Below are 288,358 nucleotides of genomic sequence, written 5' to 3' on the forward strand. Positions count from 1 at the left end.
AACTCCCGGATTGCGTTTTCTAAAAGAGCCCAGCCAGTTTTAATCCCGGGCTTATCATTTGAAATTTTTTTTATGAATGCATGAAGGGTTTTCTGAAGTATCTCACATTAAATTTAAATTTTGAAAATATTACTGTGGATTATTGACAAATCTGGCTATTTAAGAGTCGAAAATCTGTAAATACTGTAATTATTTAGCTGATTTAGGGTTTATCAGTTTTCTTTCTTGCACATTTTATTTCTGGTTTTTCAATTTTTTTTTTGCGGATTGTAGGTACAGATTTTGAAAAAAATTTAGGGTTTTCCATCAGGCAATCTGATCAGGGTTTTGCATCAGCGAAATCTGAAGCGGATTGATTTAAAATTTTAACTCTTCTGAAGAATTTTGGGGGTTTTCAAGTTGTCTGTCTGTTGCTGCCTGTTGTTTCCAGGGTTTGCATTGCTATTACAGAGAAATTTTTCAAATATTTTTTTAAAAGAAGCAACAAACGTTGCAAGGGAATCGCTGCACTTCTTCCTTTCTCTCTGTATCCTCCATCCACGTGACTGCTCCAAGTCTGTCCATGCAAGGGATCTCCTCAATCTTTGCCATCATTCGTCAACCTGTACGCAGTCCTTTCCCAAACTCCTATCCACACATATCTAGCTCCACACTCCACTCTCCTGCTGCTTCATTCCACGCTTCACCTGCAAGCATTTTGCCATACAAGCTCCTCACGCTGATTTGTTGGTGCCATTCCGCCTTCAAGCATCCAAACCTACAGCAAATCGGCTCCCCTCAACCCCATCGTGTAGCCCTCCATCACGCAGTTGCCTTCTCTGCCTGCGTCCTGTTCCATCCTCCCTTCCGCTCTTTGCCCTGCATTTCCTTCTGTTATGATAATTCTTCCCGCAACCTCTTTATCTACATACTACACATCGTAAATCTCCTTCGCTATTTTATTTCAACTTTTCTCATTCACGTTGTCAAACCCGCAAGCCATACGGTGCCTATTTGTTGATCAATGCGCAGCTCATCACGCAGCAAACTCCAAATCCGCAGCTTGATCTTCATTGCTGTTGAAAACCTGCACATATGCGAACATTAACCAGCAATTTCTATTTGTCTGCGTTTCAATTTATGCTTTAACGTAGGTTATGGTAATGCATTTTTTGTATAGTTTAGTTTTAGATTTTAGAATTAATTTTTTAGGTTTAGATTTTAAATTTAATCGATTTTCATTTTTTAGATTGGCTGTTAGTTCACGTTTAGTTTTGTTTTACTTTTTTAATAAATCAAAAATCACAAAAAAAAAGCAATTTTAAATTTATTTTTTATGTTTATATGATTTAGGTGTTAGCTTTACGTTTAGCTATAGTTAGTTTAGATTTTATAATTAGGCTTTAGTTTAGATATTAATTTTCATTTTGTTTAGGTTATATGTATATTTAAACTTAGGACTTTATACGAAAAATAAAAACAAAATTATAAAAACAAAAAAGTTAAAAAGGTTATTTTTTTTTAGGATTTATTTATATTTAAATTTAGATTTAATTTTTTAAAGTTTGATTTTAAATAATATCAAAAAAATCATAAAAAAAAAGCATAAAGATTTTTTTTTTAGTTTTCTTTTATTAAATTTTAGATTTAGATTAGTTTAATATTTGATTTTTTGTTTTTTTTTTAAGTTATTATTTAGTTTTAGTTTATTTTCTTTTTCATTTAAATTTAGTTTAGTGTAAATAATTTTACGTTTCATTTACTTTAATTTTTGCTTAGTTTTGTTTTATTTAAAATATATATATATATTTAAAAGAAAATTATAAAATTATAAAAAAAAGACTAATTAAATTTTGAAAATTCCTTTTATAGTCATTTTCTGTTGTGGTTAAATGAGCCTAAATGTTTATATCTGGAGAATAACTATTTGAATCTGGTTAGCATTTAAATTTCGTGGATGCTCAAAGTATTTAAATTTTTTTGGAAATTTAATTGTCCGAGCATAGTTAAGGCGTTGTGCACTTATTTAACATCTTGCATCGCTTGGGATATTTCGATTTCTTCATCACTTAATCATTAATCATTTAATCATTAACTCCATAAGGCATTGGTACATTATTTTCTAAAATCAATCAATTGCCCTGCTGTGTCTCCCAACCCAACTGGTCCACAGTTGGTCTTCCTTTGTCCCATAGGGTCTACCCCCTTAGCCTCGGGAGACGGCTTAAAGATCGGGGATTAAGGTGACAGCCCCTGGTCTGAGCGTTGTCACGCTGCCCAGACAATCTGTGCGATAACATTTTTTGGCGTTGTTGCTGGGGATAGAGTTTTTCTGTCCCTGACGTTTCAACGACATTCATCTTCTCATTTCTCATCTTTCTTTCATCTTTCTCATATCTCATTTGAGCTGGCAGATTCAACATTTTTTAGCATCATTTGGATATTTTCATCACTCTTCAGTTCATTTCTTGTTTGGGTGGCGACTCCATTTCTTTTCATTTATTTTTCCCAGACAAGAAGCCTCTCTCATATCAGCTTGTTTGTTGCTTTTTGGATTCTAGAATTAGATTCATTGTTCAAGTGGCGACTCCACTTCTTTCATCTCTTGATTTTCTTGAGAAGAGATCTCTTTCTATCATCCATTTGGTCCCTCGTTATTCATCATGGATTATTCGTTTAAACCATGTCATTTCACTGATGATCTCCATGATTTTCCGAAAGTTTCTAAATTACCTTTGTTCTCAAGTGGTGATTCAGCTGCTGTTAGAAAGCATCTAGGCTTGTTTACTCGTATAATGATCATATATTGTAGACCCCCTCGGTATAATCATGAAGATGTCAAAATGTGTCTTTTTGTCCTTGCTTTAGAGGGTGATGCTTTGAATTGGTTTAACAATTGTCCCAAGTATTTTTCACTTCTTTACAAGACATTGTCAATGCTTTTAAAGATAGATATGGTGATCTAGATAGCTCGCCTTGTGCTCCTAAAATTGTGCAACAGAATAAAAGTAATCTTATAAAAAGTCCAGCTGTCGATGAAAGATTTCAAGACAATTCTTCATATCAGAATGTGCCATCCACCTATACCATTGCAAATCAAATCCATGATAATGGAAAAGCAAGGACAAATTATAAAATCAGTGTCAACAATGAAAGGGAAAGTCAGAAGCAAATTATACAAGAACTAATGCGGCTAGTAAAAAATATGGAGATCAATTAAACTAATTACGCCAATGATGTGAGAACTTTATGCACCCACCTGGAAAAACGTAACAAGGAGATGTAGATCATGCAAAATCATCATGTTAAGGAAATTGAGGCCATGAAGGCTAATCATGACACATAAATTAGTTTTCTGCAAAGCAAGTTATCAAGCTTAGAGGAAAATATGACGACCATGAAAGCTAATCATGATAGGGAAATTAATTTTATGCAAAACAAGTTATTAACTATGGATGAAGAAATGACTAACATGACATTTGATCATAATAATCAGTTGGCTACCATGCAAGCAAATCATAAAAAAGAGATAAACTCTATGCAACATTGCTTGATGACCATAAAGGAAAATAATGATAAAGTAATAAAAGATATGGAAGAAGACCATGCCAGGGAAATCAGTGCTATGAAAGTTGAACACTCTAGCCAGATAGATGCCATTACAATACAGGTACATAAATTTCAACAGCGGTTAGAGGATGAAAGAAACCAGGGAACGTCAATAGATCAGGAGCCTCCTTATTTGTTGCAACAAGCTCCATCTTATTATGAGGAGGTCATTGGTTCGATTGAAAGGTGGTTAATTGAAGGTGATCCAGATAAAATTAAAAACGATAAAAATCAGATGCAAGATGAAGAAAGACATGTCACGCATATCTTACATACTTCATCTGAGAGCTTTGAAGCAAAAAGTACCACGTCATCAGTAATACAGCTTGCCACAAAAAAAAAGCACAAGAGAAAGAAAATGAGAAGAAGATTTGATGCATCAGACAGTCGCGAGCAGCTTGATTTTCGGATAGGGAAAAGTCCTACTGTATGCAGAATTGGACATGGCACATCCGACAAGCAGCCGACAGATTTGCCTGAAAGCAGGAAAATGCTTAGTATACACTATATTGAACACATCTGATGCCATGGGGCATCCTCTGTATTTCTAACCCTACTCCTTGTTTTTTCAGCATTTTCATTTCTGTTTTAGGATTAGATTTACTTTTCATGTTACTAGATAGTTAATAAATGAAGAGCTTATATCTTTCCTGTGCTTAATGTTATATGATGATTTTTGGATGGACACTACTTATGTTTTGTTGTGTGTTGCATGGATGCAGATTCTAGATTCTCACATTCCTACAGTGCAGCAACGTGTCCCCAAGTAGAGCCAGATGTTGACCGCTACGTGTCAACTACCCATAGCAGTACACCCCCTTTTTCGCAAAAGGGATAGCGCTTGATCGACGTGTCCGTGCCATTCGATTATCATCATTTGCCCGATTATGTTATGTTGTAAACCCAGTCTGCATGTGTAAATTGTAAATAATCTTAGCAGATCTAAGTCATGTATGTAAATCGCCTAGGAAAATCTAACTTTCTAGTGATAATCTACGTTCCGAAAGGTTTTTTACCTCAACGATACATGATCGGCAGAGTTTTCCTTCAGCCTAACCCCAAAGCCGGAATGAATTTTGTCATTAGAATCTTAAGGGAATCCTAGTGTGCTTCGAGTCTATGTAAAAGTAATTTGGAAATAATTCTAACTATTTGGTTAGGTTATTACAAATTGCTTGATCTGCTAGATTATAGTTGTGTCATAGAACTGGGTGGTCTATGAGGGTCTATGTCAAATGGGTTTTCCCCCTTGAAATGTAAAATTGTAAAAGTCATGATGTAAAGTGTCTTGAGGGTTAGAAAATGTTTTAATCCCCTCATAAGTCCCAAGTCCTAGGTCCTAGGTGATTTTTCCAAAGGGCTAAGTTCAAGGATCCAAAAATAAAAAATAAAAAACAATAAAAAATAAAAAGATATAAATAATAATAAAATAAATTAAAAAAAACTAAAAAATTAAAATAAATAAATTTGAAAAATAAAATAAAATAATAATAAATCAAAGTTTTGAGGAAATAAATGCAAAGTTTTAATTTTTTAATATATTAAAATGCATTTAAAATTTCAACAGATGAGATTAAAAGAGATTTTGATCCTCATTGACGGTCGAGATCATTTTAACATGGATCACTCGAACTAACCATTGGGAATTTTTCCTTTAAATAGGGTGTCAAGGGTCATTTGAGATCAGATTGGATCAGAGAGTCTAGTGCTAAAGAAAGCTCTCTTGTAGTCATTTTTTTGTGCAATAAAGAAAGACTTTGGGGTTGAAATCTTGCTGGTGTTACTCTTCTGGAAGTGCTGTAAGATGATTTATTTTTCTGCATAATTTTATTTTCAGCCATTGATAATAGCTTGATGAAGATTGATTGAGGCACAGGTATCTTGTCTGATCTCTGGGGTTTGAATGATAGTTTAGATTCTAAAATATAATGGCAGGTACCTTCATTTGATCTAGATTTCACTATTGTTTTCTCCCTCTATGTTAATGGTTGATTTTAAGCTGTGTAGGAAATCTTAGTTTTGAGTTTACCGGTCGTTAGGGGAAGGTCTCGGCTAAACCAGCCAACTCTGAGATTGCGTTTTTTAAAAGATCCCAGCCAGATTTAATCCCGGGCTTATCATTTGAAATTTTTTTTATGAATGCATGAAGGGTTTTCTGAAGTATCTCACATTAAATTTAAATTCTGAAAATGTTACTGTGGATTATTAACAAATTCAGCTATTTAAGAGTCGAAAATCCGTATATACTGTAATTATTTAGCTGATTTAGGGTTTTTCAGTTTTCTTTCTTGCACATTTTATTTCTGGTTTCTCATTTTTTTTTTTGCAAATTGCAAGTACAGATTTTGAAAAAATTTCAGGGTTTTCCATCAGGCAATCTGATCAGGGTTTTGCATCAGCGAAATCTGAAGCGGATTGATTTAAAATTTTTAACTCTTCTGAAGAATTTTGAGGGTTTTCAGGTTGTCCATCTGTTGCTGCCTGTTGTTGCCGAGGTTTTCATTGCTATTACAGAGAAATTTTTCAATTTTTTTTTTAAAATAAACAAACGCTGCAAGGGAATCGCTGCACTTCTTCCTTTCTCTGTGTATCCTCCGTCCAACGTCCTCCTCCATCCACATGACTGCTCCAAGTCTTTCCATGCAAGCGATCTCCTCAATCCTTGCCATCATTCGTCAACCTGTACGCAGTCCTTTCCCAAACTGCTATCCACGCATCTCCAGCTCCACACTCCACTCTCCTGCTGCTTCATTCCACGCTTCACCACAAGCATTCTGCCATACGAGCTCCTCATGCTGATTTGTTGGTGCCATTCCGCCTTCAAGCATCCAAACCTACAACAAATCAGCTCCCCTCAACTCCATCGTGCAGCCCTCCATCACGCAGCTGCCTTCTCTGCCTGTGTCTTGTTCCATCCTCCCTTCCGCTCTTTGCCCTGCGTTTCCTTCTGCTATCATAATTCTTCACGCAACCCTCTTCATCTACGTACTACACATCATAAATCTCCTTCGCTGTTCTATTTCAACGTTTCTCATTCACGTTGTTAAACCCGCATGCCATATGGTGCCCATTCGTTGATCAATCCGCAACTCCTCATACAGCAAACTCCAAATCTGCAGCTTGATCTTCATTGCTGTCGAAAACCTGCACATAAGCGAACAATAACTAGTGATTTCTATTTGTCTGCGTTTCAATTTATGCTTTAACGTAGGTTAGGGTAATGCATTTTTTGTATGGTTTAGTTTTAGATTTTAGAATTAATTTTTTAGGTTTAGATTTTAAATTTAATCGATTTTCATTTTTTAGATTGGTTGTTAGTTCACATTTAGTTTTGTTTTACTTTTTTAATAAATCAAAAACCACAAAAAACAAAAATTTCGATTTTAAATTTCTTTTTTATGTTTATATGATATAGGTGTTAGCTTTACGTTTAGCTATATTTAGTTTAGATATTAATTTTCATTTTGTTTAGGTTATATGTATATTTAAACTTAGGACTTTATATGAAAAAAAAAAAAATTATAAAAACAAAAAAGTTAAAAAGGTTAGTTTTTTTAGGATTTATTTATATTTAAATTTAGATTTAATTTTTTAAAGTTTGATTTTAAATAATATCAAAAAAATCATAAAAAAAAAAAAACTAAAAAAGGCATAAAAAAAAAAAAAAAAAAAAAAAATTAGTTTTCTTTTATTAAATTTTAGATTTAGATTAGTTTAATATTTGATTTTTTGTTTTTTTTTAAGTTATTTTTTACTTTTAGTTTATTTTCATTTTCATTTAAGTTTAGTTTAGTGTAAATAATTTTAGGTTTCATTTACTTTAATTTTTGCTTAGTTTTGTTTTATTTAAAAATAGAAAATATATATATATATATATATATATATATATATATATATAATTAAAAAATTCTATAAAAAAAAAAGAGACTAATTAAATTTTGAAAATTCCTTTTACAGTCTTTTTCTGTTGTGGTTAAGTGAGCCTAAATGTTTATATCTGGAGATTAACTATTTGAATCTAGTTAGCATTTAAATTTCATGGATGCTCAAAGCATTTAAATTTTTTTGGAAATTTAATTGTCCGAACATAGTTAAAGCGTTGTGCATTTATTTAACATCTTGCATCGCTTGGGATATTTCGATTTCTTCATCAATTAATCATTAATCATTTAATCATTAACTCCATAAGGCACTGGTACATTAATTTCTAAATCAATCAATTGCCTTGCTGTGTCTCCCAACCCAACTGGTCCACAGTTGGTCTTCCTTTGTCCCATAGGGTATACCCCCATTAGCGTCGGGAGACGGCTTAAATGGATGGATCGGGGATCAAGGTGACAGCCCCTGGTCTGAGCGTTGTCGCGCTACCCAGACAATCTATGCGACAACACAAGGCTATCCTCACGATCTCACAGATGACTCTACTATGAACAAGCTTCCAAGATTCCAGGGGAACAATGAAATCAATGCTAACATTCACATATAAAAGTTTGCAACTTTTTTGCAAAGATATGCTCATTATACTGCATACAATCATGAAGCTGTCAAAATGAAGCTCTTTGTCCTTTCATTAGAAGATGACACGTTGCAATGGTTTCATGACAAGCCTGATAATGCTTTCAATTCTCTGGAAGATATCATTGACACCTTTAAGTATAAGTATGGAAGAGTCAAAATACAAGATGAAATTATCAGCTATTTGACTCAAATAATTCAAGAAATTTGAATAAGCCATGAAAGGGGAATAAGGGCCATGCAAGAAAGGATGCAAATCAGGGAAGAAAACTTAACAATGAAACATCAAATGGTCACCTTCTAGGACACAATAGATACCATGAAAAATGATCATACCAGAGAAATCATTGATGTTAAAGTTGAGTATGCTAGCCAAATAAATGTCGTTAAATATAGGCTGGACAAAATAGAGGAATTTTAGCATAAGTCAACTGGTGAAAGAAACAAAGACCTTTCGACGGATCACAAGCCTTCTAGTCTACTAAAGGAACTTCCATCTCATTGCCAGGAGGTCAATGGTCCCATTGAAAGCAGGCTAACTGGAGGTGTCAAGATTGGAAAATAAATTGAAGTATCAGGTTAATCACAAATGCTTGTGGTACTTATGTATCACTTTTGACATAATATATCTAGAATAACGCTAGGCATGCCTCAGATTTTTCATCCGAGCGAGATAAAAACAAAAGGTCTACATTAGTCGCATTATTATCATCACCTACTGATAAGAAAGATAAACGAAAGTGAGAAGAAGGAAGAGGTCCAATGGCCTGAAGCAACATGATGGTCGGATAAGTCAAAGACTTAGTCTCTCCAAGATTCAACATGGCACATCCGAAAAGCAACCTACAAACCTACCTTAGAGTCCACAGATGCTCAGTATACATAGGGATGACATCTGATACCATGGGGCAACCTTTGTATAGTATCTCTAACCCTACTCCCTTTCATTTTGTGTCATTAGTTAGTTTTCTTTTTTGCACTTATATTATATGCTTTTACTTTTCAGTTTGTTAACATAGATTTTTCTATTCCAGCAAATTTTCAATATATGCATGATGATTTTGATTATGACCGGATATCCATTTGATGGACCTCTATTTTCTTGAATACAAGACTCTGTATTCTCATGTCTCTTCGATGAAGCAGCGTGTCCCCATATGGAGCCAGATGTTGCACCCATTTTGTCACAAGTCCAAGGTAGCAGTTTTACAAATTTTTTCAAAGTTCAATATCATCAATCAACCAGTTATCATGTAATTGTAAACCCAATTTCTGCAAATTATAATGTAAATGATGCTAGTACGACCGTTTAATTAAGTAACAACCTAGGAAAGCCTATGATTTTGGCGACAAGTTTCATCCCAGGAGGTTTTTTTGCCTCACCAATTACCTGTGCTTCTAAACACGACTAATCAGAATAGTTTTTTCCCTCCAGTTTAAACCCCAAAGCTAAGGTGGAATTTATTGACAAAGTCTTAGGTGATTCCTAGTGTTCTTAGTCGAGTCTATCGTAAAAATGATTTGGGAATAATTTAAACTATTTGACTAAATTATTTTATTACAAGTCACTTAGTCTACTAGATCATATTGTGTTGTAGAATTGGGTAAAAATTATGAGGGTCTATAACAAATGCCTATTCCCCCTCAGAGGGTTGAATTTGTAATTATCTGATGTAAAATTATTTTAGTGCATGGCCTCTCGCAATCAAACACCATGGCTAAAGTGTTTGAGAGTAGAAGAATAATTAATCCCCTCAAGTGTCAATTAATTAATTTTTCCAGTAAAATAAAATAAAATCCTAAGCCAGAAAATTAATTAATTTATAGTCAAAAAATTAATTCTAGAGAATTAAATTTCTCCAAGTGGAAAATGACCAAAAAAATCGTGGGTCAAAAAGAAGTCAAATTTTGGAGGTCCCCCACTAAGGAAAAAATGGTTTTTTTAAGAAAATGTATGCTCTTGGACCTTGGTGGTTAAGTGAAAGGCAAATTTATGAGGAAATTAATCTAAAAAATCAATTTTTGGACTAATAAAAAATGGTTTTTATAAGAAATTCGAAAATTCCTCAAAAAAAATAGTTTCGATAGTAGAGATTAAAATATTATCAAATATTTATCGATTGTCCAGAGTATTTTGACGGGGATCAAGCCAACTAGTTGTTATTTTCCACTTGGAGGATTTATTTATAAATAGAAGCCATTTGCTTCTAACAATCATAGTTTTAAAACCAGGTCGGTCCGAATCGGATTCGGCCTGGTCGATTGAGCTAGACCCCTGCCAGGGCCAGCACCGTAGAAACACTGGTCTGATGGTGGGTTTGTTACCGAACCAGATACTGACTCGGCCGGTTTGGTAATAGACCAGCGGGCTCGACCGTGCCCATATTAAACTGGCCAAGCTAGTCCATGGCAGAAAAAGGCAACAACTTAGACTTGAAACTCAAATTTTTTTTTTATCAATGCATCTACCCCTCTCCCAAGCCTATAAAAGTGACCCAACCCCCTCACATTTCCTCACAACTATCTCATTGCATTTGTGTGAGAATTTGTGAGGAGTTTGTGAAGAGTTGGAGTTGGTTTTTCGAGCAGGAGCGAGGAGATTCTTGGGCAATCATTGGACTCTTGGAGTAGCATTTTGGAGCAGCATTGATGAGTTGGGTTTTGGAACAACATTGAGGAGGCTAGAGGTTTTTTTTTCACTTCTCAGATCTGCCCTTGGCTTTTCTTTTTTGTTTGCAAATCTAGAAATTGAAAAGAGTAATTTTTCTAAAAGAAATGAACATTGAAGAGTTGTTTTTTTTTTCTTTTCATTTTCAGACTTGTGTCCTTTCATTTCCAACTCCAAATATCATAAAATGGCTCCTAGAATGAAAGATATTGCTTGACCATATGCTCAGATGATTGATAATCAAATGAATTGCAAATTTTTTCATTAAAGAATTAAGGGAGGTGGAGGGGGCATTCACGGGTTGAAACAACACTTGGCTAGTATTAGACGCCAAATTGTTCCATGTGCAACACCAACAGAACAGATTGGGAAATTAGGAAGGAGTTGCTAGAAAAAATTGCGAAGTTTGAGGAAGAAAAATGTAATATTCCTAATGGAAATATACAATGATAAACAAAGTAAACATAGCAAAAACACACATGAAATTTGTATTTTGAGCCATTTTATTATAAAATCATGGGGTTACAATCTGGTGTTTGGAAAGTGTGCACCTAGGCTTTCTCAAGGCAAGCTAGCAAAGCCCAAGTGATGAAAGAAGGTGTTCAAGTGTTGCTGGTTGATCCCTCAATGATCTCCCAACGAACTAAACTGTTGGCCGCAAGAAATCGCTGCTAGGGCCTCCTCTGCTAGTTGAACAATTCAGGGAATTAACCTTGGGTTCTCCTCAAAAAACCCACAAAAACCCATGAAGGAATTGGCCAAATGTTGACCTCAGAATTTCGGCCCAATTTCCCCTAGCTCCTCTAGTTGTTGGGTATTTCGACCCACCTATAAATGATGTTGTTGAATGCCCCCAAAATACCTGAAATCTTTAGCAAAACTCCTCTTATAACTCCTCCACGAATCTCAGCCCCAAATTCCTCTTCTCCTTGTGTCCAACGTGTGGCACGAAAAAAAGTTGCGTAGGCCCTACACAATTGCTGCTGAACCCTCTCCACACACATGCTGCAATGCTACTGGATCGATTTGAAAATGATGGAAATTCCTTCCTAGGGCTGCCACTCGAATTCCAATGAGGCAAGGGTGAGATTCTCGCCTAAAAATCTCTTGTGCTCAACAACACATTCAGACTTGGGCTCCAGCTCAAGCGTACTAGTCAAGATCAATGCTCAAATGATAAAAAATTGCGCTTCTTTGAGCCATTTTATTATAAAATCATGGGGTTACAATGTGGTGTTTGGAAAATGTGCGCTGGAGCTTGCTCAAGCCAAGCTAGCAAAGCCCAAGTGATGAAAGCAAGTCCCCAAGTGTTGTTGGTTGATCTTTGTATGGCTCTGCGCTAATCTCCCTAGGAACTGAATTGCTAGTTGCTACGGCCTCCTCCGCTGCTCGGAAAATTTCGAGAAACTAACCCCAGGATCTCCTTCAATAGCTGACAAAATCCCATGAAGGAATTGGCCAAATGTTGATCTTGGAATTTCGGCCCAATTTCCCCTAGCTCCTCCAACTGCTGTGTATTTCAACCCAACCCACCTTTCGTAAGTGTAAGTGCAAAATATGACAAAATTGGCAAAATTGATATTTCCACTTGGCAATATTGGTAAGTGGGAATATCACAGCCCTCCACACCAAAATGTTGGTTGTCCTCAAGCAACTGCAATGATGGATTTTGAAATATCTGCTCTCTCTCCCAAGTGCCATCCTCATCGGGCAGATTCCTCCATCTGATAAAAAACACCCTCATAACCTTATTCCGCAAGTGTCTCTTATGGGTGTCCAAAATGGCCTCTAGCTCCAAAACCAAATGCCCCTCATCATCCATGGGTGGTAACTCTGTAGTTATTGTCACTTGCTCTCCCAGTGCCTTTTTCAGGCAAGACACATGGAAAATTTTGTGAACACGGTTCCCCGGGGGTAGCTTCAGCTCATACGCCACCTCCCCACTCTCCTAGTGATTTTGTACAGCCCATAAGAGCGGGGCTTGAGCTTCTCATCCCCCTTCTGTTTGAGTGTTGATTGTTTGTATGGCTAAAGTCTTAGGAAGACCAAATCCCCAACCTCAAACTGCCTTTCTACTCGGCCTCTATCAGTGTCGAGCTTTTGCTGGTTCTGCGCAATCTGTAGGTTAACTTTGAGACCCCACAAAATATCTTAGCTCTCTTGAATCCAGTCCTTGGCCTTTGGGGCCTTGCTGTCTCCAAACATCACATCGGCGAAAGATAATGCATCATAACCATACAAAGCTCTGAATGGGGACATACCTATGGACATGTGGTACGTTGTGTTGTAGCAGTACTCACCTAAATGCAACCGTCGTATCCATGCACATCACATAGTTGCGTAGGTAGCCCTCCAACCACTTGTTTACAATCTCTCTCTGCCCATTAGTCTGGGGCTAGTAACTATTACTCAGGGTTAGCTCCATGCCCACCAGTCGACACAACTCCTGCCAAAATTCCCACGTGAACCTGTTGTCCTGGTCACTAACAATGGTCTTTAGAAGACCATGAAGCTGAAACACCTCCCTGAAAAACAATTCAGCCACCTGTGAGGTCGAGGACCAAGCTGAAATAGCGAAGAAGTGGGCAAATTTCATCAATCTGTCTACCACCACATATATGCAGTCCTTGCCTTGGACTGTAGGCAACCCGGTAATAAAATCCATCGAGATGCTCTCCCATTTCCCCTCAGGGATAGGAAGAGGTTGTAGCAACCCAATAGGGTGTGTTTGCTCACCCTTGTTCCTTTGGCACGTATCACACTCCCGGACATGCCTCAGAACATCATCCTTAAGGCCCCTCCATGCAAAGCGCTCCCTGATAGCCCTATATGTCTTGGTGAACCCCTGATGCCCTACTAATAGTGAGTCATGGGCAGCCTACATGATCTTCTCCCTCAACTGGGAATTGGGCACTAAATAAATTCGGTCCCAATAGTAAATCAGCTCTCGTTTATTACCCTGTACCAGTCATCTGTCACTGCGCCATCAAGGACCTCACATGCAAATCGGTCCTTGGAATACTCCACTAGCAACTGCACCCTCCAATCTGGTGCAATGCTCATCAATGAAATGGTGGCCGACCTCTTGGACAACACATCAGCGACCATGTTGTGTTTACCCCTGAGATACTCAATGTCAAAGTCGTATGCCTGAAGCTTGCTCACCCACTTTCGTTGCCTCTCCTGCAATTGTTTCTGATCCCAATAGAATTTGAGCCTATTATGGTCGGTCTTCACCTGGAACCTGTTATCTACCAAGGACTGTCTGAACTTGGCTAGCATCTCTTTGTCATATATGGATCATAACCTTTCATGGGGGAGTAGCTTCTGACTCTCAAAAGCTATTGGGTGCCCTCCTTACATCATGACTGCTCCTACGCCCTCCCCTGATGCATCGCAATCAAGTACAAAGGGTTGTGCGAAATTTGGAAGTGCCAACACTGGGCAGCTACTCATAACCTGTTTGAGGAGTTCAATGGCCTCTTGCACTCCATCTATCCACTCTAATGCCCCCTTCTTTGTCAAATTGGTGAGGGGAGCTACCAACTGAGAGAAGCCCATCATGAACTACCTGTGGTAGGTACAGATACCCACGAAACCCCTTAGCTCTGTCACATTCTGGGGTATTGGCTAGTCCTAGATGGCCTTGATCTTTTCCTCACGCACTCGCACGCCATCCTCCTCAATGATATGCCCCAAATAGAGCATCTCTGTCAATCTAAACTCACACTAGGACAACTTGGCATAAAATTGTTACTCCTCCAAAATATGCAACACTGTCTCTAAGTGTTGCAAGTGCTCCTCCCAGGTTCTGCTATAGATCAAAATATCATCAAAAAACACCAATACGAATTTCCTCAACTGCCCACGAAATACATCATTCATGCAGAACAAGAAAGTGGCAGGTGCATTAGTTAGCCCGAAGGGCATAACCAAGAACTCAAAGTGCCCATAGACTTGGAAGTTGTCTTAGGGGCGTCCTGGTCCCTTACTCTGATTTAGTGGTACCCCGAACGCAAGTCTATCTTGGAGAAGAACTTGGCCCCTCTCAGCTCATCTATGCGTGCAATGGGGTAGTGGTTCTTCAGGGTCTTCTTGTTGAGGGCCCGATAGTCTATGCAGATGCATAATGTCCCATCCTTCTTCACCACGACTGATGAAGTAAAATGGCTAGAGTTAGGCCTAATATGCCCAAGTGCCAACAACTCGTGAAGGGCTCACTCAATCTCATCCCTGTAAGCCTTAGGATGTCTATGCAGGGTGGTAATCATGGTCTACCCCCAGCTCTAACTCAATTGTGTGCTCAAATCCCTTATCAGGTGGTTGCCCTGGTGGTATGTCTCCAAACACTACCAAGTACTGGTCTAAGATGCCCTGTACGCTAGGGTGTGGTGGGCTAGGCTGACCCCCAGCCTTAGAAATCCTCAACTCCACCGTCCACTCAATGTCAGGATGCCTCAAGTTAGCCTCCATGCTGTGTTGAAACAGTCTATGGAGGGTAAGAGTCCATGCCCCTAAGGACAACCAAGTTGCCATCCAGCCCTATAAACTCCATCTCCAATTTCCTCCAATTAGTAATGACTCGACTAAGAGAATAAAGCCAATGTACACCCATCACCACGTTGGTGTCTAGTACATCCACCACGAAAAATGATATGTGACTGAATAGTTCCCCATAGTCACTATCAGAGCGGGAAGATAGCATGTACACTGCATGGTCCTGTCCCCCGTCACAAGGATTGAGAACACCTCAAACTCCTCGTTCATGATCCCTCTCCTCTACACCATCTATGTATCGATGAAGTTGTGGGTGGCCCCACTGTCCACCAAAACCGAGATACACTACCCTTGCAATGTGCCTCTGATCCTCAATGTCAAAAACTTAGGTAACCCACGTAAGGATGCAAGGACCCCTCCTGTTGCTACGAAAGGGGCTCCCCCAGGTGGCGCTGGTGGTGGTGGTCCCCTCTCCACGTGTTCCACGTTGTTATCTCCACCTACCTCCAACTCTACATCGTCCTCCTGGTCATTGTCAAAGTAGACCTCAATGTAGTGGGTCGTGCCCGTTGTGCATCTATGGCCTGGTGCCCACGGTTCCCAACAAGTGAAGCATAGCTTCCTCCTCCGGAGGTCTCCCTGGCAAGGTTGTGGGGGAGTGGCTCCCCCCCCCCTGAACCCGTTCTCGAAGTGCGATCCTGAAATCGCTCCCACGACGAGCAAATCTCGAGAGCAACCCGAGGAGCAAAATTTTCGCTCCCTAGCCTTCTTTTGCATTTTCTTTTTTTTGTAGTAACATTCCAAATGCAATTTTTTTTCAAAGAAACAAATAATTTTGAGAGGGGCAACCTAATGATCAAGCCTATGGCCCTAGTATTGATATGCAATTAATGGTAATGTTAAATTCTTAAAGTAAAAATGACATTCTCTTTAATCTTCATTTTCATCCTTTTACTTAAATTTTTAACATTACCATGAAATGACTCAAGATGTTTGAGAGAGGTTCTGACCTCATTAGATTTCATATGGAGAAAGTAGAATTTTAGATCTCATTCAAAATCCAACAAACTTATCAGTTTTTCATGATTTCAAGATTGGGGGGAACCATTAAAAGTCGAAAGGAACAATCTCCCCATGGTATGCTGCAAATCAGTACCATGTGTGTAGCTATGAAAATTCTATTACTGCAACAGCTGATTTATTTTTCCAACTTATTCTTCAATAAGTTATTTACGAAATCGCTTTAGTAAACATTAAAATAAACTCTACTATAGATATCACACCATAGAACAGAAACAAATACATGCATAAAAACCAAACACATCAACACAGTTATTTTTGGACAAATGTCCCCGGAAAAACCCAATGCGGGAAAACCATTGCAGCAAAGTAGGATTTTATTAATCAGTTATTCTTGAGTACAACTGGGTGCCAAACTGGCTTACCCAACAAACATAAATTCTCCAACACCTCCCCCAGACTTAGTGTCAAACTTGCCGGCCTCTGCGCAGCTCCCAGACCCTCTACGTCAGCGCCTGCCTCTCTGCGTCAGAACTAGGCCTCTTTGCATTACCCACGCAGGCCCTCCAGTGACTGCATAGTCCTGTTGCCTCTGCGTCTGCCTCTCTAATCTCTACGTTGATCTTCTGGTACTGTTCCTGCCTCTTTGTTCCATACTCGCTACTTCTTGTTGCAATCCAGACCTCTAGTTCGAATTTCTCAGCAAACCCTGATCCAGAAATCGAACTGACTGGTCTAAGTATATCTCCAACTGACCCTCAAGCCTTCTCTTATACTTTTCCTGTTCATGAATCAACAACCGAGGTTAAGTCCCTAATCAACGTCTAAGATTAAAATAGACTTGATCTTCGTCTCTTAGAAGCTTCTCATCCTTATCGTTATTAATACCCATTAATATTTTTATTTTCCTAAGTTTAGACTTAGGACCTCATTAAAAATATTAATTATTTTAATAAATTTTCATCTAGATGGAATTTTCCAAAATGATTTCTGGGTTTTGGAGATCTCATGCTCTTTAGTCTCTCCACTAATTTTCATGGCTAGAGCACATCTGATGCTACTCCAAATCAACAGTAGCTTCCTCCACCTTGCCCTTTCCCCCTATTGTTACCCTTCAACTGGCAAAAGTCCCTGAAGGTAATAGCATCTCTAACGTCGGGCCCATAGGACTGATACTCCACAAAATAGTCCCCCATGGGCATCTCCTTTTGCCCTTGCGGCTCTCCAGCATTGGATGCTAGAAAAGTGGGGATAGTGGACTTGGGTGGTATACTGGGAATGAGTGGTGTGTTGGGGCCATGAGGCACATGGTGATGCGAACTGTCGGAGCCCTCACCAAATTGGAATTCCCCTTCAATCCCTTTGCCCTTGTTGTTCTTGCAAGTTGGTTTCCTCAGCTCCTCAATACCCTTCAACAAATCCTGAATGACCTTGAGGTGTTGAGAAAACTCCTCCTCTTTACTCCTTTTGTCTCCCTCATTATCTCCCATGTTTGGCCTTTCAACCTCCAATTCAACTATCACTAGATCCGATGTAATTTGCAATTGCCTCTCTCTGCTCTTGTACCTCTGTCTGTGATAAGGCACATTTTGTTGGTCTTCTAGTGTCATAGACCAATACTACTCCCACAGGCTGAACCAAGACTATGAGCATTGATACCACTGTAATATTCGTAACGAAAATATACAATGATAAACAAAACAAGTATAGCAAAAACGCACATGAAATTTGCACACAGATCAGACACCGTGAATTGAAGCAAAAACTACACTGCTCTGGGGCATTTTATTATAAAATCATGGGGTTACAATGTGGTGTTTGGAAAGTGTGCACCTAGGCTTGCTCAAGGAAAGCTAGCAAAGCCCAAGTGATGAAAGCAAGTCCGCAAGTGTTGCTAGTTGATCTCTCTATGGCTTTGCACTAATCTCCCCAAGAACTGAACTATTGACTGCGAGAAATGGCTACTAGGGCCTCCTCCGATGCTCAGAACTGAACTATTGGCTGCAAGAAATGGCTACTAGGGCCTCCTCCGATACTCAGAAAATTCCGGGGAATTAACCCCAACCTCTCCTCCAATAACCCACGAAGGAATTGGCCAAATGTTGACCTCAGAATTTCGACCCAATTTCCCCTAGCTCCTCCAACTTTTTGGGTATTTCGACCCACCTGTAAGTGTTGTTGTTGAATGCCCCTAAAATGGCTGAAATCTTTAGCAAAACTCCTCCCAGAACTCCTCCACGAATCTCAACCCCAAATTCCTCTTCTCCTTGTGTCCCACGTGTGGCACGAAAAAGAGTTACATAGGCCCTGCACAGTTGTTGTTGAACTCTCTCCACACACATGCTGCCATGCTCCCAGATCGATCTGAAAATGATGGAAATCCCCTCCTAGGGATGGCACTCGAAGTCCACCAAAGCAAGGGTGAGATTCTCGCCTGAAAATCTCTTGTGCTCAACAGCACATGCAAACTTGGCCTCCAACTCAAGCATGCTAGTCAAGGTGAATGCTCAAATGATCAAAAGATGCCCAAAATGAGTGCCTCCTATTTTGTCATTGTGCCTCCCAATTGCCCATGTGGGGCCCAACCATTGAACCTCTCATCTTTTCCCTCCAAGGAATGCGTATTTCCAAGGGGGGTCGTATTTCCTCCTTGGAGTGGTCCCCACCATCCACTAACATTTCGATTTTCCCTTTTCTCCTAAGTTGGGCCTTTCCTTAGCTCCAAAAACTCAAGTGGGGTCCTGCAACCCACCTTTCCTAAGTGCAAGTGCAAAATATGGCAAAATTGGAAAAATTGATATTTCCCCTTAGCAATATTGCTAAGTAGAAATATCACAAAAAAGTTAGGCAAAAAGAAATAGACGCTAAAATAGGGAGGAAGAGGAGTATAAAACACATGATGGCTGCCAACCCCAATTTTGATTATGAGGGCCCTTCATCTATCCCTTGCACTGATGCATCGAACCCCTTTCGCTATGTTCCTCTTTGGTGTCTATTCAAGAAAAGGGTAAGGGTAAAATTAAAAAGAAGGGTGATACCAAAAGTTATTTCACAGTCACACCCTCCTCTCCCTTTGATAGTGCACATGGTCCTCAAGCTAACAGAGGTCAAATGCAGCCTGCTTTACATGACCACTGGAAGAAAGAATTCAGGGAAATTGCCTATGATTACATAGCTAGACGGTGGTATGATGTTGATATCCCCTTCAATGCTTCTCGTTCACCATATTATGAACCTATGCTTGATGCCATATTTGTTGCTGGAAAGGGCTTCAAAGGCCCTACTATGCATGAATTAAGGGGATCTCTTTTGCAAAAAGAAGTTATGTTCTATTGACCACTCCTCGTCAACTACCCTACAGCAGTGTACACTTTCGCAAGCAGATTCCATCATGCTTAGGAAATGAAGATTATCTAGATTTCATCATCATCTTCAATGAACTTTTTATAAATGTTGTCAACCCATTCTACAAGTTTATAATGTAAATGATCCTAGTAAGACCATCTATGTATGTAACAGCCTGAGTAATCCAACCTTTTTGGTGACGATTTCTATCCTAGGAGCTTTTTTGTCTCACCGATTTATGTGTGTTTCTAAACACGGATGATCGACACAGTTTTTCCCTCCAACCTCACCCCAAAGTTATGGTGGATTTTGTCATCAAAATTTTAGGTAAGTCCTAGTATTCTAGTCGAGTCTTCTGTAAAGTAATTTAAGCTAATTGGCTAAATTGTTTTATTACAAATTACTTAGTGTACTAGATCATATTTGAATCACGAAATTGGGTAAATCATTGAGGGTCTATAACTAACGGGTGTTTTCCCTTAATGTATTAAATTGTAATATCTTGATATAAAATATATTTTTGTGCATGGTCCTTCATATTTAGACACCATGGCTAAATTAATTGAGAGTTGGAAAAATTATTAATCCCCTCATCAGTCAATTAATTAAATGTTCAAGAAAAAATAAATTGAAATTATAAGACGGAAATTTAATTGATTTCAAGTCCTAGGTAAAAATAATTCTCCAAATTAAAAATTTGTGGTTTCTAAAATAATTAATTTTTGGAGGTCCCCAAACAAGCGAATATTAAAAATTTAAAGAGATTTTGGACCCTTGGGCCTTGGTAGTTAACTCAAAGTCAATTTTTTGAGGATATCAACTCAAAATAATTAATTTTGAGTTCATTCAAATTCAATTAAATGAAAAATTCAAATTTCCTCAAAAAAAATATAATTTCGACGGAGGAAATTAAAACATAATTTTTTTCTTAACGATCGAGATTAATTTCACGAGAATAAGGCCAACTAGCTGTTGAATAATTAATCTATAAATTAGAGGTCAGTTGTCATTCAAATCACCCGATCATTGAATCGTTTACTAGCTCTTGAAGCTCTTGTAAACTTTTCTGGAATAATACAACGCAAAGTCTTTGGGGTTTTGCTTGATGGCAGTCTTCCTTTCCAATATTTTATGGTAAATTGCATTTAAAGTTTTGTTGATCTTATTTATAAGCTAATGGTTAATAGCACTTATAGATCAATCTATTGCACAGGTATCTTACTTAAGTTGTTGTGTTTTAAGATAGCATTAAGATTTTTAATTGATTAGCAGGTATCTCTAATCGTTAAAGACTTAAAAGTTATTTTATACCTCTATTGGTTTAACAGCGTATTTTATAAGTGTGAAGAAATCATTTGATTCAGAAATTTTGGGCTTTTGGAGAAGTTCTCGGTTGAATCGCTTGACTCCCGAAACATAAGATCTGGAGCGCCTTCTGGATTAAAATTCCTGGATTATCTAACGAATTATATCTTGTGGGGGTGTCTTGGGCTAATACCTAAAACTTAAAAAATTATTTATCTTCAAAATATTGTGCTAAATTGTTAGATCTAGCTAGGAAGAGCATAAATCTTCAAATTTGGGAGTGGAGTTGGACTCATACTCCTCAGATCTGATAGATCTGTGAATTATTTATATAGCTCTGTAATTAAATTTTGTAGATCTGATTTTTTTTTAATATTTGTACATATTAGGTTTTGGGTATTTCGTTTTCTGATTGTGCAGGTTCAGATCTGAAATTTGTCAAGGAAAATTTGGGGTTTGAGGCAAATCTAGGCCTTGGAGGGCAAGATCTAGCCTCAATTTTTTGTGTGCAGGGCTCACGCAACTAAATCGATTGTTTAAAGGTTTAGATCTGAGGTTTTCATAGTAATTTCTGGGAACAATTCGAAGCAGAAATATATCAGTTTGGAACAGAAATATTTGTGCACATTTTTTTCTTTTCTTTTTAATAAAATTTAATATTTTTTTTTGTGGGATCCTTAGCTCTCTCTGCATTTTCTTTCCTTGCAGCTCCATTTTTGCTCCAACCTGCTGCCTTGAATCTACAGGTTTAACCTCCTTTGCATTTTCAAACTTTTTCCTCGCCTCCTCTACAAACCCTCCATTTTCTTTGTGTTTTTCTTAACCCTCATTCCTTGCTGCTAACCCTCTTTTCCTCTGCATTTCCACTCTTCCCATCGCCCTCTTCCTCAGCTCCTCCTGCGTCCCTTTTTTCCCTGCGTTGCTCCCTCAAATCGCAACTCTTTTCTACATCTTCCATTCTCCCTCTCTGCATATTTATCTTCCCTCAACCGGCAACCTTAAAACCCACTTCTTTGCCTACAGTTACCTCAGCTCTGCGTGAGCCCTTGTCCTATCTGCATCGCTTCTCCTTAACCCTATGTGTCCCTCTTTCACAGCCCTCATATTTCTTTTCCTTAGCTTTGCATCCATGCTTTTCTCCCTCAGCGCTTTAGCTCCTCCATTTCCACTCACAACTTGAATCCCCTGTCGTGGCTCCTCTTATATTTCGCTATTATCTCGACCTGCAAACCTGTCCCTCGAGCTCTGATCCAAGATCTTTTACTTATAGATGCATTGGAATTACATATAACAGAGCTAATTAACCATGGTGTTAGGGCTTGAAATTTCACCTCAGGCTGAGAAAGGCAAACTTCAAGGCAACATCAAACCACTTAGCCTCGTAGCTAGCCCTACGGGGCAGGAGAGGGCTCTCTCCTATCTTTCTCGGTAAAGATCTTCAACGGGCGAGATAACCAATAAGGAAACACTGATTTTAGGCTAGTAAACTGATAAAAAGAGTTTGTTTTGGGATTTTTTTGGATTTTGGTGGAAAATCGAGGAAAGGCAATTTTGGGTGCGGAGATTGGACACAGTTTTTGCAGGGGGTTCTTTGGAGCAAGGTAGGAGACTGTATTGATGCCTTTAAATTAAGTGAATGGGTAGGAAAGACCGGTGAGGAGCTAAGGAGAGCAAGCAATCACCTTGAGTTCTCCTTAAACAGATGAAAACATTGATATTAAGCAAACTTAAAAGCAGAGCATGGAAATCATGAATTCTACTTTAACACTTCATTTGTCTAATTTCAGAAGAAAAAGAAAGAGGATGAGTACAAAGAGAAGCACACCATCAATACATGTAACCACAGGAATCCCAAAAAGGACTGCAAAACCCTGGTCTTTCTTCCTTTGCCAAAATTGCAGAGATACAATGAATAATACAATAGAGCTTTCTCCCTCAAGAGTCCAACCCTCCAACCCCTGAAAATGACTAAGAAAATACATAATATAGGCAAGCTAACACCTTTCCTTGCCTCTAGGGGTCGAGCTCATCCTTCTAGGAGCTGTTTCAACCAATTCTAAACTGAGCACTAAAATCTAGGCAGTCAAAACAACTTGCCTCTATAAGCTAGGAAACCAATTCATTCATTAAATGTTTGCTATTTCATGAATGAATCTTCTAGAATAGGTAAATAAGTGTCATATCAACATGAAAATACATTAATTACATCAAAGAGGGTGAAAAATCCCATCCCAAGTCAAAACTGGCCAAAGCTGGGCGAATTCCTGAGCTGTAGGTGAAAAATTGTGAAAATTGCCCAACAGGTCGCGCCCTAATCCTGATAGGTCGCGCTTCTTTGGAGCTGCTTTTGAGGCACTTCCAGGTGTCCAAATGAGGCAAAAGTGGGCTTGTTGGAAAGGTCTGGATGTCTACTTTCCAACCCAAGTGGAATTTCTGAATTTGGTGGCCATTTGCCCCTCCAAAATTGCAATCTCCCAAGACTGCTTCCTGTTTGTCAAAAAGGTGGCAGAAAGTCAATTTTTGCATGTTTTTTGACCTTCTCGAGGCTCAAAACTTGATGAAATCTCTTGGTAATTGCTGAGCAGGTGTATCTTTACATGACAAATCCAGAAATGATGAGTTTTCCAAAAATGAAGTTGCCCATCGAATAGGTCGCGAGCGGCGCGCGACCTGTCAGGGAGAAAAACCTGTTTTTTGCCCAAAAATTCATAAGAAACCAAAAATGCTCAAAATTTTTTGAAATTTGTGCTTTAGTGAGGTCATTTAATATCATGCTCCTTCAAGGACGCCTTAGCCAAGATGTGGAGGGGATCGGGCCTTCTCCGTCGTTTTAGTGCCTTGGCCAACCGCCCTTGAATCACCTTCATTTTCACCTTGCATACGTGCATTCGGGCCCAATAGTGGTTTTTCATGTTTCGGAGCAGGTCCTTATCTTTGTTGGCCTTAGCCAGCAGCCTCTCCAAATGAGCATTGACCTGGAGAAGCATAGCCGCTCGCTCAACGGGTACCAAATCACCGGGTCTCTTGCGCGCCAAGTTGCGGTCTTCATGGATCCTCCGCAACTCATCAAGAGTGTGATCCTCCTCAAGTTGTTTGTTGCGCTGCTCTAAATAGGTGATCGTCCATTTTGCTGTTTCCGATCTTTGCTGCAATGAGTCATTTTCAGCCCTTAGGTGCTGAATAATCTCCTTTGACTCTAGGCTAGGAGAACTGGTATCAAGGTCAACAACCTCTATGTCTGGAACACCTGATGGCCCCTCATCAATCCTGGGTTGTTTTTCCCTCTCTGATACCTGTGCTGCTGTCGGAGACGAGGCCCCTTCCACCTGGTGTGGAGATAACACTCGTGGTGCTGATGAAGAAGGCGAGACCCCTTCCACCTGGTGTGGAGATAATACTCGCCTAGCTGATGCAAATAAGGCCATGTGGCCTCTCTGATATGTGACCAATGGAGGAGAGCTGACATGTCTGGTCTCAGGACTATCATGCTGCTGTGAAGGCCCTCCCTCCTCATGAACAACCTCAGGGGGAGATGATGCTGATGCTGTGAAAAAATCCCGAGAGATAAAATCCTCCCATAGGATACCCTTCTGAGCCAACTGATGTATGACCACAAGCTGGATCAAACCATAATGATAAATGCTCCTGTGTTGCTGTGTTGGGCTCCTTCTCTGCACCAATGGCACCATCCTCTCAATATCCCGGCACATGAACAATGGTATGTTCATCATTCGTACCCGGGTGAAGTGCATCAACAAGCGAATATGGTACGAATACAAATATGCAAACCTGCTCTCACAGGTGAAATAGCGCATGATGAGCCTCATCAAGGGAGCATACTCATCCCTCAAAAATCTGAAGGGAAACATACCAGTTATGGACCTCATGTAGGTAGGTTTAATGAAGGGCTCATACTGAAATCTGTCCAACACTTTGCGCTTGTTCCACTCTTCTCCCACATTTGGTATTCCTGTTGCTTGAGCAATACTTTCAGATGACAATATAAAATCCACCCCTGCAAGATTTACATGCCCATTATGCAAATGCAAAACAAACAAGCGGGCCAATTCCCTGTGATGCTGGATTTGAGAGATCCTCTCGCAAAATTCATAACATGAGAGGTAGCGGAAACATGTAACTGCAAGTGGACAAGCCTGCAAATAGGTCAAAGAGGTGGGCTCCTCTCTCAGATGGTGACCACTCTTACCACCCCTGTGAGGCCTCCTTTGTACCTCAATTTCTGGTGTTGACTCACGGTCATCACTTTGCTCATAGTCGGTCTCGGTTTCTGACATGGTTTCAAGAGCAAAGTGGCTGAAATGTACTGCTGCTTCTGCTCAAATGACCTGCTGTTTTTCCCTGTTTGAAATGCTGCTTTCAAGGGGACAAATAACATAAGGGAGATGTTAGGGAAGGGAGACTTCTAAGGGGAATTAGGGAAAATACATGAAAAGGGAATTAAGGGAAAGAATAATGACTTATACAACATCATATCATTATCATTGCAAAGGTTTTATGGGAAGTAGAGTTTAGGGTTATATTATTGATTTTTAGGAATAGGGGTAGGGTTTTAGGGCTTTTGGTATTTTTGGTAGGGAGATTAGGTAGAAATGATATAGGAGGTGGTAAAGAGAAGTGGGGAAAAAGTGGGGGTGACAAGGATGACCTTGAAACAGCAAAACAAACCATAGTTCTACAAGCATTTTGACATTTTTAAAGCAAATATACATGAACCTCTCATTTCAATTTGATGGCATTAAAACACATTTCCCATGCTCATTTTTCTTTATCAAGTAAAATACTTTGATGATCAGAGGCCTACCTGCAATCTTGAAGAATTTTGGGGTCGTTTGGGAGTTTACAGGCGATTTTTTGTGGACGAAACCCCAACAGGTCGCGCGCAGGTGCTGACAGGTCGCGCGCACCCAACAGGTCGCGCCAGTGTATTTTCTCAACTGGTGAGACCCCCCTGACAGGTCGCGCCGGCCCAACAGGTCGCGCGCAAGTATTGACAGGTCGCGCGCGGGCTCTGCTTGCAAATTTTGCTCAATTTCTCTCCAAATTGCTCTTCACTATTGCTTTGAGGCAAATGATGATCAAATGGAGGGAGAGAGGGGCTTTATAGGCTTGATTTAAATTAATTTCTCCTCAAACCCTCTTTCTAATGTTTTTAACTTGACACTTTTTCAAAATTTAAATGCTGCTGACTTTATGATTTCCTTTTGTCCTGAAATTGGTTAAACTGATGCTTTTCTTGAAAATTTGTGCAGAGGTAGCTTCTGAGGAATCTTGGCAAAGGGGACCAGGGCTGCATGCTGACTTTCAAAGAATTTTGAATTTTTACAATTTTTTACAAAAATTTGAGAAAATGACCTTGGGCTTTAAAAACAGGGTTTTTAAATCCAAGGTAAAAATTAGTTGTACAAGATGAAATCTTTTAAAGAAACACTTCGATAGTCATCCCTCTGGCCTGCTGGGCATTTATTGACATTTAAAGACCTGACCTTAAAGACAATTTGGACCCAAACCGTAGACCTAGGACTTTTGACCTCAAGACAAGACAAGCAACCTTAAAAGAGTTTATTGACTGAAACAACTTGATCCAGCAGTGCCAAGAGGGGAATAAAGACACCAGCTCCTCCATCAGGGTTATGGCATGCCTAATGGAATGCAATGAGATGACACTGATGAGACACCTACTTATGCAAATGCAAAGAGTTTTGATCGCTGATGGAGGGCTACTAGACCGACTCTAACATTGGCTCCAATGGGGATGGTAGCTCCTTGGAGGTACCAAGAACCTTAGACCTCTGGGAGAGCAGACCAGTGCTTTCAACCATTGGGCGATGGAGTCATTATTTGACAAACAATACAAGACCTTGACTCATTTATTGACTGAAACTTGATTCAAACCGACTCAATTATGACACCTACATGACTGAAAACTGACTCACAAATGACTCATGACTGACTTAACTAAAACAAGAACTTACAAAGCTCATTGAAGGGCACCGGTCCATCACGATTTGAAATCATGATGACAACCACCTTGTTTCTTACAAGACAATATACCATGAAACTATATCAAAATGCCAATGCAACCAATCAAGCAGATGCCTTCTTGACTGATTCTCCCACTCAGATCTCATGATCAACAATAGATACTAGTAACTGGGCATCCAAAAACATAGCTGACCATGATCTCCTTCATCACTGAACACAACAATAATCACTTTCACTGCTGGCTGTAACAAATCTGCCATTGGATCTTGGAAAACATGAAGTTTTGCCACTGCCACCTCCTGCTGAAAGAACAAGGTGTCCTTTGTTTCAAATTCTGATCTGCCTTCATCATGTGCTTCAGTAAAAGTATGCTCATGGGCTTCAAAAAATTCTGAACAAGTAGATGAGCAGATCTCCTCTTGAAATAACATTTCAAAACATGAGACATATGAGGAAGAATCTGAAATAGAATCCTGAATGGTCTGATCTTCTGTAGTCTGACAATATGGTAGGTCATCTTCAAATGATATGACAGCCGGATTATCATTACATTCATCAATCATGAGAAAAGAAATTTCAGATGTTTCGTGAAACTCAACACTAACATTTCTATCAGCTATCATAGATTCATCCAGAGAAACCTTTTCTCTTACTTGAGCGAAGATCTTGTCTTGCTGTTCATGAGCTGACTGAATGACCTCCTCATGAAGACTCGGTTCTAATGACAGACTGGCAGCACGACTGAGAACATTTGAATCCATACCGCTGTCTATGATCTCAACAACAAAATTCTCCTTTTCAGGATTCAGCACAAGGTATTCTTGGTCATCATGATCTGAATGTTGATCTGAAATAGCTGACTTGACTGCATCACATTCTGAAATTGAATCTTGACTACCCTGCACGCTGTCTTCTTCTGTGGGCAGATCTGAAATAGAACCCTCTCTTTCATCATTTTCAGCCATATGGCCATCTTCAACCTGCTGATCTTGATTCTGCTGCAAAATTTCCTGATCATCTTGATGGGTATCCACTAGGTTCTCTTCATGTTGCTGAAATGGATTCTCATACAGAGCCTCCATGATCTCAGCATCCATAAAATTATCATCTTCATAATATTTCTCAAAGCTTTCAATAAAACTATAAGCATGCTTGCAACAGTCTTGAACTAAATTTAATGATGGATAAAAGTCCATATATCTTTCAATGAACATAGCATGAAAATCCTTTAAACAGTAAATACAAGCAGGCGGCAAACTTTCATACCATGATTGGGCTTCACCTTCCAGAGTGGCCAGGAATATCTTCATCAAGCAATCTTCAGGAAAATCCACCTTCAACTTGCGAATATGCATATGAAATCTAACTAGATGTAAAGCAGCATCCTTCTTACCATCATCATTAAATATAGGCAGATTCCTTGACCAATCTACCTTTGGAATTTTATTTGGAAAACCAGGGATGTGATCTCGGCTCAGGGGAGCGTATCTTCTTGCAATCCGATCCATCTTGAAAAGCTCAAAGCTACTAGTCTTCCTGCAGTGAAGTCACCATGAAGCATTGATCTTTGGAGTTTTCAGTGAAGGAGTCGCCAGTGAATGATTTCAGCCTTGTCAGTGTCTGATCGTTGTCCACCATCAACAATCAAATCTGAACTTGATACATGTACTGGGGTGAAATACAATTGAAGTGGCTGTATTCACAAGCTCACGGAGATTGACTGAAGCAGCGTTTATCTACTTCCGCTAATGCAAAGCAAAAGCGTTTCGAAGGCTACCTGGCATAACTTCAAGCTCCGTCTAAGACTTATGAAACAAACACATCAATAAACAAGTTTGTTCTCCCCAGTATGGTCGCCAATATGTTAGGGCTTGAAATTTCACCTCAGGCTGAGAAAGGCAAACTTCAAGGCAACATCAAACCACTTAGCCTCGTAGCTAGCCCTACGGGGCAGGAGAGGGCTCTCTCCTATCTTTCTCGGTAAAGATCTTCAACGGGCGAGATAACCAATAAGGAAACACTGATTTTAGGCTAGTAAACTGATAAAAAGAGTTTGTTTTGGGATTTTTTTGGATTTTGGTGGAAAATCGAGGAAAGGCAATTTTGGGTGCGGGGATTGGACACAGTTTCTGCAGGGGGTTCTTTGGGGCAAGGTAGGAGACTGTATTGATGCCTTTAAATTAAGTGAATGGGTAGGAAAGACCGGTGAGGAGCTAAGGAGAGCAAGCAATCACCTTGAGTTCTCCTTAAACAGATGAAAACATTGATATTAAGCAAACTTAAAAGCAGAGCATGGAAATCATGAATTCTACTTTAACACTTCATTTGCCTAATTTCAGAAGAAAAAGAAAGAGGATGATTTCACATAACACACTTACAAGTACAAAGAGAAGCACACCATCAATACATGTAACCACAGGAATCCCAAAAAGGACTGCAAAACCCTGGTCTTTCTTCCTTTGCCAAAATTGCAGAGATACAATGAATAATACAATAGAGCTTTCTCCCTCAAGAGTCCAACCCTCCAACCCCTGAAAATGACTAAGAAAATACATAATATAGGCAAGCTAACACCTTTCCTTGCCTCTAGGGTTCGAGCTCATCCTTATAGGAGCTGTTTCAACCAATTCTAAACTGAGCACTAAAATCTAGGCAGTCAAAACAACTTGCCTCTATAAGCTAGGAAACCAATTCATTCATTAAATGTTTGCTATTTCATGAATGAATCTTCTAGAATAGATAAATAAGTGTCATATCAACATGAAAATACATTAATTACATCAAAGAGGGTGAAAAATCCCATCCCAAGTCAAAACTGGCCAAAGCTGGGCGAATTCCTGAGCTGTAGGTGAAAAATTGTGAAAATTGCCCAACAGGTCGCGCCCTAATCCTGATAGGTCGCGCTTCTTTGGAGCTGCTTTTGAGGCACTTCCAGGTGTCCAAATGAGGCAAAAGTGGGCTTGTTGGAAAGGTCTGGATGTCTACTTTCCAACCAAAGTGGAATTTCTGAATTTGGTGGCCATTTGCCCCTCCAAAATTGCAATCTCCCAAGACTGCTTCCTGTTTGTCAAAAAGGTGGCAGAAAGTCAATTTTTGCATGTTTTTTTACCTTCTTGAGGCTCAAAACTTGATGAAATCTCTTGGTAATTGTTGAGCAGGTGTATCTTTGCATGACAAATCCAGAAATGCTGAGTTTTCCCAAAATGAAGTTGCCCATCGAATAGGTCGCGCGCGGCGCGCGACCTGTCAGGGAGAAAAACCTGTTTTTTGCCCAAAAATTCATAAGTGACCAAAAATGCTCAAAATTTTTTGAAATTTGTGTTGTAGTGAGGTCATTTAATATCATGCTCCTTCAAGGAAGCCTCAGCCAAGATGTGGAGGGGATCGGGCCTTCTCCGTCGTTTTAGTGCCTTGGCCAACCGCCCTTGAATCACCTTCATTTTCGCCTTGCATACGTGCATTCGGGCCCAATAGTGGTTTTTCATGTTTCGGAGCAGGTCCTTATCTTTGTTGGCCTTAGCCAGCAGCCTCTCCAAATGAGCATTGACCCGGAGAAGCATAGCCTCTCGCTCAACGGGTACCAAATCACCGGGTCTCTTGCGCGCCAAGTTGCGGTCTTCATGGATCCTCCGCAACTCATCAAGAGTGTGCTCCTCCTCAAGTTGTTTGTTGCGCTGCTCTAAATAGGTGATCGTCCATTTTGCTGTTTCCAATCTTTGCTGCAATGAGTCATTTTCAGCCCTTAGGTGCTAAATGATCTCCTTTGACTCTAGGCTAGGAGAACTGATATCAAAGTCAACAACCTCTATGTCTGGAACACCTGATGGCCCCTCATCAATCCTGGGCTGTTTGTCCCTCTCTGATACCTGTGCTGCTGTTGGAGACGAGGCCCCTTCCACCTGGTGTGGAGATAACACTCGTGGTGCTGATGAAGAAGGCGAGACCCCTTCCACCTGGTGTGGAGATAATACTCGCCTAGCTGATGCAAATAAGGCCCTGTGGCCTCTCTGATATGTGACCAATGGAGGAGAGCTGACATGTCTGGTCTCAGGACTATCATGCTGCTGTGAAGGCCCTCCCTCCTCAAGAACAACCTCAGGGGGAGATGATGCTGATGCTGTGAAAAAATCCCGAGAGATAAAATCCTCCCATAGGATACCCTTCTGAGCCAACTGAAATTGGTTAAACTGATGCTTTTCTTGAAAATTTTTGCAGAGATAGCTTCTGAGGAGTCTTGGCAAAGGGGACCAGGGCTGCATGCTGACTTTCAAAGAATTTTGAATTTTTACAACTTTTTACAAAAATTTGAGAAAATGACCTTGGGCTTTAAAAACAGGGTTTTTAAATCCAAGGTAAAAATTAGTTGTACAAGATGAAATCTTTTAAAGAAACACTTCGATAGTCATCCCTCTGGCCTGCTGGGCATTTATTGACTTTTAAAGACCTGACCTTAAAGACAATTTGGACCCAAACCCTAGACCTAGGACTTTTGACCTCAAGACAAGACAAGACAATCAACCTTAGAAGAGTTTATTGACTGAAACAACTTGATCCAGCAGTGCCAAGAGGGGAATAAAGACACCAGCTCCTCCATCAGGGTTATGGCATGCCTAATGGAATGCAATGAGATGACACTGATGAGACACCTACTTATGCAAATGCAAAGAGTTTTGATCGCTGATGGAGGGCTACTAGACCGATTCTAACACATGGAACTTAAAAGCACATAACAATGCAGAAATAACCAGAAGAACATGAAACCATGACACAATGATTTGATTACAGAGTTCGTCCAATGCGGACTACGTCTCTGGGCCGTGCTCAATAGTGGGGAAACCTTCATTCATTAAGTGGCATAAAAAGAGATAAAAGTACAAGCAACATTCTTTACAATCCTTGTACCTCCAAGCTGAAAGATGGTCAAAGAATGGAGAGCCCAGCTTCAGAAACAGACAGTACCACTAAACTCCTAGCGAAAAAGTATGGCAAAACGCCTATCCAAACACCCAATTTGGATAATCGGGCCTTCTACAACTTCTCGGAACCTCCCTGTTGCTCAAGGTGAGGTCCCAACCTGCTGCCAAGGCTAGGATCTACTACAATCCGCTTCTCTGAACTATTCGGCCAGTCCACTCTGCCTTCTTCCAACACAAAAGGATCCTTTAAATAAGCATCGCAGCAAATCCCTCAGACATCAGGCAATTTCGAACAACAGACCAAGTTAAGCAGGCGGGTTTGATTTAATATCAAGGATCTCGGGTCACGGCAACAACCCTTATGAAAATGGCAAAATCCCTTTGAATGCGCATTTAACTCAGCGGCATGACTATTAGCATTCCCCACAATCGACGCTTTCCCTCAGCGAATATCAAAGTCCATACAGCTACGATATCAGCGGACCCATCGGGCTATGAAATATAGTGTATAACATATCACGTCCGGAACCCTATCGCAATCGCAACTGAGATTACTGTCGAGGCTGCTTCGCAAACACTAGCCCCTTCTGCGATTGCGATATGCGATATATCGCATCGCAACTAGGCTCTGTCGGGGGTCGATTCATAACACTTGTCCACCTCTAATATGCGATATGTGATATCGCAATCGCAAATCGGCAATGTTGGGGGCTGATTCCTTAACCCGCGACCTCTGTTTTCCCGTGATATGTGGGACCCAATGGCAGCCTACCACTTGGCGCTTTCCCATTCACTGAAAATTTTGCCACGTCATCTCCCCCTGACACCTAGACAAGTCAAACTTAGACTTTGACTTGCTCTAACTTCTTCATATGAACTCGGGTTCGAGTGTTGTTCGCACCGTTGGAATCAAGATGACGAGCACTTCGATCCGATGCTAAGTTTATCCAAATTCTACCATTTTAGTTTTGAGACTTTTACCATGCCATTGGTACTTTTTGAAGATCCACCTGGATCAATCCTCGAGGATCCTCCTGGATCAATCTCGTTGCTTCCTCTATGTAAATACTCTCGCCTCCTCACCCTCAACTATCCCTCTTTCGACTTAACCTCATTGCTCAGAGTTTTCACTTTGAATTAATTTTTCGGGTAAGCCTTAGCCCTTTAAAAAATAATTAAAAATAAGCATTCACTTTAATGCTTTAACATTGCAAATTAATTTTTTTTTATGTGGCCTTTGGCTCATTTAAAAAATTAATTAATTAAACCTTTTTTATTTTTCACATTTGCTCCTCTAAAAAAAATTAATTTCCTCTATAAACTTTATCACATTAAAGTTGCAAAAGTGTCACATAAAATTTTAAATTCTATGTTATTTTTTCTGATAAAGGTTTTGGGGCTTTAAATCTTTGAAATATTTTTGTGGGGTAAAATACAAAAAATTATTCTATAGTCAAGGCAAATATAACTTTTTTTTAATTCTCTAAGTTTGACTATAGGAAAGGAAATATTTTCTGGATTTGAGTTATTTAGAAAATCATTTAACTCCAGAATTATTTGAAGTGCTTATTCAATTAGCATCTAAATTTCATGGTTTTTCCTGGTAATTAATTAGTGAAATTTAAGTGCCTAGGCTTTCATTATTTGCATGCTTTAACTAAATTTGTGATCATTGATTTTAATGCTTAATATTTATTGAGGTCGCTCATTGTTTAAAAGGAAAATTAATTCTAAGTCTAGATTTATTTACTTGAATTATCGGATATTTCTTGCATATTTAGTTTTCAGAATTTTTCAAGTAATTATAATCAGCATTTTATTGAGTACTTGCTCGTGGAATTGTGGTAAATTGTATATCTTTCGTTTCCTACATTGAATATTTTGAGCATCTACACAATTGCCATTATCTTGGAAAATTTTTAAGAAAGGGTGATTGATGAGGCTCATCAATGGGTAAATTATATGGACCTTAATGCACCCCCAGCTTACTAAAATCAACTTTTCTGATCATTCTTTACATGTTTTAATTATGTTTTGCTTAATGAAGAGAGTAAAGATGAGATGTCATGTCTAGTGGTCTAATGTGCATTGATTGCAGGTTTTGGAGCAAATTTTGGCTAATTAAAGTGCAATGACTCGAATGAAGACAAGCAAGAGGGATTCTAGGAGATAGGATCTCCCTCCTTAACTCCTCACTCACTCGAAGATTCCTCAATCAAATCTCATCAGCTTGGAGTTGCAAGCAGCCGAGTCATGGAGTTCATTGGCAGCCAAGCCAGTGACAGTTGAAGTCCAATTGATCTCGAGATTGGAGCCAAACATCCTTAAATTTAAGGAAGTTGTTGGTAACTTTAGTTGTATAAATCAAGAGGCCTAGAGCCTCATTAGGATTGGTATTTTTTGTTGAAGATAGCTAAGCAGTCTTCGAGTTGAAGCATTATAACCAAGCACTCTTATGTATTTTTGATTTTTTTAATGAAAATGAGCAGCATTCCCTTGATCCAGCGCTGAGTTGACTCAGAGCGCTAAAGCTCTTAGGTTAGGGCCCAACCCTAGCAACAGAGGTTCCTCTTCTTGTATATGTATGCTTATGTTATACTCATAGTTAGTTGCTAAACTGATTTTGGTATTGTTAATTTGCAAGTATTGGTATATTTAATTAGTTTGCTTCCATTTGTGGATAGTTCTAACAGTAGCATTATAGTGATAAGAAGATATTCCAAAAAGGCTCACTTCCCACACAGCCCAAAAAGACAGAATTCTTGCTTTTTGCGTAATCTAGGGTTTCCCTGCTAATTAGGTCATTATCTTTCAATTTCATAGGATAAGTTGCAATTGGCATTTCTGATCTCCTAGGTTTTGCATTGATTTCCTCTCGCTTTCATATTGGTTTGAAGCACTTCCATGCATGAACTTAGCAAGTAAATGGTGACAACTCTGTTTTCTTCTATTTGAATAAACCCTTCTTGTTTTTGATGAATTTATGTATAAATGCCAAAAATGACGTGTGTTGTTGCAGGAGTTTCTAAATTGCAGGTGTTGATTTGGGGTAGCATCGGATGCACTCTAGCCACGAAATTTGGTGGAGAGGTTGGGGCACATGAGATCTCCAATACCCAGAAAGGGTTTGGGTAAATTCTAAACAGATCAGGAGATATTAAAATAATTAATGTTTTTAATGGAATCCTTAAGTCTAAACTTCGAGAAACTAAAATATTAATGTGTATTAATATGAATCTGTGTTAGAATGGTCCAAAAGACATGGATCAAGCCAGATCTAATCTTAGTCGTTGATTAGGGACTTAATCTCGGCCATTGAGATGTCAACAAAAAAAGTATAAGAGGAGGCTTGAGGGTCACTTGGAGAAGACACTAGAGAGATCAGCCATTCTATTCTCTAGAGCGGGGTTTGCTAAGAGAGATAGAATCAGTGATCGGGAGAGCAATTGAGGGGCATTGAGTACAAAGAGACAAAGAGGCAGAGATAGTCCTAGGATAGCAGCAAAGTAGCCAAAGAGAGAGATGTAGGAGGAGCCAGTGCTCACAAAGGGCCACGCAGAGGCAGCTAAGTGTTGCGCAGAGCACCAGATGGGCCAGAGTAGTTGACACAGAGGCTCAGAGAGCCGACGTAGGGCCTCCTGGGGCTGACGCAGGCCAAGATAGGTTGACACAGTACCAGCGCTGGGCTAGGAGAGGCTGACGCAGTCTAGATTGGGCAAACGCTGGGGTTTCTGGGGCAGATTGGTGCTGAGTAGCTGCCGGAAGGATTATCCGAGGTTTCATCCAGTAGATTTGTCACAAACCGAAAGGTATTACTGCTAAGGAAATTCTCTGTTGGGTAGGCCGGTTTCAGCACCAAATTGTACTCTGATATTGCTTAATAAGAAAATCCTCAGATTGCTGCACCAGTTTTCCCACATTGGGTTTTTCCTGGGACATTAGTCCAAAAATAATGGTGTCATGTGGTGTGTTTGTTCTTGTTTCTTTTAGTTGCGATTTGTAATATGTTGAGCATGCACTAGTGTTTATTTTTAATATTTACATTCTAAATAACTTGTTAAGGAAGATAACAAGTAGGTAGGAATAAATCAGATAAAGTGCATGGAGGGTTTCTAACTAAATAAAATTAGAAACTTCAACAGCAGAGAGACCTCATCTCATCAGCCTCAGCCAAGCCATATCCACCCATGATTGCCAAGAGTCACTAAGGTCTCAATTCGAATTCTTGTCTTATGAGGAAAACTTGTCATTTTTGTAGAGCAAATCCAACCATCGTAAAAGCTTTGGCTTGAGTTTTGAGTAAGTGCCTACCACTCCCATGCCTTATTCCCTCCTTATTCACCTTTTCCAAGCTCCATCCCACCTTCTAGACCACTCCCTAAGCTTTCAGCCTATTCCTGTAGTAAAACAGGGGATCTTGTAGGTGAACTAGTACTTCTTGTAGACATCCTGTAGGAAAACTTGTAGCAGCCTGTTTTGAGCCTAAATTGAGAAAGCTCATCACTAAAGTCAGGATTAGGCCCTCACTTGCCCTCCAAGCCATTTGAACCATTGTACTCCTCTTCCTCCACACCTCTCTCCCCTGTGAAAGACCCAAGAAAGATTAGCATTTACATTTTTCAAGCAAAAAGATAAAAAGGAAAAACGTTCTTTTATATTTATTCATGCACACAACAGTTAGTACTTTCTAGTTCAGATTTCATGCTTAGATTAGTTAAAACCTCACGTGTTAAAGTAGGGTTCTGTTGCAAGCAAAGTATGTTAGCAAGTAGATAGAGGATTTCATGTTATTTTGCAAGCGTTTCTTTCAGTCTTTCATTCTTGCAATAAGCAGCATTTCTTTTCTCCCAACTAAGGTAAATTTCCCCTCTCCAAGTTGGTAATCGAACTTTCTATAGTCAATAGAAGGCTGGTTTGAGAAACCCTAGTGGTCTATCACCCCAGCTCAGCAGTGACAAAGAGTAGACCAATTACATCTATTTGTGCATACAACACTGTCACCTCCAAGTTTGTACAAACCCCCGGTTAATGAAGTAAAGTCGGTAGCCCCAGGAGTTGCAACATCATTGCTACAATACTGATTCTCATCACCTTTTCGCATCGTTGTCGGGGAGGTGTCTGAGTGGATGTGATTTCTGCTTTCGTTCTTCCTTTTCTTATCTCTTTCATTTTGCAATCAGTTCCATTCAACAAATAGTTGCAATTTAGTTATGTTTTCTTTCAATTCTACTAGTTTAAAACTCGAAAAATAAAATAAAAAACACTCCTTTCATGCCTCGTAGGAATAAGGATAACTTAGGAAAATTTCTGCCAAATACCCCCACCACTTCAAACAGCCAACCTTCCCTCTTCTTCAGTCGCTGTGAACCAGAGGACCCCTTAGGCGAACAACCAGAGATTTTTGAAGAGCCTATAAGGGAAGAAGAAGAAACCATTCCACCAGCTGACACAATGGCTGAAAATAGAAATGAAAGGGGAGACAGGGAAAGATTTGAGGGTGTTTTTCCCATCAGAGAAACTAACGGGAATGCCAAGATGAAAAACATAAGCCCCTCTGCTCTTCCTCACTTCCATGGCCTGACCTCAGAAGATCTAGATACTTTTTTGTTTGAATTTGTTGTCATATGCAGAACTTATGATTACACCTCTGATGATTAGAAGTTGAAATTATTCCCATCCACTCTCAAGGATGCAGCCCTGCGCTGGTTCATGGGTTTACCTGGGGATAGTATCACCACTTGGGCTCAGATGCAACAAGCTTTCAACAACAAGTATAGGGACTACTGCTAGTCCAAAAATACCAAAGAGGAACTTTTTAGAATGACCTTGAGACATGATGAGTCCTTGGAGGATTATGAGGAGAGATTTCAACTCAGCTACAAAAGGGCCAGGTGCACCCTTGATCCTGAATCACATAAGTTAGTCCTTCTTAGAGGGACCAGAGAAGACCTTCTAGAAACCATAAACCTACTATCAGGAGGGGACGTCAAATGGTTACCCTATGATGATATCAAGACAGTTTTCAAGAATCATTCTAGGGAAGTTAGAAAGAAGGGTAGGGCTAGTCAAGCGGTGGCCAGTTCATCTTCCTCCAATACATCCATAAAAAATGAAATTGGAAACATGTTGGAAGAATATAAGAGTGAAATGTTCCAAACCCTTGCTCTGCAAATAGACACTATGCAAATCAAAAGGAAACAGGAGGAAGCAGAGAGAGCATTAGCCATCTTCTGTGCTAGATGCACAAGGAGGCACCCTAGGAATGAATGTCCATTGAACCTTATAGAAATCTGCTCGGTCTGTGAGGAAAACCACTCCACAGACAAGTGCCCTTCTCTGCCTGGATTAAAAGTTGTGTATTAGGGAACCGAAGGGGTGACTGAACAACTCTGCTACATAAATCAAAGGAGGCCTCATGGACCTCAACCATACCAGCAGGGCATGCAAGGGTCATCCTATTCATAATACAACCCTAATCAAAACACATATATTCCCCCTTGGTGCCCCCCTGCTCATCCTTCCTGGTCTACACCTTCTCCCTGGTCTTTTGCACCTCAATACCATTCCCAATCGGCCAACCAACCATTTCAGCCATATACTCCTCCACAACCTCAATGGAATGCACCACCCCAGGGGTGGAGGCCCCCATACAACCAAGCTCCAGCTTTATTGCCTTCACCTCCATCTCAACCACAACTCCTACACCCTGCTCCACCTAAACAACCTCAGATGTCTGCCCAACCAAACCCGAACCTGAACAGTAGACAAGCACAACAGGTCTACAGTGGATAAACATCCTACCCTGCCTATCCTGTGGAAATTCATCAAATTAACCTTAGGTTTGGGATAATTCTCCCCGATAACCAACCTCCATCTCCACCTAGGGAGAGTGAGGAGGAAAGAGAGGAAAGTGTGCCTAGAATGAATCCACCCCCCTTTCCTGAAAGGTTAACCCATCCAGTCCAGCACACCCCAGAAGAGACTGAACTTCTGGGTGAGTTGAAAAATCTGTGTCAAAATCCTGCTTCTCCAAGCTATCAAAGATGTCCCCATTTACAACAAATTGATTAAAGAAAAGTGTTTCAAACATCTAGGGAGGTGAAAGAAAGACACCCATACCATTAATGCCATTGGACAACTGTCCGAATTAATGTTGGGGCGAGTAATTTGCCCAAAGTATTTAGATCCTAGGAGTCCTGTAGTAGATGTACACATCGATGGCACCATTGTTCCCCATACCTTGATTGATCTTGGGGCTGCTATCAATGTGATGACTAAGGAAACTATGCTCAAGTTGAGTCATATTTCTAGCCCTGCCACTTTCCATAAAGCAGTCCTGAGTATCTTTGCAGAGCTAGTCCATGATGCAGTAGAAATTTAGATGGATGATTTCACACCCTATGGGTGTGATTTCTAGGAGGCTTTCTCTAACCTGGGAAAGGTGTTAAACAAATGCATTGAAATGAACTTATCCCTTAGTCTCGAAAAATGTGAACTCTTGATGACTGCAGGGACTATTCTAGGTCACTCAATATCCCAAGAAGAATTGCAAGTAGACCCAAATAAGATAGCCATCATCAAAAGGGTCCCTATCCACAGAAGCAGAGTGATGTCAGAAATTTCTTAGGGTTAGCCGAATACTATAGGAGATTTATAAAAGGTTTCAGCAAGTCAGCTTCTCCCTTATTTGGATTATTGGCATAAGACTTTGAATTTTTATGGTCAGAAAGTTGCCAAGAGGCCCTGGAAACCCTAAAGGACAAGGTGACTACTGCACCTATTCTCCGAGGCCCAAATTGGGCTCTTCCTTTTCACATTCATGTTGATGCCTCTCATAAAGCTATAGGAGCAGCTCTAGGCCAGATAGATGACAAGCTACCTTATGCCATTTACTTCATCAGCAAGAATCTGTCAAAAGCCGAGTTAAACTACAAAGTAACTAAAAAAGAGCTCCTAGCTGTTATCCATTCATTGAATAAATTTAGGCATTACGTTACTGGTTACAAGACATTTGTACATACCGACCATTTTGCAATTAAATATTTGATGAACAAACCTTATGTAAATGCTCGGATTATTAGATGGCTACTTTTAGTGCAACAATTTGATCTAACTATTATTATTAAGCCTGGCAAAGAGTATGTAGTTGCAGATTCTTTATCCAGATTGATGTTGCCTACAAGGGAGGAAGGAATGGTTGATGATCAGCTACCAGATGAACACTTATTCGCCATTTCAGTCCTCTCTCCATGGTTTGCTGACATAGCAAACTATTTGGTATCTACACAGTTCCCTCAAAATTTATCCTCCAAGGAAAAGAGCAAAATCATAAGAAAAAGCGCCCCATTCACTTGGATTGGTGGCAATCTCTTCAAGCTAGGTTTAGATCAAATCCTGAGAAGATGTGTCAGGGAGGAGGACGTTTTTGACATCTTTCTGGGCTGTCATGATGGGCCTTGTGGAGGTCACTTTGCAGCCAAAAAAACAACATTCAAGGTTCTACAAGCTGGCTATTACTGGCCCACTCTACACCAAGATGTAAAAAGGTATACCAGCCAGTGCGATCGATGCCAAAGGATGGGGAAGCCTACCCCCAGGGATGAAATGCCTCTGTAACCTCAAGTGACTTTCGAGCCATTGGACAAGTGGGGCATGGATTTTATCAGGCCCATTGACCCTCCATCCAGACAGAAGAAGTACATCATTTTGTGCACCGACTACTTAATAGAATGGGCTAAAGCCAAAGCTATCAAGGTAGTAATAGAAGAAAAGGTGGCTGAATTCTTGAGGGAGAATGTGTTTTATAAGTTTGGATACCCTAGAGAGTTGGTCATTGATCAAGGCAGTCAATTTGAATCTCACATTATTGAAAATTTGTTAAGCCAGCATAAGATCAAGCACAGAAAGTCCACTCCTTACCACCCACCGGCTAATGGGCAAGTGGAAGTCACGAACCGAGCATTGGAAAGCATTCTGACCAAAGTGATTAGCAGCAGCAGAAAGGATTGGGCAGACAGATTGGTGGAGACCACCTGTGCCTACAATACTACTTGGAAGACCACCACTAGCTTCAGTCCTTATGAGTTGGCCTATGGGAAGAAAGCACTGTTGTCCATTGAATTTGAATACAACACCTTAAGGATGGCAGTACAACTGGATCTAGATATCACAAGGGCACAACAAGAAAGATTGCTCCAGCTGAATGGGTTAAATGAATTTAGAATGCAGACCCTCCTGCACACATAAGTGACTCAAGTACAAAGGAAAATCTGGCATGACAAAAATATCAAGCAAAAAATGTTTCAAGAAGGCAATTGGGCCTTGTTGTATGACTCCCGGTACAAAGATTTCAAATGCAAGTTAATGACCAGATGGTTGGGACCATATGTGATAGAAAAGTTCCATGACAATGGCGTTGTTCAAATAAGAACCATCGATGCAGAAGGTATCCCTTTGCTTGTCAATGGGTACAGGTTAAAGGTCTACAAAAAGCCCTTATCAAAGCAGGAATTCATCAGTAGCATCAGTAAGGCAATGATGGCGATTGAACGAGCCTCAACTTCCATCTCACTAAGCTCTTAGAAAAAGAAAAAGAAAAAAAATAAAGGGACCTAGGTGAAAACCTCCATGAGGCACCTGAGTCCAACTTTTGGGTTGAAAACCTCTTGAGGCAGCACAAGAGTATTAAAAAAAAAATCTCTTGGTGAAAACCTCTTTTGAGGCACCAAAGGCAGGCAACAAGGATGAAAACTTCCTTCAAGGCAGCCTAGTAGTCTTTTCAAAAAAAAAAAAAAACATACAAAAATAACAATTCAGTTTTTGCAGGCTTGCAAGAAGATGATGAGCACGGGCTACAGAGGACAGTAAGCCCTACCACAAACTATGTTTTCCTTCATTCATCTCATCTCCTCCATAATCCCCATGTTCTTCCATCCATACTCAACTCCAGATTCCAATTCAAAGCAATTATGTGTTTTCTACAGGATTCTCGTAATACTATAGGAGTTTCCTCTAGGTATTACAGGAAGGCCTTGAAAAAGTACAGGAAGGGCAGTCCGGTGGCAAAATGGTGACACAAGCCTGTTTTTGGATATGAGAAGAGCCATTGACCTCACCACACCTCAGCCAACACCCTTCATGACCATGTCACCCCTGTTCCATCAGAAAAAAATCAAGTTAGAAAATAAAAAATAAAAAGGAGAAGAGAAAAAGAAACATCAAAAAGGGGCATGCCAACAGCAGCATACCCCACCTGCCACACCAACATCCTCCACTCATTCCAATACCCATTCCACACCAGAGCAGAAAAAATGTGAAAGTTCAACAGAAAGGCAGCTACAGGACATCCTGTAGGAATTCCTGTAGCAGCCTATTCCACAAAAAAATGCCACAGCAACTCCAACCCACCTTCAGCACAAGGACTACAGGAATGAGGAAGCTCCTCCAGAGCTCAACAACAACAAAAGCCAGCACCTGTACATCATCAAAGGAACAACTCATCAAAAGAAAAAAAAAACACAGTTGAAGAATATGCAGCTACGTCAAAGAACAATGAATTGACACCTCTCTAGCATGCATCAGCAAGGCAAAGGACCAACAGGTATGTCATCTCACCAATACTCCCTCATAGGTATGAATATGATTAAACTATAGGAATAATGCAGGAAGTTGATTTTATAAGCGAAGGTGGAAAGGTCACATCAAAAAAGGGAAATGAATAAAAAAAGTGGTTAAATTACGGAGAATAAAAGTGGGAGATGATTATGAGGAAGGGTGATATGATGAACTTGTAGTGGGACCAACGGTCCAAAAGGAGGTATTCGTACTCAGCCAGCCAACACATCACCCAACAAAATCATCCACAAATAGAAATAATCACTGACTCCCATGCGAAGTATTGGTTATTTCGAAAATTTGAAGGCAGAGGCAACTTCGAGGAGTCATCGAAGGAAAAAGTTACTCTCGGCATCCCTGCAGTGACAACCTACAGGAAACAGTTAGCACCTACAGCAAACAAGAGCACCTACAAGAAACTACATGAAACCTACAGGATACAGGGAGAATTACCACACAAAGTTGTAAGTGGACACCGAGGGCAATCAATTCAAGAGTTCTCATCACCAGAGCATAGAAGAGGGAGGTAGGTTCCATACCTTCTGTGTTTCTCATTTAAAAAGAAGAAATCCTCATTTCTTTTGAGTATTTGCAATATGCATAAAGGTAGAAAGAATTATGTGTAGGTCAATGAAGGATAAACTCCAAGACCTCCTCACCTACCAAAGTTATTAAACTATAGCCACCCAAACCTCACTCAGACAAAAATTTCCAGAAAATATGACAAGAGGTTTCAACAAAAGGGAGCCCACCAACACAGCGAAAATACACCAGCATCCTCCTGTGGTAGAAATCTTTACAAGGCATCAATGGATGGGTTTCTTTGAGCTACTAAGGGGATACAATGATGATGTGGCTAGAGAATTTGCAATGTCACTCATACCTCTCACTAGAGCCAGTGCCACTATTGTAGTGAAGGGTTTGTTAGTAGCAACTACCCCTGATAGTATTAGCAGGATAACTACACTCCCCCTAGGGTTGCATTAGAGAATGGAGGACAAGACTAACAGCACTCTTGCAAAGAAAGGTTTTTTCTTGGAAGGAGAAGAACCAATTGAAGACAAAAAATGGGGTTAGAAGGGAAAGCATTCCATATCCTTGGAATGATGTAAGTTATCACATCATCAAGTATATTTCCTGTGAAGGTAGATGCAGTGTAGTGTATGGGTACCACTTTAGACTCCTCCATGACCTAAGATTTGGAGAGGAGACACCTCCTTATAACAGGCTTAGTGTACCTTATTTTCTATTACAATCAATAATAGACATGAGCATCAAGGTACAAGAAGGAAAACATCAGCAGCTAGCACATCATGGGTTGATCAAAATCATCCTAGAAGATGCTCTAAACAATTTAAGAATCCCTATTGCATGATCAACATTTGCAGACATGTAGGAAGGAGGAGTAATTCGAGCCATTGAGTATGACAAAAGCCCTACTTCTAGTGAGGGAAAAGAAGAAACAAAGGATGAAAAAGAGGAAGAAAAAGAGGATGAAAGAGAAGAAGAAAAAGAGGATGAAGAAGACGATGAAAGAGAGGATGAAGTATAGAAGGATGAACAAAATTCTGAAAAACAGAGCAGAGAAGAAGAAGAATCACCAAGGGTGTCTCCAGAGCCTACAGCGAAGGAGGGAGCAGCTACTCTAACTGCCCTAAGTACACCTGTCAAATCAACGGGAAAGAGACAGAGGCAAACTCCACTTTACTTCAGGACAAGGAAGACAACCCAGATTAAACAAGGGAGACCTCAAACCCCTACCAAGACTCCAATTATCATAGAGGACTCACCAAAACAACAAGAGAAAGTAGTCCCTCTAGGGAAGAAGGAAGAAGAAGGAACATCAAAACAAGCTTCTCTTAAGTCACCAATCACCTATGTTAGGAGACCTATCACCAGGTCGGCCTCAACAAAAGGGAAAGGTCTCCTACAGGAAACACAGTCAAAACTACAGGAAGCAAAAACGGTCCTACAAGAAACCCTATCAAAGCTACAGGAAACACAGAAAAAGATCAGGAAAGGCTGCAAGGGAAAAGGGAAGGAAAAGAGGAAGGAATTACTCAAGAAAAAATAGAGGAAGAGGCCCAGGAGCTGAAGGAGCCTAGCCCACATCCAAACCTCAGTTCCTACTACAGATTCATTGAAGAAGGTAGGGTGATACCATAAAAATTTGCCATTCCCCTATTCTTTGAACTTGAAAAAGAGAGAACAAGGACACATCGATGGATGAAAATTGCTAAATCAAAAGGGGTGGAGGATGTAGGCCACATGGAAGAGAAGCTGCAAGAAATGAGCAAAGAATTAAGTAGCATAAGGGACAGGGAAACAATGATGAAATCTCAATTAGAGGTTGAGAACACATGGCTAAGAAAGCAGCTATAGGAAAAGGAAGGTCAATTGGCAACTATGGCAAGTTTATCCATCGAGGCAATTCAATGCAGGATGCCAGCAAAGTCATATACCTTATACTTCAAAGAACAATGGCTAGTTTCAAATAAAAACCCTAGCACAAAGGGGAACTATGCCTTTCCAAGACTACAGGCAATTCATTAATCTTTGTGATCAAAGCACCCTAGAGGATAGAGCAAAGACATCTGAGCTCTACCTACACAATTTACCTCTGAGAGATTTAAATGTGTGGGACCCCAATCCAAAGCTAGGGGACTTACAACTAATGGCCTTGCATCATGGATGAGTCATGAGGAATCCAGAGCTACAAAAATGAAAAGGGTTTTGGCAAGAGAAGAAGCAAAACCCCTTTCCATCGGAGCAAAACAGTGTAACCCAATGGTTGTCATTAGCACTCACAACCTCATTGCAAATGATCCCAAGCTTGCACCATGATACCTTGTTGTACAAGAACAAGCAGACACTCATTTTGAAGACATGCTAAGATTGCTAGGAGATGAGAGCTAGCAAGCATGCCAAAGGAGATGGAACACCTTACCCTACAACCTAAAGATCAAAGAATATCATTCTCTTGATAGAATGAGGGATGCACTAGAAAGAGGCCCAACGTATAAGAAAACATTACAAAGACTCAAGTTCAACTGGATTGGATTGAAACTCAACACACCATTGCTTTTAGGTATGTTAGAGGGGAGAAACGAAGAAGAAGTAAGAAAGCAGTGGGAAGCTATAGAGAGGAATGCAAGGTTTTATCCACAAGAGGAGGAGACTAAAGCAGAAGCCTGGGATATCAGGGTGGCCACCAAAGAAATCAAAGACATGGCGATAGATTGAGTTGCTCAGAGGATGAGCAACATTTTCAGCAGGGGGTGATGATGGGGCTTATCAAAGGGTAAATTATACGGACTTTAATGCACCTCCAGCGTACTAAAATCACCTTTTCTCATCATTCTTTACATGTTTTAATTATGTTTTGCTTAATGAAGAGAGTAAAGATGAGATGTCATGTCTAGTGGTCTAATGTGCATTGATTGCACGTTTTGGAGAAAATTAAAGTGCAGGAACTCGAATGAAGACAAGCAAGAAGGATTCTAGGAAATAAGATCTCCCTCCTTAACTCCTCACTCACTCGAAGATTCCTCAATCAAATCTCATCAGCTCGGAGTTGCAAGCAGCCGAGTCATTGAGTTCATTGGCAGCCAAGCCAGTGACAGTTGAAGTCCAGTTGATCTCGAGATTGGAGCCAAACCTCCTTAACTTTAAGGAAGTTGTTGGTAACTTTAGTTGTATAAATCAAGAGGCCTAGAGCCTCATTAGGATTGGTATTTTTTGTTGAAGATAGCTAAGCAATCTTCGAGTTGAAGCATTGTAACCAAGCACTCTTATGTATTTCTGATTTTTTTAATGAAAATGAGCATCATTCCCTTGTTCCAGCACTGAGATGACTCAGAGGGCTAAAGCTCTTGGGTTAGGGCCCAACCCTAGCAGCAGAGGCTCCTATGCTTAGGTTATACTCATAGTTAGTTGCTAAACTGATTTTGGTGTTGTTAATTTGCAAGTATTGGTAGATTTAATTAGTTTGCTTCGATTTGTGGATAGTTCTAATAGTAGCATTATAGTGATAAGAAGATATTCTAAAAAGGTTGACAGCAACGGGTTTTCACCTCATTTCTCCCTTTCAGGGATCATGGTTTGAGGAACACTTCCCACACAGCCCAAAAAGACAGAATTCTTGCTTTTTGCGTAATCTAGGGTTTTCCTGCTAATTAGGTCATTATCTTTCAGTTTCATAAGGTAAGTTGCAATTGGTATTTTCGATCTCTTAGGTTTTGCATTGATTTCATCTCGCTTTCATATTGGTTTCAAGCACTTCCATGCATGAACTTAGCAAGTAAATGGTGACGACTCTGTTTTCTTCTATTTGAATAAACCCTTCTTTTTTTTACGAATTTATGTATAAATGCAAAGAATGATGTGTGTTGTTGCAGGAGTTTCTAAATTGCAGGGAGACCTCATCTCATCAGCCTCAGCGAATCCATATCCACCCATGATTGCCAAGAGTCACTAAGGTCTCAATTCGAATTCTTGTCTTATGAGGAAAACTTGCCATTTCTGTTGAGCAAATCCAACCATCTTAAAGCTTCGGCTTGAGTTCTAAGTAAATGTCTACCACTCCCATGCCTTATTCCCTCCTTATCACCTTTTCCAAGCTCCATCCCACCTTCTAGACCACTCCCTAAGCTTTTGGCCTGTTCTTGTAGTAAAAATAGGGAATCTTGTAGGTGAACTAGTACTTCCTGTAGACATCCTATAGGAAAACCTGTAGCAGCCTGTTTTGAGCCCGAATTGAGAAAAATCATCACTAAAGCCAGGATTAGGCCCCCACTTGCTCTCCAAGCCATCTGAACCATTGTACTCCTCTTCCTTCACACCTGTCTGCCCTGCCAAAGAACCAATAAAGATTATCATTTACATTTTTCACGCAAAAAGATAAAAAAGAAAAAAGTTCTTTTATATTTATTCATGCACACAACAGTTAGTACTCTCTAGCTCAGATTTCATGCTTAGATTAGTTAAAACCAATGTTTTAAAACTCTGACTCGGCCGAGGATCGACTCTGACTTCGACTCCGACTCGGCCGAGGGTCGACTCCGACTCCGACTCCGACTCCGTATCGACTCGGCCGGCTCGATTTCAATGACTCGGTCGTTGTAAAAAATACATTAAATATTTATTTTTTATAAAAACACATAATTTTAAAGATTTTCATTCATGTTTCCAAACACACAGCATTAGAATATAGATAGAAAACAACATATTATCAAAGTAGGCTCATGAATATATCCATTATATCAAAATGGCACCCAGTGCATTGTCCAATACATACACGATGATGATATAGAGATCAAAACAAAAACAAATAACCAAGGAGGCTATAAATGGCCTCTACAACAAAACTCTGTGACCAGTACTACTAGCTACTGCTAGAGTTGCTAACATCATCTGGCTCAGTGTTACTTGGGAGCGGGAGCGAAAGTGGGGAGCAAGAGCGAAAACGAGAGCTGGAGCGACATTTTCAGAAGCTCCTGGTTAGAGAGCGAATCCTAGAGAAGTTCGACAACCAATGTCACTAACATCAAGGTACAAAGAGGGATTGGTGCTCTTGGTTAAATACGAGTTCCATACCCTAATACAGGACAAAATTCAATGGAAACATTGCAATCCTCCAATCCTGAAATCCTGAAAATCTGATAAGTCTGCTGAATTTTGAATGAAATCTAAAATTCTACTTTCTCCATATGAAATCCAATGAGGCCGGAACCACTCTCAAACATCCTGAGTCATTTCATGGTAATGTTAAAAATTTAAGTAAAAGGATGAAAACGAAGATTAAGGAGAATGTCACTTTTACTTTAAGAATTTAACATTACCATGAAATTTGAGTAGCATATCAATACTAGGAGAGGTGAATGGACCCCAAATAGCACTTAACCAATTTAGAAAACACCTTGGAGTCCCCAACAATCAGCTAAATGTTAAAAAGTTCAAAAAAAATTAGAAAAATCGTTGTTTTTTGTGGGGACTGGCTAGATTTAATGACTCGGCCGAGTAGATGTGGAAACGGCCGGGTTGACCGAGTCATGATTGACTCGGCCGAGTCATGCAATAACTCGGCCGAGTCAGTCATGACTCGGCCTCTCGAACTGGTTTTTCTGCCGAGTCATAAAATTCTTCAATGACTCGGATCAACTCGACCATTTCGGATTCGATTCGGCCGAATTTTAAAACTATGGTTAAAACCTCACATGTTAAAGTAGAGTTCTTTTGCAAGAAAAGTATGTTAGCAAGTAGATAGAGGATTTCATGTTATTTTGCAAGCATTTCTTTCAGTCTTTCATTATTGCAATAGGCAGCATTTCTTTTCTCCCAATTAAGGTAAATTTCCCCTCTCCAAGTTGGTAACCAGACTTTTTCTAGTCAACAGAACGTTGGTTTGAGAAACCCTAGTGGTCTATCGCCCCAGCTCAGCAGTGACAAAGAGTAGACCAATTACATCTATTTGTGCATACAACACTATCACCTCCAAGTTTGTACGAACCCTGGGTTGATGAAATAAAGTCAGTAGCCCTAGGAGTTGCAGCAACCTTGCTGCAATACTGGTGCTCATTAGTGATCTTGAATGATCTGAAGATAACTATGAAGAAGTTTTTGTTCTCTTTGAGCTATAATAGTGTTGGAAAGAATCTAGATAAACTGAAGTGATAAGCTTGTGATTTAATTTCATATTGGGCATTATACTCTGATATTTTAAGCACATTACTGAGTTGAATGTTTTAGGAAGTTTATCATTTAGCCACCGTCTTGTGAGAGAATATTTATTTTGCCAATTAAGGATTTGGCATATAACTCATAAATAAATCATGATATAAGTGCTTTCAATCCTTGATCTAGCTTCATTTTGCTCCATATTCTAATCATCTCATGCACTTGCATATTAATTTAGTCTTGCATAATTAAAATTTGCTTCCAATCATAAGCTTGGTCAATAGAAAGATAGGTACCCATCCATCTTTGCTTGAGAAGCATGTTTCTCTTAGTACTTAAAACAGTGACCTTGCAGTCGTCAAAGCCACAGTGCTCTGCAGCGCTGCAGGCATTGGGTATGTTAGGTTTTCAGGAGAGGTATCGTTAATCACACCTTAGTGTGCTTCACCTTATCTTCATGAGTTCCTCATTTTCTTTATTCAATTTGCTTATCTCTTCTAGAGAAACCACAAGTTTTTCCTTGAGATCTTCTTCAAGATCTTCTTCATTTTCTTCATCTTCTAGGTCCTCCTTGTTATTGGTGTGTTCAATTCTACTTTTAGCTATCTTCTCTGGTTTTGGATTATCTTTGATTTCTTCGCTACCTATTGGCTTATATGGGCCTGACCCAGGTTCGGAAGAATTATTTAGCCCAACAAATCCCGCAGCTACTGGCCCTTTCGGCAATAGCCCCGCGGAGCGCAGACTAAGGTCTCACCCGAGGTAGCAGGGGAGGATGCTGGAACCAGGTTTCTGTTGGATATACTGAGAGGGGGGGTGAATCAGTATTTCTTTTTCTCACTATTGTTTTACTAGTTAAAACATATATGTTCAGAAAAACAAAATGAACAGCAGGAATAAATGCTTTTATTAATATAACTGTGCAGTAAAATAAATACAATAAATAGATTGTCACAATTGGTTGCCAAGCTCCAACTTGGACCTTGGTGAGGCTCCAACCTCCTGAGCACCAACTCTATTTTGCTAAGACACCAATCTTGGACTTAGAAGCACCAACTCCCAAGGACTTCAATCCTGTTCTATTATGAGGCTCCAACCTCTTTGGTATACATTGGTGTGCTACTGCGCTCTTTTCAGGTTTCCACTGCTTCTGCTGCCCCCTTTTCTTCTGCTGCTTCCACTATCTCATGCTCAGGTTATACCGTCCACGAACGACAACTCAGTTCTCTGTTTTTGCTGTTTTTATATGCTCCATGCCCTTGTCCATTCGTTTCCTCTTACGTGCTGGCTCTTTGGCTTCCTCCTCACTTGATCGCTTGACACTTCGACTTCCATTTCTTTGCTTTTTTTTTTTTTTTTCTTACAGGCTTTATCGGTGCTTTTAATCACCCATCGGAAGCCACCACCTGAGCGTTTTAATCAACCATCGGAAGCCACCACCCGAGCGTTTTAATCACGCATCGGAAGCCACCACCCGAGCGTTTTAATCACCCATCGGAAGCCACCACCCGAGCGTTTTAATCACCCATCGGAAGCCACCACCCGAGCGTTTTATCAACCATCGGAAGCCACCACCCGAGCGCTTTAAAGCCCGCAATCCTTAACCCCTGCGGTCATATATCATATAATATATCAATACACGGAAGCCATATAATCCCCGCTCTACTTCCAATGCTCGGATTCCAAATCTTTATAATTTCGCCTTTATAAATTTCGGCGGGTCCGGATTTCGGCGGTCTCAATAAACCCTTAAGCCCTGACCTCCGACGAGGTGCGGACCCGACGCCCTTTTAGACTCCCGTCTCTATATTGAATTTGGGTCTGGGATATCGGCAGGTTCGCTTCGGCGGATTTGTAACGCAAAGGTTTAGCGGACCCGATCGACCCATTAACTCCCTTCTATATCGGTTTCGGATCCGTCATATCGGCGGATTCGTATCGGCAGGATTGTTATAACAGAACAGGTTTGCGGACCCGATCTCCCATTCAACCATCCTCTATATAATTTCGGCTCCGGATGATTCGGCGATTTCGCTAATCGCTACCTCCGAAATGATACAAGTCCTCCGCGGACCCGATATGCAATGCACCACAGTTTATATTTTATCGCATCCGCCTCCGCCCAATGGTAATTCGTCGGCGATCGGCGATCGCTCGTCGCGGGTTATATCTGTATGCATCCGCCGATACAAAACCGGACCCGATTTGGCATTTTAACCCGATATATATTATATCGCGTCCATTCTCATCCCTAAGGGTTCCGATACGATATCGCCGATATCCCGATGCGATGGTATTATCGAACCCGATAAGCTCCACAGGCAAATTTAATATGGTTTCAAGTCCGCCAGTGCTCCGCTAAGGGTTTTTGGCGTCGATTCTCTATGTTAATAGCTTCTCTGCTCTTGGACTTTAGTTAACCCAGCTTTGCCTCCACTCTCGATAGGTATTATCTGTGGCTGTATATGAGTTCTACTTCCTCTATCGCTCCGATAGCTCTGTTTTTGGCATATATTACAAGCAACGTTCCTCTTGCTCTGATATGGCTCCCCGATGACTCTGATGGCCCTATTTGCTTGTAATATATATATGTCTCCTCTTGGCTCCTCTTGCTCCATCTACTCCTCTCGGTCCACTCTGTTTGCTCCTGTAGCTCCTCCTCTTTGGCTCCGATATGACATATACATATGTGGTTCCTCTTGCTTAGTCTGCACCTCTTGGCTCTGTTTGCTCCGATAGCTCCTCCGATATGGCTCCTCTCTGCTCCAATGTGGCTCCTCTGGCTTGGTCTGCTCCTCTTGGCTCCGATATGCTCTGTCTCCTCCTCTTGAATATTGCCATATTGACATCAATGACAATCTGTGTCCAACAATCTCCCCCTTTGTTATTGATGGCAATATTCTTCTGCTTTCTCCCCCTTTGACATCAATGGCAAAGGAATGCATACGAACTCCCCCTGTCAAGTTGCTCCCCCTGTCTTGCTGCATCTTTATGAATAGACTTGAGTGATGATAAAGGAATAACCCCCATCTTTTGTCGCAGGTGTTCGAATGCTTCCCGAGGAAGAGGTTTAGTGAAAATATCAGCTATCTGCTCCTTAGTACTTATATATTCCAAAGCGATGTTTTGTTCAGCTACTTGCTCACGGAGGAAATGATACTTGATTGGTATATGTTTGGTTCTTGAGTGCATCACTGGATTTTGTTGAGACTGATAGCACTAGTGTTGTCACAATAAACGGTAATTGGTTGATCTGTACATATGTTGACATCTTTTAGCGCTTCCTTCATCCATAGTATCTAAGTACAACAGTCTGCTGCAGCAATATACTCGGCTTCGGTTGTGGATAATGATATGGATGACTGTTTTTTGCTGAGCCAGGATACCAAACAGTCTCCTAGGAAGAATGCATTTCCACTAGTATTTTTCCGATCATCTATATTTCCAGCCCAATCAGCATCGGTGTATGCAATTACAGTCAGTGTTGAGCTCCTTGGGTACCAAAGACCGAAATCTGAAGTTCCCTTCAGATATCTGAGGATTCTTTTTACGGCTAATAAATGGGATTGTTTGGGAGCCGATTGAAATCTTCCCACCATTCCTACTGCTTGCATTATATCCGGTCGTGTAGCTGTTAAGTATAGGAGGGCTCCAATCATTGACCTGTAATGAGTTGCATCTACTAGAAGGAAGTCATCATCTTTGCTCAGTTTGCAGTTTGTGGTCATGGGAGTGCTCATGGGTGCACAGTCCTCCATTCCATATTTTTTGAGCATGTCTTTTAGATATTTGGCTTGAGATATACACAATCCTGCTCTAGTTTGAGATACTTGAAGTCCAAGGAAGTGGGACAATTCTCCTATCATTGACATCTCAAATTCTTTTGCCATGCTTAGAGAAAATTCATGGCTCATTTCATCATTATTACTAGCAAAAATCAGATCATCGACATAAACAAGAGCAACTAGTAACTTACCTTGATCTGTCTTTATGTATAGATTGCTTCCAGTCACTCCCTTTTTGAAGCCTTGTTGTTGGAGATAGTTATCCAGTCTTGCATACCAAGCTCTAGGAGCTTGTTTCAACCCATACAAAGCCTTTTTCAACTTACAGACTAGGTCCTTTCCTGCTGTCAGATCAAAACCTTCTGGCTGCTCCATGTAGACTTCCTCCTTGAGTTCCCCATTTAGAAATGTTGATTTCACGTCCATTTGATAGATTTTGAATCCTTTCGAGCAAGCAAATGCTAAAAACATCCTGATAGCTTCCATACGGGCCACTGGTGCAAACGTCTCTTCAAAGTCAACTCCTTCAATTTGCGAATAGCCTTTGCAAACAAGTCTTGCCTTGTTTCTGATAACCTGTCCTTCCTCATTCATTTTATTTTTGAACACCCATTTGGTTCCTATTATGTTTTTGTCCTTCGGACGAGGTACCAGCTCCCATGCCTTGTTCTTCTCAATTTGGGACATTTCTTCTTCCATTGCTTTTACCCAATGAGGATCCTTACTTGCTTCTGTGAATGTTTCTGGTTCTATCATAGATAGGAGGGCAATGGCTTTTCTCTTAGGTGAGGTTGTTATCCTTCTTCTGGTCTGCACACCTTCATCTTTATCGCCAATGATCTGTTCTTCTGGATGATATCTTTCTACATACTTCATCTTTGAAGGGGTATGAGGTGGTTCTCTTTCCTCTTCTTCTTCTTCATCATCTATCTCTTCTTCTTTAGGTTCTTCTTCTTCAATGAGAAAGTCATCTTCTTGTTCTTCAATTTCCTTTCCTGGAAGATCTTCATCAACCTTTACATTGATGCTTTCCACTATTTTATTCAGTCGAAAATTGTAGCACTTGTAAGCCTTGCTCCGTGGAGAATATCCAAGAAATATCCCCTCATCAACCCGAGAATCAAATTTTCCAGGTGAACCATCATTTATTTTTATGAAGCACTTGCTTCCAAATATTTTGAAATACTTCACCGAAGCAGGTCTCCCTTTCCATAGCTCATAAGGAGTTTTGTCACAATTTGGTCTCAATTGAGTCCGATTCAATGTATAGACAGCTGTCCCTATTGCTTCCCTCCAAAATTTAGGTTGTAGATCTGCTGCTAACAGCATGGTTCTTGCCATTTCTTGGACAGTTCAGTTTCGTCTTTCAACTACCCCATTTTGCTGAGGTGTTCTGGCAACTGAGTATTCCCTTTTAATTCCATGAATATTGCAGAACTCTCTGAACTCGTTTGATGTGAATTCTCCTCCTTTGTCTGTTCTGAGACACTTAATTTTTGAATCTTTTTCATTTTCTACAAGGGCTTTTAGATTCTTAAAACACTCAAAAGTTTCAGATTTATACTTTATGAAATATATCCACATCATTCTAGTATAATCATCAACAAATAATACAAAGTACCTTTCTCCTTGGAGTGCTTGATTTCTAGTTGGCCCACACACATCAGCATGTATGATCTCCAAGGGCTTTGATGTATAGTGTTCCTTTGTCTTGTGGTTGGTTCTGGTCTGTTTTCCATGTTGACATGGACCACACACTGCTTGATTTGGTTTGGACAACCTTGGGATGTCTTGTACAGCTTTGATCTTGCTGATATTGACCAGATTTTCGAAGCTGGTATGTCCAAGTCTCTTGTGCCACAACCAACTCTCATCTGCCTGACTCAAGTAGCATTTGTTCTCCTGAATCTTGTTCAGAACGTAAATATTGTCTGGTGTTCTTACTCCTTTTGCCACAAGTTTCCCAGAGACAGAGTTCCTTATTTCACAGTCTTTGGTGCTGAAGGCAACCTTATGTCCTTGATCACAAATTTGGCTGACACTCAGAAGGTTGTGTTTGAGTCCATCAACTAGCAGAGCATCTTCAGCTTTTCCTTTTCCATTGATCAGAGTAACTGTTCCTTTTCCTGCAATTTTGCCAGTTCCGCTTCCAAAGGACACATTCCCTTCCTTTTTGCTCAGTGAGATAAATTTCCTTCTGTCTCCTGTCATGTGTCTGGAGCACCCACTATCCACAAACCACTGGTTTCCATTATTTTGCGCAAATAGAGCCAGGCCGCATTTGTCCATTGCAGAGATCTTGCTGCTCGTCTTTCTTCCTTTGAGTGGGCAGTTTTGTTCATAGTGTCCATTATTGTAGCAAAAAGAGCAAGTCAGATCAAATTTAGTCAAGGGATCGAATGAATTGAAGGTTTTGATTTGTCCCTGTCTTTTGGGAGCATATGAGTTGATTACTAGGTCCTTTTGCGTTGTCTTTTCACTTCTGCGAGCCATACAGTGTCTAGCTTGGTGACCGAAGTTTTTACAGTGAAAACAGTGTCCAAGAAATATGGTTTTGAAGTAACCACGGTTTAATTCGCTTTCCTCTCTGAGAATTACTCCTCCCTCGTCCTTTGGATTTTTGATGGGCCCTTGGTGGGGTACAGATTTGTATTTGCTGTAGTGTCCATGCTTCGACTCCACATTCTTCTTTGGACTAACTCTTCCTTTATTCTTGGAATCTGGGATGCACTTTTGATAAGATAATTTTTCATCTTTTGGGTTGCAGGAAAGTGCACCGGCATAGCTTTTCGCACTATTCTTAGTGCTTGAGGATTCTCCCTTGAAACCTATTCCAGACTTATCATGTTGAGGTTTTTTATTTTCCAGAATAGTATCAAGTATTTGAGAGCTTTTACAGCCCTTTTTAATTTGCTCCAACTCCTTTCTCAGAGATACTACTTCGGCCTCACGTTCTTCACAAGTTTCTTCTTTTTATTTAAGCTTTGTTTCCAAGAGATCTTCTCTCCTTCTTATTTCCTCGTTTTCCACTTTAAGAGAGATAATTTTGTTCCGTAGTTTCTCGTTCTCTTCAATGGCACTTATTAACAGTTCATCCACATTTCCTTCTGGCCCCGAGTCATCATCATCTGTGAGTGCCATGAATAATGCTTCTTGGCTTTCATCATGATCGCTTTCCTCATCTGATTTCTTTTTGATGACCATAAACTCATCCTCATCAGACTCACCTTGCTTGGAGAGAAGGTTTTTCTTATTGAACCCTTTCTTTTTGTATGTCATTCTTTTAGAATTTCTTTCATCATCACTGTCTTGTTTATGAGGACATTTTGCTGCATAATGACCTATTTTACCACATTTAAAACAGATAAGAGGATACTTGCCTTTAAGCTTAGATCCTCTCTTCAGCTTTCATACATATTGAGCCAATTCGGATTCCACATCTAACTCATCACTACAGTCATTCCTTTCTTTCCCTTTCTTTGACTTTGAGGCCTTGAATGCTGCATCTTTGGAGCTAGGTCCACCTTTCTTCATTTCATAGGCAGTGAGAATTCCATGGAGTTCATCCATTTTGAGGGTGTCAAGATCCTTTGATTCTTCTATAGCACTTATTTTGGAGTCAAATCTGTCTGGAAGTGACCTTAATACCTTTTGTACAATAGTACTTTCTTCAACCTTTTCGTCCAATCCAAGGTTGCACGAAACGGGGAAACGAGTACGAGCTTCCGAAACGGGAAGCGATACGAAACGCGACCTCCCCAAATTTTGGAAACGGGGAAACGTGATATATATATATATATATATATATATATATATTAGGAATTTAAGAAATATGTGCAATCATAAAGCATATATGATACATTCTAATTTATTACATTATGATAAAATTGTCAATTGTTAATGCATAGACTATAAGTATCTAAATTTACATCACATTTACTCATGAATAATCACATAATGAAAATAGAAATATCCAAAATCAGCCACGAGAAATTTCTAATTTTTTGTCTCGTGGTTGATTGGGAGTCTCCTCCTACATAGTCGAATGACCTTAGTGCTCTTGATTAAATACAAGTTTCATACCCTAGTACCCTACATTCTCTTGATTATTGGGAGTCTCCCCTGCATAGAGGGCTTTGTTCTCTCGATTAAATACAAGTTCCATACCCTAGTACATGATAAAATCCAATGGAAACATTGAAATCCCCCCAATCCTGAAATCCTGAAAAACAGATAAGTCTGCTGGATTTTGAGTAAGATCTAAAATTCTACTTTCTCCATATGAAATCCAATGATGGCGAAACCACTCTCAAACATCCTGAGTCATTTCATGTAATGTTAAAAATTTAAGTAAAAGGATGAAAATGAAAAATAAAGGAGAATATCACTTTTACTTTAAGAATTTAACATTACCATGAACTGCATATCAACACTAGGGAAAACAAATGTAAGAGATCTACATTAGAAAAAAAGAATTAAAAAACAAATGTTTTTTTGGGGGAAACGTGGCCCGTACGGCCGGAAACGCATTTCCAGGCCGTACGGTACGGGGAAACGCGTTTCGTTTCGTTTCGTTTCCCCTGGCGAAACGCCCCCTAGGGCCACGTTTCCTGCAACTTAGGTCCAATCCTTTCAGGGAATTTACCACTTCAGCTACTTGGAGAAGGTATGCTGCAATATCTTCTTCCTCTTCCAACTTCAAACTTTCAAATTGTCTTCTGTGAGTTTGAAGCTTTGCCTTTTTGACTTTTGAGTCTCCATCGTACAACCTAACTAGCTTCTCCCACATTTCTCTGGCAGAGTTACAGTGCATGATTTTTGTAAACTCGGAATCAGTGATTCCACTAGTGATAGAGTTCATGGCTTTTGCATTTGTAATGTAGGCTTTCCTCTCGTCTTGGTCTGTTGGAAGAGTGGAAGTCGCTCGATATTCAGTTTGACAAAAATGCCAGACTTCATGTCCAAGGGACATTAAATAGTAAGTCATTCTTTTCTTCCAAAACCCAAAGTTAGTGCCATCAAACAGAGGAGGTTTTCCTGATGCTTCATGATTTCTCATCATGGTTGCTGATCTTTCTTCAAGCTGTTAGGCTAGAATGAAGAAACTTGGCTCTGATACCAATTGTTGGAAATACTGAGAGGGGGGGTGAATCAGTATTTCTTTTTCTCACTATTGTTTTACTAGTTAAAACATATATGTTCAGAAACACAAAATGAACAGCAGGAATAAATGCTTTTATTAATATAACTATGCAATAAAATAAATACAATAAATAGATTGTCACAATTGGTTGCCAAGCTCCAACTTGGACTTTGGTGAGGCTCCAACCTCCTGAGCACCAACTCTATTTTGCCAAGACACCAATCTTGGACTTAGGAGCACCAACTCCCAAGGACTTCAATCCTGTTCTATTCTGAGGCTCCAACCTCTTTGGTATACACTGGTGTGCTGTTGCGCTCTTTTCAGGTTTCCACTGCTTCTGCTGCCCCCTTTTCTTCTGCTGCTTCCACTATCTCAAGCTCAGGTTATACCGTCCACGAACGACAACTCAGTTCTCTGTTTTTGCTACTTTTATATGCTCCATGTCCCTGTCCATTCGTTTCCTCTTACGTGCTGGCTCTTTGGCTTCCTCCTCACTTGATCGCTTGACACTTCGGCTTCCATTTCTTTGCTTTTTTTTTTTTTTTTTTCTTACAAGCTTTATCGGTGCTTTTAATCACCCATCGGAAGCCACCACCTGAGCGTTTTAATCAACCATCGGAAGCCACCACCCGAGTGTTTTAATCACGCATCGGAAGCCACCACCCGAGCGTTTTAATCACCCATCGGAAGCCACCACCCGAGCGTTTTAATCACCCATCGGAAGCCACCACCCGAGCGTTTTAATCACCCATCGGAAGCCACCACCCGAGCGCTTTAAAGCCCGCAAGCCTTAACCCCTGCGGTCATATATCATATAATATATCAATACACGAAAGCCATATAATCCCCGCTCTACTTCCAATGCTCGAATTCCAAATCTTTATAATTTCGCCTTTATAAATTTCGGCGGGTCCGGAATTCGGCGGTCTCAATAAACCCTTAAGCCCTGACCTCCGACGAGGTGCGGACCCGACGCCCTTTTAGACTCCCGTCTCTATATTGAATTCGGGTACGGGATATCAGCAGGTTCGCTTCGGCGGATTTGTAACGCGAAGGTTTAGTGGACCCAATCGACCCATTAACTCCCTTCTATATCGGTTTCGGATCCGTCATATCGGCAGATTCGTATCGGCGAGATTGTTATAACAGAACGGGTTTGCGGACCCGATCTCCCATTCAACCATCCTCTATATAATTTCGGCTCCGGATGATTCGGCGGTTTCGCTGATCGCTACCTCCGAAATGATACAAGTCCTCCGCGGACCTGATACGCAATGCACCACAGTTTATATTTTATCGCATCCGCCTCCGCCCAATGGTAATTCGTCAGCGATCGGCGATCGCTCGTCGCGAGTTATATCTGTATGCATCCGCCGATACAAAACCGGACCCGATTTGGCATTTTAACCCGATATATATTATATCGCGTCCATTCTCATCCCTAAGGGTTCCGATACGATATCGCTGCGATATCGTCGATATCCCGATGCGATGGTATTATCGAACCCAATAAGCTCCACAGGCAAATTTAATATGGTTTCAAGTCCGCCAGTGCTCCGCTAAGGGTTTTTGGCGTCGATTCTCTATGTTAATAGCTTCTCTGCTCTCGGACTTTAGTTAACCCAGCTTTGCCTCCACTCCCGATAGGTGTTATCTGTGGCTGTATATGAGTTCTGCTTCCTCTATCGCTCCGATAGCTCTGTTTTTGGCATATATTACAAGCAACATTCCTCTTGCTCTGATATGGCTCCCCGATGACTCCGATGGCCCTATTTGCTTGTAATATATATATGTCTCCTCTTGGCTCCTCTTGCTCCATCTACTCCTCTCGGTCCACTCTGTTTGCTCCTGTAGCTCCTCCTCTTTGGCTCTGATATGACATATACATATGTGGTTCCTCTTGCTTAGTCTGCACCTCTTGGCTTCGTTTGCTCCGATAGCTCCTCCGATATGGCTCCTCTCTGCTCCAATCTGGCTCCTCTAGCTTGGTTTGCTCCTCTTGGCTCCTTTTTCTCCTCTTGGCTCCGATATGCTCTGTCTCCTCCTCTTGAATATTGCCATATTGACATCAATGACAATCTGTGTCCAACAGTTTCCACACCCTAGGGATGTCTAGGTCTAGTCTGGAGGTTTTGCGCACTGGTTCACAGCTCCGTGCTGCTCAATTTTCACATAGATCCAGCTCGATTATCTCTTTCTTATTAGTGTGCTTCTATTGTTAGATGAAGTAGTTACCAATTACCAAGGTATTTAAGCAAACATTTAATCAACTCAATTGATTCGCGCATAAAAATGATCCCAGATTTACATTCATTTAAACCATAAACAAGTTAAATCAAACAAATATTATGATAGCTCAAAAGAATCACAGGATTTCAGAAGAAACTTATCTTTATTTCCACTTTATCTTTAATACATCCAGATCCGCCCTGCGCACTCAGCTGCAAGGGTCCGCGCACACAGCTACGGACTTTCTAGGCCTCTGCGCACACAGCTGCAAAACCTCTACCCACTACCCTTATCCCTCGGCTCGGACTAACAGATGCTTTCAATCTTTCTACTTCAAGTACCCATTACATTTCATCATTTTTCCAAAAAAAATTGTCTTTCCCTCATAGAGCCTTGCTCTATTTATACCCTTCCCCGGCCCGCGACCCCTGCGCAAGCCGACTCTACTTTATTACTTTGCATTATCTTCAGGCGAACTACCCTTTGACTCAACCTATTACAATTCGCACTCTATGCGTTCAGCAGAGACTTTACCCTAATCTTTACCCAAATGTCTGGCTACGCGCCCCCTAATCGTTGCGCGGGGCTTCCGCTACCCAATAGTCCCCCAACACAATCATCATGACTTGTCCCGAGTCACTCGGCTGGTGCGGTGATCTTTTCGCATAGGGCGGTTAGCATCCTCTATGCCTCACTTGTTCCAGCAGCAAATTCTTTTGTCATCCATTGCATCATTTCCACGCGGGTGGTCGTCAACTCAGTCTCGGGCGGTGCTGCCTCAATGGCATTGTACTCACTTTGCATCTGAGCTACCCTGTGCTCGATGGTGGTCGATACTGCAAAAGCCTCGTCCAACCATGGCTGGAGATGAGCTTTAACCACAGCTGCCTTCTGTCAGGCCGCGTCAACTTGGATCTTTAGGTCCTAGGCCTCCTGTATCTTAGCCAGGCGCTGCGTGATAACGAAAATCGACACAGTTCCCTTGATCTTATCATAAGCTTCCTGAAGCTCCCGAGCTTCGGTTTCCAAGCGCTGAAGGGTTGGGTCCTCTTGAAGGGATGTGAGTGTAACAATGGACTGTGTGAACAAGTCCGTACATTCCTTCATTGTTCTGGTAATCCTTTCGTAGGCGACGGTGAGGATGTTCGTGCGTTGCTCCACGATCTCAAGGGGTGTCGTCGGCTGAGCCTGCAATTTTAATTCTGCAATCTGCACACTAAGCTCTTCATGGATCCGCGCAGCCTCCTCCTTAGCATTACAGAACCCAGTAGCCAACTTCTGAACTTGGGTCTCAATAGGGAGATCAGTCGTAATCTCCAATTCAGGGGCACTTGAGCAAGCTTCCTCGACAATCTGTTGCATTTGGTGGTTTTGTGTGACGGCTTCGTCCCGTTGGATGCGCAACTATTCGAGATTTATTTTCTGTTCCTGGAGAATTTGTTCAGTACGGCCTTCCCGAGCACGGAGCTCTCTCGTGGCACTATCCTGAAGCTGTTGCAAGCTTTCACGTGGTAAAGCGGCTATGTTGATTCCTAGTCCTGTAAGCCGTCCTATCACAGCTTTGTCATCCACGTTGTCGACGATCAACGCGCCTGGCGGAATTGCAACAGCATAGGCGACTTGGGTCTTTAGTAATGGTTCCGTGGCTGTCATACCGGAACCCTTTGTAGCAGTACTGTCACATGTGGGCGCGACATGGATTCCCAACGTCTGTAACTATGTACGGAGCTCCCCCAACACAATCTGTTGCTCGGACATGGCTTCATCAATTACATCTCGCATGGCCTCGCGAACAACATTTTCGATGTCATTCAGGTCACCTCCAGTTAGGGTGGTCACCTCGCTGTCTGTCTTAGATGCCTTCGCCTTCTTCCGTGGCTTCGGCCGCTCAGGTGTCGCAGAGCGCTTTAAAGAACTCTCCGTATTAGTAGATGGAGTATCTGTTGCGTCCGACTGGGTGGTTTCCTTCTGGCTGCCTTTGTTCTTTGTCGATGTCTCTTCACCGGAGTGGATCTTTCCTGCTGCTGCGAGTGCCGCCTCCCGAGCTGCTTTAACTTGTGCAGCTAATAGTGCATTCCGCTTTTGCTGTGTGGCACACTTGGCTTCCTCCTTTTTCTTTTGAATAGTGATCTCGTCACGTTCTTCAGCGAAGGGTCTGCGCCAAGCCACTGGCCAAGTATCCACAATCCTGTCAATAACATCGTTAATGGCGATAAACCAGAGTGATGTCCATACCTGGGCTGGGTCCTTCCATGCCCTGATGTAGACATGATGCATGTCTGCTTTAAATTCGGCAATGTGCTTCATGCTTTCATATATCTCGTCAGTTAAGCGGGGTAACTGATTAATCCACTACCACACAGTTGCGTCCATCAATATCCAAAATATTTTGATATTACGAATTCGTCCTGCGTCCCTTGTCGCCCAAAGGGAAGCATATCGAGCAGCTTCAGGTCATTCCGGATCCAAGACTGGAAACTGGCTTTCCTCGGGTAGGTCAGTAGCGAACATCATGATGGATAAAAGCAGCGATGCATAATGGAATCTCATACCTTCCTGCATGAGATGGGGAAATTTTACCCTATCTGCAAGGTCCCAATCCTCGAACTTCATTGTCGCAACACGGCCAACCACCAAGTTCTCCACTAGCACACCCTTTGGTAGCGACGGGGTGCTGATGGCAGAGTCGACTTCATCTAGATTTGCAGGTACTTTAGCCTTCCCTTTGCTTGGTGGCACATAATTAGGTCGTCGTACTGGCTGTATGGGGTCTTCTTCAGTGAGGACTCCTTTGACGTATGTGGGAGGAACTTCATCTTCGTCCTCGCTTTCAATTATCACAGTTTTAGCCTTCTCTTCCATTGTGAGTGTTCCAGACTGCAGATGCCGCGGCGACCTTACTGGGTCGGGGCTCTGAGGATCCTTCTTGGTCCGCGGCGTCCGGGGAGATTTGGGGAGCTCAGTGGCCTGCGATGTGGCTATCTGCGGCCTGTCGGCAGTAGGATCTCGTGCCTTCAGAATTGTGTCTTGGTAATATTTGGGCAATGCTTGAAACCATGGACTATTTGTGAATTTCTCATCACTCATCATGCTGTTGACTCTGGGGAGTTTTCTTGTAGAGCAGTAAGACATGGTGGCGTAACCCTAACTCTGATTATATATGATTCGACATTCCAAGTTGGTGGCTTGTCCCTGTGGTAATTCATAAATACGATTTCGACAGTTATTCCACTACCTTAATTGCCCATCGTCAGCTCTGTAGTGCTTTAAATGGGTCATCATTTCATAAATAGTACTTGCAACGGTCGTTTTCCATCTTTCCTTCGCGGCAGTGAATCCCCAAGGACACAGATGGGGTTTTTGTATGTATGCGATGGTTTTGTCGTGCGATTTCACAGCAGCCTGGTTTAGTATCCCACGCCCTCTTCCAACTGCAGGGGGCACTGGGGCTAGGTGTCTGACGAATAGTCAGTTGGGCGAACCCCTAGTACGGGTCTTCCATTTCCCGACTAGTCCGGATCGTGAGCACCCTATATGTTCCCTCGATCCTACTACTGAATTATGGTGCGCGCATCCCTGTTCTTTTGGGTGCAATCGCGACGACGCTAGTGGGGTCAGTGCTTGTAACAGGGTAGGCAAGCTAGCCACGTCGGTGTCCTTTGGTAATTTCTTTCCGCAATCCAGGTAGGCAATTTCTCGCTGCAATTCCACAATTGCTTTGTCCAGCTTCCTGTTTCGTGCACGGAGTCGAGCCCCAGTTTCTTCTAACTTATCAAGTCGTATTTTCCCATGCAAAATGGTTGTCCAAAGCTGCTGAATCCTATCGCGGACGTTGTCACTGGTGGAGTGGGCCACACCAGCAGTGGTTAGTCGGGCTGTAGAGAGATGGTCCCTCCCGGCGTTGTGACCCTGTGTTTCGTGCATCCGTATCTTTCGCTCTACCGCTTGATGCCATTGTGGCCACCGCGCATGTCTTCTAATCCGAACTTGAAACCGTCGTCTACGTCCCGACTTCTGCAGCTCCCCTCTAGGTGTGCATAACTTGTCTTTCCGTATACTGGGTTGCTCCCGTATTCCGCATAATATACCGGGAGGGCCGAGCTGTGCTTCGCTGGTCGCGCCATCCTCCTTTGGTCGGGACCTTTCTTCTGTTGCTATGCGCCGTACCGATTGAGTCACCATATTGCAGTTGAGTGTCGTAACTGCCTGCAGTCGATTTTGCCATCGCTCTGTCTCTTCCTCGGGATCCATAGTGCAGATACTATCCCGTTCCCACGAGGTTCTCTTATTATCGATAGACTGCAGTTGATCTTGCATTGTTATCTGATAAATGCAATCTAGTTCATCGTCACTTCCTTCGTCACGTATGGGTTCAGTATAGCAGGTAAGGGGGGGTTATACCTTACCTATCATTTTCACCCAGTAAGTGATGACTGACCTTACCTTCTAGCTAGCTAGCTCAGGTAAGACCTTTCAGGATGCGCAAGCAGGCTCGACCATAAGGGAGAGGACCTTATGTATCCATAGAAAGATCTTCATAGATGGACATATATAGATCTCGAGACATATGGCTAGATATCTATTAGTGTTTAGGGTTTAGGGTTTTGGGATTAGAGTTTAGGGTTTAGGATTTAGGGTTTCAAGTTTAGTGAATTGAGAGAATTCACTTTCTTGACCAAATGGTATACCAGAGACCAACGACTGATGGAACTCCCTTTCATAATCGGGACATATCTGACTAACGAATCTAGGCACAGAGAGAGGAAAAATAGTGGATCCAACAGAACTACTACCCATAGGGACTTCTTTTCGAATGTCATCTTACGTCTTTTCAAGTTAATGATCCCCTTCATGTCAATGGCCTAATCAATTTCGAGCAGTGCAGGGTAGGGATTGCTATCATCAACAATCTCTATGACCTCGAAATTGGCCCGAGTACTCACACCATCGATATCCACCGTCACTCCTTGCAATCGGCCCATTGGCAAGATCTTTTGTTGGTTGGCCATTCGTAATTGAATCGGTGACCATTGCAGTGCGGGCTTGCCCATACGCTCCCAGGTTTGTTTGGGTAATACGTTCGCATCTGAGCCCAAATCCAGGATAACTTGATCCATTTCATAGTCACCAATTTGTGCTGTCAGTCTCATCTCTCATCCAGTGTGCATAGCATGTCTTCCTATCTTCCAGACGTCCTAGAGTTCACTGGATCCGACGCACCTAGTGATTAGCTCTTGCAATCCTTGCACGGCGTTACGATCGCGTAGCAACTTCATGCAAGTTTCAAGAAAGGTAGCGATCATGGAAGAGTCCATTCCTGACTCCATTCAATCCCTCCTACCTGGTGTAGACGCCTCCACGAAGCCCTGCTGAGCTTCTCTTGCCCGTATCTTCCCTTGTTCCGACCCAGTGTTATGTTCATGCATAGGTGTGTCGCACCTTTTCCCACCTTCATCTCCTCCTACCATTACGCCGCTTCTTAGTACCATATTTATACTAGGGTCCTCTTCGCGAGGTTCTGCGCGCATCATCTAGATATTCTGGGTTGGTGGAGGTTGGAGTACTCCTTTTTCGCTCAACTGGGCAATTAAGGTTGGACAGTCCACCAATTCGTGGTCAAACTGCTCACAGTAGGGACATGAGATCCTAGTTGGGTTAGCGCAGTCGCGAGCATAGTGTCCCTGTCCACCACAATTATAACAAATTAACTGTCCTCGGCCCCTTCCAGGCCCCCATCCCCTTCCGCAACCACATCCTTGAAATCCTCCCTGCACTTCAGCCTGCATCCGGTAGGCTGGGGTTCTTTCTAGCATTAAGTCATAACTTCGACACGTTCATTCATCGTGTCCCACCAATCGAAAAAAGTTACAATACAACTATTGTGAGGTTTGGGTGTACTTCTGTAATAGGTGGCAGTTATCTGTCGCATGCTTCCCTCCTTCTTGGCAAATCGCGCACCAAAGTGTCTGCATCATGCTTGGTCCCGCTTGTACTTCTACTTTTAACGGCATCATACCTCCTCCTGCCAGATAGTTTGAGAAAACCGGACAATGGTCCTTGTCGTGTGTTTGGCTCTTACATTTAATACAGCCTATCTTTGGGCATTTGTCTGGTCAGGACATTCTTCCTTGCTTCAGACTCTGTACTTCCAGGCTCAGGTTTTGAAGTTGCACGTGGATTTGCTTAACTCCCAACCCCGGGTCCGGTATTGGGATCGCGTGTAACCTCATTGCTGTCTCTAGTGCCTCGGCTTGGGTTGAGATCTTATGTTATGACAAAGCTGTCCTTAAATGGGGCGTCCCACACGCAATGCTGCCCATCTGTTAAGGTCATGTTCACTTCACGAATAGTACTTTTTAATCTCTGATCTAGATCCCACGGAGTTTCACCAAGCAACATTGCTATCTCTTTGAATCCAATGACCGACTAGGCTTCAGACTTTGGTCGGCCAAACTCTTTATTCAGCGCATCCTAGATTGCCACTATTCCCTCATTCGGATGGTCGATTGAGTATTTTATGTACCATGTTAGCACACGGTCCTGTAGTGCACTGACCAGCGTGGCCTTTTTAATGTTTTCATCTGTTATGCCTTGCGCGTCCCATACAGATTTTATCACAAACCAGAACTGACTTGGCTCTTCATTCCCTACACCTTGAAATGTCGGTAACTTGACTGCGGTCGCCATCCCAGCTTTTGGTGGAGGAGGTGGCGAGGGTGTTGGTGTGGATGGACTCGACGCGGGTGAAGCGAGTGGTAGTGTAGACAGAGGTGGTATCAGTGGGAAGCGTTCTTTAATCAATCAGACCGCACTTCCTGGCGAGAACCTAGCGAGATCCTCCTCACTTTCCTGCGAGACAGAAATCAACGGGTTGTTCTCTACTTCTCCTGTTCTTCGATAACCCTTTCCACTCCGCGTTACCCCAGACATCAATACACGCGCAGAATTTGTTTTTCGCACAACAGCATCTTAATCGAAGTATTCAATGATTTGATGTACCTACCCCGCGGTCCTTGGAGAAAGTGCCTTTCTGCTTCGCTGTAACTTACGGTTGTATCTATCGCGAATTCAGTGATAAATCCCCCTATGATCCGATCTAACCAGTGGTCTACCGTGCGCGCAAGTCTATCTTCGGTGGCTTCCAGCCTTTGCACCAGTTCCGGAGTCCACACTATGGGCTGGTCCAATCTACACCTCCCCATGCTATCAGCTAACTTTGCGATCCACTCATACAATTCTATCGAGAATGTTACGAAGAAGATCTCATGTATGTCCGTGAATATACAGCGATCCAACCACTAATCCTTTGATATCCGTGAGTTCCTGGTCTCCTGAACCTCAAACTCGTGGAGCTTCAAATCCCACCAATGTTCGAGTTCTTTCTTTGTAGGATTCCAGTGTTCCCACGTTATACACCCCTTAGGCAGATCCCGGTCCCGGCAATAGAACCAGTTGTTGGCTTATATGGGCCTGACCCAGGTTCGGAAGAATTATTTAGCCCAACAAATCCTGCAGCTACTGGCCCTTTCGGCAACAGCCCGCGGAGCGCGGACTGAGGTCTCACCCGAGGTAGCAGGGGAGGGTGCTGGAACCAGGTTTCCGCACCCTAGGGATGTCTAGGTGTGGTCTGGAGGTTTCGCGCACTGGTTTACAGCTCCACGCTGCTCGGTTTTCACACAGATCCAGCTCGATTATCTCTTTCTTATTAGTGCGCTTCTCTTATTAGATGAAGTAGTTACCAATTACCAAGGTCTTTAAGCAAACATTTAATCAACACAGCTGATTCGCGCATAAAAATGATCCCAGATTTACATTCATTTAAACCATAAACAGATTAAATCAAACAGATATTATGATAGCTCAGAAGAAACACAAGATTTCAGAAGAAACTTATCTTTATTTCCACTTTATCTTTAATACATCCAGATCCACCCTACGCACTCAGCTGCAGGGGTGCGCGCACACAACGAAAGAACCTCTACCCACTACCCTTATCCCTCGACTCGGACTTACAGACGCTTTCAATCTTTCTACTTCAAGTACCCATTACATTTCATCCTTTTTCCAAAAAAAACTGCCTTTCCCTCATAGAGCCTTGCTCTATTTATACCCTTCCCTGGCCCACGACCCCTGCGCGAGCCGACTCTATTTATATTTCTTTACATTATCTTCAAGCGGACTACCCTCTGACTCAACCTATTACAATTCGCGCTCCGCGCATTCAGCGGAGTCTTTACCCTAATCTTTACCCAAAATGTCCGGCTGCGAGCCCCCTAACCGCTGCGTGGGGTTTCCGCTACCCAACACTACCATCCTCTTGATCTGAGGTCATGACCAATAGTCCTTTTGAGTGAAGATTTTGACGATTCACCCAAACCCCTTTTGTTGATGAACATTTCTTTATCTTGACTTTTATCGGAACTGGTGAATTACTCAAGATTACCTTTATTGATTTTGCATTATATTCCTTGGACTCCTCTTCCATTATGCTTTCGGTAACCGCTAATTCCAATACTTCAAGAACTTGAGCCATCAAAAAGATTTCCATTCGACATTTCCATGTCTCATAGTTGGCTCCATCGAAAAAGGGAGCTTTGTCAGCTTGATTTTCTTTTGATTTCACAATCGAAGAAGAGACATCTTTACAAGGATTGGGGGCTTTCTTCCTTGGCTTTGCCATTTTTGTTCTAAGGATCTGCCTTCTAGCTGTTAGGTTGTGGCTGAAGGTATTGGCTCTGATACCAATTGTTGGAAATATTGAGAGGGGGGGCGAAAAAATATTTCTTTTACAATCGTTACTTTTATGCCAGTTGAGATCACTTAATAAATCAAAACACAAAATGTACAACAAAAGAATAATTTTATTAACAAGAATGGTGAGGACTACAATCCTCTTTTTACAACAATTCAAGTACAATAACACTTCAAAGTTCCAACCCTAGATGAAGACTCCAATCTTCAATCGAACCAGGGTCCAACCTATACTATACCACCAAGCTCCAACTTGGCCTACTTGAGGACTACAATCCTCTATGGCACCAACTCTCTTATCTTGCTTAGGCTCCAACCTAGTCTTCTTGAGGACACCAATCCTCTAGGGCTCCAACCCTCTGCTTTTGTTCTTCAAGATAGGTTTAATAGTTCTTCAAGGCTTGCAATATCTTCTGCAACAAGCCCTGATAATAAAAGCAAGATCGCCTTTAATAATGGCCTCAAATAGTCTCCAAAATGCTTAGTCCATCAAGGTCAACTTCCATAATCATAGTAGGTGTCCCCAAGACTCTTCATGTCACCCAAATAGTCTTTTCTAGGTTACTTCATGAGGACTTTAACAATGCATCATGTCTCCAAGAATGACTCCAAGATCAGCTTCTACAAGTCTTCAACAATGCTTCAAGATCTCTTCAATAAGCTGTACAAGATACTCTCCAATATCTGCAAAGTTCCTAGAATGTCTTCAAGGGTTCTTCAATACTGCTTCTACAAGATTTCAAATCTGCTCAACAGGTCTTCAACAAGTTTCTCCAATGATGCTTCCAAGGATGTCTTTAATTAGGCATCCAAGAGCTTCTCCAATATTGCTTCAACAATCTTAATCCCTTTCAAAATCCTACAAAAAGACTTCACTGATGCCAATACCAAAAGCTGCCACCACAGGTCTTCTTTTTATTATGTCTGCAAAAAGACTTCACAACCGAACACTGTGTTTTCAGAATGTCTGCTAAAATTAATGCTTCCAAAGAGTATCACTGTGAAGAAAATCCAAGACTGTGCATCTAACTAAGGTAAGCAAGAAAGACTAATATTGTGTCTCCAAACAATCCCAAGACTCTACTTTTAATTCAGATTTGTTCTCAAGAAAAGATTGTACCGTTCACTGTTCCAAAAATTTGTTTTTATCAGATGTCTCAAAGTCTAATCCAGGGTATTCTGGACTAGTCAAAAGATTGCAATAGGTTCAGAAAGTCCGAACTCTGAGGCAAAAGTTCCGAAGTCTGGATCGCTGTAAACAAGTCTAAGTTTGTTCCTCTACAAGATCATAGGTCCAAATCAAAAAAGATGTCCTCAGAAGTAAGTACTCTCCTCAGGTGCGAAGTATAGCTTTCACAGGTCCAAAGTATAGCTTACACAGGTCTGAAGTAGATATGCTCCACAGGTTATCACAGAATAGAAAAAATGCCAGCCATACAAATGTCAAGAAACCATACAATCTTCATCTCCTGCTTCCTTATTTTAATCCTCTTTCACTTCTTATTTATCTCAGAGCCAAATCATATTTCTTCTTCTATCATCGCCAAGTTATCTGATCAAAGTGTGGAGGTCTAGTTTCAATTTATAGTGGTTCGATCATATTTGAATGGACATGTCTGTTTGGGAAGTGGGGCCGACATGAGTAAGGCCAACTTGTGCATGAATAGTATATAACAAACATTTGTGGCATAACGATCACTTTTAGTTGGTGTGTGTTTTTCAACAAATGGCTTCTTAATTAAGGCATTGAGTTAAGCAGACTTCCCCAGTGTCACTAGGTCCAAAAAATTCTGGAAGACATTCCTTCGTGAATTTAGTCTTTTATGGTTGCATGAAATACTGAAATGGGCTAATATAAATTAAATAAGCAAGGCTCTTTGACAGGATCCATAAGAGTCATGAAATCCATTAACAGTTCCCAAAGAATTCTTCTCTATTGAATCTTCGTAGATACCTTCTTCTCATGGAATTTCTGGAGCTGTGGAGAAAAGATCTGCAAGCTTTAAATCATCTTTTGCAGCAACCGTAACACATGGAAACTTGCTCTCACCATGTTTGTAACCTGCTCCCACTTGTTTAATAAACTTTAAAGGATCATGGGAGTAGATTTTATTGGTTATATCTTCAGTCCAAGACCGCAGTCACCAAGTAAGTAGATTTTCCTTTCAAGAACTTCACATGTCACTCCAAATTACTTTGAACATGCATAGAGTCATGCTTAGGACTTCTTTATACACTTACGGTTCCATCATCTAGAGCAAGAGCTTCATTTACATCATTTAGGGCATGTCAAGGGTTTCAATATATGGATGGCAATGTTTAGGACATAGACCTAGGGTTTCTTGTTTTCATCACCTTCAACAATGCTACGGTCATCATGTATCTAGGGTATGCTCAAGACACCAATGTAAGGGTTTCATCAATACACTTAGGGTTAGGGTTTGCTATCAAAACTAGGGTTAGCACTTACGATCCTAGGGTTTGCATCTAGGGTCTCATCAATTTACCTTTCTAGGGTTTGCCAACCAACCTTCTAAGGCTTCCCATCATCAACCTTTCATAGCTTGTGATAGGGCATCATATAAAAGGGAATTGCTTCAACAATACTAGATAACATATTGACATCAATGACAACTTTATCCAACAATCCTAAGAAGTTCTTCCGACATTTTCTTTCTCTGAAAGTGCCACGAGGAGTTGCATGTCCCTCTGCTTCATGCAAAGTACTTCGAAGCCATGTTGGTCTCTTCTTGGGTTCTGGAACAACAACCTTAGGTGGATCCACTAGATCATTTGGCCCTTATGCCTCTTCATAAGGATTTGAGGGATGTTCCACTGCTTAAGAAGGTCCCGTACAAACATTCCTGGGAACTTCATGTTATTCATCATCATCAACATCCTTGGATTTCCTTAAGGTTGCATCTTCATCAAAGATAATGTCTCTACTAATTTCAATCTTCCATTATCCTAGAATATAAATTTTGTTTGCCTTTGATGTCTCATTGTACCCAACAAATGTTCCCTTCTTTTTAGAAAGCTCTAGCTTCATCCTCTTCTCTTTGGGTACATGAATGTAAACAAGACAACCAAAAATTCTCAAATGCCCATCCTCTGGTTTCCCACCAATGAAGACTTCTTCAGGAGTCTTGAATTCCAAAATTCGGTGAGGACGTATGTTTTGCACATAAACTTTTGTCTTGGATGCTTCTCCACATAAGAACATGGGAAAATATTGATCTTGAATCATTGCCTTCGAAGTTCCCACAATCGTCCTAATCTTTCTTTTGACAACCGCATTCTGTTGAGGGTTGCAAGGGACTATCAATTCCCTCTTAATCCCAACTTCTTTGAAAAAGGAAATGAGTTCCTTGGAAGTGTATTCTCCTCCATTATCTAACCTTAGAGTCTTGATCTTCTTCCTTGTCGAGTTCTCTACCGAAGCCTCGAATTCTTGAAACCTGCAAAAGACTTCATCTTTTGTCCTCATGAAATAGATCCATGTCATTGGACCACATACATCTTAATGAATTAAATACAGGATTCCTTTGGATTTGTTGCCACTGCTTGGAAAGTATCCCTTGGCATTCTTGCCAAGTGCACAACCTTTGCAAACTCCTTCATGTTGTACTTGGAGTTTTGGAAGACCTGTAACAATGTTCCTTAATACTAACAAGCCTTATAATGAATGTGAGCAAATATATGGTGCCATCGCTCACATAGATTGGTGTCATTATGTACCAATGCTTGAGTTGATTGTCCTAGGAGTCTATACAAGCCTCCTTCTCGAACACCAATCACTTTGGAAAAATCTATGCTAGAGCCCTTCTTCCAAACAAGAACCTGTCCATCAACAAATGCAACTCTATATCCTTTGTCTTCCAAAGATGAAGTAGAGACTAAGTTCTTTTTCAAACCTGGAACATACAATACATCATTCAAATAAATATTTCCTCTTGACTCCAACTGGAAGGATGTTGACCCAACACCTTTGACTTCATACTTTCCATCATCACCAAGCTCCACCTTTAGTGTTGACCTCTTCTCTTCCAATTTTGTGAGACTATTGTGGTTACCTGTCATATGTTTGGAGGCACCATTGTCTACTAACCAAATATCATTGTTACCTGTAATAGTACTTGAAAGAGCAAAAAAGAAAACAAAATCTTCTTCATTTCATTCTTGAATTTATTTTGATTTGGATGCTCATCATTAATGGTTGTTGTAGAAGCATGTTGTTTTCCTTTCCTTTTCTTATCATCCTTCCTTTCAATGCATTGATTTTTATAATGACCAAACTTGTGGCAACGAAAGCATTGAATATTTGACAAATCTTTCTTCTTTTGATCATGATTGGGAGCAGGTCTCCTTCCTGAATTTCTTTTCTGAAATCTTCCAAAATTCCTTCTTCTTTACCATTCTTTGCATGAGCTGCAAATGCTTGAGATTCACCATCTTGAGGTCTTTGAATCTTCCCTTTTGATATCAGTCTAGATTCTTCTTGAGTACATGAGGTCCATAGCTGATCGAACTTAGGAATTTTTGTTCTACCACAAATGCTAGATGCAAATGCATCCCATGAATTAGGTAGACCATTAAGAGTTGTAGTCACAAGTTTTGTCTCTTCAATGTTTTCACCAATAGCCTTGAGTTGATCTCTCAATTGAGAGATCCTCATGAAGTAGGATGCCACCATATCATCTCTAGTCATATGAACATCACGAAGTTGGTTTCTCAAACTCATTTTCTGACCAATGTTGTTGATGTTATACAAACCTACTAGAGCATCATACATCTGCTTTGAAGTGTCCAGCCCTGAAACATATGGAATCAAGTGATCTCTGATGGATTCAACAAGAATCCTCTTGGCTGTGATTTCAGACTTCCTGTACCTTGCTTTTCCTTCATTATCTTGAGGTTTTGTTACCTTTCCCTTCACATAGTCCATAACATCATTTTCTTCGAGGATGAGATCAATCCTTGTCTTCCATGCCCTGAAATTTGTAGCACCTTCCAATTTGTTCTCAGCCTTAGTAGAAGAACCCATGGTCAAAAATCTGGTCCAAGAATTAAATTTGTACAAGTAGATGTCTTCAAAAGTGATCTCAATGCCCTCTTCCCTTCACCAAAGCTCTGATACCATGTTGATTTTACAAGTGCAATAGATACAAGAACAAAATTCTGAAACTGATAATTACTTATAATGATATGATATTATCTTTAGCACTTCCAATTTATCATTAAGCAATTACATTTCAAAATTTCAGCCATAAAATGCAGTAGGGAAATAGAGAACACAATGCATAAAGACAACACAAATTTTCCCTTGGGAAAACCCTCTTCTAAGGAAAAAGCCAGCAACCATTTCCTTAGAGAAATTATTCAATTCAACAAGAGATACAACTGATCTTTCCAGTCAAAAATCAAGTCAAACAGACCAGAAAAAAAAGCCTTGTCAAACATGGCCAAACTGTCTTCTATCCAAGTCAAAGTGCTTCCCAAAAGATTCGGTCAAGTCTGATTTGCTAGGCTGAATTTCGGCCTTCTTAACCTCAGAAACTGGGTCTTCTGCTTTGTGATTTTGCCCAGAACAAATCGAGGTCAAGCAGAGATAGAATCCACATATGCGAGGTCGAACAGAGAGAAAGAAGAAACCTAGTCAAATGCTAGACTGTCTGGCCAACTTCAGCCTTCTTGACTTGTGACTCCTTTGCTTAGATGAACAGAAGATATGTTGTGTGAGTGATTCGAATTTCCAAGAGAGCAAGGGGTCTATATATAGTGTTTGATGAGTCCGAACAGGTGTCTCTTTCTTGATGATAGATTTGATCATTTTGGTTCCAAAAATTTGAATTTCAAAAAATGAAGTTTCCCTTTTTAAGCTGACTTGAAATCCACATCATAGAACCAAAATGGAGGGCTAAAAACCTTAATCATGAAGACCGACCATAGCTACAAAATTCAACAAATCAAGCCCATATCTTCCACCATCCCAATCTCAACGATTGTGAAAACGATTAGATGATAGTGACTCAAATTGGGTACTAAATGTTCGAATAAATTTCTATTCAATCACTTTTTTAATTTGAAATATGAATCTAATATCTTTATAGAACAAAGTGTTTAGTAATGGTTTTCAATAAAAGTTGTAAAACTTTGGGGAACCTATTAAGAAGTGATTGCCTTTTAAGTTTTAACATAAACATCATTAATAAAAAATACGAGAAAGAAAATCTGCCATAGAGAGTTCTTTGTCTCATAGAACCTTCATGAACCTTATTACAAATTGAAAATAGTTACAGTTAAGTTCCCTAAAGCTAAAGAGCATTTTACTCATGTTTAGGGGCCAATAATGGAATGTCACTCCATCCTTTCTTAAATTGCCAGAGCTTTTTCATAACTGGCAACTGTAAACGGTGTGCATAATACTATATACTAATATAGTATAATACTATAATCTAGTTATGTTTGCAAGCAACACAAATGTTTATGGTGAATTCTAGATTTTTTATATATATATATATATATATATATAGATTGGCATTCCCAACACGCCATCCCTTGAAAAATTTGCAGGTGTCCTCTTGCTGTCTCGAGGATGCGTGCTCCCATCCCCACCATTCCCCCATGCCCAAAACAATGCAAGATAGCCAAAAACGGAACAAAAAATCAAGCATCAATAAAAGAAATCTATATTTAGGGTTGCTGCTATAATTTGAATGCCCACATGTACTATGCTCTATGCTTGTGATGGACATCAATGGTTTGTGGCAAAACACGAGATGGATTCAATAGTTTTAACATAATTCAGTTATCAGGCAAAAATCAATGACCAAAACCAGAATTGCCCCTAGGGAAAATTCCAAAGCAATTAGCATTTGCATGATACGAGAGTCTATTTAGGTAAAGTGATTGTTTTCATTTATATCTGATGGCAGAACTGAAATCAGATAATGCAAGGATGTTAAGCTGCACATTTTACTTATAGTTTTTTTTGGTTAATCTTTAATGGCTATTAATCCAACTGGACTCATTCGTATTTGTAGATAAGCATGAGTGATGAGATAAAAATGCACAGTAAAGTTCCACTAATGTCATGCTTTCACAAAACCATATTTTTCTTGTTTTCTTCTATTTTGATTTAAGAGAAAAAACTAATGCCAGATTGAGGCTTAACCTTTATCCAGAAACGTTTACTGTCATCTTCAGACTGAAATGCCATCAATCGTGAATCAGCTCCACAAACAGCAACATAATCCTTGTCTTCATAAGCAATAGGTCGAGCACCTGGCTTGAGCTCTCTTATAAAGAACTCATTGAATGTCTGTTGAAGACCAGAAACACAACATGAACAAAGATGTATATTTTGACCAATTAATTCCAAGATACTAAATAAATAGAAAGGAAATGCCGATGTCTAATATATAGAAAAATAGATATGATTGTGATTTCTTTGGAAATGGCCCAGATAGTTATATACATTGATCTAGAATCCCACTGCATTATGTATATCATTGTGCATGCTAGAAAAATGCAGGAAATATAAAATTCAACAAACTAAGAAAGGACATCCAGAATCTCTCACAATTTAATAACTCTAGTTTCAGCGTCACAAACCTTGATTTATACTCATGGAAAATAGAGACAAGAAATGCTCAATTTTGTTTTTAACAGGAACATAGATTGCAGATTCTTGACAAAATCTCCCAAAACAAAGAGATAGCTGCAATTTCCTTCCTCGTAAATAGATTCTAGCTAAACCTATAATATGCGTCATTTCTATTACCCACCAAAAGTGGGTACCCCTAAGAGAGCATTTCTTCTACTCATCTTCTTCCATCCGGAAGCCAACATATATATATATATATATATATATTAATTTAATTAATTAAAATCAATTGATTAATTAAATTATTAAAAAAGAAAAGAAAAAAAGGTTATATTAAGAGACACAAACAAAGAAAAAAAAGAAGGCAATTAGATAAACCCTAAGTTCATCTCGACAAAGAAAAGAAAGAAGTCAAAATGAGTTCCACACAAGAATCACTATTTTGGACTAAATGTCCATCTTGTCTAAACGTAATTGGATATATATATATATATATATATATATATATATATTCAAACAAATTGCAATTTAAAGTGTCAAAGGTTTGGAAGGCTATTTAATACAGAAGAACATCAAGACAATGAGCAGATGCAAATAAAACTATTAAAGGAATAGATCGTGAAACTTCAACAAAAGAGCTAGGCCTTAGAGAATAAATATAAAGAACTCGTAGATCGGTTTCATGCAAAATCAACAGAATGCAACGAAGAAATTTGGCATCTAAGGAACCACAATGAGAAACTTCTTGCACAAGTCAAAAAGCGCAAAACTAAAAAGCACAAGCTAGAACAAGAAAAAAAATTTGACAAAAAATTCAACGAAAGTCTATCAAAGAAAGAAGAGGAAAAAATATGATTAAAAGACCTTAACAAAAAAATTATTAGAATAGATCAAGTGTTTAAAAGACGAGAAGCTTGAAGGCCAAAATAAAGTTGACTCAGAAAATGAGTAATGCTTATCATTAGAACAAGACATCGCCTCTTTATTAAAGTAAGCTAAAGAAAATATGGAAGAACTACAACCTGAGTCGTCCACCGGCTCCAAGCGAAACCATCCTCCAAATCCGTCATGCTCAGGCCTCAACAATCCTCCTCCGTAAGTATACACAAGGATGTCATGAAGGGATGATAAACATCTCAAGAAGGAAACAGGGATTTCCTATAACTGGGAGCGCAGAAGGCACGGGGATATCTTCAGATTTGATCAGGGATGCAATCAACTATGATATCAATATCTAATCCTTCTTCCTCCCTTAGGCCTTCCCATGGAGATATATTTATACTTCTCCAAATTAGTTTTCTCAGTTGGGCCACAGGCTATAGTACGTGGCTATCCGTCAAACCCATAAGCCTCGCCCGAATTAAGGGAGATTATATATTTTTTAATGTTTTAACACATATACGCAAGTTGGGTATAGGTTGACCCGCGTGTGCACATGCTTTAGATAGGGCATAATTGCGTATGGAATTTAAAACATTGTTTTTTGGAAAATGGACCTAGTCTAGTAGGTAAGGGTTTCCTAGGCCATATCATAGAGCATCAAATCTACCAAGGGTGCTAAATGGTGCTATAACAGATGCCCCCTAATATATGAGGTCAGAAGGGCTACATGATGGCCAAAATGTATTAAGTGTATAGAAAGAATCATGCGAGGACCTGAGAGGAGTTCACCATATTTCAGTCTACCAAGCCAGTGGAAGAGATCAGAAAATCATAACCAACTCAAACAGATTAAAAAACTTAAAGACGATAAGAAATCATTGACCCATAGGTTCGAAGAAATTTTCGCAAAAGAAACATCAAAGTCGCTAGATGTAGTAGCTCAAGTTGGGGAAGAAGAAACCAACGTCGATCCCATTAACCTCACAGTTTAGGCAAATCCAAATCCTACTGAAGTAAAGACGTACTTAGAGGTTGTCGTTCAAATGATGGACACTCCAAATAAGGATTCAGTAATCAATTCAACAACAACAATGCTTGAAGGAAATCAGGGAACTACCATAAAAACTTTAAAGGAAGTTCAAACAAGAAAAAATCCTTATCTACATCTGAATCACGAGAGTAGACACCTTAATCAATCTACAAATCTATATCTATTATCACTTGGAACATAAACAACAAACTTATGTTCCGACACATATGAAATGAGCTCAATCCAGTCATATGATAACTATTCACCACTCATTTACAAAAATCAGAAGATTCCCCAAAAGATCAGAAGATTCCCCAAAAGATCAATTTATGATGGTTCGATCCGTTCTCAGTACGACAATTTTATATATCACTCCAAGGATCATATCAACTTGTATCAACAAAGATGTTCGTCCCAAGAAGAGAAGACATTTGTAGTAGATAAGAGTTCAAGTCCTTTCAACCAATGTTTTAGAACTCTGACCTAGCCGAGGGTCGACTCCGACCCCCAACTCCGACTCGGTATCAACTCGGCCGACTCAATTTCAATGCCTCGGTCGTTGTAAAAAATACATTAAATCACTGTTGATAATATCGGCGATATATCGGCGATATTCGGTCGCGTTGATATAAAAAATATCGCATTCAAAATATTATATATTTTATTTTGAAAAATCGCCATATTTAATTTTCAATGCCGATATTTCGATATTTTCATCGCCGATTTCCATAACACACAGCATTTTTTATAAAAACACATAATTTTAAAGATTTTCGTTCATGTTTCCAAACACACAGCATTAGAATATAGATAGAAGACAACATATGATCAAAGTAGGCTCATGAATATATCCATTATATCAAAATGGCACCCAGTGCACTATCCAATACATACACGATGATGATATAGAGATCAAAACAGAAACACATAACCAAGGAGGCTAGAAATGGCCTCTACAACAAAAGTCTGTGACTAGTACTACTGGCTACTGCTAGAGTTGCCAACATCATCTGACTGAGTGTTACTTGGGAGCGGAAGCGAAAGCGGGGAGTGAGAGCGAAAACGGGAGCGGGAGCGACATTTTCAGAAGCTCCTAGTTTGGGAACGAATCTCGGAGGAGTTCGACAACCAATGTCACTAACATCAAGGTGCATAAAGGGATTGGTGCTCTTGATTAAATATGAGTTCCGTAACCTAATACATGACAAAATTCAATGGAAACATTGCAATCCCCCAATCTTGAAATCCTGAAAAACTGATAAGTCTGCTGGATTTTGAATGAAATCTAAAATTGTACTTTCTCCATATGAAATCCAATGAGGCCGGAACCACTCTCAAACATCCTGAGTCATTTCATGGTAATGTTAAAAATTTAAGTAAAAGAATGAAAATGAAGATTAAGGAGAATGTCACTTTTACTTTAAGAATTTAACATTACCATGAATAGCATATCAATACTAGGGATCAAAGTCAGACAGAGAAACCCATGAGTCAAATAGGGAAGCCTAGGGAGTCCCCAAAAATAAAATAAAAATTAAAAAAAAAAACCTTTTTTTTTGGGTTCACTGGCCGCTGTACGTAACCCAGCCGGGTTGATAAGGACTCGGTCGAGCTAGCCGGGTTAATACCGAGCCGGCCAAGTTGGGCTCGGCCGAGTTAATACCGAGCCGGCCAAGTTGGGCTCGGCCGAGTTAATACCGAGCCGGCCGAGTGTCGGCTCGGTATTAACCCGGTCGGCTGAACCGGTTCAATGGCCAGGTCACAAAATCCAAGGCTAGCTCGAACCAACTCGGCCGATTAGGTTCCAAGTCGGCTGTTTTTTAAAACACTGCTTTCAACAACAAGCTTTGAGGACAAAGACTTTTTGAAGGGGAAAGCAATGTTATGAACATAAATTATGTAAAAATAGATAATAAATAATAATCATAATAATATAAATATAATAATAAATAATAAGTAAATAAACTAACGGTTAGTTAATTAATAATGAAAAGGCATGTCTTAGAGACATGCCTGTTCGTGAAAAGCTACTTACCTGACTATATATACAAGACCCTCATTCTCATTTGTACTCATCCTACATCAATTATTTAATACAATACACATTTTACAATTACTGTCCTACAATGGATGTCTTTGTCTACTAAGTGTTTTAAATATTTCCGCTACATATACGACTTTTGGTCGTTACAAGGAAGCTAGATATGGAGTTCACGGGACCAAATGGGAAGTTGGTATTGTTGAGGGGCATGCATTTATGCCCATTGAAGACAGTGTCAGCACATCAGATGGAGGCTGACCTATGACATGGGGATATAGAGAGGCAAGTGGAGCTTAGAATCTCGGAGGCAGGGACTCAACCACAACCACCGCATCCAGACATTTAAGCAATATTGGATAGGTACCCAACAGTCTTTGGAGACATCCCTCCAGGTCGACCACCAAACGCAGGATTCGAGCACATGATTGAGTTAGAGGGAGTAAATATGGTCATCACCACACCTTACAGACGCCCCAAGACTTATCGAGGTGAGATTGAGAGGGCCATACATGAGTTGTTGGCTTTGGGGCACACCATGCCCAATTCTAGTCCCTTCGCTTCTTTGGTGGTGCTGCTGAAGAAGAAGGATGGGACCCTCCACATGTGCATTGATTACAGGGCCGTGAATAAGAAGATGTTGAAGAACCGGTACCTGATTTCGTACATAGATGAGTTGATGGATGAGCTTAGAGGAGCTAAATACTTCTCTAAGATAGATCTAAGCCCGAGATACCATCAAATTCAAGTGTGAGAGAAAGGCATCCCAAAGACAACTTTCTAATGCCACTGTGGGCTCTTTGAGTTCTTGGCGATGCCCTTCAGGCTAACCAAAGCCCCAGCTACCTTCCAGTCTTGCAAGAACCATGTGGCAATCCTAAGGGGAGGAGTTTTGAGCTACCTTGAGCTTCAAGGATTATTGTCTGCTCAAGCAAGGCAATAAGGGCAAGGGAAAGGAAGGCGCATACACACAGAGCTCAGATCTACAGTGTACAGTTGGGAGGTTGTGCCTTCCCACATTTGATGGTTCTTCCAAGTGCACTGCTAGGGGATGTCCAAAGAAACTAGACACATATTTTCAACTTAACCAAATGACGGAGTTGGAAGACATTAAAATGGCTACCTTGAACTTAGAGGGTGAGACCCACAATAGGTGGTTCCATGGATTATCTACATTAGGGCATGCCAATGTGACCTCTGTTGATTTGGGGTAGCATTGGATGTGCTCTAGCCACGAAACTTGGTGGAGAGGCTAAGGCACATGAGATCTCCAATACCCAGAAAGGGTTTGGGAAAATTCTAAACAGTTTGGGAGAGATTAAAATAATTAATATTTTTAATGTAATCCCTAAGTCTAAACTTAGGGAAAATAAAATATTAATGTGAATTAATATGAAACTGTGTTAGAATGGTCCAAAAGTCATGGATCAAGCCAAATCTAATCTTAGCCGTTGATTAGGGACTTAATCTCAACCGTTGATTTATCAACAAGAAAAGTATAAGAGGAGGCTTAAAGGTCACTTGGAGAACAGACTAAGAGAGACCAATCAGTTCAATTTCTGGAGCGAGGTTAGCTGAGAAATTGAACCAATGGTCTGGTGAACAATCAGGAGGCAACAAGTACACAACAGAGAGACGGGAGATCAGTGCAGAGGCAGAAAAAGGCAAACATAGGGCCAAAGGGAGCCACGCAAAGGCTGCAGGAGTGACGCAAAAGGCCAGACAGGCTGCATAGAGTCTCAACAGGCTGACGCAGAGGGTTTCAGGCCATGCAGAGGTCAGCGGGGCTGACGCTGGGTTTAGAAGAAGTGCTGGAGAATTTTTCTATTTGTGGGTAAGCCAATTTGGCACCTTGTTGTACTAGAAAATTGCTGAATAATAAAATCCTCCCTCGCTGCATCAGTTTTCCCACATTGGGTTTTTCTGGGGACATTAATCCAAAATATCTGTGTCAATGTGTTGATTCTTGTGCATATTTTTGTTTCTGTATTACAGTGTGATATCTTCAGCAGTATTTATTTTAATGTTTATTGAAGTGATTTCATGAATAACTTATGGTGCAATAAGTAGTAAAAGTAAATCAGTTATTGCAATGATATAATTTTCACATGGTATCAAAGCAAATAATCAGAGACAGAAAGGGAAAATCAGCTATGGGTCGAGACCACAATGCAGAGCCATCCATCTTAGGGGACTCATGCAGATTTTCAGAAGATTGCACAAGAGAAAGAGATTTCGATTTCTCTATGTTGGCTTCCAGGCCGGAAGAAGAAGTGGCATGCATGACTAGTGCTGCATCATCAGAAGTATGGTATATAGACAGTGGAGCCTCGTGGCATATGACAGGAATCAGGGAGTGTTTCTCAGAATATCAAGAAGAGAAGATGAACTTTCAGATCACCATGGGGAACAAGGCAAAGTGTACTCTAGTAGGGAAGGGTACCATAGTTTTTCAAACAGAATCGAGAGAGTGGTTCCGTGCCACAAATGTGCTGCATGTACTAGGATTGGGGATGAACTTACTTTCCGTGTCACAACTACAAGGTAAGGGTTATGACGTCTACTTCATCAAGGAAAAGGTATACGTCAAACACCCGAGCTAGAAAAAGAAAGTGCAGATCGGGATCAAAAGTAATCGGTTGTATAGATTACAACTAGAATCACCAACAGCACTAATAGGCAGTCATGGGGACAAGGAATCGAATTAACTATGGCACAGAAGGATGGGTCACTTGCACCATGGAGCTCTAAGAATTCTCAAGAGCACTGTAACAGGAGTTTCGGATCTGAGTACGAAATGAAATGATGTATGCAAGGGATGCGCTCTAGGAAAGTATGCCAAGGCGGCATTTCCTAGGAGTAAACACGGAGCTAAGAGTGTACTGGGATTGATACACTCGGATATCTACGAACCTATGTCCGTCAAAGCTCTCAGTGGTGTCGAGTATTTCCTTACCTTCATTGATGACCACTTGAGGAAAACTTGGATTTATTTTCTGAAAACCAAGGATGAGGTTTTTTGTCGATTCAAAGAGTTCAAGGCTTTGGTGGAGAATCTGACTGGCAAGAAAATAAAATTTTTGCACTCAAATAATGGTGGAGAGTATCTCAATAAGGACTTCACTAATTATTGTGCTAAGGAGGGCATCAGAAGAGAGTGGACATCTCCCTACAATCCAAAGCAGAATGCGGTAGCAGAAAGAATGAACAGGACTATTGTAGAAGCAGCTAGGGCCATACTATATGATCAGGATATGCCAAAATTCCTGTGGGCAGAAGCATGCAACACAGCTGTCTATGTTCAGAACAGGACTCCTCATCCGGCATTGGGCAAGATTTCTCTAGAGAAAGTCTTCACTGGGAAGACGCCTGAAGTCAGTCATTTCAGGATATTTGGGAGTTTAGCATATTGCCGCATACCCAAAGAAAAGAGGAAGAAGCTGGATCAGACTGCGGAAAAGGGATATAGCGAGAACGCTAAGGCACACAGAATCTATCTTCCAGGGAGTAGGAAGGTAGTAGTACGACGAGATGTAAAGTTCATGGAGGACAGAGCTTTTAGAAGATCTCGTGAAATGCCTTCCGAGGAGCAGTCGAAAGAGGATCCGTTGGTCATGCCTCTTCAACCAACAGAAGTGAAGAATTCTTCCTCAGGTCAGGAAGATTCTCAGGATGAGGAGGAGGAGCGAACACCTGCTGGCAGAGGAAGAACTAGCAGGGAACTTCGTTAGATTCTGCGTGATGTAGAGAACTTCATCGGTGAGCCAAGGAACAGTAAGAGGGAGCGAAAACAGCCAGACAGATATCAGGTGTTAGTAGCTCAAGATGAAGAGCCTGCCAGCTTCAAGGAAGCAGCTCATCATCAAGTCTGGCTAGATGCGATGGTAGAGGAGTATACCTCCATAATGGTGAACGATGTCTAGGAGGTGGTGTCAAGACCTCAAGACAAATCTGGATAGGTTCGAGATGGATCTACAAGATCAAATATGCTACGGACGGCAGTGTTGAGAAATACAAGGCCAGGTTTGTGGCTAACGAGTATGCTCAAAAGGAAGGGATTGACAATGAGGAAACCTTCGCCCCAATAGCCAGGTATACATCTATTAGGACTGTGATATCTCTTGCAACCCAGATGGCATGGGAAATCCATCAGATGGATGTCAAGACGGCATTTCTGAACGGTGTAATAGAAGAAGAGGTTTACATTGAACAACCAATGGCCTTTGAAACTCACGAGAAGAAGTCTCATGTATGCAGACTGAAGAAAGCTTTGTATGGGCTGAAGCAGGGGCCAAGAGCATGGTATGGTCAAATAGATGGCTACTTGCAGAAGATGGGGTTTGTCAAGAGTGACGCAGATCTGAATCTCTACTATCTGGCCGTAGAGAACGAGCCGCTTATCTTAGTATTATATGTGGATGATCTCTTTCTGACAGGATCATCCAGATTCATTGACGACTGCAAGAAGAATCTAGCCACAGAGTTCAATATGAAGGATCTGGGACGAATGCACTACTTCCTAGGATTGGAAGTTAGGCAGCAGAAAGGAGAAATCTTCCTTGGGCAAGGGAGGTATGCTACAGAAATCCTGAAAAGATTCAGGATGGGAGACTATAGACCTATGGCTACGCCAATGATCACCAACTGGAAGAACATTGATGCATCAGAAAACAAGGATGTCAATCCCACCCTATACCGACAGCTCATAGGGTCCCTGGTGTATCTGGCCAATACCAGACCAGATATTTGCTACACTGTCAACACCCTCAGTCAGTTCATGGTGGAACCAAAGCGGGCACACTAGACAGCAGCCAAACACGTTCTCAGGTATTTACAGGGAACAGTTGATTATGGGCTCTTATACACCAAGGGGAAGGATATCAAGTTGAGTGGATTTACCGATGCAGATTGGGCAAGAAGTTCAGTGGATCGGAAAAGTACCTCTGGGTACTGTTTCAACGTTGGATCAGGAATAACCTCCTAGTGCAGTAGGAAACAGAAGTTTGTGGCTCTGAGCTCATCTGAGGTAGAATATATGGTAGCAAGCACAGTTTCGTGTGAGGCCATATGGCTTAGAAAACTGTTGGTGAACCTATTCAGAAGAAATATGGAGGTGACCAGGATCATGTGCGATAATCAGAGTCGCCTCAAACTCTCTGAGAATCCAATGTTTCATGATAGGTCAAAGCATATTGATATCTGGTGTCACTTTGTCAAAGATTGTGTCCAACGAGGAGCTGTACAGTTAAGCTACACTCCTACAGGAGAACAGGGGGCAGATGTCCTCACCAAGGCCCTTGGAAAGTCAAAATTTGACTACTTCAACGAAAAGATGGGGATGGTAAAGAACCCCTTTCAAAAGTAGAAATGAGTGTGTTAGCAGCACGAATGAAGAGGGAGTTGCAGTGCAGATGCAGTGTTGGGAGAAAGGACCAACAGCAGCACAGATGCAGAGGGAGTTGTTGTACAAATGCAGCAGTGACAGTGGCAGTGGCAGAGCCATGGGCAGCAGTATAGGATACAGCAATGCTGAGGATGTTGGGCAGGAAGGCTTAGCATCAGCACAGGAACCGATGTCGGATGATCAGGGTGATTCTCAATGAGGAGTATTGCTAGAGCACAGTCCTCGCTAAGAGGGAGTGTTGATTTGGGGTAGCATCGGATGTGCTCTAACCACGAAACTTGGTGGAGAGGCTAAGGCACATGAGGTCTCCAATACACAGAAAGAGTTTGGGCAGATTCTAAACAGTTTGGGAGATGTTAAACTAATTAATATTTTTAATGCAATCCCTAAATCTAAACTTAAGGAAAATAAAATATTAATGTGAATTAATATGAAATTGTGTTAGAATGGTCCAAAAGTCATGGATCAAGCCAGATTTAATCTTAGCCGTTGATTAGGGACTTAATCTCGATCGTTGATTTGTCAACAAGAAAAGTATAAGAGGAGGCTTGAGGGTCACTTGGAGAACAGACTGAGAGAGACCAATCAGTTCAATTTCTAGAGCGGGGTTGGCTGAGAAATTGAACCAATGGTCTGGTAAGCAGTCAGGAGGCAGCAAGTACATAACAGAGAGACAAGAGATCAATGCAGAAGCATAAAAAGGCAGACGCAGGGCCAAAGGGAGCCACGCAGAGGCAGCAGAGACTGCGCAGAACCAGCAGGACCTGCGTCATCCACACAGAGGCTGCAAGAGTGACACAGAAGGCCAAAGAGGATGCGCAAAGTCTCAACAGGGTGACGCAAAGGGTTTCAGGCCACGCAAAGGTTAGCAGGGTTGACGCTGGGTTCAGAAGAAGTGTTGGGGAATTTGTTTATCTGTGGGTAAGCCAGTTTGGCACCCTATTGTACTAGAAAATTGTTGAATAATAAAATCCTTCGTTGCTGCACCGGTTTTCACACATTGGGTATTTCCGGGGACATTAGTCCAAAATATCTGTGTCAATATGTTGATTCTTGTGCATATGTTTGTTTCTGTATTACGGTGTGATATGTGCAACAATATTTATTTTAATGTTTATTGAAGTGACTTCATGAATAACTTATGGTGGAATAAGTAAGAAAAGTGAATCAGTTACTGCAGAGATAGAATTGTCACAACCTCTTATGAGGAATTCACATGGAGGATTATGGAGCGTTCTAACAAGAGGGACCCTGAGGCACACTTCAGAAGGTTGGCCCAACTCAAGCAAACAAGGAACCTAGAGCATTACATAGGAGAGTTTTTGAGGGTGTTAGTGATGGTGCCAGATTTGTTGGAGGCCAGAAGAGTTTTTTGCTTATGGAGGGCTTAGTGAGGTCGAGCGAACCTGCTACTCTCCATGACGGTGTGAGCTGCACCCAGGATTTACAGGATGCAGTTCCCAAGACTAGAGCACCAACACCCAATCGGCCCGCTTTTCCACAAAGAGGCAGAGACACCACATCCCCACCGCAGAGGGAGATTCAGGGGCGTGGGCAATTGGATGAGGAGACTAGGAGAGGCCTCTGGAGGAGGAAATTGTGCTTCACTTGTCAAGAGCCATGGGCACCAAGGCATAGGTGTACCAAGGGCAAGGCCCACTACATAGAGGTGTTCTTAGATAGCGAGCAGGAGGATGATGCTGAGCAGGAGGCGAATAGAAGAAACAGTGAGACGCAAACTATTGGAGGAGGTGGAGAAGGACCACCGCCCCCGCCTGGAGGGGACCCTTTCCGACTCACTAGAGGAGTCATTGCTTTACTAGGCGAAATCCCCAAGTATTTGACGTTGAGGATTAGAGGGGCAGTGTAGGAGAAGCGTGTGGCAGTGCTGGTGGACATTGGGGCTACCCATAACTTTATTGATGCACAGATGGTGGAGCGGAGAGGTATACACACGGAGGGCTTTGAGGGTTTTTTAGTTCTGGTACTAGGAGACAGAACCATGCAGTGTACCAGATATGTCCCTAGTCTCACTGTTACTATGGGAAATTATTAAGCGACCGATCATTTCTTTGTGGTCGATGCACTAGACACCATCGTGGTGATGGTTGTCTAGTTGCTTTATTCCTTGGGGTGAGTCACCATTAATTGGAGGAAGCTAGATATTGAGCTCACGAGACCAAATGGGAAACTAGTATTGTTGAGGGTCATGCATTCATACCCACCGAAGACAGTGTTAACACATCGGATGGAGGCTAACTTACAACATGGGGATATAGAGTGTGCAGTGGAGCTCAAAATCTTTGAGACAAGAACTTAACCATGACCACCACATCCTAACATTCAGGCAATATTGGACAGATACCCAACATTCTTTGGAGACATCCCTCCAGGTAGACCACCGAACAGGGGATTTGAGCACATGATTGAGTTAGAGGAGGAAGTAAATGCGGTCATCACCACACCTTAAAAACATCCCAAGGCTTATCGGGATGAGATTGAGAGGGCCATACATGAGTTGTTGGCTTTGGGGCACATCATGCCCAGTTCTAGTCATTCTCTTCTTCGGTGGTCATGGCGAAGAATAAGGGTGGGACCCTCCACATGTGCATTGATCACGGGGTAAGAAGACGTTGAAGAACCGATGCCCAATTCCGCACATAAATGAGTTGATGGATGAGCTTAGAGGATCTAAATACTTCTCTAAGATAGGTTTGCGCTTGGGATACCATCAGTTTCGAGTGTGAGAGAAAGACATCCCAAAGACAACTTTTCAGTGCCATTGTGGGCACTTTGAGTTCTCGATGATGCCCTTCGGGCTAACCAGCGTTGAAGCATCAAAACTGATAGCTTGTAGGCTTGAATGTAAAAATACATAAGAGGTATTTTGTAATAATAATAATATAAAAAAGTATAAGTGATGTTCAAATGTTACAATGAGGACCCGCATATATGCCTAAGCAGGTGTCCTTTCGTGACTGGGTATGTCTTTTAGACACGCCTTTTCACTTAACTTAATGACTATTTAACATAACCAATATTTGATTATTTAATATTTACATTTATTTTATTTATTTACTTGTTATGAATTATATTCAGAACAACAGTGTTTATAATATCGTCAATATTCGGAAATATCGCAATATTTTCGGGGAGACGAGATATCGCCGAGGAAATATCGCGAAATTTTGCCTCCCCGAAAATATAGTGATATTTCCGAAATATCAGCGATATCTCGGGGAAATATCGCGCGACGAGCTAAAATATCGTTGGGAGACAGAGAAAAATGTTGTCGTGGCTATAAAAGTGAATTTTTTTTTTTTTCAATCATTTTCATTTCTAATTGTTGGAGAAGGAAGGGGAGAGCTATGTGCTTGCTGCCAAGGAGGGTTTGAGTGTTGAATAGCTATTATTGCCACCAACAATGAAGATTTTGTTGATCTAAGCTTGAAGAACAGTGAGACAATTTCATTTCTTCCATTAACAGGGATGTTCAAATAAACCCCTATGCTAATGAATTTTTTGATAGTTTTAGGATTATTCTTGCTTGCCTATTTGCCTACAATCATTTTGCTTGTTTTTTTTTCCATTTGCTATGATTTTCATGCCCATGAACAAATGCAAGGGTTTTCTCCATATTTGGAGAGCAAGCTCCATTTTTTTTGTAAACTTTCAAATACACCTAATTGTCATTTATGGTTTTTCATTGAATTCACATTGCAAATAATGCAGCAAAAAAATTATTTTGTAAAATGATGTGGTTATTACTTATTAATTCCATTTTCTTTTGGTGCCTCAGGTTTGAGTTAGCTCACTACAAAATTCAAATATGCCAAAAGCCTTGGACCCATTTTGGGAGTATGGGGACCGTGATGGTCGGACAAATCGGGCATATCTTACATGCAAATTGTGTGGGACCAGGATGACAGGGGGGGTTACACAACTGAAATACCATCTGGCTAGACTCACTGGATATGATGTTGGGATTTGTATAGTTTCTAGTCCGGAGCTTACACAAAAAGCTCTTGAGGCAATTGATGAAAAAGAAAGAAAGAAGAGACAGAAAGATACAAGGTTGAACGTGCAGGTAGATCTTTCGGGATATCTTCTCCTGATTTTGATGTTGAGGGTAGCAGGAGGGGCTCCATAGCTGGCACAGCATCACCTGCTACTACTAGTGTGAGGTCATCATTTTTTGTTCCACGAACAGGACATGGATCACAACTTGGCATAAAATCGCTTGTTAAAAAAAAGGAGAAGCAAGAAGTAGATAGAGTCATGAGGAGGTGTCTTTTCTGGAGCGACTTACCTCTCAGCATCACCAAAACCAATCCATTTTGGCAGCCAATTTGTGATGCTATTGTTGTTGTGGGTCCAGGGTACAAAAGTGCTACATATGAGGAGTTGCGGGGGCCAATTTTTCAAGCAGAAAAGCAGGACATCAACTCTAGATTGGCGGAGTTGAAAAAAACATGGGAAGTTATTGGATGCACAATGATGTCTGATGGTTGGACAGATCAGAAGGGTAGGACCCTTTTAAATTTCTTGGTACATCTTAAAGGTACCATGTTTATTAAATCGGTGGATGCATCAGAACATATCAAAAATGCAGCAATGATATGTGAGTTGTTAAATGGGTTCATCAGGAGATTGGTGTGCAAAATGTGGTGCAAGTCATAACATACAATGCAGCTAATTATGTGTCTGTTAGCAAGATGCTTATGGAGAGGCATCGCACATTGTTCTAGACTCCGTGTGTAGCACATTGTCTCGATTTGTTGCTTGAGGATATGGGGAAACTCTCCTTCATTAAGAAGGCGGTTGATATGGCTAGGAGTGTCCCCAAGTTTATTTATAACCATGTTTTTGTTCTTAGCCCATGAGGAAGTTCAATAGAAACAAGGAGTTGCGACGTCCTGCGATCACGTGTTTTGCCACAAACTTTATTACTCTTCAATCTTTGCTTCGATGTTAGTTCGAGTTGAAGCAAATGTTTGTGTCTAATGACTGGCATAATTGTAGATACAGCAGGAGACAGGACAGGAAAGCCAGTGCAAAAATGGTGTACTCTGAGACGTTTTGGCGTGGAGTACAAGAAACATGCTTAGTTAGTGAACCTATAGTAAAGGTTCTTAGATTGGTAGATGGGGAGAAGCCTGCAATGGCTTATTTGTATGAGGCCATGGATAGGGCCAAGGAGGCCATTCGTTCTTATTATGTAGACAAGGGTTCTGCTGGCCTTGATAGGCATATGATGTTATGGGATGTGATTGGTAGTCGGTGGACAGGGATGCTTCATCAACCCATTCATGCAGCAGCACTCTTCCTCAACCCCGCATTTTCATACAAATGCAGCTTTGATTTTTATGGCGAGGTGATGGAAGGGCTCCATTCCTGTATTCATAGGATGGTACCTGATCCTGAGCTTTGTAGCAAAATCAATCGCGAGATACAGTATCATCGGGATTGTGTTGGCCTATTTGGCTTTGATGATGCTATTAGGGAAAGGACCCTCTTCATGCCATGTAAGTGACAAGTCATCACTCATTAGAAATTAGAGTTTTCAATTTAGAATTTTCTTACTTATAATTCTATTTTTCTTAAATTCAATTATGTAACTTTTATTTGAAAGTTTAATTATGTTTTAAGTTTTTGAAATTTTATTTCTTTATTTTGTTGTAGATAATTTCGTGGCGAAGCTATGGTGCAAGGGCACCAAATTTGCAAAAATTGGCCATAAGAATCTTGAGTCAAACATGTAACTCTTCAAGTGTGAGCGCAATTGGAGTGTACTTGAGAAAATACACGCAAAAAAGCACAACAGGTATAACTTTGATCTCCAGCCTTCAGTTGAGCAATTACACTTATCGTAATCTTTAAATTTTAATTTATGACCTTCAAGTGTCAAGAGTCAAGAGTCAAGACTCATTAGTTTTTTTGACACTCTTACAGGTTGGAGTTCGCACACCTCAATGATTTACTGTATGTGCATTATGTTAAATTATGGTATGTTCTATGCCTAGAGTAGTTTACTTATCTTTCTTATTATTATCCACAGATTAGCAATCACATGTACATAAGTAAAGTGTAGATAGAACATTAAACGATCAACAGAAAAACAAGCCAAGACAAGAGACACAAGATGTGGCGGCTAGCCAGGGACAAACCCCAATATGAGGAAACCCTTTGATCAAATCTTCTTTTATCTTCAATAATTTAGCAAAGAGAAATAGTACAAAATCTTATTTATATCAACAGCAGCGAACCCTAGATTAGCAGCATTAGCATCAGCGGCATCAGCATCATCAGCATCAGCAGCATCAGTATCATTGGCATCAGCAGCATCAGTATCATCGGCATCAGCGGCATCAGTATCATCGGCATCAGCGGCATCAGTATCATCTGCATCAGCCCTAAACTAGGGCAGTCAATATCTTCCAAACCGGAGGTCAGATCACCTCGATTCCTGTGCCAAAAATTGCAGATTTCCAAGGAGAGTCAGCTTAACCTACTGCACAGTCAGAAGAGAGAGAATGCTGGTCAACGCTAGTCAAAGTTCCAATCTGCAGTTTGTAAACCCTTAGAAAACTGCGTCCTTCCTTCCCACATGTGAGAGAGAGACCTATCTGCGCAGGAGAGAGAGAGAGACTCTTTTCTGCGCAGAAGAGAGAGAGAGATGGATGAGAAGTGTGTGTCCAAATGAGGAGGAGACATCCTGTATTTATATGCAAACGTTGATGATGAATAGATGTGTTTGTTGGGCTTCTGAGCCTACATAAGTTGCTGGCCGACTTTGACAATTTGTCCATAATCAAAATAAATTCATATCTCCATAAGTACTTATTGAAATCGGATGATCTTTAGATCAATCCTACACCTCTTGACGAGAGGAATCTAGATAAAATATTACCAGCCATAAATAAGGTGATCCTCATGGAGTTTGGCCCTAGTTGCCAATTTTAACACATTACAACATCCAACTTCGAGTGAGGAAAATAGAAGCACCAATGGATCCAGATGCCATTTCCTTAGACAATATTGATGTCTTGTCTCAGTGGAGGGTGGAGTCTGAGGAGCCCATCTTGGAGGAGTCACCTTCATGGTTAGAGCCTGATGATCCAATAGAACAGGGGCAACAAGAGGAGGAGGACTCGAAGGAGGAGGAGCACTCGAAGGAGGAGGAGGAGGACACTGTGAGAGCATCAGCATCAACACCATCTGCTATAGATATAGGAGAGCACAGCTCCATACCTAGCACTCATTATTTGACATTAGGTGCAGAGGCAAGGTCAGGGCCTTCCACTACTAGGGGCGGGCTTGGCAAACAGCCCATCATGTTTTCCCGTAAAAGGGGGAGAGGGCAGTGATTTCAGATAGATAGCTGCTAGTTTTATTTGTTATGCTACATATAACTCATGATGATGAGATACTTTTATATATGGGATGTTATTTTGTATTGGTTCTCCACATTTGAGTCCTTGAATGGACAATTATCAGGGATCAGCAGGATTTGGTATCACCTTTGATGTATCATTTCTATTTGATATCATATATATCAGTGCTTTCTTCATATTTATGTGCCAATGTGTTTATTTCATGTTGTTATTGCTTTATATGTTTAAAAACTAAATAAATATGAATATATTATGCATTTTTTATGCTTGCCGATATTTGCCGATATTTTCGCCAATATTGCCGATAAGATATTTTCTGGACCCTTGCCGATATTTTGCCGATACCGATATTTTCAACACTGCATAACATAGCCCCTTTCTTCAAAAGCTTTGCCCTCAAAGCTTTAATGTTGTTGATTTTCTTCACTTAGTGTCAATCATCTTGATGTATATAATTTGGCATTCGTCTCGTCATGTAGCTCATCAGTAATATTCCCACTTTTTTTTTCTTTTTTTCCTTTTTTTTAATATAGTTATTTTTTAATATAGAATTTTTTTTAATATAATTTTTTTCTTTAATAATAATTTTTTTAGATATCATTTTAATAATAATTTTTTTTAAATATTGAATTTTTTTTTAATACTATTTTTTTTAAATAACAATATTTTATTTATTATATATAAATTAATTAATTAATTAATTCTTAACAAGTAACTTTATAAGTTTATAAAGTAAATTTAATAACTTTTATAAAGAAACTTTATTATTAGAATTTTGTCTTATGTTTATGACTAATCGTCATGATAAAAAAATTGTAAGGTTGTGTCCCTCTGTCTTGCGCTTTCACACGATAATTTCTTAAAACCGTGCTCCAGATTTATTAGGTTTTCCATCACTGCTAGTGTATCAACATAAAGTGATATGACCTCGTCCTCTTCGTCGGCTTCCCTGAGAGTTAAAACCAAACTCTCGGCACTATACTCGTCAACATGGTAAAACAATAGTAACCTCATGTGACGCCAGAAGGTGGAGACCATATCTCTGACGACCTCCTCCTGCAACTCTGTGATTCTGAGCACCTGTTTTGATTAAAAAAACGAGGTTGTAGCTTGCCAATCGGAACATCAGACTAGGTTGCATTTGTACACTGCCAACCAGAACAAAAGCCCAGCAAGGATCACCACGAGATCCTAGTCCTTCTGCACGAAGTGTGTTGTCGCACAAAGTGTCTAGGCACCGCGACAACGCTCAGAGTAAGGGTTGTCACTCTTGATCCTTACTCACTCCGTTTAGACTATCTCCTAGACAAGTCAAGGGGGGTAGTCCCTAGGATAAATCGATGAGAAAGCCTGTGGATCACGGGCTCTAGGAGATTTTAATGATGGACAACCTGATGAATCTAAATGAATCTCGATTAATTCAGATGAATAAATTAAACGTTGATGTAAGCAAGACACGACCACAAGATAGAAACAACTATACACCAGTGCCTTTATGATCAATTAACCGTAGATTAAGTAAAACAAGCTATCCAAAACAATTTTCCAATATGTGACGAATAATGATAGTCATGAATAATCAATACAAACGCCCAAAACTGTAACACGCAAGATATTCTAGATTTAAAATGATTTTCATCAACTGCCCAGATCTAGGATTAATTAACCTTTTCCAATAGTCAACATGATTTATCACACCTAAAAAAAAAAAATGAAAAATAAAAAATAAATAAATAAAAAATATAAATAAAATAAATAAAAAATAAAAATAAAATAAAAAAATAAAAATAAAAATAAAATAAAAATAAAAAAATAAAAAATAAAAATAAAATAAAAATAAAAATAATAAAAATAAAAATAATAATAATAATAATAATAATAATAATAATTTTGAACTTTAGAGGAGGTACTGAGCTCAAAACCCTTCATGCATCACCCATAAAAAATATCTTATGATAAGTCTGGGATCAAATTGAGTTGGGCTCTTCAGAAAACACGAATCGGGAGTTGGTTGGTTCAACCGAGAACTTCCTGAACGCCCGATGATCTGAAAAATCAAGACTTTCCTACAACACTCAATTCAACCATCAACACAGAGCGAGAAAATGATAATAAAATTTAGATAAATAGAGATACCTGCGATTATATTCAAAACTTAAATTATCATTCAAACGCAACTGAGTAAGATACTTGTACTCAAATCACTCTTCAGAAAGCTATCATCAATGGCTAAAAAGAAATCTATGCATGAAAATGACACATCTTACAGTATTTCCACGAAGAGTAACACCAGCAGAAATTAACCTCAAAGTCTTTCTTTATTGCTCATAAAAAGATTACAAGAGAGCTTTTCGCTTAGTACATGATCCAGAGATTGGATGAATTGACTGATGAATGACTTCCTATTTAAAGATAAACCCTGCAACGGCTAGTTCAAGTGATCCTCGTCAAAGCAATCTCGACCGTTGATGAATATTAAAATTTCTTTTAATCTCATCTGTCGAAATATTTAAATATTTGGGAAAATTTGAAATTTTCAATTAAATGTATTTTAATTAACTCAAAAATAAAATATTTGAGTTAATTTCCCCAAAACTTTGACTTTGACATAACCCCAGGGATCAAAGGTTTAAAATTTGGCAAAATAATTAATTTACCTTAGTCCCGGGACCTTTTAAAATCTAATTTTTAAGGACCGACGAATTTTGCCTTTTGAGAAATTAAATTCACCTCGGACCTAGAATTAATTAAACTTTTGGCTTAGGATTTTAATTAATTTCTAACCATAAATTTTAATTAATTAACCTATGAGGGGATAAATTATTTTTCCAACCCTCAAGACACTTTACATCATGATTTCACAATTTTTACATCTCAAGGGGGAAAACCGATTTGCAAAAGGCCCTCACAAACTACCTAATTCTGCAACACAAATATAATCCAGTAGACCAAGCAATTTGTAATAAAATAATCTAACCAAATGGTTAGGATTATTCCCAAATCACTTTTACATAGAATCGATCTAGAACACTAGAACTCCACTAAGATCCCAGTCACAAAATCCATTCCGGCTTTGGGGTAACGCTGAAGGAAAACTCTGCCGACCATCCGAGAATGGATCGGTGAGACAAAAAACCTCCCGGAATGTATATCGTCACCAGAAAAGTAGGTTTACCTAGGCAATTACATACACGACATGGATCTGCTGAGATAATTTACATTATACACATGCAAAATGGATTTACATTATAACATGATCCTCAGGCTAATGATGATAGTTGGATGGCAGGAACACATCGATCAAGCGCTATCCCTTTTGCGAAAAAAGGGGGTGTACTGCTATGGGTTGTTAACACATAGTGGTCAATAGAGTGCAAACGCAAGAATGCCATCAATGCCTCCACGCCTCGCTCTAGTAAAATTTGATATGCCACGGTTGATGGGTAGGTAGCAGACCATGTCAGACTGAGTTTAAGAATTAGCGCAGATGGTTGGGTACAGCACGCCGAGACAGAGTTTACCAAAACAATTCTACTATATGAAAGAGACAATTGTCTTGCATGCTTTACAATTTCTTCCATTTTCCACTTTATCATGAGACCATAAGCTCATTTCCAGTCCAGATTACCACAGGGGAAATACAAGAATCTTTTGGAGATTGTGCAAACAGCGGAATACAAAGGCCGTAAGGTCCGATAGAGTTTGAAAAAAAAAACTCTGATACCAGATGTAAGAGCCCTAAATTTGAAACTTAAGAGGGTTTAACAATAATTTGTTCATAAAATACCAAAATATGTAATTTAAATACAAAATTTAAACAATTTATCTAATGAATACCAACCTATCTGCTCTGCTGCAAATCTGTCTGCTCTGCTGCAAATCTTGTTCCTGCTGCATTACCAAAATGGCCAAAACCTCCCTGTCGAACTGGGTACAACCCAGGTACTCAGTCTCAGAATGCTTTCCAATCGAAGCAATCTGATCCCCGTGCCCAAAAACTCCAGTACAATCAAGACTCCTTCCTATCTGTACTTGTTTGAACCTCTGTGTTAAAATTGTTCTCCTTTCCCCGATTCTTCTTCCTTTGCCTTCTTAAATAGAATTTCCCCTTGCCTCCAAGCGGTGATTTCTGATGTTCGAGGTTCCTCTAAAGAGGGATAAGCTCAAATTTATAGATTAAGCCAGCATACCTCACTTGAATTAGCAGTTGATAGCAATTATTTCTTTATAAAATATCTGCTTTATTTGAATTTATGTTTAAATTTCCATGTCACTTTATATTATGATTATATATAATGGATTCTTTTTAGTTAGTTTAGTTGGTATATTATAATTTCTCTTTTTATTTTTTATTTTTTTTTATCTTATAATTTTATAATAATATTTTTCTATAATTCCTTTGTAGATTTTATATAATTTGTATTTATTCAATTTATTTTTGTATTAGAAATATTATATCCCCTTTTATATAATACATGTATTTCCTTTGTATTTTGTATAGTTATATAAGTATGGTGATGATACATACATTAAGTACCTCACTCATTACATTTAGTATTTTGTCAGTTATGTATTCACTTAGAATTTACCATCATTAATTCATTTATCTTTCACTTGGTAATCTCATAATAAGTCAATATGTATACTAGCGCAGTACATTCGATGTGTCCATATGTAGCTATCATATGTACGTTTCATATGAATGCTAATAATCATGTTTTATCTGTAATTCGAGATGGTCATTACAGGGCATACTAGATTCTAAGCCTTTCGAGAAGTGATTTCCTTAGTATTTGTCGGAGATTTGACGTTTTTTACAAGGCTAAAGTGAATGGAGTTTGGAGGAGTATTGTTGTTGCTTTTGGCTGTGCACAGAGGGTTACTGGCTGGAACTGCACAAGGGGGCAAAGTTGGGTGAGTCGGGGTCAGTAATTGTCAGGATTTGGAGGTCTTGCCGAAGGGATTTGCATAGGAGTTTTTGGAGTCACTTTGGGCTTGGAGGCAGCATCTTCCTTCAGCAGTGTGTACACTAGGCAAAGAGTGCGAGTGTGCATTTTTAGGGCTTTCCAAACCAGCGGGAGCGCAAATCTGGTGTCTCATATTGTTGTTTATGCATGGGTTAAAATTTTGTGTTGCATGTTGGTATTTTCCTTTGTTATCACTGGTATTTCTTGCTAGGAATATTACACAATCTGACCCAAAATGTATGTTTCTCATTGTGCGATCGAGTGCTTATGCTTGTTTTCCATTTGGGCATTTTAGCATCGATTATTGGGTGACTTGGAAGAAGAAATGGCGTTGATTGTGGTTTTGTCCCCTCACCTTAAATGGAAGGTTCATCTTCAATCCTAGTCCCATGGGATCTCCACTATTGGCTTATGGATTTAGGAAGGGCACAACTTGGGAACCCCCAATTTCGGTAGCATGTTCTAGTTTTCCCATTCCATATTTTTCACTCCCCTCAGCACATTACAAGCCCTAATCCACCATCTCCCTTCTTTGGGTCCACATGACCACTAGGTCCACAAGGTCTGGCACACCAACTACCCTTGTCCACATATCGGGGTCAAGCCTAGAAATGTTGCCTCTGAGGTTGACGCAGCTAAAAGAAAGTTAAAAGCATATCATGGCCACAAGAAAGAAACAAAAGGAAAAGAAAATCATAAAATGCAAAAGATGGTCAGGACATTAATAATAGCACGTGGGCAAAAGCCAAGCATGATCTCTACCCCTTATCATTATGGCCGTCACCTCGATTCCTAGGGCCATTGATTGCCATCACATTATTAAATGAACCCATGCACGTCCCAACCCCTACTGGGTGATGAACTGCCCTACCTTAAAGGGGCTAATAGCTGTTATACATCATTCACAACATGCTTTCATTTCCTCGAGCTTCGAGCAATAATACAAAGAAAAATCAAGAAAAAGCAAAAGGAAAATAAAGTTGGGTGAAAAAACAAACATCAGGGTAACTCATGCAACCACGATTTCTCCCTCCTCACATCTATTTATCCAATATGCAGATTATTCATTATTTTCACCCATTGGCTGATGGCATTTGGCTCTGAGACCCCCCCTTATCCCCATTTGTTCCATCATTATTCATATGCCACCTGTTACCCACAATTTTATGGGTGATATACCTAGGGGAAAAATTTTCTCCATGATGGTCCTCAGCCGGCAACTCCTTGCAGCCACCAACTAGCTCATTGTGTCATTTCTCTGCCACTTAAGCCAGCCATGTGGTCGCTCACCCATCTGTCATGATCGTATGTTTAAAGGTGGGCCTCCCAAACCTAAAGGTATGCCTCGTCATTTAGTGATTGAGTATTTTAGTTTACTTATCATGGAAACTCTTGGGCATGGATTAATGGGGGGATTTGGCGGAAAGAGAGGACTCGGTTTGTGCTCTTGTCCCCTAGGTCTCTTTGGATCTCAACCTTCGACCCTAGTCCCGTGGGATCTCTTTTACTGACTTTTGGGCTTTAGGGATGGTACTACATGGGAAACCTCGATTTTGGCTGTGTGGTCCCACTCCCCAATCCACATATATCATCCCCCTTTGACTCATTTTAATCCCATTAATCTCACAAGAGAATATGATTAATCCAAGTGATGATGAGAGAATGAATCAAGTCATCCTCTATTTATACAATGTCTAATGAATGGATGGATGAATTTTGATGTTTGGATATCTTCATTTTTGTCTTGGAGCTTCTATATTGGCATATGACGATGATTGGATATAGTTGTTCTCACATGTAAGTCCTCTTTTAAGGATATTTTTCCATTCTTTTCTATGTCACATAAATGATGATGGGATTTTCGCTATAATAGACCGAAATTTTGTTGCTTTTCTTTGGTGAAAGGGTATAAATTTGTCTTTTATTAGCATTGCATCATGTTATGGGCCATGTTTGAATAAGTGAATGTTCCTAGAGATATTTCATTGAATTTTATCTTGATAATTCATCGCATATTGCACATTGAAGTATTAAGACCTTCAAGCAATTTTCCTCATGCCCTAATTGTCATGCCAAAATTTGTTTTAAAGGCCTCCTTGACTGAATGAAACGATCATAATCATTGAAATCTTCTTGACTCCATTTCTCCCAAAGGAATAGGCATTGGTCTTCCATAGGTGATCACCGTAAAGCATATTTTTCTCACCTTCTCCCTTTCTTTGTAGGCCTAGCCTACATAGGTCACGTAGGGCATCACTTACCTCACAATCTAACCATCCAAATACTTCGATTTTTGGTCCACAACTGCGTTAGATTTTGCTCTAGAGGCCCTCCAAATTTGAAGCAAAACCAATGGTGGGATCTCGAGATATTGCAAGCCCTAGCTCGAGGATTGTTTCTTGCCCTAGGTTTCCCTTGGCTAGTGACCTCATAGGGATTATTGCATCAAATTCAAAGAAAAAATCTCCTTTAATCCCTTTCTGCCCTTCAATTAGATAAAGCACATCCTTGATTGATCAATTCCATCCACTTAACCTAATTCTCGATCCACTTGGTCATGCGTGGTCCCACCACCTTTTGAAGATAATTCCACAAAGACCACTTGGAATCCAACTTTCCACAAGGATTTTGGGGTCTAGGAATCTCCTTGACAAGTCATATACTCAAACCCTAGCCCTTGGAATTCTCCTAAGCCCTTCCTAAAGAGCCTTTCATCTTGCTTTCCAAGAAAGGAAGCCATATATTTGAGCCTCTTGTGAATAGGCTTCTAGGATCATCTTTCATCCTATCATTGATCCATCCATCTTCATGATCCTCATTATACTGGGTTTCCTCCCATCGGTGAAAGTCTGTAAAGAGCAGGGAGTCTTAGCTGAGGTGACAGTGGGCTATTGCTCCATTGTTTCGCTTACCTAGTAGTTGCCCTATAAAACCCCCTCCTAGGACCCCTGCTAGTTTGAGCAGTAACATTTTGGCAACGTTGTCGAGGACACGAGACATGTGTTTTGTTCCCCATATGAAATATAGGTATATCATTATTGGCGACTCCATTGAAAGAATGAAATCCTAGTTCTTCATTGAACTTTAAGGTCGATGCTTGTAGGGTGAAGCAAGCACTTTTTTAAGCATCTTTAAATTCACGATGACGAATCCTACATAATTTACATGTATATCTCAAATAAGTTGTCTTTCTTTGATGATTTTCCCGCTTTGGACATCACTAGTGTCCCTGACCTCCCTAATCATGTCACAGGAAGGATGGTACGTGGGCTAGCCGTGTTTGATGTTGATCCATTCTCCGCAATTAACCATGTAGAAAGATTTAATGCACATGCTTCAAAAGAGAAAGTGGTTCACCAGGATGTCCTTATGTTGTTGTTCATGGGATCTCTCGGTGGTCATAACTCATGGTTGCATGATCATGAACCTGAGAGCATCTCATCTATTGAGGAGTTTGTTGATGGCTTTCTTAGACACTTTCAAGTATACCCTGCATTAAGCATCCAAGAGGAAGCCTTCATCGAGCATCATCAAGAAATTGAGAATCTAAGTAACAAGCAGGAAGACGAGTCATCATTGGGCCTGCACACTGAAAAAGATGATTCTAACAACTTGTGTGTAGGAAAGAATGAGTCTATGGAAAGCGAAGTTGAGACTAACCTTAGCTTTCTCAAGGATAGTACTCCTGATGGTTCTCCTTTTGAGAACCTTGAGGAAGGTGATCCAATTATCCCCTTGGAAAATGACACTGGAGATTATTTCTATATTGAAAGGAGAAATGGGAAATTTTTGGTCCTCAATTTGACTATACTCCCATTTATGACATTGGCAAGGATTATGAGATTGAGAGTGGTCCTCCCTTTCTCCAGGGCATTGTTTATGATGACATATCCATCGATACCCTTGGGAAGGAGAATTATCATTTTCCCTTGCATGAAAGGGAGCAATTGGAGATGATTAATTCTCCTTTTTGGGAAGACCCTATCTTTGATACCTACAATGATAAGATTGATAAGGCCCTTGCTCATACCTACCTTTGTTATGATTCAAGAATTATATTCAAATCACCTAAGTCTCTAGAGTTGGATTTTCAGGAAAAGGATCTCGTTGAGACTTCACCTTCCCGTTTGCCCATTTCTATTGTTCATCATCTTGAGTCTTCATCAAGTGATTCCCTCACCCCTTGTCAAATCATCTAAAGTGACCATGAGCCCTTCCCCCTTCCGAGTATAGTGTCGAGGAAGAGCCTCTCATTGATTATACTTTACCTCCTTGGACACACCCTCAGGGTTTTGATCACTCCATGACCTCCCCTCTTCAATGTGACCATCACCTTGAGAAACCTATTTGTTGCACTCCTTCTTTCCCTCACCCTTCGTTCTCCTCTCATCACAACCTTGGGGCAACTACAAAGCACAATATTATGAGTAATGATTGTGATAAGAAGTTCTTAAGGATAATCATTCATTCCACCATTGTGTACTTAGAGGGAAGGCTCTGCATTTCTAGATTGACTCGTGTTCCTTTAGTCAGGGATTCCTCTTACCTCACATGGAAACCATATTTTCCCACCTCTCCCAGCAGCATCCGCCATATGTTTGGACTTGCATTTTCTTTGGGATTTGTTGCATGAGTAATCATATAGGCAGGCATGCTTATACTGATTTGATGATATTATCTTCGTCGTATGCATGTTAGGGTAGGATGCATTGCAAGCTCATTTTCTCATTAGAACTAACACCATATGATATTTCTCATGGTAGATTAGATGCATTTAGATTAAATTTGCATTATATTTACTTTCCTGTTGATTTTATGGCCTAACACCAAGCATGGGTGATCATAAGACACCATAGAAACATGTTACCCCATGCGTTTAATCTTTGATATGTGCAAGTAACAAGTCTACGGTGACCAAGAGATTGTTAGTCTTCTCATGACCTCCCATTCAAGTAACTTCGCCCACTTGTCCGAGACTTCATGTCCCAATTGGAACCAGATGTTACCCACCAATTTGTGGGTGATATCCTTAGGGGAAATTTTTTCTTTATGATGGTCCTCAGCCAGCAGCTAGCAACCCCTTCCAGCCACCAACTAGCTCATTGTGTCATTTTTCCACCACTTGAGCCAACCATGTGGTTCCTCACCCACCTGTCATGATTGTATGTTTGAAGGTGGGCCTGCCAAACCTAAAGGTATGCCTTCTCATTTGGTGATTGAGTATTTTCATTTACTTATCATGGAAACTCTTGGGCATGGATTAATGGGAGGATTTGGTGGAAAGAGTGGACTAGGTCTGTGCTCTTGTCCCGTAGGTCTCTTTGGATGTTAACCTTGGACCCTAGTTCCATGGGATCTATTTTACTGACCTTTGGGCTTTAGGATGGTACTACATGGGAAACCCTGATTTTGGTTGTGTTGTCCCACTCCCTGATCCACATATATCATCCCCCTTGCACTCATTATGGTCCCATTCATCACTCCTCCCACTTGGGTCGACATTCCTCCACTAGGTCCACACAGGGTTGGCCACCCGCTCACCTTTGCCCACACCTTGGGTCAGGCCTGGAACAATGCTCAGAGGTTGATGCAAACTAAAAAGAAAAGAAAAATCATAATTGGCCACATTCAACAAGAAATTGTACCACAAAATGCAAAAGATGGTCGGGACAAACACATTTAGCACATGGGAAAAAGCCAATACATGAGCTCTACCCCTTCCATGGCCATCACCCTGCTTCCTATAGGCCCTAGATGAGCCTCCACTATCATTCAGGAAACCATGATTGCCTCAACTCATGGTGGGTGATAAAGTACCCCACCTTAAAGGGGTTATTCACTGCTATACTTTACACATCATGCTCTCCCCCTTGGACCCTGAATAGTTAACTAAAGAAAAATCATAAAAGGAAAAATCCATATGAAGAAGGGTGGAAAAATCAAGGCCGAGGTAGCTCATGTACCACGATTTCTCCCTCCTACACATCATTTACTCAAGTGTGGGCTTCCCTTTCATTAGCTACCCTTGTACAATGACATGTGACCTAGGTTTTCCCTTTCATCCCCTACTTTGTTCCATCACTTTATCACATGCCACCACCATTTTAAGGATGTACCATGGACATACACCCCCCCCCCCCCCCTCACCCCCCTTTAGAAGCAGAAACCACCTAATAGGGTGTTTGATTAATCCCCCTTTGAGCTTGGAGACATTTGCCCATGCCAAAGCCCACTATGGGGGGCATGCCATTATGAAGTGCCCACTTGTTTTCCATGGTACGCATTGGATATTATGCAGGATTACAGATGGTTTCCATTTTGGGTTTGGTCTCCCTATACGGGGTCCTAACCCTCCAGAGGGCTACATTGGCAATTGTTGGGTGTGTGTCGAGAGCCATGTGCCTCTACAGCAGCAGATACCATTCCATGGATCCCCAGAGTCATTCAAAGATTGCTCGTGGTTCACCTACTGGACAAGGAATATGCACCTGGTTTCCCATGCCCAATCGGCTCCACAGTTGCACCATGCACTTAGAAGATGGTCTAGGATCTATATGATGATGTGGCATCACTTATATCATCATCCTAGCCTCTGCAGATGGTCTACAGGCATCTTCGATCTGTTTGGAGACCCATGAGGACATTTGTGTGCCCCCACATCCATTTGGGAGCACCACGGGTTTATTACTTGGAGAACAAGGGGCCAACCACTTGTCCACTATTTTTGGAGTCCTATTTCACATTATGGCACCTATGGACTCGATTAGGCCTCCTCTAATGCCTGAGGCACATGTTATTGATCGTTTGACCCTCTTGAGAGGCTTACTCCTTTATTAATGAACTAGTTTGGTGGGCTTGTCACCCAAAGTACTTGTTATTTTGCACATTATTTTATTCTAGGGGCTAAATTAGGCCAAAATAAGCTAAATCTAATTCATTAGACATTGTATAAATAGATGACGAGTTGATTCATTCTCTCATCATCACTTGGATTGATAATACTCTTGTGAAATTTTCGCTATTCTCTTTGGAGGACAAAATTGGATGGATGGATCAATTTTGATGATTGGATATCTTCATTTTTGTCTTGGAGCTTCTACATTGGCATATGATGATGACTAGATATACTTGTTCTCACATGTAAGTGCTCTTTTGGGGTATGTACCTTAAGACACAATGATGATGGTGTTTGTCAGTCATTGCTCTTGCCAACATGGTGCTCTGATCTTGTGGAGAGATAGAGTTGTTAGTCAAGGCCTTGCTAAATGACAATGTTGGTTGGAATAAAGCAAATAGATGGTGTACCGATCTAACTCTTCTTATATGAATTCTTCAGATTGAGAATGTCCAAGTAACTTGTTTGGATTATGAATACTTCCCTAGTTAAGAAGGAGTGTTGAAATATTTAACTAAGTTCAGTCTTCTTAATGACATGTAATCATCATTTTATGTATTTAATGAAAAGAGAAAAATATATTTGTTATCGTTATTCTTGAGCATGGGTTTCATGCTCAAGGGAAATTTAGTTTTAGGTCAAGCTCCCATTGAGAGCTTCTAGGGCTTATCATGGAGTCTACAAGTCAGGAGAGTCATTGTCATGTATGGAAGACCCATTTGGGCATGTTACATATTGTAAAGAAAAATTTATTTAAGTCAAAAGACCCTCCAAGATCTCATCATGGTGCAAAGATCAAGTCGGCATAAAGATAGCAATTTGTACCCCTCAAAAGCCTATAAATAAGAAGGAACTCGATCTCATTTGGACACACTCAAGCAAGTTCGATCTCCTCAAGATAGAAGCTAGAAAAGGACAAAAAAGAAGAAGAAGAGCAAGATCGAAGTTTTTGGGCCTCTCTCTCACTCTTGTATTAGGTTTTCTACAGTTGTTTGGCAAGTCGAAGTGTTGTTGGGCAAGTCGAAGTGTTGTTGAGGCAAGTCGAAGCGCTGGGAAGACACTGTTGTGTTGAAGTTCTTAAAGAATTTGTTACGCAGGCCGAAGTTCTAGAAGAATTAGATGGGTAGGTTGAACTTGCAGAAGAATTGTTGGGCGGGTCGAAGTTGCAGAGGAATTTGTTGGGCAGGTCAAAGTTGCAGAAGAATTTGCTGGGCAGGTCAAAGTTGTAGAAGAATTTGCTGTGCAAATTGAAATTGCAGAAGAACTTGCTAGGCAGGTCGAAGTTGCAGAAGAATTTGCTGGGCAAGTCGAAGTTGCAGAAGTTGTTGGAAAGCAAGAAAGGGTTGACTTGGTCTTGGAGGGTCTTGGTCGAGAGTCATAGATCTTGGAATTTGTCAACTGAAGTTCTATAAGAACAGAAGAATTCTTGTGGGTTTTCCTCTCAGTTGGAGAGGTTTTGGCCCTGGTTGATCGCATATATCTTGTGTCCTTTGTCTTATTATTCTTTATCGTTTGGTAGTTGTTTGATGAAGAGAATACTAGTAATAATAAAGTGAAAGAAGAAGCTAATCAAGTTAAGTAAAAATACATCACAAGCAGTTACGAAAGTAAGAGAAATCACCTAATCCTAGATGCCCTAGATTTCTCAACAACTTGGACCAACAAGCCTCCAGCCAACTAAGAAATACGTACAGTTTGTGGCAGCTGATATGAGGCCTAGATGAGGTTTGTCTCGCCCCTTGAGACATGGGAGGGCTAGTACCATACTCTAAGCCGTCAACATTGGAGCAAAACCAGCTTATTCTATCACTAGGAGACCTCTGAGACCCATTTTGTGCCCCAAACACAAAACTAGGGCCTACAAGATGATTTGCATGGCAATTGTGATTTATGGAGCCCTCTACACTTGACTAGGCACTGGAGGAGCCCAACGCTTGCCCTAAAAGGGCCTACATAGGCATGGAATCAACATTCTGACCTCTTTTGTGGGCTAAATTTTATGTTTTGCATTGGCTATGAGGTTGGCTTGTAACTTCAATTAGTTCTTCCCATCATTTTTACAACTAAAGAGGGCTTTTAGGCTAATTTAGAATTCATTAGACATGTATATATTAGAGAGAAATCATTTGATCCTCTCATCATCATCACTTGGACAATTCGACTCCTTGAGAGAAACTCGCAATTGTTCCTTCTTGGCTATTAGAGATCTATTGGATGTATTTCGATGTTTGGAAGTTATTTTTTATTGTCTTTGGAGCTACTTCTTTGGATAATGTATGGATATACTACATGTTGTCTTGTAAGTGCTTATTGTTTAAGATTTTCTTTCTTGAAGTTGTCTAATATATAGATTTGTTGCTTCTAGATTATGCTAATTTTTGCCCTAATTGTTGAAAATTAATTTTGAAAGGTTATCTAGTTGAGTATTGCATATGTTATTCATTGTACAACATGTAATGATGTTCCTAGTGGAGGAAATCTTAAATCTCTCCATCAAACTCCATTTTCTCTAGAAGAGGGTAAATGCTAGAAGTTGATACCTCGGGCATCATTTTTTGGCCTCCTTAGAAAGGATCTAGCTTATCTTGAGCCACCTAGACTCCATACGCCTAAAGGACAAGTCACTAATCCAAGTCTTTGGTGGTCAACCTTACTTCTTATCCATAAATTCTCTCTAAAAATTCGGTCCTCTTAAGGTAGGACGTCTAACTAGGGCTTAGAGTGAATCGCCTTGGGAGAGGTTTTATGGGAAATTTAGCCTAAACATCTACATATTCTCAAAGTTTGGTGGGCATCCACTTAAGTTTACTCCATAAAGTCTCTTGCCCTAGGTGTTGCCCTAAAAGGGAAACCCTAGTTATTCTTCCTCAACTTAGGGACTTCTTTGAGGGTTGTATGAGCTTATTACTTATTGAAGTATATCATAAGAAACCTTTTTTTATCATTGCCTTGATCTTGGGGTGCCTAAAACCACGAAAATTCATGAAACCCTAGATCTTGTGCATTTTACTCCTAAGTCTCTCCTTGAAAGCAAAGTGCCTTTTTCAAGCATTATACTATAAAATTAAGCTTCTCTTGGGAGACTTCTACTCTATCACTTTATACCATACCCTTAGAATATCTTCCATAGGTGATTATAACCTATCGAGAATCCTCCCATCTACGAAATTCCATAAAGAGCAGGGAATCTTGACTGTGGTGATAGTGGGCCAATGCCCCATTGTTAACATAGTCTAGCTATTTGTCTTGTAAGGTTTCCCTCCCAAGGCCTACAAGATTTTGTGGTAACAATTTCTTTGTGGTTGAAACCTCCATGTGGCCCTTTTTTGTTGGGGCTCACAATTTATGTGAAATGGTAGATTCAAACTCCTTTTTCGCAATTTGATACAAAGTGTTTCCATGAACAAAAGAAGTTGGGGCTTGTTACCCACCTAAGTGGGTAACCCCTAAGAGAAAAAAATTATCCTATTTGTTCAGCTTGCAAACTAGCAGCCCTATGATGATCCACAATTAGCTAGCCTTAAAGATCTTCTATTCATGCTCAGGTCAGTGTTTTATTTCATCTAGGTTACTCATTAGATGAAGGTAGGCCATTTATTATAAAGTGCATTACCCATTTTTGTAATCAAGTGCTTTCATTTAATGTTTAAGGGCACTCTAACATGGATTACAGGTTGAAATGGATGATACACCATTTTTGGTTGTATTCTTGTGCCCATACTTCACCTTGGTGTTTATCTCTTGCCTCTAGTCCAATGTGACCTTCCTTGAGGCCTTTCTTTCCACTTTCCAGGAGCGGCACAAATAAAAGTCATTGATTGATGTTGCATGTCCATGATAATCCATACTTAACATTTTCCATATTTCCCTTTTACCTATGTCCCATCTTTAAATTGATTGATATTTGTAAACAATATTGGTTCCCTTTTTTCCTCATTCTTGAGTAGGGGCCCAAGAGCTTTTCTCTAAGAGGTTCATGCAGCAAAAAAGAAGGAGCATGATCTATAATAATAAAATGCAAAAATTTGGCAAGGATATAATAAAGTGCATGGATAAAAGCCTAGCTTGAGATTTACCCCACTCAATAGCCCTCACTCAGTTCCCAACTAATATCTAAGCAATCAAAATGAAAGAAACATTGAATATCCCAACTCCAATGAACAATAAACCACTTGTTTAAGGGTTAAATGTTGTATAAATAAAAGCTCATAACCCAAGCTATGCAAAGAAAATCCATGAAGAAAAAGGAGCACAAGAGGGGTGGTAAAAATAGGATGATGAAAGTGATAACTCAGGTCACACAATTGTTCCCTCTTCACACTATAATGCTCAAGGATGATGGAATTTCATAGTTGGTACAAACGTTTTGGCATCCTCCATGGAGTAAACCCCTACCATACCACTAACCACTTACACCTATTGATTGATGTGTCGGTCTAGGAATTGTTCCTCCCCTTAAGGTTGTGTTACCCCTCATGTCAGCAGGGGTACATAAAAAAATTTGCAATATTTATCACCACTAGTGTTACTTGGGAGCGGGAGCGAAAGCGGGGAGCAGGAGCGAAAGCGGGGAGCGGGAGCGAAAACAAGTGCGGGAGCGACATTTTCAAAAGCTCCCGGTTTGGGAGCGAATCCCGGAGTGTTTTTTATATTTTTATATTTTGATACATAAATGCCAACAAAAACATGTAGAATTATGAATTAGATATAAAAAAACATAAAAAAACATAGATTGAACCATATAATAACAATCATCTAGAAGTCATAATCTTCATCAACCACGTCTACAAGTTAGTAACGTAGTAACATACAACATATTGAGTCTCGTGATTCATCAATCTTAAAGTTTCAAGCTTTCAAAATTCAATATATAACATTTATCATCATTGATCACCAAAGTTGTACTTGTAAGCTAAGTGTAACCATTACAACAAATAATATCTAACATGAAATGAAATGTTATAAAATGAAATGAAACAACTTTCAACTTTCATGAAGCATCATACTCATAATTCATTACTAATGAGTTATAATTGTCAACTTCAAACTTAAATTGTCATATATTGTTTAAAAAAATATCATAATAAATATGAAAGAGTCAATAGTTATAAAAACTACTAGAAACTAGAAAAGAGAAGTAAATCTATTATATATTGCTTATGCTTGGGCCTCTTGCCACCACAAGAAATCTCTAATTTTTTTAGTCTTGTTGGAAAATCAAGATCTTTGTCATTAACATCGCCCTCTAAGCATTAACATAAGATAGAAAAAGCATAGCATGTCAAGTCAAGATTTTGTTTGAGTGATGCATACATTTTTAGGAGGGTCATGATAGAGGAGTTCGACAACCAATGTCACTAACATCAAGGTACATAGAGGGATTGGTGCTCTTGATTAAATACAAGTTCCATACCCTAATACATGACAAAATTCAATGGAAACATTGCAATCCTGAAATCCTGAAAAACTGATAAGTCTGCTGGATTTTGAATGAAATCTAAAATTCTACTTTCTCCATATGAAATCCAATGAGGTCGGAACCACTCTCAAACATCCTGAGTCATTTCATGGTAATGTTAAAAATTTAAGTAAAAAGATGATCCTTAATCTTCATTTTCATCCTTTTACTTTAAGAATTTAACATTATCATGAATCGCATATCAATACTAGGGCTATGGGCTTGATCATTAAGTTGCCCCACTCAAAACTTATTTGTTTCTTTAAACAAAAATTGCATTTGGAACATTACTGCAAAAAAAAATTTGCAAAAAAGGTTAAACACTCCCGAAAAGGCAGGGAACGTTTTTTTTTTAGGGAGCACGCTCCCGAAATCGGTCCCTTTTCGGGAGCGATTTTGGGAGCGCACTCCCGACCCGCTCCTGAATCGCTCACGCCCGGAGCGCAGATTGGGAGCAGGATCGAGGGGGCGCTCCCCCGTAACACTGATCACCACCATTGTAAGCCAAAGGTCACAAGTCAAAAGTAATGTAATATCAATGTGAGGCCTTGTACTAGGTATCCTAGGCCTTGCATCTTGTTATTGCGTCTGAATCTTGTTCAGATCAGACCATGGCTAGTCCCTTTAAGTTCACTTCGGGTTCCTTTTGTTCTGTACAAGATTGGAGGGCCTTAGGTGAGCTCTCTTGAGGGTTGATGGTTTTATGGGAGCCTTCATTTGTAAGGGTGATAACTGATAACCAATGTATGGGCTAGTGTAGCCCACGTCAAGGTGCACCTATGCCTTACCACATGGTTATGGTTTATAGAGTGTATATGTGGCCTTGGTTTTGGTGCAATATTCATCAGAAAACTCTCATGCATGGTGGTCTCATATTGACAACTTTCATGTTTCCCAAGTTAGTTCACGATTCCCAATGCAAGGTGGTCTTGGTGGTCAAAAAATCAACTTGCTCACAAATTATGCAATTTGATGAGAGGAATTCATGCCATGCCAAATTTTTCCAATTAGAGAGAGAAATGTCTAGGTACAACCTGGCCAAGCTTGGTCAACAAGTCTGAGTAGTATTCCAAGTGGGAAAACAAGAGGAGCATTGGGCAAAATCACACATGCATTACATTCAAGAATCAAAATTATCAGCAAACTGAGGAGAACAAAACCTAGATGTCAAATTTCAAAGATCCATCAATGCATTAAAGAACCACCACACGAGGTAAATGATGTGGCAAGGTAGGTAATGATGCAGCAAACCCTTGGAGGATGTGGGAATTTCAAGAGAGACCTAGTATAGATCCAGGCCAGTTCGGCATTAACTAGGTTCCAAAATTATTAGATGATTAAGGGCATTGAGGGTCCAGCTTCCAGGTTGCTATGTCGATTTAGTAAACGGAAAAGTCGAGTCAAATATAGCCGTTGGTAAAGTCAACTTACAATTGGAGACTTAGGGGACCAATTTGTTGAGTAATGGACCATGAAAGTAGTCGTTAAAAGATGGAATCTTCCTCCAATGACTAATTTGAGCTTCTCTTCAAAGTTGCACTATGCTATGGGCCAAGCCAAACTCGCCAAGGACCATCCAAGTGGAATGCTGGTCTATTATTTTTTAATATTAACCATATTGGGGCATTAGCAAAGGAAATCATGGACCTAATTGAGAAAATTTGTCCAATTCAACCCCTTACCGAGCAATTAAAAATTGTATTGTAATATTTAATGAAAAATTAGTAAGTCTCCAACTTGTGGATGACTCGTAAATTACTATTTTGAGAAGTCAAAAATGGTCGTTACCTAGCCTTTATCTAATCATTGTTAATTATTTTATAAAAGGCCAGCCTCCCCTGATTGTATGGTTGTTGTTTTTATTTGAGATTTGTGCAATCAATTAATAAAAGAGCTCACTTTTGCAAACCATTGTCTATAACTTTTATGTACATCATATGGAGCATTTTTCATCTTCATTTTTTTTCTTGATCACGTGTTATTAGGGTTTCATCTACTAAACTTGATAATAAGTAAAACCACACAGAGGTTAACAAATCATTCCTCTGAGCAGCTACAAAATTGTGTGGAAGGAGTGAACTAAGGGGTGTTACCAACCAAAAAGTGGGTAACCCATAGGAGAAACTTCCCTCCTCCTTGGACAGTCAACCATCCAACAACCCTATTGATTAGCACTCGAAATGATGTCATGAACCCTCCAGAGTCCATATATATGCTCCAGTCAAATTCCTTCTCCCATCAAGCAATCCTTAAGGAAGGTGGGTCATACATTAGAAGGTACTTTAACCATTTTGTAATCATGTGCATTTGCTTATTACCTTGGGGCATACTGATATGAATCAAGGGGTCATGTAGATATCTGACCAATCTTTGACAATATTCTTGTTCCCTCACTTCACCTAGGTGGATAGTCTTTGATCCTAGTCCAGTGGGACCTCCTTTGAGGCCTTTGGGTTAGGAAGGACAGCACTAGGGAGGCTCTGATTGAAGTAAGCATGCCCATGATATTCCATGCTTACCATTTTTCATCATTCCCTCTTATTCCATATCCATTCTTCAAGAAGGTGATCATTGGTCATGGGGATTGGCACCTTATGATACTAATCCTTGGGTCTAGGCCAAAAAACAATGCCGTAAAGGTTGATGTGGCTAAAAGAACAACAAAATCAAAGAAAGCCACAATGAGGGAAAAGGGAAAAATACAAAAGACGGATGAGACTAAAATTAACAGGTGGGCAAAAGCCTAGCATCAGTTCTACCCCCCGTCACTAGCCATCACCTAGTTCCTAGAGTATTTGATGCTCCACACATGAAAATGAACTCTTCCATTGTCCCAATTATGATGAGCGATAAACCACCTTCAACTCAAGGGGTGAGAAATGCTAAATCTCTCACAAGCAAGCTTTGGCACTTGAGCTATGCACCCATATCAAAGCATATCATAATGAAGTAAAAGGCAAACTAGGTGGAAAAAGTGTTGATTTTTTAAGTGCAATAGATACAAGCACAATATTTCTGAAAATTGATAATTACTTCCAATGACGTTGCTCTTCCTTTAATTTTTCCAATATATCATTAAGCAATTACAGTTCAAAAATTCAAGCATATTAAAACAGTAAGACAGTAGAGATTACAATGCACAAGGAGAACACAAGATTTACCCTAGGAAAACCCACTTGCGGGAAAAAACCAGCGCTTGGAGGAGGTGTTGCATGTTTTAGAGGAACAACAGTTCTATGCCAAGTTGTCCAAGTGTGAGTTTGGCCTAACCGAGATGCTCTACTTGGGGCATATCATTGGCATAGATGGGGTGAAGGTCCATGAGGAGAAGATACGAGCTATCCGTGATTGGTGTTGATCAATGGTTGTCATTGATGTCAACCCAAGCAGCACCAGGGGCTACCTGGATTTTGCAAGGGCATTTTGACTTTACAACTCATATTATTTTGCGTCAAAGATCTTCTCAATGGATTCTACTCATCAAGATGTTTCTGTTGATATATGGTACGCCTCCCAGTTCTTCACGGTTTGAGAATTATTTGCATTTGAAGTTAGTAACCCCAGTTAGTGGGTTAAAACCTTATGGGGTTATGGCATGGCACTCATAATTGGTTGTTGTCATTGAATAGTCAATAATTAATAATATTTTTTTGCTCCTAAAATCCCTCCAACGTTCACTTGTTGAGGACCCTCTCAACTCAAGACATTCATATAAATAATGACCCTCATATCCTCCTCTTGTAGGGATTTTGTGGCTTCAAACAGGTCATCGTGGCATTTTCGCTATAACTTTTTTTCTGCAAAGCTTCAGAAGCTAAAATTAAAACCCATTTGAGCCGAAATCTTCATGAACCTCGTGAGCGAATTTCATATCTTGGTTCACTACATTTTCGGAGATATGATCTGAGGAAGTTAGGGTTTTTGCAGGTTCCCGAATTCCATGTCAAACAGGTCACATTGGGAAAATTGTCATAACTTTCTCTCTGAGCATTGGATTCAAATTTTGTAAATAGTCACAAAAAGAGGACGCATTGTAGTTTGTTGAGTAGCATTTTCAAGGTCGAAGGTCGCTACAGTGACATGTGGCACTTCTTACAAGTTCGCTCTACTAAACCAGGCTATAATCAGGTCATCGTGGGAGATTGGGCATAACTATTTCTTGAAGAATCCAATATTGATTAGACCTGTGGGGTTGCAAAGAGGACTCAGAGGGCTACCACAGGACGAAATTTCAGACCCTATAGATCCAAAATTACATAGATACAACAGATTCAATATCGAGCTCCTAGAAGGCAAGAAAAAGCATGCATTCAAGGATCACTGTAGTAAGGACCGCACATCAACAGTCAAGGGTAAGTCTCCTACAGCAAGGTATGTATGATTAAGTGTTTACATTTGAATTTTGAGTATCATCTCTGGCATGTGTTTTTGCAAGACAACATAAGTATATACAGGCTCTCGGTTATATCTCTATGTCTCTATATGTCATAGTTAGTATTAATACCACATTTCAAATGTCCTATTCTTGATACTACACATTTGATGCTACACCAAGTCTGCTAAATCTATATGATGTTGTGAGTTCATGTTACCTGTCTTGTCATAGTTGATAGAATGGTCTCTATTGTTGTACTTAGAACTTGGTTCATCACAAGTCTAGGGTTTGTCATCAGTGTCTATTGTATATATTTTTAGGTCAATTTTGGATATATTCTTGCATAGAGTCTAGGCCTAAATCAAGAGTGGGAGTCTTTGTCTATTGCTGCAACAAGTCAATAACAAAAGTGACAAGAACATTTCAGGCACGCATTGTAATTTTAATTTGTATTTATTCATTATTATGCACTTACATGTGTTTTGTAGGCAGAGGTAATTTGAAGGGTATTTTGTTTTTCCTTTTAAGATTGGGTTTCGCTGGGCAAATTTGCATGCAGGTAGAAGAAGATTCAAGGACAACATCAAGCGAGCGTTCAACAGCTGAAGTATCAAATCAAAGGAAGCATTGCAACGGGATATACTTTAAAGACATGATAGCCATCTGTATATTGTGAAGAAGTGTCAAGGCAAAGAGTCATCATTGTAAAGTTGTAAAAGTGTCATCATTGGAAGAGTCATTATTGTAAAAAAATCAATCTTCCTAGAGTCGAAAAGGCATTGTTGGGAGGTATAGGAGTCTATGTTGGGATGATGTCATGGTTGGGTTGCAGGTCATAGTGTGATTGGGTGTTCAGTCAAAATCATTTTAAATCATATTGTATTGTGGATCATTGTCCCTGGTACAGGAATCCACACTCTTGTCTCATTTCAGTCATTATAGGGTGGCAGGGAGGTTCTAGGCAGGTGCATGAAGTCGTCTACAGGTGGGAGCCTGTGAACACTTCAGGGTGGTAGGTTGATCTAGGGTATTGGGGCATCCATCCAGTTGATTACTAAAGAAACCAGGGCGTTAGGGCATCCTTCCAGTGGGAGCTGGAGAAGAATGCTTTTCTAGAATTCTAGGAAGTTGTTGCTTTCATTTCAGTTGGGGCTAAAGATTAAAGAATTTATTAGAAAAGTGTTCAATGTTTTTCACCCAGAGGGGGTTTTCCACCTTATATTTTTGTGCCTCTTGTGTTCTTTTATTTACTGTTATTACTGCATAAACATTAATAATAATTCAAGATTAACTAATGCTCTGAAAAGATTTAAAAGTGTTAATTGCCAGGGAATACTGATTCCACCCCCCCCCAAGTGTTTTCCAACAATTGGTATCAGAGCATGGTTCCTTCAATGGCAGTCTAACAACTGGAAGGAGATCATGGAGTATACTAAGAATAGAGTACCTTTGTTCAATGGAAATAACTATGCACTTTGGAGTAGAAGAATGCAGGTTCATTTGTTGGCACAAGGATATGAAGTATGTGAAATCATGGACAAAGGCTTCACACCGACCCAGGATGAACAAGGTAAGAAAAATATGGTATATGATGGAAAGGCTAAAGATCTTATTATCAGTGGGCTTATCAAATCTGTTTATCTTAAGGTATTAAGTTGCAAAACTGCTAAAGAGGTATGGGGCAAGCTTGAAAATATATATGCAAGGGACTCAAAGGTGGAAGAAGCAAAACTTCAAATTTTCAGGGCAAAATTTGAGCAACTCAAAATGAGGGAAGATGAAGATATTGTTGCATAGTTTCAGCGTGTTGATGAAACAACAAATACATTGGAAGGTTTGGGGGAACCTGTTGAAATGAAAATTGTTGTTCGAAAGATCCTTAGAACCTTGCCAGCAAGATTTAACCCTAAGGTATTTGTGTTGGAAGATAGATCGAATCTAACCAATCTCAGCAGATGAATTTCATGGAATTCTCACGGCATATGAAATGAGGATTGAAGAAGAGGATGGCACATTTGTTAAAATTGGCAACTAGGGCCAAACTCCATGTGGGTCATCTTATTAATGGCAGCTGATATTTTTCTTAGATCCCTCTCATTGAGAGGTGTAGGATTGATCTAAAGATCATCCGATTCTGATAAGTATTCATGGAGTTATGAATTTATTTGTGTTATAAGACAATTCGTCAAGGTCGGCCAGCAACCAAATAAACCCCACATGTGCTCAACATGTTAGTATAAAAGGAGATGACTTGAGAGTCATTTCTTCCACACACTTCTATCTTGATTTCTCTCCACTTGTCTTGGGTTTTAGTGGAAGAGAAATCTAAGAGTGGAAGCCCTAGACGTTGGAGGATAAGAGGTTGCCCTAGACGCAGTCAAGAAGAAATACGTTGCCCTAATCTAGAGGGAGTGCCCTAGGCTCTGCGCTGCCCTAATGAAGAAGCCCTAGATGCAGTCAAGAAGAAATACGTTGCCCTAATCTAGAGGGAGTGCCCTAGGCTTTATGCTGCCCTAATGAAGAAGCCCTAGATGCGGGAGGAAAGGGAGATCTAGCACGGTGAAGGAAGCCCTAAACGCTGCCCTATGAAGAAGCAGTAATACGCAGCCATGGAAATGAAGGCAGAAACACTAGCCGCAGGTCTAAGGAGAAGAGATGCCCTAAACCTAGTTCCTACGCTGCCTAATGGAGATGGCACTTAAACGATGTCCTAGAAGAAGGGCTCTACACATGGAATTCCCTTGTTGTCATGAAAGGAAAAGCCCTTATCTTATACGCAGTTATGAAAGAAATACCATTGCTATCATGGAAGGAATGCTCTCACATGTAAACGCTGAGATAAAGAAGCCACATCTTCAGCTATCCTTAACGCTATTCTAAATAAGGATGCTCTATCTGCTGTTTGGATTGAATCACAGTCATGAATGATAGATCCAAGTCTTATGTTGAATGTTTAACATTATAGACAGCATAGTATATGACAACAAGTGTTACGAATAAAATATATAAATAATATAAATATAAGTAAAAAGGATAATTGTAATATTGATTAGTTAATAATAATTAGTAGTTAGGTTGAAGAGGCATGTCTAAATAGGACATGACTCTTCATGAAAAGACACTTGCTTGATATATAAGCAAGCCTCTCGTTCTCATTGTAATTGATTATCATTCTTATTCATATATTTAACATACAATATTTGTATCCTCATAGGTATCTTGATATTCCAAGTCTTTTGGAGTAATTAATCTGTAGAAGGAACTTTGTTCGCTTCATTTGGTATTAGAGCTATTCGATCCTCTGGCCACTCGCCGCTGCACAAAGCTAGTCTGATCCAGGTCCTTGACCATTAAAAATCGTCAACCTTGTTGTCGTCGTCACTGAAGCATTCGCTACACAAATTGGAGTTTCTCCATCTTCGCTATTAGGCCCTTGGCCATAAAAATAAAAAAAATAAAAAAATATATATATCATTTTAAAAAAAAGGCAAGAAAAAAAAGAAAAAGAAAAATTGTATAAAGAAAAAAAATTATATAAAAAAAACAAACAATAAATAAAAAAATAATAATCAAAAATAAAAAATTACCTGGTCGACGTTCAAACAGACACACTTCTGCAGACCGCAACAACAACCCGTGTCTGCCATACTGGCTCACACCGCCGCCACTCGACTGCCTGTAGCCACAACAACCCTATCTGCCGACCCGCTCACCACTACCGCTTGCCAACACAACAACCCCTGCCTACCGACCGACTACCACTGCACATTCAACAATCAACGACCGCTACCAAACCTCCCAACCTCTGCAATCTGTTCCACCAAATTCATTGTACTGCACGACACATGCCACCGTTTATTGTAGTCGTGGTTGCCTGAGCCGATGCAACCCTGTAGCACAAACATACACAGAACCCTTGCCCCAAAACCGCTCCACTTGACCCTTTGTTCCATCTGGTGTCAACAACATTCCATTTGGATCAAATTAAAAACCAAAAAAAATTAAAAAATAGGAAAACAAAAACAAAAAGCAATTGCACTGGAGCGCAATCCAACAACCGTAGTATGCCTTTCTAGCTGCCTCTGTAAAAAAATACAAGTAGGCGTGTTCTGACGTCGTCGCTCATCGTTGGTGGCCCTTCCCATACAGTCGTGCCTCGTTGACCCTACCTTGTTGCACGCAGCAACTGACAGAGCCATCGCAAACAACCACTACAATACACATTTGTCACTGAACCCTCATACTTGTAGCCGCTGCCTTATCTGTTGGATGCACATAAACAACAACACTTGGTTGGCCTGTAACAACCATTATCCTTGACAAACCGCCAGTGTAGATCACCATTCTGCGTAGCATGATTGTTCACCATTTACTTCCACTGCCAATGCTAGGCAACAGTCAGTCGTCCATCAAGACTTAACTCAAGAAATTTGGCTTACCATCCTTCAATGTGGGCCACTATCTCAGAACCAATCTTTGTTGCCTGAGGTTCCTTCAGAGCTACCCTCGTTGTACCAGAACAAAGGTTTGGTGGCTAGTATTGCTTTGGGTGAGGACCTCCTTGCCTTTTGTATCCTTTTGTACCTCAAAAAGGGCCTCTCACATCATAGGAATTCCAGAGAGTCTTGCTACGTTCTTAGTGCTCAGATATCTATCACTTCTCAGATACTGCAACTGTACGCTGCCATTGGTGACGTACTCACCATTCTTTTTGTGTCATCCGCTTATGCCCATCCCTGCCTCCATTTTACCAATCACGTCTTCCTCCGACAATCTCACCCCTTGACTATCAACGTTCAACATTCAGTTAGTTCTTTTAATTAAAGTATATATATTCATATTTATAACTATATATTATAGTTATAAATACTATTTAAAAAAAGGGGGTGAAGAAAAAGAAGTTAAAATTACAAAAAAGAAAGGAGAAAGAGAAATTACAGATTCAAATATATATATATATATATATAAAGAAAATTAAAAACTATAACTTGTAATTTAAGTCATCCAAGAAAAAAGAAAGGCTGACCTATATATTCATATTAAAAAAAAAAGGATTTATAAAAAAAAAAGTGATTTAAAAAATATTTAATATTCAAGAAGAAAAAATGGAGTCTAATACAAAAATGAAGGCCAAAAGATTCCCAGAAACCTTACCCAGCGACGATAAAGCGTTATTTAACATTAAAAGAAATCTTGCAGGAAAAGATGTTATTATTTATATTTCTCCATCAGAAGATGCAAATTATATAACACCTAAAATCACAAATCAATTAGTCATCCCGGAGTCAAATATAATTGAAAAATTAGACCTTTTTCGCAATAAAATATATGACATAGCCAATTTATAGTTAAACATTGAAGATTATACATTTGTATCGCAATTCTCAGTTCAAACCCTATTGAACAATCAAGGTGACATTATTTTGGGATCACCCTAGATGGAAACAGTAGGATCTGTCATCTTAAATATGAAGAAAAAGTTTCTAACATTTTCTTACAAGAAGAAGAAAATAACACTCCAAGATGTTACGCTGAAACCAAATTCAGTAACACCAGAAGATATATCAGATATTTCAAAAGTAATTTCTCAAGAAGGCAAAAAGTATTACAAAATATGCAAAATGAAATTGACAAAATCACTGTTGACAAAAATGAAGAAGTTTCTCGACTTAAAAACCACAGTGAAAAATTACTGATGCAAATTAAAAAACTTAAGAAAGATAAGAAGTCATTAAAAAACAAGGTACAATAACTTATCGAGAAGGAAGCATCAAATGTAGGAATTCAAGTTGATGACAAAACAACAGATATTGATCCAGTGAATGTCACAACTCAGGAAGAAGACAAGAAAGTTGAAAAAAAGACGTGCTTGGATGTTGCAGTTCAAATGATAAACACCCCAAGTGAAGGTTTGGTAACGAACTCAACAACATCATCCCCTAAAGTAAATCAAAAAAATTCCACACACCTAATAAGGGAAAGTAAAGTCCCATATAGACATCCGAATCATGAGAGTACACAACTCAACCAAGCTACGTATCGACACCATTCATACCAGAAACAACAAATTGATGTTCCAGAGAATAATGACGTAACATCAAACCCGTCTTATGCTGACAAGTCGTTACAAAATTCCAGTGATCAGAATATTCCACAGAAAATTAATCTAGGATGGTCTAATCCCTTCTCAGTGCGACAATTTTGTTTGTCACTTAGAAGGTTATATCAGCTTGTATCAACAAAGATGATTGTTCCGAGAGAGAAAGTCATTAGAGGCCAAAAAAGAGATCAAGCCTTTTTCATCGACAAGCTTTGAGGACAAAGCTTTTTGAGGAAGAAGGCAATGTTACGAATAAAATATATAAATATAAGTAAAAAGGATAATTGTAATATTGATTAGTTAATAATAATTAGTAGTTAGGTTGAAGAGGCATGTCTAAATAGGACATGACTCTTCATGAAGAGACGCTTGATATACAAGCAAGCCTCTCGTTTTCATTGTAATTGATTATCATTTTTATTCATATATTTAATATACAATATTTGTATCCTCATGGGTATCTTGATATTCCAAGTCTTTTGGAGTAAATAATCTGTAGAAGGAACTTTGTTCGCTTCAGCAAGACATGGTACAACAAGCTAACTAGTGCAGCAAAATGCATAGGACAGCAAGCTAACAAGTGCAGCAAAATGCATGGGACAACAAGCTAACCAATGCAGCAAAATGCATGGGACAGCAAAGTGACTAGTGCAGCTAAGAAGCATGGGACAGCAAGGCTACATAGTGCTGCAAAGATGCATGGGAGAACAGGCTACATAGCAAAGATGCATGGGACAATAAGCAAACTTGGAATGAACAGTGGGACTGCTGTATGCCACATAGGACAGCAGTGACTAGCATGTTACAGCAAAGGCACATGGGACAGCAGCAAGCATGGTGCAGCATGGCAAGCATGGTGCAGCAGTATGATTTGTACATCATGGTCGTGAGGTCCAACATTATGATGATGGGTGCAGCATGGTTCAACACGGTGAGGTGCAGCATGATGACGAGATGCAGCACAATGATACGTGAAGGAATCACCTTGGAGAATCAGTGGAAGCAACATGTTTTCAACTAATCTCATGTATCATCTTCTTAGAGATGATCTATGCTCTTATTTGGATAAGTCAAAGTGTTGACTTCTGTTGTAAATGTACTATCTCTCTCTCTCTCTGTTGAACTATTGAAGAACGTATAAAAAGAATTGATCAAGGTTTCCCCACATTGGGGTTTGTCCCTGGCTAGCGCCACATCTTGTGTCCTCTTGTCTTGGCTTGTCTTCTACAATTTATGTTTATGTTCTATCTGCAGTTTACTTTAATGCTGATGTGATTGCTAATCTGAAAAAGATATTGAGCTAACTATGAAAATTGAAATAAATTTCTCTAAGCATAGAACATACCTAAACTTAACATGGTATCAGAGTTGAGGTGAAGACAAAGCCCAAGCAAGAGTGAAAGAGCAATCACTGAAGACAGCTGGGAAAGGACAAAAGGATCAATGGATTCCTCATCCCTCTTCAAATTCACCAAGGGTAAAGTTGAAGCAGAGTATATCATCAGAATGGCGCAGCGGAAGCTTTTGATGGCCTACCTACAGATCACTTCAATGGGAAGTCCGGATCTCAGGGTGAAAGGAAAGGTAGATGCCTTGCTTACAATAAGTTCGGCCATTATGTGAAGGAGTGTCCAAATGGCAGGGACACATCTATTGATGAAGATAACAATCATTCTAGGGACATCTTCAATGATCGAAGGAATGATAGATAATGCAGGTCATCAAGGAAACGACCGACTCTTCAAGGAAAGCAAGGAACCCCATGTATGAAGAATCAAATGTTCTTTCTAATAAGATAAAGAAGCGCTATCTTGTATTGGCCCTCTCCTTCAGATTTTGTGGGAATTTGGCTTATTGATTATAGTGCTTCAAGGAACTTCATCGGATAGAAGGGTGCTCTCTCGAATTTGGTAAGAAACAACCGTGGGATTATACTTGGAGCCGATGCCAACTATCCCGGAAAGGGTGTAGGAAATGTTACCCCTCAGTTGGATGAGGGTAACTCGATTCATTTACAGAATCTCTTTTATGTACCTGATTGCAAGAAGAACATGGTGTCCATTTTGGCAATGGAAGTCAAAGGTTTCAGGCTGGCATTCATCGATGGAAAGGTACGTGTTTGAAAATAGACTTTTCAAAGATGCTTTTACTCATGGGTTCAGGGTTGGCAATTTGTACCAAGTTGCAGGATGGTCCATTGGGGACCATGTCAGTTGACACATCTCATCTATAGCACCGGAGGTCTACTTATGGGGCCCTACTCGCAGTGAGTCAGATGGTGACAGGGATGCCTGAAGTCAAGAAGATCATAAAGGTACATGTCTGAGATGTACAGAATGAAAATCTTACAAGGGGACCATTCCCCTTTTGTAGCAGGTCCACAGGTTTGGAACTACCCGAGGAGTTTGAGATTCATGATCGGGAATCTCATGTATACAGGTGGAAGAAAACCCTCTATGGCTTGAAGCAAATCACCCCGGGCATAGTATGAGAGGATTGATAGTTGTCTGATGAAGCTGAGATTCACTAAGAGTGTAACCGATCCAAACCATTGCTTAAAGGTTGTGGATGATAGACCTCTCATACCGACACCTTCTATGGACGACCTATTTCTGATAGGTGCAGACCCTCTCATTTGTAGGAGTAAGAGGGTGTTGGATTCTGGAAGTGGGCCTAGGGGACCCACATTTGATTTTTGGCATGAGAAGCACCCCGACATTAGAGTTCGATGGAAACATTGTGGCATTGGTGGAGTGTGGGGGCCACCACAAAGGATTTTTAGCCCACATGGAGAGTACGCTCTCATTTGTTCGAAATAGGTGAGGAAAGTTCAATGTGAGCCCACATGGGCAACCTTGGAGGCAAATCGACAAAAGGAAGGAGGGGCTCTCATTTTGCTCATATCTATAATTTTCAGAATTTGTCTTTTGACAAGAGCATGCTTGAGCAATCAGTCAAGTCTGCATGTGTTGTTCAGCACACCGGGTGTTTCCAAGCAGAAATCCCAACCCTTACCTCAGTGGACTTCGAGTGCCAACCCAAGGAGGGAGTTCTACTTCATCCCAATTTGTACCAACAACAATGAGTCGAGTTCCAGCAGCAAGGAGAGTTACAGCAGCACAAGGATTGCGCAGTCATAGCTTGAGGCACCTCAGGAAGTTGTGGAGATAGGGAAGTTTGTGGAGGAGATAAAGAGGGAAGGCTTGGGAAGCCTTCTAATAGGGTTTGCAAACATTTTGAGAGCATTCAGCAACAGTATTCTCAAGTGGGTCGATTTACCCAACAGGAGAGCCAGCCAAGCCCAAGAGGATCAAAATTTCGTGGTCATACTTTCCAAAACCGTTCGTGGGTTTTTCTAGGTTTCTTGTGTAGAGGTCGGGATTAATTTCCTAGAATTTACTGAGCAGCGGAGAGGGCCCTAGTAACAGATCATTTCAGGCAGCAACACCATTTCTAGGCATTTACAACACAGCACTTGGGCCGAATTGACAGCAGATTGGAGGAGGGTGATTCAAGGATCATTTTGGGCTTTTGCTAGCTTGCTAAGAGCAAGCCCAGGTGCACTCATTCCAGCACCTTGATTGTACACCTCTTTCCATTAATAAAATGAGTATACAGCGTTGTTTTGGAAGCAAATTCATGGTCTGATTGTTTGTTCTAATTTTATGGTGTGTTTGTCTATTTTGCTTTGAATATTTGCTCTTAATTTTCCCTTAGGGATATGACATATTTGTAAAGTGAATGGGAGAAGGCTCATCATATAAACAGAGCCTCCCTCTCACTTCTTATTTCATCATCATACATGTGAATTTGACCTCTCTAAAAAGAGTGCGAACGAGCTCCCTTATTCACTAAGTCATAATGTCATATTTTATGGATGTGACTTGCTATTGATGTGACTTTTGCTTGAAGACACTATTTTGTGTTGAAAGAGATGATATTGTGGAATATTTTGTAAGTTTATTATTGATTATTGATATTTTGCATGTTTTAAATGTTTTAAGCATGGTTTCTATTGTTCTATGTCTAAATGCTTATCATTGGTGAAACTTTGCCTCGTACTTGCATGTAAAATTGCCTTCTTCATAGCCTATAAGACAACTCCTAGTGTGCATACTTTATAATTAATTTCTCCCCTCAAAAGAATTGTAGCTAGGGTTTTACAAGTGGATGCCCTAGAGCATCCCCCCTTACTCCATCAAGGTCTTTCCTTGGTATTTGGCTCCATTAAGACTCCATTTTCGCTCGTAGTTCAAGGAACTACTCTAGAAGTGTATTAATCAACCTTAAAATTAAATAAATTTCCCTTAGACATTCTATCTCCAAAATAGCTAGGGCAGCTGCTAGGGTTTTAGGTGCAGATTTGTGTGTAAAGTTGTGTTGTATCATATGAAAGGGGTTCTAAATAAGTCAGTCAATTTCTCTAAACTTTATAAAAGAAGAATCTGACATTTTATGTTACCTTGCATGCCCTAGAAGGACTGACGTCACCTTCATTTATTGCTGTTTATACACATCTAAAAGCCCTAAAACTTGTTTCCTTGAGTTAGCCCTAGTGTCTATTGGAAACCTTTTTTATCTTCTTGTTGGACATCATTTGTAGGGTTTTTCTAAGGCTGCTATATGCCATTGCATGCCCTCATATTGAACATTATTCAATCTCTAACTTATAGCAGCCTTGGTATTGGTCTAAACTTAGAGAGTTTGAACCCTAGCTTTGAATACCTTGGTCATCCTTGGCCCTGCCAAGCCCCCAATTTATCCTTAGACCTCCAAAATAAGTCACCCTAAGACCAAATATTATAAAACCTTGTAGGTGGCATAGGTAAGCCTCCCTTGTGGTTGTTCAGGTGACAATGGCAATCCTTCCTCATTGTTGCCATAAGATGGTCCCTCCCCTAGTGAGTCCTTTCACTAGACCTATTAGAATTTGCGGCAACAAGGAGCCACCCCACTTGGCCTTTTTGTTTTGTAAGTGGATCAATCCAAGCAACCAAACCATTCCGAAGGAGAGTTTCGAATCATGCACGGTTTTGTATTCATCACACACATGATATGAATATTGAAGATACCACATTGAAGGGGTAGCTTCTAGTTGGGTGTAACGACCAAAAGTCATATACACAGCGAAATATTAAAATACTTTGTAGACAGAAACATCCATCGTAGGATAGTAATTGTAAATTGTATATTGTATTAAAGAATTGATATAGGATGGATAAAGTGAGAATGACGGTCCTGTATATATAGCCAAGTACCCTTTCACTAACGGTTATGTCCTTAGGGACATACCTTTTCATTAATTGCTAACTAATTAATCATTAATCTTATTTGTTGTCTTTTACATTATTTGTGTTTATTTTTATATAAATTTAGTTTGTTACATTGCCTTCCCCTTCAAAAAGCTTTGTCATCAAAGCTAACTGATGACGGATCGGATCTCTTCTGTTGTTCGGAATATTTTCTCATTTTCTAAGCTTTCATCTTTGTTGATACAAGATGATATGATGCTCTAAGCGATAGAATTGTTGTACTGGAAACGGCTCAGACCATATAGATTAATCTTCTAGGGAATCTTCTGATCCTTGGAGATGTGTGGCGAATAGTTATAACTTATCGTATGACCGAATTGAGCTTATTTCAGTATTCTTCAGAACATAAGTTCGTTTATGTTCTGCATGATATAGATTTGTAGATTTATTAAGGTGTCTACTCTTGTGATGCAGATGTAGATAAGGAATTTTTCATGCTTGAACTTCCTTAAACGTTTTTAAGGTAGTTTCTTGATTTCCATCAAGTATTCATGTTGTTGACCTAACTACTAAATCCTTATTTGGGGTGTCCTTTGTTTGAACGACAACCTCTGAGTACGTTCTTACTCCAATAGGGTTTGGATTTTCCTAAACTACGAGATTAGTGGTATTGATGTTTGTTTCTTCAGTTTGGACTGTTACATCTGCAGATTTTGATGCTTCCTTTGCGACAAGTTCTTTGAACCTATTTGTCAATGATTTCCTTTTGTCCTTAAGTTTTTTAATCTGTTTGAGCAGATTTTGATTATGACTTTTGAGACGTAAGCATTCCTCATTCTTTAAGTCAACTATATCTTGGCCTTCACGCTTCTCATCTTTTAAACACTTGCTTTGTTCTATTAATGTTTGGTTAAGGCTCTTTAAACGTAAATTTTCTTCTTCTTGTTCTAATAAACGCTCCTTGAGTTCCTTCTTTGATGCTTTGGCTTTCTTGACTTGTTCGAGTAGTTTTTCTTGGTGATCTCTGAGGCGCGAAATTCCTTTGTCTTTGCTACAAATGACTTCTTCAAGCTCTTTTTGCTTCCTTGATATAGTTCTTTCGTTATCTTGAAACATCAACTCTGAGATATCCTTAAGGTCTTCTAATGAAGATTTTATTGATTTCGATTTACTTGTTATGTCTCGAAACGTGACCATCTTCCCTTTATAAGGAAACGTCAAAACTTGTTTCTCTATGTTTAACATGAATGTACCCAAATCCTTAGACCAGAGTTGACCGAGTATGATGTTAGTGTTTTTATCCGTCCTTACAACATGAGATTGAGATATGTACTCATAATGACCTATTGTCACTTGTAGATCACTAATTTTATACTCTTTTTTGTCAAAACTATTTTGTTTTACACCAATGTTTAGCTCTGGAATTAATAGCTGATTTGCCAAGTTGATGTTGATATAATTTTTATCATTGCTTAGGCTGATGGCGAGATTAACTTCTCTTCCTTGGATACTTCCTTTTAATGTAATTACTCTGTGATCTGTAACTGAAAGACCATTATAGGAAAAACTTTCTTCCTTCGTCATTTTAGAATTGAGCTCCATCATTTTATTTTCAATGATTGATCCCATTTTGTTTTATCGAGATGACTTACGGTATTATGTAATCACCTTTTTCTTGGTCTCTCTTAAGATAAACTTATTTTTAATATTTTTTTTAATTATAATAATTTATATTCAATTAATTTAAAATCACACTATAGTTATAATTACTATATAATTTTACTAATATAAATTATATATAATTATATCATATATATATATATATATATATATATATATATATATATATATATATATATCATAAAGTAACTTATGATTTGAAAAAAGAATGTGTGTATGCCTGTTGACTTGACGATTTAACAGATCGCAGCGTTAGGTCAACTAGCGATTGTTGGATCAAAACACGATGGTTGAAGGCAACGGGGGCATGGGGGTATGATATACGCCAAGGGAAAACACATGATTGATCGCTGCACGGTAGCAACAGTCCCAGTCGAAATGGAAGATGGTTGCAGGGTGCACAAGCGTGGGTAGCCGGGAGTCGGGTAGCACGGGGATGTGGTCCAGGTAGCATGGACGGTAAGCGAAATGCAAACAGTGGGGAAAAACACAGGCCAATCGAGATACAATGTCGATTTGGTGGATTTGGTGGATGGTGGTCGATCGGGTGCAGCAATTGACAGTTGTCGCAGGGTCTAGGAAGCGATCAATGTGCACAAATGGCGTCAGTGGGGAATTCCAGATAGCGATGGTAATATGGTGGTTGTACGGTGGAAATGAATCCGCTAGACAGTGCTGTCAAGGACGGCTGCTTGCGGTCTGCTCTCGGTCGATCAAAGGTAAGTCGTGTTTTTGTATATATATATATATATATATATATAGATATAGATATAGATATAGATATAGATATAGATATAGATATAGATATAGATATATATATATATATATATATTTATTATTTTTTTTATAGACCTTTGTTTTGTTTTATTTTATTTTACTATATATAGTTTTCTTTCAATTTTTCTTTTGAATTTGTTTTATATATATAACTTTTTTTCCTTTTTTTTTTAATATATATTTTTTTTTAAATGGCCAAAGCACTGATGGCAAAAATGGAGAACCTCCAGAAACTTCTGTAGCAAAACACTTCCAAATTCCCGACAACAAGGTTGACGAAGAGTTGATGGCCAAAGGCCGAATTAGACATGGCTCTGATAACAACATAACAACCAAAAGTCTTATACACAGTGGAAATATTAAAATACTTCGTAGACAAAGACATCCATCGTAGGATAGTAATTGTAAATTGTATATTGTATAAAAGAATTGATATAGGATGATACAAATGAGAATGAGGGTCCTGTATATATATCCAAGTAGGTACCCTTTCACTAACGGTTATGTCGTTAGGGACATACCTTTTCATTAATTTCTAAGTAATTAATCATTAATCTCATTTGTTGTCTTTTACATTATTTGTGTTTATTTTTATATAAATTTAGTTTGTTACATTGGGTTTGAACATTTTTAAGCATATCAAGTCAATAGTGCAGGTGACTTCTCCATGAAAGGTGCTGATTTCACACTCCCATAAGGGTGAGGTAAGTTGGGTATAGGTACAGACTCAACAACCAATTTTATCTTAAAAAACTCAAGATCTCATTAGAGAATTTTTGAGGTCTAAAATGGGTCTCTTAAGTAATATTAGAAAATAATATTGGAAATAATAAAATAAGATTACATTACCTCATCAAGTTTTGGAGGAAAAAAAGAAAAATTACTTTTTCAACTCGTATTTTCAACATATCTCCTTATGATTTTACTCAAATTTCAAGAGAGAACACTCGTTGGATGCATAATTTAATTTTGCATCCAAGGAATACCCATGTTGCATACTTTCGATGGCCTCTACTACACAAAAAATGTGAAATGCATGAAAAAACGTGATTGCAATCACATTTTTTCATGTATTCACATTTTTCTTATAGTTGTATAGTTGGGTCCATCAAAAGTATGCAACATGGATACTCCATAGATGCATAATTAAATTTTGCATCTAACGAGTGCTCCTACTCGAAATTTGAATTAAATCGTAGGGAGATAAGTTGAAAAAATAGTTTTTTTTATCTTTTTACCTTTTTACTCAAAAAATGGTGAATCATCCTCCATGGTTGACATCATCATATTGAATCTTGTTGGTTCTTTTAAAGTTGATTTTTGTTGTAAATTTTTGTTTTGAGGCCTGTTTTTTACCTCGAAATTTCTCTAATGTTAGTTTAAAGCAATAATTTAGGATTTGTTTACTTGCTGGTTCCTTCACTTATTTATCTATTTGGCAAGCTTTACCTTGGGATGATTGATTAAAATTGCTAAATCTAACCAAGGATAGGTGCAATAAACATTACTTGCACATTTAGTTGAGGCATTTTCTGAACTAAGTCTCACTTGAGAAATCCCTCATTTACTCCCTCTTGCTTAATATTTCCTACTTCATTAGAGTTCAGTCTATTTCATTTCCACCCACATTTAAAGGTAAATTTCAGATCTAGAAATTCTTCAGTCATTTTGCCCAGAAGCGTTTCACCCAAAGTTCTAAAAAAGAAATTTCCAGCTTTGATAGAAATTGACATTTTTAGCTATTATTGTTTGAGGAGAAGCCTCATAAGACTCAAATTTGATCCTCAAACCCCTCCGCCCCTAGACATAAAATCTAGAAGTTCTTAGGCACTCATAGGGTGGTTGATATGGGAATAATAGGTTGTTATCCCTGTGCTTTTACGTAGAATTTACAGTCTGATTTTACAAGACAACAAGCTATTTTGACCCACAAGTCTCTAACTACTGGCCCAAACTAAAATATAATTACATATTTGGTTAGAGTAAATTCTGCAGAGTAAAATTGATTGGTTAAACTCCATATTTTCTTTATTTTGGTACTTCTAAATTGCCTGTTTAGTTTTCTGTTGTACAATGACATTAAAAACCGGCTACATGAATCCAAAAGATTAGCACTTCCACTCTAGTGATCTTATTTGGAATTGTTTTTGGTTATATTTTGGGACTCCTCCCTTGATCATTTAGGTGGTTACTGGGTCTAAACAGTGGTGGCATGGGTCGAGGTGACAATGGGACCCTACCCTGTATGTACCCATCTAGTAGATTGCCAAGACCTTAGCAACCATGCTAATTGGATTGGCAATAGGTTGGAAGCACCTAATAGGGTTTTCGGATAATTCTCCCATAGCTAAGCATGGGAACCTGTTTATAAAGCTTAAGCTAAGAAGACATTTGAAGAAAACACTTGTGCAAAGTACTCCAAGGAATTTTTCATTAGATATGCCCCATTGTGATACTCTTACGGTTACTTTACCTATGATAATAATCTCACTTGATTTTAAGAACATGTTTCAAATGCTTGCTCCCAGGTCTAGTTGCTACCCCTTGGAGGATTGTATGAGACTTCTTGAGCACTTCAAAGAGGATGTTCAACAAAATTTAATGACCATTCTAGGCACTAGAGCTAGGAAGTGGACCATATTTTGAGAAACATTGACCTTGGGATGTATCTAGCACCGATGATGACCTTCCCCTCTCCCTTCAGAACCTAGAATGTTGCACACTGGAGCTAGAACATTCCCTAGAACACAGGTGTAGCTTAGAGACAATAGGATGACCCCAAGTTGGCATTACACCTTCTTGATGGATGTTGCCCTATTTTTGAAACAATTTGATGATGATGATGATGACCTAAGATCCCCATGGAGGGATGGTACACTTCCCTAGATGGTGACATCATGCCCTAGCCTTGTAATGTCCTTTGCATGTGGCTTAGAGTAATGACGTGGGCTTGGCTTGATGATGACATATGGATGAGGAGAGTTTTTCTTGATGATTAGACACCTTATTAATGAGGAAATGACTTTTTGAGAGAGGAGCATTCTTTGGCCCATACATGGCACATTTTGATGGAGATATTCACATTTAGAGGATGACATCACCATTGGAGGCCTTTGTAGTCACATATGTGGGTTTGAAGGAGGCTTATTATTATGTTTTATCATTAAGAAAACTACCTTTTAGGTCGGCTTGTGATCTACTTGACCTATAATCACATGTTTTATTAGTTTTTGTGATTTTACTCAATTATTGGACTAAATCAACTTCGTTTCCCTCCTATAGCTAGAGCAAAGTTGATTTAGGTTGATTCATTTGTAATATACCCTAGACTTTAATTGGCTAAATTTTCTAGAAAATTGTATCTAAAGAAATAAACCATGAAAATTAACCTGAAAACACAATAGAATTTGCTCAGTGAAATTTTCCAATACTTAATTAAAATTTTGGAATTGCACATCCAAGGAATAAGAGAGAAATACTACAAGCTCCAACTATTTTATTAATTGGAATTCTCCTAAGGAAATTTACATTATTTCTTTGAAGCAAAACCTAGGGAACATCTTCTGGAAATTCTAGCCCTCGACCCTTGCTAATTCGACGTCCCAATGAACCTTTAAATCCCCCTGAATATTTGCATCGGTCTCTCTCTAGCTACGCAATTCGGCCTTTTTCAATCAACATAAGTTAGCCCTCCTTGATGAATAGAACTTGGCCCTCTTTGCTGGAACAACTCGGCCTCCCAAAGCTTGACTATTTCGGCCCCTTAACTAAAAAAAAATTGGCCTTCTTCAAATGTGGCTAAGCCTCCACAATAGGGTTCGATTTGGCCCCCTCTAATAATCAGAAACCCGCTCCTCCAATATCACAAATAATCTTCCTGAAACCTCAGTAATTCGGCCCAAGAACTTGGCCTCTTTCACAAGAATTTGGCCCACACAAATTGATGTAATATAATTAACTCGGCCTCCAATAATTCGCTCCTGGAAATTCACACCTGATCTTTTAGATTAATTCAACCTTCAATGGATGGAATTCGGCCTCCTTTAATGCGCAAGGATTCAGCCTCTTCGATCAACTCACTCCTGAGGGAAACACAGGTTGGCACTTGCAATTATACTTGATCCAGCATCCTGAAGCAAAACAATCCGGCCCTCTCTCTAGATGGATAAAATAACCTTCTTACTTGATCAATTCGTACTCCCTGCAAGATCAATGACTAGTTAGGGTGGCTTTACAACAACGAAAACCAACTGCCACCAACTAGGAGGTATGTTCCAACACCAAAACTAGGAAATATCAAGTGTTTCTCCCACACTCAATAAGCTACTCAAGCTCCTTGACAATTCACAAATAATTCTTCACATCCGTCCCTTGAGTCTCCTCCTTTTTATAATATTTTCCTCCTTCGAAAACCATTGGTGGTAAGCAAAAAACATGGGTCACTTTATTTTCTTAAATGACTTTTTACCACCCTTATTTAATTATTTATTAATTTATCCTGTTGAACCCCTCTTGTTTGTCAGTAGCCCATGGGATCCAAATAGGCTATCACTCCAAATCTCTCATGCACCTATGGATTGGATAGGGACACTACAATCCTCCCTTCACAAATTTTCTTGTCCTCAAGCAACTACAAGTGGCTGCTACAACACTTGTTCAACTTCCTATGTAGCATCTTCAACCGGCTAGCCTTTCCATCGAATTAAATACTCCTAGATGACCCTCCTCCTCAACTTCCTTTCCCTCATGTCTATGACCTCTTCCGAAATGAGGACTAATTGTCCTTCGTCATCAACTGGTGGAAGCTTTGTTGTGGCCTTTACTTGTTGTCCAAACACCATTTTAAAGCAAGATACAAGGAAAACATTGTGAATCTTGCTTTCTTCCGATAGTTTTAATTCATAAGAAACCTCCCCAATCTTCCTAATCACCTTGTATGGTCCAAAGAATCATGGCTTTAATTTCTCAAAGCCAGCCTTCTTCAAGGATGATTGCCTATATCGTTGGAGTCTCAGGAAAACAAGATCCCCCTTCTGTAAGTTGTGATCCACCCTATGGCAATTTGCATACACCTTTTGTTGATTTTGGGCTACTTGTAGGTTCTCCTTGAGGTTTCCAAGAATAGCCTGACTCTCCTAAACCAATCCCTTGCCATCGCACCCTGCTGTCTCCCAGTGCCATCTCAATGAATGCAGGAGCATCATACCCTTACAAGGCTCTAAAGGGAGTCATCCTGACTGACATATGGTAGGTGGTGTTATAACAGTACTCACCCATGTACAACCACCTAATCCAATTTTTCTGCTGCTCGGCCACATAGTTCCTCAAATATCCTTCCACCCACTTGTTGACAGTCTCTATCTGGTCAATTTTCTGCAGATGATAACTGGTATTCGAGGTCAGCTTCGTGTCAGCTAATCTAAATAGTTCCTACCAAAATGCGTTGAGGAATCTGCTATCTCGATCGCTAACAATGTGTTTGGGAACTCCGTGCAACCTCAAAATCTCTTGAAATAAAGACTCTGAAGCCCTATAATGAAATTAATCGAAAAGCTTTCCCATTTTTAATCTGGGATCAGCAGTGGTTGTAGCAGTCCTACTAGATGAGCCTACTCTGTTTTATTCTGCTAGCGAATAGCACATCCTACTACATGTCTCCAAACATCCCCCTTGAGTCCCTTCCACGCAAACCTCTCTCGTGCCTATCTATATGTTTTGAAGAATCCTTGGTGTCCGACTAGAGGTGAGTCATGGATGGCCCTCATGATCCTATCCTTGAGATACAACTCAGGGACCATGAATCATAGTTTTAAAAACTGGTCGGTCTGAACTGAAAACCGGTCAAACCGACTAATTCACTGGCAAACCTAGCCGGACAGGGCAAAAAATCGGGTTAGAGGGCCAATTTCTCCTTTTTCTCACAAAAATCAGGCCTAACCAGCCAGTTCATTGCCATACACCTTCAGATCTGGTCATACACTGTCTTGCTGGTGTGCGCTTTAGTGTTGTGAGAGAAAAAGAGATTTTATGTCCAAAGAAGGCAGGCAAAGAGCAGGTTGTACTGCTGTATCTATACCCTCTTTTACACAGGATGTACACTCTTGTTTGAGATGATTTATTGACCATGCAACTGTTGGTTCAAGCAGGCTGCAGAAGCCACCTTGTAAGCTTTGATCAAATGAATAAAAAGTTTATTAATAAGAAATATCCCTGTGTATGTAATTTATTTCATCCATTGTTCATTTCTCAACTGTTGTGAGATTGATGCAATGTTTAGAAATTTGATTTTCTACCTTTAAATAAATTATATTTTGAGTTATTTAAAGAGAGAACATTAGGACTCAAATCACCTAGGTTTGAAATGGTTACAAAGACTGTCATTGGAGTGCAAGTCACTGAGTTTACGGGAATTTCTCAACCGGCACTCCAATACTAACATTGCCAGCAGTTTCAGTGTCATGTCTTGTGGGCTGTCTTTTCTTTGTAGTTGTCATAACTTATCTAGTTAATGTTACAAGATATCTCTACAATGGCAGAGCTCTGTGTTGGGATTTTGTTTCACATTAATACTCCTTTTCTTCTCTTTTACATTGAAACAGAAAACTCTGAGATACGCAGAATATATATGAATAGATACTTTATTAAAATGATGAATTACAGATGATGCTGATTTACACTGGGTTGCCTGGCTTATATACCGCCATGGGCACCCTTTGGGAAAGGGCATGATCTTATGATCGTGCCCTTTCATCTAACTAATCCAAAAATTAAACAATAACCTAAAATTAACTAATTTTTTACATAACATTGCCTTCCTCTCGAAGAATGCTTTGTCCTCAAAGCATACGCAACGACGGATGTTGTTGACAAAATGCTTCATTCTCCCACGAAGCATCTTCTTCGGTAAGTCTTTCCACTTGATTATATATTCCAAAATGATCAAGGTCGCACACTGTAAAAGTTCTTGGATTAATCTCTCAATTTCCGTCTTTTGGAGATGTGGATATCGGTATGGCTTGATGTTGACAGGGTCTGACCTTGCCTTGACTTCTATTGTATGCTCAATTTCCCTATTAGGCGGCATCTTCATAGGTAGGTCTTGAAATACTTTTTCATGCTTCCGAATCAAATCTTGTATCTCTGGTGACTCTTCTCTGGTCATATTTGCAGATAACATCTCTAACTGGTGACATTGTACTACATAAGCAGGTGCTCCATTTCGACTCAGCTTCATCATCTGGGATGATGATGTAACTTGATTTTCTGGTGCTTGGAATCCGTGTAGCTGTACTTCTGACCTCCCCATTTAAATGTTATAAATTGTACTTGATGGTTGGCGGCATAAGTACCTAAAGTTCGTAACCATTGGATACCTAAGACTACATCTACTCCTCCTAACGGTACCGTGAAGAATGGAGACTCTAGATTAAAGTCTTGAATCTACAAATTGACCTTATGGCATTTTCCCACCTTTTCAATCTTCTTACCGTTAGCTATCATCACTTTCATGTTTGGTAAGGGAAATGAAAATATATTGAGTCTCTTTGCCACAGTTGTATCTAAAAAATTGTGTGTGCTTCCAGAGTCGATGAGAACCACTACGTTGTTCTTCTTTATGTGTCCTTTTAACTTTAAGGTCTGAGGTTGTGATATACCTGTCATGGCTGATAATGACACTTGCGGAATACTTCCGTCATCCAATTCTGGTGAGAATTCTGCGGCGTCTTCTGTGTCTTCTATGTCATAATCTTCACTGTTCGAATCATTGGTTGCTTCACAATTATATAGGTTCTTTGCTTCTTTTCCCTTAGCACATCTATGTTTGGGGTCCCATTTCTCACCACAGCGTTTACATTTTCCCTCTTTTATCCTTTGCATTTCCACATTAGATTTTTCATCTTCACGACGATGTGGTGGAACATATCTTGTATTATTTGAGTCCACATACTGGGGTATCCTTCGTCTTGCATAAGCTTTTTCCGCTGTTGACCAAAATATTGGTTCGGATTTTTTTTCGGCTGTCTTTGCTTTTCGTCTTGCTTCTTCTATAGATGTAATATCATGCATCTCAAGTTCTGCTTGTAAATGGGTTTTGAGTCCCGAGATGTATGACTGAATTAGACGAGATTCTGATAACCCAGGTACTCGTGTTACTAAGGTCTCCCATTCTTGAGTATATTCATCGACACTTCCTTTTTGTCGTAGTTTGATGAGTTTTGAAAAGAACTCTTCTTCCTTTACACCTTGGAATCTTTTGAAGAATGCATCTTTAAATTTCCTCCAGCTAATGACATGTGTTGTCTTTTTCCACCACATATACCAGTTATATGCTTCTCCCTCCATTTTCATGGATGCATGTCTGAGCTTTTCGTCATCGTCAGTGATGTCATATATCTCAAAGTATTCTTCTGCTTTATTTATCCATGCAACATTGTTTTTTTCGTTTCCATCGAATTTAGGCATCTCGACCTTTGCCCTTCGCTGGTATGTTGCCACTGGTTGAGCGAAAAAAGGGTGTTGATTGGTAAAGTTATCCCAGAGTTGCTTGTTTGTAAAGATTGTGTTACTTGCTTCTTGGTGGGGTGTCACTGATTTTTTTGGGGATTCAACCTTGTCATGAGAGTCTGTTGACTTAGTTGAATCCGACGAGATGTGTTCTTGATTCTCTTCACCTTCTTTCAGTAGTTGTTCGAGCATACAATTCGACCTTTTACACAGAACTTTTAGCATTGTTAAGACCTCTTTGAAGTTTACTTCTGTTTGGACATGTTGACTTTCCATTTTTATCTCTATTCGATTTGTCGTATCTTCAAGATTTTTGATTTTGTCTGCTTGCTCCCCAAGCTTGCTCTCAACGTCATTTAATCTTTTACTAACCTCGTCGTGGTTGTTATTTATCTTATGCTCTGCATCCAACAACCTTTTCTGGAAATCCGCCATTGTCATTGTCGACATTGAGCGGGTTTGCGGAGGCGTGTATTTATTTGCCAGCTAAAATATTTTTCCTCCCCCTATTTTTTTTTTTTTTTTAATTAGTTAAAATAAATTTTATACATATAACTTTTAATTAATTAAATTAATTTTAACTAATTAAATTAACTTATATGTATATATATAATTTTTAATTAATTAAAATAAATTTAATTAATTAAATTACATATATTATATATTATATAAAATATAATATATATATATATATATATATATATATATTATATATAAATTAACGTTATATATGTAATTATAACTATATAATTAAAACTATATATAATTATATATATATATAAAATTAAAATTACATAAAATTATAATTCATATATGTATTTATATATATAACGTATGCGTAGAGACGTGTAATGGACGGTCACGTCCCACGGAAAGGTCACTTTCTGTTTTAATGTTCACCCTTCTCGTCCCTTTTCTGTGTTATTATGGTAGAGAATTGCCTGAATTTTTCGAACCGCAGAGCCACGCAGTTGGACAGGGAATATAACCCGAAAAAAAACTTCTGATACGCTGTGTTTAATTGTTGACCGATGGTTTCAAGCGGATAATCCGGTGGACGCGTCGAGTGAGGAGCTTCCACAATCGAGCCAACTGCTGGTTATGATACCGGCGACGCTGCCACCGCTGTGGATGTCGAAACCCGCGCGGGAAATGTCGTTGTTTGTGTCCTTTCGGTTGGTCGGGCAAGGATAATAACGCAGAAAATGAAATGGGAACCTCAGTGCTTATATAGTTATATACCCAACGTAATTCAATCGTGATGTTAAATGATGTGTCCCTCAGACGGTTGAATAATACACCACGTCAAAGAACTTTGCAGCAGTGTTGACAGTGGTGGAGCGATGGATTACAATGGAAATGGATTACGCAGCAACGGATTGGGTGCAGACACGTCGGCGGGGATAGGGATGGACAAGACCTAGAGGTGTGTTGACAACGGCAAAGCGATGGATTACAGACAAGTGAAAATGCAGCAGACTGCACAGTGAAAAACACAATGCGATGAGACAATGGGATGCACAGTGGGAGTAACTATGTGCGGAAAAGTAGTGAGGCTTTCCAGAGGCCCCAGGTGCTCTGATACCAGATGAAACAGAAAACTCTGAGATACGCAGAATATATATGAATAAATACTTTATTAAAATGATGAATTACAGATGATGCTGATTTACACTGGGTTGCCTGGCTTATATACCGCCATGGGCACCCTTTGGGAAAGGGCATGATCTTATGATCGTGCCCTTTCATCTAACTAATCCTAAAATTAAACAATAACCTAAAATTAACTAATTTTTTACATAACATACATATTGTTTGAACTTGGTAGCTATACACAGTCCTAACACTATTAAGAGAAGCAGATTGTATTAGAAAATTGCCATATACTCTTTCTTTTTCCACAAGATCACCACAGGAAATACAAGCAAACTAAATATAAAGTAAAATACAATCACAAAATAAAGAAAAAAAATTCTCTATAAACTTTTTGAAAAAATCCATGACTTTCCAAAAGCAAACTCAAAGATTCAGTCACTGCTTGATAAACAGTTCAAAGCAAGGAGCAAAGATATCTTTGTATCTCCAAAAGTATTGCATGCCATCATATACCAGAACAATTTTAAAATATTTCCATACTAATGAAAACTGAACATACATTTCATTTAGCTATGTATTTTCAATTTTGCAGTCTATAAGCACAATAAATAGGCCATAGAAGGGTGTTCTTATGACTTGAGAACCAAACATTGCTCCTGCACTGATACATCTTTAAGAGAGGTTCCTGACTATTCACCATTCAATAAAACTCAAGCAGAAAAATTATTTACTGTCAACCTAACAACCTAGCAATGGACCTCCAAAATGTTAACTTTTAATCTGATTTTCAGTTCATGGATATATATTAACAGCAATAACAAAATGGCCACAATAGTTGATGCCTACTCAAATATATATTTCTGTGAAGTTTTGGTGAATGACTGTCAGATAGCTCAAAGCTTCAGGGATTTCAAGCAGAGATTTCAGAGCCATATGGCCAGCAGAGAATCCGTGTTTCTTGTAACAACCTCTTGTAGCATTGAACCTTCCTCCCACCAAGTACTGCCTAATCTTTGCGTCCAAAAATGGCCTTCTACGCGGAGCATTGCCTGGAGATCAGGGATGGGCTCATCATCAGACCCCAGTACACGTTCCAGCATTGGATGCACGCCCTTAGAATCCCCCTCGAGCAGTTCAATGTTGGGTCTCACAGACTCCGAGTGGAGACAGATCATCACATCGATAGGGCAAATAGGATTTGTCAGTTCTGCCACTTATAGGAGATAGAGACAAAGACACACTTCATCTTCGGATGCCCGCTTACTACGAGATTCGAGGTCGTTTCCATTGTCTCTTCAGGTCTTCTCAGACTTTGACCAGCTTCCTCAGATATATTGATCCGAGATGCCTTGCACTTTACCTCTAGGAGGCCTTCAGATTTCGGGCTCGTTTTCTTCAGCCCCCCACCAAATTGGACACCACGCAAAAGATCACGGACTTCTTTAGTGTGCTACCGCCAAAGCGGGGCACCAAAAGAACCATTGGCCGACCCACAGATAATGAGACCAAATTAGTGCGGTCCCAGGGAGGCCGACCCACCAAACTGCACCAGCACTCCAAGATTGGATCCACCCTGGGATGCGCCCTAGAACCTCCAAGCGACAACAACGAGAAACCAGCATGCCCATAAGACAGCAGACTTTGACGAGATTCTCTCAGTTTTCTTCTCTCGGCCTCAAATGTTAGGAGTAGGAACTGGACAAGAGACTCCTTCCCCACCCTTTTTCTTCTTCTCCTTCTCTGCTTCATCGCAGCGCTTTGTTTCGAATCCGGGAGCTTCTAGCTTCTACATTTACATTTACTTAGGTTATAGAGGTATTTTCTGCTTTTTAAAAGAAATGTTAAAGGGGACCATTTGGTCCACCGGCTTGGCATGATGTAATCATTGTAACCGACAGTCCCGTTGACCTATTTTGGTCATTTGTTGGACATTAATAAATTATCTATCTATCTATCTATCTCAAAAGCTACCAGATGCCCATCCTGCATTAGTACTGCTCCTATGCCTTCCCTTGAGGCATCGCACTCTAAAACAAAGGGCAATGAAAAGTCTAGAAGTGCAAGAACTCGACATCAGCTCATTACTTCCTTGCACCTTTCAAGTGTGTTGCGCTTCTTCTATCCATCTGAAAGCCCCTTTTGTCACCAAATCTATAGAGGGTGCCACCATTTGACAGTAGCCCTTGGAAAATTGTCGATGGTAATTGCACATCCCCATGAACCCCCTCAACTCCATGAGGTTCATGGGTGTTGTCCACTCAATTATAGCTCGGATCTTTTCCTGGTGGACTTGCACTGATGATGTGTCTATGGTTTCTTGGAAGTGGGAGCAAGGAGTGACAATTTTCAAAAGCTTGGTTGGGAGCGATTTTGGGAGCAATTTTAATATAATATATATTTTTATATATTTGATGCATATAAGTCAACAAAAGCATGTAGAATGATGAATTAATTATAAAAAGCATAAAAACATGGATTAAACCATATAACATCAATCATCTAGCAGTTATAATCTTCATCAATCACAAGTCCACAAGTTACAACATCTCGATTCTCATCATGTTGGGTGTGGAGCCTAGTTATCTTCTTGATTCAAAGGTCTCGTTTTGGTCGTGTTTAGATCTTAGTCCTTGATGGGGGTGTGTGGGAGACTTGCTCCCCCACTACCATTGAAGGGGGATCCAGGGGAGCTGGCAACAGCCTTTGAGCCCCCACTAGTGGCGCTTCAGGGGCAGTTCCCCCAAAAGGAAATTCTTTTAGAAAATTTCCTTGTAAAACATTGTAATTTTGTAGTCAATCTAGACCGTTCATTAGGTGAAAGATTTGATGGTAGAAGTTATGTTAATTTAGGGTGTTTTGCCCTAGAAGGAAACCCTCAATTTGTATGAGGGAATTGTATTGCGATTGGGTATTATTTTGTATCTATTCCTATCTTTTGCTAGCACTTGATCACAAGTTTTGACTCATACAGTCTTATTTTCATCACATGGCATCATCTTGTAGAGATGCTTTCTTGGACAACTATATGAACTAGTGTAGGTTATTTTACAATGGGAGCATGTAAAATTTGTGGTTCCAACCCTTTTCATTCTCACTAGCTTTGTCGCATATGTTTACAAGGGTCTTGAACAGTATAGAGAATTTTTTTTTGTGGGAACAAAAGAAAAGAATTTGCTTCCAACTCTTTTAAATGTAAGGCTCCATCCTCCAAAATCTAAATTATCCTACTTCGGGTTGTTGTTCCAAGTGATATATACTCTATCAAATGGAGCCCACTGCTAATAATGTGTCAACAACCTCAAGTGGTAGTGTACATAAAGCAAGCTTTCTAACTGGCTTTCATTGAGGCAGTTTCTTTTGACATTGTGGATGAAGCTATAGGTGTTCCAACACCTCTCTGTAGAAGAATTATTAACCACTTGTGAAAGCACTAGGGAGGGAGCAAAAAAAATTTGGCGAGAGCGAATTTCTTTTGATGGGAAAGGTAATTATCTCCTTAAATGCATTAGAATTAAGCATTAAAATGGCATATTAAGAGAATAATTGTACCTTGATCAAAATGCATTTATATGCGAGAAACGATTGTTGGGAGGAGGTGAAAATGGGAAAAATATATGCATAAGGGTCATGGACAAGTGCAAGAGAGATTTCGCTAGTCAAGAGGTCTGAAATTTCTGCAAATTTTCTATTATAACTTGGTTATAGATGGACATGTTGAGTTACATTTCTTGGTTCGAAATGTGATGTGATGTGGTGTCTTTTCATGGATGCTTATGGTGGATATTGGATGATGCATGGTGACGTAAGTCAATTTATTCACTTTATCTTAGTACAGTGTTCCATAGGATAAATGTGCATGTGCTAAGTCAATTTATTTGGCATTGCTTCATTGTCCTTTCTTAAGCTAAACACTTCTTCCAAGTATTCAAGGAATAGAGATAACTTTTTCTTTCCCTTAATCATCTAAAAATATTGAGACCCTAGATCTAGTAATTCCTTGATTCTATCTCCATTACCCATGTTTCTTTACAATCTTTAGAACTATTTTGCTATGCTTTTCTCTCCAAAACCATTTGGTAACTCCTTGATTTTTTATGTTCGAGGAGCTATTTGAGACTCTATTGGTTGATAGTATCCTTTAGATTGACCCATACAAACTGTTGAGACCAAATCTTGGAATGTTAAGTTTAGGTATGTTCTATACTTAGAGCAATTTATTTCAATTTTCACAGTTAGCTCAATATCTTTTCCAGATTAGCAATCACATCAGCATTAAAGTAAACTACAGATAGAACATAAACATAAATTGTAGAAGACAAGCCAAGAAAAGAGGGCATAAGATGTGGCACTGGCCAGGGACAAACCCATATACGAGGAAACCCTTGATCAATTCTTCTTATATGTTCTTCAATAGTTCAGCAGAAAAAGAGAGAGAGAGAGAGTACATTTACAACAGAAGTCAACACTTAGACTTTCTAGATAAGAGAATAGATCATCTCTACATGAGATCAGTTGAAGACATGTTGCTTCAACTGATTCTCCAAGGTGACTCCTTCACCTGTCATTATGCAGCATCTCGTCATCATGTTTCACCTCACCGTGTTGCACCATGTTGCACTCATCACCACATTGCTAGACCTCATGACCATGTTGTACACATCATCATGTTGCACCTTATGCTGCCACTGTTGTCCCATGTACCATACTGCACTTTGCTGCACCATGTACTAGCTGTCCCATTTAGACATGTTGTACCTTGTTGCTCCATGTACTAACTGTCCCATCTATTGTTTCATATATTGTTGTCCATGTATTGCATCATGTACATGTTTTCCATGTATTGCATCATGTACATGTTGTCCATGTATTGATCATGTACACCTATATTACTGTCTCATTTACTTGCTCCAACAAGCTTCATTGTTGCTCCATGCATCACCATGCTTGCAGTTGTCCATGCTTTACCATGTTGTTGTTGTCCATGCTTCACCAAGCTTCATTGTTATACCATTGCTGCACTTACAGCACACATTTCCATGCTATCACCTACAGCACACTTAGATTTCCATGTTGTCACCTATAGCACACATAGGCACCTACAGCACTTAGATTTACATGTTGTCACCTATAGCACACATAGGCACCTACATCACTTAGATTTCCATGCTATCACCTACAACATACATAGGCACCTACAGCACTTATATTTACATGTTGTCACCTACAGCACACATAGGCACCTACAACACTTAGATTTCCATGTTGTCACCTACAGCATACATAGTGATAGGCCTCCTTGTGTTGTTGATAAGGGTTGCGTATTGTAGATAAAACAATGACTAGGTATCCTTGATTGGACTGTGGCTTAGAGCCTTTACTTGATGCTCATTACGCCTCCTTAGACTGCGGCTAGGGCACCTTTATTGGACTGCGGATTATCTCCTCCTTAACGCTGTTAGAGCTCTCCTTTGACTACGGCCAAATCTCTCCCTTGCTTGCGGCTAAGACTCTCCCTTACCTGCGACTAAGATAAGGCAAGATCTACCTCCTAGGACTGCGTAGAGCCTTCTTTGATTAATTGCACTAGGGCTTCTTCATTAAGGCAGCGTAGAACCTTACTCCATTAGGGCAGCGTTATCCCTTGGGATTTCTCCTCCTACTAAAACCCAAAGACAAGTAGAGAGTAAGAGATCCCAAGTGAGTGTGTAGAAATGACTTGAAGGCCACCTCTATTTATACTAAAACGTTGAGCACAAGTGGGGTTTATTTGGTCGCTGGCCGACCTTGACGAATTGTCCCATAACAAAAATAAATTCATATCTCCATGAATACTTATCGGAATTGGATGATCTTTAGATCAATCCTACACCTCTTGATGAGAGGGATCCAAGAAAAACATCAACTGCCAGTAATAAGATGACCCACATGGAGTTTGACCCTAGTTGCCAATTTTAACACTCCCTCTCAACTAGGGAGAACTCCATCCGCTGATCCATATGTCCGACTCTACTATCTCTGCCATCAGTGCCTTGCTCTGATCTGCTCTGCTGAACCATGAAGAAGAAGAATTGACCGAGAATGTCTCATACCATTCTCTACTGACCCGAAGTTAGTTCCATATGAAGAGCGTGTGTCATACAACTCTTACTAACCCGAAGTTAGTTTCATTGATCCCAAATCAATATCACAAGAGAGTGTCTCAAACCACTCACACTGATCCCAGATCAGTTTCATTGATCCCAGATCAATGGAGGTCATCCTAGCATAGGGAGTACGGTAGATACAACGATGGGTCCATCGATAGTACTACTATGGTCCCTAACCCCATTTCCTTGCTCATTGATCAGATGAGAGGTACTTCCCATGAGTCCCAGACTGCATGGGTAGGATGCCTCGACAGGAGAACTAATCATCCTGTCCCAAAGCCACCTTGGGGTATCACAAGGGAAGGCTGAGCTATTCACCCTATACACAGCGTACCATTAGGGGAGGGTGAGTCGCCCTATGGCTGTGTGTTGCTCCAGTAAGTACCCCAAACCCCCCAAAGTTCCTAGAGTTCAATGCATGCAACATGCAGGACCCTTATAAGAAGGTCTCTCAACGACTCCAACTCGTTCAGGAAAGTCACAGATTTGACCTTTCCCCGGGGCTTTAACAAAACGTGTGCGACCTGTACATCAGTCTCAATGCAATGGAGCCTCCTCGCTCATTGACTTACCATATCCCAGATAAGGTAGTATTTGATGTCTATCTGTTGGAGCAATCATCGAATACGGGATTCCTCAACAATCGAATACCCCCCTGGTTGTCACAGAGGATCACGGTGGTATACATCATGTGTACAAACAGCTCACTGAAGAGCTTCCACAACCAGGCAACTTCATACGAGATCATACTCGTGGCTATATATTCGGTCTTGGCGGTGGTTATAGAAACCGACTTCTGCTTCCTGCTCATCCATGATATCGAAGAAGAACCCATTAAGAACCAGCTCTGAGAAGTGCTCTAGTGATCCTCCACACTGCCTGCCCAATCAGCATTCGAATAATCATACAGCTTCATATTTCTGGAAGTGTATCTCAATCCATGAAAGAGTGTGCCCCAAAGATATCTCAGAAGATTCTTGGCACCAATCCAGTGAGGCTCAACCAAATATGAGCTCACCATGCTAACTGCAAAACATATATCCAGACGCAAGTTCACCAAGAACATCAATGCAAATGAGTTTATGAAACTCAGAGGCATTTCCCAAATATGGTCCGACATCACCACCATATAACTTTTGAAAGTTAAGATCCTTGAGGTAGTCAGGGGCTTGCAGTTTACCATTCCACATCCTGAATCCAACTCCCTCTTACTTCTGCAAGTGAGAGGGTCTGCACCTATCAGAAATAGGTCGTTCTTAGAAGGTGTCAGTATGAGAGGTCTATCATCCACAACCTTCAAACAATGGTTTTCTTAGTGAATCTCAGCTTCATCTGACAGCTATCAATCCTCTCATACTAAGCGCGGGGTGTTTTTGCTTCAAGCCATATAGGGCTTTCTTCCACCTGCATACATGAGATTCCCGATGAATCTCAAACTCCCTCGGGTTGTTCCAAACCTATGGACCTACTACGTGAAGGGAATGGTCCCCTTGTAAGATTTTCCTTCGTTACATCTCAGACATGTACCTTGATGCTCCTTTTGAATTCAGGCATCCCTCTCATCATCTGACTCACAGACCTCTGGTGCTATGTGTCAACTGACATGGTCCCTCATGGACTTCTTGCAACTTGATACAAATTGTCAACCCTGAACCCATGCGTAAAAGCATATTTGAAAATTCTAAAACATGTACCTTTCCCTCGATGAATGCCACCCTAAAACCTTTGACTTCCATTTCCGAAATGGACACCAAGTTCTTCTTGCGATCAGGTACATAAAAGAGATTTTGTAAATGAATCGAGTTACCCTCCTTCAAATGAGGGGTAACACCCTTTCCGGGATAGGTGGCATAGGCTCCAAGTATAGTCCCACGAATGTTTCCATCTCTACCAAATTAGAGAGAGAGCACTCTTCTATCCGATGGAGTGCCTTGAAGCACTACAATCAATAAGCCAGATTCCCAAAGAATCTGATGGAGAGGGCCAATACAAGGTAACACTTCTTTATCTTATCAGAAACAACATTTGATTCTTCATACCTGGGGTTCCTTGCTTTCTCTAAAGAGTCGGTCGTTTCCTTGATGGCCTGCATTACCTGTCATTCCTTTGATCATGGAAGATGTCCCTGGAATGATTATTATCATCATCAAGTGATGTGTCCCTACCTCGGACACTCCTTCGCATAATGGTCGAACTTATTACAACCAAGACATCTGCCTTTCCTTCCACCCTTAGATCTGGACTTCCCATTGAAGTGATCTTTAAGTAGGCCATCACAAGCTTTTACTGCGCCATTCTAATAATGTTCTCTGCTTCGATTTCACCCTTGGTGAATTTGAAGAGGGATGAAGAATCCATTGATCATTATGTCCTTTCCCAACTGTCTTCGGTCACTCTTGCTTGGGCACTATCTTCACCTCAGCGCTGATACCATGTTAAGTTTAGGTATGTTCTATGCTTAGAGCAATTTATTTCAATTTTCACAGTTAGCTCAATATCTTTTCCAGATTAGCAATCACATTAGCATTAAAGTAAACTGCAGATAGAACATAAACATAAATCACACAAGACAAGCCAAGACAAGAAGACACAAGATGTGGCGCTAGCCAAGGACAAACCCCAATGCGGGGAAACCCTTAATCAATTCTTCTTATATGTTCTTCAATAGTTCAGCAGAGAGAGAGAGAGATAGTACATTTACAACAAAAATCAACACTTAGACTTTCTAGATAAGAGAATAGATCATCTCTACATGAGATCAGTTGAAGGCATGTTGCTTCAACTGATTCTCCAAGGTGACTCCTTCACCTATCATTATGCAGCGTCTCATCATCATGTCGCACCTCACCGTGCTACACCATGCCGCACTCATCACCACATTGTTGGACCTCATGACCATGATGTACACATCATCATGTTGCAACTTATGCTGCCACTGTTGTCCCATGTACCATACGGCACTTTGTTGCACCATGTACTAGCTATCCCATCTAGACATGTTGTACCTTGCTGCTCTATGTACTAGTTGTCCCATCTAGACATGTTGTACCTTGTTGCTCCATGTACTAGCTGTCCCATCTATTGTTTCATGTACTGTTGTCCATGTATTGCATCATGTACATGTTGTCCATGTATTGATCATGTACAGCTATATTGTTGTCTCATTTACTTGCTCCATCAAGCTTCATTGTTGCTCCATGCATCACCATGCTTGCAGTTGTCCATGCTTTACCATGCTGCTGCTGTCCATGCTTCACCAAGCTTCATTGTTATCCCATTGCTACACTTATAGCACACATTTCCATGCTATCACCTACAACACACTTAGATTACCAATTTGTCACCTACAACACACTTAGATTACCAATTTGTCACCTACAACACTTAGATTTACATGATGTCACCTACAGCACACATAGGCACCTACATCACTTAGATTTCCATGTTGTCACCTACAGCATACATAAGCACCCACAACACTTAGATTTACATGTTTTCACCTACAACACACATAGGCACCTACAACACTTAGATTTCCATGTTGTCACCTACAGCATACATAGGGATAGGCCTCCTTGTGTTGTTGATAAGGGTTGCGTATTGTAGATAAAACAACGACTAGGTATCCTTGATTGGACTGTGGATTAGGGCCTTTACTTGTTGCTCGTTAGGCCTCCTTAGACTGCGGCTAGGGCACCTTTATTGGACTGCGGATTAGGGCCTTTACTTGTTGCTCGTTAGGCCTCCTTAGACTGCGGCTAGGGCACCTTTATTGGATTGCGGATTATCTCCTCCTTAACGCTGCTAGAGCTCTCCTTTGACTGCGGCCAAATCTCTCCCTTGCCTGCGGCTAAGACTCTCCCTTACCTGCGGCTAAGATAAGGCAAGATCTACCTCCTTTTAGGACTGTGTATAGGGCAGCATTAGCCCTTCCCTGACAGCTGACTTGAGCTCCTAGATTTGACTGCGGCTAGGGCATCTCATCTCCATTAAGACAGCATAGAACCCTTCTTGACTGCGTAGAGGTGTCTCCTCCTAGGACTACGTAGAGCCTTCTTTGATTAACTGCATTAGGCCTTCTGCATTAGGGTAGCGTTACCCCTTAGGATCTCTCCTCCTACTAAAACCCAAAGACAAGTAGAGAGGAAGAGATCTCAAGTGAGTGTGTAGAAATAACTTGAAGGCCACCTCTATTTATACTAAAACGTTGAGCAGAGGTGGGGTTTATTTGGTTGCTAGCAGACCTTGACGAATTGTCCCATAACAAAAATAAATTCATATCTCCATGAATACTTATCGGAATCGGATGATCTTTAGATCAATCCTACACCTCTCGATGAGAGGGATCCAAGAAAAATATCAGCTACCATTAATAAGATGACCCACATGGAGTTTGGCCCTAGTTGTCAATTTTAACATGGAACTATCAAGCCCTAGCAATCCTATCACCAGGAGAACCCCCTTACGCTGGAGGAAAGCTAGGAAGAAGTGAGAAGAGGGTTGGTGAGGGAGTGTGGCCCCATCTAAGGAGCAATGGGTTTCTCACTTAAGCCTCCATACTTTATCTCAAGAAGTGTGAGACTTTACTGTAGCAAGTCCTTTTGGTGCCAAAGAACCTTGCTCTCCAACCTTTACAAACACCAATCCCACATAGCTAATAAAGGTGGACCAAATTCAAAGAGATACCTAGATAACAAGAAATTCGTTAAAAACCCTATATGAATATAAGACCAAGCTACAAGGATCTGCTAATGAAGTGCATCAAACCCTAATGACCAAAAACATGTTTTATGAGCGCTAACCATGGTCCCTGAAGCAGAGCAAAAAAAATGCAAACAAGAAAGGGCTCCATCAATAGAATCCCTCTCCACCCTCATTAAAAGAAGGGAATCATAAACAAAGTGATTAACTATCTCTAAGCCATTCAAGAGAATAATATCATGGATCTATCTCACAAGATGTGAAGCTTCCAACAAACACCCCCAAGCAACTACAATCAAGACAAGACATAAAAATGTTATACCAAATAACACCCTTGATGGATGGAACAACACGAGGAAATTCATACAGACAAGGCCCTATTGATAGAGACAAAGGTTAAAAGGATATTCTCCATCGACACACAACGAAGAACAAAACCCAAGAAAGTCATCATCTTCGAAATAGTGAGCTTCAACATTTGAGTTTAACGAAAGGAACACATACTTCAAACCCAACCGACAATAAGAATTCAAGGATATCCCTTTTGTGTTCTAGTTTGACACACACCATTGATTAAAATCCTATTCCAACATCCTTTGTAAGAGAAAAGGAATCACCCCCTTGGTCTCCAAATGCATTGACCCTCATAATAATCATTGTTATCCACAAGAAAAAAAAACTTGAAATCCTACAGGTCTAAAAACACTTTGGGAACAAAAGGCACAAATGATTGGGGGAGACTCAACCTCCACACACTGATAATTCACAACAGTTTGCTTGAAAGAATCATTTTTTATTATGCCTATCTACAAACCCACAAACCTAGGAAACAAGATTGGTACCATGGGTGATTGGACAAGCACTACCTCTATAGAGGGAATCCCCTTGATACTCGATGGGAAATAACAAGCATATTAGTAGACTTATCCCCAGAATCTTGACTAAGACTCACTACCAATTTATCCTCCAAGGTGAACACCTTCCTTGAGATGGAAGGGGGCACCACTCCTCAACGACCTTCAAGGTACCAAGGGTCAAGTCCCTAGAGAATTTAGCGTTCAATGAAACCATTTAGAGCAATGTACCTAGGGGGAAGACTCCCTAGATTTATAACACCACCAATACACATTGTCTCTTCCTTTAGTAAACCCCCAGATCTTATCCTTAGAAAAAAATTTACACTTAAATACATTGCCACCAAAGATTCCAATGAATTGAAAAATTTACCCAAAGCACATACAGTCACTTGTTGTCTTATTTGTTGCAATGCCCACTGAATTTGTTGTATGTGTTGATCATGAAGCTATAAGACTGAGAGAGTCAACAAACATCTGAAGAAGTGGATATCCCCTTCCCTGAATCTGTATACTTGCTTGTACCAATAGCTATTGCAGTAGAGAGCTCAAATGATTGTACCTGCTCATTGGGAGATCTCTCAAACGGTAATTAAACCAGTGTAAATCAACAATCATTAGGTAACTAAAAGTTATAGCGATAATATCGAAATTATCGCGATATTATCACCAAACTGTCCCTCATCGATATTATCACCACAACTTATCTTAATAGTTTCCCTGTTTTGAATTTATCGAGATAATTTGGGTAATTATCGCCATGTTTGTTAATTTTAACTTATTACCATTTTTTTAACCCTAATTTTCTAAAAATGATTTAGGGGATTGACCTATGAGGATTCTCTTCCTATTTCCATCAACCAAACAAGGAGAAATCGAGTGTTTTCATTTCCTAATATTCATCTCATGAGATACATACCCTAATAGTTAATGGTAATATTAAATTCTTAAAGTAAAAGGGATATTTTCCTTTAACTTTCATTTTCATCATTCTACTTAAATTTTAACATTACCATTAATTAACTCAGGATGTTTGAGAGTGGTTCTGACCTCATTGGATTTCATATGGAGAAAGTAGAATTTTAGATCCCACTCAAAATGTAGCACACTCAGCGATCTTTAGGATTTCAAGATTGATGGGATTGCTATGTTTCTACTAGATTCTATGATGTACGAGGGTATGAAACTAACATTTAATCAAGATCACCAAGTCGTCCGTTGACCACTCGAGTGGCACCTAATGATTATATGAACACTCCATGCCCAAGGATGACCCAAAGGACACTTGTACCATCAGATATCATCAGTCAACAGAGTTTTTAACTCTACTTCTATTTTTTATCATCTTTCTTGTACCCAGATTCCATACCCTGCGGGGAATTGTAATAAGCAGTGTTGATAATATCGCCGAGATATCGGCAATATTCGGAAATATCGCGATATTTTCGGCGAGCCGAAATATCGCCGACCAAATATCGCGATATTTTAGGGTTTTGAAAATATCACGAGATTTACGATATAACGGCGATATCTCGAAAAATATCGCGAGACGACCGAAAATATCGCCGGTGACACTGAAATCATTCCGCGCGGCCTATATAATTCAATTTTTGGTTTTTTTCAAGTCATTTTGTTTTTCTGGGCGCTGGAGAAGGAATGTGGTTGCTGCCAAGGAGGGTTTGAAGCCATTATTGCCAATTTTCCACCAACAATGAAGATTTCTCTAAGCTGCAAGTGCCAAGAACAGTAAGACAATCTCGATTCTCATTCTTCCAGTTCCCTACAATCATTTTGCTTGGTTTTTGTTTTGCATTTCAAATTGCAAGGGTTTGCAAAACATAGTGATTCTCAGAACAAACATATATTCCAAGAATCCAAACATTAAATGGGGGCCGTTTGGAATTATCCAAAACATCAAACAGGTCTTCTTGAAACAAATGTGGCATGTTATAATCTTTCAATAAATCTGGTGCAACTTCACTGAACTCAGAACTGCACAAGAGAAATGGTGTATTAGCATTGAGCAATACCACACATATTTATAGAAAATAACTTCATATTGATATCACTGTCAAGGTAATATAATATTACAAATACAAAAGTGGTCACCTACAGCAGTGGTATCACCTACAGCAGGTCTAATAATGCATTATGCACCTACAGCAGTGGTATAACAGTTATATATTTTTCCCATGCTTGGCATAATTCTGAAAGAAATTGTTCTCATTCCGTGCCAATTTGCTATGTGTTTCATTTTCCATTTGGATACCTCACGTTACAACATGTTCATACTCTTTTGTTCAAGAGTATTCAGCAGTCAACTTGTATTACACTTCTATGACTAGGCCCGGTTATACTATAACTATAATTATTAATTAATAATTAATTATTATTAATTACGTAACAGTGATATACAGTCACCTCATTTCCTTGGCATATCATTTGCATTGTTAGAACTTAGGCTCTTTCATTGCTTGGAAGTTGGCATCTTTAGTTAAAGTGGTAATTATTGCATGATACAAGCTCACTGCCCTCTTAACTTTTAAGTCTGCTCTTTTTTCATGCCCATTGCAAAATTGCAAATTTGCAAATAATGTAGCAAAAAAAGTTAAAATTGTTTTGTAAAATGATGTGGTTATTTGTAATTTGAAAATTTCGTATTACTTATTAAGTTACTAATTCCAAAAAAATTTTGGTGCTCTAGGTTTCCTTTTGAGTTAGCCCATACAAAATACAAATATGCCAAAAGCCTTGGACCCATTTTGGGAGTATGGGAGCCCTGATGGTGGGACAAATCATGCATATCTTACATGCAAATTGTGTGGGGACAAGATGATAGGTGGGATTACATGACTGAAATACCATCTTGCTAGACTCAGTGGACATGATGTTGGGGTTTGTACAGTTTCTAGTCCGGAGCTTATACAAAAAGCTCTTGAGGCAATTGAAGAAAAGGACAAAAAGAAGGAAGAGGCGAAAAGAAACAAAGCTGAACGTGCAGGTAGATCTTTCGGGATATCTTCTCCTGATTTTGGTGTTGAGGGTAGTGGGCCTAGTGGCCCTAGTGGGAGGGGCTCCACAACTGGCACACCATCACATGCTACTGCCAGTGTGAGTGCGAGGTCATCATTTTTTGTTCCACGAACAGGAGCTGGAGCACAACCTGGCATAAAATCGCTTGTTAAAAAAAAGGAGAAGCAAGAAGCAGATAGAGTCATGGGGAGGTGTATTTTTTGGAGCGACTTACCTCTCAGCATCACAAAAACCAATCCATTTTGGCAGCCAATGTGTGATGCTATTGTTGTTGTGGGCCCAGGGTACAAAAGTGCCACATATGAGGAGTTGCAGGGACCAATTCTTCAAGCAGAAAAACAGGACATCAACTCTAGATTGGCGAAGTTGAAAAAGACATGGGAAGTCACTGGATGCACAGTGATGTCTGATGGTTGGACAGATAGGAAGGGTAGGACCCTTCTAAATTTCTTGGTACATTGTCCTAAATGTACCATGTTTATTAAATCGTTGGATGCATCAAAACATATCAAAGATGCAGCAACGATATGTGAGTTGTTAGATGGGTTAATTCGAGAGATTGGTGTGCAGAATGTGGTGCAAGTCATAACAGACAATGCAGCTAATTATGTGTCTGCCGGCAGAATGCTTATGGAGAGGCATCCCACATTGTTCTGGACTCCATGTGCAGCGCATTGTCTTGATTTGTTGCTTGAGGATATGGGGAAACTCTCCTTCATCAAGGAGGCAGTTGATATGGCTAGGAGCATCCCCAAGTTTATTTATAACCATGCTTTTGTTCTTAGCCTTATGAGGAGGTTCACTAGAAACAAAGAGTTGCGGCGTCCTGCCATCACACGTTTTGCCACAACCTTTATTACTCTTCAGTCTTTGCTTCGATGTCAATTCGAGTTGAAGCAAATGTTTGTGTCTGATGATTGGCGCAATTGTAGATACAACAGGGGACCTGATGGGAAAGCCATTGCAAAAATGGTGTACTCTAAGACATTTTGGCGTGGAGTAGAAGAAGCATGTGCAGTTAGCAAACCTATAGTAAAGGTTCTTAGATTGGTGGATGGAGAGAAGCCTGCAATGCCTTATTTGTATGAGGGCATGGATAGGGCCAAGGAGGCCATTCGTTCCTATTATGCAAACAAGGGTTCTGCTGGCCTTGATAGGCAGATGATGTTATGGGATGTGATCGACAGTCGGTGGACAGGGATGCTTCATCGACCCATTCATGCAGCAGCGCTCTTCCTCAACCCCGCATTTTCATACAAATGCAACTTTGATTTTGATGGCGAGGTGATGGAAGGGCTCCATTCCTGTATTCAGAGGATGGTACCTAATCCTGAGCTTCGTAGCAAAATCAATCGCGAGATACAGTGTTATCAGGATTGTGTTGGCCTATTTGGCTTTGATGATGCCATTAGGGAAAGGGCCCTCTTCATGCCACGTAAGTGACAAGTCATCACTCATTAGAAATTAGAAATTTGAATTTAATTATGTTTTAACTTTTAAGTTTTTGAATTTTTTATGTCATTATTTTGTTGTAGATATTTGGTGGCGAAGCTATGGTGCAAGGGCACCAAATTTGCAAAAATTGGCTATACGAATCTTCATGTAGCTCTTTAGGGTGTGAGCGCAATTGGAGTGTATTTGAGAAAATACACGCCAAAAAGCGCAACAAGTATAACTTTGAACTCAAGCCTTCAGCTGAGCAATTACACTTATTGTAATTTTTAATTTTTAATTTATGACCTTCAAGTGTCAAGAGTCAAGACTCAAGACTCATTACTTTTTTTGACACTCTTACAGGTTGGAGTTCGCACGCCTCAACGATTTTGTGTATGTGCATTACAACATCCGACTTCGAGTGAGGCAAATAGAATCACCAATGGATCCAGATGCCATTTCCTTAGACAATATTGATGTATTGTCTCCGTGGAGGGTGGAATCTGAGGAGCCCATATTGGAGGAGTCACCTTCATGGTTAGAGCCAGTGGCAGATGATCCATTAGAGCAGGGGCAGCAAGAGGAGGACTCGAAGTCAGAGGAGCAGCAGCACTTAGAGGAGGAGCAGGAGGAGCAGGAGGAGGAGGACACTGCGGGAGCATCAGCATCAACACCGTCTGCTATAGATATAGGAGAGCATAGCTCCATGCCTAGCGCTCATTATTTGACATTAGGTGCAGAGGCAGGGTCAGGGCCTTCTATTACTAGGGGCAGGCCTGGCAAACAGCCCATCATGTTTTCCCGTAAAAGGGGGAGAGGGCAGTAGATAGATAGCTGCTAGTTTTATTTGTTATGCTACATGTAACTCATGATGATGAGATACTTTTATATATGTGATGTTATTTTGTATTGGTTCTCCACATTTGAGTCCTTGAATGGACAATTATCAGGGATCAGCAGGATTTGGTATCGCCTTTGATATATCATTTCTATTTGACATCATATATATCAGTGTTTTCTTCATATTTATGTGCCAATGTGTTTATTTCATGTTGTTATTGTTGAGGATGAATTAACCATTTTCCATCAAACAAACAAGGGGAAAGTTGTTGTTTTCCTTGACATGATTCATCTCATGAGATACATTTATTTTTGTTTTGATATGATTTTGTATCATTCTATTAGATCTTATGACTCGGGACAAATATCATATTTCAATATTGATAGCTGATGTATCTACTATCACTTGACATCTTATACATCTTATATATCGATTTTATTTTCATGTTTATGTAGCGATGTGTTTGTTTCATGTTGATGTTGCTTTAGAAGTTAAAAATTTGAAAAAAAAAAAAAAAAAAAATTGATTTTTTTTTATTTTTTTAGTTTCCCAATAATTTCCGATATTTTCCCCGATATAGCCTATAATTAAAATTTTGGACCCCCAGCGATAAATTGCCGATAACGATAAATGTAACATTACTCAAACCCTGTTCTGTATGTTCTATGACTGTACCAAGCCCCATACACCTCCCCGCCCCCCACATAGGATTTTACCTTCACAGCCATACCACCTCCCCCTGCGTCGCCTTTCTCCCCCAATGTGTCTTCTCTACCCTGTGTCTCCTTTATCCCCTGCATCTCCTCTCTTACCCAAGCATCCTCTCGCCATCACATCTATTTTAAATAGTTACTGATGATTATTTCCACAAAATTCTACTTAAATCAAAACAGAGGCACAACAACTTTTTAATACCAGAAAAAGTTTACAGGGAGAAAAGCACTGGCCTAGGTATCCAGTTGCAATTCCCCTGATAGTATACCAAACAATTTCCTAAGAGTGAGTTTGCATGGCCACATGATCATTTCTGTTAAGATGAATTAATGGCGTATCAAAATCAAGTGAAGGAACTTGTACACCAGGAGTTCCAGTGACATATAGGGACAATCATAGAATCATAAAACATGCCCTCATAATACTTTAAACATTCAATCCAGCATAAACATGCATGGCTGTACCTGTTATTTATCTACCAACTTCAAAACAGATTTAAACAGGAAATTACCTTGAAATGTTCAATGGGATATTTAAATTCATCCACAATGATGCGATCCTGATCACACATAAGAAGTGAAACATTGAGTGCACATCCTAAAACCATAAATGAATGATAAATGCAAATTGAAAGAATAAGGAGTCCACATAGAAATCTTAACATGCCTTCAATATTGGTTCATTATTCATGACAGCAATTTTAGTCCACGCATTATTTCATTATGATTCAAAATATAGATTATGCACAGATTCAACATAATGTGGATGTGTATGAGCTTATACAACATATATTTTAAACTTAGAAAAATACAGTAACATGACTTCTGGATCAGCACATTTAAGCAACCAGAGAGATACTACATGAAATTCTAAATGAATCCATCCCTACACGTCTTTAATAAAACTGATAACATCTAAAAAGTCTTTGATAGTTTCCATTTATGGAAAATGTTTATTAACAACCAAATAATTAGAAACATACACTGCCATCCCCACCACACCTTCCAAACATACACAATTACAATACTTATTTCCACATTTCCTGAGATTCTGAAAATGGGTGTTTTCAAAAATGTATTTTTCTGTGTCTCAAGCAACTCACAGGAGGAGAAAGGTGAAGTTTATCTGAAGAGGTGACAGACAAATAAATAGGGTCAACAAGTGGGAGTTGTAAAACAGATAAAAAGGTAGAGTGTGACATAAACCCAACAGAATGGTGAGGATGCAATCCGCTACATCGATACCTTGGTTACTAAGGACAGCTGGAAAGATAAGTGAACATATCACAGCCAAGAAATTTAGGAAGACCATTTTGACTACATAGAATATACTCACTAACCACACTTCCATATGTATAGATAAATGTCGGGTAAACACCTCTGAGCCCAAACTTTGCAACATCAAAGAGGTCAATTTATTCCTCTACAAATTCTTTTATAATTTTTTGTCAATTTACTCTCAAATCATTATAATCCCCTAATAGGCTGGCATTACCTTGTGCAAAAATATGAGTTCTCTCCATAAAGATTGAGGTATGGGTTGGCTTCAGTATAAATGGAAACTCTGACTCTGGTATATTCAAACCAATATATTGTGATAATTACAATATATATGATAATTTCACAATTTCCAATATATCTCCAGGGAATTAATGTGACAAGACAACAGTTTCAAATTTGAAATTATCGTTACAACCCTATAATTTTGAATTTACCCAGATAAATTCAAATTAGAACAATAAATTCCAAATTTTAGCAATTAAATTATAAATTATAGCTGAGGTGCACAAAATTGGCCTATAAAAGACAAAAACCCTAATTTCATTTTCACCTGTTGTCATTCACTATTCTCTAATGTGGTCTTCAGAGAGTTTTCAAGTGAAATTTGGAGGGTCAAACAACAATTTTCATTGAAGTGGAATCAATTTTCACTCACTGATTTCAAATTTCTGGTATGTGTTAAATTTCTTACATGTAACCAGATTTTTGCTTTCGGATTTATGCAAGGGTTTGCAATGTGTATAGCATATGCCTCTTCTTGCCGAAAGTTTTTCAACAATTTGAAAATTTTCTGTTTGATTTTTTTACAAATTATCATTAATGTTGAACTTTTTAAACCCTTTTCCCTCAGTTTGATCAATCGCCTTCCCACGTGTTGAAGCTTTTGGGTCAATTTTGAAACCTTTTGACTCAACAAATTGGCTAAAGTTGAGTTGCAAAATTTGAGGAAGAGAGATAAAAGGAGAGATTAGATATTTAAAATAACAACTTGTCAAAATCCTAGGGCATGGGCTTGATCTATCATTCTATGTGTTGGAGAATGTAACCAGATTCGGTCTTCATAATGACTTTTATAATCATGACATTGCACATTTTATATAAAAAGAGAAAAAGAAATTTTATTTAATTAAGCATGGGTTTCATGCTCAAAGTCTAGGTCAAAGCATGTTCTTCATGCTTCTAGGGCTTATTGAGTCAAAGAAGAATTTTTATCATGTATTGTAGTCCCATTTGGACTTTTTGTAACAAAAAAATGTCATTATTTTTTAGTCTAAAAAGTCAATTTGTTCTCCAAGACCAAGTCGGCCCTGCCTGTTGAGAAATCTAGAACATTGAATAGCTAAAAGATTTCTCTACTTGATAATTGCTTGTGATACACTTTTACTTCTTAGCTTATAGTCTTTTCTTCGTTATGTTATTATTGTGTTCTTTTCATCAAGACAATTACCCATATGCACAATAAGAGACAAGTCACACAGTATGTAGGCTTGTCAACCAGGGCCAAAACCTCTCACCTTTTGACAAGAAAACCCGATGAAAATTCTTCTTCTAGATCTTCAATTGACGAGTACCAAGACCATGACACAGACCCTTGACTCTAGTATCCTCCCAAGGACCTTGTCACTAACCTTGATGCTCTACCTCTTCCTTCTCTCGACTTCCTTCTTGATCTTGAACTGCTCGTCTCAACTCCTTCTAGAGAAACTCGGTCTCTATTCTTCACACTGTTCTCTCTCGCCTCCTCTAGAGAATCTTGGTCTCTAGGCTTTCACTATCTTCTCTAGAGAAACTCGGTCTCTAGATCTCTATCTTGTTCACCCAGAAGAATCCTTCTTTTGCTGCCTAGAAGAAACCTCTCCTTCGCTTGCCCAGAAGAAACCTTCTTCTTTGTTGCCCTAGAAGAAACTTCCTTCGTTGCCCCAGAAGAAACCTTTCCTTCGCATTGCCCAAAAGAATCTCTTTCTTCGTTGATCCAGAAGAATCTCTCTTCGCTATGCCCAAAAGAAAACTTCTTGTCCTTTCTTTGCACTTCTCTTTGCAGCCCCTTCTTCGCACTCCTTCTTCACCCTTTCTTCGCACTCCTACTTGACCGAAAGCTTGTCGACTTGCTTGTCCTAAGTGAGGCTGAGTGTGGCTTATATATACACCTCTACACATGTCCTTTAGGCCGACTTCTTCCAGCATGTTCTTTCATTGTTGTAGGCCGACTTCAAGAGGATAAGTAACAAGGTCTTGGAGGATACTTTACATAAAGAAATTTGACCTTTTACAAAGTATAGCATGACTTCATTACATGACCATGACTCTAACATTTTATGACTTGATGACAAATAAACCCTAAAGACTCTCAATGGGAGTCTCGACTCAAAAACAAAATCTCTTTCTCATGAAACCCATGAAGCAAGTCAATATTATAATTTATTTTTCTTCTTTACATCTCATTACATAAAATCATAATTACATGTCATTATGAAGACCGAACATAGTTACACTTTTCAACACTGCCAAGGAGAAGTCGGCCTAGAAGAGGCATATTTGACCCCTTGAAAGGTGTATATATAGCGAGAGACTTCGACCTATTAGAGCGCACACTTCACAAGTTCGATCTACAACAAGACAAGAAGAAAGACAAGCGAACAAGTCAAGAAGAAGAAGGAAAAGTCAAAGCGAGGAAGAAGGCTTGAAAATATATCTTTTATGTCCACATGTGTAAGCAAATTAGCGTTTTATATGTGGGTTGCAAGAGCCAAAGTTGCAGGTCCAAATTGCAAACCAAAAGTTGTAGGGCCAAGATTTTGACAGAGGCATATTTGGCAAAGTTTGACCTTCATTGACTTTGATAGACTTTGACATGTTTGGAAGAGATCTTGTTGAAGGGTTGACTTGATACTTGGGAGGAAACTTCACTTTGGTCTTTGGGTCTTGGAAGTCTCTTTTTTATTTGATTCTATAAAAAGAGAAGTAATATTTTGGGTTTTCCCCTTAGAGGGGTTTTTCCCTGGCTTAGAGCCTATATCTTGTGTACTTCGTATCTTTGTGATCTTCATTGTTTTTGGTAATTGCTTGATGAAGAAGAACTAAAAGTAATAAAAGGCCAACTAATATCACAAGTAATTATCAAATAAGGAAAGTTATTATGAACATAAATTATGTAAAAAAGATAATAAATAATAATCATAATAATATAAATATAATAATAAATAATAAGTAAATTAACTAATAGTTAGTTAGTTAATAATGAAAAGGCATGGCTTAGAGACATGCATGTTCGTGAAAGGGTATTTACCTGGTTATATATACAGGATCTTCATTCTCATTTGTATCATCCTACATCAATTCTTTATACAATATACAATCTACAATTATTGTCCTATGATGGATGTCTTTGTTTACGAAGTATTTTAAATATTTTTGCTACGTATAGGACTTTTGGTCATTACATTGGTATCAGAGCCACATCTGATCCAGCCTTTGGCCAACTACCTATCATCAAACTTGTTGTCATCGTGATTTAAGGCGTTCGTCAGTCTTGGAGATTCTCCATTCCATCGGATTCGTCGTCAGGCCTTTGGCCATTGAAAAAAATGAAAAAAAAAACAAAAAAAAAGGAAAAAAAGGACTGAAATAGTATATATATATATTTGATTTAAAAAAAATAAAAAAGAGTATTAAGAAATAAAAATATTATTCAAAACAAAAAGTATAAAAAAAAAATTGAAAAAAATTTATATATAAATAGGAGGAAATAAAAGTATCAAAAAAGAAATAATTAAAAAATCAAAGTTATATATATATATATATATAAGTTAAAACAAAACAAAATGTACCTGTGGCTGCCCTAAAGTGCAACCCGACGAGCCGTCGCTCCCATAAACTGCTACTGCGATATTTGGAATGTCGTCAAAAGCCTAGACTGTTGAAGAAAATGTAACTAGGTTCGGTCTTCATAAATGTACTTTTGATATTTGTATTTATTCAAGAAAAGAACAATTATTTTTATAATATATGTCAATGAGTTTCTTGCTCATTGAAATAGGTCTAGCACCTGTTAAAGTGCTATAGGTGAGTCAAAGAGTCAAAAGAATTATGTTGAAGACCTTAAAGGCATGTTACACATTGTATATTATATTATGAAAGCCAAAGAAGACACCTCCAAGCAAAGTCAAATCTCCTCGTAGCATAGACACCATCAAAAGAAGCAATGCCACCATTAAAAGCACCCATCGAAGCAAAGGAATTCAAGTCGGCCTACAAGTCGGCCTAAAGGAGGGGAAGTCCTCTATATATAGAGGTTGTCCACTCCCTCAAACGACAAGCAACTCACTCTGAAATCAGTGAAGATAGAGGACCGAAAAAGAAGTCGAAAAAGGGACGAAGAAGGAACCTCTAGTGCAAGGAAGAAGAAAGAAGGAAGAGCAAAGGTTTTGGGACTGTTTTAGGGCCAATACCAACCACATGTGCGAAGAGAAGGAAGGGCTATCTGCGGTTAGGACAGAAACAAGTCACCTCCCATCATACCTCATCGTTTGGGCTACAAACTAGTCCTACTAGGCCTCCTATCCAAGCGAAGAAGGAAGGACCTCAAGCGGAGGAAAGAGGAGCCATATAACATCAACAAGACCTCTCACATGTGCGAGAATTAGGGTTGTTGTGCTGTCACACTAAGCCTACCACTATACATCAAGAAGGGACTCGATCGATCAAGAGACAGAAGGAGTATCCTTAGGTGAAGGATATCACCAAGTACAAAAGATAAGTATCTCTTCTAGAAGGTCCACTAACAGTGGAAGGAAGAACAAAGTGCCAGAAAAAGGACGAAGTGTTGGGGAATGAAGTGTCAGAAGGAGGTGGACAAAGTGCCAAGGAAACGTAGTGCAGAGAAAAGGAAGGACCTGACTTCTGCTTGGAGAATCTTCTAGTCAAGGGTCTAGGGTTTGGCATTGATCAAGAAAGAAGCTTCAATAAGAGAAAACTTACCCAAGGGTTTTCCTCTCAAGAGAAGAGAAGTTTTGGCCTTGGTAGAGATCCAACATCTTGTGTTCCTGTTTTATGTTTTGATAACAGTTTGATGAAGCACACACACATGCATTAATAAGAGAAGAAGAAGATTAAGCTAACAAAGACAAATTGTAAAAAGACTTCACAAATTGTTATTTAGTCCTGAAGAATCACTCTACTCCTAATTGCCCAAGATTCTTCAACATGGTATCGGAGCTAAGGTGATACATCAAGGAAAGGGCATCTCAAGAACTCTCATCAAGGAAGGACATCTACAAAAGTTGAAGGATCAAGCCAAGAAGTCTCTATCACATCAAGGACTAGAAGGTCTATCATCTATCATTCATCGGGGGAGACTACAAAGCTAGAAGAAGAGCCTTATATAAAAGCTTCCTTGATCTTTTTCTAATGTGCTGCAACCTTTTCAACCAACTGTTCTCTAATCTGATGTACCTCTGCTAAATCAGTGATCCTCTTTGCCATGTCTTCTTCCTCATTCTGTTCTTCTTGAAGGAATTTTGCCATAGGGAGAGTTAACTGAATTGGGAATACAGCCTCAGTGCCATATACCAGCTTGAAAGGAGAATTCCCTGTGGATCTCTTAATGGTCACTTGATCAGCCCACAATGCATATTTTAGCTTAGAATCCCAATTCTTTCTGTTGTCTTCCAGCAGCTTTTTAATTATCCTTATCAGGCTTTTGTTAGAGGATTCTGCTAGACCATTGCCTTGGGGATAATATGAGGTGGAATGAACCAGTTTAATACCCATTGAATCACACATTTCGACCAATTCTTTTGTTCTAAAGGCTTCTGCATTGTCTATGACTAATTTATGTGGACAACCAAATCTGGTAAAGATGTTTTCAATTAAAAACTTCATGACCACATTGTGATCAGCCTTCCTAGTAGGGATTGCTTCAATCCACTTAGTGAAATAATCACTGGCTACTAATATCCATCTGTGTTGGCCAATAGAATGTGGATTTATTTCTCCAATGAAATCCAAGCCCCACTGTTGAAAAGGTCCTTTTGCATGTATTGGTTTTAAGGGCAGGGACTTCAACTGCTGCTTTCCTTCAAATCTTTGGCACCTGTCACAAGATTTAACAAATGAAAATACATCAAAAAATAAGGAGGTCCAGTGGTACCCAGCTCTGAGAATTTTATGAGCTGTAGTTTTCCAATAATGGTGTCCTCCACACATGCTGGAATGAAATTGTTGCATAACTTCTATTGACTGTTCTTTGTCCAAACACCTCAAAAGCACTCCAGATGGATCCCTCCAATAGAGCAGATTTTTATTAATGCAATATTTAGCTACTCTAAGCTTTATAGTTCTAGCTTGACTTGTGCTTAAGCCTAGAGAGATTTCTAGCTTCAGCAAGAATTTAACTATTTCAGAATACCAATCACAAGAAGCTAGATTTTCTTCCATTGACTGCTTTCCCTCTGGTTTAGCTACTTCCTCTTTTTCTGTTTGACCATTTTCTGCAATTGTGCACAGTAAATCTATATCCAATGATCTGCAATTTTCTTCAGCCAATAATTTGGCAAGACCCTAACCTCTGACCAGCTTGGTGGGCTTCAATTCTATATTAAATTCAATTAACTTTGCAATCCATTTAGCCCTCTTCCATCAGCATCAGGTTGTGTTAAGACATCTTTTATTGCAACAGAGGGTACATATGCAATTATCTTGGAATGCAGGATGTAAACTCTGAAAGCTTTCAAAGATTTGATAAGAGCATATGCTTGTTTTTCAATAATATCATACCTCAATTCAACATCCCTTAAGTTTTTGCTGAAAAATGCCACTAGATGCTCTAAACCTTCTTCATCTGCTTGCAATAAAACTGCTGCAATGGTGTCTTCAAAGGCAAATGAAAATATATGGAACTCCTTGCTGTAATCTGGACTGCTTAGAGTGGGAGCTTCCATAATAGCCTTCTTAATGGACTCAAAAGATCTTCTTGCTATATCAATCCATTTGATTTCTGCCCTTCTTCAACATAGAGGTAATATGCTTCACATATTCAACAAAATTCGGGATAAACCTCCTTACAAAGTTAATCTTGCCCAGAAAGGACTGGATATCCTTCTTTGATCTCAGAACAGACAAAGTTTGTATTGCCTTCACTCTTTCTGGGTCAATTTTGACACCTGCAGCAGAAACAATATGTCCCAATAGCTTGCCTTCTTCTAAAGCAAATTGTGATTTCTTAGGATTGACTGAAATCCCAAACCTTCTGCACTTCAGGAACACCTTCTTCAAATGCTGCAAATGGTCTTGATGGCTGCTAGAGTATACTGTTATGTCATCAAGGTAGATCAGGACAAACTTATCCTTTTCTCCCACAAATGCTATATCCATAGCTCTCTGAAAGGTTGCTCCAGCATTCATCAATCCAAAAGGCATCTTGGCATACATAAAAGTGCCCCAAGGAGTGGTGAATGCAGTTTTCTCTTGGTCATCTGGATGCACAGCAATCTGATTAAAGCCTGAAAATCCATCCAAGAAAGACATTACTTTGGCTCCTGAGACTTTTTGCAGCAAGTGCTCCATCTTAGGTAAGGGATAATTGTCTTTCTTTGAGCACCTGTTTAAGTTTCTGAAATCAACACAGAGTCTGATTTCTCCACTTTTCTTCCTCACTACCACTAGGTTGGCTACCCACTTGGAATATCTAAGAGGGACTATGATCTTGGCAGCCAGCAACTTTTTAATTTCTTTTTCAGTGAGAGGATGAAGCATAGGATTTATTGGTCTCAGCTTTTATTTGAAAGGTATGGTGTCTTTCTCTAGAGAGACTTTATGCTGAATAATCTTTTTGTCATATGTTTTCAGATCACTATACTCCCAGGCAAACACATCAGCAAATTGCTTCATTAAATTGCATTATTCAGAACTTTGATCAACAGACAGATGAATGGACAGATTTATGTATTTAGGCTGACTTGGACTCCCTATATCATGTTTACAGATTGCAAATTGATCTTCTTTTTGGGCAGCTTTATAGGGCACATCATTCTGGCCAAGCAGTCTTTCTAGAGGAATTAGACCCTTTGGAATATGATTACTAGGAAGCTGGACAATGCTTTCTTTGCCAATTTTATTTCTAAGCTGGGATTGAGGGCTTTCTTGCAAGGCTTCATTTTCTTGGTCAATTTGCATTTCGGAAAACTCATCAATGACTTGAAGGAACCTATTTAACTCATCATCATCTCCAAAAACTTTCCAATGCTGGACATTATCAGGCAATGATGGCCTATACTTCATTTGAACTTCATAAACTAGTCTGGGAGGCATGGGAGGAATAAACAGACTAGCAGACACAGCAAGGGAATCAGCAAGCTGATTTTTGGCTCTAGGGATATATGAAATACAGAAATTATCAAAAGAATCTCTGAGTCTCCATACCTCGTCTCTGTATGCTTTCAGCCTTGGGTGCTTTGTTTGAAATGTTCTGTTTACTTGCTGAATGATCAAATTAGCATCTCTAAACACCTTTATGTTCCTGATTTCTTTGTCTTTTGCTGCATTAAGGCCCAATAGCAGAGCCTCATATTCTGCTATGTTATTAGTGACTTGAAAAGCCAGCTTAAAAGACAGCTGTGTGCTTTTTTGTTCTGGAGATATCAGCACCACCCCTGCTCCTGCAGTCTCCCTGGAACATGCTCCATCAAAGAACATCTCCCAAACTTGAATTCCTTGCTCTTCCCTGGCCTGCTTTGTTGGTTTCTTGAACTCCATTGTGGCCTTCTGAGATTCTTCAATTTGGAGGATACATGCTCCAAAATCAATGTCCACAGCAGATATGGGATGACTAGTAAGATTCTTCTCATCACTGATGATGTATGCCAACTATGCTTCTCTGTACAATCTCCTGCTTTCTCCTCCAAAAACTGGGACAGTGGCATAAGATAGATCATTCTATAAGGTCCCACCTAGTCTCTTAATCCATCCTATAGACAGCAGCATGCTAAACTTGGGAGGGACATCTGCTACTACAATATCCATCATTATACTCTTCATGGGCAACTGAGTTAGGGTAATGGCTAGATCTTTAATCAACCCCAGACATTTCACCTTTCTTGAATCAAATGAGAATAAATCATGATATGGTCTGGTGATGTCAAGGCATAACTCTTCCATGACAGCTTTAAGCATCAAATTGTGGCTGGCCCCTGTGTCTAGCAGTCAATTGTGGAGGATTTTGTCATGAATAGTCAAGGAGACATAAAATGATGGAGAATTATTATCAGCAAGTTCAATCATAGGGCTAAGCACAACAACAGGCTTATCATCTTGCAAATTGACACAGTCAGTGGAGGTTTGTGTGGTTTCCAGCTTGTTGTCGCACAAATTGTCACAACAACGCTCAGACCGGGGGCTGTCACCCTAATCCCCGATCTCTCCGTTTAACCCTGTCTCCCGCAGCTAAAGGGGGTAGACCCTAAGGGATGATGAAGACCAATTGTGGACCAGTTGGGTTGGGAGACACGAGAGAAAACAAGCACTTATTTGATTTTAGTAAGTTTATAGACCAGTGCCTTATAGATTTAATGGTTGAATGATTATCTATCAAATGTTGCGGAAAGATGAACTCATTAACAATCATTTACCATCAGATAACTCAAGCAAATGCAAGATATTGGATAAACGCACAATGCTCTTATAGTGATCCAACGATTAAAACTAAATAACGATATTCTAGCAATTAAAATTTCGAAAGATAAATGCTTTAAACAACCACGTAATTTCAAGTGCCGACCCGTTATCACTTTCATATACCTGATCTTCAGATGATCATTTAAGCATGTTTAACCACAAAAATGATAAACATTAAACCCACATCAAAAATTTATTAGCTTTAACGAAAAATACCAAAATTTGAAAACGTGACAAAATATGCTAAGACTAAAAGCGACAAAAAATAATTCAAAATTTTTATGTTTTATATTTTTTATATTTTTTAAATGAAACTAAAAAATGTCTAATTTAAAACTAAAACCTAAGTTAAAAAATTAAACCAATATACCAAAAGCTAATAACAATATTAAACAAGAACTACTAAAGATTAAAACTTTTTAAATATTTTATGATTTATATATATATATATATATATATATATATATATATATATATATATATTGTTTTTCTTTTATATTTTCTAAATACAAAATTGCTACCATAAAATTAAATCAAAAAATTTATGAAATAAAACCTAAAAGACCTAGTCTACTCTAAAGCTAACTTTATAAAATTTCAAACTAATTAAAAAGAGAGGAAACGGAAATTTTTATTTTTTGTATTTTTTGATTTATAAAAATAAATTTAAAAAAGACAAAACTAAAACTAAACGAAACTAAAGACTATGGATAAATCAAAATGCGAAATATATTTAAAAATTCTAAAGAACAATTAAACTAACACCTAATGGAATGCTAACCTAAGAAAACAATTCAAAAAAAAATCAAATTTTCTTTTGGATTTTATTACCCACGCATATAAAAGAAAAAAAAAAACTCAACCTTCGCTAAAACAATATGCCCGCTGATATTCAGAATCGATAGCCCTTACCCACGCATAGATCAGAATCAATTTTGTTTTATTGACTTTTCTCTGCAGGCTGACGGCGTGAGGATGATTGAAAGACTGCGCGCGGAGGAAGATACTCATATGGCGGGGGCTACGTGGTAGGGAAAGTGGCAGCGATGATAGCTCAACGAACAGCAAAAATAGGGAAGGCCGAGTGTTAATGAGAAAATTTGACAATAAAAAGAGCACGTGGGAGGCTAAGGGATATGGATGCTGCGGGAGTGAGAGGCGTGATAGGACAGCAAAGGAAAAACGGATGTAAGGCTGCGTGGGAGCGAATAGGCATTGATGGATGTTGTGAGTTTGATGCAGCAAGCAGCAAATGATTGAAGAGATGCGAGTTGCGTGAGGAGGAAGATGATTGAGGGACAGAGTGGGAGTTGCAGGTACAACAAGCCAATGCAAGGGTAACAAATATGGTGATGGTGAAGCAACAAGGGTTTTACCCAGTTCACAAAAAAAAATTGAGAAACTTTCTTCCTGCAATACAATCAAAACCCTCCAGACCTGAAAACAACTGAAATTGAAACCCTTGGACAGCAAAACAGCTTGGATAAACCCTCGGAAATCTCCAGAAAACCCTGCAACTTGTAATGGAAAAACACCCAAAAATAATATGTGCAGAAAATGAAACTAAAACCCTAAATCAGCTAAACAATTACAGTATTTACAATTTTTTGACTCTTAAACAGCCAGATTTACCAATAATCAACAGAGATATTATCAAAATTCCAGATTTACTACGAAATACTTCAGAAATCTCTCATGCAAATCAGAAAGCAAACTTAAATGATAAACCTAGGATCGAAACTGGCTAGGCTCTGCAAGAGAATGCTTGCGGGAGTTGGCTGGTTCAGCCGAGAACTTCCCCAAACACCCACTGATCTTCTTCAATAAGGGTTTCCTACACAGCTCACTTCAACCATCAATAAAGAGAGAAAAACAGTACTAGATCTCAAATGCAATGGAGATACCTGCCATTATTTTCAGAAATTCTAATATCATTCAAACCCTAGTAAGTGAACAAGATACTTGTGTTCAACAATACTCTACAATAAGCTGTTACTAATGGCTGAAAATTAAAATATGCAGAAAATAAAATAGCTCACAGCACTTCAAGAGAGTAACACCAGCGAGATTTCAACCCCAAAGTCTTTCTTTATTAGCACTAGAAAAAGTTTACAAGAGAGCTTCTTCAGCACAAGGCTCACAGATCCAATCTGATCTCAAATGACCCCTAGCACCCTATTTAAAGGAAAAATTCCGAACGGCTAGTTCGAGTGATCCACGTCAAAATGATCTCAACCGTCGATGAGGATCAAGACATCTCTTAATCTCATCCGTCGAATAATGGCAGAAGTGTCCTCAGACACGTAATTTTATTAATCAAAAAAAAACAATTACATAATTGATTTTGCAAGAGTTTACACCCGGACAACCAAACACTCTTGCAATGAGCTATTTATAAGCTCCATGTCCTAACTACCTCTAATTATGGATCACTTATTAAATAACAAGTGTCCATTTACAATAAATGCTATTCAAACCAACTAGCTAACTAATCTCCTAAAATAGAGCCTAAGATACGACACATTTGGAGAGTCATATCTAGTTACAACAATATGCTAATTCTAAAAGTCTCCATTAAATAATTAAACATTCTAGAATAATAATTATTAATTTAATATCTTAAATTAATAATTATTTTATTCTGATTTTATAACCTATGATAAAATTGTATTTTTGGATCATCTAACATTCCCCCCTATGATCCAAAGATACATTACAACAGATACCAAGTTCATCCCTGAACTTAGTAAATTTTATTCTGCCAAGCGGTTTCGTGAAAATGTCGGAGATCTGATCTTCGGAAGGACAATAAACTGGTTTGAGGACATCTTTGGCAATGAGAGACCTGATATGATGATACTTGGTGTCCACATGCTTTGTCTTTGAATGAAAAACTGGGTTCTTGGCAAGTTTGATGGCTGACTGGCTGTCAATGAACAATGATGTCGCTTCTCCCTGAGAAATGCCCAAGTCCTGCAAAATTTGGCGCAACCAAACAATTTCACATGCTGCTTCCCATGCTGAAATGTACTCTGCTTCTGCTGAAGAAGTGGCCACTGTAGCTTGTTTTTTACAACTCCAAGATACTGCTACTGACCCCATATTCATTAAATAACCTGATGTTGATGCTCGATCATCAATACTCCCAGCAAAGTCGACATCAGAATATCCACCAAGTACAAAATTTTTAGTCTTTGTGTAAAGAAGACCAAAATCTTTTGTTCCTTGGATATATCGAAGAACTCTTTTAGCTGCATTCCAGTGGCTGTCTCGTGGTTCCTGCATAAAACGTGAAAGAATACTGACTGCATAAGATAGATCAGGACGAGTATTTGTCAAATAAATCAAGCTGCCAATCAACTGTTTGTAAGTTGTACTGTCCACCTTTTCCCCCCCTTCAAATTTTGAAAGTTTCAAGTTTTGTTCCATGGGGGTGAGAACGGGCTTGCAATCTTGCATGCCAAATCGCTGAAGAACCTCTGCGGCATACTTACTCTGAGAAATGAAAATATGATGTGGACGTTGGAAGACTTCAACTCCAATATAGTAGTGAAGTAATCCCAAATCTGTCATCTTAAAACCTGCATGTAACTCCTTTTTCACCTGTGCAATATGATCATCATGATTGCCAGTGATGATCAAATCATCTACATACATAACAAGAATTACCAAATATTTTCCCTATTGTCGCACATACAAAGTATCATCAGATTCACTTCGTTGAAAACCAACTTTCTTAAGGTATTCATCCATCTTTGCATACCAAGCTCGGGGAGCTTGTTTTAACCCATATAAAGCCTTGATCAATTTGCAGACTTTATGTTCTTGTCCTTCAACTTCAAAACCTGGTGGTTGGGTCATATACACTTCCTCCTGTAAATCCCCGTTGAGAAAAGCACTTTTTACATCCATTTGATGAACTTTCCATCCTTTTTGAGCGGCCAATGCAAGTGTTAATCGGATGGTGTTCCATTTAGCTGTTGGAGCAAAAGTTTCTTCATAATCAATGCCTTCCTGCTGCGCAAAACCCTTTGCGACAAGTCGTGCTTTATACTTTTCAAGTTCACCCTTCTGATTATACTTAATTCTGTAAACCCATTTGCACCCTATGGGTTTAACATTTGCTGGACAATCAACAAGTTTCCAAGTGTTGTTATCAATTACTGCTTGATATTCTTCAACCATAGCCTATTGCCATTCTTTATGTTTTACTGCCTCTTTGTATGTGGAAGGTTCAGTAAAATCATTTGCGATCAAGGCAAAATTGCCTTCACTTCTATGTGCCCTTCTGGTGCCAGTTTTATTCTGTTCATCAGGCTTGACATCTTTCAAAAGTTGAACTGCCCATTTCGGAAGTTGGTGCTCACTTGTTTGTGCTTCTGTAAAGTCCCCATCATTGTAAAGAGGATTAATATAAACTGATGTTCGTCGTTCAGGTGAAGAATGTGGAGAATCACTGTCAGAAGAACTACTGTTGCTTGGAGATGCAGATGAACTGCTAGAAGACCCAGATGATGTTGTTGATGTAGATGGACTGGATGACTCATCGTCAGAGGAAGGAAAATCAAGTTCATACCAATTTGGTGAAGTTGGTTGACTTTGCATTTTTCCATTTCTTTTACTTCCCTTAGTTTCTAATTTGTGAAGAAGATTTTCAATTTCTTCAGCACTCTTACTCTCTGTTTCATCAAAAATGACTTCCCTGCTCACAATGAATTTTCCATTGGTCAAAAGACGATACCCTTTCTTCTCATCAGAATAGCCAATCATTGTGCATTTTAAACTTCTTGAGTCAAGCTTAGTTCGTTTTTCTTTCAGAACTAAGGCATAACACACTGACCCAAAAACTCTAAGATGTTTAACTCGAGGTTTGAAACCAAACCAAGCTTCGTAAGGGGTGATTCCGTCTAAAGAAGCAGTTGGAGATCTGTTTCTTAAGTAGACAGTTGTATGTATTGATTCCGCCCAATATGTTGGACTTAACCTCTTGAATGTTAACATGGATCTCGCCATTCCTAACAAAGTGCGATTCATTCTTTCGACTACTCCATTTCGCTGTGGAGTGTAAACACTAGTGAGATGTCGTCTTATGCCATTTTCACTGCAATAAGTTTTGAATTCATTTGAAGTGAATTCTCCCCCATTATCCGTCCTGAGAGTACCTATCTTTTCTTTGACTTCATTTTCAACAAGTTGGCGAAAAAGTTTAAACTTATCAAATGCTTCTGACTTGTTTTTCAAGAAGTAAACCCAAGTCATTCTACTGAAATCATCAATGAATAGTAAGAAATATTTGCAACCACCAAATGAAGTTTGTAGTGGACCACAAACATCACTGTGAACTAGTTGTAGCCGCCTGTTTGCACGCCATGAACTTGTTGGAAAACTTTCGCGATTTTGTTTCCCATAAATGCAAGCTTCACATTTTGCATTTTCCCTTTTGAATGTGGGAAGTCCTTTAACCATTCCTTGTTTCTGCAATTGAGAAAGACTCTCAAAATTCAAATGTCCATATCTTACATGCCATAGTCTTATAGGTGAAATACCTGTAGTCACTGCCCCTGCAAAATCAGAATGCCTTGGAATAACAGTCCCTTTCATCCGTAACAATTTTCCATCTTCATAACCTGTCATAACTGTTTTCAAGTTCTGTTTCACTTAATTAATCTTCACTAAACCATCTTCCATAATCATCTGATGTCCTGCTTGTCGAATCGTGACTAAAGAGAGCAAATTTTTCTTGAAACTGGGTACATACCATACATTGGAAATCATTTTTTCTCCAATGTCAGGGAGAAAAACTTTTACTACTCCTTTTCCATAAGGAGTATGTTTTGTATCACCAGCAAGAAAAATGGAATTAAGTTGGCATTCTTGAAAATTCCAGAAAAAATCACGTCGACAAGTCATGTGCTGAGTTGCCCCGGAATCCAAGATCCAAGCATCTTCATAGTCACTTCTAAGATGGGATGAAATTTGTGATGCTGGTGAGGAAGTAAAAACATATTCTGAGTTATCTTCATCTTGATCATTTGCAAATTGTGCTGAATGCTGCTGAAACTTGGGAATTTTATTAAGTGAAGTCCGACAATCTTCAGCATAATGGCCAACTTTGTTACATCGTCGACACACAATTTGACTTAAGTCTCTTCCTCTTCCTGAAGATTGTCCTCTGCCTCTGCTTTGACCTCTAATTTGAGATTGTCCTCTACCTTGACTATTATATCCTTGTCCTTGAAAATTGCCTCTTCCTTGGTTGTTTCCTCTACCTTGAAAATTATTTCTTCCTCCTCCGTTAAAATTGTTGCCTCTGCTTTGGCTTTGACCTCGATTATGTGTTGCTTGATTCTGATTCCATCTGCCTCTTCCTCGAGAACTATCTGCTGATGACTTAGTAGTGCTGTCTTCTATGAGAAAAACATCTTCACCAACTTTCTTCTTCTTCCCAAAAGTTTTATCATGTTGACTCAACATTTCACAAAGCTCATCAAACTTTAGTTTCTCTAATTTCCCAGTTACTTGTAGAGTCTCTAAAAAATGTGTGTAGGAAGAAGGAAGTCCAGCAATTACAATTGTGACCATAAAGCTATCATCAATTGCGGGAAAACCAGCATTAATAATTTCCTGCCTAATATTCTTAAGTCTGGAGAGATATTCAAGAATATCACCATCTTTAGTTAATTTTTGTTGCAACAATTTTAACTGTAGATCAACCTTCTTTGATTCAGGCTGAGTATCAAAGAGGTCTTTAAAAGTTTTCAAGGCAGTCCATGCATCTAAAGCATTTTCTATATGGACATACATTTCATCATTCACAGGCGATTTAATAAGAGCTAAGGCTTTAGCATTCTTCATTTCCCATTTTGTCAGTGCATCTGCATCTGTGGGTTTATCTGGCTTAACATCTCCATCACATATTCCCTGCCATAATTCATTATAAATGAGTGTGCTTTCGATGAGACGATGCCATGTTTTATAAGATTTGGTGCCTTCTAGTTTGTCGGAATCAGAAAACAAATTAATCAACTTAGACATTTTAGCGTTGTAGCGTCGCACCAAGAATCAGAACAGAAAGGACAAGATAGTCAACACAACACACCACGCAAAAAACACGATCTATCGGGGCTTGGCCTTGACCCTCGAATAGTCGTCAAAACAGGAGAAAATTGACTGAGCTTTGCACTTGGCTCTAGTCAATTTCTCAAATTTTTACAAGGCAACTTTCAAAATTTGACTTTTTACAATGGTGCTTTTGCACAATATGGTAAAAAAAATTTACCCCCCCTCAAAGTAAAAAATACTTTGAGTTACAATGTGATGATCCCAAAAAAATTCTTAAAAACAAATTACCCAACACACCTTATCTCCCCAATTTACAAATTACAAATAAAACTCCTTATTACTCCAAATACAAAATAAAACACTTATATCTCCACAAAATATTCTTCAAATTTACAAAATGTGCTTGCCCCTGGCTTCTGGGCATTTTTTTGAACGGTAGGCATGGGACTGGCTGAGGCTGCAGTGGATGATGCATAGCTGCGTGTCCATTGCTGCAAAAGCCTCTCGCTTCTTCGGCACCTGAATACCAGCAATGGACTCCCAAAACCAGCAGGATGCCTGAAAATGGTTTTCTAATGCTCGTGGCTCAATTCCTTATATTAAAAAAATTTAACAATTTTGCATGCACTGGATTTTAGCTCTTCTCCAGATCAGGCTCAAATAAAACATCCCAAGTCAGCCTACCATGAAATACTGAAACTCGAAATAATAAACAAGCGGTTTAACAATGTCTGGCATGTGGTAAGAAAACACTAACTTTACCATAAAATACCAGAAGTTGGATGCATTGGATTTTAGTTTTATTACACACCATGACCACCCCGTGCTGCACTTAAGACAGTGATGGCGTAGTGTTGATAACAAAGAGTCGCAGAGTTCGATTCACGGTTTGGTTCCTGAGACCCGGGCCCATGGGGTGCAGGATCATAAAATCCTCGAATCCAAGCGCCAATTAAGACGTATCAATAACCGAGAAGCTACATTTCAATCACGGCAAAGGAGGAAATCCTACATTCAAGGTCTTGAATCCAAGTGCAAGATGTGGGAGAATTATTGTAATCAACTTCAAGGATCAATTGCCTTTGTCTGCACTGAAAATACAGTTTTGAGAGATGAGCTTTCCCGTTGCAAGAGGTAGAAGGGTAGTAATGGTGTGTCAGAGCCTGCAGTGCTAAAAGATTCCCCGCCGTTGGAGTCCCGATCTCATCTTACCACCCTAGTGGTTGCTGGCCATATAATCGGTGTCCACTGCCTCGAATGGCTTCTGGCAGCACTGACCATTCTACTTCTTGTAGGGGCAGTCAATCCAAGAAGCGTAAACAGCACAAGTCAAGCTGAGGATGAGTACAAGTCTTCAATTTTCAGGGTCTCAAGTACTTTTGGTGAGAAAAGACCAGTTCTTGAAGCCTTCCCAGTTACGAGTAGCGCAAGGGAGGTCGCCAGTTCAATAATAAAACAGAGGCAAATATTTGATAATAATAACAAATATTTTCAGATTTAAAAAAATCTAAAATCAATAATAGATTTTTCTTCTTTTCTTTTAAACAAAAAACTGGATAATTTCCATACCAAGCATTTGTTGATCAATTCAATGGAGTTTTCCAAGAACTTGTAGAGCTGGAATCTCCTCAAATCCACTGCAGCATTACTGGAGCTATGATAACACAATAATGGCAGAAGTGTCCTCAGACACGTAATTTTATTAATCAGAAAAAAACAATTACATAATTGATTTTTCAAGAGTTTACACCCGAACAACCAAACACTCTTGCAATGAGCTATTTATAAGCTCCATGTCCTAACTACCTCTAATTATGGATCACTTATTAAATAACAAGTGTCCATTTACAATAAATGCTATTCAAACCAACTAGCTAACTAATCTCCTTAAATAGAGCCTAAGATACGACACATTTGGAGAGTCATATCTAGTTGCAACAATATGCTAATTCTAAAAGTCTCCATTAAATAATTAAACATTCTAGAATAATAATTATTAATTTAATATCTTAAATTAATAATTATTTTATTCTAATTTTATAACCTATGATAAAATTGTATTTTTGGATCATCTAACATCGAATTTTTTAATGCATTAAAAATTGAAACTCTGCATTTATTTACTCAAAAATATTATTATTTTATTATTTTTAGGTTTTTACTTTATTTTATAATTTTTTTATTTAAATTTTTATTTATTTTATAAATTTTATTATTTTTTGTTTTTTTAAATTTTTATTTTTCAGTTATTTTTTTAATTTTTAATTTATTTTTAAAAGGATCCTCGAACTTAGCCTTTGGAAAAATCACCTAGGACCTAGGACTTAGGACTTATGAGGGGATTAAAACATCATGACTTTTACAACTTTACATCTCAAGGGGGAGAACCCATTTGACATAGACCCTCATAAACCACCCAGTTCTGCGACACAACTATAATCTAGCAGATTAACACACTAGGATTCTCCTAAGATTCTAATGACAAAATCCATTCCGGCTTTGGGGTTAGACTAAAGGAAAACTCTGCCGATCATAGATCGGTGAGACAAAAAACCTTCCGGAACGTAGATTATCACTAGGAAATTTGGTCCACCTAGGCAATTTACATACACGACTCATATCTGCTAAGATTATTTACAATTCACACATGCAGAATGGGTTTACAACATAATATGATCAAGTCGACGATGTCGAATGGCACAGACATGTCGATCAAGCGCTACCCCTTTTTGCGAAGAAAAAGGGGTGTACTGCTATGGATAGTTGACACGTAGTGGTCAACATCTGGCTCCACTTGGGGACACGTTGTTGCACTGTAGGAATGTGAAAATCCAGAATCTGCATCCACGCAACACACAACAAAACATAAGTAGCGTCCATCCAAAAATCATCATATAACGTTAAGCACAGGAAAGATATAAGCTCTTCATTTATTAACTAATCTAACAACATGAAAAAGTAAATCTAATCCTAAAACAGAAATGAAAATGTTGAAAAAACGAGTAGGGTTAGAAATACAATACAAAGGATGCCCCATGGCATCAAATGTGTTCAATATAGTGTATATTGAGCATTTTCCTGCTTTCAGGCAAATCTGTCGGCTGCTTATCGGATGTGCCATGTCCAATTCTGCATATGGTAGGACTTCTTCCTATCCGAAAGTCAAGCTGCTCACGGCCGTTTGATGCATCAAATCTTCTTCTCATTTTCTTTCTCTTGCGCTTTTTCTTTGTGGCAGGCTGTATTACTGATGACGTGGAACTTTCTATTTCAAAGCTCTCAGATGAAGTATGTAAGATATGTGTGACATGTCTTTCTTCATCTTGCATCTGATCTTTATCGTTTTTAATTTTATCTGGATCACCTTCAATTAACCACCTTTCAATCGAACCAATGACCTCCTCATAATAAGATGGAGCTTGTTGCAGCAAATGAGAAGGCTCCTGATCTATTGATGTTTCCTGGTTTCTTTCATCCTCTGACCATTGTTGAAACTTCTGAACCTGTATTTTAATGGCATTTATCTGGCTAGAGTGTTCAACTTTCATAGCACTGATTTCCCTAGCATGATCTTCTTCCATGGTCAATAACTTTTTCTGAAGACATATCTGATTAGCTTCCATATCTTTTATTACTTTATCGTCTTTTTCCTTTATGGTCATTAAGCAATGCTGCATAGAGTTTATCTCTTCCTTATGATTTGCTTGCATGGTCGTCATATTTTCCTCTAAGCCTGATAACTTGCTTTGCATAAAACTAATTTCTGTGTCATGATTAGTCTTCATGGCCTCAATTTCCTTAGTATGCTGATTTTGCATGATCTCTATCTCCCTATTACGCTTTTCCAGGTGGGTGCATAAAATTCTCACATCATTGGCGTAATTAGTTTGATTGATCTCCATATTTTTTACCAGCAGCATTAGTTCTTGTATAATTTGCTTATGATCTTCCTTTTCATTGTCAACACTGTTTTTACAATTTGTTCCAACTTTTCCACTATGATCTGCAATAGTACAAGTGGATGGCAAATTCTGATATGAAGTATTGTCTTGAAATCTTTCATTGACAGCTGGACCTTTTATAAGATTACTTTCATTTTGTTGCACAATTTTAGGGGCACAAGGCGAGCTATCTGGATCACCATATCTATCTTTAAAAGCATCGACAATGTCTTGCAAAGAAGTGAAGGAATCTTCAAGACAACTATTAAACCAATTCAAAGCATCATCTTCTAAAGAAAGGACAAATAGACGCATTTTGACATCTTCATGATTATATTGAGGAGATCTACAATACATGATCATTATACGAGTAAACCAGCCTAGATGCTTTTTAACAGCGACTGAATCACCACCCGAGAACACAGGTAATTTAGAAATGGCCACCTCTGGAATATCATGGCGAACATCAATAAAATGACATGGTTTAAATGAATAATCCATGATGAATAATAAGGGATCAAATGGATGATAGAAAGAGATTTCTGCTCAAGAAAATTAAAAAATGAAACCAGTGGAGTCGCCACTTGAACAATGAGTCAAATTCTAGGATCCAAAAAGTAACTAACAAGCTGATATGATAGAGGCTTCTTGTCTGGGAAAAATAAGAAAATGGAGTCGCCACCCAAACAAGAAACAAATCGAAGGGAAGTTGTTGATATGACGAAAGATAAGGTGATGAAAGATCCAAATGATAACCAAAAAAATGTTGACTCTGCCAACTCAAATGAGAAAAGATGAAAGAATGATGAATGATAAAAAGTCGTTTGAAACACCGAGAATAAAGTACCCCCGGCAACGGCGCCAAAAATGTTGGTGTTGCCAGCTCAAACGAATGATAGAAAGATAAACGATGAATGATAAAAAGTTGTTGAAACACCGAGAATAAAGTATCCCCGGCAACAGCGCCAAAAAATGTTGTCGCACAGATTGTCATGACAACGCTCAGACCGGGGGCTGTCACCTTGATCCCCGATCTCTCCGTTTAAGCCTGTCTCCCGTGGCTAAGGGGGGTAGACCCTAAGGGATGATGAAGACCAACTGTGGATCAGTTGGGTTGGGAGACACAAGAGAAAACAAGCACTTATTTGATTTTAGTAAGTTAATAGACCAGTGCCTTATAGATTTAATGGCTGAATGATTATCTATCAAATGCTGCGGAAAGATGAACTCATTAACAATCATTTACCATCAGATAACTCAAGCAAATGCAAGATATTCGATAAACGCACAATGCTCTTATAGTGATCCAGCGATTAAAACTCAATAACGATATTCCAGCAATTAAAATTTCGAAAGATAAATGCTTTAAACAACCACGTAATTTCAAGTGCCGACCCGTTATCACTTTCATATAGCTGATCTTCAGATGATCATTTAAGCATGTTTAACCACAAAAATGATAAACATTAAACCCACATCAAAAATTTATTAGCCTTAGCGAAAAATACCAAAATTTGAAAACGTGACAAAATATGCTAAAGACTAAAAGCGACAAAAAATAATTCAAAATTTTTATGTTTTATATTTTTTAAATGAAACTGAAAAATGTCTAATTTAAAACTAAAACCTAAGTTAAAGAATTAAGCCAATATACCAAAAGCTAATAACAATATTAAACAAGAATCACTAAAGATTAAAATTATAAACTTTTTAAATATTTTATGATTTTCTATATATATATATATATATATATATTTGTTTTTCTTTTATATTTTCTAAATACAAAATTGCTACCATAAAATTAAATCAAAAAATTTATGAAATAAAACCTAAAAGACCTAGTCTACTCTAAAGCTAACTTTATAAAATTTCAAACTAATTAAAAAGAGAGGAAACGGAAATTTTTATTTTTTGTATTTTTTGATTTATAAAAATAAATTTAAAAAAGACAAAACTAAACGAAACTAAAGACTATGAATAAATCAAAATGCGAAATATATTTAAAAATTCTAAAGAACAATTAAACTAACACCTAATGGAATGATAACCTAAGAAAACAATTAAAAAAAAATCGAATTTTCTTTTGGATTTTATTACCCACACATATAAAAGAAAAACAAAAACTCAACCTTCGCTAAAACAATATGCCCGCTGATATTCAGAATCGATAGCCCTTACCCACGCATAGATCAGAATCGATTTTGTTTTATTGACTTTTCTCTGCAGGCTGACGGCGTGAGGATGATTGAAAGACTGCGCGCGGAGGAAGATACTCGTATGGTGGGGGCTACGTGGTAGGGAAAGTGGCAGTGATGATAGCTCAACGAACAGCAAAAATAGGGAAGGCCGAGTGTTAATGAGAAAATTTGACAATAAAAAGAGCACGTGGGAGGCTAAGGGATATGGACACTGCGGGAGTGAGATGCGTGATAGGACAGCAACGGCAAAAAGGATGTATGGCTGTGTGGGAGCGAATAGGCGCTGATGGATGCTGTGAGTTTGATGCAGCAAGCAGCAAATGATTGAAGAGATGCGAGTTGTGTGAGGAGGAAGATGATTGAGGGACAGAGTGGGAGTTGCAGGTACAACAAGCCAATGCAAGGGTAACAAATCTGGTGATGGTGAAGCAACAAGGGTTTTACCCAGTTCACAAAAAAAAATTCGAGAAACTTTCTTCCTGCAATACAATCGAAACCCTCCAGACCTGAAAATAACTGAAATTGAAACCCTTGGACAGCAAAACAGCTTGGATAAACCCTCGGAAATATCCAGAAAACCCTGCAACCTGTAATCGAAAAACACCCAAAAATAATATGTGCAGAAAATGAAACTAAAACCCTAAATCAGCTAAACAGTTACAGTATTTACAATTTTTTGACTCTTAAACAGCCAGATTTACCAATAATCAACAGAGATATTATCAAAATTCCAGATTTACTACGAAATACTTCAGAAATCTCTCATGCAAATCAGAAAACAAACTTAAATGATAAACCCAGGATCGAAACTGGCTGGGCTCTGCAAGAGAATGCTTGCGGGAGTTGGCTGGTTCAGCCAAGAACTTCCCCAAACGCCCATTGATCTTCTTCAATAAGGGTTTCCTGCACAGCTCACTTCAACCATCAATAAAGAGAGAAAAACAGTACTAGATCTCAGATGCAATGGAGATACCTACCATTATTTTCAGAAATTCTAATACCATTCAAACCCCAGTAAGTGAACAAGATACCTGTGTTCAACAATACTCTACAATAAGCTGTTACTAATGGCTGAAAATTAAAATATGCAGAAAATAAAATAGCTCACCGCACTTCAAGAGAGTAACACCAGCAAGATTTCAACCCCAAATTCTTTCTTTATTAGCACTAGAAAAAGTTTACAAGAGAGCTTCTTCAGCACAAGGCTCAGATCCAATTTGATCTCAAATGACCCCTAGCACCCTATTTAAAGGAAAAATTCCCAACGGCTAGTTCGAGTGATCCACGTCAAAATGATCTCGACCATCGATGAGGATCAAGACATCTCTTAATCTCATCCGTCGAATTTTTCAATGCATTAAAAATTGAAACTTTGCATTTATTTACTCAAAAATATTATTATTTTATTATTTTTAGGTTTTTACTTTATTTTATTATTTTTTTTATTTAAATTTTTATTTATTTTTTTAATTTATTTTATAAATTTTATTTTATTTTTTTAAAATTTTTATTTTTCAGTTATTTTTTTTATTTTTTTATTTTTAATTTATTTTTAAATGGATCCTCGAACTTAGCCTTTGGAAAAATCACCTAGGACCTAGGACTTAGGAATTATGAGGGGATTAAAACATTTTCTAACCCTCAAGACACTTTACATCATGACTTTTACAACTTTACATCTCAAGGGGGAGAACCCATTTGACATAGACCCTCATAAACCACCCAGTTCTGCAACACAACTATAATCTAGCAGATTAACACACTAGGATTCTCCTAAGATTCTAATGACAAAATCCATTCCGGCTTTGGAGTTAGGCTGAAGGAAAACTCTGCCGATCATAGATCGGTGAGACAAAAAAACTTCCGGAACGTAGATTATCACTAGGAAATTAGGTCCACCTAGGCAATTTACATACACGACTCATATCTGCTAAGATTATTTACAATTCACACATGCAGACTGGGTTTACAACATAATATGATCAAGTCGATGATGATTGTCGAATGGCACGGACATGTCGATCAAGCGCTACCCCTTTTTGCGAAGAAAAGGGGGTGTACTGCTATGGGTAGTTGACACGTAGTGGTCAACACAGCTCAAGAGCTTCAAGGATAGGCCTTCTAAATACTTCACTCTTTACCAATTCTACCAGAGGCACAGATATTTTCAATTTCTGGACTTCTGACTCTAAGCTGAAAGAGGAAGGTAACTTATCAGAACCTCTTACCTCTTGAACTGGAGCTTTGAGGATGATTGGATCAGCCGCTGGTCTTCTCTGTCTGATATTCTGTGATCCTGTATGGACAGCAGCTCTTTGGGCAAGATTTTCCTTGACATTTCTTGCATTTGTCCTCAGATTATATCTTTGTTGTTCACCAGTTTGCAGAACAACTTCTCTGTCCCATTCTTGATTTATTTGGTCGTGCAGCAATGATTTTTCATATGCAGCCAATGTCAAAAATGCAGCACTACCTTTATCTTCCATACAATGAATTTCATCCTCATCTTCAAACTTTTCCTCCTCCATGACTACATTTTGAAAAGGAGCTTTAACTTTCTGTTCTTCATTTGGTTCTTTTCCCCTCTAAATGATTCCCTTACATAAAAAGGATGATTGTGAGGAGGAAAAACTCGTTGAATATAATACATCACCCCCCCCCCAATTCCTTATCCTCTTGTTCATCACTTCAAATCTTCCACAAGTGATTCCCTCGCCCCTTTTCAAATGATCCCGTGTGACCATGAGCCCTTTCCCCCTTCTGAGTATGATGTCAAGGAAGAACCCCTCATTGAATATATTTTATCTCCGTTAACACATCCTCAAGATTATAATCACCCCACAACCTCCTCTCTCTAATGTGACCATCACTATGAGCAACCTATTTCCTATTTGTTGCACTCCTCCCTTCCCTCACCCTTCATTCCCCCCTCAGCACGACCATGTGGCATTTACAAAGCATAAGATTTTAAGCAATGATTGTGATAAGGATTTCTTGACAATGATCTTTTATTCCACCATTGTGTACTTAGGGGGAAACCCTTTAGACCAAGACCAATACCTCTTCAAAATCCTCAAGGTCACATCATGAGGGCTTCAGCGTGATCTCCAAGAATCAAGGTCTGAACCAAACAATTCTTCAAGTGCTTCACAATGTTTTCAACCAAGGAGGTCTGCAATGGTTCTCCAAAGAATGTCTCCAATAGGTTTCAATAGGTCTGCATACAATGTCCTTCAACAAGTTGCTTCAACAAGACTTCAATGATCCTTCAATAAGATATTTTCAATAAGTCTTTAAGATGTCTTCAAATGGCTCCAAGATCCACAACTCTAGGTCTTCAACACTCCAATGATATGTCTTCACATCGGATTCAACAAGCTCTTCAAGAGTAGCTCAAAGAGATCTCCACAAGTACACTGAAGTTATCACAGGTCAATGTATAGCCCGAGCTCCACAGGTGACTTTCCTTGATCCGATCTATAGTCCGAGCACCGCATTCACTAATCTAACCCTTAAGCCTCTGAGGTATATATATAACTCTTCCACAAAAGATTGTCCACAAGTCAAGGTATATAACTTTTCCACACTACACAGGATTGTTCTTAAGCTGCGACTATTCAAAGTATACCACTGGTAAAGGTCTGAAGCAATGTTTTTAAAATCGGAACCGGTGACCAGACCGGTCCACCTAATGAACCAGCCTACCGACCGGAACCGGTCTAACCAGGACTGGTTTGGTCTAAACGAACCAGTTTTAGAAAAATACATTAAATAATTAATTTTTAATGAAACAAAACTATTTTTAAGATTTAAAACCATGATTCCAAGCCAATAGAGACAAAATATGCAAAGTTTGCTCATTTATATACCATGTAAAGTTGAATATATCAAAATGGCACCGAGTGCAATACATATCATCGACAAAATAGCAAAATACATAAGCAATGACGCTCTAAATAGCCTATAAAGTCCAAAAACAATGTTCCAAGCTATGAGGTCATTGACCCACTACAAGTCTACAGTGTACACATGATCAATCATCAAGTTCATCACCACTACTAGCCACAGGATCATCATCAAGAGCTACATATTTGGTTCAGAGTCTGAGGATGCCTCAACCTGATCTACAACCTCAATAGCAATGCCACCCAATGTTGATAATATCGCCGAGATATCGGCGATATTCGGAAATATCGCGATATTTTCGGCGAGCCGAAATATCGCCGACCAAATATCGCGATATTTTAAGGTTTTAAAAGTATCGCGTGATTTCCGAAATATCGCCGATATTTCGGAAAATATCGCCTGGTGACAGTGAAATCTTTTCGCGCGGCCTATAAAATTCGATTTTTGGTTTTTTTCATGTCATTTTGTTTTTCTGAGCGCTGGAGAAGGAATGTGGTTGCTACCAAGGAGGGTTTGAACGTTCCATAGCCATTATTGACAATTTGCCACGAACAACGAAGATTTCTCTAAGCTGCAAGTGCCAAGAACAGTGAAACAATCTCATTCTTCGCTACAATCATTTTGCTTGGTTTTTGTTTTCCATTTCAAAATGCAAGGGTTTTAAATTTATCATCATAGTGTGTAGGAGAGAGATGCATTGAAACTCTTTGCAAAACATAGTGATTCATAATTTCATAGTGATTAATTTTATAGATTCATTAATAAGTATTGGCATACGTAGTGATGAAGAATCTCCACCCCAAAACTTTACTTTGTCAATCAGATTGGGTTGCACATTCAACTGATATGGTGCTTGCAAAACACTAAGTTTCTCAATCCCAAGTTTTGTTTTCTTGCTTGCAACTAGTGGCTGGTGCTCAATATCAAGCACAATAAATTTATAAAATTTCACATAAAACTTGCAAGCACAGGAAAGTTGATGGGGCTTCCTATCAATTGAGAATTTGAGATGACTCTAGCATCATACCATGCTTGCCAAAGAGGAGTCACATGAACATTATTTTGAATATAAGATAGCAAATCATTAAGCAAGAAAGTGGAATCTGTTGCCAAATAATACTGCACTGCTATTTGTAACTTTTAACTTTTAAGTTTGCCTCTTTATCCCTCTCTCTTCCTCACCGTTTCACTTGCAGCTTTGAGAAACATTGTTTACAACTTTACAGTGGTATAATACATCTAAACAGTGGCCAGAAAAATAATTAACAGTCACCATAATATATTGAGAAATCATTTGCATTCATTTGTTAGTCAGTGAGTCAATGTTTAGCCTTTTTTTCATAAATTTTTTGGATTGACATGCTAGTTTCAGCGTTTAATATGAATGATTTAGATCTCTGGTAATAAGTTAACAATGGTAAAATTTGGCTTCTAAAGTCTCTATAAATTAATGAAGAAATAAATCTAATTCATAAGGAACCTTGTCTGAAAGACTGGTATCATACAAGTGAATTTTGGAGGACTGTTTGTTGAATACCGAGGTCTAATAATGCACCTACAGCAGTGGTATAATTACGTAACAGTGATATAATAAGTGATATACAGTCACCTCATTTCCTTGGCATATCATTTGCATTGTTAGGCTCTTTCATTGCTTGGCATCTTTGGTTAAAGTGGCAATTATTGCATGATACAAGCTCACTGCCCTCTTAACTTTTAAGTCTGCTCTTTTTTTCATGCCCATTGCAAAATTGCAAATTTGCGAATAATATAGCAAAAAAAGTTAAAATTGTTTTGTAAAATGATGTGGTTATTTGTAATTTTGTATTACTCATTAGGTTACTAATTCCAAATTTTTTTTGGTGCTCTAGGTTTCCTTTTGAGTTAGCCCACTACAAAATACAAATATGCCAAAAGCCTTGGACCCATTTTGGGAGTATGGGAGCCCTGATGGTGGGACAAATCGTGCATATCTTACATGCAAATTGTGTGGGACCAAGATGACAGGTGGGATTACACGACTGAAATACCATCTTGCTAGACTCAGTGGACATGATGTTGGGGTTTGTACAGTTTCTAGTCCGGAGCTTATACAAAAAGCTCTTGAGGCAATTGAAGAAAAGGACAAAAAGAAGGAAGAGGCGGAAAGAAACAAAGCTGAACGTGCAGGTAGATCTTTCGGGATATCTTCTCCTGATTTTGGTGTTGAGGGTAGTGGGCCTAGTGGCCCTAGTGGGAGGGGCTCCACAACTGGCACACCATCACATGCTACTGCTAGTGTGAGTCCAAGGTCATCACTTTTTGTTCCACGAACAGGAGCTGGAGCACAACCTAGCATAAAATCACTTGTTAAAAAGAAGGAGAAGCAAGAAGCAGATAGAGTCATGGGGAGGTGTATTTTTTGGAGCGACTTACCTCTCAGCATCACAAAAACCAATCCATTTTGGCAGCCAATGTGTGATGCTATTGTTGTTGTGGGCCCAGGGTACAAAAGTGCCACATATGAGGAGTTGCGAGGGCCAATTCTTCAAGCAGAAAAACATGACATCAACTCTAGATTGGCAGAGTTGAAAAAGACATGGGAAGTCAGTGGATGCACAGTGATGTCTGATGGTTGGACAGATAGGAAGGGTAGGACACTTCTAAATTTCTTGGTACATTGTCCTAAAGGTACCATGTTTATTAAATCGTTGGATGCATCAAAACATATCAAAGATGCAGCAACGATATGTGAGTTGTTAGATAGGTTCATTCGGGAGATTGGTGTGCAGAATGTGGTGCAAGTCATAACAGACAATGCAGCTAATTATGTGTCTGCCGGTAGAATGCTTATGGAGAGGCATCCCACATTGTTTTGGACTCCATGTGCAGCGCATTGTCTCGATTTGTTGCTTGAGGATATGGGGAAACTCTCCTTCATCAAGGAGGCAGTTGATATGGCTAGGAGCATCCCCAAGTTTATTTATAACCATGCTTTTGTTCTTAGCCTTATGAGGAGGTTCACTAGAAACAAAGAGTTGCGGTGTCCTGCAATCACACGTTTTGCCACAACCTTTATTACTCTTCAGTCTTTGCTTCGATGTCAATTCGAGTTGAAGCAAATGTTTGTGTCTAATGATTGGCGTAATTGTAGATACAACAGGAGACTTGATGGGAAAGCCATTGCAAAAATGGTGTACTCTGAGACATTTTGGCATGGAGTAGAAGAAGCATGTGCAGTTAGCGAACCTATAGTAGAGGTTCTTAGATTGGTGGATGGAGAGAAGCCTGCAATGCCTTATTTGTATGAGGGCATAGATAGAGCCAAGGAGGCCATTCATTCCTATTATGCAGACAAGGGTTCTGCTGGCCTTGATAGGCAGATGATGTTATGGGATGTGATCGACAGTCGGTGGACAGGGATGCTTCATCGACCCATTCATGCAGCACCACTCTTCCTCAACCCCGCATTTTCATACAAATGCAACTTTGATTTTGATGGCGAGATGATGGAAGGGCTCCATTCCTGTATTCAGAGGATGGTACCTGATCTTGAGCTTCGTTGCAAAATCAATCGTGAGATACAGTCTTATTGGGATTGTGTTGGCCTATTTGGCTTTGATGATGCTATTAGCGAAAGGACCCTCTTCATGCCACGTAAGTAACAAGTCATCACTCATTAGAAATTTGAATTTTAAATTTAATTATGTTTTAACTTTTAAGTTTTGAATTTTTTATTTCATTATTTTGTTGTAGATATTTGGTGGCGAAGCTATGGTGCAAGGGCACCAAATTTGCAAAAATTGGCTATACGAATCTTGAGTCAAACATGTAGCTCTTCAGGGTGTGAGCGCAATTGGAGTGTATTTGAGAAAATACACGCCAAAAAGCACAACAGGTATAACTTTAAACTCAAGCCTTCAGTTGAGCAATTACACTTATTGTAATTTTTAATTTTTAATTTATGACCTTCAAGTGTCAAGAGTCAAGAGTCAAGAATCATTACTTTTTTTGACACTCTTACATGTTGGAGTTCGCACGCCTCAACGATTTGGTGTATGTGCATTACAACATCCGACTTCGAGTGAGGCAAATAGAATCACCAATGGATCCAGATGCCATTTCTTTAGACAATATTGATGTATTGTCTCCGTGGAGGGTGGAGTCTAAGGAGCCCATATTGGAGGAGTCACCTTCATGGTTAGAGCCAGTGGCAGATGATCCATTAGAGCAAGGGTGGCAAGAGGAGGACTTGGAGTCAGAGGAGCGACAACACTTAGAGGAGGAGCAGGAGGAGGAGGACATTGCAGGAGCATCAGCATCAACACCATCTACTATAGATATAGGAGAGCATAGCTCCATACCTAGCACTCATTATTTGACATTAGGTGCAGAGGCAGGGTCAGGGCCTTCTACTACTAGGGGCAGGCCTAGCAAACAGCCCATCATGTTTTCCCGTAAAAGGGGGAGAGGGCGTAGATAGATAGCTGCTAGTTTTATTTTTTATGCTACATGTAACTCATGATGATGAGATACTTTTATATATGTGATGTTATTTTGTATTGGTTCTCCACATTTGAGTCCTTGAATGGACAATTATCAGGGATCAGCAGGATTTGGTATCGCCTTTGATATATCATTTCTATTTGACATCATATATATCAGTGTTTTCTTCATATTTATGTGCCAATGTGTTTATTTCATGTTGTTATTGCTTTATATGTTTAAAATTTTGAAAAAAATGAATATATTATGCATTTTTTATGCTTGACGATATTTACCAATATTTTCGCCGATATTGCCAATAAGATATTTTCTGGACCCTCGCCGATATTTTCCCGATACCGATATTATCAACACTGATGCCACCAATAACAATAGAAGTGGACCTAATGAAAGCACGAGTTTGTCGACCTGCACGACTAGTGCCTTCCATTGCTTCTTTGCCTTTCCTTGATGCCGCTACTGATCCTGGTTTTGATGCCGCCACAAAATCTGCTTCATCCCTCGCTAAAGCCATGTCGATATCAAAATCAGCCTCAAACACAGGATCTTCAGTCTCCTCCCCCCATTCTGATGTTGGATCAATATCGTCCAACAAAATGGGATCTAGATTAGGTGTTTTGTTCATCATTTGGTTCCTGCTCAGTCGAAGGTTGTATTGCACGAAAACAAGATATTTAACCGTTTTTGTTCCAAATGGTTTCTCTTCTTCGTGTGTATGTGCTCAAAAACAAACCAATTGCGCACACAACCTGAAGCATTGCAAGTTTGACTCCTTAATTTCCCTCCAAAACCCCTAAACTATCTTGGAAAAGCCACATTGTGGGTCCTCGATGGGCATGGCAAGTAACTGACCGGTTTAGGACAGAACCGTCCGGTTTGCTACAAACCAGCCACTTTCGTCCTAAACCGGTCGGTTAGGACCAGTTAGGGCCAAATTCTCGCCACAATGCCTCCTTAACCGGGTTTTTCAGACGGTTCCAACCGGTGGCCCTGCTAACCGACCGGTTAGACTGGTAACTGGTTAGCTAGGCCGGTTTTAAAAACTACGGTCTGAAGTATCGACAAGTCTGAGCCTTTTTGAGGAATCATTCCACAGTTCTGAGTATTAAACTGAGCTTCCAGGCAATTTCCACAAATTTCTCTAACCCTAAACAGGTATGGCCTCTTTACCAATAAACCAAGCTACCACAGGTAGGTCTACAATCCTTATCCGAGCCTCTATACTAATAAGCTACAGGTCTGCAATCCGAATTGAAGTTTGAGGTTAGATGTAAATCTGGGACTTCACACAAGTCCGAGCCACCCAAATATCACTGCCCACAAGTCCGAGATAGATAGGTCTGCAATCCTTCTATAATTCCAAGGTGTGGTTTATCTCCCACAGGCAACTGTTACTCAAGGTTCGAGTTGTACTCCTCTGCAATTCTTCCACAGGTTAATAGTCTGAGCTGTGATGACTGTCCAAGAATGTCATAGTTTTGTAGGTCTGTCTGAGCCTTTACACAAATCTTATAACAGTCTGAGCTCCCACTATTTAGAGTATCCAATAGATAAGTCACTATCTACACACTACACGTCCAGCCTTCAAAATCGATTCAACCGAACTGTAATCTCTGCTCCGAGGTGTAGTCTCAACAAATAGGTCTTCCACAAGTCATAGGTTTGTAGACTGTAGCAAGTCCAAGCTTGAAGGAGCCTTATCACAGTCCATAAACTTCAAGCAAATGAAACAGGTCCAACTTATGTATATTTAGCTTTGAATAACAACCCAACACAAAAATCAGCCCAAACAATAAAGTTCTATGTGCTCTCGGCCTCCTGTAACTTATGTGCCTCTTATCTGAATAGATCACCGAGTTCATGGCTAGAGCAATCAGATCGAACTTATATTTATACTAGTTTTTGACCCTTCAATTAATAGACACATCCCTTGGCCATGGAGGTGACTTGTGCATGTAGGCTCATGTCGGCTAGCATTAAAATATTATTATATTTTAACTTGAAAAATCATTTTCTCTCAATTTAAGAGGAGTTGGAAGGCAAGGGCTCGTTGGAAAGGGGGAAATGTCATGTACAAGCTAGTGCCAATTTCATCCTTAAATAAGCTCATTTTACCATCAAGAGAATTATATTTGTGAACTGTAATCATTATTTTATCCATGGCAGCCTTTAGGATTTTTATCTTTATGTTTTTGGCATTCAAGGTAAAGGCTCCTTCTTTATTCATTTAAGGCTTGACATTAATGGAATGGACCTATTAGGATTAGGGCTTCCTCAAGGCATCACAAGCATCATTTAACAAAGCTAGGGCATCATGAGCATCATTCAACAAAGCTAGGGCATCATGTATCAAGCATTTAGGGCTAGGGCTTTAGGGTTTTATCATGTAGCTAGGAAATTTGGCATATGCATCATGTGACTTGAATATGCATCATCTTCATGCTTAGGGTTTTCTCCTAGGATTTGCATGAGGTTTAGTGCAACATCACAAAAGGGTTATTCGTCCATCACAAAGGTTATTCATGTATGACAAGGATATTTTCCATCTCCAACAAGGCCATATTGACATCAATGACAACTTTGACCAACAGTCTCCCCCTTTGTCATTGATGGCAATATTTTTGCCCTTACAAAAATTTCTCCCCTTTTGACATCAATGGCAAATGGGGCGCCCAAGTACTCCCCCCATCAAGCTTCTTCTTAACATGTTGTTTTCTTCATCAATGATAGTTCTCCATGATAGATATGTTTCTCCCCCTGTCATGGTGCTCCTTCTTGTTATGTTTCTCTTTGCAACTCCCTCTGTGATTATGCTTTTCTTAAATGTACTTTCTCCCCCTAAGCCTGTGCATGCCTTCATGGAAATGGATGAGGTAGATTATCAACCAACTTCTCATGCTTGCATAAACTCCTATAGCTCTTCTTTTTGCTCAAGATGAGAAAGATTGTTGCCTTGTGATCAGGTGGAAGACATCTTCAATAATGGATGTGTAGTGAAGACACAATATCATGATTTTCTTCAATGTAATTATTCCCAAGAGATGATTGTCCATGTGTGACTCATCAAGGGTTTCATAGGACTCTTCACGGATAGCCTTCGCAAGAATGGTCACAAGCTCCCCCTAACAGTATGCATGGTCTCCTTTTTGGCAGAATCTTATCATCAAAACTTGGAATATCACATCTGGGAAAGACGTACTCATTCGATCAACAACATGAATTGAGGCCTTGAGTTTTTGAGAGACTTTCTTACTCTATTTGCTTCCTTCTTCGTACTTGTGCAACTTTCTTTTCTTGCTTGGTTGTCATGCTTTTAGCTTGTTTAGGGACCCAAGTCAAGTTACAATCACGAGCCATATGTCCAATGTTATGACATTTGAAGCATTCCATCTTGTTCATGAATGAGGAATCATGAATTCTTCTTGCAAAGTTGCTTCTAGGGAGCTGATGTGGACCATTATATTTGTCCTTGTGGTATGCCCTACAATCCTTTGCCATGTGCCCAAAATTTGTACAAGAATAGCAATAACCAAAAAATATACTTTTGTACCTAGAGGATGGAGATTGCCTTGATGTACTTCTAAATTCATTCTGTCTTCGGATCCTTTGATCAAATTTGTTGCCTCTTGCATTCTTGACACCATCTGCATATCTTCTTGGAGTAGGGTTTCTTCGAATGTCGTCTTGACTCCTTTCCTTGCTTTTGCTAGAACTAGGGGCATCAATATTTCTTCCAAGCTTCTCCACATCCTTGTTGTTTGAAGCATTAGAGTTTGCATCATTTCTGCTTGAGGGTTCTCCTGCATAACCAAGACCTGACTTATCAAGGGGGGATCTTTGATGACTAAGAATGTCATCTAGGGTTTGAGAGCTCTTTAGACTCTCGTTCAAATGATCAATTTATTTTCTTAGGAGATCAATTTCTTCTTTCATCATCTTGCATTCTTCATCCTTCTTTGCTAGATGATTTCCTATTTCTTCCTTCATCCTCGTTGCTTCACAGGATTCAGCCTTGAGAGAGGTGATATTTGATTTTAATTTGAAGATCTCTTCATCCTTTTCTTCTAGTTGGCATGTCATGGTGTTTCTTTCCTTTTCTTCTTCATTGACTTGTCCTTCCAGGAGGGCCAAAACTTCCATCACCCTTTCAACTCCTTGTGCTTGTTTCTTTGCTTCTTCCAACTGAGATTTAAGGGAGGAGACATCTTCCTTGTATTGACCAATTTTTCTTTCAAGTTTGTTCAAGTCTTCATGTCTTTGTTCAAGATGGCTTGACAAAGTTTCTTCCCTTTTCTTTACTTTATCTAACTGATTTTTCATGGATATGACTTCTTCATGATGCCTTTTCTTGTTTTGATGCAATTCCTCCTTTAGCTTGGTGAGATCCTCATCTCTTTCTTGTACTTGAAGCTTGAAAATGTCAACTTCCTTCCTTGTCTTGTCAAGGTCATGGTCACCATTTTGTGATTGCTTCTTGAGCTCCTCATTTTCCTTTTTCAAAATGCTTATCTCTTCTAGGGAAGCTACAAGTTTTGCCTTGAAATCTTCTGTGAGGTCTTCTTTATTTTCTTCATCTTCTAGGTCTTCCTTGGCCTTGATGTCTTCACTCTTGTTTTCAGCTTTCTTAATGGGTTCTGGATTTCCTTCTTGCTTTCCATCATCTTCTTGATTAGAGGTCATAGTCAATGCTCCTTTTGAGTGAAGATCTTGAAGTTTGTTCCACATATCTTTTGTTGATGAACATTTTTCCACTTTGGTCTTTATAGGATCCGGTAGCCCATTCAAGATTGCTTTTATCGCTCTTGCATTATATTCCTTCGACTCTTCTTCCATTGTGTTCTTAGTAATCACTTATTCCTAGACTTCACTTGAGCCATTAAAAAATTCTTCATTCTTGCCTTCCATATCTCAAAGTTTCGATTAAACAATGGAGCTTTCCCAATTTGATTATCCACTGAGGAGGTGACATCTTTGACGGGTTTGTAATCCTTCTTCCTTGGCCTTTCCATTTGTGTTCTAAGGATCTACATCAAGTTGTTAGCCTTTGAGTGAAGGCACTAGCTCTAATACCAATTGTTAGAAATACTGAGAGGGGGGGTGAATCAGTATTTCTTTTACAATTGTTATTTTACCAGTTTTACATCACTTATAAATTGAATACAAAATGAACAATAAAATAAATAATTCTATTTATCACCTATATCGAGGACTCGAATCCCCTTTTTACAATAAATTGAATACAATAATAATTAGGGCTTCAACCCTAGATGAAGACACCAATCTCCAGTCCACCAGGCTCCAACCTATACTCTGCCAAGCACTGACTTGGACTTCACGAGGCTCCAACCTATACTCTGCCAAGCACTGACTTGGACTTCACGAGGCTCCAACCTCTAAGGATCCAACCCTATCTTCCAAGGCTCCAACCTTGTCTCTATGAGACACCAACCTCTAGGGCTCCAACCTGGTCTTCTTGAGCAATCCTATCCTTTAGGGCTCCAACCCACAGCTTCAATTCTTCAATATGGGTTCAACGGTTCCTCAAGGCTCCCAATATCTTCTGCAACCAGCCCTGACAATATCTTCACCTTCAATAGTTCCCTCAATCGATCTCCAACTCACTTAGCTCATCAATGATAACTTTATCTTCTCAGAAGTTGTCACCCAAACAAAATCCTCAAGGTCACATCGTGAGGGCTTCAGCATGATCTCCAAGAATCAAGGTCTGCACCAAACAATTCTTCAAGTGCTTCACAATGTTTTCAACCAAGGAGGTCTGCAATGGTTCTCCAAAGAATGTCTCTAATAGGCTTCAATAGGTCTAAATACAATGTCCTTCAACATGCTGCTTTACCAAGACTTCAAGGAATTGAAGTTTTCAAGATGTCTTCAAATGGCCCAACGATCCACAACTCTAGGTCTTCAACACTCGAAAGATATGTCTTCACATAGGATTCAACAAGCTCTTCAAGAGTAGCAAGAAGAGATCTCCACAAGTAGACTGAAGTTATCACAAGTCAATGTATAGCCCGAGCTCCACAGGTGACTTTCCTTGATCCAATCTATAGTCTGAGCACCACAGTCACTAATCTGACCCTTGAGCCTCCGAGGTATATATATAACTCTTCCACAGAAGATTGTCCACGGGTCGAGGTATATAACTTTTCTACACTGCACAAGACAGTTCTTAAGCTGTCACTGTTCAAAATATACCACTGGTAAAGGTCCGAAGTATCAACAAGTCCGAGCCTTTTTCAGGAATCATTCCACAGTTCTGAGTATTAAACTGAGCTTCCAGGCAGCCTCCACAAATGTGTCTAACCCTAAACAGGTTTGGCCTCTTTACTAATAAACCGAGCTACCACAGGTAGGTATGCAATCCTTATCCGATTCCTCTGTACTAGTAAGCTACAGATCTGCAATCCGAATTGAAGTCTGAGGTTAGATGTAAATCAGGGCCTTCACACAAGTCCAAACCAACCAAATATCACTACAGATCTGCAATACGAACTGAAGTCTGAGGTTAGATGTAAATCAGGGCCTTCACACAAGTCCGAACCACCCAAATATCACTGCCCACAGGTCTGAGATAGATAGGTCTGCAATCCTTCTATAATTTTGAGGGGTAGCTTGTCTCTCACAGGCAGCTATTACTCAATGTTCGAGCTGTACTCTGCAATTCTTCCACAAGTTAATAGTCTGAGCTATGATGATTGTCCAACAATTTCACTGTTCTGTAGGTCTGTCTGAGCCTTTCCACAAATCTTATAACAATCAGACCTCCCACTATTCAGAGTATCCAATAGCTAAGTGACTGTCTACACACTACAGGTCCAGCCTTCAAAATCGATTCAACCGAACTGCAATCTCTGCTCCGAGGTGTAGTCTCAACAGATAGGTATGCCACAGGTCATAGGTTTGTAGACTGGAGCAGTCAAAGCTTGAAGGAGCCTTATCAATGACAACCCAATACAAAAATCAGCCCAAACAATAAATTTCTATGTCCTCTCGGCCTCCTGTAACTTTTGTGCCTCTTATCTGAACTGATCATCGAGTTCATGGCTAGAGCAATGAGATAGAACTTATATTTATACTAGTCTTTGACCTTCAATGAATAGACACATCCCTTGGCCATAGAGGCGACTTGTGCATGTAGGCTCATGTCGGCTAGCATTAAAAAATTATTATATTTTAACTTGAAAAATCATTTTCTCTCAATCTAAGAGGAGTTAGAAGGCGAGTAAGGGCTCGTTGGAAAGGGGAAAATGTCCTCTACAAGCTGGTGCCAATTTCATCCTTAAATAAGCTCATTTTACCATCAAGAAAATTATATTTGTGAACTGTCATCATTATTTTATCCATGGCAGCCTTTAGGATTTTTATCTTTATGTTTTTGGCATTCAAGGTAGGTGTTCCTTCTTTATTCATTTAAGGCTTGACATTGATGGAATGGACCTATTAGGATTAGGGCTTCCTTAGGGCATCATGAGCATCATTCAACAAATCTAGGGCATCATGTATCAAGCATTTAGGACTATGGCTTTAGGGTTTTATCATGTAGCTAGGAAATTTGGCATATGCATCATGTGACTTGAATATGCGTCATCTTCATGCTTAGGGTTTTCTCCTAGGGTTTGCATGAGGTTTAGGGAAACATCACAAAAGGGTTATTCATCCATCAGAAGGGTTATTCATGTATCACAAGGATATTTTCCATCTCCAAAATTGCCATATTGACATCAATGACAACTTTGACCAACAAATAGTGCACAAAGATGCAATGGTCATTGCAACCAATGTAACAAGGAAATCTATCTAATATCCAACGGTATAGTCCACGTGGATGCGACAACGATAATAGCAATTACAGCATATTCTCAATATGATAAGTACCAAAATAACCGAAATAGTTCAACTACTTTAGCACAGATGAAAGCAAACATGAATTACAAACATTCACAGAATAGTCTTACAAATTTCCATAATCCATGCATGAAGAACGTGCTCACCCATAAGGCTTCTTATATTAAGTAAAAGTTCCAAGACACATGTATACAATAAACACCACTAGCACCAATAGTGGAGCGTTGGAGCGACTCCTTGCTCTTCAAAAGAACTAGCTTATCTCTCCGCTGCCTTGCGAGAGGAGCCAAGGTGAAAAGTCCTTTTCTCTTACAATGAGGTGGTATATATAACAATGATGAAGTGATGCTCCACCTTCCTTATGACTCTTCATCTACCCTCATCATTGTTTGACTTACTATGACTTTTCAACTTTACATGACTTTTCATATTCCACACATGTCCCTTGGATTTCCACTTTACAATACATTTTTGAAACATAATTTACATCATTAACCACAACGATGTGGCATGTGACAACTCATGACATGACATTGTTGACATAGACTGCATGATGATGTGGCAATGTCAAGCCACTAATGCTACTGTGTGTTGAAGGTCTACTTCAGAATGCTTTTATTTTCACCTCTGCATGGCTTCGTGACAAGGGATCTTCAATGATCTGAAGTCTTGAATAGTGATTGCAAATTGGTGTACCTTTGCGTTCTCTTGATTGATCATCTTGCAAACTCACGTACAAGAATGTCTTTCAACATGTTTCGCTCCTTCATCTCCTTCTTCATCATCTTGCCATGGCATGATGAGGTACATATTTCTACAATTCACTCATGACGAGATGACATGATTCTGAAAACCTCATAGTCTAAGATTGTGCATTTTGGTCCATTGAGTGAGTTGGATCCAGTGTTTTAAAAATCGTTCGAATCGAAACGTAATCGGCCTGGTTGACCGAGCCGAACCCCTGCCCAGGTCGACTCGGTACAAAAATTGGACCAAAGACCGATCTGTTACTGAACCGGTCGAGTCGATCATCGACTCAGCCGGTTCAGTAATGGACTGTTCGGCTCGACTCGGCCGATTCAGTAATGGACTGTTCGGCTCGACTCGGCGGGTTCAGTAATGGACTGTTCGGCTCGACCAAGCTTGTCATAACCAGGTTGAGTCAGTCCACGATGGAAGAAGGTGAAAAAGCAGACTCCAAATCATAGTTTTTTTGGGTTTTAGGTGTCTTGCACTCCACCTAACCTCTCCCAAGCCTATAAAAGTTACCCAACCCCCTCACATTTCTTCGCAACTATCTCATTGCATTTGTGTGAGCATTTGTGAGGAGTTTGTGAAGGGTTGGAGTTGGTTTTTGGAGTAGCAGTGAGGAGTCTCTTGGCCAATCATTGGAGCAGCAGTGAGGAGCTTCTTGGGCAATCATTCAAGTAGCATTGAGGAGTTGGTTTGTTGGAGCAACATTAAGGAAGCTAGAACCTAGAGGTATTTTTTTTCACTTCTCAAATCTGCCTTTGCTTTCTTTTCTTTTTTTTGCAAATCTAGAAATTGAAAAGAGTAATTTTTGTAAAAGAAATGAACATTGAAGAGTTGTTTTATTTCTTTTCATTTTTAGATTTTTGTCCTTTCATTTCCAAGACCAAATATCAAAAAATGGCTCCTAGAATGAAAGATGTTGCTTGGGAATATGTTGAGGCGATTGATAATCAAATGCATTGCAAATTTTGTCACAAAAAGATTAAGGAAGGTGCAGGGGGCATTCATAGGCCGAAACAAAACTCAGTTGGTATTAGAGGCCAAATTGTTCCATGTGCAGCACCAACAGAACAAATTGGGGATATTAGGAAGGAGTTGATAGAAAATTTTGAAAAGTTTGAGGAAGAAAAATCTAGGCAAAAAGAAATAGAGGCTGAAACTGGGGGAAGAGGAATATAAAACACATGATGGCTTTCAACCACAATTCTAATTATGGGAGCTCTTCATCTATCCCTTGCACTGATGCATCCAACCCCTTTCGTTATGTTCCTCCCTCTTTGGAGTCCATTCAAGAAAAGGGTAAGGGTAAAATTAAAAAGAAGGGTGCTTTCAAAAGTTATTTCACAGTCACACCCTCCTCTCTCTTTGATACTGCACATGGTCTGTTACGAACATAAATTGTATAAAATAAAATAAACATAAATAAATAAATAATAAAATGAGGATTATGTTAAATAGTCATTAAGTTAAATGAAAAGGTATGTCTAAAAGACATGCCCAGTCACGAAAGGACACCTGCTTAGGTATATAAGCGGGTCCTCATTGTAACATTCACATCACATATACAGTTTTATATGTAATAAATTATTATTACAAAATACGTTTTGTGTATTTATACATTCAAGCCAACAAGTTATCAATTTTGATGCTTCAGTGGTATCACAGCCATGGCGCACAATATAATCATGCAAGTCTTTGAACGTTGTTCGCCGCACAATATGCCATCATGTTTACGTCCTGAATGTGTTGAGCAGTTTAATAAAATTCAAGAAGCATTTCAGCATTTAGAAAAATCATATGCAGAGGTTAGAGCATGTAGAAGGGAAATCGATAATAAGGAAGATAATAGCGATAGTGAAGAAACGAACAAGGTGAAGTAGGAAAAGATGATGTTGATCATAATGATGAATATGAAAATGATATCAATCAAGATGGTGAAGAAGATGAAGCAATAGATGATTATAATGTTGAAAATGAAGATGTAATAGATAATGATGAATATGAGAATGATACAGATCAAGAGGATGATCGAGATGTTGATGATGAAGATGAAAAGATTACTCATTCTGATGATGAAAAGGAAGTGAAAATGGCTAATTCTGAAAATGGAGAAAAAGAAATGAATTCACACAATAAAAGTGGAAGAAACAATGCCATTTATGGTGAAGGGGAAGATATTATACTACATCGTATATTTCATGTATCGTTGGGAACTAGAAGAAACCAAGTTTCCCCAGTGGTATATTTGGAGCAGACAGTAGCTGAATTACTGAGTGAAGGTAGACCCTTACTTTTGTCCATGGACATAATGGAGAGAGTTTTGATAGACAAGTCATCCACTCCTAGCCTTGAGCCCCCTTTCCAGTATCTAGTCCAATGCTATAGAAGAGCTACAGCGATTGCCTTCAATGAAGGATAAAGCATTAATCCCGAAATTGGAAGAAATTGTAAAGCATGCAAGACGGTTGCCTCTTTCATACAGTAGAATTGTTTTGGGAAACCCAGATATGTTTCCTCAACCTGTAGAGTAAATACACAGTTAGGGCCAGGCTAGGAGGAGGAATTGCGCAATTCTAGGAGCCAAGGTCGGGGTTTGAGCACTGAAACTGCGCAGTGCAGCAGTCTTGGGAGGCAGGAACCGCGCATTGCGCAGTGCCAAGAGTAAAGTTCACAGCTAGAGGACTGAGACTGCGCAATGCGCAGTTCAAGGAGGTCAGGTGAAGCTAGGTTGTTTGGTCACGAAGCCTTTCCAGAAAAGGCTTGCTTGGTCACGAAGCCTTTCCAGAAAAGGCTAAGTGTGGGATGTGTGAGAATTATGTGAATAGTGATGAAACTTCGACTGTGATCACACACTTGGAATGTTTGACAACACAACAACATATATCATCCGGGACACATGACAATGCATTTCCCTTAGTGTGATAGCTTTACGACAAGTGTGACACTTAAGATACACTTTGCGACAACCATGACAACACTTGTGCGATAGTGCTTAAAACTTTGCAAATGAGTGTGACGGATGCTTACATGGTTAGGACAACTGATTTACACAAAGATGACCTCTTGAAACCACCAGAACAGGCTTACATACATGATGTGACAGCTTGCAAAACGGACAAAAACATTTCAAGAAAACACATGGAATGAGTTTCAATGCTTGCAACGACAATGTACAACACCAAGGAAGGGTTCGAAATGGAGCATAGGCCAAAATTTTTTAGGGTGTTGTAGCAGCGACAACACCTGGCGACACACTAGTAGAATTCCATATTCTTTGCCTTGGTTAACTCTTCTATGCAGGGTCTTGGTTCTTCGAGGAGTATTGATTCATCATGTAGATTACTTTGGTATCCCCACTTGCCCCGTGAATAAACATGGTCCCCTCTATACCTCTCTCGGTTGAACACATCATAAGATTCAGCGATATCGCAAAGTTTCGAGTTGGGAAGGGTAGTGAAGTTCGCGAGCTTAAGATTTTTAGAGTATGTTTTTAGAGCTCTGGCGTTGCTCCGCTGCCAGCAGGCCTAGACAGTACCCCAGCGGAGTCACTACAGGAACACAAACATTGCTTCGCTACCAGCCCGCCTGACCAGTACCCCGGTGGAGTTGCTTGCTTCACCTCTCTACATAGGAAGCATTTCTCTTCTTTCGCCTTTATTTATTTATTTTATAGGACTGTGCATTGGGACTTATTCATTTTATGGGTGGAAGAGGGCCCGACTTATTGAAAGAAGGAGAGGTTGTTCCTTCAGAGAAGCATATAGAGACCTCTGATTTAGGTTTTGCTCGTTTAGACTTTTTCCCTTCTCCTCCTCTACTAATTGGATAGGCATCATAACGCTGAAACATAAAAACTGAGTGTGGGCATGAGGTTTTCCTGAATAGACACAGGTTCGTGGTTTAACCAAAACTCCCCTCACGAACGAATCGTATTTTCCGTCGGAACTTCATCGACCAAAAGATATAACCAACATAAGGAAAATGGATAGAATGTTAGCCAAATGTTGAAGTGTCACAAGACTCTCTCATAACTCAGTCGCACACAAAGAAGCCAAGAAACACGTTGACATGCAACATTTATTTACATGACAGAAACAAACAAGAAAAGACTATGTACATAGTGTAGGGCACAGCCCCAGATCATCATTGAAAATAGTTCTTTAAGTCTTGGCCATTTGACGAGGAGAGATTCAATCCTCCCATCAAGTGATTGAAGATGATACATGTGTTGGCCAAGATTTTGTGAACTATGAATGGCCCAATCCACAGGGATTGAAACTTGGTGTGTTTTCCTTTGTCCTCATGGGCTTTGTCCCACTTCAAGACTAAGTCACCCACACTAAAGTTATTCTTCCCTGCAGACTTCTTGTCGAACCACCTCTTGATACGGTTCTGATGGAGTGAAAATCTTTCTTTTTCTTTCAGCCTTTCTTTCTGCAACTTGTGAAGGGTGTCCATCCTACATTGCACTAATAAGCATGGCTTGCCTTGGGATTCTTGCGAAAGTTGGAGAGCGGGAAAGTAAATGTTAGGAGGGAGGATGGCTTCTTTTCCATACACCAAGAAGTAAGGGGAGGTGTTCAGAGAGGGCTTTGGCGTGACTCGGTCAACCCATAAATCATTTACCAAAGTGGAGTGCCAATTCCTCTGTTCAAAGAATATGGTCTTTTTGATGATACAGATGAGGTTCTTATTTGTGGACTCAGCAAGACCATTCCCCTGCGGATAATAATTAGTTGAATGCTTCAATACAATTCCATTTTCTAATGCAAAATCATAGAGTTTTAGCGATGAAAAGTATGTTGCATTATAAAAAACAAGTGAAGTAGGAATGTCGAACCTGGAAATGATATTCTACTGAAGGAAATTGATGACTTCCTAATCATTCACCTGTTTAAGCAGAACTACTTTTGTCCACCGCATAAAGTAGTCTGTGGCAGTGAGAATATAGCGATGTGAAAAGATTTCTCCAATAACATCCAAGCCCCACTGTTGAAAAGGTTCTTCCATTGCGATAGGTTGCAATGGGGCAACTGACTTCTTGTTTCGGCCAGCACACCTTTGACAGACCAGACACTTGCAGGCGTAAGCGTGAGCATATTTGAATAATGTGGGCCAATAGAAACCGACCCGCATGATTTTATGCACAGTTGTGTTACCCACAAAATGTCCCCCGACTGGTCCATCGTGGAGATCACGCAATAATTTCTTTGAATCGTGCACTTCCAAACACCTAAACAATACTCCATTATGGTGCTTTTTGAAGAGCGCCCCATGCACCAACTGGTAAGATAATGCTTTGAGTCTAAGTGCCTTCTTCTATCGTGCTCAAGGTATTGGCGCACATCTACATACCAAGAGTCTAGGATAATAGTGCGAGAAGTTCGCTCTACATTATATATTTTGATTTCCTGTTCCCGTCTAGAAGGATCTTCTTCTTCCTTTGTATCCACTGCTACCGCTGCTAGTCGACATAGATCGTGACCCTTGATTGTGTGAACTAGTTTGAATTCTAATTGTACTCCTGTAAATTGGTCATCCAATTTGTTCTTCTGTCACCCAGCTCTTGTTGAACAAACAATGATCTAACTACTGGGTGCGGAACAAAAATTATACAATGATTTTTCAAAAGATAGGGATGGACGTATTTCACCGCCTTGTATACTACATAAGCTTGTTTATCAATGGCAAGATAGTTGAGTTCCAGTCCCTGAAGACTAGCGCTCATGAAAGATATTGGTTGCTCGTTGTTCGGATCATCCTTTTGTGTGAGCACAGCGGAGAGAGAAGTGTCAAAAGAAAAAGTGTAGAGCATAAAATATTTGTTGAAATCTGGGTTGTATAGAGCAGGTGCTTCTGCGATAGCTTGCTTGATACGGGAAAACGCATCCTTTTCCCTTTTATCCCATCTGTAGATTGCATCCTTCTTTACCATCTCCTATATTGGCTTGACAATCTGAGCATAATCAGAGATGAACTTACGGAGGAAGTTGATTTTCCCCAGGAAGGACTGCATAGCTTTCTTGGGAAGGGAATCTGCGTAATTGCTTTGACCCTCTCCGGGTCTACTTTAATCCCACTTTTGGCAATGATGTGGCCCAAGAGATTACCCTCGGACACTGCGAAAATACTCTTTTTGGGATTAAGGGATATCCCGTACTTACGACATCGCTCGAAATTTTTCCTCAAATGGCGTATGTGGTCAAATCTCTTCTTAGAAAACATCGTGACATCATCGAGGTAGACCACCATGCTTTGTCCAATCAATCCACAGAATGCAATGTCCATGGTGCGTTGAAATATTGCATCGGCATTAATCAACCCAAATGGCATTCTCTTGAATGTGAACATACCCCACTTTGTGCGGAATGTTGTTTTGAGTCTATCGAGCTCTGAGACTAGAACCTGGTTATATCCCGAATACCCATCCAATAAAGAAAGAATTTCTGACCCCGATATTGTTTGCAGTATTTGTTCCATAGACGGCACGGGGTAGTTGTCTTTGTCTGAGGCGCGGTTCAAGTTATAGAAATCAACACACAAGTGGATTTCCCCGAGCTTCTACCTTACCGGGACCAAGTTCAATACCCAGGTAGAATGTCGCACTTTATATATGATCTGAGCATCCAGAAGCTTCCTTAACTCCTTTTGAATTAGAGGCTCAAGCGTTGGATGTACCTTCGGTAGCTTTTGTTGGAACGGCTTGGCCCCTTCTTTGAGTGGGATCACATGCTAGATTATTCGCGTGTCATAAGTTTTGAGTTCATCATACATCCACGCGAATACATCTCTATACTGCTTGAATAAGCAAAGAAAAGCTTGTCGCTCCTGTAGTGTGCATCAAGTACCAAGATTGACAAACTTTGGATCTTTTTTTGTTCCCAAATTGATTTGCTCGTGCGGCAGCATTGAGCTATGGGTCTTTGCATTGACTGGCCCTACAGAGTTTATAATGATACCACGCCTTTCGACATGAGGTTTTCTTTGCTTGTGCTAGTTGTATCCTGCAATGCCTTCTTGTGCTCGTCTTCGTCGATAATTGTATCTTTAAATACATCAGCGTTCGCCATAAAGTGTAATATCTGTTGGTCATCATTGAAAATGCGTAAATTAGTAATATTATTAGGGATGGATGGCTTATAAAGAATTTCTACAAAAAAACCATCCCTAAGCGGTGATAACCTAGCAGTAGCATTTGCCAATGCATCTGCAACTACGTTGCACATTCTAGGAATAGAGATGATATTAAAAGCTTGGAAATGTGAAATCAAAATGCCATGCCTCTTGTTGGTAACTTTTAAGATGAGGCGACACATAGTGTATGGTATCACGTACTTGTTGTACAATAATTTCTGAGTCACCTATTGCTTTGAGAACCGTAACGTTGAAGTAGATGGTTGTTTTCAAACCCAAGATGAGTGTTCCATATTCTGCAGTGTTGTCCATGCACTCGAATTCCACTCGGCTAGAGATCAGATGTTTTCTCTATCGCTAGTCTATTAAAACACAACCAGCTCCAGAGCCCTCTTGTGTTTTGGAACCATGAAAATAAAATGTCCACATATCATATGTAGAAGGGTTACTACTACACTAGTACTATTATTATCATTACTACTAACTGTAAAAATATCATTGTATGGAAGGAGCTCCAACTATGTATTTGGTGGGATGCTTCAACCAGACAACACCCAAGTTAAGTTTCCAAAAAACAGTTGTCAAAGATAAGATCTGCGAAAGCCATTGGCTCATTCTCACCCTCCAAGGGAGTAATTGGTGTTTCATGTATTTCTCTAAGTTCACCCGAATATGATTGTTTCTGCCTTATACGAAAGCCACTAATGTGACTTGTCTGTCGCAAAATACCCCGGTAATTTGTTGGACCAGTCTCTGCTCAATAACACACCATATGCTTCCAGAATGTCCACAATTACTATATTTATACATTGGTGAACTCGGTGATCAGATAATAAACAAATAAGCACATTTTTGAGTTCACCAATTGCATGGACAACGGCCTTGTCCAATTGAATGAATTGTGCATCCGTTTTATCCCACATTACGTTGATTTTCTTCGCGACAGATAGAGGCATTACATTTACCGATGCACCAGAATCAACTAAGCAATTGTGTACATTATAATTGAAATTTTCAAATGTCAATAGAAACGGAGGGCAAAGTGTGTTTACATCAAATGTTAAAGCATTAAGTACAGACTCCAGGGAACCAAAGGACTTACCAGATTCGGATCCCTTCTGTGAAGAAGCATCGTTACCTGAGAGGAACCGTCCGAGTGCACGTAGGAGCATCTCCTGCTAGCTCGCGATCTTCGTTAATTCGAAAAGTGAGATATTCGCGCGAGCTTTCTTCATCTCTTCAACTATGTTGTAATTTAGTGCAGGAGATATTGTCGAAGTGTCTAAAGGAGTTGGCTTGTCTACTACTACTGGAGTGATGGACTTACTTTTACTACTTACAGAAGTACTTTTCTTTGTAACTTCATCTCCAAGCTTGTTCTAAGTGTTCTGTGTTGAGTTGACGAGCGGACTGATCTTTCTTAACTAATGTTCTTTCAATTTCTGCTTCGTCAACTCTTGTGTGGGAGTCGTCCCTTGGCTTCTTAATTTATATCGAGTGTTCTGCTTCTGGGTTGGGTCATCACTCAATGGTTGCTTTTTGGCATTGCTCTTTCCAGCTGCGAGTACGCAACTGAATGTGTTCATTGCATGCCCCATGCTTGGAGTCTCTTCGGTCGCAACAGTTTCTTCCTTTTCTTTTGCAGGCTCAGTCTGCTCATCGGTAAGCACTGTATCAATAAAATGCACAACCAGAGCATTCATGTTGTGGTTCCATTGTGGGCATGTTTTTTTATGAATGATATTCTTGATGAAATGAACAGTATTGATCCATGCCCATACTCTCGATATTCAGCACAACGTTCGAGCGTTGAACAAACTTAGTCAGCTGGTTGTTGCTGCTAGCGAAGTTGGAAGTCCTTCTCAAAAAGTTGAACTTGGGAGGCTTGCTACTCACGATGGCCTCGCTTGACCTTTGTTTCAATTATGCCAACTCATTTGATAGAGACTTGATAGTGCGGGTCAAGCTCTCAAGATCAATTGCTTCCTTTTCCTTGGCCTTACTTACGGAGGCCTGAGACATTTTCCCCATGTCTTTGGAGTCCTTTGTTGATTCATCATCTGTGATGACTCTAATCGCACGTAAGTCCTTTTCAACTGTGATCGCATCTTCAAAAGTTTCAGCCAAATTTAGTTTCGCAATTCATTTCACGAACTGCGGAATGGTTGTTGGTAAGGCAAATGTGAAATAGTCGATAGTGATGGAGTCATGAGGTTTCGTGTTTGGTGGAAATCTGTTCAAGATATTGTTAAACCTCTTATTGAAATCCTTCACTTTTTTTTTTCTGCTCCATCTTGAGATTTCCTAGCATTTTTAAAACCATGGCGGGGGTTTTATCATCAACGAATTTCTCAAGAAATAGTTTCTTAAAATCCCTCCAATTCTATATCGAGTTTGGAGGAAGGCTATGATACCATATAGTGGCTCTGCCATCTAAGGTACACAGAAATAGTCTACATGCAACATCACCATAACGTACCTCAAGTGTTTGCAAATGTAGGTAGAATTTGTCTAGATGGTCCTCTGCTTTCATTGCTCTATCAGGGTCATACTTCGTTAGTAGCTTCTTCGAGTGCCTTGACATTTTGAGTACCACACCCGACAGTGCAAGTGGGCCCTAACATCCAATCCAGATCTTGGTCTGCCATGTCTTCTTCGTTGTTTTCCCCTTCTTAGTCAAAAACTGATTGGTTTTCTTCTTCTTCCTCTTCATCGCCTAACCCATGAAAAGTATCGTCCGACAATACCATGTTATCATCGTCACCACCGTTGAAGGTTGGAGATTACTCTGATTTTTCTGCGTTTTCTTCAGAATCTGGTAACTCTTCAAGGGTGACGAGACCAAATCTTCAACTGTTGAGACCATTATCCCAGGGGGTGGTTTGGTTCTTCTTTGGAAAATATAGAAGATTATGTACTCTAAGTATCAATCCAAAAGCCCTTGCAAACTTTCGGGTGATGGGGTGGATGGCTTGGATCTGGTTGTAAGAGATTTCGTAAGCTTGTACAGTCTCGGGCTGAGAAGAATTACCAACTTCAAGAAAGTCTGCAAGGGAGGTGCTCGGAATGTTACTGCCTTGACCAGAGGAAGTAAGATTGGGGTTAGTGAGGTTATCAACCATAAAAATCTGGCTGCCCTCCTTCTAACGCCAGAAATGTTGACGGTGTTGGACTTGCCAACATTCAAGGGGTCTCCCCAATATGTGGTCCCAATTAGACCTCACACCATTTGGGATAGTAGCCCCATTCGGAATATGGCCCGATTGTCAGTTATCTTAAAGATATACCTTGGCTCTAGCTGTCAGCAAGAGAGAGGAGTGCAAATGTGCCTTCGAAAAGCAAGGGGGTGTGCCTAGTGAGTGTTCCATCGTATATGTGTTAGAGTTCTTGACTGGTGATTGCAAATTGGTGTCTCTTTGCTTTCTATTGATTAATTAGCTTGCAAACTCAACTACAAGAATGTCTTTCAGCATGTTTCGCTCCTTCATCTCCTTCTTCATCATCTCGCCATGGCATGATGAGGTACCTATTTCTGCAATTCACTCATGATGAAACGACATCAGTGCGAAAACCCCCTAGTCTAATATTGTCCATTTTGGTCCATTGACTGAGCTGGGAACCCGATGGAAAGCTGGGAAAAGGGCACAATGACTGTGCAGTTGCACAATTCAAGCAGTCAAGGGGGGCCTTGATCCTTGAGACTGTGCAATGCACAGTTCAGGCTGGGTTAAGGGAGAAAACTGCACAATTCTGGAGATCAGTGTGACAGGCAGAGGGGATGAGCATTAGGTGAGCACAATGCGCAGTTCTGGGAGAAAAGGGAGACTGGGCCATCACGCAATTGCGCAGCTCAGGGGCTCAGGGGATGAGCTTGAGGCTAGTGACTACGCAATGTGCAAATAGGGCCAGGCTAGGAGGAGGAATTGCGCAATTCTAGGAGCCAAGGTCGGGGTTTGAGCATTGAAATTGTGCAATGCAGCAGTCTTGGGAGGCAAGAACTGCGCGTTGCGCAGTTCTGAGAGGCAAGGTCACTGCTAGAGAACTGAGATTGTGCAATGTGCAATTCAGGTAGGTCGGGTGAAGCTAGGTTGGTTGGTCGGGAAGCTTTTCCAGAAATGTCTAAGTGTGGGATGGGTAAGACTGATGTGAACAATGATGAAACTTCGACTATGATCACACACTTAGAATGCTTGATGACACAACAACATAGATCATCTAGGACACATGACAATGCATTTCCCTTAGTGTGACAGCTTTACGACAAGTGTGGCACTTAAGATACACTTTGTGACGACAATGACGACACTTGTGCGATAGTGCTTAAAACTTTCGAAATGAATGCGACGAATGCTTACATGGTTAGGACAACTCATTTACACAAAGATGACCTCTTGAAACCACTACAATAGGCTTGAAACCACTTGTGCGACAGCCAACATGCGAAAAGACGACATTTTGCCTATATTGCAAAAGGGACCAAAACACTTCAAGAAAACACATGGAATGAGTTTCACTGCTTGCAACAACAATGTAAAAGACCAAGAAAAGCTCTGAAATTGAGCATAGGCCAAAATTTTGGAGGGTGTTGTATGACTACTCTTATCTTGGATGCCCTACCTCATCCTCAAAGAGTACCAGATGTCAGATGCTTACCCAATCCTCCATTCATTCTTCCCGAAGTGAAGACAAGAATGATGTGTCTATCTCTCCATCTCAACTAGGGAGGATATGTCAACTAGTCCAAGCTTGTCTCTCAAATACACACTCTTGTTAGGAAGAGATTTTGTTAAGATATTAGCTACTTGTTCATCAGTGGAGATATATCATAGCTGCAACACTCCATCCTGCACTAGCTTTTGAATGTAGTGGTACTTGTTATTTATGTGCTTTGTCTTTCGATGAAACACTGGGTCTTTCAGACAACCTTATACAGTTGGTATTGTTACAATGTCTCATTGTAGGGTCAATTGGTCCTTCAAACAAGTCGGACAGCAGCTTCCTCAACTAGATAACTTTTCTAGTTACTTCACAGACCGCAATATATTCAGCCTCAGCACTACTCAAAGCAACTTGTTGCACACTTTTTTTCAAAGTTCCAAAGAAGCAAATTTCCCAAAAAAATTCAAAGAATCGGATCATCAATCAGCTATTTATTGACTCATTGTAAACCCATTCTGCAAATTTATAATGTAAATGATGTTATTAAGACCATGTGTGTATGTAACAACCTAGGTAAGCCTATTATTTTCGCACGAGTTTCATCCTAGGAGGTTTTTCATCTCACTAATTCATATGTGTTTATAAACATGGATGGTCGACAAAGGTTTTCCCGCCAACCTCGCCCCAAAGCTAGGGTGGAATTCTTCATCAAAGTCTTAGGTGAGTCCTAGTGTTCTAATCGAGTCTTATGTAAAAGTGATTTGGGAATAACTTAAGCTAATTGGCTAAATTATTTTATTACAAATCACTTGGTCTACTAGATCATACTGTGTGGCAGAATTGGGTATGTAATTTGAGGGTCTAAGCCAAATGGGTATTCTCTCTTTGAGGGTTGAATTTGTAAAAATCTTATGTAAAAAAAAATTTACTGCATGGTCCCTAGTACTTAGACACCATGGTTAAAATATTAGAGGGTGGAAAAAATATTTAATCCCCTCAACTGTCAATTAATTAAATTTTCCGCAAAAAAAAAAAAAAAAGAGAGAGTAAAAATCCCAAGCCAAAAATTTAATTAATTAGAGTCAAAATTAAATGTCTAGAGAAATTAAATTCTCCAAGTGGAAAAATCCGTGGGTCTCAAAAGAAATAATTTTTGGAGGTCCCCCACCAAGGGAATATTGGAAAGTTTAAAAAAAATTGAACCCTTGGACCTTGGTCGTTAAATCAAAGTCAATTGTTTTAGGAAATTAGCTCAAAATAATTAATTTTGAGCTAACAAAAAAATGATTTAATGAGAAATTCAAAAATTCTTCAAAATAAATATTCTCAACGGCTCAGATTACAAGATCATCAAAGATTTATCAATAGTTACAATTATTTTGACGAGGATCAAGCCAACTAGCCGTTATTTTTCCACTTTGAGGATTTATCTATAAATAGAGAGTCATTTGAGTCTCAATCCATCTGATTTTTTACTAAGAAAATTCTACAGAAAAGTTGATGTAACGTTATTGTCCCGCTAGAAACGTTTTTTGAATCATAATAAAGACTTCGGAATTAATTAGAGTCAAAATTAAATGTCTAGAGAAATTAAATTCTTCAAGTGGAAAAATCTGTGCGTCTCAAAAGAAATAATTTTTGGAAGTCCCCCACCAAGGGAATATTGGAAAGTTCAAGAAAAATTGGACCCTTGGACCTTGTCGTTAAATCAAAGTCAATTGTTTCAGGAAATTAGCTCAAAATAATTAATTTTGAGCTAATAAAAAATAATTTAATGAGAAATTCAAAAATTCCTCAAAATAAATATTTTCAACAGCTAAGATTAAAAGATCATCAAGGATTTATCAATAGCTACGATTATTTTGACGAGGATCAAGCCAACTAGCCATTATTTGTCCACTTGGAGGATTTATCTATAAATAGAGAGTCATTTGAGTCTCAAGCCATCTGATTTTTTACTAAGAAAATTCTATAGAAAAACTGATATAATGTTATAGTCCTGCTAGGAACATTTTTTGAATCATAATAAAGACTTTGGAATTAATTAGAGTCAAAATTAAATGTCTAGAGAAATTAATTCTCCAAGTGGAAAAATTTGTGGATCTCAAAAGAAATAATTTTTGGAGGTCCCCCACCAAGGGAATATTGGAAAGTTCAAGAAAAATTGGACCCTTGGACCTTGGTTGTTAAATCAAAGTCAATTGTTTTAGGAAATTAGCTCAAAATAATTAATTTTGAGTTAATAAAAAAATTATTTAATGAGAAATTCAAAATTCCTCAAAATAAATATTTTCAACGGCTAAGATTAAAAGATCATCAAGGATTTATCAATAGCTATGATTATTTTGATGAGGATCAAGCCAACTAGCCGTTATTTTTCCACTTTGAGGATTTATATATAAATAGAAAGTCATTTGAGTCTCAAGCCATCTGATTTGTTACTAAGAAAATTCTACAGAAAAGCTGATGTAATGGTATTGTCCCGCTAGGAACGTTTTTTGAATCTAAAGACTTTGGGGTGCATTTCATAGTGTTCAGTGTTCATTGATTTGTGGTATGTAATGCGTACGTGCTTTCCTATATTGTGCTTAATCATTTTTAAAAGTTTGTTTTTCATTAGATGGGGATAAGAACATTATATTAATATATTTTGGGTCTATTTTAAGTGATTTGATTTGCCATATGTCTAAAAAGCTTTCTTGAGAAAATATGTAGTGTTTGCAAGTTCCTCAGTCCTTGGGCTCCAAGTTCACAAACTGTGGGCATGAACTGACCTTGTTTGGGCTTCAGATAATTGTTGTGGTTTATCTAAATTCGCTAAGGTTGTAGCTTACATCTAATTTCAAAAGTTTTATTAGCCATTTTCAAAGAAAAACTCCAAAACAAATTAGTTCTCAAAATTTATTTCAAAGCCCTTGTATATTTGTAAATTTTTCAAATAGATTTGTAAAATAAATTTGTATTTTAAGATTTTTGTATATATTGGGGATTTGAGTATGTGTGAATTTGTATATATTGGGGATTTTGAGTATGTGTGGAGAAAGCTGAGATACAGCTAGATCTAGGCCCTTAAGGGTAAGATCTAGTCTCCAAATTTTTCGCAGGGCCAGTCATTGAAGGATTTGCAGTAAATTTCAAATTTGAAGCAAATTTAATTTTTTGTAGTTGGGGTTTCGAGTTCCAACCCTCTCGGGCTCGAATCTAGCCTCTCCAAGGCAAGTGTTAGCTTCCTAAGGCCCTACATCAGCCCTAGAAGCCTTTGCATCACCTTTTCTGGCCTCTCGAAATACTACGTTAGACCTTAGGCCTTTCAACCCTCCCTCCTTGGCCTTGCACTGAGGGTTTCAGGCCATTTTTGGCCTAGCCATGGCCTTAGGAGGCCTCGGCCTCCCTCCTTGACCTTGGATAACTGCCCTTAGGGCTAGCCGTGGGATTTTCTAGCCCCTTCCTACCATTTTCCTCTTTTATCCTCCTCTACATCCTCCTTTATCCTCCTCTGCATCCTCCTCTCCAACCTTCGCTCTCCCTTCTTGGCCTTTTGACCCCTTTTGGCCCTCATTCATCCCTAAACCTTAGCCGCTAGCCCTTAGAGGGCCTTCTCCCTCGAGCGTCAATCCTTCTTGGCCTTTCTTTCGCCTCCTTTGCCTCTTCCTTGGCCTCCTAAGCCTTCCCTTGCCCAACGCTAGTCCTGTCGGGCCTAGCATTGCCCTCTTTCAGTCTTAACTTTACCCTTATCCATTTCTGAAATTTTTGAGACTGAATACTTGGTGGATTTTGCAGAAATTTGGCTCAAAAATTGTGTTAATAGCAATGAAACAGGAATCGCCGATTCTGGCGATTAATCGCAAGTATGACTCGGCTCGGCGGCAAAAAGGTTCGACTTGAAACTCTGCGAGTCAACTCGCGTTGACCGAGTTTGACTCGTGGTCAACGCGAGTTTGACTCGTGATTCTGGCGATTTACGCGACTCTGCGTTTTTTTGGCGAGTCCCGCCAATTTTGCGTCGGGTTTTGGGTTCCGGTTTGTGACAGTGACGCGTTTATAACGTGCGTCGTGAACGATGATAGCGCTGTTTCATTGAAAGGAGGCAGAGTGAACGGTGATAGCGTTGTTTCAGTGAGCTTGTGTAAGTGGTGAAGCATTTCAACGTGAAGATCAAAGATTGGCAGCGGAAGACCAGAGCAGATAGCGGCAAGGATATTCTGGTAGCAGTGATTCATAGTCCCGAGTCCGCAGAGTCTTCAGTCGACACCGCCGCAGAGTCCTCAGTTGACAGTGGACACCGCTGTAGAGCCGCAGAGCTGCATTCGACGCCGCAGAGCCTGCGTGAGCCTTCAGCGGCCAGCCTTGACGTAACCTGCGTGAACGGTGAACGGTGACGTATTTACTATTTACTATTCGGTATTCCTTTAAGTTTTATATATGAATCATGATACTGTGAGTGTGATCATTGATGCCATACAGCAGAGAACAGAGATGCTAATGCGGCAACGTCGTATATATCACTGTGATGTCATAGTATGACCGTCGAGTGCTTAGTTGGGTCTCCCTTAGTTCAGAAACAAGTGAACTTTAAATATTACAAGCACAAGTAGGAGGTGAACCGTGAGATTGCTAACCGTGAGGGGCTCCTCTCAACAACCTGGAGGCTGGAAGAGATCACAAGGAAGACAAATAATTTTGTCACCAATCCACAATTCCTCAAGCAATCAAATGTAAAAGATGAGACTCGAGAGGATAAGAATATGGTTCAAACTTCAAAGATAAAGAACTATGCAAGTACAAAGAGGTAGCACTTATCTTTTGTTCAGCGAGCTTCAAAGGAAAAAATTACCACAGGAATCTGGCTAATCCTCCTTGGGAATGTTTTATGGAAGGTGTGCACTAATAGAAAAAGGCAAATTTTTTAATAGGACACATAAAAGATACATTTAGTTTCAAACCAATGAAAAGACGGAATCACAAAACTGGTAATAGCCAATCACTAACGAATTCCAAAATGGATTTGTAATACACATGGGATAAGCCTGTCATAGTCCACCACCATCTCTCCTAACATTTGAAGCCAACTGGAAGAAACTCAAAATAGAACTCTATAAAGGAAGAACTAGAAGACTTAGACAAAATAATGTGTCGCTGTGACTCTGATTGGTATGATATCATCTGACTGCTAGTATGGAACCAAGACAACCAATGCTATTGGGGTGGTGGAGAAGTGGAGGTGCTCCTCCAAGTTTACACTAATATAGGGTTGGAAATAGTATATCTATCCCAATGCCTCCTAATGCCCCTAGTAGAAGGGAGTGCCATTAAAAATAAGAAAATAAAAGTGATTGACTTGGAAGTTGGTCCAAGAAGCACATGGGGATGCAGCTGGACGATTAGGTACCTGAGCTGAAGGGTATCCTTTAAGACTTGCACCAGACTTTAAAAACCCTCACTGCCAAGATAGATCATCATCAATTTTTTAAAGCCCACGACCAGACAAGAAAAAATATTTATTTCAGGCCCTTTGTTATTAAATTTCAGATGTGATAATCCTTAGAATAATAGTTTCAGATCTGGGGTGTTAGGCCCTTTTGAAATCTTATGAGTCATGACCAACCTTTAAAATCAATTAAAATTTTAATTAATTTTTATTTAAATTTGTGAGGAAACTTTAATTAAGGCTTAGGTCTTGAATCTGTCCGAAGGGCCAAAACAATGGCAAGGACATTTATAGAACCTTCCTCAAAAAAATTCGGTATCACAGCCAAAAATTCATTAGATCAGTCACAAAATTAAACTAAAAAAAAAAGAAAAACCTTTAAAAATATTGCTTCAGATCTGAAGGTTTTCAGCTCTCCAGGAAGGAGGAAAGAGGTCTCCTAGGGCTGTGGTTTCTTAAATAAAAATGGTTCTAAGCACGATCAAAATTTTGCAGATAAACCATGAATAACATATGGTAACTTTTCTCAGAAATCTTTGACATTGAAATTTGAAACACTCCACAAAATGCTTCAGATCCTTCTGCAAGAAAAACCAGATTAGAAACCAGGTCTTAGAAAATTTATTATGCATCAAATTCTTTCCCTAAAAATCAGTTTAACAACAGATACAGCAAATAAGTCTGCGGCCAAGCAAATAAGTCACACTGCCACTGTTATGACTGTTCTCAACCAGCAAAACTTAAAAGGCAGTACTGCACTTTGGCCTTTCAGCATGACATGGCACTTTCTTGGTGTGCTTTTGTGCCAATTTTTAGAGCTCTGTTGTGCTCCATTGAATAAAACCAGGGTTCTGCTGCCTGCATGTTTTCTGGTTTTATTGAAAGGCAACATTTCTATATGTTCACTGACATCTGTCTTCATTTAATTTTTTAAATTTCTAGCATATTTTAAATTTTTGGATCATTTTTAAATTTGATTTTTTGTTGTCTTTCACAGGAGCCACAAATTAAATAGAAGCCAGACTCCAAATCTTAACAGAAGCCACAAATTAAACACAAGTTCAAAGCAACAACAATGCCGAGAGAGCGGGACTTTGCTTGGGCTTATTGTGACAAGATTCCCGGAAAATCCATGCTCCTTTGTAAATTTTGCAAAAAGGAATGTAGTGGAGGCATTTATAGATTCAAGTTCCACCTTGCACAAATACCTGGCCATGATATAGGTCTTTGCGGCAAGGTTGACGACAATGTCAAATACCAAGCAGCCTTGGCCCTTGATATGTTAGAGCAGCATAATGCCAAGAAAGCAAAGCAAAATGCTGAAATAGGAACTGTTGGAGTTGATACTTTTTCTGCCACTAGCCCCATGTCACCTCAATCTGTTGAATCCTCAATGTCGTTCCCAAGTTTTCCACACATGCCTCCAAGGCCAAGTCAAACTCAAAGCCATGCCAGTCCTTCAACTCCTTCCTTCAACACTGGAGGTGGAAACATAAACACCTTTTTTGCTCCCCGCACAAAACTCGGTTCCCAACCTACCTTGGATGGCACTGGTTGGAAAAAAAATATCTATAGTCAGGCAAGGAAGGCCATTGCTAACTTTTGGTACTATTCTGACATACCTTTCCACTGTGCCAGAAGTCCTTATTGGCAAGCTATGATTGATGCAATTGCTGTTGCAGGTCCAGGGTTCAAAGCCCCTACATCAGAGAGCCTTAGGACAGATATGTCGTTAGAGAGTGTTGAAGATGTCATGCTTGTGCTAGCTGAGTTTCGTTCATCATGGGTAGAAACAGGGTGCACCATCATGAGTGATGGATGGACAGATCAGAGGAATAGAACTTTAATAAATTTCCTTGTATCTTGTCCCGCAAGCACAATGTTTCTCAAATCAGTGGATGCTTCAGACAAGGTTAAGACTGCCCAGCTTATCTGTGAAATGATGGAGGAAGTCGTTCAAGAAGTGGGAGAAGAACATGTTGTACAAATTGTCACCGATAATGCAGCGAATTATATGGCTGCTGGTAGACTTTTTGAGATGAGGCACCCCACTATTTTTTGGACCTCTTGTGCTGCCCATTGCATAGATTTAATGCTTGAGGACATTGGTAAGCTTCATTGGATACATGAGGTTGTGGAGAAGGCAAAATCCATAACCAAATACCTATACAACCACACTATTGTCCTAAACACTATGAGAAGATACACTGAAGGTAAAGAAATTGTTCGACCTGCAGTGACTAGATTTGCAACAAATTTCATATCTCTACAATTTGTGGTTGAGCAAAAGATAAATCTGAAGAGGATGTTCTTGGGACTTGAGTGGATGAGATCTAAACATTCCAAGACCCCTGAAGGCATCGAAATTGCTGCACTTGTGTTTAATGATGGCTTCTGGAAAGATGCCGAAGAGATTATTGCTGTGACGGAGTCCCTTGTTAGAGTTCTCAGGTACTTTTAATCTTTTAAATTTTTCATTTTTTAAATTTCATTTCAAGCTTCTTTTTATTTACAATGTTTCATATTTCTTTAAATTTGAATGCTTGAACTTTCAGGATGGTTGATGGTGACAAACCCGCTATGGGTTACATTTATGAGGCGATGGATCTCGCAAAGGAGGCCATCAAAAGAAGATATGGGGATGATGAGACAAAGTATATGCCTCTTTGGGACATTATAGATGCACGTTGGGATAGGCAATTGCATTCCCCCTTACATGCTGCTGGGTATTTCTTAAACCCACAATATTTTTATGATAAGAGCAAATTTAACGAGGATGGGGAGGTTGGCAGAGGACTTATGACATGCGTGGAAAGGTGCTTCCCTGATCCAGAACAACAAAGTCGTGTCTTTTCCCAACTACAAGATTATAGGGCACCATCTAAATTGTTTGCCTATACCAGTGCTATAAGACAAAGGTCAAAGATGTTGCCAGGTACCCAGCTTGAAGGCTTCATCAATTCATTAAATTTGTTTAAACTTTATTTTGTATGTTAAATGTTTTATTAAATTTTCTTTTCTTTTTAAGTTTTTACTATTTACTAATTTGGTACTTCTAGTCTTCTACTCACAAACCCTTACCACTTGCTAGGTCTTTGGTGGCAAAACTTTGGTAGTGATACGCCAGATTTGAAGAGATTTGCCATTCGAATCTTAAACCAAGCATGCAGTGCTTCAGGTTGTGAACGCAACTGGAGCATGTTTGAGAAAATACATTCTAAGAAGCGCAACCGATTGACACAAAAACGCTTGAATGACCTTGTATTTGTCCATTACAATCTACGACTTCGCAACAAACAAATACAAGGTGAGATTCGAGAGCTTGAATTTGAAGGTTTCATAATCTAGTTCGTACTTTAAAAGTTTAAAACTTTAAAGTTCAAACTTCAAAGTGAAATTTTAATTCACATTTCAATGTCTCATGATAATGACAGGTATGGATCATTCACCAATCGACCTTGAAGAGATAGATTTGCAAGCTACAAATGCGGCAAAATGGGTTCAATTAGATGAGCCTCCTCTTTTCAGCCTTCATGACTTGGAGAACTTTGAGAGTCAAGCAAGCGAAGGAGTGGAAGGAATCGCTTCTAGTTCTCACTCTTAAAAGTCTTAGACTCTTAGTTGCTGATTTTTTTCTGATTAGTATGCAGTTTTTAACTTTTTTGTAAACTTTTAGAAGCATATGCTTCTAAGGACTCAAGACTCAGTGCTTTGGATCATGTGTGGACTCATAACATATATGAGATACTTATTTATTCATGATATTTTGGACATCTATTGATATTATGCATTGTTTGGACATACCTTTACCCAATATTAATGAAAAATGGTTTTTTTAATTCAATATATGTGTATATTTTTATTTAATGAATTCAACGATTTTTTGCCGGTTTTTCCCCGATTTTTTCCCGCTCCGATTAAAACTCTTCGCTCTTTTGCCTCGCCGATTTATTGCCGATTCCGAGTCTGGTAACATTGGTTAATAGGTGGCAACTACATTGCAAAATTTTGACAGATTTGGACAGGGTGATCTAAAAGGCCTTCGACCTAGAGTTTGCTCTCTAAACCCTCTTTTCCTTACCGTTTTGTTACATCTGTAATATCTAACTTGTAACAGTAAATTAAAAGCCCTAAAAACACATCTAATTGGTCAAAATACTTCAAAAATTATATGATAAAATTTTCCTAAATTTTGGCCAATTGGGCATTTAATATCTAGCCTAGACCTAGTTTTTAGCTTGCTGGAATATCTCTGCATAACTGTGAAATCAGATCTGATATTTTCTGAATATCATATCTTAAAAGCCCTAAAAATCTAATTTTTCAGTTTGGCAAGTTTACTCTAAGATTTGGGCATATTTTGGCACTTGTTAAAGCACTAATAACTCATTGTTTAGACATTTACTCATTGTTGTGATAAGTCTTTCGGATCTGATATAACAGTTAGTAACTCATAATAAGTGGTGACAAGAACCAAAGAAAATGAGGTTATTACCACCAAAGAAAACAAATGGGCCAGTTTTAGTTATTACTTCATCTTCGATGCCAACAATCCCAAGTGCTACTTTAGGGAATAAGTCTGATATGTTGTCAATAGAAGCTCAGTTAGAAGATCAGCCTATGAACAAAACAAAATCCTCCATAAGCATAAGTGAGATGAGTGAAAGGGCTAGAGAGTTGAAGATTGGCAAACAAACCCAATTCAAGTTAGAGGATACTTCTGTTCCTTGATTTCTAGCATCAACGAACCATGACAGAAATAAGTTCAACTTGATAGTGTTACAACCTAAGCCTCCAAAGGATACAACTACAAGTTTGTCAAAATATAAAACGACGTATGTGCAGGTTGACTTGAACCAAGTCAATGCTACACTACAAACATGATGGAATGGTGTAAACAGACTAGAGAGAAAGTTTCATGAAAACTAATTCAATCTATAGAAAGTGTAAGAAGTTGCAAACTTTGTTCAACAAGCTAGATATTCAACTTAGAAATGAGAGCACTATAAATTGAGTTAAAACTACAAAGGTTGAGGACTGAGGAAGCAAGATCATAGCTGTGGTTGATGTTTATAAAAGTAAGAGAATAAAAAGAGTTTGATGGATGCAAAAGTCTCTGAACTCAAAATCCTTAGGTCCAAGCTATAGTTGACTTAACATGAGTTAGTGGAATCTAAGGAATTAGTAAGTGTATACCAAGAGAAAGTTTTATTGGCCTTAGAGAATGGGAGACTAAGAGAAATAAATTCTCAGCTGTCAAAGGATATAGAGGAGCTCAAGAAGGGAAAGACGAAGCTTTCTTAGGAGCATTTTGTTGAAATAGAAAATTTGCAGAAAGAACTATAAAGAAAGCCTCAAGCTTAAGACTCTATCAGATGTTGTTCATATGGTTGATGATGATGAAAAGATTTTGAACATCTCCACTAGCAAGGACAATGTTTATCATATTCTGGAGAAGAAAACAACATATAAATCCCATGTTTCATACATAACTAATCAGGTTCTAAGGATGAACATCTCAAATAAGGAAAATCTTGCTCAACTGAATGAAGTGATTCAAGAAAAACATTCAAGCATGGAAGATTTGCAAGTGCTAATAACTAGAAAGGACACTGAGGTTGAGTCACTCATCATAGCTTGAGAAAATCTAGAAAATTTGTTCCAAGACGTGTTGAGTCAGGCCTCATGGAAGCAACATTTGTAAATGCAAAGCAACAAATATGGAACAAAACTATAGAACAAATGCACAATTTTATATCACATATTGAATTGTTTCATTAAAGCATAACTACCATAATAATAGCTAACATTCAAATTGATGTTAATAAGTTACCATCTGATGTATCTGCAAAGGCCAAGGATGCTAAGTAAATCATTCAATCCCTTAATTGTTAAGAAATTGTTTGGATGCAATCAGGGTGAAGGATCAAACTGAGTTGATCTTGAATATAAAGAAGGCTAGAGAGAAAATAGACAAGATTGTCACTGTAAAACACAAAATTGCAGAAAGGAGTTCAAGGACCAGTTTGTGCCAATATACAAGTTCAGTTTGCCTTTCCCATGGACACAAGTTCTTTGGTTGTTCCCAAAAAAAGCATATGGGAGTGATTTAGTAACATGTCATGATGATATGGATTAAATCAATAAAAGTGATGAACTCATGTCCAACAAACAAATAACTAATTCACTATATCGTGACTTTACTGTTCTAGCGTTGGTTATAGAATTGTATTGAATACAACCACCAGTACCTTTTTATCTCCATATAGACCTCGAATTATTATACAGGAAAATGTTACAACATGCTTATCCTACAGGACAAGAATGGAGCCAAATTATTTGTTATAAGTTTAAAACTCCATTGCTGACAGAGCAAAAATTACAAGAGGAAGTTGTTCCACATAAAGCGAAGGAAGTTGTTTCACAAAAGTTGACTACACCCAAAGAGAAATATGTCATTCCTAAAAAGCCAAAGGAGGCCCACCTAAGGAAAAGGGAATTAGAATAAAAGAAAGAGGGGAGGCCGTGTCTACCATGGGTAAGTAGTAGAAACTAAAAATAAATAAGAAAAAAATATCAGTACACTCCATTGTAGGTCTAATATTTAAGGACTCAAGAGGTGCTATAACACTTGCCAATGCAGACTGCATAAGTGCCAAGGAAAATAGCTTGTGCAAATCTTTTTTGGTTGGATGAATGAAAATTTTGAAAGACCTTAGGTGTTTCTAGTGCTCACAAGGTTATCAATATATTCCTAGCATTTCTATCATATCCAAACATTATCATTTAGTAGCCCTTATGGTCAAAGAGAAATGTGTAATGGTAGGACTTTAGCTTGGTTAAAGTTAGATGTTTTCTTTATAGTATATTTCAAGTTGTAACATTTAGGTAAACACAATGGACTTGGGGTATAATAAACATTATCTCATGTTATGAATTCTGGACTAACACATCAGAACAAGTTAGCCTATGTAAAGCTGCTACCAATAACAGAAACTTGCTGAGATATGTGTATGCTAGGCTGTTAGCCTATGTAAAACTGCATATCTTAAAAGGAGTTTGTTGAGATACGTGTGTTCTTCAAGTGTTAAGGTGCAACTTGCCACAAATCTAAACTATGGATGTGAAAACACCAATGGAAAGGCAAGTAAAAATGTAAAGAAAAGAATAAAACAAACTCTCAACATATCCTCATGGAACTATTTTGTTCAATGGCATGCCCATCTAGATAAGTACAAGCATTGCATTCCTACAAAGATAAAGGTAAACATATTCATGCCTCAAAAAACTTAATGAAATTTGGTATATTTTTGGCAGAATCTGTAGTGTTCATGTGCTCCCCCTCTTTATTGGATATCCTTTGTAGAAGTTCCCGTGTACCTACATCGTAATGAAATTAAATATTACCTCCAAGATCTTCCACAACAAATAAAATATTGAATATGCAGTCCAACATGAATTTCATAGTATTTCATCTTGACAAGGTTAAGAATGGGATAAATATGCTAGAAGTGTATGCAATCTAAGGTGGAACATATAACTTTGAATAAAAAAATTTGAAATTTGCATTTTAACATTTAAATAACGATTATAAAAAGAATTGATTATAACAACTTCTTATGATATTATAGACTCCAGAACAATAGCATCCAACTTTGTTGAGGAAAATGAAGAAAACTATTTTGTTAAGTCAGCAAGAGAGAGCTGAAGAAGGAAGAAATGTTAAGATGCAAACTATCTTATCATTACAAGTAAAACCACCTAGAAAATACTTGCAGAGAAGCAATTCAGAATTTTGGTTAGGATTATATCGTTACACGCAGGCTATCCCATTTATAAACCCCAAAACATTGATAGGTTTACATATGACCTAGGCCTATAAAGGATGGACCTTAAGTGTGGAGTGTAAAAACTCAGTAACCGACATAAATATATATTTTTATTGATGAATGGTTTTTACATAGAAGGGGCCCGAGCTTATATATTGCCTCGGGTGCCTTTTAGTGAAAAGAAATGATCTTTTGATCGTGCCTTTTTGCCTAATTAACCTATAATTATGTTAAGAATTTAAATTCATAAAATTTATAAAAAGTTAAATAAATGATTAATTATAGTCAATTAATTAACAATTAATTAGTTAAATGAAGAGACATTAGTCCTGTTGACCACTACGTGTCAACTACCTGTAGCAGTACACCCCCTTTTCTTCGCAAAAGGGATAGCACTTGATCGACGTGTCCGTGCCATTCGACAGTCATCGTCGACCTGATCATGTTATGTTGTAAACCTAGTCTGCATGTGTAAATTGTAAATAATCTTAGCAGATCTGAGTCATGTATGTAAATTGCCTAGGTGGACCTAATTTTCTAGTGATAATCTACGTTCCGGAAGGTTTTTTGTCTCACTGATCCATGATCGGCAAAGTTTTCCTTCAGCCTAACCCCAAAGCCGAAATGAATTTTGTCATTAGAATCTTAGGGGAATCCTAGTTTGTTGATCTGCTAGATTATAGTTGTGTCGCAAAACTGGGTGGTCTATCAGGGTCTATGTCAAATGGGTTTTCCCCCTTGAGATGTAAAGTTATAAAAGTCATGATGTAAAGTGTCTTCAGGGTTAGAAAATGTTTTAATCCCCTCATAAGTCCTAATTCCTAGGTCCTAGGTGATTTTTCCAAAGGCTAAGTTCGAGGATCCAAAAATAAAAATAATAAAAAATATATATAAATAACAAAAAAATAATAAAATTAAAAAATAATTAAATAAATAATAAAATAAATAAAATCTAAAAAAAATAAATAAATAATTTGAAAAATAAAATAAAATAATGAGTCAAAGTTTTGAGAAAATAAATGCAGTGTTCTAAATTTTTAATATATTAAAATGCATTTAAAATTTCGACGGATGAGATTAAAAGGGATTTTGATCCTCATCGACGGTCGAGATTAGTTTGACATGGATCACGCGAACTAGCCGTTGGGAATTTTTCCTTTAAATAGGGTGTTAGGGGTTGTTTGGAGTCAAATTGGATCTTAGAGTCTGGTGCTAAAGAAAGCTCTCATGTAGTCACTTTTGTGCAATAAAGAAAGACTTTGGGGTTAAAAATCTTGCTGGTGTTACTCTTCTGGAAATGCTGTAAAATCTTTTATTTTTCTGCATAATTTTATTTTCAGTCATCGATAATAGCTTGATGAAGATTGATTCAGGCACAGGTATCTTGTCTAATCTTTGGGGTTTGAATGATAGTTTAGATTCTAAAATATAATGGCAGGTATCTCCAATTGATCTGGATTTCACTATCGTTTTTTCCCTCTATGTTAATGGTTGATTTTAAGCTGTGCAGGAAATCTTAGTTTTGAGTTTACCGGGCATTAGGGGAAGTTCTCGGCTGAACCAGCCAACTCCCGGATTGCGTTTTCTGAAAGAGCCCAGCCAGTTCTTGATCCCGGGCTTATCATTTGAAATTTTTTATGAATGCATGAAGGGTTTTCTGAAGTATCTCACATTAAAATTAAATCGTGATAATATTACTGTCATTATTGACAAATATGGCTGCTTAAGAGTCGAAAATCTGTAAATGCTGTAATTATTTCGCTGATTTAGGGTTTTCAGTTTTGTTTCCTGCACATATTATTTTTGGATGTTATTTTTTTTTGTTCGCCATTGCAGGTTGCAGGTACAGATCTTAAAAAAAATTCAGGGTTTCCATCAAGCAATTTGGAGCAAGAAAGATTCAAAATTTTGATCAGGTTTCTGAACTGCGGGTTTGCAAACTGCGTTTTCATTTTTCACTGCTACCTGGGGTTTTACTGTTGTAGAAAAATTTTGAAATTATTTTTAAGGGATCACAGTTTTTACCGTTGCCATACCCTCTGCCATCTCTTAGCTCTCTCACTCGTTGTCCGTACTCTCAGCTTTTACCCTCATCCCTGTCCGTCCACTTGCATCATCTCGCTGCATCAAACCCTCAAAGCAGTGGTTTCTCCTTTCCTTGCTACGTAACTTCTCCTTATGCTCATCGATTAACAGTGTTTTTCCTTGCTCTCATCTCATTTTTTTTCCTTTAATGCCATATCTGTTGTCCATCTCTTCCCCATCCCTCACGTGCATCCATTTCCCTTGCATCGTTTCCGTTGCTCCTCCTCTTGTTGCCGTCATCAATTTCCACGCTGTTGTCCCTAACCTGCAACGAATTTTTCTGCTCCTTGATCTCTGCATTCTCCTCATCTTCTCCCTCATTGCACACAATTCACCAATATCTACATTCATCACATTTCTTTCCATGACAGCGGCATTCTCCGCATCACTCTTTGATTCCATCCTTCATGCCCAAGTTTCCCTTCTTCTTTTTGCAGATTGTTGCATTCATTCTTCTTGTCGCAACTCTATCCTTCCCTATCACTGCGGATCTCCCTCTGCCTCACGCAGCTTCATCCCTTTCTCCCTTCCACACAGTACACTGCTTGCCCCACACTGCCAGAAGCCTCCTCTTCGTCCATTGTTGTCGATCTACCTTCCCCTCGCTACTCCCTTCGCTCGTCAATCCTTGCGCCAGCTTCTGCTCCTCACGCAAATTCTTCGAACCTGCAGCCAGCAAAACAAACAAACAAACAAAAAATTTGATATGCGTACGGGTAATATAGCGTAAGTTTTTCTTTATGCATTGGTAAAGTTTAGCATAGGTCGTATTTTAGGTTTTAGCTTCATTTTTTCTTAGTTTCATTTTTTAGATGCTCTTGTTTATTTTGATATAATAAATAAATAAAAGATAAAGTTTTTTCTAGATTTGATTTAGGTTATTTTTAAATTAGATTTAAGTTTAGAATTAGACATATTTTTTAGTTTTGTTTTATGTTATTAATAAAAAATAAAAAAACAAAAAAGTTAAAAAGGGTTAGTTTTTTTTAGGATTTATTTAGATTTAAATTTAGATTTAATTTTTAAAGTTTGATTTTAAATAATAATAAATAAAAAATCATAAAATTTTAAAAAGGCATAACGAATTTTTATTTATTTTTTTAGTTTTCTTTTATTTAGTTTTAGAATTAAATTTTAGATTTAGATTAATTTTATATTTGATTTTTTTAGTTAGATTTTTAATTTTAGTTTATTTTCTTTTTTTATTTAGTTTAGTTTTGAATAATTGTAAGTTTCATTTATTTTAGTTTTATTGGGATTTTAGTTTTGTTTTATTTTTTTAAATATAAAAATTAAAATATTTAAAAAAATATAAAAAATAAAAATTTTGAAAAGCTTAACTTGAAAATTCATTTTTTGGAGTCTCTCGTGGTATTTATGTTCCATTTCTCTATAGCTAAATGCACTTAAATGTTTATTTAAAGTTAGCTATGTGAAAGTGGTAATTGGTCAGCATTTAAATTATATGATCATTTAAAGCATTTAATTTTTCTTGAAGTTTAATTGCTGGATCATTGTTAAAGCAATTGTGAATTTACTGGATATCTTGCATTGCTTGGGTTTGATGATAAATGATTGTTTTACAAAGTTCATATCTTTTGCAACATCTAACAAATAATCATTTAATCATTAACTCCATAAGGCACTGGTTCATTAATTCCTAAAATCAGTCGAGTGCTAAATCAGCTTCTTGTGTCTCCCAACCCAACTGGTCCACAGTTGGTCATCTCTTATCCCATAGGGTCTACCCCCCTTAGCCTCGGGAGACGGCTTAAACGGAGGCATCGGGGATCAAGGTGACAGCCCCCGGTCTAAGCGTTGTCGTGACAATCTATGCGACAACATTTTTTGGCGCCGTTGTCGGGGATACTTTATTCTCGATGTTTCAACGACTTTTCATCATTCATCATTCATCTTTCTATCATTCGTTTGAGTCGGCAACGACAACATTTTTTGCCGTCGTCGCCGGGGACAGAGTTTTTTCTGCCCTTGGTTTATTCGACATTCATCATTCTTTCTTCTTTCTCATCTCTCATTTGAGTTGGCATATTCAACATTTTTTGGCATCATTTGGATCTTATCTTTCGTCATATCGGTACCTACTCTTTAGTTCGTTTCTTGTTTGGGTGGCGACTCCATTTCTTTTCATTTATTTTTTCCCAAACAAGAAGCCTCTTTCATATCAGCTTGTTTGTTGCTTTTTGGATCCTAGAATTAGATTCATTGTTCAAGTGGCGACTCCACTTATTTCATCTCTTAGTTTTCTTGAGCAGAGATCTCGTTCTATCATCCATTTGGTCCCTCGTTATTCAACATGGATTATTCGTTTAAACCATGTCATTTTACTGATGATCTCCATGATATTACGGAAGTGGCCATTTCTAAATTACCTTTGTTTTCAAGTGGTGATTCAGTCGCTGTTAAAAGGCATCTAGGCTTGTTTACTCGTATAATGATCATATATTGTAGACCCCCTCAGTATAATCATGAACATGTCAAAATGCGTCTTTTTGTCCTTTCTTTCGAGGGTCATGCTTTGAATTGGTTTAACAATTGTCCTAAGGATTCTTTCACTTCTTTACAAGATATTGTCAATGCTTTTAAAGATAGATATGGTAATCCAGATAGCTCGCCTTGTGCCCCTAAAATTGTTCAACAGAATGAAAGTAATCTTATGAAAGGTTCAGCTGTCGGTGAAAGATTCCAAAACAATTCTTCATATCAGAATGTGCCATCCACTTGAACCATTGTAGATCAAATCCATGATAGTGGAAAAGTAGGGACAAAGGACAACGAAAAGGAAGATCAAAAGCAAATTATACAAGAACTAATGCTGCTGGTAAAATATATGGAGATTAATCAAACTAATTACGCCAATGATGTGAGAACTTTATGCACCCACCTAGAAAAACGTAATAGGGAGATGGAGATCATGCAAAATCAGCATGCTAAGGAAATTGAGGCCATGAAGACTAATCATGACACAGAAATTAGTTTTATGCAAAGCAAGTTATCAGGCTTAGAGGAAAATATGACGACCATGAAAGCTAATCACGATAGGGAAATTAATTCTATGCAAGACAAGTTGTTAACTATGGATGAAGAAATGACTATCATGACATTCGATCATAATAATCAGTTAGCTACCATGCAAGCAAATCATAAGGAAGAGATAAACTCTATGCAGCATTGCTTGATGACCATAAAGGAAAAAGACAATAAAGTAATAAAAGATATGGAAGCTAATCAGATATGTCTTCAGAAAAAGTTATTGACCATGGAAGAAGACCATGCCAGGGAAATCAGTGCTATAAAGGTTGAACACTCTAGTCAGATAGATGCCATTAAAATACAGGTTCAGAAATTTCAACAATGGTCAGAGGATGAAGGAAACCAGGGAACGTCACTAGATCAGGAGCCTCCTTATCTGTTGCAACAAGCTCCATCTTATTATGAGGTCCTTTGTTCCATTGAAAAGTGGATAATTGAAGGTGACCTGGATAAAAAGGAAATTAATAATAAGGTTAATGCTCACACGGTTAATCCACCAGTCATAGAAGATCAAGTTATAACTCATGGCACCTGTGAGATTGGTCCATCATCCTTGACAGGGCAGATGCAGGATGAAGAAAGACATGTCACGCACATCTTACATACTTCATCTGAGAGCTTTGAAGCAGAAATTTCCACGTCATCAGTGATACAGCCTGCCACAAAGAAAAAACGCAAAAGAAAGAGAACGAGAAGAAGATTTGATGCATCAGACAGTCGCGGGCAACTTGATTTTCGAATAGGGAAAAGTGCTACCGTATGCAGAATTGAACATGGCACATCCGACAAGCAGCCGACAGATTTGCCTGAAAGCAGGCAAATGCTCAGTATACGCTAAATTGAACACATTTGATGCCATGGGGCATCCTCTGTATTTCTAACCCTACTCTTTGTTTTTTCAGCGTTTTCTTTTCTGTTTTAAGACTAGATTTACTTTTCTAGATAGTTAATAAATGAAGAGCTTATATCTTTCCTGTGCTTAATGTCATATGATGATTTTTGGATGGACGCTACTTATGTTTTGTTCTATGTTGCATGGATGCAGATTCTAGATTCTCACATTCCTACAATGCAGCAACGTGTCCCCAAGTGGAGCCAGGTGTTGACCACTACGTGTCAACTACCCATAGCAGTACACCCCCTTTTCTTTGCAAAAAGGATAGCGCTTGATCGACGTGTCCGTGCCATTCGACAATCATCGTCGACTTGATCATGTTATGTTGTAAACCCAGTCTGCATGTGTAAATTGTAAATAATCTTAGCAGATCTAAGTCATGTATGTAAATTGCCAAGGTGGACCTAATTTTCTAGTGATAATCTACATTCCGGAAGCTTTTTTGTCTCACCGATCCATGATCGGCAGAGTTTTCCTTCAGCGTAACCCCAAAGTCGAAATGAATTTTGTCATTAGAATCTTAGGGGAATCCTAGTGTGTTGATCTACTAGATTATAGTTGTGTCATAGAACTGGGTGGTCTATGAGGGTCTATGTCAAATGGGTTTTCCCCCTTGAGATGTAAAGCTGTAAAAGTCATGATGTAAAGTGTCTTGAGGGTTAGAAAATGTTTTAATCCCCTCATAAGTCCTAAGTCCTAGGTCTTAGGTGATTTTTCCAAAGGCTATGTTCGAGGATCGAAAAATAATAATAAAATATATAAATAACAAAAAAATAATAAAATTAAAAAATAATTAAAAAAATAATAAAATAATAAAATAAAATAAAATATAAAATAAATAAAAAATTTGAAAAATAAAATAAAATAATAATAAGTCAAAGTTTTGAGAAAATAAATGCAGAGTTTTAAATTTTTAATATATTAAAATGCATTTAAAATTTCGACATATGAGATTAAAAGGGATTTTGATCTTCATCGACAGTCGAGATTAGTTTGACATGGATCACTCGAACTAGCCGTTGGGAATTTTTCCTTTAAATAGGGTGCCAGGGGCCACTTGGAGTCAGATTGGATCTTTGAGTCTGGTGCTAAAGAAAGCTCTCTTGTAGTCACTTTTGTGCAATAAAGAAAGACTTTGGGGTTAAAAATCTTGCTAGTGTTACTCTTCTGGAAATGTTGTAAGATCTTTTATTTTTCTGCATAATTTTATTTTCAGTCATCGATAATAGCTTGATGAAGATTGATTCAGGCACAGGTATCTTGTCTGATCTTTGGGGTTTGAATGATAGTTTAGATTCTGAAATATAATGGCAGGTATCTCCATTTGATCTGGATTTCACTATCGTTTTTTCCCTCTATGTTAATGGTTGATTTTAAGCTGTGCAGGAAATCTTAGTTTTGAGTTTACCAAGCGTTAGGGGAAGTTCTCGGCTGAAACAGCCAACTCCCGGATTGTGTTTTTTGAAAAAGCCCAGCCAATTCTTGATCCCAGGCTTATCATTTGAAATTTTTTATGAATGCATGAAGGGTTTTCTGAAGCATCTCACATCAAAATTAAATCCTGATAATATTACTGTGATTATTGACAAATCTAGTTGCTTAAGAGTCGAAAATCTATAAACACTGTAATTATTTAGTTGATTTAGTGTTTTCAGTTTTGTTTCCTACACATATTATTTTTGGATGTTCTTTTTCTTTTTTTTGCCATTGCAGGTTGCAGGTATAGATCTTAAAAAAATTTCAAGGTTTCCATCAAGCAATTTGGAGCAGGAAAGATTTAAAATTTTGATCAAGTTTCTGGACTGCCGGTTTGCAAACTACGTTTTCATTTTTCACTGTTGCCTAGGGTTTTACTGCTGCAGAAAAATTTTGAAATTTTTTTTAAGGGATCACAGTTTTTACCGTTGTCATACCCTCTGCCATCTCTCAGCTCTCTCACCCGCTGTCCATACTCTCAACTTTTACCCTCATCCCTAACCGTCCACTTGCATCATCTCGCTGCATCAAACCCTCAAAGCAGCGGTTTCTCCTTTCCTTGCTGCGTAATTTCTCCTTATGCTCATCGATTAACAGTGTTTTTCCTTGATCTCATCTCATTTTTTTTTCCTTCAATGCCACATCCACTGTCCATCTCGTCCCCATCCCTCACGTGCATCCTCCCTTACATCGTTTCCGTTGCTCCTCCTCTTGTTGCCGCCGTCGATTTCCATGCTGCTGTCCCTAACCTGCAACGAATTTTTCTGCTCCTCGATCTCTGCGTTCTCCTCATCTTCTCCGTCATTGCACACAGTCCACCAATATCTACGTTCATCACATTTCTTTCCTTGCCAGCGACATTCTCCTCATCGCTCTTCGATTCCATCCTTCATGCCCAAGTTTCCCTTCTTCCTTTTGCGGATCGCTGCATTCATTCTTCTTGTCACAGCTCTATCCTTCCCTATCACTGCGGATCTCCCTCTGCCTCACGCAACTTCATCCCTTTCTCCCTTCCACGCAGTACACTGCTTGCCCCACGCTGCCAGAAGCCTCCTCTCTGTCCATTGCTGCCGATCTACCTTCCCCTCGCTGCTCCCTTCGCTCGTCAATCCTTGAGCCAGCTTCAGCTCCTCACGCAAATTCTTCGAACTTGCAGCCAGCAAAACAAACAAACAAAAAAATTGATATGCGTATGGGTAATATAGCATAAGTTTTCCTTCATGCGTTGGTAAAGTTTAGCATAGGTCGTATTTCAGGTTTTAGCTTTAGTTTTTCTTAGTTTCATTTTTTAGATGCTCTTGTTTATTTTGATATAATAAATAAATAAAAAATAAAGTTTTTTCTAGATTTGATTTAGGTTATTTTTAATTTAGATTTAAATTTAGAATTAGACATATTTTTTAGTTTTGTTTTATGTTATTAATGAAAAATAAAAAAACAAAAAAGTTAAAAGGGTTAGTTTTTTTTTTGGATTTATTTAAATTTAAATTTAGATTTAATTTTTAAAGTTTGATTTTAAATAATAATAAAAAAAAAATCATAAAATTTTAAAAAGGCATAAAGAATTTTTATTTTTATTTTTAGTTTTCTTTTATTTAGTTTTAGAATTAAATTTTAGATTTAGATTAATTTAATATTTGATTTTTTTTAGTTAGGTTTTTAGTTTTGGTTTATTTTCTTCTTTTATTTGGTTTAGTTTTGAATAGTTTTAAGTTTCATTTATTTTAGTTTTGTTTTATTTTTTAAAAAAATATAAAATTTAAAATATTTTAAAAATTAAAAAATTAAAAAATTTTGAAAAGCTTAACTTGAAAATTCATTTTTTGGAGTCTCCCATGGTATTTATGTTCCATTTCTCTATAGCTAAATGCATTTAAATGTTTATTTAAAGTTAGCTATGTGAAGGTGGTAATTGGTCAGCATTTAAATTTTATGATCATTTAAAGCATTTAATTTTTCTTGAAGTTTAATTGCTGGATCATTGTTAAATCAATTGTGAATTTACTGGATATCTTGCATTGCTTGGGTTTGATGATAAATGATTGTTTTACAAAGTTCATATCTTCTGCAGCATCTAACAAATAATCATTTAATCATTAACTCCATAAGGCACTGGTTCATTAATTCCTAAAATCAATCAAGTGCTAAATCAACTTGTTGTGTCTCCCAACCCCACTGGTCCATAGTTGGTCATCTTTTATCCCATAGGATCTACCCCCCTTAGCCTCGGGAGACGGCTTAAACGGAGGGATCTGGGATCAGGGTGACAGCGCCCGGTCTAAGTGTTGTCGTGACAATCTGTGCGACAACAAGTCCCAAAGTACATGTCTCTCTGGTTAGGCATGGCCAGTGAACTCCTATTAAAGGAGCACCACCTTAGCCTTGTATTCATCATTCAATTATTATCAATCAATTAAATATATATATTCAGAAACTTCTGTGTATTTCTTAGAAAACAGTCCACAATTAGAAATAAATATTTCTAACAAATTATAGCGTAAATTTTTACATAACATTGCTTTCCTCTCGAAAAGATGCTTTGTCCTCAAAGCATGCATAACGACAAGTGTTGTTGACAAAACGCTTCAGTCTCCCAAGAGGCTTCTTCTTCTGGTAGGTTCTTCCACTTGATAAAGTACTCTTTAATTACTCGAGATTGTAATTTCCTTTCCCTGGTAGTAACAATTCCTTCTGGTTCTAAAACGAACTTGCCTTCATCATCTAATATCAGAAGCGTTGTATGTGCTGACTGGTGTTTGCCCAATGCCCTTTTAGGACAATATACATTGAAAACGTTGTGAACCCAACTATTATCTCGAAGACTTAAGTTGTATGCTACTTAGTTGATCTTTTTGTTAATCTAGTACGATCCATAAAACTTTGGTGCCAATTTGTTTTTTCCTTTCTTCCTTAGGGATAATTGCTTGTAAAGTTGAAGTTTAACAAATACCCATTCTCCAACTTCAATTTCTCTCTCTGTTCTATGTTGGTCGGCTTGCTGCTTCATGCAATTTCTTGAAATACTTAGATTTTATTTTAATGCTTGAAAGACTTTTTGGGTTTCTTCTAACTGATCCTTAACTGTTGGAACTTTTGTCTCGATGATGGCTAAGTCCTTCCATTTAGGAGGTTCATATCCGTGCAGGGCTTGAAATGGGGTCATTTTTGCAGAGGTGTGATAATTTGAATTGTACCAGAATTCAGCGAGGTGTAACCACTGAGCCCACTTACTTTGTTTGTATGTTGCATAACAACAAAGGTAAGCGTCTAAGCACTTATTGACAGTTTTTGTTTGACCGTTTGTTTGAGGATGATATGAGGAACTCATATTCAAGTATGTTCCGATATGTTTGAAAAGCTCCTTCCGAAAATTCCCTTTAAATTTAGTGTCTCTATCACTAACAATGACTTTGGGGAATCCATGTAATTTGTGCATATTCTTGCAAAATATCTCAGCAATCTCCTTTGTTGAATTTGATTTCTTCATTCCAATGAAGTCTGCATACTTGGTGAGTTTGTCGACTACTACGAGAATTTTTTCCTTGCCATTAGACACAGGGAACCCTTCGATAAAGTCCATTGATATTTCCTCCCATTTTTTATTTGGAATGTTTAACGGGTGGAGAAATCTGGGTGTCCTAATGTTCTCATTTTTATTTCTCTGGCATTTATCGCATTATCCTACATATTTTTGAAAATCATTATTCATTCCCTTCCACAAAAAAGATTGACGTGCATTATAGTAGCTTTTAAAGAACCCTACATGTCCGTCTGACAATGAGTCATGGGACTCTTTGAGAACTTTGGCTTTAAATTTAGAATTTGGACTTAGGTAAATTCTCCCCTGGTACCACTGAATATCATTTTTCCATTCAAATCTTGAATTTTGAGGAAGGTTCTTGATTATAGCACTTATTTCTGGATCAATTGCAGACTCATTTCGAATTTTATTAAGCCATTTTGGGGTAGCAACTGAAATTGCCAGTAATGACGATTCTTCGTCTTTTCTGGATAGAACATCAGCGACTACGTTGTCCTTCCCTTTCTTATGCAATATATCCGTGTAATAATGATCACAAGCTCTCATACCAAATGGAGTATAAAAACTCAGTAACCAACATAACTATATATTTTTATTGATGAATGGTTTTTACATATAAGGGCCTCTAACTTACATATTGCCTCGGGTGCCTCTTGGTGTAAGGGCATAATCTTCTGATCGTGCCCTTTTGCCTAATTAACCTATAATTACAGCTTAAATTTTTACATAACAAAGTGGAACTTCACTGGAAAGAATAACTTCATATCATGACCACCATTGCACATCAAGGACTCTATAATATGTATTCCAGCATAAGAACACATAAGAGCATCATAGAAATTGAAGTACTCTGCAATGCATGACCTTTATGCTAACCAATAACATAATAGTGTTGCCATGTCAAAGTTATTCAATAAGGATTTGCAACAACCTCACTCGCAACAAGCATGGCCTCATTTTGACGACTTATGATCACAAGCTAAGTAAACCATGGCCTCACCCAAAGAGGAAGACTTTTCTATTGAAGAATTTAGGCCAATTCATGACTGAGTGATTCTTCTCAAACTTATTGATAACAGTTTGTGTTGTCTTCTTTATATTAGGTTGTTCTTCAATCTTCAAATAGTTATCAAAATGGACAATCAACAATAAAAACAAGTACACAAGACGTTGGCTCCAAGCCAGGGCAAAACCTCTCCTCTTGAGAGTAAAACCCTTGAATCTCTTCTTATAGATATTTAGATGAATACCAAGACCCTTGACAAAATAAACACAAGGTTACCTCCAAGATATTTGTCACTATTCTCTGCACTGCTTGGTCTACAACTTCCTGCCTTGATATCATTGTACTCCTTTTGCTTATGTCTTTTCTGTCACTGTCTTCAACACCTTCTTCTATCGATTGGCCACAGTCATTTGATTCTTCGTTGGATGCAATAGATACGAGAGAGATCACACTTTAGTGATGTACTTAGTACTGCCACTATGTGTATATATATATATATATATATATATATATATATATACAGTACATTAATTGTTTCTGATATATATATATATATTACAGTGAGTGACCTTCCGAGAGATTACGAAGTTTCCTAAGCTCCTTATAGACTTCCGAGAGAGGTATGTAATCGATCTTCTTGCTGACTACCAAGAGAAGTATCACCGAGCTTCTTCTTTTGAATTTGTGAGGATTGTATCATCTATCATTTCTTACAGGCTTGTGTAGAATGTAATACCAAGTTTCTATTACAGACTTGCGAAGTATGAAGTTTTGTCTACGTATTGCAAGATTTCCGAGACCGTGATGCTTCCGAGACTTTACTATCTAATCGTTCCTTATTTGATGACTGTAATACGAAGGTTATTCCGAAGACTTCTTGCTTTCTGACCTTACATTAGCTCTTTTATATATGAGTCAACAATCATGTACCAAGCCGACAGGAGTGCCTTAGTTCTGGGCCGACATATCAATGAGCTAAACCAGTGTTGCAGGAAACGTCACCCCCCCGGATCAAAAGCCCGATCCGCAATCCGTACGGATTTGTGGGGGATCCGCCCTCCGAAACGCAGATCGGCTTAAAAAATGCGGTTCCTGCCATTTCAGAACCTTACAACCCGATCTGCGTTTCGCTTTTTTCCGATCTGCGTTTCAGTTTTTTGGATCTGTGTTTCGGTTTTTCCGAAATGTGTTTCGGTTTTTTCTGAAACGCATTTCGTACGAAGATAATTGAGCAACTATATGCTTAGCACTGGTCCATTTGGGAGCATGCATGCAATTAGCGATTCCAGGATGATGATGATTGAGTTGAGATGCCACGCCCATCTAGTCCCTTGGTTCCTAGGTTCCATGGTTCAACACCAACAACAGGGGGTTCGTCTTCATCAGTTTCAGTGCCACAACTACCACAGGCACCATCTTCTTCATTGCCACCACATGGAGGCCCGCTGCCATGTTCTCTTCGTGGTGGAAGGAGGAGAGATTAGTAGATATATTCACAATTTACTACTTTTGTCATGGATTAATCATTAGACTTGTAGGCTTGTTAATTTGAAACCTTTTGTCTTGGTGGTGACCAGGTGACCTATTTTATAAACATTGGACATGACAAATGTTGACAGTTGCTCACTTGCTAGATAAATCATAATATGCTCTATGTATGTTTTATAATATGCTTAAATGTTTTATGTTTTATAATATGCTTAAAAATTTGATGTATGTTTGTAATTGCTAGAATATAGATGGTTGATGCTCAAATAATTAATCATTGTTGTACATGCTAGTAACTACAATGGAATCATGGATGCCATATCTATCTTGATTTATGCAAAAATATGCATGTTTTCATGTCTTCTACAACTAATTTGGTTTTTGGGATGTTTAGTTGGAATATAAATGCAAAAAATAAAAGTATATATATATATATATATAGCAAACGCTTCCGCAGACGCTTTGCTTCCTAGATTTTTGGAAAATGACGCTTCCGCGTCCCCACTTCCAAAAAACGTCCCTGTTTCGTCCCTGCTTCGTGCAACATTGAGTTGAACTGCGTATTGTAGAGCGGTTTTGCATAGTGACAATTATCTTGGAGCTTAACCTTTGTTCTTATGAATTTCATAACACTTATGATGAAACATAGAAAATCCTACAGACATCAAGAAGACGTCTTTGACCTATGGTAAATATATCTTGCTGATGAAACCCATGATACAAGGAATAACAATTTTCTTCATAATATTATGGATACAAGTCATAATGAAAACCAAACCTAGTTACCTTTCCTTCAACACTCCCTCTTAACTAGGGAGGTATTCATTAAATGGTACATGGCTATTCAACACTAAAGAGATCTCATAAGAAGAGTCGAACTAGTAATCCATCTGTATAGCATCATTATAACCAACATTGTCACATAGCAAGGCCTTGACTAACAGCTCTATCTCTCAATAGATCAGAGCACAATGTTGGAGAGACCAATGACTTATAGACACCTTAGTCATTGTCTCTCAAGGTACATACCCAACCGGATGTTCACTGAATATGACCTTCTAGGACTATTCTTGTCTTGGGTTCCCAACCCTCAAATAATATCGGTCCTCTTGCCTACTCTTGTCTTGGATGCCCTACACATCCTCAAAGAGTATCGAATGCCAAATGATTACCCAATCCTCCCATTCTTTCTTCCCAAGTGAAGACAAGAATGTTGTGTCTATCTCTTCCTCTTAATTGAGGAAGACATGCCCAAGTTTCCTCTGACAAGGGACTTGTCCAAGCTCCTTTGTAATTGGGAACTTATTATAACTCCCTCTTAGCTAGGGACTTGTGCATTCATCAACAACTTCTTCTTTGTGGGTCCTTCAGTTGCTTGATCTCCTTGTGATGTAGGTAGCGCACCAGCCATTGATCTGTGAAAATTCCTAGACTCAAAGGAACCCATACTGCAGGAAATCAGAATCTACTTCACCTACTTGATTTTAAATTACATTCATCAAGTTATTCTTCTGATACTGAAGCAAATTACTTCTACAGCCTACACTTATAGAAAACAGAGCAAAAAACAGGATACATAGCATACAATTATTTTTGGACACAATAGTCCCCGGAAAAATCCAATGCGGGAAAACCAGTGCAGCAGTTCAAAGGGTTTATTATTATGCAGGAGAAATATCTGAATACGAATCTAGGATGCTCATCTAGAAATCCTTTACAGAGAAAATAATGGCGGAAAATCTGAGTGAGTTTTACCTCACTTCACCGAGCAGAATTCTGGTTAGCCAGTCTTGTGTCAGATCAAAATTCCGGCTGATCTGACACAAAACTGGCTAGCCCGGCTATTTCTGTGTTGGCTCTACATCAGCCCTGCGTCACCTTCTCTGCCCTCTGCGTCATTTCTCCTAGTTGTTCCGGCAATTTCGGTTGTGCTAACTGTTAGGATCTTCCGACACATAGGAAATAGTTAAGTACAACTTGGTCTAGTATAGAGTTAGGTATAGAGTTAGGTAAAGTGTGTTTCTTTACCTTGTACATTTTGTAACTTACAATCCAACAGTCACGATATGTAGTGATCTGACGGTTCATTCTCTCCTCGGTATTACCGACACTTGATCCGTGGCTTGACACCCGATTGGTCCATGATTTCTATTTAAAGCGCATGGAGGGTCATTTGTAGGGTAATCCGTCTATGAGAGAAGCATATGTAAATTTTCATTCTTTTATTAATAAATTGCCTGAAGTGGCCGCGTTGGCTCAGGCCGTGGACTGTTTCCCTCTTTGAGGGTTTTAACCACGTCAAAAATACTGGTGTATTGATCTGAGATCTGGTTGTGAGCAGTGTCCTTTGGTGTTCTGTCTGAGGAACTTACCCTGTAAATTCCTACATGGTACCAGAGCTATTTGAGGGTCGCGTCCGTTGGTGATCCAAATCTGAAGCCGGTAGAACTGCATCCGACTGCCGTTTGCTAGATCTATTGTTTCTGACTACTTTCGGGCCGAGAGGACTGCTCTGTTGTGTTGGGAGCATCTGTTCTAGTGAGGAACCCCTTTCATTTCACGCAAAAAGGTTTCGGTAGCCCTAGCTGCGTCATTTTTAAGATCTGGAGGTATACAGTGTTTATTTGCAGTTTACAATTATTTTCTCTCTGTTTATTTCGGTTTCGGTTTATTTAGCATTTTTTATTGCCGGATCTATACCTTTCATTTCTGCGTATGCCCTTTGCCCTGCGACTCTGTGCGATCTGGGCAAATCAGAAACAGAAAGGAAGGATTTTTCTCATGCGTATGCTCTTTTCCGCTGCGCCTTAGTGTGATCTCCGAAAATCAGAAACATTGAGGAAAATATTTAGTTTCCGCCTAAAGCTAACTTTGAGCCGCAAGGTTCATTTTCGAAAATATTTAGTTTTTCGGCTAAAGCTAACTTCGAGCCGTAAGGTTCGTTTTCTTTGCATGTCCGTGTTGGGTTTTGTGTTTTTTGTTTCGTAGGGAAAAAGAGCTTTCTCAAAGCAAGCACGCAACCCAAAGCATCAACCCCCCCCTCTCTCTCTCTCAAATTTTTTGTATAGCTCAATTGGTTCAAAGCTATTTTAAGAGAGTAGAGGTCTTGGGTTCAAATCTCCTTTTTGTGAGGGCGGATTTTTCATTTCCGCACATTCCCGCACTTTGTTGGCATCTTCAACAACTTTTTTTCAAAAAGCCATAACTTCTTCATCCGGAAGCCGTTTTCAGAGCCGTTTTTTTAAACCAGCCTAATTTTTCGAGATCTATCCATTGGAACACTTAGTTTCAGCATCTTTAGCTTCAGTTTCCGTTGAAATGGAAAGTCAATACCAAGTTACCCTTGACAGCACCAACTACTTCCAATGGTTGTCCTACATTGAGGATTTACTTAGAAGTAAAGGTCTCTACAGAATAGCCTCAGGCCAAGAAAAGAAACCGAAGGATGAAGATAAAGCTGCTAAATGGAAAAATAGGCAAGATCAAGCACGTGGATTTATAGGGATGTCTATTTCTCCAGATCTTAGATTCCATATTGCAGAACTTGATACTCCTAATGAAGCAATGAAACAAATCAATAAAGTTTTTGGGATTAAAAATGAACTTAGAGCCCATCAACTTGAAAATGAGTTGCTTACATTGGACCCTAATAATTTTTCTTGCATTGAAGATTTCTTGTCCAAGTTCAAGACCCTTAGATATCTCTTGGAAGGTGTTACGGTTAAGAAAGAAGATAGTAACCTTATCTATTCCATTCTTACTAAGTTGGGACCAGCCTACTCTGTGTTTGTTTCCACCATTCTACAAGAGAAGCCTTCATTTCTCAAGGAACAGACTACAAGTCCCCTTCCTTTGACTCTTTTTGTGATTCTTTAATAAGAGAACAAGAAAAACTCTTACACCTTGGTCTTCTTAATCTTGGAAACTCTTCCAAGAAAACGTTAGCCGCCCAGCAGCAACCAAATTCAAAGAATCCTAAGAAGTCATATCCTAAAAAGAATGGTCCTAAACCAAACAAGGGTCCTAAGCAATTTCAGCCTCAAAATGAAAAATCATTTCAACAAAATGATAAGACAAATAAAAACAAAGTGAAGAAGACTGATAGACATTGCAACTTTTGTAATCGAGATGGCCACTTAGAATCCAAATGCTTTAAGAAGATGGAAGCCTTGGAAGCAGCAATGAAGAAGCATAACATCCATTTGGAGCAATCTTCAACTTCAACTTCATCTTCAGGAATGGCACTTTCTGCATGTGGTTGTCAATCATCTCGGTCTGGTTATGCACTAAATGTATCTTCTTCTTCTCATTCTCATGAGTGGCTCATTGATTCTGGAGCTTCTTATCACATGGCCAAAAACAAAGCCATGTTTTCTTCTTTAAATGATTGTAACACCAAAAATATATATGTTGGTGATGATAGATCTCTTAGTGTTGTAGGGACTGGAACTGTTCATCTAGACAATGGTCAGTTTAATGATGTATTATGTGTTCCAACCTTATCCTGCAACCTTCTATCTGTATATCAGATAACCCATTCAGGTGAAGGTAAAATCGTTGAATTTTCACCTCACGATGTTGTAATTAAGGACCTAAGAGATCCTAGACAGATTTTAGCTACTGGCATTGCTGATGATTCTACAAGGTTGTATAAGTTTCACAACTTTGGGTCATCAAATCTTCCCTCAGTATTTGTTGCTCATAATGATGAAGTGAGCAAACTTTGGCATGAGCGATTTGGTCACTTAAACTATCGCTCCCTCCAGCATCTATGTAAAGAAAATATGGTGACGGGTCTTCCTATGGTATCTTGCAGAAATGGTGTTTGTTCCGGATGTGTACTCGGAAAACATCATCGGGACAGTTTTGAAAAACGTGCCTCTTGGCACGCCTCAGCCCCTTTACAGCTTGTGCATAGTGATTTATGTGGTCCACTTCCAGTTGTTTCATTCTCTGGCTGCAAGTATTTCTTAACTTTCATTGATGATTTCTCCAGACGCACTTGCATATACTTCTTAAAACTCAAGAGTGAAGTATTTAACACATTTTTGGCCTTCAAGGCCTTTGTTGAAAAACAATCTGGTCATCAAATTCTTAAGCTAAGATCTGATAATGGCGGAGAATATGTTAAAAACACATTCATCAACTTTTGCACTGAGAATGGAATTCAAATGCAACATACTGTTCCATATACTCCACAACAAAATGGTGTAGCTGAAAGGAAGAATCGCACCTTAAAGGAAATGGCTAATTGTATGCTACAATCTAAAGGACTTGGTCTTAGTTTTTGGGCAGAAGCAATTAACTGTGCAAATTACATAATAAATCGCACTCCTACTAAGGCTTTAAAGAATATCACTCCAGAAGAAGCATGGAGCTCAATCAAACCAGATGTAAGTCACTTTCGTGTTTTTGGAAGTGAAGCGTGGGCCCATATTCCAGATGAAAAGCATAAAGCTTTAGAACCTAAGAGTGAAAAATGTACTTTTGTTGGATATTCTGAAGATGTCAAAGGCTATAGACTTATTCCATTTAAGTCCAAAAATGTTATCATTAGATGAGATGTAAAATTTGATGAAAATATATCGGCCTGCGAGCCTAGTCCAACGGATGTGCCACCTCTCCCTATCTCTTCTACTTTTGACAACATTTCTTCTTCAGATGATGAAAGTGAGGATGACAATCCTCCCCCACCATCTCAGGATCCTCCTTCAGCTCCTCAGCTTCCAAAATGGGTTCGTGCTACTCGAGATGCAGCAGGTGATCTTGCCGGTGATCCTACAGATCAGCGACGCACACGTTCTCAGTTTGACAGAGCCTCTTCTTTACCGGCTCAAGCTCTAGTAAATTATGATCCTGACACCTTTGCAGAAGCTTCAGGCCATCCAGATTGGGAAGCAGCTATGAATGAAGAATATCATTCATTATTGGCAAATGATACATGGGATCTTGTTCCTCTACCAAAGGGACGAAAACTTGTTAGATGCAAATGGGTTTACAGAACCAAGTATGGACCAGATGGGAAAGTTGATAAACATAAAGCTCGTCTTGTTGCTAAAGGTTTTTCACAGGTTGAAGGCATTGACTACACTGAAACCTTCTCCCCTATTGCCAAAATGAACTCTATCCGCCTTGTTCTTTCCCTTGCTGCCTCGTTCAAATGGGAAGTCCATCAGATGGATGTTAAATCTGCCTTCTTGCATGGGGACTTGCATGAAGAAATCTACATGGAACAACCCATTGGCTTCATAAAAACAGACTCCAGCCTTGTATGTCGGCTTAAGAAATCCCTTTATGGTCTCAAGCAAGCTCCTCGAGCTTGGTATGCCAAAATGGATAGCTTTCTTTTAGAATCTGGCTTCTCTAGGTGTCATTCTGACAATACCGTCTACACCAAGAAAGTGGGCAAGTCTCTTATCATTCTTGTTCTTTATGTTGATCTTATCCTTACCGGTAGTGATCCCAACCTTATAAACCATGTGAAGTCCAGCCTTAAAAAGAAATTTGAAATGACAGACTTAGGACACTTACATTATTTTCTCGGTCGTCAAGTCTTGCAATCCAAGGAGGGTATTTCCCTTTCCCAGTCCAAGTATGCCTGTGATATTCTACGCCATTTTCACATGGAAGACTGTAAGCCAGCCCCTTCTCCCTTCCAGTCTGGAGTCAAACTTTCAGTCACTTGTACTTCTCCTGAAGTTGATGCTACCTTATACCGTCAACTTGTAGGAAAACTTTTGTATCTAACCCATACTCGTCCTGACCTTTCCTTTGCTGTTGGCCTTGTTGCTCGGTTTATGCAAAAACCACGTGAAAGTCATTGGAAAGCAGCTAAAAGAATACTTAGTTATGTTCGAGGTACAGTTCAGTTTGGGATTCATTACAGTGCCGAAGCATCTCCTCTATTGGTTGGTTTCACCGATTCCGATTGGGCTGGTGACCCTGATGATCGGAAGTCTACTGCCAGTTATGTGTTCACTCTTGGTTCAGGACCTATTACATGGGCTTGTAAGAAACAAGGTGCCATTTCTCTTTCATCAGCAGAAGCAGAGTATCGTGGTGCCGTAGAAGCTAGTAAGGAAGCCTTGTGGCTTCGTTAGATCCTGTCAGAGTTTGGCTTTCAGCAGCAGCATCCGACTACACTTTGGTGTGATAATCAAAGTGCCATTCAACTATGCAAAGATCCAGTCCAACATCAGCGCAGCAAACACATTGAACTGCACATGCACTTCATCAGAAAGCTCATTCACGACCATGTTCTTGAAGTGCAATATTGTTCAACAGATGATCAAGTTGCAGACATCTTCACAAAGGCTCTCACAAAGGCGAAGTTCACTAAACTTCGATTTATGGTTGGATTTCAAGAAGTTGTCACTAAGGGGGGATAGGCTCTAGTGCCTCCTTCCTTCTCCTATTGTGTCATATTTGTAAATCCTTCAATCCTATCCCAAGTTGTTCTTAAGGGGGGATGTTAGGATATTCCGACACATAGGAAATAGTTAAGTACAACTTGGTCTAGTATAGAGTTAGGTATAGAGTTAGGTAAAGTTGTTTCTTTACCTTGTACATTTTGTAACTTACAATCCGACGGTCACGATATGTAGTGATCCGACGGTTCATTCTCTCCTCGGTATTACCGACACTTGATCCGTGGCTTGACACCCGATTGGTCCATGATTTCTATTTAAAGCGCATGGAGGGTCATTTGTAGGGTAATCCGTCTATGAGAGAAGCATATGTAAATTTTCATTCTTTTATTAATAAATTGCCTGAAGTGGTCGCGTTGGCTCAGGTCGTGGACTGTTTCCCTCTTTGAGGGTTTTAACCACGTCAAAAATACTGGGTATTGATCTGAGATCTGGTTGTGAGCGGTGTCCTTTGGTGTTCTGTCTGAGGAACTTACCCTGTAAATTCCTACACTAACAGTTCTGGATTCTGCGTGACAGGGAGTTTTTCTGCATCAACCTCCTGGCTACTGCGTTGCCTCTCTGCAAGCTCTCTCCGCCTCTCTGTTCTATATTTTCCAGAAAGTCCTTCTCTCGGATTCTCTCTGACCCTTAGCTACAAGATCTCCCCAATCGATTTTCCTCCTGAGAACTTCTCACCTCAGAAGATTGATTCCCTCAATCTCTCTGTGTGTATTTCCAAATGAACCCCAAGCCTCCATTTTATACTTTTCCTGTTGAGTCTTCAACGGCCAAGATTGAGTCTCTCATCAATAGCTAAGATTAAAATATGACTTGATCCGCCTTCTAGATCATTCTCACCCATATTTTGATTAATACCCATTAATATTTTAATTTGCCTAAGTTTAAACTTAGGAGCCCCATTAAAAATATTAATTATTTTAATAGAATACAATCTGGGTGGAATTTCACCAAACAGTTGCTAGGTTCTTTAGAACTCATGTGCCTTAGCCTCTCCGCCAACTTTCAAAGCTAGAGCACTTCCGATGCTACCAAAAACTAACACTCCCTCTTAGCGAAGAAAGTGCTCTAGCAATAATGTCCACTTGCATGCTACTCTGTTTCTGAAGCATCTCCTTTATGCATTGTTGCTGCCACCAACACTGTGTTGCTGCTGCTACTGTACTACTGCCCATGACACTGCCACTGCCATTGATGCATCTGTACTACAGCTCCCTCTCAAACGCTGCATCTGCTATGCTACTAGCACTGCCACTACTAACACTGCATCCGTACTGCAACTCAGTTGCTGAGAGAAGCAATTGAAAAACATCCAAAATAACTTGAACTTAACTGTGTTCAACATAATACAATGAATGTTGGAATCTAACTGTTGTCGATTCTGACCCTCTGAATCTTTTGCGTTGCTGCTAACTCCTGCACTGTTGTTGTTAATTTTAGGTATGTTCTATCGTTAGAGCAATTTATTTCAATTTTCACAGTTAGCTCAATATCTTTTCCAGATTAGTGATCACATCAGCATTAAGGTAAACTGCAGATAGAACATAAACATAAATCGCAGAAGACAAGCCAAGACAAGAAGACATAAGATGTGGCGCTAGCTAGGGACAATCCCCAATGTGGGGAAACCCTTGATCAATTCTTCTTATATGTTCTTCAATAGTTCAGCAGAGAGAGAGAGAGATAGTACATTTACAACAGAAGTCAACACTTTGACTTATCTACATAAGAGCATAGATCATCTCTAAGAAGATGATACATGAGATCAGTGGAAGACATGTTGCTTCAACTGATTCTCCAAGGTGACTCCACCTATCATTGTGTTGCATCTCATCATCATGTTGCACGTTGTTGCACTCATCATCACAATGTTGGACCTTATGACCATGTTGTACACATCATACTGTTGCACCTTATGCTGCACTGTTGTCCCAATGTTTGACAGTGTTGTACCTTGTGCCACTGCTGCACCATATTGTCACCCATGTGCTTGCTGCACCATAACTGCTTTCTGTACTAGCTGCACCAAGTACCATACTGCTATCCCAATGTGCTATACTATTGTAGCACCATGAACTTGTGGTTGTTGTTGCAATACATCATGTTGCTGCAATATGTCATATTGTTGCACCCCACCATTGTGTTGTGATACACTTCATCATTATACCCATCATCATGCTACAGCATTCGCCACAATGTTGTCACATCATATCATATCATGTTGTTGTTTGTTGCATTTAGGACAGCCTTCACAATGTGGTTATGGACTGGTTAGGGCATCAATGACAGTCCAACCAGCCTTCATACATCAGCTGCAACATCCCTACCAAGGCTACGGTCACCCTTCTTCAGCACTCCTACATCCCACGTTGGCTTGTCATACCCCAGCAGGCCTTACACCCTCCTAACGTAGACCTGTAGGTGTGATAGGGATTGCGGCTAGCTACAGCAAGCCTATCCTTTGTTGCGGTAGCCCTTTCCAAGGGTTATAGCCCCACAAAACTATGCCTTCGGCCCTCAAGAAAACCTGCGGTATCCATGACAGTCTCTCAGCCTCCACCAATGTGCCATTACTACTCCAGCAGCTATCTCGGCCTCCATTGATGAACTCAGCCTCCTTCTTCTTGACTGCGGCTAGGGCAGCCTCTTTTCTTCCAACGTCTAGGGCTTCCACTCCTAGATTTCTCTTCCACTAAAACCCAAGACAAGTGGAGAGAAATCAAGATAGAAGTCTGTGTGAGAAATGACTCTCAAGTCATCTCCTTTTATACTAAAACGTTGAGCACATGTGGGGTTTATTTGGTTGCTAGTCGACCTTCACAAATTGGTTTATAACACTAATAAATTCATAACTCCATGAATACTTATCGGAATCGGATGATCTTTAGATCAATCCTATACCTCTCAATGTGAGGGATCCAATAAAAATATTAGCTACAATAAGTAAGATGACCCACATGGAGTTTCGCCCTAGTTGCCAGTTTTAACACTCCCTCTCAACTAGGGAGAACTCCATCCACTGATCCATATGTCCGACTGTACTATCTTTGGCATCAGTACCCTGTACTTCTCTACTCTGCTCTGCTCTACTCTGCTGAACCATGAAGAAGAAGAATTGATCAAGAATGTTCTCATACCATTCTCTACTGACCCGAAGTCCGTTCCATATGAAGAGAGTGTGTCATACCACTCTTACTGACCTGAAGTCAGTTTCATTGATCCCAGATCAATATCACAAGAGAGTGTCTCAAACCACTCATATTGATCCCAGATCAATGGAGGTCATCCTAGCATAGGGAGTACGGTAGATACAACGATGCATCCATCGATAGTACTACTATGGTCCCTAACCCCATTTCCCTGCTCATTGATCAGATGAGAGGTACTTCCCATGAGTCCTAGACTAGATGGATAGGATGCCTCGACAGGAGAACTAATCATCCTGTCCCTAAGTCGCCTCGGGGTATCACAGGGGAAGGTTGAGCCATTCACCCTATACACAGCGCACCAATAGGGGAGGGTGAGTCGCCCTATGGTCGCGTGTTGCTCCAAGCAGTACCCCAAGCTGCCTGGAGCTCCCAGAGCTCAAACCATGCATCATGCAGGACCCTTATAAGAAGGTCTCTCAACGACTCCAAATCGTTCGGGAAAGTCACAAATTTGACCTTTCCCTGGGGCTTTGACAGAATGTCTGCGACATGTACATCAGTCTCAATATGATGGAGCCTCCTCGCTCATCGACGTACCATATCCCTGATAAGGTAGTATCTAATGTCTATCTGTTGGAGCAATCATAGAATACGAGATTCCTCGACAATCGAATCCCCCCCTGATTGACACAGAAGATCACGGTGGTATCCATCATGTGTACAAACAGCTCATTGAAGAGCTTCCACAACCAAGCAGCTTCATACGAGATCATACTCGTAGCTAAGTATTCGGTCTCGACGGTGCTTATAACAACCGACTTCTGCTTCCTGCTCATCCATGATATCGAAGCAGAATTCAAAGAGAACCAGCACTAAGAAGTGCTCTTGTGATCCTCCACACTGCTTGCCTAGTCAGCATTCGAACGATCATGCAGCTTCATATTTCCGGTAGTGTATCTCAATCCATGAGAGATTGTGCCCTGAAGACATCTCAGAAGATTCTTGGCATCAATCCAGTGAGGCTCAACCATGTATGAGCTCATCATACTAACTGCAAACCATATGTCTGGACCAAAGTTCACCAAGAACATCAACGCAAATGAGTTTATGAAACTCAGAGGCATTTCCCAAATATGGTCCAGCATCACTACCATATAACTTCTGAAAGTTAAGATCCTCGAGGTAGTTGCGGACTTGCAGTTTACCTTCCACATCTAGAATCCAACTCCCTCTTACTTTTGCAAATGAGAGGGGTCTTTACCTATCAAAAATAGGTCATCCTCAGAAGGTGTCGGTATGAGAGGTATATCATCCAGAACCTTCAAGCAATGGTTTGGATTGGCTTCACTCCTAGTGAATCTCAGCTTCATCAGACAACTATCAATCCTCTCATACTACGCCCGGGGTGTTTTGCTTCAAGCCATAGAGAGCTTTCTTCCAGTGGCATACATGAGATTCCCGATCATGAATCTCAAACCCCTCAAGTTGTTCCAAACATGTGGACCTACTACATGAGGGGAATGGTACCCTTGTAAGATTTTCCTTCGGTACATCTCGGACATGTACCTTCATGCTCCTTTTGAATTCAGGCATCCGAGTCACCATCTGACTCAAATCAGGTAGGGCCCCATAAGTATACCTCCGCTACCATAGATGAGATGTGTCAATTGACATGGTCCCCAATGGACCATCCTGCAACTTGATACAAATTGCCAACCCTAAACCCATGAGTAAAAGCATCTTTGAATATTCTATTTTCAAACACGTACCTTTCCATCAATGAATGCCACCCCAAAACCTTTGACTTCCATTGCCGAAAGGGACACCAAGTTCTTCTTGCGATCAAGTACATAAAGAGATTCTCGTAAATGAATCAAGTTACCCTCATTCAATTGAGGGGTACCATTCCCTACACCCTTTCCGGGATAGGTGGCATCAAATCCAAGTATAATCCTACGATTGTTTCCATCTCTACTAAATTAGATAGATCACCCTTCTATCTGATGAAGTGCCTTGAAGCACTATAATCAATAAGCCAGATTCCCACAGAATCTGAAGGAGAGGGCCAATACAAGATAATGCTTCAATCTCGCTGAAATCTCGCTAACCCAACTAGTAAAATGGCTCCAAACTGATAATGCACACTACCCAGAAAATCTGTTGTAGGTTGCTAAATGGAACTGGAAGTTCTGCTCAAAATAATGCCCGAAATGCTCTAAAATTGCAGCCATGAGCTCCTCTCCTCAAACCTTAACATACCCATAAAAGGTTTGGTCTATCTCCAAGCCGAAATCAAACCCACAAAGTGATGCAAATTCCCCAACTAACTAGCAATTCGTCTTGTTATAAGAATGAGTATTTCAAGCCCGAATATCGCCTGAAAAAATTTGTGAAATTAGTTGGAGACTCCTCTCAATAAACCCACAAAAACCCAGAAAGGGTTTGGGCTGAATCCACCGACCCCCCGCTGAACCTCAACAACTGCAAATTGCCCAATTTGGGCAAAAAACGCCCCATAGTCTTGATACTGTTAAATTAAACCCAAATGCACCACTGGAAATCTCTCTCAACTCTCGCTAAATTCTCCCATGAAGTATACCTCCAATCTTCGGCCCTTATCATTACTCAACATCTATTCCTCTAGCCCCTGCGCAAGCCTGCCTAGAGACCCCTGTGCACTTCCAGAAATGTAGAATTTCAGCCCCAAGAATTCCCTCAAACTCAACCCTACTAATCACCACAAAATCTCCAGATAAAATAATGGAAAACACCTACAAATCCTTTGATGTTCTGCTCCTCTGTAACTGATCTCCCCACAAGTAATTTGAACCACTTCTAGGCCCTGAAAGAAACACACACTAGCTATAATAACCTGCAAATATGTCCAATGGAAACTCTGAATTGAGCTCCCCAAATTTGCCTCACTAGGGAGACACTCAAAGTTCTCCGAAATGAGGGTGGAATTCCGCTTGGAACTCCTGTGCTAAACAACACTTCTCTTCTTGTGCTAAACAGCTCCAAGAGAAGATGTAATGTGAAGTGTAATAGTCAAAAAGATGATCAACAAATGAGTCTCTCCTCCTTTTATAATTTCTCCCCATGCTTCTAGACTCCCCTTTTAATTATTATTTTATTGGTGGGGGTCATTTTCCACTAAGTGACTTTTCCTTCATTTTAATAAATTAATAATTTGTTGCCAATCTCCAATAAAATAATACTTGTCACCTTTCTCCAAAATTATATTTTCCCCTTTTAATTAATATTACCAAAATTAGGCAAAATTCCCAAACTCGCATAATTGGGGATATTACAAGCTTGCAAAAAAAATTCCTAATCTAACCTCCACAACCATAAATATGTTAGCTCAATGTCAGGAGTATTTTGTAAACAAATTTCCTTAATCAAATCCTTGAATGTAGTAAGATCCAGCCCTATAAGGGCTTGCGGCTAGGCTAATTTAGCCTCTTTAGGGTTGTGGTTGCCCAATTAAGCCAGATCTAGCCTTAGGACAAATACAGCCCTCCAAAAATGGCTAACGTCCTTCAGGAAATTCAGCCTCAAACCCTAGACGTCTAGGTTTTCTAAGGTCTCCAATGCCAATTTCTTCCTTGATCCTTGAAAGATTTCACCTACAAAACAAAATTAGCAGTGTTCCACAGGGACGCGTCCCCCAGGGTCAAGTGCGTGCACCCCGTGCACCTGGGACAGGGGGACGTCTGGGGAAACGTTTCCCCACATCCCCTTTTTAGGGAGACGCGGGGAGACGCAGGGGGGCGTTTCCCCAGTGTGGGGGACGCGACTCCCCAAAAGGGGGACACTTGGACGTCCCCCCTTAAATTTGCTTGTAAACAATGATTTATGACGGGGAAAACCTAGTGTTTGACCATATTTCCTTACTAATGCTATGCAATTCATGGTAATGTTAAATTCTTATAAAGGAGAATGTCACTTTTACTTGAATTTTTAACATTACCATGAAATGACTCAGGATGTTTGAGAGTGGTTCCAACCTCATTGGATTTCATATGGAGAAAGTAGAATTTTAGATCTCACTCAAAATCCAGTAGACTTAACAGCTTTTCAAGAATTCAGGATTTGATGGATTGCAATGTTTCCATTGCATTTTGTCATGTACAAGGGTATGGAATTAGTCTTTAATCAAGAGCACCAAGCCCTCTGTGTACTTTAGAGTGACTTTTAGACTCGTCACTCCATTGTTTTTTAGTTTTAGTTATATCAATTTAATATTTCAGTCTTTAGATTTCAGTATCTATTATAGTCTGTTTTGCTTAGTACTAATTAGATTCTAGAATGATAAATGAGGAATTTTATTTTTAAATCAATTTAGAATCTAGAATGATGAATTTAATTTTTAAATCAATGTAGATTCTAGAATGGTGAATAATGAATAATGAATATGGATCAGAGTATTTCATTATTGAATTTCGTGGTTTATGAATGAATCATGTATGTATTAGTAAGAATGATGAGTATGGATCAATGTATTTCATTATTTAATTCAATTATGTATGTATCATTCTATTTATGCTTTCATTATTGAATATGAATTTGAAATATATATATATATATATATATATATATATTAAAAAGGAAAAAAATTATATACCCCGACGTCCCCCCGTCCCCCCTAAATTTCAATAAAATTTGAGGGTACTCCCACACGTCCCCCTTGTGCGTATCCCCGCACCCGCGTCTCCCCATCCTGAAGTCTTGGTGGAACATTGAAAATTAGAATAGAAACTCAAATACTCAATATACAAAAATTTCAAATAAACCCCAAATAATATTTACAAGGGTTGGAATAAATATTTACACAATGAAAAATAAAATACAAGGGCCAAAAATATTGTTTACAAATTAATGTACAATATTTACAAATTCTAAATTACAAGCTCTAATTAGCATATAGCATATAAATTCTTTATAGCACAAGGGAAAGAGATTAAAAAATTTTGAGAGATTTTCAAAATGAATGTTGTATGTAAATGAGTCACCAACCCAAACCCTCTTGCAAAATACCCTACAAAATAAAAAGCTCAAGATCCAAACACGGTCAATCCTTTCCCACATTCTGTGAACTTGGAGACCAAGGGCTACCGTACCTATAGATCTCTATTCGAACTCAAAAGGTAAATTATTAAATCATAAGAGATCTAGATCTACGAGAGTAGATCTAAACCCAACACCTAAGGCAAGATACCTGTACCAATAGATGTTTTTTCATGCAAAAATAACAATTGTGAAGCAATAATAATATAGAGCATTAAAAATCACTAGCACATAACACAAGCCAGCATATAGAAAAACACCATGAACTGAAACCCTAAAATCTTTCTTTTATGAGAAATTTAATTCCAGCAAAGCAAGGCTTAGCACATGCGTTACAAAATACATCATCCAAAGATGAGATGAGGAGTTTGATAGCTTCCCTATATAGAAAATGAGAGAATAAAACCCCTCCAAGTGGAAACAATGGCTAGCTAGCTTGATCATCATCAAAATAATCTCGTTCGTTGATATTCCTTTGAAAATAACTTGATCTCTACCATTGATTTATTATTTTTGCGGAATAATTTGAATTTCTCTTAAAACCCATTTTTATCAATCCAAAAAAATAGTATTTTGGACTAATATCCTCAAAAAAAGACTTTGACTTAACTACCAAGGTCCAAGGGTTCAAATTTTCTTTAAAAAAACCATTTTTCCCTTTGTGGAGGACCTCAAAGAATTAATTATTTTTTGACCCACGAATTTTTTATTATTTTCCACTTGGAGAGAATTTAATTTCTCTCAAATTATTTTTTTGACTCAAAATTAATTATTTTTTGACTTAGGATTTTTATTTAATTTTGTCAAAAAAATTAATTAAATGACTAGAGGGAATTAATTATTTTTTCCACCCTCAAATATTTTAGCCATGGTGTCTAAATATGAGTAAACATGCACTAAAACATTTTTTACATCAAGATATTACAAATTAATTCAATCCTTAGAAGGGAAAATACATATTTATACATAGACCCTCAAGACATTACCCATTCTGCGACACAATATGATCTAGTATGAAACCAAGTGTGTTTATAATAAAATAAGTTAGCCATGTTGTCTAATTATGAGTAACCATACACTAAAATATTCATAAACACATTTTTACATAGACTTGATAAACACTAAGACTCACCTAAGACATTGTCAATGAATTCCATCCTAGCTTTGGGGTATATATAACTAGAAAAAAACTCTGTCGATTACCCGTGTTTACAAATACACATAATTCAGGGAGGTTAAAACACTTCCTAGGATGAAATCCCTTAACAAAAATCATAGCCTTACCTAGGTGTTATTACATGGCTTAATGGTCATATTAGCATCATATAAATAAACATGCAAAAATTGGGCTTACAATGATAAAACTGGAGATCGAATGATGACATTGATTCTTGAAAAATTTGCCCAGTGCTTTGTACTCAGCTTCTTGGACTGTTGACAAAGTGTAGTCGACAGGACCACGCATCCAAAATTAGGGTTTCACATGTAGTGCCACTCCTAAAGCTAGTAGCCAATAGAGGAGATCCCACGGGACTAGGATACAAGATTAACCCCCAAGTTGGGACATGGGAACAAGAGTACAATCCAAACCCATTCTTTCCGTCAAATCCCCCCACTAATCCATGTCCAAATGTGCCCAAGAAAAGAAAGCATAAACACCCAATTACATAATGAAAAGTCATACCTTCAGTGTTGGAAGGCACACCTTCAAACATACGCTCATGACAGATGAGCGAGGATACACAATTGTTGGCTCAAGTGGTGGAGAATAATGGAACATCGAGCTATTTGGTGGCTGCTGGCTGTCGGTTGAAGACAAATTTAGGAGAAAATTTCTCCTGTAGGGGTCACCCACTAGTGGTGGGTAACAGGCCAAATGTTGAAAAATAAAAATATAATTCTCGTGCGTAAGAAATAAAGAAAATATTACTCACGCGTGAAATTCCAGAAAATAGAGTGTATAAGCTTTAGTAAATAAAACACTTTGATAAATAAAATAAAATTACTATACTGTTACTGAAAGTTGTCACCCATAAAAAATAAAAAAAATAAAAATAAAAATAAAAAGTAGTGGTTTTCAAGATCCATAAAAGATCCTGGAGTTAATGGCAAACCAATGAAGCTGTATCTTCAACACTATTTTGGCTAAAACAGTTCAAGCAATTCCAGAGATGAACGCAACCAATCAGTATTAGAGAAGCATATATGCAGCAGCTGAAGACTTCAAGGAAAGGGGGAGATGAATTTTTTTTCTCAACAAGAGATTCAGCTTTTGTCATGAGCCCAAGAGACCATTTTCTATAAATATTTCTGAATGAGGGAACCATTTTATTGATTCACCTCTCATTGCAGCAGAGTCTTGTTTTCTCTTTATTTTCTGGGTTAAGCTTCTTTTATTTTCATCTCTGTTCTAAACTTCACTGTAATTTGCATGATCTGATTCTTTTCTTGAAGATTGAATAAACCGCAGTTGTGGAACATCTATTCTTTATGTTCTATAATTTTATATGAAATGTTCATATGAAAAGAGAAATCAAATCTAAAGAATTTTGAATCCATGTCAACCCTCTTCCTAATTCTTTAAGATATATATGTTTATTAAGTCTGTAAATTACACATTGGAGTATCTATCAGATGAATTCAGTATATTGTGCTCAGCTCATGCCTAGTATAAGCAACACTTCTCATTTGTTGGATTCATGTTTAAATGCCCAGCAAAATCACCATCCTTCGTTTCAACTTTGCAGCGACTACCTTACTCACTGCCAGGTTTGAGATTTAATGCCTTTCTCTTTTTCTTCCATCATCCATCAAGCTTTGTGCTCTACATTTTGGGACTCCTGCCCAATGGAAAGGCCTCAAATCTAAGAAGTTTGCAGTGTTTTATCCCGGTCTGCTACCATTTCCTCAACCCTGTAAATCATTCATTTCAATCTAAATCAGGATTTATGAGCTGAAAGAACAAGCTGCTGCTTAGTGACAATGAGTAGCCAACTGTTATAAATAGCTGAGGGAGCCCCCTCTGCCCCAAGAGCCAGCATGAGGCCAAAAGTGGGTCCATGACGCCTTGGCATAGTACCTAAACAGCCAGGAACATATCAAGGAACAACAGCACCAATCTAAGAGTCTGGAGCAGTGTCTTACTGAATCACTCGAAATGACCTCAAAGACATAATCCATACAGCAGTTCTACATGGGTCAATGCTCATCACAGCATATTGTGCTTGTGATGTTCTGGGCTGTCATTCTGAACCCATAATTGCAGCAGGTTTCTCCTCTTTCGCAATGAAAGTATAATCATAATACAGTACTGCGATTGGAAAAACTTGCATATGTTTCCTATTGATTGTAGGTCTTTTCATTATCGTAGAATTGTTTAGAAAATTGATCATTCTGCAAATGTTTCACTCAACCAAAAATTGCTAAAGGATTGACAAAAATGCAAAACGAAGAACCTTCTAAGAAAACATGTTATGTTCAGTTGCTGGTTTTTCTTACTTCCATAAACAAACCACAACCATTATAACAAAGTTTGAAAAATGTTCTCGTCTCTACTCTGCAGCATCCAAAGCACAGATAAAGAGTTGGCGTTTTTAAAAGTAGAGGCTGTAGGGCATGGATTGTTTCTACACCCAGCATAAATTTTCTACTGATAACAGCACCCTATGCTTTCTATTTACAAAGTTCAATCCAATTTCTCCTTTCCAATCCCAGCTTTTCTATTGTGTTTTCCCCTGACAATATCATCCTACAGAGATACTAGCTTATAATGCTAATATGAACAATCAAAACTCAAGAAATCTTACCTTTATCAATAAGAGTAAGCCCAAGCCTGGATTGGTAAATAGCCCTCAATGACAATACAATCTTTCGGTCTATCAATTCCTCAACTATCCTTTTTGTTCTCCTGTCAAAAACCTGCATTTACACAACAGAGTAAACACATTTAAGGCAAACATGTCGTTATTGCCATGTTTTATGTAAAATCTTCAACAACAGCGTATTCAAATGATTAGTGATGAAAATTAATCACAGAAGTTTGCCAGGGTTTTTGAATTGCGAAAGATAGAAGATTTTGATCGTTTTTATTTGTTTTTATTCGTTTCCATGTCAAAGGTCTCAAAGAAGCACCAAACTATAACTTTTCACATGTGTAATGATTTTCAATATTAAGAGGCCTATTATAGGGCCTTGTGGAGCTTATAATAAGAATAGGCAGTGCTTTCAAGCTCACAAATTTAGTAGTTATCAAAAGGAGGCAGGCATCATGTTGTTCTCAACAGGAGGCAGACATGGTGGATGGTATTCTGGGAGATGCATTGGGAGTACAATAAACCCAAAATTGTTGATATTTGACTTGAAGATCCAGTCAGGAATTTTCCTCTTTGTCTTGTTATCCAGTAAAAGATTAACTAAATGGGTGTGTCACACGTAATGGAATTTGTGGGACAACCAAACAGATCAATGGTTGGAGTTGAGAGTGGTAAATGTATCACAGTGACTGCCAGTTATGGATAAGCAAGCCATTCTACAGCTATCAAAGGTTCTTCCTAAATCCACTATCTTAAAGATGAATTTTGATGCCCAACAATGAATTTGGAATGATTCATTTATGGAATATAAGATAGAAAATGTTGTATGAGAAAATATAACCATACACGCTAGCAGCAAGCTAAACAAGAGACAGGGCATGTGGGATATGGAATACAGATAGATTAAAAAGTGCCACATTATTTGGAAAATGCAAGCTTCTTTCAAGCTCCAAGTTCTTAGATGGTTTGTGCTTAACCAGAGCCTATGATGAATGACAGGTTTCAGTACTTGTGCTTGTCTAATGGATGTCATATCGTTTGTCAGTGTTAAAAAAACATTGAGCATGTCATTTGGGATTGTCGACTGGCTTCGAAGTTCTAGGAATGTGCTATTTCTGAGTTTGTCATCCTGTTTGTCAACGCTATGCACAAGAAGGGAATCATTCTGGGGTACAAGTCGATGATCAAAAAGCATAGTAATGTTAAACAAATATGGAACACTTCAGCTAGTGGTGATATGAACACAATACCAAAAATGCAAGAAGATATTAACACACAAGATATAACAAGGAAGCAAGAACACAATAACAAAAAGAGTATTGCTGGAACTCTACACATGTACACTCATTTGTATTAGTATACACAGAGTACGAAATATAATAAGGTGGGTGAGTGATAAAATTACACTCTTACCAAAATGAGCTTACAAAGTGTACTAAAGTAAAAAAAAAAACAGCACAAATATAATACAAGTTCACTAGAATAAATATCATCAATTTATGCCTGATGACAGAAAATCGTCCCCAATTTCCACTAAAAATTGGGGAAATGTTGCTGAGACTATGAGGGGTGTGTGAAGTGCCTTTGTTGTGCACCAGGTAACTGGTGATTTGACAATGCTAGTTGGTATGGAGCAAACATCAAGAAAAGTATCTTCAAGAATGGAAAGCTAAAAATCATAATCAGGAATTGTGGCCTTCAGATGTTCAACTGAAGTCTGAAACAAAATCATCCAAGTCAGGTAACTCAAACAACTTCAATTTCTTGACATTCACAACACCATGGATGCTAGGTAAGGGGTATGGTCAAACATGAAGGCATCTGGGACTATTTTTTGCACTATGATGTAATAACCATAATGAATGGGCATGAACTTGTGATCTTTCTTATTTGAAACATTGCTTGTCCAAATGCAGCAAACTCAAAAACCAACCTGAAAATGTGGAGCAACTTGATGCCAATCAAGAAGTGCCTTATACTTGGCCTACATTTGTCAAAGTATGACATGAACACTATTGTGTATCTTGGCCAAGTTCTGTAGCAATAAAAAATTATATTGCTCCTCCTGTTTGTGGGATGTAAATGGAGCTAGGGAAGTGTTAACCCCTATATTTGCCCCTTGCAAATCTGGATGCTTAACGACCAACACAATTCATCAAGGTGGAGGTTTAGTGAGATGTTCAGATACAATTCTTCTTGGGCTAGTGGTTGGTTCTGTCATGTCCCTTCTCAAATACATTTGTAACAGGTTGTTGCTACATGATTTTGCACAATTTTGAGTAAGGAAGAGAACCCATCATTTTTGACTTAGGGACTTAAGAGGCAATTCTACTTTATTTGGTTGCTAATTGAATGTGGAGGCCACCCACATGGGAGTTCGAATTGGCCCATTCGAATAGCTTGGGGGGAAAGTCAAATAGGTGGATGGAAGAGCCCACATGAGGCTAGGGAGGCCCAAGGAGTTATAAGGAGGAAGCAGCTCCCATTTTGGATTCATTCTTACACCTTGCAATCAAAATTACTTGATTGTTCGCTCTGTTGTTTAGCTGATTCAACCAGATGTTTAGCCACGAATCTCTCAAGCAGGAGAGTCAACCTCTACTTTGGGGGACCATTTGTGCCCGCCCTAGAGAGGCAGTTCCATAAGTATTTCAGGAGTTCCAGGAGTGTGCTACAGCACTACCATTCAGCCACAACAAGGAGTGCATATTTCTGGCTAGCTGGAGAATATGTGGGGGGAGTTTGGAGCTATCAGTGATCAAGCATTTGTTGTGAGAGTTAGAGGATTGGGAGAGCAGCAAAGGGTCAACCTTTCTTGTGAGTTTCAAAGCCAGCAGAGCCAGCATCCCAGCAGTGCGAATTACTAGGCTTGGGGACAGCGCAGAGGGCTAGTCCAACAATTTCATGGAGCTAAGGAGCGGGTGCCATAGGCCGGAAACCCATTCGGGAAGTTAGGGGATTGATAGCTGAGGTCAACCCAGCACTTTGGGCCTATTTCGGGGAGGATTTACAAGCAAATTCCAGCAGGCCGAGTTCTCCAATTGCAGCTGAAGCTGGGCTCCAAGGGGGTCGAATTTCCGAAGTCTAAACCAGGGACCCTATTGGAATCTGCGTGATAACTAAGGAAGTTGTCCTCTCAGTGGGGTGCGAATTTGCCCAACTGCACCCAGGTAGCACTCAAAAATGGTTAGACACTCCTGTAAACAGCTCTGGAACAACTCCAAAGGAAAGCAATGACTCTCCTAGGGTGACACTCTAGGTTCACCGAAGAGAGAGTTGGAAATTCCCACCCGGAAATTCCCTTGTGCTGAGCAACACGAGTTGACTTGGCTAAGCAACTCAAGCAAACACCAGTTCAGTTTTCAAATTGACAAAAGACCCCAAAATGGAGCTCCTCTCTTCTATTTATCCTTGTTGCCCTTCTCTCTCCTTGTGGGCCCTCCCATTCGACCTCCCTCTCTTCTCTCTTTCCTCCACATCAAATTTCCTCAAGGGAGTTCGAATTCCCTCCTTGAGGTGGCCCCCACATTCCACCATCCAATTAATTTCTCCCTTCTTTCTAATGTTTTGGAGCCTCCCTTCTCTCAAAATTAAATTGGTGTCTCCTCATCCACTTTTCCTAAGTCTCAAGCCCAAAAATTTTCCCATCACCAAAATTGCAAAAATTTGGAACTAACTTAGCAAAATTAATTAGTGGGGATATTACAATCCTCCGCTCCTAAATGTTGCTTGTCCTTAAGCAATTTTCATGTCGGATGATGTAGTATTTTTTCTCCTTCCCATGTGGCATCCTCCTCTGGCAGATCTTTCCACCTAACAAGAAACTCCTTAATGACCCTCCTTCAAAGTTTTCTCTCTCTCACCCCCAAGATGGCCTCTAGAATTAAGACCAAGTGCCCCTCATCGTCCATAGGGGGTAACTCCATGTTTGTCGTAACCTACTATCCCAAGGCCTTTTTCAGGGAAGAGACATGGAATACATTGTGCACCTTGCTCCTGGGTGAGAGCACCAGCTCATATGCTACCTCCCCAACTCGTCTAGTCACCGTGTAATGCCCATAAAAACGTGGCTTGAGTTTTATCGCTCCCTTTTGCTTCAATGTAGATTGCCTATACAGTGGGAGTCTCAAAAAGACTAAGTCCCCAACCTCAAAGTGCCTCTCAACTTTGACCCTATCTACATACAACATTTGTTGACTTTGTGTTGTCGACAGGGTATCCTTGAGAGCTCTAAGGACATCCTGACTCTCCTGTATTCAATCCTTGGCCCCTGGTCGCTGCTCTCTCCAAAAACCATGTCAGTGAAAGTCAATGCATCATAACCATATAAGGCACGAAAAGGTGACATACCTATGCACATGTGATAGGTAGTGTTATAGCAGTACTCCCCAAGATGCGGTCATTTCACCCACACATGTTGCTCCCCTATCACATAATTGTGTGAGTAGCCCTCCAACCACTTATTCACTATCTCTATTTGGTCGTCCGTCTGCGGATGGTAGCTGGTGCTAGGTGTGAGCTCAGTCCCCACAAGACAAAATAGCTTCTGCCAAAAACTTCCCATAAATTTGCTATCCCTGTCACTAATGATGGTCTTGGGAAGACCATGCAACCTGAACACCTCCCGGAAAAATAATTTAGAAACCTGCAAAGCTGAATATCGAGCTAGGATGATGAAAAATAGGGCGAATTTAGTCAACTACACCCAGGCAGCACGCAAAAATGGTTGGACACTCTTGTAAGCAACTCTGGAACAACTCCAAAGGAAAGCAACGACTCTCCTAGGGTGACACTCTAGATTCATTGATGAGACAATTGGAAATTCAGGCCTGGAAATTCCCTTCTGTTGAGCAGCACGAGTTGACTTGGCTAAGCAGCGCAAGCAAACACCAATTTGGTTTCCAAATGGACAAAAGACACCAAAATGGAGCTCCTATCTTCTATTTATCCTTGTTGTCCTCCTCTCTCCTTGTGGGCCCTCCCATTCGACTTCTGCCTCTTCTCCCTTTCCTCCTTGAGGTGGCCCCCACATTCCACCTTCTAGTTAATTTCTCCATCCTTTCTAATGTTTTGTGTTGAAGAATGTAACTAGTGTCGGTCTTTATAATTGTACTTAAGTCATGATGTAATATATTTGCCAAAAGATATTTTTTATTATTATTTAAATTGACTTATTAAAGCATGGGTTTCATGCTTGGGTCAATAGTCTATAGGTCAAAGCACTCATTAAGTGCTCTAGTAATTTTATTAAGACAAAGTCAAAAGTTATTTTGTAAAAGACCCTTCTTGGGCACCTTAAAGTCAATATTTTTGTCTTACATCTCCTCCATCAAGTTAGCCTTGGTCTCCTTGCAAGTCGGCGTCCTCACTTAACAAGTCGGTCTTCATATTGATTTTATTCCAGTCGATTTCCTCTAAATTACTTATGTCAGCTCCATATTACAAGAAGGAACCATTATATGTACCCATATGAACTCGACCCTAATGAGGAGACACAAAGGTTCGAACATACTACAAAGAACAACAAAGTTAGAGATTCAGACTAAGCTATGACAAGCCGAAATATGACAAGATTGCAAGACCAAAATATGGCATGAAGTACAGGACTAAAGAATAAGAAGATTGCGGAGATTCTATTACAGGGACAAGACTCTTAGAAGAAACTATAGGACTGAAACTTGGACTCTTATGCGATAGGATTGTTTGTGTAACTACAGTGCAGAGGTTCCATATGATGACAGGGCTATGACTTCATATAACTATCAGATCAAGATGTTTGCTACTATAGGACCGAAGTATAAGAATGCCTAGAAGAACTATTTTTCATTAGTATATGGAGAAATGGACCAACAGATGTGTGTTGGGCTGGCTTGATGGATGGAAGGTTTACTTGTTCTAGGTGTCAAGAGTCTTGGTTGTCTCGCTGTGATTGAATCTATTGAAGGAAGAGTTCTTGACTGGGTTTTCCCCTACTTAGGGGTTTTGCCTTGGCAATGTGCCTGCATCATGTGTCCTTTATGATTTTATTGTTTGGCATTTATCTTGATGAAAGAAGAAGAGAAGATCTAATAAGAATATTCACAAGTAGATGTCAAGGAATAAGAGAAAATATAATGCCCTAGACTTTTTTCAACATAGTATTAGAGCATGGTTTGTCTAAAGGGCAAGAAAAAGGTCACCATTAATTTCAAAGAAAGAAAAGAAGGACATCCACCTAGAACTGAATTACTAAGGACAAGGAGGATCAAATTCTGGGCACATACTCTAACGATACCATAGTGCCGAAGACCTGAGCATAAATAGTAGAGATATCCTTTTTTTGTTCTAAAGGACTGAAGGACCAATCTATGAGCCTAAACCAGGACGAGATCTTTGATTGATAGAGCAAATTTCTGTGCAAGATGTAGGGTCTGAATTGACCTCAGAAATCTGAAATCCATCATCCGAAGTTACAAGTCTTTCGTCTGAATTAGTAGACGAAAAGTTGTAGTTGAAACTACTATGATCCGAACTTAGAGTTAGTACTGGGGTGATTTCAAGTTACAGTTAAATATTTCAATGATTTGGAGCCATACAAACATTACAAAGATCTGAAGTTGCGTTATGAAGTTACTGTCCAGTGCTCTTGTAAAGAAACAATTGTAGGAATATTTCAAAAGCCTGAGAGTTACAGCAAGGAAGTGGCACCTCTGCCAGCTATGACGCAAGAATATAGTTCGAAGTGCAACAAATGATGTATGGCATATAAAAGCTAGGTTAAAAACCTACAACAACACAAAAGAATCAGAAGTCAATACCTTGACTCAGCGTTCCTGAAAGGAAGTCATTTGCAAAGGTACATATACGAATATTGATCTTATGCAAAGGAGTCATTCAAGAAGAAACTTCCACCTTCTTACAAAAGATAAGTATTATCTTTTTTGTACTTTTCACTTGTAGTTTCCTTGGAAGAACTAAGCTTGCAGATATGTAGATTATGGCTAAACTCACAAGAAAATATCAAAGGAAAGACTTGTATCATGAAAGTAAGGTTGTTGTGAAGAAGAGTCTACAAGGTTTGTAAGGAACAACTCGAGGTATGTCTTAAACTATAAGCTTTGTTATAAAGTTCTCTTCATGCAAAAGGTAAAGTCATTCTTCCTTTTTAAATTTGCTTTACATTATTGACATTGTTATGTCTAGGGTTTTGGATTGTAAAGATTCTTGTTAGGGTGATAAATCATTAGACTGAATCTACCCTCATTAAATTATCATTCTTGTGGAACCCAAAAAGGTTCACTATAAAACCCTGACCTAAGGCTATGTCAATGTTTATGAAAACCTAATCTATTTAGGGTTGATGAAATCTAGAAAACCTATTCATTTTATGTTTAGGGTTTTAGTATTGTAATGATAGAAACCCTAGTCCTTTAGGGTTTGTTGTTAATGTCTAAATTACGTATTGAAACCCTAGATCTTTAGGTTTGGGTAAATTAGGGTTTATAAGCAAGACCCTTCTATTAGTTAAGATGAGGTCCTAGGAATGAAACCCTAGGTGTATATCAGTCTATATGATCGAAACCCTAGCCTAAATAAAATTGTTGTATTGATGTTTGTACCATTAGGTGTGCCTAGTAAATAGTATTATGAAATGTAAAGTCATCCTAGATATGAATATGCTTTGTGAATTTAGGGTTTTTAACAAAAACCTTAGTAGAAGATTGATATTCTAGGATATGATGATATTGTTACCAATATGATTTAGTTTTAAAATCTAGGGTTTGTAACAAAATCTAGTAAAGTCTAACATGTATAGTAAAATTGTTATTTGTTTGAATTGCTGATATCTAAGGTTTTGTGTCTCGAAGGTGGAATCTAGGGTTTGCAAGAATAAAGTCTGTCGTATATCTTTGAAATTGAGGCCCTAAATATAATGAATCTAATATCTTGATTGAGTTGTTGATGCGATCTAGGGTTTATAACAATAACTCTATCAAGAAGTATGTGTCTCTTACCTAACTAGGTTCTAGTATTTAAAATCTAAATGCTTCCACTATAATAACATGATTTTGATATCGTTAACTTCATGTTTGTATTTGGTTGTACTTGATATTAAAGTTTTGTAGGTACATAATCTTCAAGACAATGAAGATGTTCGCATAAGCACGATGAAGGAATTTATATATCAAGATGACCTCGTTGTCATAAGAAGGGTTAGAACCATGAAAGCTTCTCTGATATTATAGAAGAAGGAAGTAGTTGATCTACCCAAGTTAAGAGGGAGAATGGTTTAAAGGAAAGAGTACATCTCCCCAATTAAGAGGGAGGGCATATTATGATAGTCTTGATGGATACCAGAGAACGAATGGAAGTACTACAATGTATTGAGAGTGTCTTGATGCTACTAAAGAAATTAAAGAAGAAAAACTTCCTACCAGTTGCAAATGAATAAAGTGGCATCAGGATGATTGAGAACCCTGAAGGTTTGTGTTTACTTGTATATATACCTTGATAGTTTATTGCTAATTGAGGTTTGTGTTTGTACCAGTGTTCCACGGGGACGCGTCCCCCAGGGTCGGGTGCGCGCACCCCTCGCACCCCACGCACCCGAGACGGGGGGACGTCTGGGGAAATATTTCCCCACATCCCCCTTTTGGGGAGACGCGGGGAGACGCAGGGGGGACGTTTCCCAAGTGTGGGGCACGCGACTCCCCAAAAGGGGGACGCTTGGACGTCCCCCCTCAAAATGCTCTATGCGTCCCCCCTTAAATTTGCTTGTAAACAATGATTTATGACAGGCAAAACCTAGTGTTTGACCATATTTCCCTACTAATGCTATGCAATTCATGGTAATGCTAAATTCTTATAAAGGAGAATGTCACTTTTACTTGAATTTTTAACATTACCATGAAAAGACTCAAGATGTTTGAGAGTGGTTCCAACCTCATTGGATTTCATGTGGAGAAAGTAGAATTTTAGATCTCACTCAAAATCCAGTAGACTTAACAGTTTTTCAGGAATTCAGGATTTGATGGATTGCAATGTTTCCATTGCATTTTGTCATGTACAAGGGTATGGAATTAGTCTTTAATCAAGAGCACCAGGCCCTCTGTGTACTTTAGAGTGACTTTTAGACTCGTCACTCCATTGTTTTTTAGATTTAGTTATATCAATTTAATATTTCAGTCTTTAGATTTCAGTATCTATTATAGTCTGTTTTGCTTAGTACTAATTATATTCTAGAATGATAAATGAGGAATTTTAATTTTAAATCAATTTAGAATCTAGAATGATGAATTTAATTTTTAAATCAATGTAGATTCTAGAATGGTGAATAATGAATAATGAATATGGATTAGAGTATTTCATTATTGAATTTCGTGGTTTATGAATGAATCATGTATGTATTAGTAAGAATGATGAGTATGGATCAATGTATTTCATTATTTAATTCAATTATTTATGTATCATTCTATTTATGCTTTCATTATTGAATATGAATTTGAAATATATATATATAAATAAAAAAAAAAATTATATACCCCGGCATCCCCCCATCCCCCCTAAATTTCAATAAAATTTGAGGGTACTCCCACACGTCCCCCTTGTGCGTCTCCCCGCACCCGCATCTCCCCATCCTAGAGTCTTGGTGGAACATTGGTTTGTACAGATAAATATTTCCATAAGAATGAAGCATGCTTGGCAATGGATATATCTAGTTTGATAGGGAGATTTGAAGCATCTAATGGTGGATGCTTGGAAGAACATTTGGTCGGCCTATGTATTGATGTCAAGATCCCGAAGAGGGAAGGTAGCGTTGGTCTTGGAGCTCTAACCTTGGATATGCACCGAGATCCCTGGGTTGATGGTTAGTAAGTAAGCCTAATGGTACCTAGACTCGCTGAAAGCTTGAGTCCATCTTAGTCCCACCTAGATAGATTACCTTGGTCAAGTATCTAGTTCGCAACACTGAGTGTGCTAGAACTCTTCATAGTTCATTTCGAGATCTTCCATGTACCTCTATATACATATAATTATGAATACCTCCCTAGTTAAGAAGAAGTGTTGAAGAATGTAACTAGTGTTGGTCTTCATAATTGTACTTGAGTCATGATGTAACATATTTGCCAAAAGATATTTTTTATTATTATTTAAATTGACTTATTAAAGCATGGGTTTCATGATTGGATCAATAGTCTATAGGTCAAAGCACTCGTTAAGTGCTCTAGGAATTTTATTAAGTCAAAGTCAAAAGTTATTTTGTAAAAGACCATTCTTGGGCACCTTAAGGCTAATATTTTTGTCTTACATCTCCTCCATCAAGTCAGCCTTGGTCTCCTTGCAAGTCGGCTTCCTCACTTAATAAGTCGGCCTTCAGATTGGTTCCATTCAAGTCGTTTTCCTCTAAATTACTTATGTTGGCTCCATATTACAGGCAAGAACCACTATATATACCCATATGAACTCGACCCTAATGAGGAGACACAGAAGTTTGGACATAGTGCAGAGAACAGCGAAGTTAGAGATTCAGACTAAGTTATTACAGGCCGAAATATGACAAGATTGCAAGACCAAAATATGGCATGAAGTACAGGACTAAAGGATAAGAAGATTGCAGAGATTATATTACAAGGACGAGACTCTTTGAAGAAACTACAAGATGGATACTTGCACTCTTATGTGATAGGACTGCTATGTGACTACAGTGCAGAGGTTCCATATGATGGCAGGGCTAAGACTTCATATAAATATCAGATCGAGATGTCTACTACTGCGGGATCGAAGTATAAGAATGCCTAGAAGAACTATTTGTCATTACTATATGGAGAAATGGACCAACAGATGTGTGTTGAGCTGACTTGATGGATGGAAGGTTTACTTGGTCTAGGTGTCAAGAGTCTTGGTTGTCTCACTGTGATTTGAATCTACTAAAGGAAGAGTTCTTGACTGGGTTTTCCCCTACGTAGGCGTGTTGCCCTGGGAGTGTGCCTACATCCTGTGTCCTTTGTGATTTTACTGTTTTGACATTTATCTTGATGAAAGAAGAATATAAATAAGAAAATAAGATCTAATAAGAATATTCACAAGTAAATGTCAAGAACTAAGAGAAAATATAATGCACTAGACTTTTCTCAATATTTTGGAGCCTCCCTTCTCTCAAAATTAAATTGGTGTCTCGTCATCCACTTTTCCTAAGTTTCATGCCCAGAAATTTTCCCATCACAGAAATTGCAAAAATTTGGAACGAATTTAGCAAAATTAATTAGTGGGGATATTACATAATTATCAAAGAAAAGAGAAATCTAACTTAATTTGCTAGCCTTCCAAATTCTTTAACAGGAGGAACACAAACTTAGGTGAAATGGATTATAGAGTACAACATATCAAAAAGGAAAAAAGGGAGCGTAAAATTCCTCTCCTAAAAGTACAATATAAAGCTAATGCTAAAAATAAAAAATAAAAAAGAAAGCCCAATATATCAAATAAAGCTAGTTGTAAGTACAAACACAAGTGGAAGCAAGATAGGCTATAAGAGAGAATAATTCGTTATTATTGTCATCATATTCAAGAATGGCAATGTCTGCCCCCAGAAATTATCTGATAATGTCTTCTCAATATTGGCATGCACTGATGGGCCCCTAGGGAGTGACCCTTAGTGGCCTCTAGGTGTCATTACAAGGGCTGGGAGTAGAAACTGGAGATAAAGTGGGAAACATGGAAAAACACTCTAAACATCAAAAATTGAAGACTAATAATAGTAGGGAAGAATTTCATGATCAAAACATGAGTAAGAGTACCATAATGATGCTACGATTGAGAAACTCCAGGCATTCTCTAGCTCCCCAACCTACCCTGACTTGGAGGTCAATGCTAATTTCACTAACCCCAGCTACTAGCAATTTATTCACTAGCAAATCACTTGTAAATTTATTTGCTGCAGATTTACTGAATAAAAGCACTGTTGAGAATTTTAACAGGTGAATAAAAGATAAAAAGTTAAAAACAGTGGAAACAAAATACCCAATCTCACACATGCGCACACAGAAAATTTGCCCTTCAAATCTGCTATCCATTAATTTCAGTTTTACAGCATACAAGGGCTCCCTTACTAGGAAAATTGCCCAAATAGAAACACTGGAAAATTATAGCAATGAAAACAGGGATATCAACACTCTGAGAAAACCAAAACCTGATATGTGCCTTTTCTGCCTGGACAGACTGTTGTACGGCCTGCTCACATCAGTCTGCACGGTGCTGCTGCAAACTTCTACCTGCTGCCATTACCCAAAACCCTGCTGCTGTCTTTTGTACCTGCTGTTGTCTCTTTGTACAGAAATGTCGTATCCTGTACTACATTGCCTTCACATGTGCATACAGACTGAAGCTGTAGCTCCTGTGATTTTCCTGCACCATAAAACAGCACAGCCCGCTATAATATGGCCTCCACTAATTTTCTGAGTATGGTTTCCTCCATGCTAACTCACTGTTTCCTATTTCTGATGCCCTGAACACTGGATGAAGTTCCTTTATCACCCTTGTTGTATGCTCCTTGAACCACTGTCCTTTGTGACTCGATCTCGCAAAGTCTCTTGTGTATCATTTCCCTTAGCCTAGCCTTGCTTTTATAAGTTTGAGTTATCAACCGAATCCACAACCGTGATCTCCAAAATGATTGATTGTTGAGATTAGATCTCAACTTCACTTGAGATTAACGGTTGAGATTCATCTAATTCACTAATGCAAATAACCTCTGCATTTCATTAGATTAACACACTTTTTCTTATAAAAAGAAATTAGTTTAATTATTCCTTTAATTTAAGTAATTTGATAAAGTTAAACGGTCCTTTGGACGACTTCCACATGTCTACACACTTAGACCTGTGTGGAAGTACTTGTTGGATGCTACTATCATCAACACTCAAGTGGCATGTCACGGAAAAATGGCTAATGGGCATGTAACTATTGACCAAAGTAGTAGTTGCAACTTGCAAAGAATTTAGCTCTCTTAGTAGTTATGATTGACTAGAAAAAAGATGTAATCCAAGTTAACTGTCTTGTGGGAGGTGGGTGCAATTGAAGCATGCAATGTTTGAAAGTGACCACATCCCCAAAGAATAGAGACAAACAACTCTAATCAGGGTATATGAAGAAGACTGAAAACCCCTCAAATCCATGAAGTGGGAGTCATATGCATCATGAATCCCATAATAACTAATATAACATAAAATGAAGTGTTCTTCCATCTCCACCTTATGTAAGAAGCATATCTTACAAAAACATCCCTTCGTGGAAAGATGATGATTTTTCTCCAACCCTCAATTGGTGCAAATACACATGAAACTGCCTAAGAGGAATGCAAAGCCCATGCATCAAAGGGTATTGGAAGTACCTCAATTGAGTAATTAGGTCCTTAAAGATCTGTAGGAGCATATCAAGAAAAGGAAAAATAACTTTCTACTATCAAGATATAGTGGATGGAAAGAAAATGACAATATCTGTTGTCTCCCATTCTCTTCTTGAGTTAATTTTAGGATATCTTGAGTACACTAATGACCATACCAGGAGAAAATTTATTTGTAAAAAATATCAAACTAAAACGAAGATGAACACTTTAGTAATGTGTTAAAATCTGTTTACCAGAATATGTGATGCATTTGACCCAGACTTCAGGCCAACATCATAAGTAGAGACGTGAGCCCATTCACTTAATTTGAACATCCATCTGAAAAAATAACAGACAATCAACATTTTATTTTATAGTCCTAGCATTACAAGAGTTTCAAAACATATTCTGCCACAAACAATATGTAGCATACTAAAGCTTAAAGGTGCCCATCAACACAAATGACTAAAGATCAATCTTGGAATGTCCTTGGTGCATTTGTGCACAAGTAGGAATATTTTTCATCCAACTACTTAACTCACCCATAAGATGCTTGCTTTTCTGTCAAAAATCCCCCTGTCATAATCTGGTTTCCAGTTCCCTCATCAAAGCATAGACTGACATGAATCATGTCATTCAGACTATTTGATACACTCAGAGCCTCTCCACAAACTGGACACTTACTGATTAAAACTTCCCTGTAAAGAATTACGGATTAGAAAACAAGGAAAATCATATATAAAAATTACCAAGATTGGCATTCAAACAAGATGTGTATAGTCAGCTTGGTATTCTTTAAAAAAAATTACACGCGCTCAAGTTGGAAAGAGAAAGGCTTACTTAGGCTCTGAAAAAATAGTGTACAGGCTAGCATCAAAGGACTAAGTTACTAAAAAATTTGACATTTACAATGATGATGGTTAATCAATTATAAAAATACTAATAGAATGTTATAGCCCAATCATTAGACATTTCCCCACCTTACCTATTATTGTTTCTAATAGTCCAGGTGAGTGGGACATGTGATAATACCCCTCACCTACTTCCTTTTTTCAGGTCCACTATAATGTCTCTTTTCGAATGATCACTTCTCGGGAACAACACAGTAGCCTATCTGATTCCCATAGGCTATAGTTGGTAAAAGGGGATCAATTAATTTAATTGTTTAAATGTCATTTGGGTGAAAAAGCAACATTTAAAAGTGACATTGAATAATTAAATTAAAAAAAGTGTTATTAAGTGACTATGGGAGGAAAAAGGAAAACCTTATAAAGTCACTTTATATTATTTAATTGAGCGGGAGAAGGAATTAAGATTAAAGAAAGGGTCAAAGGTTATAAAGAGCGACCCATGGTATTCTGATAACCCATGGTATTCCAATGACCCATGATATCAACCCATGGTATTCTAATGATAAATTTATAAAAAGAGAATTGGAGCTCGCTTTTGATCATACATTGGTTATTTTTCTTAAGTCAATTTTGGAGAGCTCTTGGAGCTTTTGAGTAAAGGGTGTGAAACCCTCATGAGAATTAGTTTCGGTGGTGAAACACATCCACCCTAGCTGATCAAGATTGGTTTCAGTGGTGAGACACATCCACCCTAGCTAGTCAAAAGGGAGGAATCATCTAGATTCTTCATAGGTGCTCATATTGAAAGAGAAGCTATATTTTGCCAGAGATTGTGGGAGCTTGAAGGACAATTGATTCATCTAATTGTAGCAACTCTTATTTTTGGTGGAGGTTGAATCCATAGTGGAAGCCGAAAATCTTGAGGAAGCCGCATTCTTCTTGGGTAGGCCGTCATTTCTTGTGAAGGCCGTATTTTCTTGAGGTGGTTGTGGCCTTTTTTATGTGATCACAAATCTTCTTGAGAGGCCACAATTTTATTAGAGCAGCGTCATTTAACCAGCCAAATCATGACACTTACAGGAGCTATTCACAGGTTCCAAAAATCAAATTATTGCATTTTAAATGAGTTGTCCAATGTGTAGTTTCATGATTGATATTAATAAATAATTCAGTGAGACCAGATCAGTGCAATCCCGGGGGGGGCTTTGTTCCAAAGTCGAGAGCTTCTAGCTTCTACATTTACATTTACTTAGATTATAGATGTATTTCTACTTTCTAAGAAATGTTAAAGGGGACCGTTTGGTCCACTGGCTTGGCACGATGTAATCATTGTAACTGAGTCCCATTGATCTATTATGGTCATTTGTTGGACATTAATAAAATTACTTACTTACTTACTTACTGAGTTGTTGCTATTTATTTGGGAATTTTGTGGATTATATTTGCTGAAGCTAGGGTTTCATAATTGTTTGCATTCCAAATGTCTTATAAAATGTCTAACCCATAAAGGCTTCTTATTATTTACATACAAAGTATTTGAAGAAAGGTTTATATACAAAGTGTTTGTCAAAATGCCTGAAAGGGAATTTTGAAATTTTTTGCAAGTTGAGTTAGCATATTTTGGCAAGGGACATTAAAGTGGTATCAGAGTTGTGTATCCTGCTAGCCTAAGGGGTTTTCAATTTGAGAATTGTGCCCTGTCAGTTAAGTGAGAAATAATTCTCTCAGTGAAACAGATGAACACAGTTATCAGCAAGAGCGCTTGCCAGAATTCTTGCAAATCTTTGAAGACTATAACAAGAACCTAACAAAAGTGCTAGAGCATGTTGGAGCATTGCCACTTCAATTATCAGTTGATACTAACAAAAAGAATTATTACAATGCAAGAAATCATGAAGGCCAAAAAGAAGTGAAGGGAAAAGAAGATTGCAGATCCAAATATGATAGAGCAGTAGTTGAAGACCGAGAAATCAGCCTTACCAGCACAGCTGTTGAACATAATCCTAACAATAAAGATGTAATTCCGTGCAAAACAAGTGAGGTACATGCAATATCTACTTTCTGTCAAAGGTCACCATAAAAAGATGTCCATAATTCCATGTCCAACAATGACACTTCACAGAGCAGCGTTAGTCCATGTTGTAAATGCAGGGGAGACAGCGCTTTTGTTTCAAAGGTTGAAGGTGAAAACTATGGTCGAACTACCAAGAAAAATTTGGAGAGGTTACACTGACACATGTTGAAGAAAAACAAGATGTTGCTATTTTTGTTCTTAAGTCTAAATATTTAGATGCAGATTTGCAGCATGAATCTTCCCAAAAAGTGTTCATTATGAGGAAAATTCGGCATAAGAATGTTGTTAAGTTATGGTATGTTCTATGCTTAGAGCAGTTTACTTATCTTTCTTATTATTGTCCACAGATTAGCAATATTAAGTAAAGTGCAAATAGAATATTAAACGATCGACAGAAAACAAGCCAAGACAAGAGACACAAGATGTGGCGGCTAGCCAGGGACAAACCCCAATATGGGGAAACCCTTTGATCAAATCTTCTTTTATCTTCAATAATTCAGCAGAGAGAAATAGTACAAAAATCTGATTTACATCAGCGGCAGCAAACCCTAGATCAGCCCTAAAATAGGGCAGTCAATATCTTGCAAACCGACCGTCGGATCACCTTGATTCCTTCACCAAAAAATGCAGCCTTCCAGAGTATCAGGTCCACCTACTGCGCAGTCCAAAGAGAGAATGATGGTCAATGCTGGTCAAACTTCCGATCTGCAGTTGCAGCCCTAAAATCTGCGTCCTTCCTTCCACACGTGTGAGAGAAGAGTCTTTTCTGCGTAGGAGAGAGAGAGATGTGATGAGAGTGAAGTGTGCAAATGAGGAGAATACTCCTTGTATTTATATGCAAAACGTTGGGGTTGAATGGATGCGACTATTGAGCTTCTGAGCATACATAAGTTGCTCGCCGACTTTGACAATTAATCCATAATCAAAATAAATTCATATCTCCATAAATACTTATCAGAATCGTATGATCTTTATATCAATCCTACACCTCTTGATGAGAGGAATCTAATAAAAGTATTATCATCCATGAATAAGGTGACCCACATGAAGTTCGGCCCTAGTTGCCAATTTTAACAAATGTGGTTCATCTTATTGGTGTTTGCACAAGGCCACCAGATTTGTGCATTATAACAGAGTTTATGTCTAGTAGTAGTGTCTATGATTATCTGCACAAGCAAAAAGGAGTTTTTAAGCTGCCAGCTCTTCTTGAGTTTGCAATTGATGTATTTATCGACATTGTTGTTTGCACAAGTGGATTGGTGTCAATTCTGGCTATCCTAATTTTACATGATCCCATCCGTTATAGGAGGTTTTCTCTTGATGATTCTACATGCTTTGTTAGGAAATGCAGCAAGGGAGTTGATCTTATATCTCCTCTAAGCAATATTTTTCATGTTAGAAGTTGACTTGCTAGAAGCAATTAAAGTGGCCAATAGCTTGATTGTTGACACTTTGAATAGAACCTCATGACCAGCATCAAAAAGCCAAGCGGAAGAGTTAAAGGATATTGACACATATGACTTCTGTTATTTTGATGATCTCATGGAAGAGAGTTTAGTTGTATCCAACGTTCAAAATTTGGAAAAAGATTATGAAGATGCAATATATGATAGAGGGATTCGATCCTTAAAGGAGTTGATAATCCACTGACCACACATTCCTCTAAACCATGCTAGTAGAGAGGAAAGATACCACTGAGAAATCTCTCTCAAACTTGGCACCAAACTCATTCATCTGAGTTTCTGCGGAGGCCGCTACCTAATTTTGTCATTGTTTCCCTTTCCCTTCTTTTCTCCACAGTATGATGCATAATGTCTGAACTTATGACAAATGAAGCACTTGATTTTACTCAAATCCTACTTTCCTAGCTATTAGGTTGACTCCTCACTCTTTCCCTTACCCTCACTGGGTCCTTTTCATTTGGCCTTCTCCGTCTAACTGAATAGAGTCAAGTTCTCGTCACCAACATTCTTCCTAGCCTTTGACTCTGTTGTCGCACAGAGTGTCTAGGCAACGTGACAACGCTCAGATCGGGGGTTGTCACCCTGATCCCCGATCTCTCTGTTTAAGTCGTCTCCCTATAGCAGGGTAAGGGGGGTAGACCCTATGGGATAAAGGAGAACCCGCTAGGAATCAACCGGTTTGGGAGACACAGCGAAGCAATCGAATACTTGATTAAGGCTTAGCGAGACTTAGAAATCGATTAAATTTTAAATGATTACAACCAGTGCCTTATGGAGTTAATGATCTTGCTAGATGAAATGAAAACCGAGTAATTGATTTGCCGCTACTGCTTAGGAAATAGAAATATGAACAAACCTTTTAACAATTGCTTGAAAATACTTACTGAAATGTCTAGCATACAATGAGCATTAAAATATTCAAGCAATAATGATCAATTTCAATGACTTAGTATAGCTCCAGCAATTAAATTTCTAAAGATGTGAATTCATTACTCAACCATGAAATTCAAATGCTAACCATTGTTAATCATTAGATATAAGAATCTAGGCCCAATTAACTGTGAATTCCACAAAAATCTTTAGCATAAGGAAGCTTTAAATCCATAAACTTAGAAAATCATCTTCTCAATTTGCTAAGGAAGACTTAATGCAATAAACGATCAAGAAAGGAATTTAAAGTGACCAAGCACATCCAATATATTATTTTATTTTATTTTTATGTTTTTTTATTTTATTTTTTATTATATATTTTTTATGATTTTTTATTTATTTTAAGATCAAAAAATAAAACAAAAACTAAACTTAAATATACCTAATTTTAAGACCAAAACCTAAGCTAAATTCATAAACTAAATATATATATATATATAACCTAACTAAAAAGAAAATAAAAATGAAAATCGATCCTAATCATCAAATGGACCAATGCATAAGGAAACCCTAACCTTAACACATTAAAACCCAAAACAAAAAAAATGAAATGCTAACTAAATCTACCTAAACCTAGACTAACCCGCATACATACATAAATAAAATAGAAAAAAATGAGGTTCAATTTGTTCTGGCTGCGTTGTGCTTGCAGGTATGAACTCGACGGAAGGAGATAATCGTGGCGGCGAAAGGAGGATGCAACTGAGGATTTTGCTTGCAGGTAGGGGTTTGAGAGTAGTGATGGAATGGACGCGATTATGCTCGCTTGCTACATAGGTTGGATAGGCGACGGAAGTGAGGGCAGTGGCAGCGAAATGGAATGAAAGCCGGCAAAGCATGGGAATGAAGCAGCTCGATGGATAGCGTGGATACAGCTGCGTGGAAGGGAGCTGCAACGATGGTGGTGAGGATGAGAGTTGTGGGTAGATGAGGAGCTGCGTGCTTTGATTTGCGGGTTCGAGCAGTGGACAATAGGGAAAGGCCAACGAATGATTGCCTGGATAGGAGCCGAGGGATATGCGTCGGCTGCTACGGATAGCACACGGATTGAGAAAGCTACGGAGTGAAGGGAGCTGGAAGACTTTCGCGCAGGGTTGTGTGGCAAATCGCACCAACAAGATGAAGAGTTTGGTCAGGTGAGGAGAGAAACACATGGGTAGGCAAAGCGAAGAGTATGGTTGAGGGTGATGTTTTGAGAGATGCGATGGTAATGGAAGGCTGCAGGAGGATTGCAGGCTTACGTGGATCGTGAGATTGCTGGCTGCGGAAAGGAGTGAGATGCCAGCATAGGCAGAAATAATGGATGTCGCAAGATTTTGCAGCATGGGAATTTTGCACAGCCTGCTTAAAAAAATTTCGAAAATTTTTCCTGCAAAAAAAATGAAACCCCGAGCAGCGGAACACCTGCAAAAAACTGGTTCTGAGGCTAGATCTTACCCTCTAGAGCCTAGATCTAGCTTCAAGATTGAACTTCACCTTCAAAGCTGCAACCTACAATGACAAAAACAAAACACCCAGAAATAATATATGCAAGGATGAAACAAAAAACCCAAAAAAACTTGCTAAATAATTACAGTCTTCACAAGTTAAAGGCTCTAAGCAGCCAGATCTGTCATTATGCCACACATATATTTTTTTAAATTTTAAATTTAAGATGAGGTGCTTCAGAAAACCCTTCATGCATCCACAACAGAAAATCTAATGATAAGCCCGGGATCAAAAGCCAACCAGGCTCTTCAGAAAATGCTATCCGGGAGTTGGCTGGTCTAACTGAAGACTTTCCCGAACGCTTGGTGATCTCAAAATTAAGGATTTCCTGCACAGCTTAATTCAACCATTAGCATAGAGAGAGAAAACGAGACTGCATATATCTGCTGCTCCGACAGATGCAGAGTGCTCGAGACTGAAGGCAGATACCGGTCCTTTATCTGGGTATTATATGACACGGTTACCGCATCCGCGGCAGCGAATATCCAGCGCTCTCGAAGGGAAGACGTAAAAATAAAATAAAATAAAAAATCCTCCATTGTGAATTTCAAAACAGTTATAAAGACACTGTCAAATTTTATCTGCTAAACTGACCGTAATTTCTATGGGCTGTATCTTCAAAGCGTTCGTTTCCTCCTTACGTTATATCTTCATACCCTGCTGAAAATTTCCAAGACACACGTCCGCCGGTTCACGCAGAGATTTGGGTTCAATACCCCCAAGGTAGGTGCGGATGCGGCCAGCTATGACAAATGGTCATTCCGATGGCATAAATATGCCCCTCATAGAGTAGTAGCATGGCAAAAGGGTAAACCCGCATAGTCGTATTCACCTTCGCTGCTTTATATGGTTCTGACCCACCGAATTTTGTTACAGGCAAAGAGTACAGATCATTACAGAGGCAGCGAGAGCTACTAGCAAACTGAGGCTTCGGAGGTAGCAACGTGTGCGGTATTTGTTGAGTTTTCGTGCAGCACAGAGGGCAGAAAGACAGGGATAACTAGAACCCTGATTTTAACTATGCTGCAGAATTTTAACAAGTAAATATATATATTTTTGGTTGTGAAGGGCCTGTGAGATCCCGAAGGGTTTGAACACAGCGCTCTGATACCATGTGTAGCACCCTAATTTCGCATTACAGCAACCATAAAAAGAAATACTCATAAAATTTGAAAACAGTAATGTATGAAACTGTAATCTGTACCTACCTGAGCTGCTGGCTGACTTCCGATTCCGCTGCTGAACTGGTACTCCTGAACTGCTGACTGATTTGATCCAATTTCGGGATGGCCAATACCACCCTACCAGAATGAGCAACCTGGTTGCTCAATCCAGAGAAGCTCTCCACAGAGGCTCTCTGTCCCTCCGTGCCCAGAACTCAGATCACTCAAGACTCTTCCACTGCCAAGTTACTTCTCCTGGTTTCCTGCTCATGAATTCATAATTCTCTGGTTTTTTTTATCCCCCTTCTTCAGGTTCAGACCCTTCTATTTAACCCCTGGTCTGGCGGTGGCCGCCCTCCCACTTGCAGCCACCGCCTTTCTTGCATTCAAGGTTCTCGGATATTTTCCACTGACTTCTGCGTTTAGCAATCAATGTTCAGCTGATTCCTCGACTTTATTAATGGCTGGGATAAGGTGATTTTTAGGGCAGCCGACATTTATGAATATCACACTTCAGCATACGTTATACGTTTTTAAACTGATACCTTTATAACTTTCATCATGATGTTTATAAAGTTTTAATAACATAATGTATAACGTTTATATTATACATGCTATAAAGCTTTAAGGTATATATATATATTATAACATTTAAATACTATATGATGTAAAGTATATTTCATAATGTTTAAACTATATATGATATAAGTATATTTTATAATATTTAAATTATGTATGATATAAATTAATTAATATAATTTATAAATTCATATTATAAGGTTTTAACCACATACTTTATAAATTTTAATACATAGATATATATTTATAAAATTTTAAGGTCCAAAATTTTATTAATGGGTTGTTACACTTTTCCTTTAGCACATCTATGTTTGGGGTCCCACTTCTCACCACAGCGTTTACATTTTCCCTCTTTTATCCTTTGTATTTCCACATTAGACTTTTCATCTTCACGACGATGTGGTGGAACATATCTTGTATTATTGGAGTCCACATACTGGGGTATCCTTCGTCTTGCATAAGTTTTTTCTGCTTTTGACCAAAATATTGGTTCGGATTTCTTTTCGGCTGTTTTTGCTTTTCGTCTTGCTACTTCTATAGATGTAATGTCATGCATCTCAAGTTCTGCTTGTAAATGGGTTTTGAGTCCCGAGATGTATGATTGAATTAGACGAGATTCTGATAACCCAGGTACTCGTGTTACTGAGGTCTCCCATTCTTGAGTGTATTCGTCCGTCCACACTTCCTTTTTGTCGTAACTTGATGAGTTTTGAAAATAGCTCTTCTTCTCTTACACCTTGGAATCTTTTGAAGAATGCATCTTTAAATTTTCTCCAGCTAATGACGCGTGTTGTCTTTTTCCACCACATATACCAGTTATATGCTTCTCCTTCCATTTTCATGGATGCATGCCTGAGCTTTTCGTCATCGTCATTGATGTCATATATCTCAAAGTATTCTTCTGCTTTATTTATCCATGCAACATTGTTTTTTTCGTTTCCATAGAATTTAGGCATCTCGACTTTTGCCCTTCGTTGGTATGTTGCTAGTGGTTGAGCGAAAAAAGGGTGTTGATTGGTAAAGTTATCCCAGAGTTTCTTGTTTGTAAAGGTTGTGTTATTCGCTTCTTGGTGGGGTGTCGCTGATTTTTTTGGGGATTCAACTTTGTCATGAGAGTCTGTGGACTTAGTTGAATCTGACGAGATGTGTTCTTGATTTTCTTCACCTTCTTTTAGTAGTTGTTCGGGTGTACAATTCGACCTTTTACACAGAATTTTCAGCATTGTTAAGACCTCTCTGATGCATGCTTCTGTTTGGACATGGTAATTTTCCATCTTTATTTCTATTCGATTTGTCGTATCGTGAAGATTTTTGATTTCGTCAGCGTGCTCCCCAAGCTTGATCTGGAACTCGTTAAATCTTTTAGTGACCTCGTCGTGGTTTTTATTTATCTTATGCTCCGCATCCAACAATTTTTTTTGGAAATCCGCCATTGTCATTGTCGACATTGAGCGGGTTTGCGGGGGCGTGTATTTACTTGCCAGCGAAAATATTTTTCCTCTTTTTTTTTTAATTAACTAAAATAAATTTTATACATATAACTTTTAATTAATTAAATTAACTTATATGTATATATATAATTAATTAATTAAAATAAATTTAATTAATTAAATTACATATATTATATATAATATAAAATATAATTATATATATATATATATTATATATATTATATATAAATTAACTTTATATATGTAATTATAACTATATAATTAAAATATATATAATTATATATATATATATATATATAATTAAAACTACATAAAATTATAATTCATATGTATTTATATATATAACGTGTATGCGTATAATGGATGGTCACGTCTCAAGGAAGGGTCACGTTTTGTTTGTGTATTAACGCAATGGTGAAAACCTCTTACGGATATATGTTACGTCTATTACGACTGTTATATGCAATTATTACTTCTTCCTTTCATAAATATTTCTAGTATCCGAGATCTACAAACCTATCGCAGCTGCAATTTCTGTATTAGAAAGACAACCTCGTTCCGACGATTTACTATTCTGCCTCTTGACTGAATCTCGCCGTTGCCAACCTCTAAGAAATACGCGGTGAAAGTTGATGAGAGGTTGCGACTGTGAATAACGTTGGAGAAAGCAAGATATAATGTTCTTGCAGTTGGAGACTATGCGGCTCAGGACAGATCGTGGTCGATGAGAAGGTGACAGCGGGGGCAATCGAAGTCAGCGGACAAAGGTGGTTGTGTGAGGTGTGCAGCGGAAGAATTATTAGACGGCGTTGCAGACGCAGGTATGCTGACCATAACAAAAACAATGGTAATCAACAGCAAACAAGATAGATGATAACAATTAGCAACCGCTCGAATGCTAGTAATGGCAGGTCAGGTTGCTACATACGACTGTCGCTCGAGTAGCACAGCAGAGCAACCGAGGATCGTACGCTCTGATACCAGATGAAGCGAATAACTTCTTGATATACATAAATATATATATATATAAATATTTTATTAAAAGATGAAAATTACAGATGATGATCATTTACAATGGGTTGCCTGGCTTATATACCGCCATGGGCACCCTTTGGGAAAGGGCATGATCTTATGATCGTGCCCTTTCGTCTGGCTAAACCTAAATTTAAATAATAAACCTAAAATTAACTAATTTTTTACATAACACAAGTCAGCATATTTTGAAGTGACTAGAAGCCTATATATACAAGACTAGTCAACCACCTTTGAGAGCATCTATCACATACAAGCAAACTCGATCAAAAGCATAGAAGATAGCAAGGAAAGAAGGAGACAGGACGAAGAAGAAGGAGGATAATTTGAGGATTGTTTTTGGGTAAAAACTTTCACATGTGCAGGCTGAAGCTAGGGCATCCACTACAGAATATAGACCAAATTACAGTCATACCTAAGAGCCTAAATTCGGTGCCAAAGTAATCTAATTTGAAGGCCGAAGTCTTGAGGAGAAGAAACCTAGTTAAGCAAAGGAGAAGGGGGGTTAAAATTGGCCTAATCACATCACACGTGCGAAAGTTGCAGGAAGCTACAGGAGGCCGAGAATTGCAGGAAGAGAAACAGTCTAGTGTTGCAGGATCGAAGTCAAGGACGCAGGAGAAGTTGCAGCAGTTTTAAGTCAAGGTTGATTTTATTTGACTTGACAAAGAAAAGGGCAAGGTTTGACTTGGTCTTGGAGGAGTCTTGGTCAAGGGTCTAGGTCTTCGAATTCGTCAATTGAAGGTCTACAAGAAGAGAAGAATTCTGGTGAGTTTTCCTCACAGTTGTACAGGTTTTGGCCCTGGCTGATAGCCTATATCTTGTGTCCTTTGTCTCATTGTCTTTATGGTTTGATAGTTATTTGATAAAGAAAACACTAATAATAAACAAGTAGAAGAAGAAGCTAATCAAGTTAAGTAAAAATATACCACAAGCAGTTATCAAGGAAAGAGAAAGCATCCAATGTTGCTGCCCCTAGATTTCTCAACAAAACAGAGACTCACTTAAACAATATATTGCGACACCTATTTATTGTCGCCATTCTTTGGTGGATCCATTAAAATGTATCTATTTCTTGTCACAATTTTTTGGTGGATGGACTGGAAATGAGATTTTTATAAACACAAAAAGGAATACAGAGAGGTTGGAGTAATGAAATTCTCTAATTGAACAACATTGTTATACATTTCATCAAAAAAAAATGTGTGTTATAGAGTTAAACTAGTATGTTATTGTGCTTAGAAGATTTTTCTTTTAAGTATAACTACCTGCAAGCCTACTTCACACTCATGAATCTATATAAAACGTAAAGTGACAGGCAAGAAAAGCAAATGACCATCATCAAATTTCCACTTTACAGGCAACATAAATTTGAAATTCCAGGCCTGCAATTAGGCATCTGCACAAATCAATGAACCAAATCAAGGAAACCTTGAAAAGAAAATTATGAGTATGTGGCCAAAACCCTAAAAAAACTTGTGGCTAATGGCTGGATCAGACTAGCTCTAAAACCAAATGAGACGAACAAAGTTTGATTTGCTCAAACACAAAAATATTCAAAATATCTGAAATATGAAAATATGCATAAGGATGAATAATAAGATATATAAATGTTTGAGTACAAATAATATGATGATTGATTGTACAATGCTAGGCCCATATATACACTAGGTGGGAGTGTCCTTTCGGAAGAGGTAAGTCTTTTCATTGAACATGTTCTTTCACATGTCACTTCATTAACTATTATTGTTAGTATTATTATTATCGTTATTGTTATTATATCTATGTTGATAAAAATGATTGTAAAGAGGTTAATGCATTAATGGTTGGTTTATTTTTTCTTGATGTAACAAGCTTCATCTCGTTCATATCTCACAATACATCTTTGTTCAATTAATGAAAAGGTAGATTTGAGTTTGTTGCCCAAGTTTTCTTGCCAATGGATGTTTAATGTATGAATTCAAAATTCAAATTGCATCCATCAGTTTAATTAATCTGTCTGGTCATAAATCAGTGATTGTGTATGCAAGTTGAGCTCATCCCAAATTGTGTTGTGTGTGCACTAATTCCACTAGCGCACTCATGTTTGGATCATTTATGAAGAAATTATGAAAATGCAAGTTTCAAAACAGTACACAGTTTTTCCAGTTAATGAAAAAGGGAAAAGATAGTTTGTCAACTCTGTGCCCTAGTTTATACAAGGGAGAAAAAAAGAGGAAACCACAGGAATAAGACATCTTACTTGCCCTGATAAGTGACTAGAAGGTTAGCAAGTTCATCTGCACTAACAACACCATTACCATCATGGTCTGCTTTCTGAAAAAGCTCCTCCAACTGCTCTATGATAAAAACATAATAGATTTTGTAAGAGTTAGAAATTCTACAGAAAAAATGACTGCAAATATTTCTCTAAAGTAAGGAAGATATACTCTGTTCATTTGAAGTACATGAATATTTCATTCATTAATATACTGACCTTATGGCTTGCCACTTTATTTCCAAAAGCTTTGATCAAATCACAGAACTCTTGTAGCGACAATTGTCCATCTTCATTGTAATCCTGATGTCGATGACAGAAAAATGTAGAATGCAATTTTTAAGGCAAATATCATAGCTACAACGGAAACATGAAATATAGAGATATACCAAGACTATATGTCATACATTAGATACAGAAATGGAATAGAATAGAAATTTGAAATACCTATATGATAGATCCTTCAACTAATGAATTAGAAACTAATTTACCTCATACAAATTTCAAAACCTATGATATTGGTAGGAATACACCATAAATAAATTCAGTGATGAAGAAAAAATTGATTGCAAAATCAGGCACGATTGATAATGTAGATTCAGAATTGGCAGGGACTCAATGACAGGAAGTAGTGGCAGGAGGATTCATGGCAGTACAAAGCGTTATACAAGTGCAAAAGAGAGCCATACAATGGGTCTGGATGAGGGTACAGCCACCGCAACTATAACTAAGGTTTTTTTCAGCAGTTTTGCTACATCTCTTACAGGGAAAATTTTGACAAGAACAACGATGGAGGAGAGAGGGATTTGGATCCAAGAGGAGACCCTCAATCATAGAATACAGACACAATCTATACTAGTACAGAATTCAGATTTAGCTGTATGTCAGTCCGACATTGTGGTGGAATGTTCTGGTAACAAGCAAGGGGTTTCGAATGTCATAGGGATGAGGCGATTGCAAGTTGTGGCTGTACACGAACTCCCAGATTTGATAATGTGTACCTATGACTAAGTCATTCAAGGGAAAAATTCCCCCCTGATTACATTCCTCTAAATCTGACTAACAATGAGGATAGAGGCCATGTAGTAGTGCATAACTTGAAAGATAAATTCTCTGGTGTTGAGAAGGGTTCTTCTATTCCCACTGCAGAAGATATCGTGAGCATCTTAGGGGGAAAGCTTGTGATTAACCTAAGTGCAGATGCTCAGATTTTGGTTAGTCCGATCCCTGTCGATGACCCTCTTTGCTTGGAGGGAGTGGTTGAACAAGCAAATGGTTTAGGGCTTGTGGTTCCAAACGGGGATAGAGTTGTGGTGGTTGCAGGGGAGGATTTGGTGAGGGGAGAAGAGAAGCCAGCATCTAACAAGAATACAGATCAACCACGTGAAGCCTATCCCTAAGGAAACCAAGATCCCCTCTCAAACTTCCATTAAAATCGATGTTCCACCCTCTCCAAACCGTAATGAATTCAAATTCTTCATTCTTATTACACCACATATCATTTTACACCACATGTCATTTTATTCTTTCTACACCACATATCAAATGAAGAGGCTTTCAATCATTGGTGAATGTTGAACTGAAAGGTGCAAAGTATTTCCTTCAATTCTTACTAGATCTTGGGTTTGAAATATGTATCCCTTTCGATTAATATGGATGCTAAAGCTCACCAGGTGTTACATTATAGCACTAGGAACATTGTTGGTTTCCTTGCTTATATTCAGTCATGCAGGGCAGAATTTAATCCAGAATGTTAATTTTAGGGCTAGATTGTTTTCTATTGTAGATAATTGCATTTCCAAATTTTTTCATCATTTACACATTTCATTCGCCCCATAACATCATATCATCATTAGCAATTATGTAGAGAGAACAATAAACATCAACAATGCCGCGGAACAGTAAGGAATAATAAAATAAAAGCATACACAATACAGACACCAAGATTTAAGTCAAAGACCGATTTAAGTCAAAGACCAGGGCAAAACTCCACAAGGGGGAATATCCAACCAAATTCTTCTTCTATTAGATATTCATCAATTTTTCAGCTGAGATACAAAGTACAATAAGAATGAAATAAGGAATAATAAACTAAAAGCATACACAATACAAACACCAAGATTAAGTCAGAGACCAAGGAAAAACTCCACGAGGAGGAAGACCCAACCAAATTCTTCTTCTATTAGATATTCATCAATTTTTCAGCTGAGATACAAAGTACAATAAGAATGAGATAAGGAATAACAAAATAAAATCATACACAATACAAACACCAAGATTTAAGTCAGGGCAAAACTCCACAAGGGGTAAAACCCAACCAGATTCTTCTTCTATTAGATATTCATCAATTTTTCAGCTGAGATACAAAGTACAATAAGAATGAGATACATCAATCACATCAGACCTTCCAGGGCCAACCCAAGTCAGTTCACAGCTACATTTGTAAATTGAATGATCTGATATCGAGAGAGCACTGCCATATCATTGTCTAGTGTCATCATTATTGTCATCATGTATTATAAGATCAAGGTCACTGTCACTTGCAACATGTTTCTAATGAACATATACATCACTGTCATCATACATCAAGTATCATCATTGTCATCATGAATCATTGTTATCAAGAGAATAAGGTCATTGTTATCATGTATCATACTATAAGAGCAAGGTCACTGTTGTCATTAAGGGCAATTCATCACAGTTATATAAACATTTTCATCACATAGATCACAGTCTCACTATCAAAAGCACTATCATGAAGATCATTGTCTCACTGTCAACAAGGTTACTATTTCGCTGAAAGATACTCTGACAAATATCCTACAGTCATGAGGGTTTCCTTAAGTGTTACTGTTATCATAATGCGAACAATATGGAGTACATCAAGTCACTAATTATAGCAGCCTTTGAGATATAGAGAGCCAAGGAGCCTCAGATTGTATATGAGAGAGTCACTATAATGTGTGAGCTTCAGAGCACATGGCAAATCATTGTAATGACACCTCAGAGTATAGGAATGCTAATATAGAGTATAGCGATGCCCTTGGAAAATACAATAAAAATCCAAGATGCAACATGTTGCCGCTCAGATTGTACAAGGAATGCGACCACGACTCAGGTCGGGGGTTGTAATATTTTGCCTTATTAAATTCTGATTTTTCTCTAAAAAAAATAGGGTTTTGGGTGTGAGCTTCAGTGAGATACTTTACACTCTGTTGTACGTATTCTATAAGACTGTGGTTTCATGAACAATACATTCAACACTTCAGGCACCACCCAGCATCCAAGAAAGCAAATATACATTCACCATATGTGCTCAGAAATTCACAACATCACTGATTAGGATCGATTGTGGAGTGATTTCACTCAGGAAGAGATGAGGCTTGCTCTTGTCGAGAGTAATATCAGCAGCAGCTGCCAACGGTAGCAAAGGACCGAAGAGTGTGAAAGATGAGGAGAATGTAGCCCTTGCATCTAAAGGGAAAGCAAAGAAAAGTCCCAATAAGGGACAAAGCTCACAGGGAGGAGATAAGAAGTTTGTTGCACTGAGCTCTGTAAAGGAAAAGTACATGGTAGCTAGCATGGCCACATGCAAAGATATATGGCTATGGGAGCTGCTAGTGAGCTTGTTCAGTCAAAGAATGAAAGCGATTAGTATCTACTGAGATATCAATGTTGCATCAGGCTCTCTGAAAATCCTATTGAAATTTCTAAGTCTATCTGTTGGATATTTTATCTGTATTCTTCTGGTTTATTTCTCCTACTAGTTAATTACCAACAAGTTATTTAAACATATAAACATCGAAATAAACACAATACAGTCTCAACCATCTACAGATCAATAGCTGAAACTAAAAGAAATAGCAAACACACAAGTGACACCGTTATTTTTGGACAACTCGTCCCCGGAAAAACCCAATGCGGGAAAACCGATGCAGCAATTCTGAGGGTTATATTATTATGCAGTATATCCTTGAGTACAACTGGGTGCCAAACTGGCTCACCCGACAGAGAAAAATAATCGGCAATAATACCTCTCTATTCGGAAGCAGGTATTCAGAAAACCTGCCCCACAAAACCCTCTCCAGCAACACTGAAGCACTGCGTCAACCCTCTTGGCCTCTACGTCAGCCTCAGAACCCTCTGTGTCAGCCCTCTGAGTCATTGCGCAACCTCTGGGACCCTCTGCCTCACTCATGTTGCCTTCTATGTGGATGACGCAGGCCCTCTGGCCTCTGTGTTGTCTCCGCTGGGCTCTGCGTGGCCTGCTCTGACTTCTGTGTCTACCTCTCTACCTTTGCGTTGGTCTCTCAGCACTATCTCTACCTCTCTATCCAGTATTGACTGCCCCTCGCTGCTAATCATTGATTTGACTTTACTTAGCAACCCTGCTCTAGTAAATCGAATGACTAATCACTCTGGTATGTTCTCCAACTCACCCTCAAGCCTTCTCTTATACTTTTCCTATTGGTCCTTCAACGGTCGAGATTACATCTCTAATCAACGGCTAAGATTAGATTTGGCTTGATCCATGTCTTTTAGAACCTTCTAACCCAGTTTTATATTAATACCCATTAATATTTTATTTTTCCTAAGTTTAGACTTAGGAACTCCATTAAAAATATTAATTATTGTAATATCTCCTAAATCGGGAAGAAACTACCCAAACCATTTCTGGGTCTTGGAGATCTCATGCGCTTTAGCCTCTCCACCAATTTTCATGGCTAGAGCACATCCGATGCTACCCCAAATCAACAAATCCAGTGCTTCATGACAGGTCGAAACACAGACATTTGATATCACTTCATCAGAGATTGTGTGCAGTGTGGAGTAGTCTAGCTACAGCATGTTCCCACAAAAGAGTAGGTTGCAGATATACTCACAAAAGTTCTAGGGAGAGCTAAGTTCATCTATCTCAGAGAACAGATAGGTATAGTGGAGAGCCTATTTTAGTAGCAGTTGGATCAGATTATTCAGCAGTGCTAGTTGCAGTCAGAGACTCAGTGTACAATTGTAGAGCCAGTCGTTGGGATTTAGTTCTCAGTTGCATTAGTTGCAGCAGCAGCAGCGTGAGATCAGTGACAGCGTAGAGCAGCAGTACACAATGGTGTTGAATTTTCTAAGTCTATCCGTTAGAAAATTAATCTGTATTCTGGTGGTTTATTTCTTCTACTTGTTTAAATTCGAACAAGTTATTTAATACATTTAAATACCGAAATAAACACAATACAGTCACAACATCTACAAATCATCAACTGAAAGAAAACAAGCACACAAGTGACACCGTTATTTTTGGACAAATGTCCCTGGAAAAACCCAATGCAGAAAAAACGGTGCAGATATTCAGAGGATTATATTATTATGCAGTTTATCTGAGTACAACTGGGTGCCTAACTAGCTCACCCGACAGAGAAAAATACATGGCAGCAATACCTCTATATTCGGAAACAGGTATTCAGAAAACTTGTCCCACGAAACCCTCTCCGGCACAACTAAAGATCAGTGTTGGCCCTTTTGGCCTCTACGTCAGCCTCTAGCTGACCTGCGTCAACCCTTTGACCCTCTGTGTCAGCCCTCTGAGGCACAACGCAGCCTTTGGGACCTTGTGTGTCACTCTAGCACCCTCTGCGTGGATGACGCAGTCCCTCTGGCCTCTACGATGTCTCTGCCAGGCTCTGCATAGCCTGGACTAGCTGCTGCTCTTGCTCTCTCTACTTCTGCACTGGTCTCTCAGTATTGTCTCTACCTATCTGCCTCGTACTCA

Source organism: Pinus tabuliformis, chromosome 3_2 (genome assembly GCF_031772625.1).
Source record: "Pinus tabuliformis cultivar Carrire ecotype Pingquan chromosome 3_2, CPIR1, whole genome shotgun sequence".
Taxonomy (NCBI): Eukaryota; Viridiplantae; Streptophyta; class Pinopsida; order Pinales; family Pinaceae; genus Pinus; species Pinus tabuliformis.